The sequence below is a fragment of the Pangasianodon hypophthalmus genome, chromosome 27 (assembly GCF_027358585.1).
Source record: "Pangasianodon hypophthalmus isolate fPanHyp1 chromosome 27, fPanHyp1.pri, whole genome shotgun sequence".
NCBI classification, from domain to species: domain Eukaryota; kingdom Metazoa; phylum Chordata; class Actinopteri; order Siluriformes; family Pangasiidae; genus Pangasianodon; species Pangasianodon hypophthalmus.
In genome coordinates, this window is record NC_069736.1 from 6,121,835 (window position 1) to 6,327,888 (window position 206,054).

The 206,054-nt window shown below is 38.0% G+C and overlaps 9 protein-coding genes and 1 long non-coding RNA gene across 25 annotated transcripts; 1 reads left to right on the top strand and 9 right to left on the bottom strand.

The window, feature by feature from the left end:
* Positions 1-7,360: 7,360 nt before the first annotated feature.
* Positions 7,361-60,474, top strand: LOC113531397 (sodium/potassium/calcium exchanger 3). The gene is made up of 17 exons (XM_026922138.3): positions 7,361-7,816; positions 16,477-16,587; positions 30,322-30,398; positions 32,792-32,866; positions 33,302-33,386; positions 34,003-34,106; positions 36,847-36,921; positions 37,163-37,188; positions 37,502-37,555; positions 39,122-39,264; positions 45,918-46,087; positions 47,243-47,447; positions 47,565-47,731; positions 48,316-48,430; positions 49,159-49,271; positions 56,387-56,452; positions 56,780-60,474. Exons 1-17 carry the CDS (start codon positions 7,708-7,710, stop codon positions 56,888-56,890), a joined length of 1,806 nt encoding a protein of 601 aa, XP_026777939.3. The 5' UTR covers positions 7,361-7,707; the 3' UTR covers positions 56,891-60,474.
* A 1,706-nt stretch (positions 60,475-62,180) lies between these two features.
* Positions 62,181-80,031, bottom strand: LOC113531346 (14-3-3 protein epsilon). Of its 2 annotated transcripts, XM_026922028.3 has the most exons (7): positions 79,814-80,030; positions 71,754-71,953; positions 70,383-70,489; positions 69,382-69,588; positions 66,274-66,410; positions 65,599-65,646; positions 62,181-63,344 (listed from the first exon to the last, which is right to left on the bottom strand). In XM_026922028.3, exons 1-6 carry the CDS (start codon positions 79,872-79,874, stop codon positions 65,639-65,641), a joined length of 720 nt encoding a protein of 239 aa, XP_026777829.1. In that variant the 5' UTR covers positions 79,875-80,030; the 3' UTR covers positions 62,181-63,344; positions 65,599-65,638. The 2 variants fall into 2 exon arrangements, with proteins under 2 accessions (XP_026777829.1, XP_026777828.1); XM_026922027.3 differs by lacking the exon at positions 65,599-65,646 and having other exon boundaries at positions 79,814-80,031.
* A 1,398-nt stretch (positions 80,032-81,429) lies between these two features.
* On the bottom strand, positions 81,430-89,910 carry LOC113531504 (adapter molecule crk). Its single transcript, XM_026922276.3, has 3 exons — positions 89,379-89,910; positions 86,536-87,101; positions 81,430-85,788 (listed from the first exon to the last, which is right to left on the bottom strand). The coding sequence occupies exons 1-3, from the start codon at positions 89,596-89,598 to the stop codon at positions 85,654-85,656; spliced, it is 921 nt and encodes a 306-aa protein (XP_026778077.1). The 5' UTR covers positions 89,599-89,910; the 3' UTR covers positions 81,430-85,653.
* A 3,444-nt stretch (positions 89,911-93,354) lies between these two features.
* LOC113531448 (leucine-rich repeat-containing protein 75A) lies at positions 93,355-118,627 on the bottom strand. Its single transcript, XM_026922209.3, has 4 exons — positions 116,728-118,627; positions 112,754-112,882; positions 108,856-108,968; positions 93,355-98,426 (listed from the first exon to the last, which is right to left on the bottom strand). Exons 1-4 carry the CDS (start codon positions 116,956-116,958, stop codon positions 97,940-97,942), a joined length of 960 nt encoding a protein of 319 aa, XP_026778010.3. The 5' UTR covers positions 116,959-118,627; the 3' UTR covers positions 93,355-97,939.
* Positions 118,628-122,841: 4,214 nt separating this feature from the next.
* Positions 122,842-143,744, bottom strand: poldip2 (polymerase (DNA-directed), delta interacting protein 2). Of its 4 annotated transcripts, none has more exons than XM_026921608.3 (11): positions 143,510-143,739; positions 142,053-142,134; positions 141,105-141,202; positions 139,893-139,992; positions 139,657-139,732; positions 138,780-138,887; positions 138,398-138,534; positions 138,040-138,066; positions 137,797-137,922; positions 136,328-136,407; positions 122,842-125,857 (listed from the first exon to the last, which is right to left on the bottom strand). In XM_026921608.3, exons 1-11 carry the CDS (start codon positions 143,689-143,691, stop codon positions 125,743-125,745), a joined length of 1,131 nt encoding a protein of 376 aa, XP_026777409.1. In that variant the 5' UTR covers positions 143,692-143,739; the 3' UTR covers positions 122,842-125,742. The 4 variants fall into 4 exon arrangements, with proteins under 4 accessions (XP_026777409.1, XP_026777410.1, XP_026777406.1 ...); XM_026921609.3 differs by lacking the exon at positions 122,842-125,857 and adding an exon at positions 126,731-128,901 and having other exon boundaries at positions 143,510-143,744; XM_026921605.3 differs by lacking the exon at positions 122,842-125,857 and adding an exon at positions 129,094-133,337 and having other exon boundaries at positions 143,510-143,744.
* Positions 143,745-147,863: 4,119 nt separating this feature from the next.
* On the bottom strand, positions 147,864-151,912 carry sebox (SEBOX homeobox). Its single transcript, XM_026922210.3, has 3 exons — positions 151,353-151,912; positions 150,586-150,788; positions 147,864-148,884 (listed from the first exon to the last, which is right to left on the bottom strand). Exons 1-3 carry the CDS (start codon positions 151,450-151,452, stop codon positions 148,222-148,224), a joined length of 966 nt encoding a protein of 321 aa, XP_026778011.3. The 5' UTR covers positions 151,453-151,912; the 3' UTR covers positions 147,864-148,221.
* A 3,555-nt stretch (positions 151,913-155,467) lies between these two features.
* Positions 155,468-169,727, bottom strand: LOC113531102 (mucin-4). Its single transcript, XM_026921594.3, has 22 exons — positions 169,112-169,727; positions 165,301-165,391; positions 165,104-165,226; positions 164,840-165,013; positions 164,421-164,654; positions 164,151-164,273; positions 163,796-164,056; positions 163,383-163,703; positions 163,120-163,305; positions 162,274-162,501; positions 161,924-162,154; positions 161,704-161,799; positions 161,327-161,506; positions 160,915-161,025; positions 160,574-160,831; positions 159,826-160,062; positions 159,666-159,728; positions 159,503-159,566; positions 159,299-159,418; positions 158,044-158,164; positions 157,464-157,615; positions 155,468-157,358 (listed from the first exon to the last, which is right to left on the bottom strand). Exons 1-22 carry the CDS (start codon positions 169,631-169,633, stop codon positions 157,232-157,234), a joined length of 4,023 nt encoding a protein of 1,340 aa, XP_026777395.3. The 5' UTR covers positions 169,634-169,727; the 3' UTR covers positions 155,468-157,231.
* Positions 169,728-170,381: 654 nt separating this feature from the next.
* Positions 170,382-183,081, bottom strand: LOC113531562 (uncharacterized). 7 transcript variants are annotated; one of them, XM_026922367.3, is made up of 9 exons: positions 182,960-183,081; positions 182,334-182,702; positions 182,059-182,166; positions 181,429-181,464; positions 181,271-181,309; positions 179,619-179,654; positions 179,461-179,499; positions 178,678-178,767; positions 175,056-178,584 (listed from the first exon to the last, which is right to left on the bottom strand). In XM_026922367.3, exons 1-9 carry the CDS (start codon positions 183,021-183,023, stop codon positions 178,520-178,522), a joined length of 846 nt encoding a protein of 281 aa, XP_026778168.3. In that variant the 5' UTR covers positions 183,024-183,081; the 3' UTR covers positions 175,056-178,519. The 7 variants fall into 7 exon arrangements, with proteins under 7 accessions (XP_026778153.3, XP_034156857.2, XP_034156858.2 ...); XM_053230599.1 differs by having other exon boundaries at positions 181,429-181,460; positions 182,055-182,166; XM_026922352.3 differs by lacking the exons at positions 175,056-178,584; positions 178,678-178,767; positions 179,461-179,499; ... (4 more) ...; positions 182,334-182,702; positions 182,960-183,081 and adding exons at positions 170,382-171,637; positions 171,781-171,904; positions 172,105-172,152; ... (2 more) ...; positions 172,850-173,218; positions 173,626-174,314.
* A 6,140-nt stretch (positions 183,082-189,221) lies between these two features.
* On the bottom strand, positions 189,222-192,693 carry LOC113531450 (uncharacterized). Its single transcript, XR_004577375.2, has 3 exons — positions 192,603-192,693; positions 189,985-190,101; positions 189,222-189,701 (listed from the first exon to the last, which is right to left on the bottom strand). It is a non-coding gene; the product is annotated as an uncharacterized LOC113531450 (long non-coding RNA).
* Positions 192,694-193,713: 1,020 nt separating this feature from the next.
* Positions 193,714-197,943, bottom strand: LOC113531044 (uncharacterized). 6 transcript variants are annotated; one of them, XM_034300447.2, is made up of 7 exons: positions 197,178-197,943; positions 196,569-196,937; positions 196,296-196,400; positions 195,690-195,725; positions 194,813-194,864; positions 194,042-194,074; positions 193,714-193,923 (listed from the first exon to the last, which is right to left on the bottom strand). In XM_034300447.2, coding segments are annotated over exons 1-7 (660 nt in total). In that variant the 5' UTR covers positions 197,242-197,943; the 3' UTR covers positions 193,714-193,922. The 6 variants fall into 6 exon arrangements, with proteins under 6 accessions (XP_034156338.2, XP_034156334.2, XP_034156333.2 ...); XM_034300443.2 differs by having other exon boundaries at positions 194,813-194,873; XM_034300442.2 differs by having other exon boundaries at positions 193,714-193,920; positions 194,012-194,074; positions 194,813-194,873.
* Positions 197,944-206,054: the final 8,111 nt, after the last annotated feature.

Below are 206,054 nucleotides of genomic sequence, written 5' to 3' on the forward strand. Positions count from 1 at the left end.
ATGCATACTGGCCTGTGGTCTGCACAGGGGTTTGTTAACAGGACCAAAGGCAGTGGAATGTACAAAAAACACAAAGTGGAGGTCAGTGGTTCAGCTGTGCAAGCCCTGTGTTTCTTTAACCCTGTTTGTGCGATGGGCTTAATGACTGAGTGTTGTTCATCCATGTGAACCGAAGGGATACTGGCAATAAAAATAAAAAAACTGAACATTTATCTGTATAAAACACAGTCTGGACTCTATTTTTTTCAAGCACACATTTAAATAAACAGTTTGAGTATTAGTTCTGTGAATTTAGAGTATTAGTTTTGGATTTCAGCTTTACATTTCTGTGTAGGATATGACAAAGTGCCACAGATGAGCTATATTTAAAGCAAGGCAGGTTTTAAGGCATATCCATCGCTGATGCAGGTGTAATCTCAGCTGAAATGCACTGGCAGTAGAATGGGATCCTCTGGAGAGCTTAATGAATTGGCACCTCCATAAGATGCCAGAAAGTCAGTCATTAGTGCACTGTTCATTAGCTTTCTGGCAGGAATAGACCGAAATTCTGGAATGTAAGCAGATGTAGTAAAAATTAAGCATAGTACACAGAATTACAAGAGAAACAGGATGTTTGGGCAAATGTCCCTCATCCACTGTGCAAGCAACATGCTTCTGAGGCTGTAGGATGTGAAATCAGTTGAAATCTGTTTAATGCTACAAATATAAAACTGAATGAACTCTTAAAAAATGAATGAACACTACCACTATGCCCGCCAGAAACACTGGGAGAAAACCCAGAGGTAGAAATGGAAGCAGTGTCAGCTTGGTGTGTGAATTCTGGCTTTGACTGTTCTTTGACCTCAGCTACATCATTCCAGTTCATAATTGGTCTCAGTAAGAGATGTGTAGAGGCCTGTTGTATAATCACTCTCGTCCAGTTGTTATTTTTGTTTGTACCTGCCCACAATATTTTCTAACAAAATTAATTGATTCTAATATCTAATTTCTACATCCGTTGCATTCATCTCAATATCTTTCCTAATATTTCTCTTCTACAATGAATGTGCTTTGTAAAAGTTACTGGATGTTTTTTATCAGAGTGTGGTTAATTGGCAGATGTTGGTTGTGTGGAAACTTCCCGTTACCTGACAGCTTAAATGCAAAAAAATTTAAATGTGCAGGTTATAGAGTTAATAAACAGTAATCTCATGGGCCACCATTATTACTGGCATTTCCTGCAGTTTTTTTTTTTAAATCTCTAACTGTAAAAAGGATATGTTGGGTGAAACAGCAATGCTACTTTATGCTACTTAAATGTGTATATGACACAGAAAAAGTTTTGAAATTGCACATAGGGTAAACTGAGCTCTGAGTGTAACACCAGAACGTTTGACAGTGTGCAAGCTCTATTAATTTAAAGCATTAAACCATTGCCAGTTTAGTATGTGTATGTAATAAATTGTCACGTTCAATATTTAGTCACTGTGCAAGCTCCCAGCTTGGGCAGGCATCTGGTAGAAATTTTGCACATCCTTTTTTCTTTTTTTGTGATGGACTCCAATTTAATTTTAACTCACAAATGTGGCCAAAACTACAGTTTTTGATTTAGACAACTTTTTGAAAACAGTGCAGTGGGATTCAGTACAGGTGTTTTGTCCGCCGTATATACTGTACCTGTAACTGTCACTTTACTGGTAAACTGTAAGTGACATTATTGGAAAGTGGAACATTTAGGAGCAATAACAGCTCAATTGTGAGATGGAAACATTCATTCTCTAGAGTGATGATTATTGGATTTTGAAGAATGCCTGGAGAGCACCACCTACCTCACTGTGTGAAGCCAACTGTAAAGTGTAGTAGAGGAGGAATAAAGACTGACCTAGTTACAGCAATATCAAAACTTAATGTACATATACATACTTGTACATATACAGTGATAATCTACACAGTTCATTGGTTAACATTTGGTGACAAACATTTGGGGAAGACCCTTTTCTTATTTTATCAAGATATTACCCCAGTGCACAAAATGAGGTCCTGACAGAAATACCTTATATGACCAAAAGTTTGTGGACACCTGACCATAACACTTGTGTGCTTTTTGAACATCCCATTCCAGATTTAGTCCCCTATTTGCTGTTATAATAACCTCCACTCTTCTGCGAAGGCTTTCCACTAGATTTTGGGGCATGGCTGTGGGGATTTGTGTTCATTCAGCCACAAGAGCTTTAGTGAGGTCAGGAACTGATGTCGTTTCAGCATTCCAGTTCATCCTAAAGGTGTTCAGTGGGGTTGAGGTCAGGGCTCTGTGTGGGCCACTCAATACTTCCACTCCAACCTTGGCAAACCATGTCTTCATGGAGCTCGCTTTGTGCACAGGAGCACTGTCATGCTGGAACAGGCTTAGGCTCCTTAGTTCTAGTGAAGGAAATTGTAATGCTATAGATTACAAAGACATTCAATAAAAATGTGTTCTTCCAGGTTTGTGGCAAAAGTTTTGGGGAAGGCCTACATATAGGTGTGATGGTCAGGTGTCCACAAACTTTTGGGCCTGTAGTGTAGTTTGCTGTGAGCTGAGTGGAAGAGCTTGAAATGTTTGAGGCTGTTACTTCTGGTGTATTTGTGACAGGCAAGGTAAGACAACATTTCCTCTGATTATAGCCTCAATGCACAGAGCTGGTAGGACCCAATTGGCAGATTTTTGGAGCAGTCAGGGATGACACTTAGTGTTGAAAGTGAAGAAGTGTGTGAGGGACACACGCTGCGTCGGAAATCGCGCCCTCGCTCACTCTTTTATTATTCACTATACAGTATTGAACATTCCATATACAGCACTATATAGGGTGGCAGTAATGGAGACATTTGACTGAATTTATACAACATTTACTGACCTGCTGCTACATAAAAAATGGAACCACTAAAATAAAGAAGAATAATAAGAGAGTTTCTTTATTAAATACACATTATACAATGGATAGTTTTGGGTTCTAAATTCTGATTGGCTATAAGCATTGTAAAATCCTAGATATACGAAACCTGTAATGGCATCACAATAATTGAAATCTGTATTCATTTGACAAGTTTTAAACCAATACAAAAGTTACACTCAAGCCATTCTTCTGTCCATAGAATATCTTAATCTTTGCCTGTTATGTTGCTTAGCCACCATAACTCACTGTTAACATACTCAAGAGAGTCCATTTCAGTGATTTTATCAGAGTAAGGGGGTCTAAGAACATTCTTATTTTATGATAAAACCACTGTAATGCACTCTCTTCAGTGGCTTATTGCTTTAATAAACAGCTACCAGATGGTTTTATTTTACTTTTAATTTACCTTTATTTTTTGCATCTCCGGTATTGATCCTGACAAATCCATTTCGAGCTGATTATACTTCCAGTTTGTACACCATATTTATAGTGCATTATGGGCAGTATGTTGCACTAACTCAAAAACATAATTTGTCCACTGGGAATTCAGAGAGCACTACAAAATGGTTGCACCTCAGTCAGTGCACTATATGATGAATAGGTAATGAATCCAGATGTGGCAACAGACACTTTCTTGTGCTTCTGACTAAATTTCAGGCCAATCAGAGCAGGATAAGCACGTTTGATTTTTTTCCCACCCAACTCTGGATGTAGTCAGGTACTGTATGCTGATCAACAGAAACACTTAATACATAAAGATAGATAAGTAAGGAATAAAATGCAATGGAGCATGTTGTCATAGGAAAATAATAACCAATGGGGTGATGTGATGCAGCTCATTTTGAAGCAGACTTAGTGTTACCACACCAAAGTTGATTCTTTTCTGTTAATAGCACATCCTGGCGTGTTTTATCGATCTTATACCACAGCAATTTGCCAACTCTAGTTATTTTGGATTTATTTAAAAATGACATCCTTTTTATCTGTCTAGGCTTACATTTTTTGAAGCATCTGTGAGTTACTTCCTGTTATCATTCAAGTTATAACAAGTGTATGAAGTGAAATCTTTTCTTTTCATAATCTGGTAGGTGTTAATATGAGCTAATAATTTGCATAGTGTATAGTCAAATGAAAACCTTACAAGTGTGACATAAATTAGAATTTAATTCTGGATTCTGAACACTTGTTAAGAGCTGTAACACTTGCATTAAATAAAATGGAAATGGTGCACTTTTGTAACCAGTAAGCAATGCAAAATAACAAAAAAAGGTTTTCATTTGACTCACCCTCATAAATAACTTACTACCCTCTGCTGGAGAAGCCTAGATTTGCATGTCTTCTTCATACTGACAACCTCGAGTTTCCATCACAAGGTTCAAAAATTGGTTGCTTCCCCCTGAGAAGCAATTGAGCTCACAAAGCCGAAATGGTTCCTAGGCTATATCCCCTGGTGGAGATGAGATTGTGTGATGAACCACAGTTCTTTTAGTTTGAGGACAACATACTGTTGCACAGCAACCAGTCTTAAATCGAGTTATTAAATGACCTAGTTGTGCAGCTATGTAAATCCCAACTGTGATCTGACTCGCTAAGCAGCCTGGCTTCCTGTAAATTATGCACAGCGTTATGCTTAAGAATCTCATCAGGCTTATGATGCCTCTTGTGACTTACAATATGCAATTAATTGGATAACTTGGAATTTAAAAAAGTAAGTGAAGCAATGTTTAAGCAAACAAAGTGAGTGAGCTGAATCAAAGGGGATTTCTCCATGACAGGGTTATCAGTGGACAGGAGTCTGTATTTACCACCATTCTACACAAGAAGGCCCGAAGATTATTAAACAGAGCTGACAGATTTACTGCTACGTTTCAGCCACACACATACACCCACACAATCAGGCACTCAAACACACACATACAAGCACACACTCTTTCTATTTCTGAAACTTGAAGATAGAAAACGACAGAAAGACACTTGAATGCAAATTCATGTACATTCCTGTTCACTCCTTGAAACAAAGTCCTAAAAATGCACATTCACACTGATGTGCATGGTGACTGGAATAAGGAACGTACACAGACATAGGAGACCAGAATTCACTCACACTCCAGAAATCTTCCTTTTCATGTTCACGGTTCAGCAGTGGGATGTACATACACACCTAAATGCACACACACTAATGCAGATAAGAAAGGGTTATATGCACTGTACATTTTCTCTAGTCAAAAACTAGGCAGCTGAATGAATAAATTAAAACCCAAGCCTGCAGACTTCTTCCACCACACACACACAACATCAGCACTAGTGCTACACTATTCATTTAGATTGAATAAACCACAAAAGTTCACGAAATTACACTTAAAGGAAAAATTAAGATGCAATGTCAAATTATTTCAGAAACAAAAATATTTTATAGTCAATTTAATTATTTATCCACAATATTGCTTTACTGTTGCTTATATTTAGCTTGATCTACACTAACTGAGTTCTATGTAATCTTTAAAGGTTGAATCTCGGATGACCTCCAAGATCACTATATCGTATATGCTAACTACTCGGGATATTGCATTATAGTGTAGCAGAATCTATACAGTGCGCAGTGAAGTGTATGACCACTTGTGCACAGACACAGTGTGACATTTTAATCTTCATCTATTTGTGATGTACTTTGACAAATTTTGCACCTTGGCTTTGTTTTTGTGAATCAGCATTGTAGGTGGTTACATAACAAATACTCGACTACTCATATCCATCACTAATCTGTGTATTTTCACTGTGTACCTTCCTGAGCCTTGCATCATGTGCAGTTGTTTTACAGGCACCTTGTCCTTCAACAGAGCCATCCATAAACGAGAGGGTCATCAAAACATGCTGGCTGGAGTATTTCAGAGTGAGAGTTTTGCTAAACAGTGTGTGCCCCGAGGAACGCTTTATCGTTCTGGATATGGCACCTATGGACAGCTGATGACAGTAAAACGCTGGCTTATGTCTTTATTTGGCTTGTATCTTCAAGCAAGATGAGAGAAATATGGCTGAAAGGGGCTTGGAGTCAGCTGTGTTCTGTAAACAGAGGAGAGTGAGAGAGAGAGAGAGAGAGAGAGAGAGAGAGAGAGATAAAATGCTTTAGTGATGCTTAGAGACATGAAGCGAGGATTTCTCAGTGATTCAAATGAATCAGGTTCCCTTTCATTTTGCCCCTGGATTCATTCCCCTTGCATTTCAAAGCCTCAATTTTGATGCATAAATTCACAAACACAAGCTGCTGCTTGAAGCAAAAATGATCCAAATACTGGCTGTGACTGTTTTAGAGCGTATCCAGTCTGCATACAAATGTTCAACAAACCCATACAGCGATGAAATAAAGACAACCTGAAATCAAACCTGATCTTCTTCACCTTGTCAATTCATGTTTCTGGTTATATTCTACACAAGTCATCAGTATCAGTCACTTAAAATAGAAAATTTGTTGCTTTTTTTTTTGTAATTTTTCCATCCAAATGCATTGCCATCAACCAGTTATATAATTTTTTTTAACAGTGCAATCCAGCTCTAATGATTAAACCATATTTTATACATTATTTCATGCCTAAATATACAGTTTTCCTTTAAAATGTCACTTTATGTTAAAAAATGCATTATAATTACCATTTCGTGTTGCCTTTTGACACATTAAATTGTTTAATTGCAGGTGATTTTTATTAAACTGCAGTAAATCTTATCAAGAAAATATTTTACCATCTTAATATAAAAAAAAATAAAATAAATAATAATAAAAAAAACCACAACAGGGGTGGCATTGTGGTGCAGCAGGCAGCGTTGTTGCCTCACAGCAACAGATCAGTGGTTCGATCCTAAGCTCGGGTTACTGTCTGTGCAGAGGTTCATGTGGGTTTCCTCTGGGTTCTCAGGTTTCCTTTTACCTCCCAAAAACATGCTGGTAGGTAAACTGACCTCTGTGAGAATGAACGTGTGAAAGTGTGTGTGCATGGTGCCCTGTGATGGATTGGCATCCTATCCAGGATGTATTCCCGCTTTGTGCACAGCGCTCCTGGGAAAGGGTCCGAATCCACAGGAACCGTGACCAGTGGTTACCGAGGATGAATGAAAGAATTAACTGAATAATTTGACTACAGTTTATCTCAGTGTTTGCTTAGGTGGAAGTGATTTGAGGGACATTTTGGTTTAAAACTGCACAGGGTATTGTTTATTCACCTTTAATTCATATACAATTTATCTCTGTCACTCCAGACTGAATACTGAAGCCCCCAGAGTGAATGTTCAACACGGTGGAGGGGAAGAAGGGCTGATCTGAGAACAGCTTTGGCGTAAAACGTGCAGTTTGTCGCCCTCTAGTGGCTCTTCTCATGTGCTGATTGCAACACTAGACCACGACCACTGGCGCGAGCGCTGAGTGGGAGTGGTGTGTGTGTGTGTGTGTGTGTGTGTCTGAGTGAGAGAGAGAGAGAGTGTGTGAGAGAGAGTGCGTGTGTGTGTGTGTGTGTGTGAGTGTGTGAGAGAGAAACAGAGAGGGAGACGTTTCCCAGCCGTGAGGCATGTGAGTAAATCCTGAACTCCCGTACGTCGAGTCGCTCGCGCGCTTCGAAACGGCCGCCGCGGAACCGTTAGCGTTTAGGCGCGCGCTGAAGATGCATCCAAACAACTTCGAATTGAAGGCAAACGGAGCGTAGGAGCGGCGACCTCAAAAGTTTTCCAAGTCAGTCGGAGAGGAAGCGCGGCCACGGGACCTCAGGACGGTGAATAATAATGTTCTGAAGCGGGGGGAAGAGAAAAGGCGATGAAGCCGGTGACGCGGAGCGGGAGGCGGCGGCCCTTCGCGCGCCTCTGCTGCGGCGGTTTCGGGCTGCTCGCGCTCGCGTGCCTCGCGCGCCTCCAACACCTGACAGGTACGCGCGAGCGCTTCAACTCCAGCCGCACGCGCACACCTCACCTTAATGATATATTTTATTTTTTTTTTTTTTTGTGATATAACATGAATTCATTGTTGTTTCGACCACTAAAGGGTTTGTGAAGCTTTTGGTTTTAGCCTACTTTGCTTTCCCAGCCTGTTGGAATTTATTTATTTATTTATTTATTTATTTATTTATTTAGCGCAGCTTGTCTAGTCTATTTAGTGAGAATGAATTAACAACATAATAAGGCTGATTAATAGACTATAATCCTTCAGTGTACCAGAGGTATAAACAATACCTTTAATTTTGATCAGACATTATTTCCATACCTGTACATTATGGGATGTTTTAGCATCTCCATCAGTGTTACACCTCCAGCATCTTGCCCGCCGGCTTTGGCGCCTTTATCCTCGCGTGACCTTCTCATTTTCCCGCCAGACCATGCCTCATTAAACTACACTTGAGGGCAAACAGACTATATCAACGTCACAACCCTGTTCCTTGGCCAGAAATGGTGATTAGTACCAATTAAGTCCAGGTACCACACCCTAACTGGCTTGAATGAAGCTTGACCTGTTTACAGGTCATGGATGATATGCATACAGTGGTCAGACTTTCGTGTAACCGTATATCGAAATATAATTTCATGCTTTCTGATGCTTGTGTAAGATTATATCTAAGAATTAAAAAATCTAAGAATGTAAAATGTACACAAACCATATTTTTTTCCAGCTACAGGGTCTGAAATTTTGGAACTTCCCTTTCTGTTAGAAAAATGCAATGTCAAGCTACTGGTGGAAAAACATTTCATAACAGAAAGCTGTGCTGGTCCTTATCCAACCTGCAGATTAATCTCATGGCTATGTGTGATTTCGAGGCTTGGTCCTAAACCACACAATGCACACTACATACAATAGTATGCCTAAATATAAAGCCTCCGATGGCGTAGTGTTTTAATCTGATAGTGTGCTGTTTCTGATGCGGCTCAAGCATTCGAAACTCGCTATTGCTCAGTGTTACAGAAGTGATATGAAAATAAAATAAGTTTATTGTGCACATCAGTGTGGCTATCAGAGATACCCAGAGTACCAGAATTAAGTGCAAGAGCTTGTGTTTTAGCTACCATCAACTGGTTAGCAATTACTGTGACTGCCTATTCAAGCAGCAGTGCCCATGCATCGCCAAAGCTGTGGTGTAGCTGAACAAACTAATCACCTAGATACAGAATAAGCTGTGGCTGATGGATAAAGAATTGTTCCACTGTAATCTCACAGGATGCTTTGTGCACCAGACCACAGACTGAATGAACGCAGGGGTGTTCCCTGTGGTTCTGTGCATCTCTACGGCTGATGCAGTTGCCTGTTAGCTTGAGCTACCTAGCTAAAATCTACTGTAGAATAGTTATAGTGCATTTTGTTATCTAATCTGTGTATTTTGTTCTTCGGGCTGTCAAAAAAAAGTCTGGTAGGAACCAGTGTTAGCATGCACAGGATAAAAACACAGATTAAGCAGATTGAGCAACTTCTCCACAATGTGGATAAATCTGCTGACTCTCAGCTATCATTCACTGGCTACCCACAAAAAAAGAGAACAAATATGCCTTAGCAGTTCTCCAAAAAATGGTAAAACTCTATCAGTCCTTTTCATCTTACAGATACTTTCACTTTCTCACGCTTGTTTTTGATTTACACTCTGACACTTTCTCTCTTTCCCAATTGGCTTCTGGCTCCTGCCAGTCACCATGTAGTTGGACTTCTTTCTTTCCTAAAGTTGGGCTGTGATGATGTTTGGGTGACTCAATAATAATGTTTTTTTTTTTCATTTAAAAAATAACATCCTTTGCTTGAAATAGAAAAGACTAGATTATGTTTCTCCAGCTGAGTCAAGAAAAAACAATTACAGCTTGTCCCATTTCTTGTTAAAGCTGCCTCAAGCTTGCTTCTTTCATCACATATTCAGTTATTGTGTACAGAAACCCATAAGTATCTAGGCAAAACATTTTTGGTACATTACATTAAGCAGTAAGCAAGAAAATCTCACAGCTGTTACAGCTTAATTCTCTGAAGCACATGGCTGCTTTATCATAACTAAGAAGCCTATAGGCTATAATTACCTGTACAGAAAACTTACTGCAGAATGTCACTGTATAAATCACACTTAGCATATAAAAGTTATCTAAAACAATATTCTCATCTATAACAAGTGCACATTTTTCATAGTTTTTGAAGAAGTCTGAGAAGAAGGTGAATTCTTTACAATGAGTCATTAAATCATTTAATACATACATAACATGGTTTAAGTCATAATTTCTCCATGATTCAAACTGGAGAGATTAAAAACCAACCTGGAGGTATACACAAAAAATAAAAGTACAATGAACTGTATGCTTATTAAAATTAATGGTATTAAATAATGGTAGGAATAAAGCTATGAAAAACGTATTTATATGTATCAGTAATGTCTTTTTACTTAAGGTGAAAGTATTAAAAAGTCTGAAAAAGTGAAAATAGCAACTGAAAGAAGAATCTGTATTTTTGCCTGTGCTTCTTGGCCTTAAACACTGCTGCGAGTGTTTCATGAGTAAAAAGGCAATGAAATACATAAAAATCTAAAATCAGAAAATCGTGTAGAAGGGATTAGGGGTGAGTGTGTTGACTCTGGAGAGCAGATCTGTGTTCTCCTAGCACCTGCATGGAGGCCTGTCCATGATCAGTACTTGTTAATTAGGGAACCTACAAAGCAAGCTCCACAATAAAGCCACAGGTGATCAGCTTATCCTTTTGATTGGAGCTGGGAATAAAAAAAAAAAATCAAAGAAGGGAAGCAGGGCATGCAGGTTATATAAGTGTTATATAATTCAGATGAAAGAGTTGTGGCTGCTCTGCAGCATGCAACATGACCCACTGAAAATCCTATATTTCAGTTTTTACTGAGATTGCATGATTGTCAAGATAAAAAGATTAAGAATATATAGGTCTGGTATAGTAAGTGCTTAATAAATCCAGTTACAGCATCCTTTTTAAGACACTCAATTAGCACTAGTGACATCTAGCACCATTCCTCATTCCTCATTTTCTATAAGGTTAGAATAAAGAAAACATGTTGAAGATGTACATTGCTGCCTTACTGCTTCCTCAAATGAGCGTTTTGGTATAGACAGTAAGTCCACCTTCTAGTAAGTCCACCTGTTTAATCTTGACATGTCTCATGGTGACAGCAATATATTGTGTTATGAGAATTCTTAGGTTTATGGATCTCATGAAATATTGCTGTAGCTTGGACAATCTGCACAAAATGGACAACTGATTGTTATGCATTCATGCCTTATTTGACCTTTTTGGATTTTGACCTGTTCTTCAAACCTGTGTTTGGCCTCTTAATTGAGAACCTCACCAGTACTTGATTTTAAGTGTATCAATTCAGGGTGGACAAATTATAAGTCTATTAACTAGCCCACTTGCCATTGAAAGCTCTAATGTGCTGCCCATGTTTTGGTTGCCTGGAAAATTTCCTAGACTAAAAATGGTAGCTTTTTTTAAACAAAATATTATAGATATTATGCAAGTCTGGCTAGCATCTTTATTTACTCTTTTGATATGTTCAACTGCGAGGCGACTGCGTGTCATGCTAGCAGGAGAATTATAGGACGTCTTTGTGCTGCACTTTATTTTGCTTGGTCTTTTCAGTGTTTTCACTTATTTGCGTGTTCCTGATTGTGAAAAGGTCATCTATCAACCATGCATGCTAATTAATCCGACTAGTAAAAGATGATGTGTGTGGTGCAGCAGGAGGTGAAATTCAAAGCGAATATTTGGTGCTATAAATTCAGCATTGAGATGTGTTTCACTGTGAAGTGTATTTTGTTTAAACATACATACTAGGTATATAACCAGAGACAAATACAGTTTATTATTTGGATACAAATACAGGTACAAATAGGAGGCGTACTATTCATTGTTTACAAAAATGGGAAGTCTTTACTGTCATGTGACCATGCTGTCTGATGCATTTACAGCGATTATTTATGACATGCTGACAGTGCTGGCGTTTCTACCACTGGGTTTTTTTCTCCAGTGTTTTCCAGTCTTTCCAGGGGCTAAGCGGTAGAGTGTGTATTTAATAATGATAATAATAATAATAAGAAGAAGAACAGCGACAACAACAAAACACTTCCGGCTTAGACCACGCCCCCTTTGAGTTTAAATCTGAATACAGACACAGATACAAATATTTGGAGCGCTAAACAGATAGACAGTGACATCGCGTTACACCTCAACACGTACAAAATATAAAACTTTTGTGAAAGTCGATAGTGACAATAGTGAGTAGGGCTTTTTCTTTCTCTTATTGAATAGGAGATGAAACAATTGTGACCACTAGCCTACTTGTCCACCAGACAACTATGAATAAACAAATATATATAGATGTACACTTAACCTTCTTGTCCCAGGTGTCCAGGCAACTGATTTGTTTACTCCTGAGTTTTGGATAGACCTGGCCTTTGATGCTGACCTGAGATCAGCTCTGATTCATCCTCTACCCTGAGAAAAATAGGACAAAACTCTGTCTTGGACAGAATTGGAAAAATCTTCAAATTTTAAAAGTTACACAATTCCAGTGGTACCTATTATCCTCTGATGTACAGGTGTCAAATTTAAGGCCCAGAGACCAGAAATGACCCACTGCCTCATTTCCTTCAGCTCGCATAAACTTTCAAAAATATATATTGAATCTGCGTGGAGTTGAGTGCTATCCAACATTTTCACTCTGCAGCTGTATTGCCTACAGTTCATACCAGATGTGTTGCGTAAACACATCACAAATATATGACCAATCCACACTGCACATGCACGTGTCTCCAATTTGTCTGTCTATGTATATTTTCCTCTTTACTGCTACAGTAAAAAAAAAAAGCTGTGGTAGGAATGAATACATTTTTTGTCATTATGAAACAAAACAAATATGGTAAACCCACTCATGATCATAATCTGATTAGAGAGTAGATGGACATCAGTGACAGGGTGGTGTAACACAGCGAGACACGGAGCAGAGTTACTGTTTCCCCACAAAAGTTGATTATTTTCCAATTATAGCGCATCCTGAAATGTTTTATTCTTTGTATACCACAGCAATTTATGAATAATTACAATTTTTAATGCATTAATGAATGGCATAAAATAATTTTAACCGTTTATAGTTACGTCAGTTAATGGTGTCTCTGGAGAACTAGTGGTTAGGCCACAGTGCTCTCACATCTGCAGCCTGGGTTCGATTCGCGGCCAGGGAACCAGCCCCAGCCACTGGGGTTGCATGCAACAGTGCGCTCTGAGTGCCGGTCCCAAGCCTGGATAAAATTGGGGAGGGTTGTGTCAGGAAGGGCATCTGGGGTAAAACTGTGCCAAATCAAATACGCGGACCAATGATCCGCTGTGGCGACCCCAAACGGGGAGCAGCCAAAAGAGAAACAACATAGTTACATCATTTAATGTTTTAGAATGGCCGAGACAAGTTGGTCACTTACATTTTAACAGCTATAAACAGTCGTTCCCTCATCATCCTTGCTTTTTGTCTCTCTTAAAGTTAATTTTAAAAAAAAAACAATGCTGCTTGTCATGTTACCAAGAAATCCATAAATGTTAAATAAAAGTCTCCATACAGAAAACGTAACAATGATTTTACATTTTTCTTTGTTAATGAAAAATCGTAGTCTTAGTATGGCTCAAGAAGAAATTCAGTTTGACAGCCCTGTTCTGATGAAAGCCTGAAGGAGATATTGTAAGTGTGCACAAAATAACTCCATGAACAAGTACCAAATATGTGTACTAAAGAACCAATGAGGAAACAAATTGGTTCCCAGTGCTTAAATCAAACAGAATAGAACACAGAAAACTGGAACCTTTTCAAGCCACAGTGACATTAATAAGATACAAAGGATCTTTCTTCGAATTTGGAGTTTCACTGTTAACGGTGTCTCATAGAATCATTAATCATCCACAGAACCACCCCCGCCCCTCCTGAAGAACCTTTTAAAAGCGTGTTTATTATGCGTGTGATGTCTGCCGCACGCTGATGTTGATGGGGCTCATTTGACTTGCATATGGATCAGGGCCACGTTCTCTTCATGCCTGCAGCATGAAAGACACGGCAGCGCACCATTCTTGGCCAAGAGTGACCACTACCATGTTCTCCTGAACCATAGATGAATCATGGAACTGTAAAAGGAAACAAAAAAGAACAACCTCTGGCTGCTACCTGATGATCATTAAACAGATCTGGATAAGAGAACAGTCTGTTCCCATCCATGCCTCCTCCCTTTCTCTTTCTCTCGCCGTGTCTCTGTCTGCGACTCCCCTCTTCTGTCTCCGCATGATTATGTGTATCACTTAGCGGGTAAATATACCCACCTTGCCACAAATGTGCTCGTCTCTGTGTGTGGCACTAGAACCATGTTTCATTTTTACTGTCTGTGTGGCGATGTAGGGACGGCACTGTTGATTTTCTCCATATATAGCTTGGCAAAATGGAGGGTCCAGATAAAGCATGTCCTGTAAAGAGAGAAAGATAAGAGATGTTTTTGGCCACTCAGAGATTCATTTGAGCGAAGGCACTGTGTATGAATGTTTGCAGAAGGAACCGAAATGACTTTTGTATATGCAGTTGTGCTGTCTTTATCTCAATCCTGCTATGATGTATTGACCAGGTCAACCTAATTACACAAATAATTTACTTGAAGGACTCACTCAAGCATGGTCTATGATTCGAAGTTGGAGAAATATTAATCTTGGGTTTCATCCAAAAGATTGGCTGCTGATGAGAATAAAAATATGCCGCTCCTAAAATTGGAGGAACAAGGCTTCACTGAAGCCAAAGGCACGTTATTGGAAAGAGACTCATAGCTGCTATCTGAGCTTCAAAGGCTTGAAGGACCAGGAGTTTGTTCACACTACTAAATGTCATTAATGGGGAAAACCACCCTGAACCACTCGCACAACAACATTTGTAATTAGCAGTGATCTTCATTGGCATCTAAGTTTTATGTTGAAATGAAATTCTGAATTGACTTTTTAAGTTTAAACTTCTTTTGTTGACATATTGGTCTTGTTTTATTCATGTTAACGGTTTACCCACAATGCCATTTGTGGATTTAGTGCTACAAGTGTAGAAAAGAGAATATTAGTTGGTGCAGCATCAGCTGATTTTTTTTTTTTTAATTTTCCTGGTAAATGAATATTTGAGCTCAGTTTATAAACACATTTTTGAGAGCTAGGCAAATCCAAATAGCCCAATATATGAAAAATTTGTTTCACCAAGTGTTCTTATTTTCATCTCATTAATTTTATGTGTTAATTTGCATATTGCTGTAAGCTAAAGAAAGCTTTTTCAGAAAGCATAATTTCCCGTTTGTTTTTTTCTTCAGAAATAATGACTCACCACAGAAGTGACCCATCAAATCAACTTGTCATAATGTTTAACAGTCTTTGCATTAGCATGTGATTACTCATGGATTTAACTCCACAGCCAATTGTCGTAATTAATCTCGCAGTGATTCAGAGTGCCAATGTGAATCAGTGAAAAATAAATAGTGACTAGAGTGACTCCCACCCACTGCAAGCCTCCAATATTTGCCTTGTTCATTTTGTTCCTCTTCACCTGATGAGTCAAATCAGTCAGAGGGTCGATGAAAATACTACTTGTAGTCAAAAGCGCTTCCAAGCGAGCCCACTCATGTTTTCACAGAGCAAAAATAAAGCTTGTCTGTGTGTGTGCTGTGTGAAATGTGACTGGGTTTATAGTGCAGTGTGTAAATGTTTTTTTTTGTCTCATATTAGGAATCTCTGTTCATTCTTCTGCTGTCAGGCCTTAAAGACATTTTAATGTTTTTTTTTTTTGCAGTACAAAATAATGAATCATCATTGTGATCAGTGATTGTTTATTTCTTGAATTCTTGTAATAATGTTATATTTTTGGTGGTCTGTGAAAGCCTTTCGGAAATTGCTGTAGCTGGAAATAACATAAATGAGACACACATTCTACCTATTGTTGGGAAACCATGAGTTCGAATCTCAATGATACCACAGTTACCCAGGAGCTAAGGGTACTTATGCTATCTGGGTAGGAAGGATGGCATACTCTCTCTTTTCCCATGTCAAGCAGATTGACACTAGCCAGTCATGGCTTTCTGTGAGCTCAAGTATGCGGAAGAGGGCAGATTGTGCTTTCCTCCAAGTATATAATGCTGCCGTGTGATACAGCATGAACAGAAGTTTGAAAAGATGTGTTTGGTTGGCTTCATGTGTCTCGGAAAACCGCAAGCACATGTTAGGCTTGACTCTCTCTGATTGGTAGCTGTCGTATGATAAGGGAGAGTTGGGTGGTAGGTGGGAATTGGCAGGTGACCAAATTGTGGGAAAAAAAAAAAGCATACACTGTGGTAAATGCTGTTGTCAGACTAAAGAAGTCTAAAACTTTGCTAGCTAAGTGTGATTTACTTACTGTTTGATCACATTTTTGAGTACATTCCATAGAGAAATGGATGTAAGCCTAATCAGTTCAGTTTGTGATCAGATACAAGCTGTCAAAACAATATATATTAGAAAATGTCAAAGTTTGACCATGTAAATAGATCCACTCTCTCCTCTCCTATTGTCTTACAGTGACAGAACCTTCAAGCTCAGACCCGGCTGAAGACGTCGGCCATGACTGGATTGGACGCAAACTGATGCAAGACAGAATCGAGAACCACACTCTAGAACCTCCTCGAGCAGGTAAGATAGTCATCTATGCTATTTATAATTAGACTACGAAGACCAGGTCTGACAGTTGACAGGTAAAGAAATGGTGTTTGGAAAGGTTCTGGTATGAAGATGACCCCAGACAAATAATTTAATACTTGTTTATTTTAAAGTCGCCTCTAAAACTGTAAACTGTAAGCACACACCATGTTCGGTTATACAATTATCATACCGTTCGTGCCGTGTCTGTGTAATACAGTGTGGCTGCAGCTGTGTGTATGCCAGCAAACAGTGGAGGCAAACAGTATTTGCGTGGTTCTCCAAACTTATAACCACCAAAAGGTAAAGTTGGCTTCTCTAAAAGCGAAAATGTTCTGGAGTGGCTGCAAGAGCTTGCCAAAAATGTGCAGTGAACGAGATGAGAGAGTAAACAGAATGATGGATGAGAGTAAACAGAAGAGGTTCACTGTGTAAGAAAAAAAAATTCGAACAAACTGTGAGGCCATGAGATGAACTCATGAAACATACACAAACCACACATATATGTACACATATAGTATATACGGTATATATATTCTTTTAGAAAGATTGGACGTAATAATGGTTCTTCAGAGTCACGAAGGTTTCTTAATGGAGCACATGGCAGCTATAATCCACTTGGTAAGTTCTTTGGAGACACTTTGTAATTGTTAAGTGTTCTTAAAGTGCCCATGAAATCAAAAAAAGGTGTTGTAGAGCTTTTTATACTTGTCTTTTGGGATTGTGGGCACAATGTTTCATAGACATTCTTATTTTAAACAAATCGATGACTCATACTATTCTTGTCCATTTTGCGTCCAATCAAATGCTCAAAGGTGGTTTGTGTAATTGTAGTCATGCAGCTTCTTGAAAATGAATTCCCCTTCCAAAGAAACCCTTGTGTGTTTGAAAAAATGCTTGTACTTATTCTCCCTACAAAACTTTGAGCGCAGCTTGAACATATTTGATCTCGCTCCAAAAACATGACAAGCTGTACTAACTGTAATGGTCTATGTGCTGTGAAGTGCAGTTAATATACAGCTAATATGTTTGTATAGCATGATGAGGAAACAACGTTTGGAGGTTTATTAGTGTGTGTGTGTGTGTGTGTGTTTGTGTCTGTGAGTGTGTGTGTGTGTGAGAGAGAGAGAGAGAGAGAGAAAGTTATCCAGAAAGCTCATTTCTCAATACTTTTATTTCACTGCCTCTTGTTAAACGGCAGACTTTTTTTCTTTCCCCCGTGGGAAGCCCAGTGCCCTCGTTGCCTCATGAGGCTCACGGTGGGAGAGAGAGAGAGGGAGAGGGAAAAATCTGCTGTAACAAACCAGTGACAAATGACCCACAGCTCACTACCAGTCCAACGCACGATGGTTGTAAACCTCTGCGAACATGACAAAATCAAATTGTACTAAATGACAGTGAGAAATCCTGCAAGCTCTTCAATATGTTCCCAGCCTGACTTCCTGTTTAAAAATCAAGATACAGAATCAGATCATGGCTCTCAAGCCATCTCATGGGTACTTTAAGCTTCAGCTGTGGTTCTAATTGGAGCACTCTCTGAAAGAGCAAATTCTCTTGTAGGGTTCAACTTTTAAGGCTTCCACAAGAGTTACACACAAAAGACCAATTTTAAGGTCCTACATTATTAGAATTTTTTTTCCTTTGGATAATTCAACTTATAAAGGTGTTGTCCTTTGGGTTTGGTCTGGGTAGACAGTTCTGAAAAATAGCTTTTAAGGGTTTCCCAGGAGAGATAACCTGAAGAACCCTTGTAGATTTAATCTGTATTTCCAAGAGTGTAGTTTTGAATCATAGACTTTTAGGCTTATGTAATTCTCCATTAGCCTTTGACTAAGTTTCCTTGTAAAATGTTTGTTGCATCAGGTGGAAAATGTTTTAAAGGGCTTCTCCTTGGAATTTTTTTGAAAGCGTTCATCCCAGGCTACAGACTCTGTAATGGTTCCCCTGGGGACAAAATAAAGGACCGTTTGGAGCAGGGGTATTCAAATAAAAATTACATTACATAAAATTCCTTCGTTCATATAAAGGTCTGGATGAACATCTAACATGACTGAATTGCAACAACAATTAACTTAATGATTAATGATTAGTTTATGACTGTTAATGAAATATAATAAGACATAAAATATATCTAACAGCTGTTTTATTTTGAACATACCTTTAAAAACAAATGAGAAATTGTAGGGTTATTCTTCATTAGAAAAATAGCATGGAAAATATTTCTAGAAAAAATGTTTTTAAAAAACGTAATTAAATTATTTAAAATATTGGAAGTTAATATTATTAACATTGGTATCTGACAGTGGGATTTGATTTCCCATCCAGGAACTTCTCCCAGATATTCCTTTTCCATTTCTGCATCATGAAATAGCATGTTATGTTTTGCTAAAACCCAGACTAATCTTAATGAGCATTCATTTGCCTGCTCTTGGGCTGTAAGAGATTGGAGCAGCACTCTGATATACTTTTCCTGTTGAACTTTGAGTTGGTTTATTTTATTTGTCATCAGAACTGAATTTTGTGAGTAGGTTAATTCAAAGTACTTTTATTTTGTTTCATAATAGTGCTTCACATTAGCACTTTTTGAGTAATGCCACAGGGTCTGAAGAGATGAGACACACCAGGGGAAAATAAATACATACTGTCCATTCTTCTTTAAACATTCTGTTTCCATCGATGGCTTTTCTTTTTTTTTATCACTTCACTAATCAGATCAGAAAGGGTACATAAGATAATAATCTAAAAGAAATAAAAAAAAATCATGATAATAATGATAAATGAAATTTAAAAATCTACAAATGTCTGTAAAATTCATCCTTTTGTGACTGAATTTCTCTAAAGCTGTAACATTTCTCTGGTTTGTTCTAAATAATGTACATAAATGCATGCGATTGGATAAAGCCATGACAGAGGATCTGCTACAGAAGCTGCAGTGATTAGCTGGATGGTGGTACACTGTAGATTACATTCACAGCAGAATGTGTTCATGCAAACAGCAACATCTCACTCAGCCTCACTCAAGTCATTAGCCCTGAGATAGCTTTCAGCTCCCAGGAGCGCCGCTTGCTACTACATTAGCTTACCTAAGATTATTGGTTCATGTAAATAACTGCTCATGGTGTTACAATAAGTGCTTATTACAATGTGTGCTCATAAGGGTGTTCACAGATTATATTAGTAAATATAGAAACAGTCCTGGTGTGAGACCTGTAATAATTGTGGGCAAACTTGTATTATTATTATTATTATTATTAATCATGACATTTCCATTTACGCTTCCTTTTATTACACTTCCTCCTTACAATAAAGAGATACAAAGCACCTGCAAGGCGAATCTGCAAGGATTCATAACCTGAAAGAGACAAATGTTAGTTTGTGGTCTGTGTGGTGACAACTTCACACTCATATAGTGCAATAATGCAAATAAATTAAAAACCAAGATGTAATACAAAGGGGAATGAAGGTGCAAATGACTGGTCTTATCCTAGATGCTGTCTGAAGAGTATGTGACACTATCTGTATGTGTATCTGTTTAGTGCTCCAAGTATCTGTATTCAGATTTAAAAGTGGGTGTTACCTAAACGACAAGTTTTTTTTTTTAATAAATATAAACCCTACCACTGGTGGTCCAACAGAAAAGCGTTTGCCTCATTGTTGGGAGATTGTTGCTGGTTCGAATCCTGACAATGGCCAGGAGCAAAACTGGTCATGCTCTATGGGTAGGAAGGTCATACTCTCTCTCCCCTGTCAATCATAGCAACACTAGCCACTTATGGGCATCTGTGAGCTCATATATGCAGAAGAGGGTAGATAGCACTTTCCTCTGAGTGTGTTACGCTGCCTTGTGATGCAGCAGGAGCAGCAGTTTGAAAAGATGGGGTTGGTTGGCTTCACGTGTCTGGGAGGAAGCACATGTTAGTCTTCACTCTCCCCGGTCTTTGATAGGGTAGAGCTGGCTTGAAAATGACTGAATTGGGGAGAAAAAAACCTCCAGCACTGTCAGCGTGCAATAAATAAACACTGTAAATTCATTGTACAGCATGGTTGCGTTCTGTGGGCCCTGTTAACCAATCCGGCAAGCTTTCTAAAAAAAAAAAAAGAAGAGAAAAAAAAAATAAAATAAAAAATAGTGCACCTCCTATTCATGTTTGTATTTCATTTATAACACATTATCTGTTCAGTCTGAATAATGTATTGGTATTCAGTTACATCCCTAGTATATAGCATAGGTTATGTGAGTTGCTTCACTATGGTTTGATTAGCGTTTGGATGTCAGTGATTGATCAGTGGGGGTCTCACTTTGCCCACAGCAGTGCGCAAGAAGCAAGTCCAGATGCAGCCATGAGTGACGGGAACAGAGTGTACTTATAGTGCCTTAGTCACAGATTCCTGATTGCCAGATGAGTCGAGCCGCTCTTCCATGCTGGGTTCAGGTCTGGATCAGCACTGCCTCCATAGAGTCAAGCAGAGCTTTTTATTGAGAGACCAGCTAAACCCCTAGTTTAAAAAAAAAACAGCTCCAATCACACTCTCTTGAGCTCAGTGTAAATGACACTCCAAATGAAGCTCTTCCAGTGTTATTACACGTCCAGAAGGTCAATTACAGCCTGACAAAAAGAGACCACTAAACTCAAATGAGGTTTTTCAGCTGCAGAGCCGTTTTATACATATGAAATGAGACTCTTTCAGTTCCCTAGTGGCCATGAACACTTGTGATGATTATGCAATTAGCCTGTGTTCAAACTAGCTCTTCTGCCACCAAGGAATCCAGCCTGGAAAGACTGCAGGAGGAAGAGGTTGATCCGACTTTACTCCCTTTTTCTGTCTTTTTTTTCCTCCTTATGCTTCCTCCCTCTCACTGGTTTGCTGTGCCTTAAAAAAGAACGAGACGGCGGCCCCCGTGTTCAGGCGAGTAGCCTTTGAGGCCGGCGTTGCCAGGCAACTGAATGCTAAATTTTGGAAGTGTGTGTATGGAGTAGGGGTTGAGATGAGAGAGAGAGAGAGAGAGAGAGACAGAGAGAGAACACACAGGGAAATAAATAAATAACGAGAATAAAAGGGAAGGCGCTATTTTTAGACGTGTCAATAACGATCGCTCAGTGGGGTTTTTATGCATTCCTTTGTTTGCCTTGGCCAGCAGGAAAAGGCATTTTCTTTGGAATCGATAATTTTTTTTCCATTCAGGATATTTTAGTCCACATTTCTGGACACTGGTGAGAATGGAAAGCTGACAAAACGTCTCATAAAAATGTCTTTTCTGGAGGTCATGTTGTAGCCAGGAGGCCAGTTCTTCGCTCTTGTCAGATAAAATGAAATGAATGGAGCAATGACCATAAACAGAGGGGCATCTTTGGGGCTATGAGAATTTGGACCCTTGTGATGCTGTCCAAACTAGGCTTCATGATATATTGAAGTGTAGAAAATATAAAAATGCATGAGGGTGATTGTATAATATGTGTAAACAGTGAAGAGAATTTTATCCCATTATAGCTGCGAATCTGTATTGTCAAAGATATAGATATGTTCTGTGTCATGAGCAGCAGAGGTAAAGGAATTGTGATGGTGTACATGTGAATTCCTAAACTTCACATTCCTCGTTACATGATCGGTCTTTTTGTCTGGCTCTCTGTGGGTGTGCTCACTTCACTGCATGGTGTCATATGACGTCTATAAAAAGAGGAGGAGACGGTGTGATGGAGCGAAAGTATTGATTAAGGTCCCTGCTCTGTCATTCGCTCTTGTTATCTCTCTCATTCTCTCCCTCATTCTCTTTCTTTCTCAATCCATCTAGTTGTTATATCACCACTAAGGATGCATAAATCCCATTTTTTCAGACCAAGTCTGTTTTTGGTACTCACTGATACCGATACTGATACTGAAATGAGTAACGTACTTAGCATTAAACAGTCAGGGTTGTCATGGAACATTTTATTTAGCTCTGTTTGTGTTGGTTTCTGCCAGTTTTATGTTTAAGACTTTATGGCGTTTAGTATCTTTAATAGAGAGTGTAAGGGCGGTCGAACTGAGCGTGCAGAGTAGTATCAGTGAGCATTAAAAACTGACCATGAATAAATCGCATACAAGTGATGTGTAGAGTGTAAGGAAGCACGCATATCTCACGCATATCTCGCAGTGCTCAGTGCTCACAGAAGTGAAGTGCTCTCTCTGTCTCGTGCGACAGTTTCTCTACATGCTCACTTCACTGCTCCATGCTTATTTGCGTACACACAATTCATGGCACCTTGCGCTCATTTTTAATGAACACGCCCACTGATACTGCTCTGTGCACTCAGGCTGGCCACTCTCACACTCTTTTACTGTTTAAATGATTTTTTTTTCAGGTTACTTGTATTATAGGAAAATGCTGTAGTAGCTCTTACAGCACAGTCTGCTTTACTTTGTTCGTTATGTTTGTCATTTCCTGTTATTATTGCGACAATGTACACTAGGCAAAAGCCACATAATGTCACATGGTTGATGATCAGATGTTGGTATCACAGCATTTTTAAGAGTATGCGTAAACAAGCATGGTATAGGACCTATATCTGATACCAAAATCAGTATCGATGCATCCTTAATGACATAATATGATATGAAAGTGATGTGGGCCAGTGTAGAGCTTTCCAGTTAGTAGGTTCTGTTTTGGCTCCTGCTTCCTCCTAGTGCCTAAAACAGTTCTTATTTTTTGAATCACTATGGCAGAAATGGAATAACTACATAAATAGCAACATCAAGCTGATTAACTCCACTCGAAGCAGTTGGTGCCTGTTAGTGAGTGGTCAATAATGTTGTGATGATTGAGATTAAAAGTGGTTGTTCAGCATGCGGTCATTTTAATTTGTCAAACCACAAACATGGAAGCTGGAAGCGAACAGCTGTTATTGATTTTTTTTACTTGCTAGAGTGCTTTTTCGCAGTAGTGTTCTTGATCATTACACATATTTGTTTTTTTGAGTTTGAAGCAGTGGTACTGCTAAAAGCCACTGATGGCTGATATTGGATTGAAGGGCTATAACAATTCTACTACTTATAACTCATCATTACTATTATGAAACCATTATGGCTCAGCCTTGTTACACGGGGGAGGGGGGGGACTCATCAACTATTACACATACACACAGGAGCACATGCACTCTTTGAAGGATAGATTCATCCCAACGTTTGTGTCAAGTGTTTCAAATCTGTAATTATACTATGTCTTTCGCGATTGGTAAATAGAGAAGCTGCGCATTTCGTAGGCCAGCTAATAGGTTCTTTGATTGAACCATTTATACTTAGTCCATTTACTTCTAGTTTCTCCTCTAAAAAAAAACAGAAAAAAAATGAATGGTCGAGAAAGTAATCCACCTCTTTAATGTTTAGTACACTCTATTGTATTTTACATTCACCTTTTCCATAACTTGTGTTGTGTGATGTATTATGAATGCGATAGTGAAGCAGGCTTAAATAAATTAACCGCAGTGGACACCAAATCTACAGGGAGTTTCATTTTGTCTCATCACTTACTGACATGACTGTTAAAGATGAATCTACAGTTTGGGCTAGAAAGAAATCAGCCCCGGACTCTACTTTAGTTCTTGATTCCATGAGAGTAAAAAAAATAATCCACTTCAATTCATGTGCTAACATCAGATAATGTTTCTTTCTTTTATTTTCTTGAAAGAGAGACAGGGCTTAGCCATGCTAGCCCATTATCATCCAATTAATTTTATTTTTCTAATCTGGCTTCACAATCTATCTTTTTCCACATACAATTGTATATCTAAACAAAGCAGCCATTTAAATAGGCCATTGATAAATCCCACACATTCTAAATTGATGTGCTTGTGCACGGCCAAACTCATTTGCATAAAGGAACTCCCTCAAATCACCATATAAGGTAAACAACTTCCCTTTAAAAAGCAAAGTATCCTGCTTGTGGTGCTGCCTGTTTCAGTCGACATGGAATATGCCAAAAGATCTAAGAAGGTGAACTTGACTGACAATGAAGTAAAGGTACTGTTGCACAAAGTAGCGCAAAAGAAAAAGTTTTATTTGGCAATTTTACAAGTAGTTTGTCTAGTAAATAAATTTATTATTTATTTCCGTGTATACTATTTCCCAGACTATATTTAGAAACTCTACGATGGCATGAAAATTCATTATTTTGCTCTCTTTTCCTCTGCTGGTTTTGGAAATGTAACGCAAGATGAATGAAGGTAAGACGTGTCATTATTCAACTAGTAGTTGGTTGGGAAACGCCAATACTCTCTCAGATTTCTCTTTGAAATGTGCCCGTAGCTAAAAGCCCTAGAATAGAGATCGACTAAAACTGCACTGTGCAAACAAAATCGACTGATGATCCACTCCTCACTCTCATCATAGAGGTTCCAGTGGTGCTAAAAACACTTTCCTTCAGCAAAGCCAAATCTTCAAACAAGGCACAATCCCAATCGATCTTTAAATGTTCCTTTTATACGATTTTACTTTACGTTCCGTCTGTGTCATCTGTCTACATCTCGTGAGCACCGAAATCAGTAATTACTTTCTCACAATTATGTGATAGACAGTATGTGATATGGATGCTCCGCAGAGTCAATTTACCTATTCTCACACTTTTCTACCACTACCACTTGCATAAGCATGGTCGAGAGTGTGCGGAAATAGAGTGCACATCCTCACACATAAGCTTTAACTTGATAAATCCCATTCAATGCATAGAAACGTACATACGCACAGTTTACGCACAAAACTATGTGTATGCACGGTTGATAAATCAAGCACCTGGTGTTAAACTTTAAGCTAGTGTAAGTGGGTGTTTTAATACGTTAGTTAGACCACTCTGCTCTGCTACTTAAGTGTGTCAGATGTATAATGTCTGTGACTGGTTATGGATTTGTCATTGTCTGTTCAAAATTTTCAACATGTGTGTGGTATTCAACTATTATGAACTTTTGGGAAGTTTATATTTTGGTGGATGGTTTTTAAACTGCTACTGTTAACTGTTACTTTAAACTGATACGTTAACACTAGCAAGTGACAAAGCGACAGGTGACCATTAATTTTCTATCTATATACTATATATCTATATATGTACATATGCAACACAAAGCTGCGATTTCACTGACAGCGACTAAGCAAAAGCGTGACAAGCGACGTTTAAATTGGTCAGTTTTTTGCAAATTAATTATAATGTCGTAAAGAAAACAAATCCAAACAATTGCCACAAATGATTTTTCGGAATAGTCCTATTGCACGTTTGGTCCAACGTTTCTCATTCTCAACGACCTCTTTTTAAATGTGTATAGAGACATTACAACAAAAAAAAAAGCTAAGAAGGAAGTAGCAGAGATTGATGGTTCATCCGTGAGCAATGTAGCTAGTATGTAACGTAAATCAAACAACCAGTTTTCACACTGATTAATGCATTATTTAACTTGTGTTTATCTAGTTAGCTACTTAAAAAATGCTTGAGAGGACACGCCCACAAGCGACAACAGTAGTGGTTGCTACACACACCACAAAAGAGACAAAATAAGAGTGACACGAGCGACTTGTTGCTTGCTAGTGTGAATGTAGGGTAAGCCTGTCACACTTTTGTTATATTAATGTAGCAGTAGTTTAAGTAAATTTGTTATATTTTTATACCAGAATGTAGCTAAGTGTACATTTTCATTACAGGGCTATATCTTGCACGACGGAAAGCCCTTTTTTTTTTTTTTAAACTTATGTTATGGTTATTACAGACTACTATCAACTTTAAACATATGGGTTTAGGCAGAGCCGGTCTTTAACATTCCTTAAGCAGCAATTTCTTTCTGCAAAGGTCAACTTTTTCCACAATCTGGAGTGTACTAGTGTCCCAAATGTGTGTGCTTAAAGGAAATGTGTCAGAGGGTTGCATGTGACCAGGATTTGTATTTGTGTGTGTGTGTGTGTGTGTGTGTGCTGGGGGACAGCATGGGGTTTCAGTGCATGTAGTGGTGCTGACTCTGCCGGGGTTGGAGTGTTTTTCACTTGATAACTTAGCTGGGTTCCAGGATGTCCTGCAGACTCTGCAGTCAATAACACAACATTCTCTCTCTCTCTCTCTCTCTCTCTCTCACACACACACAAACACTAGTGAAATACAGATATGTACTCATTCTAGTGTTGTTTTTGCTCTGCTCTCTTCCACCCCACCCTTTGATTATATCTTAAATCACATGAAACACACACATTGCTCACACAGATTACGCTATACTACATCACTGCTCTGCTTCTGACCCTCATCCAGAACTCTTGATTGGATCAGTTGTGAAACAAGTGAGAAAAAAAAAACGCAAATGCAAGCCTCAGAACTAATGTAAGCCAAACTACGAGCTGTTGTGGTTGCTGGGGGCTACAGGCACACGCAGCTCCACCGGGACCAGACCAGCATCTGATTGGCTACAGCTTGCTCATTCTTAGTCCTGATTGGATCACAGTGCACAGTGAAAGAATCGGAAGGCCGTGGCCATGGGGTGAAAGGTCACTGTGATGAGTATGTGTTCTGACAGGTTGGGCCTGGGGTGGGCATGAGCCCTGGTTCCTGCCAGATGTTTGAGCTGTTATTTTTTTTCTTTTAAACAAAGCCATGTTTTAACAGCAGGGCTGATCATGTAGGAACATGAGAAAAGTTAATGACCAGTACAAGAGGGAATAAACCACAGACGAATATATTTTATTGTAGGCCTGCACAAGAATGGCTAAAATAGTGATCACAAAATCACAGCTCACAAAATGACAATGGCCAGACTGGTTCGAGCTAACAGGAAGGCTACGTTAACTCATATAACCACTCTTTACATCTGTGGTGAACAAAAAAGTGAAACATACAACATGCCAAACCACAACATGCCAAACCTAGAGGCGGATGGACTACAACAGCTGAAGACCACATCGGGTTCCACTCCTGTCAGCCAAGAACAGGAATCTGAGGCTACAGTGGGAACAGAATCACTGAAATTGGACAGTAGAAAATTTTAAAAAAGACCAGATGATGTTTTCCGATCTTTAACTATCCAGTTTCAATGAATCTGTGCCCACTACCTCAACTAATTAGTTACTGATCAACTAACTCCACTAGTCAACTAGCCGACTAAAGCAATGCTGGATCAGTAGCAAAGCTATTTATTTTAGATGGGTAGGTTAGGTGACGGTGTCACTGCTTTAAAGCAAATAAACAACAGTCCTACACTCACTGGCCACTTTGCAGTCAATTATGTTTTATCAGTTGAGGAAAATGTTTCAAATAGGATTTATTGTGCAGCTCTGTTAAAACAGGAGTTCAGTTAAAGCCATGCAGTTTGTTCTCCTGGTTATGACAGGCATGGCCTTTCTGCTCTCTCGTACTCCATCTCTCAAACTCTCTCCTGAGAGCTGGTGAGGGAAAATAAATATTTTTAGCAAATGCACTTCTCAAGTGCCTGTCATCTCTTTCTCTCTCTCTTTCCCTCTCTGTTCCTTCCTTTTTTTTTCCATGTGTTAACTCGAGTCCATGGGAAAAGTGCGTCTCTCCACCCGGTTTCTCACTCTTCCACTTGACTTCCATAGGCTTGCCACGGCAGCCCATCGACAAACCAACTTCCCCCTGGGAGAGAGTTTCCATGGCAACTGCCTGTTCCGAAGCCATTCGGCGAAAAAAGCCTTTCGTTCGGGCGTCCAGGGTTTCTCGCTGCCATGCCCCTCTTTTGGCAGGAGGAACAAGAGAGCAAGAAGCGTAGGAAAGGGGAAGGGAGAAGGAAAGAAAATGGAGATAGGGTGGGAGAGGGGTGTGATGGAAAATGGAATAAAAAGGATAAAGAAGAAAAGCAGAAGAGAGGGAAAGCAGAAGAGAGGGAAAGTGGAGAGAACAGTGTGCTCGAGTGGAGGGAAGAGGAAGGAGAGATAGTTAGATTATCCCGGGGCCATGTGGCATTCCTGCTGCGTTAATGTGTGTTTAAACAGTCTGAGCTGCAAGAGTCCAGACTAAAGATACAAAAATGATCCTCTGTGAGTGTGTGTGTGTGTGTGTGTGTGTGTGTTTACGCACTCATCTATGCATCTTTAAACTTCAGATTACTTCTAAACCCGTGTTCAGTCTCTGTATTCCTGTACATTTTTTAAGTTTGGAGGATTAGCATTGCGGTTCTTCACTGATGGACAAAACACCATGATCATAACTTTTACATACAAGCGTATGCATGTTTTTTATTTAAAAATGTGTTCAGAAAAAGAATAATTTCTTTAAGCATTGCATTTGAATTGTAATTACTTCAGGGATTTAATGTCCATTGTGCTTTATTTGATTATGAACAGTAGCACTTTTGTGTGTTTATATCATGTAAATCATGAGGAGGATTGAGAGTATTGTACCTTTATCATAAACTTTATCATAACAAATTTAGCTTGATTTTACATATTGATTCTTGACTCTAAGGTATAAAAATCTACCATCTCTCATATTCATGCAGGAAGAATTCACAAATTCCAAATGGCTGGATCTTGTTCTCTGTTATAAAATGAATGATTGAAATACATAAATATGTACAATAAAAAGTTTTTGAACTGTAAAATTTGTTCTGAAAGCCCAAATGGAAATACATAAAACCTAGTTCTTCATGAAAATTATACCACTAAAATGCTAATATTGTATTTTAAAATCTGCAAGTGGGTTGAATTGGAAAAAATCATAATGTAGGTTACAGAAATCAAAAATATAGATGCATTAGAATGCATAAAGAATTGGTTTATAATCGGATCATGACACCATTAATGAAAATCCAATCAAATACTGAGGGCTCTAGAGATTTACCTATTTACAAAATCTGTGCCCGAAGCATGTCATACACCAATTCTGTGCTGCTTCATATCATGCTTGAGAAAGTCACAGAGGATTTTCATCTAGAACTCTGAATGTTTATTGAACACGTACGTGTACGCAGATCACACTGGTGGCACTACTACAGAAAACACCCCATCTGCCCTGTGTATGTCAGAATTCAGGATCGGCGAATAATATCACCTCACACTTGCGGCAGAAGACAGGATTCTTGCGTGTGTTAAGGGAGGCGGCGGTGATGCGGCCATGCAGCCTTGTTACGTATGTGTGTGAGCCTCCGGTGGCGTGGTGATGCTCTGCTGCTAAAAATAGACAGGGCTCTCTTCAGTCGTTAAAGTTCATTTTCTCCTCTGCCTGACTGCTGTTCTAACCTGCACACATGGAGTGCTTAAGGCTCCTGCTGTGCTTACACACAAGAGACAACACACACACATGCACACGCACAGGTATACACATGACTAAGAGCACCTGAGCCAAAGATAATTGAATTTAATTTCTGTTCATGCAGTTTAGTTCAGTGAACTAAAGTCATGGTAAAATTTAATGACAATGGCATCATGATAATATATTTACAACAATTAATTCAGGTTTGCTCTGATATTGTGAGATATTCATAAAACAAATACTGAAAATACTGAGATCATACCTGAAGAGATAAGTCACAAATTTATGCCACACTAGAAAATATGGAGAAAATATGGAAATGTTGTGTTAGACAGAAATTTAGTCATCTGTGTGTCTTGTTTAACAACACGTCATGCTTAGTACATCATCCATTCATTTAAAGTGCTGTTTTGGCTAAGATTAACTGCAAAAATATGTGCAAAGGGTAATTCTTCCTCTCTCTCTATGTCTCTTTCTCTCTCTGTCTGTCTCTCTCTCTCTCTCTCTCTCTCTCTCTCTCTCAGCCATCCATGAGTTCCCTGAAGACATCTTTACTAAGGAACAGAGGAAGAGGGGGGCCGTGCTGCTACATGTGCTATGTGTGAGTTAATCACACAATACACTTCTCTTCAATGCTTGAAAAAAAAAAAAACAGACCCTCTATGATTTTCAATGCATACACTTAGAAAAACAGAAAAAAGCAAACAGCCAGCAGTGAGACTAAAAGCACTTGGGGTTTCCCTGTTGTTATCCTGAAATCACTAGCTCAGAGGTATTCATCTGAAATTTGCAAAGGTTTAGTTCCTTGTTTACAAACGCCTGGATAAGCAACTAACATGGCTGAATGTTGACAGCAGTTATCTTATAATGCTTAACCATTAGTTAAGCATTAATTTACTGCTATAAATACGACAATTTGTTTTGTAGTGTACCACTTTTAACTAGAGTCACAGACTCTGAACTGATGAATTTCACACTGGCAGAATAAATGCACACTACTTTGTACTACTTTAAAAATTCTGTTTTTGTTTTTGACTTTTTCCGCTAATTAGACCAGAAAGGGTATATGATATCTGTCCTTTCTGACATAATGTCTCTAACCCTGTAGCTAGTGTCTGATCTGATGGGCTGCCTTCAGCTAAATCATTTACATAAATGCTTGTAACTGGATAAATAGCAGTGGACGATCTGATACAGAAGCTGAGCTTGTTCATGTGGACAAAATGCATAGAACTATAGGCTTTTTATATATTTATCAGCTTGGCTACATTATTTTTTCAAGTACTCAGTTTGGTGCGCTGAAAACTTTGCTTTGCTCTTATCTGTGACTTGATACCTCTCCTTTAAGAAACTATAAAAATATTTCAGCAAAACAATGAGAAATGATTTTATTTACTTTTACAACTTGCCTAGGCTTTCTTCCTGCTAATCATATTTGGTAAGAAGCCAGTTTAAAGGCTGAAATATACTTGCTTTTAACTACGTGTACACGAATACAAGATGGCTGCCGTGCTTATCCTGTGGTCATCTGGAGCATTGCTTTTGCACATTCCCTGAAATTAACATTACACATCTGCATGGTGCAATACCAAGCTAAATAGTAGGGGCAGTGTAGCACCATGTGGTACTGCGCAACTGACTAAACGAACTAGTGTCTCAAATTGCATACTTATGTACTATTCTAGATGAGATTGAGTACTAACACTTACTGGTTTTCCTGTTACAGTTATTGTTTTAAAAACCTCTCACATAGCCTTCGAAACCTACTGAAGGTCTGTTTTGCATAGCAGTCTTCTGAATTTTCTAGATGAATGTAAGGTCAGAGTTTTTGATTTGATTGGAAGATCATGACAACAATCACAATAAGAGTGGAAGGTTTAAAACAGAATCAGAGCTCGTCAGTGTGTTTTTACAGTTTACAGTAAAACATTTTACACTTCTAATTGTCTAAAACCTTGGTAACTAAGTGTGATTTCCTCACACTGTGAACATTTTGATCAAGTTGTTGGATAGTAATGTGCCGTATGAAATGGACATAACTCTCATCAGTTCAGTTTGTATTCAGCTGTGAGATGTCAGAATGTCCCCAATGCTCCTGCACTGCAATTGGAATGTAATTTTTAAATTTTGACTTAAAATGCTAACTCGTGGTTGAGATGCATGCAAGAGAGGAATATATTTCAGTTCAGGGAAGTGTATATTTTTTAGAACTATACAGTATGTAGTAGAAACTTTCACCATGTGATGTGCTTTCCCAGGCTGCCACACATATTCAGTCATTCATTCTTTTGTTATTTAATATCCAGTACAAACATTTTGTTCCTTACTGTTAATACTGTAAGAGGCAAGTCTGTGGATTTGAAGTGTACTTTGGTAGAAATTTGTATTTTTAAGAAATATAAATAACATTTCCCCCCTCACCTTTGTAGATGAATCTTGACTAATCTACACATAAATTGGACTGTGATTAATGCATGATATATTGGTGATGATATATGGCATGCATTCAGAAATTCCTGCCAACTTGGACCTGACAGTTCTGACTGTAAACTGCTATTACAGATTTTATACCAAGTTTATTTATTTATTTTTTTAACTCCACTGACTCAATATGCTTTTCATTTTTAACTGGTAACTCTTTCGCATTGCAGCTTTAACATAGTTTTTGCAAGGGCCTTATTCTGGCACGTGGCCATTTTAAAGTCTTTTGGTTACCTTAAATCCTTTGTTTTTCTTTCATTTTTATAATCATTGAGTCATTCATTAATTTAATCATTTAGTTATTCACTCATGTCATCCTAGCACTGACTAAAAGTCCTCCATCAGGGAAACATGAGCTGCATGAGCACACTTTTCAGATTGTATACAAATATCAATTTCAGGTTTAAATCCATTTTTTAGTCATTTTGAACATAAGGTCAAGTACCTAGCACAATAAATAGAACAACAGTTTCGATTCTTTCTCTCTCTCTCTCTCTCTCTCTCTCTCTCCAGGCCATTTACATGTTCTACGCTCTCGCTATCGTCTGTGATGACTACTTCGTTCCCTCCCTGGAGAAGATCTCAGAGGTGAGAAGTCACAACGGATGGGCACCATATGAGCGGCCACACAAAGTGATGACAGCTCAATTTGTTCCCTGTCCCTCATTTGGGATGTTAACGCAACGTGTCACCAAATCCAGTTAAAGGTCTTGCTAATGAGGAGCATCTGCAAAGTGCATTTCCCTTCCAATCGGAGTGCTTTTCTCACCAGTGGGGCTTTTTCGACCTCAGATAATGCCGCTTTTGTGGGGAGCGACTGCGTTAAAAGGAGCTTAGGCAAAGAAATGAGATTGAACTGAATCATAATCCCGTGAGATATGTACCTCATTTTGGGGTGTCCAGATGCTTTTCACACTGAGTCTGTTACTTGACCTACATTTTTATCCCTGTGGTGTGTTTAGGATGCATTTTAGGATGTCTAACTGCATAATCACATGTAGTGTTTCTCATCGTCTGCTTCAGAACCTGCACCTCAGTGAGGATGTAGCTGGGGCTACATTCATGGCTGCTGGAAGCTCCGCCCCTGAGCTCTTCACCTCTCTGATTGGTCAGTTCAGAGGTCACGTCTGTGTCATTTCGGTTATGTAGTGTGATTGATCACAGTTCTGTAACACAAAGATTATTAAGTGAGTATTAACCAAAAAAAAAACCTTTAGTTAAAAGGGTCTTAACCGATCTGGGAAGTAGGCCACTTAGAGGAATTAGAACCAGAAAATGTGTATCTGTGTTCAGATTTATTTTATAATTAATGCTTTTTGTTGACAGGCACTTTAAAAACCCCAGGCTTGCACAGTGTTGTTTGTTGGTACCAAAAGACCTGTTTTTAGCCATAGTGTTAAGTTACAACTTGCATCACTAACTAAATATTACTGTTACATGACAAACTATAGTTAGAAATAATTCATAGAAAAATGAACATATATTTTATGAATTTTCATATGAATTTTCATTATATTGTTGAACTTATTGAGAATTAACCTCAGGTTTGTCGACACATTCTGCTTTGATGATTGTGGAATCTCAAATAATTCAGTCATTATTATCATGATGATATAATAATTCTGACAGGTCTGGGTACTGCATGAAATGGTTTCAAATCATCATGTCTGTTTCTGAAAGCAGGAATCCCTTAAAGCTAATCATAGCCTCTGTTTGATTGACAGGTGTATTCATCACTAAGGGGGATGTGGGAGTGGGAACGATTGTCGGGTCAGCTGTCTTCAACATCCTTGTCATCATCGGCGTGTGTGGCATCTTCGCTGGTCAGGTAACTGTCTGTTCCATCTGTTTAATTAACACACACACACACATGGATGTAGGAAACAGGAGAAGTGGGTGGACATGTTCCTAAACTTCTAAATATGTATTTTTTTGTCTCCACATGACAGGGTGTGCTGTTATAGGAAAATAACCAAAAGCAAAGCAGTGTTACTGTTACTACCCTGAAGTTGATTATTTTCCTATAACAGCACGTCTTAAAGATTTACTTCTCTTTTACCCAGCAATTTCCCAGTGCCAGTATTAAAGAGCAACATGTAGTATGTATTATCTTTTTATAGTTACATTGAATGTTGTGGAACATCTGCGAAACAAAACAAGAAAATCCTTTATCCTGAAGACTTTTATGTGTGGGAAAAACTTAAAGTTACAGCTTTACCTCTGAGGGTGACACTGGAGACTGCTTCCTGCTTCCACAAATGCTCACAGAAAACATCACCATAGCAACAATATCACTTTTTAAATCCGTTTGTGTGGAGTGTCCGCCATACAAGACCCTGTCAGAAATTATAATGTATTACAGCATGAATATAAATCTGTGATTTTTCTTGCAGCCAGAACTACTATCAGACCTGCTTATTTTATAGAAAATTAATCAAAACCTTCTGACCAATCAGAATTGAGAATTCAACAGTGCGGTATAGTATAGTGTAGGCCACTGGTTTAGACAAATGAAATTGTATCATGTCAAATTAATAGTCCTTTATAACAGATTTTAAAAATGACCTTTTTTAAAGTAATACAGTCCTTGAAGCAACTGATGACTTTCAGTCTGAAGAACAACAAAAAAAGTTACTATACAAAAAAATTATACTAAAAGTTACTGAACTGTAAAATGAAAAACTAAGCTTTCAGCCAGTGAAAATAGATTCCTTGTTCTTTTGTTCTGAGGTGTTAATGATTCTTACATAAGCCTGCTGCCATTTTTGGAGAAAATCTTGATTGACACTTCAAAAGTTGTACATAATTTAACCCAGTGTTCAGCTTTTCATACATACTGCATACTGCAATCTGTCACACAGAATAAGTTGGATGATTTACACAGAATCACAAACTGTTCCAGCAGTTTATCTCAGAATATAATAAAAAAAGAAGCAGGAGGTATAAAAAAGAGTTTAAAAAAAGAGAAAGTGTGGAAATTTCTAGTCTGGAATAAATACATTTATTTATACATGCATTTTAATGCTGGAGACTGCTTCTGTAGCCTTTACTGTTTTGTAGTCTCTAATTTGAATTTTCCCAGCAGCCACTGAGTTGTGACTGCTCTGTCTACTGATAATGCGACCAGCGCTCTGCATTAGTTGTTAGTCTGTGGGTTCTGACAGCTTTGAGCTTTTTTCAAGCTTAGTGCTCGTTTTCATTTCATAAAGAACGTAAACATGAATAATGAGGCTCCTGGTTTTGCTTTAATGCCTGCTCAATGCTGCGAAGTTTAGTAAAAGTTTTGCGGCTATTGGCAGAGGCGCGGACGTCTGCGGTTTAGCCATAGCATTTATGATTTTTGATCTCTTGCTATGGTGACACAGGAGACATCTAAAACTACTTTTTCAGATAAAACAGAAATCAGACCAAATTATATAGAGAACAGAGGAAGGACATGGAACATAAAAGGTTATCTTTTGTAGATATATTGAGAATTTTGGGCATATAAGTGATGTTTCATCAGTCTGATGCTTGTACTCATATTCACAAAAAAAATGCTCCAATACCACGTGATACTACGTGATGTAAGGCTAGTGTACATTGCCACACTAATCACACTAATAGATGACACTAAACTACTACGCCTGGACGTATTTCACGATTATTGATAGCAATCAAAGCAAAGCAGGCAGCAACCTGTGCTCTGTGAAAATATCAGGATGAGGAACTACAGCATCTTCCGACAAAATATATGTTGTTTAAACAGCATCTTTATTTGAGAGTGTGTGAGTGGCTGAACAACATCAGTGTTTGTGGCCATTAGAACTGAGTGTGAGATGCCATGAATTGTGTGCACTCAAAGGTATTCATGAGCACGGAGCATTGAAGCGTGCAGAGAAATTGTCACATAAGAGAGAGCAGTTCTCTTCTGCGAGCACTGAACACTGAGGCACGGACGCTTCCTTTCCCCTCGCTCGCCAGGGTCAACGATTCACTCATGGCACCTTGTGGTCATTGTTAATGACTGTGCTCGCTGAGTGTGTTTAACATAGTGTGTTTAGATTCTCTATTAAAGTTTTGACAGTTTAAATGGCACAACATAAAACTAAGCATAAGACGTTCATTGCTAGCGACAAACAGGAACAGCCAACATAAACAGAGCTAAACAAAATGTTCCATGATGCACCTGAATGCTTTATACTATGTAAATTATTTCAGTATCAGTACCAACAAAAGTGTACACGGTCTAAAAATGGTTATTGCAGTATTATGTGCAGTATAACACATGGAGCGGACTGCAAATTGCTTAAAATCTGCTTAAAATCAGCTTATAAATCCAAGTTTTTCTGCAGATTGCAGATAAATATCACTGTGTTTTATTATTTATGTTGTTAGCAGGAAGCCAGCGACATGGCGACATGGAAAAAATCAGTTTTTTTCTCTCTTTGTGCTAAGATTTTCTTGTTAGCAGTGTTAGCACGTCTGCATTAGTATGTATCAGCTGTCCTCTGTCTGAAACATGAGTGACTGTGAGTCAGCGTTATTGTGTGTGATCAGTAATGTGGATCTCGGTCTCTCGCTCACAGACGGTGGCTCTTACCTGGTGGTCTCTGTTCCGAGACTCACTCTACTACATCCTCTCAGTTCTGGCTTTGATCTTGGTGAGTTTGTGTGTGTGTATGTGTGTGTGTGTGTGTGTGTGTGTGTGAGTGAGAGAGAGGGAGAGAGATAAATGTCCCTACGTTTAAGCTGAACACAGGTAAAGCCAGTCAAATGTTAGATTATCCCATGAATAAACTACTGAATAAACTGATGAAATTCTGATTTGATATACTGTACAATAACTGATGCTCGCTGTCATTAATTCGCTGCATTTATTCATTTCCTGAACTGCTCCTCTAGGTCATCTATGATGAGAGGGTTGTGTGGTGAGTCTAATTACAGCCCTTCATTACTTTTACATATGAATGAATGCATCAAACAGGCTTATTACCCCTGCGCTTTGCTTACACAGAACAGCCTTCGCAATGAAATCAGTCACAATCTCAAGCTTATTAAAAGGGGAGAACGAACAATCAGCGAACATTATTTCCTCCTTTAAAACAGCAAGTGCAGTCATTGAGCATCACTGTGGATATTTCACACAGCATTTATCACGCTTTGGTCCAAACGAACAAATTCCAAATGGAGCATGTATCTGGCACTGAGCTCTATTTATCTGTCTTGTGTACACTCTTCCAGGTGGGAGTCCATGCTCCTGATCTCCATGTACGGAGTTTACATTCTCATCATGAAGTGAGTGAATGCAGTCATGTGGAGTTGAGTGCAAAAGTTTGCATACCCTTAGGACACAATGAAGAAAACAAATTTATACCAAGACATTTATACCCTGATTTACTAAGTAAGGAATAAAACACGACAGGGCGTAGTGTTACGGTGTGATACGCCTCCTCACAAAAAACTTCACATCATCAACAATTACACACAATTCTTTTAATCTGTTTATGCGCAACATCCACATTACAAATCCTTGTGTAAGGTGTTACTACAGAAACAATAACGCATTCGAGAGAGCACATTGATATAAACTTGTGATTTACCTTGCAGCTGGAGCTACTGAAAATTAATCAACACCTGCTGACCAATCAGATTTGAGAAGTCAGCAGTTGTATAAGACCCCAATGAGCAATGCATAAAAGTTTCACTCAAATAGTGAGTGTGTTGCAGGTAATTTAAAAAAAGTATAATTGGAAGAATTATATCATGTGCAACATCGGGGAAGGAAACAGTGTGTAAATGAGATTTTCGTGTGTGATAAATGTTTCCAGTAGCTCCTGCAAGTTCTTATAACAAAGAAACTCCCAAAAGAATAAAACAAAAACGCAATATAACACCAGACAAAGCAGTGAGACGAGTCCAAAAACTGTTCAAAATATGATATAAGTAAATGAATAAAAGACTGTAGACATTAGTGTGTTATATTCTGATTATTTTTACTAAGGCATAATTTAGATTAACTTCTTACTAATTTAGTATAGTATGTATTTTTGTCTTCAGCCAGTGGAATCAGGTTACTGCAAATTTAATACATGCCCTCTGTATGTCTTAATTTGTGACATAATTGCCATTCTTAAGGTGACTTTAAGGTGGTAAATTATAGGTACAGAATGAATCTATTTGCCCAGATAAGGCCCTGCATTTTGTACTTTTAGGGAGAAACTACCCAAATTACATATTCATTAAGGCAAACGTGCAAAACTGGACAGCACATGCCATGCTGATCATGTGAAAGACACAATCCTATGTAGACCCTGTAAATAAGACTGTAGATTTTTTTAACAAGCAGGCACATGTTTTCACAAGTGAAATCTTTAGTAACTCAAGGTGAATTAAGATAATGAGTTCCCTTATTGTTACTATGATACACAAATAGTGTCTTAAGATATTAAAAAACAAAATATCAGTTTAATGGTTTGTATCTTCGTTTCTAAATGTAAAATAATTACTCTCTAATAACTTCTAAACCCAAGAGGGTCTTTCTGACTCCTTGGTTTTGGTTCTTTTAAAACTTTTTTTTATGTTGAATCTGATGTTGCCTTGTTGGAGGAAACATCCACATTTTAGTTTTAGGTTCCTGGAATTGTATTTTTTGAAGATAATTGAGGTACATTTACATTTTCAACAGCCAGAAACCATGGGATGCAAACTTTTGCACTCATCTGTACTAGAATTTTGTCATTTTTGTATACATTGAATAGTTACAGTATTGAAAGCATGTTGCACTAGTAGATCTTTTAGATCTTTTAGAGAACACAGCTTGTTGTTGCTGTGTGTGTGCTCATGTTGCTTTCCCATGTGCAGGTTTAACAGTCAGATTGCGAGCTTCGTGGAGCACCATTGCGGTGGTCCAGGCCGGTGCTGCCTGCGAGGAGAAGCCCCTCGAATCGACGACACTGTGGAGGATGGAGCCAACTGCAATACCTCCATGGTGCTTCTAAGAAAAGGTCTAATCATTTTTTACACCTCCAATTTTTCTTATTGATGATAAAGAGTTAACTGCAGCCTCCTGCCTTTTTCAGTACTGTTTGGAGACAAGAAAAGGAAAAAGTTTAATTTATGAAATCCATTTGTAGTGGGCTTTAAACCCTTGTGTTACACAGAATAATAAGAAGCAATCAATCTCTGAAATAATAGTTTACAAAATGTGAACTTGTCCAGTAAAATGGTATTCTTGACTATTTAGTTTTTCTGTTCTTTAAAAGAGTTTACAAAAATATTTTGAAATAGTATTTTGATTAGCTCACTTTTTTTTACTGGGGAGCTCGTGCTGTTCTGGACAGGGGCGCCACGCTGCTGCTGCTGCTGCATCTCTTCTTTTCCTAATTTAGTGCGAGTCAGTGTGTGTTTATGCTGTTGCATCAGTCTGTTCATATGTTTTGTGTCTGTGTGTGTGTTTGGTGCTGTCAGCACTTGGTCAGTGTTTTTGGTAACAGTCACATCATTATCTGTGATGATCTCTGTGTGTTTGGGGAGGACAGTGTGGGGAGCCCTGGTAGCCTGACATTTGTCAGTGTATTTTAAAACACAAACTTATACAAACTACAAATTTAAAAGTACGAAAATTTCTTGGCTCCAGGTATAAAGGTCATACATACTCCGGTTTTAGAACAGTACATCTGTGATGGTACTGGACTGTTCTTAGGTCAGTGTAGAGTAATATACTATAGCTAAATACAGTTATACTGTATCTCAATACTGTTCTCATATCAGCGTAGATTAGTATATCTTAGTACTGTTCTCAGTTCAGCGTAGATTAGTATATCTTAGTACTGTTCTCAGATCAGCGTAGATTAGTATATCTTAGTACTGTTCTTAGATCAGTGTAGAATAATATATTTCGGTACTGAACTCAGGTTAGTGTGGATTAATATATCTCAGTAATGTTCTCCAGATCATATTTTAATTTTATTATTAATGTTGTGTTGCATTATTATTGTTTTATTATTATTTTATCCATCTTTTCCATTGTGAACCACTTTGAGCTCCATTTTATGTATAAAAGGTGCTATATAAACAAAGTTGTTGTCATAATTATTATTATTACTATTATTATTATTGGTAGTAGTAGTAGTAGTAGTATTGTTATGTAGAATCTCATTACTGTTCTCAGGCCGGTGTAGAATAATATATCTTGATACTGTTCTCAGGTCAGTGTGGATTAATGTATCTCAGTACTGTTCTCAGGTCAGTGTGGATTAATATATCTCAGTACTGTATTAGGTCAGTGTAGGTTAATATATCTCAGTACTGTATTAGGTCAGTGTAGGTTAATATATCTCAGTACTGTATTAGGTCAGTGTAGGTTAATATGTCTCAGGACCGTTCTCAGGTCACTGTAGCTTTTTATGCTCTGTACTGTTTTTCGGTCAGTGTAGGTTAATACATCAGGATTCTTCTCAGGTCATTGTGGATGAATATATGTTGGTACTGTTCTCAGGTCAGTGTAGAATAATATACGTTGGTACGGGTCTCAGATCAGTGTAGGTTAATATATCTCAGTACTGTCCTCAGGTCAGTGTAGGTTAATATATCTCAGTACTGTTCTCAGGTCAGTGTAGGTTAATATATCTCAGGACTGTTCTCAGGTCAGTGTAGGTTAATATATCTCTGTACTGTCCTCAGGTAAGTGTGGGTTAATATATCTCAGTACTGTTCTCAGGTCAGTGTAGGTTAATATATCTCAGTACTGTTCTCAGGTCAGTGTAGGTTAATATATCTCAGTACTGTTCTCAGGTCAGTGTAGGTTAATATATCTCAGTACTGTTCTCAGGTCAGTGTAGGTTAATATATCTCAGTACTGTTCTCAGGTCAGTGTAGGTTAATATATCTCAGTACTGTTCTCAGGTCAGTGTAGGTTAATATATCTCTGTACTGTCCTCAGGTAAGTGTGGGTTAATATATCTCAGTACTGTTCTCAGGTCAGTGTAGGTTAATATATCTCTGTACTGTCCTCAGGTAAGTGTAGGTTAATATATCTCAGTACTGTTCTCAGGTCAGTGTAGGTTAATATATGTTGGTACAGGTCTCAGGTCAGTGTAGGTTAATATATGTTGGTACGGGTCTCAGATCAGTGTAGGTTAATATATCTCAGTACTGTTCTCAGGTCAGTGTAGGTTAATATATCTCAGTACTGTTCTCAGGTCAGTGTAGGTTAATATATCTCAGTACTGTTCTCAGGTCAGTGTAGGTTAATATATCTCAGTACTGTTCTCAGGTCAGTGTAGGTTAATATATCTCAGTACTGTTCTCAGGTCAGTGTAGGTTAATATATCTCAGTACTGTTCTCAGGTCAGTGTAGGTTAATATATCTCTGTACTGTCCTCAGGTCAGTGTAGGTTAATATATGTTGGTACGGGTCTCAGGTCAGTGTAGGTTAATATATGTTGGTACGGGTCTCAGATCAGTGTAGGTTAATATATCTCAGTACTGTTCTCAGGTCAGTGTAGGTTAATATATCTCAGTACTGTTCTCAGGTCAGTGTAGGTTAATATATGTTGGTACGGGTCTCAGATCAGTGTAGGTTAATATATCTCAGTACTGTTCTCAGATCAGTGTAGGTTAATATATCTCAGTACTGTTCTCAGGTCAGTGTAGGTTAATATATCTCAGTACTGTTCTCAGGTCAGTGTAGGTTAATATATCTCAGTACTGTTCTCAGGTCAGTGTAGGTTAATATATCTCTGTACTGTTCTCAGGTCAGTGTAGGTTAATATATCTCTGTACTGTCCTCAGGTCAGTGTAGGTTAATATATGTTGGTACGGGTCTCAGATCAGTGTAGGTTAATATATCTCAGTACTGTTCTCAGGTCAGTGTAGGTTAATATATCTCAGTACTGTTCTCAGATCAGTGTAGGTTAATATATGTTGGTACGGGTCTCAGGTCAGTGTAGGTTAATATATCTCAGTACTGTTCTCAGGTCAGTGTAGGTTAATATATCTCAGTACTGTTCTCAGGTCAGTGTAGGTTAATATATCTCAGTACTGTTCTCAGGTCAGTGTAGGTTAATATATCTCTGTACTGTTCTCAGGTCAGTGTAGGTTAATATATCTCTGTACTGTTCTCAGGTCAGTGTAGGTAAATATATCTTGGTACGGGTCTCAGGTCAGTGTAGGTTAATATATCTCAGTACTGTATTAGGTCAGTGTAGGTTAATATATCTCAGTACTGTATTAGGTCAGTGTAGGTTAATATGTCTCAGGACCGTTCTCAGGTCACTGTAGCTTTTTATGCTCTGTACTGTTTTTCGGTCAGTGTAGGTTAATACATCAGGATTCTTCTCAGGTCATTGTGGATGAATATATGTTGGTACTGTTCTCAGGTCAGTGTAGAATAATATACGTTGGTACGGGTCTCAGATCAGTGTAGGTTAATATATCTCAGTACTGTCCTCAGGTCAGTGTAGGTTAATATATCTCAGTACTGTTCTCAGGTCAGTGTAGGTTAATATATCTCAGGACTGTTCTCAGGTCAGTGTAGGTTAATATATCTCTGTACTGTCCTCAGGTAAGTGTGGGTTAATATATCTCAGTACTGTTCTCAGGTCAGTGTAGGTTAATATATCTCAGTACTGTTCTCAGGTCAGTGTAGGTTAATATATCTCAGTACTGTTCTCAGGTCAGTGTAGGTTAATATATCTCAGTACTGTTCTCAGGTCAGTGTAGGTTAATATATCTCAGTACTGTTCTCAGGTCAGTGTAGGTTAATATATCTCAGTACTGTTCTCAGGTCAGTGTAGGTTAATATATCTCTGTACTGTCCTCAAGTCAGTGTAGGTTAATATATGTTGGTACGGGTCTCAGATCAGTGTAGGTTAATATATCTCAGTACTGTTCTCAGGTCAGTGTAGGTTAATATATCTCAGTACTGTTCTCAGGTCAGTGTAGGTTAATATATGTTGGTACGGGTCTCAGATCAGTGTAGGTTAATATATCTCAGTACTGTTCTCAGGTCAGTGTAGGTTAATATATCTCAGTACTGTTCTCAGGTCAGTGTAGGTTAATATATCTCAGTACTGTTCTCAGGTCAGTGTAGGTTAATATATCTCAGTACTGTTCTCAGGTCAGTGTAGGTTAATATATCTCAGTACTGTTCTCAGGTCAGTGTAGGTTAATATATCTCTGTACTGTTCTCAGGTCAGTGTAGGTTAATATATCTCTGTACTGTTCTCAGGTCAGTGTAGGTAAATATATCTTGGTACGGGTCTCAGGTCAGTGTAGGTTAATATATCTCAGTACTGTATTAGGTCAGTGTAGGTTAATATGTCTCAGTACTGTATTAGGTCAGTGTAGGTTAATATATCTCAGTACTGTATTAGGTCAGTGTAGGTTAATATATCTCAGTACTGTATTAGGTCAGTGTAGGTTAATATGTCTCAGGACTGTTCTCAGGTCACTGTAGCTTTTTATGCTCTGTACTGTTTTTCGGTCAGTGTAGGTTAATACATCAGGATTCTTCTCAGGTCATTGTGGATGAATATATGTTGGTACTGTTCTCAGGTCAGTGTAGAATAATATACGTTGGTACGGGTCTCAGATCAGTGTAGGTTAATATATCTCAGTACTGTCCTCAGGTCAGTGTAGGTTAATATATCTCAGTACTGTTCTCAGGTCAGTGTAGGTTAATATATCTCAGGACTGTTCTCAGGTCAGTGTAGGTTAATATATCTCTGTACTGTCCTCAGGTAAGTGTGGGTTAATATATCTCAGTACTGTTCTCAGGTCAGTGTAGGTTAATATATCTCAGTACTGTTCTCAGGTCAGTGTAGGTTAATATATCTCAGTACTGTTCTCAGGTCAGTGTAGGTTAATATATCTCAGTACTGTTCTCAGGTCAGTGTAGGTTAATATATCTCAGTACTGTTCTCAGGTCAGTGTAGGTTAATATATCTCAGTACTGTTCTCAGGTCAGTGTAGGTTAATATATCTCTGTACTGTCCTCAAGTCAGTGTAGGTTAATATATGTTGGTACGGGTCTCAGATCAGTGTAGGTTAATATATCTCAGTACTGTTCTCAGGTCAGTGTAGGTTAATATATCTCAGTACTGTTCTCAGGTCAGTGTAGGTTAATATATGTTGGTACGGGTCTCAGATCAGTGTAGGTTAATATATCTCAGTACTGTTCTCAGGTCAGTGTAGGTTAATATATCTCAGTACTGTTCTCAGGTCAGTGTAGGTTAATATATCTCAGTACTGTTCTCAGGTCAGTGTAGGTTAATATATCTCAGTACTGTTCTCAGGTCAGTGTAGGTTAATATATCTCAGTACTGTTCTCAGGTCAGTGTAGGTTAATATATCTCTGTACTGTTCTCAGGTCAGTGTAGGTTAATATATCTCTGTACTGTTCTCAGGTCAGTGTAGGTAAATATATCTTGGTACGGGTCTCAGGTCAGTGTAGGTTAATATATCTCAGTACTGTATTAGGTCAGTGTAGGTTAATATATCTCAGTACTGTATTAGGTCAGTGTAGGTTAATATGTCTCAGTACTGTATTAGGTCAGTGTAGGTTAATATATCTCAGTACTGTATTAGGTCAGTGTAGGTTAATATATCTCAGTACTGTATTAGGTCAGTGTAGGTTAATATGTCTCAGGACTGTTCTCAGGTCACTGTAGCTTTTTATGCTCTGTACTGTTTTTCGGTCAGTGTAGGTTAATACATCAGGATTCTTCTCAGGTCATTGTGGATGAATATATGTTGGTACTGTTCTCAGGTCAGTGTAGAATAATATACGTTGGTACGGGTCTCAGATCAGTGTAGGTTAATATATCTCAGTACTGTCCTCAGGTCAGTGTAGGTTAATTTATCTCAGTACTGTTCTCAGGTCAGTGTAGGTTAATATATCTCAGGACTGTTCTCAGGTCAGTGTAGGTTAATATATCTCTGTACTGTCCTCAGGTAAGTGTGGGTTAATATATCTCAGTACTGTTCTCAGGTCAGTGTAGGTTAATATATCTCAGTACTGTTCTCAGGTCAGTGTAGGTTAATATATCTCAGTACTGTTCTCAGGTCAGTGTAGGTTAATATATCTCAGTACTGTTCTCAGGTCAGTGTAGGTTAATATATCTCAGTACTGTTCTCAGGTCAGTGTAGGTTAATATATCTCAGTACTGTTCTCAGGTCAGTGTAGGTTAATATATCTCAGTACTGTTCTCAGGTCAGTGTAGGTTAATATATCTCAGTACTGTTCTCAGATCAGTGTAGGTTAATATATCTCTGTACTGTCCTCAGGTAAGTGTGGGTTAATATATCTCAGTACTGTTCTCAGGTCAGTGTAGGTTAATATATCTCTGTACTGTCCTCAGGTAAGTGTAGGTTAATATATCTCAGTACTGTTCTCAGGTCAGTGTAGGTTAATATATGTTGGTACAGGTCTCAGGTCAGTGTAGGTTAATATATGTTGGTACGGGTCTCAGATCAGTGTAGGTTAATATATCTCAGTACTGTTCTCAGGTCAGTGTAGGTTAATATATCTCAGTACTGTTCTCAGGTCAGTGTAGGTTAATATATCTCAGTACTGTTCTCAGGTCAGTGTAGGTTAATATATGTTGGTACGGGTCTCAGATCAGTGTAGGTTAATATATCTCAGTACTGTTCTCAGGTCAGCCTGGCGCAGCACAGCAGGAATCTCCAGTAGTGATGGTGGATGAGCTGCTGATCCTCAGGCCTCACCAGCTCTCTTTCCCAGAGGCGGGGCTACGCATCATGATCACGCCCCATTTCTCACCTCGCACTCGTCTCAGCATGGCCGGCCGCGTACTCATCAGCGAAGTGAGATACACTACACACCATCAGTATACACTACACACCATCACACACTCAGCATTCAGATATCACTGATATCTACAGGTCATTTTCTGATTGACGTGTTGTGGTTTACATAGCGTGGCACAGCCAGCAGGAGAACAGTCTGGGATGTTTCTACTAGTTTCCAACTGGAAGAAACAATAAGAAACACTTTTTCACAGCTGTTTAAAATAAATAAAAGTGATACTGGTGGAAAACAGAGAAGTTTTCATAGTTTTAGGTTGCTGTCTGAAATATGTATGTATTGTATATACAGAGACCCCCCTCCTCCCCACCACCCCCAAATCACACCAGATGAAAATCATTAAAAATGGTGTTGCATTGATTGATATGCATTGTTTTTATAAAGTACTGGGGACTCAATAGCAATCCTCTTAATAAATCTGTTTTGAAATATATATCAAATTTATTATCTTCATGTCTCTGCAGTGTTCGTTTCTTTTATTTAATTTATAGTAAAACCTCTGCAAAATATATTTTTAAATGTACAAAGGATCTCATCTTCATGTTTAAGACAGACTTTATTCACTGACTGTTACAAAGCTCTGAAATCGGATACTCCTTCCATAAATGTTAAATAAACATCTCACAGAAATCTTCACCATATCAAAGATTATATGTTTTTCTTCAATTTATTTATTATTAGGCTTAAATTACATGCAACATGTAAGTCCCTGTGAATGGGTTCTTAGTACAGAAACATTAATGAGTGTATTAATATAACCCGTGATTTGAATTACAGCCGACATTACAGTCAGAGCTGCTGTTATAGAAAAATAAACAAAACAAACATCTGACCAATCAGAATTGAGAATTCAATTCTATGGTATAAAGAGCAATACCTTTAATACAATCATTTTATCAAGACTTTTCTACGATCTTTCTGGTTTAAAAAAGGGCTGAAAATTTTTTATAAGGATTTTTAAGAAAATTTCTGTTTACCGGTCCCTAGTCCTTAACGTTAATGTTGGAAAATATTTTAATATAAATATATATGATATACATACATCTGTAGTAACTAGCATGGAAAATAATGAAAATAATACAATATCACTGAGACAACCTATCACCCTATTACTGATGTTAAAAGTTATAGAAACGGTTGACTCTGTTTTTCAGAGACAGAGGCTGATAAGGGAATCAGGGCAGAGGGGAAGCCCAGTGAAGACATTTGGCTCGGGAGGGATTGAGAACGGAGGGAGTGTGGAGAGACCCCTTCAGGATGGAGAGAGGATAGACATAGATGGAGCTGTGAAAGCAGATAACCCTCAGCCTGAGGAAGAGGAGGATGGGGATGAAATCTTCAGACCTCTCCGTCTGCCAGGTTATCCCAAACCTCCTGCTAGTCATTATGGATCTAATAGATAGTCCTAATTTGTATCTTTATATCGGAAGTAGTAAATGAATAATCATTTACATATCATGACTGTGTGTTCGCCAGATGGTTGTGCAGCCCGTGTTAAGTGGGTAGTATCATGGCCACTGGGTGTGCTGCTGTACTACACCGTGCCCAACTGCATTCTGCCCCGCTGGCATCGCTGGTTCATGGTCACCTTCATCACCTCCACGCTCTGGATTGCCATCTTCTCCTACCTGATGGTGTGGATGGTAAGAGAACCCAAATTGCTGTGGTATCATCAAAATATCAAAGGTGCCAATGTTGCAGGCAGGAAGAGAGAAAAACAGAATGTTGGTAGACAAGATGGCTCATTTTGGATATGTGTCAAGCAACAGTAAGAAAACAGTGAGGCAAAAGTCTGGTGTGACTGCTACTTAATAGTAAGCAGCTTCTCCATTTGTTTATTAATTTTTTTACTGACTAAAGAAATCACAGTCCTGCCTTCTTGGTTTCTATTGGCTCTCGAGACAGAGGCTCGTAAATCCACAGGTCCTTTCCCCTTCAGTGAATTCTGCCTGAAATTTATTTACTGCTGGTTTATCCGAAAAAGCAGTAAAGTGTAGTCTTCAAGAGGCTCTGATATCGCCGTAGCAAGGGACCAAAAATCATAAATGCTAAACTCTAGATGTTGCTACCTCTGTCATATCAGTGCGAATATAAAAACAGATGCAAGGCATGCTGACAAGCCATCTTGGATTATAGTTATTGTTTATGATTTATAGCATTTTTCACAGAAAAATTCAGTAAAGCTTAATGATATTAAACACTATTATGTAAATATTTGTCTCTTCAGGTCACCATTATCAGCTACACGCTGGACATCCCGGATTATATCATGGGCATCACGTTCTTGGCAGCGGGCACCAGTGTGCCGGATTGCATGGCTAGCCTGATCGTAGCTCGCCAAGGTACGTGATAACTATGACTCTAATTCTTGTATTCTTCTCGTTCTAGAAGTAGGTGTAGCGTTACAGATACTTATTCCCTTAAACATCTTTAGTTTCATTAGTCATTATTGTTTAGTTACTGGTATAAATTAAATGTCTTTAACCGCACTGATTCACTGACTGATGATTACGCTTACAGAACAGTATATACAACAGTAATTATTTATTGTAGTTACATGTCTTTATATTCACGTGAGATGGAGAGGCAGAACTGCTATTTGTGCTAGTTTATTCTGCACACTGTGGGTCTCCCCACCATGGTGTAATCAGTTACAGCACAGTGATTGTGACTCTAAAATGATAATAGTGTGACCAGTAATAGGCACTCTGCTACACTCCACAATCAGCTCTTTTATTATGCAAAGAAGACAATGAGACTTTAATAGTTCCAGTTTGTTCATATCAGTAAGGTCTGCATATGGATGAACCTTAAGTACAATTTTTGGGCCAAAAAGCCTTTTTTTCTCTCATTTTTTGCTACCTAAACCTACCGTAATAATCTCGTAGCTTGTCTAAACAGATCAAAAAAGTTCAGCTAAGACCAAAAGGAGCAGAATCTGAGTATTATATAATACAGGCTCCTGTGTAAATATAGTATAAAATCAAGGAAGCATGACAGGCTCACAGATGAATAAAAATAGAAAGTAATAGAATATTTCTTCCTTTGTGTGTGTGTGTGTGTGTTTCAGGTATGGGAGACATGGCGGTGTCTAACTCAATAGGCAGTAATATATTTGACATCTTGCTTGGTTTGGGCTTCCCATGGGTGCTCAGAACGCTTGTGGTCGAACATGGATCATCGGTGAGCACTCTTTCACTGTTTAAGAGCTGGGACATACTTGTGAGATGGTTAAACAGCTACAGATCCAATTCTAGGTGGAAGGATATAAAAAATCATGTTACAAGTATATTCTGGACACTGTATATTTAATTTTAAAAAAAGGGCTGTTATTCCTGTGCTGCTCTTGCAGTGTGCATATGCATATCCCCTTAACCCAAAAACACTTACAAATAAGTTTGCACGAAAGTATGCAAAATAAATATACTAGTAAAATCCATTATGTTTTTCTTTCAAATGATCTGGCCCATGGCTGTAAGTCTCTGGGGTTAAATTAAGATTTAGGACATGGTCTAGCTTTCCTTCTTTCATGGCTGGAAACAGCATAGGGAACAAAGCACTGAAAATATGTACAAATGCTAAATAATACGTATGCTAGATAATATAAAATTTAAAAAAAAGTTGAACACAAAATAATTATGGATACTTAAAAAAAATTAGATGCATACTTAAAAAATAAGTATGCATACTAAAAGTTTAAGTATGCATACTAGAAAAATAAGTGCATACTTAGAAATCAAGTATGCATGCTAGAATTTTTTTAATAAATGCACATCTAAACACTGATATGATGGAAATTTGGCTAAAATGATATTTCAGGACACGTGTTTCTGTTCTAAGGCTGTCCTCTACCATTACGTAACCATTATGTGGCATGTTATCAGTGTTATGTATATAGGGTTAAAATGATATGTATAGTATGCTAGATAATATACATATTTATAAAAAGTTGATCACAAAATAATTATGGATACTTAAAAAAATAGATGCATACTTGATTTTTAAGTATGCATACTAAAATTTTAAGTATGCATACTTAAAAATCAAGTATGCATACTAGAAAAATAAGTATGCATACTTAAAAATCAAGTATGCATACTAGAATTTTAAGTATGCATGCAAAAAATTTTAAGTCTGCACACTTTTTTTAAGTTTTCACGAAAATATGCAAATTAAACACACTCGCAGAATCCTTTTTTTATTTTTTTAAAGATCTAACCTATGGCTGTTTATCTCTGGGGTTAAATTAAAATTTACGACATGGTCTAGCTTTCCTTCTTAATGCACATAAATGCACATCTAAACACTGATATCATGGAAATTTATAATAATATTTCAGTACACGTGTTTCTGTTCTAAGGATGTTCTCCAAAAACTAATATTGGGTATTTCATTGTTCAACAACAGCAATAGATTTGTCCTGGTCAGAGTTATGGTAGTCTCACAAGTCAGACCATTACGTAACCATTATGTGGCATGTTATCAAGGGGTGGAAGAAAACTGGGGAACCTCTAGGAAACCCACACAGGCCCAGGAGGAATCTAGAAACTCTAGGAAAGAAAGCAGAGCTGAGGCGTGAACCAGCATCCCTTGGAATATGCAGCAACAACACGACTCACAACGCCAACTTAAAGTCAAAGTCAACTTTATTGTCAATTCTGCTATATGTACAGGACACACAGAGGATTGAAATTTCGTTTCCCTCAGACCCATGGTGTGAGAAACCAACATAACAAGACAAGTAATTAAAAAAGTAAAGTAAAATAAAATAAAATAAAATAAAATACAGTATGTACACTATAGACATTCACGGCACATGTGAGTGTGTAGATATTTACATTTTAGTGCAAAACAAGAGAGAGCAGCATTTGTGGAAGTGGACCTGGTTACATTGTAGTGCAACAGAGAGAGCAGCAGTAGTAAAAGTGGCTTGTGCATTTGTGTGATTTCCACACATTTCCACATTTCCACACATTTCCATACATTTCCATACATTTCCACATTTCCACACATTTCCATTTGCTGACTCAAATTAAAGCTTCCTAACTTATCCAATGGATTAATTAACTAAGCAGGGTTTACCTGATCTACTAACACATAGACGTCTTTAAGCATAGAAATATGAAAGTACAAAGCACTGAAAATATGTACAAATACTAAATAATATGTTAGATAATATACATATTTAAAAAAAGTTGATCACAAAATAATTATGGATACTTAAAAAAAGATGCATACTTAAAAATCAAGTATGCATACTAGAAAAATAAGTATGCATACTTAAAAATCAAGTATGCATACTAGAATTTTAAGTATGCATGCAAAATATTTTAAGTCTGCACACTTAAAAAAAAGTTTGCACAAAAATATGCAAATTAAACATACTCGCAGAATCCATTATGTTTTTTTTTTTTTTTTGTAGATCTGACCTATGTCTGTTTATCTCTGGCGTTAAATTAAGATTTACGATATGGTCTAGCGTTCCTTCTTTCATGGCTGGCAACAACATCGGGGACAGTACTGTTCACTGCATGTTTTAATAAATGCACATCTAAACACTGATATCATGGAAATTTGGTTAAAATGATATTCAGTACACGTGTTTCTGTTCTAAGGATGTTCTCCAAAAACTAGTATTGGGTATTTCATTGGTCAACAACAGCAACAGATTTGTCCTGGTCAGAGTTGTGGTAGTCTCACAAGTCAGACCATTACGTAACCATTATGTGGCATGTTATCAGTGTTATGTATATAGGGTTAAAATGATATGTATAGTATGCTAGATAATATGCATATTTATAAAAAGTTGATCACAAAATAATTATGGATACTTAAAAAAAAATAGATGCATACTTAAAAAATAAGTATGCATACTAAAATTTTAAGTATGCATACTTAAAAATCAAGTATGCATACTAGAAAAATAAGTATGCATACTTAAAAATCAAGTATGCATACTAGAATTTTAAGTATGCATGCAAAAAATTTTAAGTCTGCACATTTAAAAAAAAGTTTTCATGAAAATATGCAAATTAAACACACTCGCAGAATTTTTCTTTTTTTTTTTTTTAAAGATCTAACCTATGGCTGTTTATCTCTGGGGTTAAATTAAAATTTACGACATGGTCTAGCTTTCCTTCTTAATGCACATAAATGCACATCTAAACACTGATATCATGGAAATTTATAATAATATTTCAGTACACGTGTTTCTGTTCTAAGGATGTTCTCCAAAAACTAATATTGGGTATTTCATTGGTCAACAACAGCAATAGATCTGTCCTGGTCAGTGTTATGGTAGTCTCACAAGTCAGACCATTACGTAACCATTATGTGGCATGTTATCAAGGGGTGGAAGAAAACTGGGGAACCTCTAGGAAACCCACACAGGCCCAGGAGGAATCTAGAAACTCTAGGAAAGAAAGCAGAGCTGAGGCGTGAACCAGCATCCCTTGGAATATGCAGCAACAACACGACTCACAACGCCAACTTAAAGTCAAAGTCAACTTTATTGTCAATTCTGCTATATGTACAGGACACACAGAGGATTGAAATTTCGTTTCCCTCAGACCCATGGTGTGAGAAACCAACATAACAAGACAAGTAATTAAAAAAGTAAAGTAAAATAAAATAAAATAAAATAAAATACAGTATGTACACTATAGACATTCACGGCACATGTGAGTGTGTAGATATTTACATTTTAGTGCAAAACAAGAGAGAGCAGCATTTGTGGAAGTGGACCTGGTTACATTGTAGTGCAACAGAGAGAGCAGCAGTAGTAAAAGTGGCTTGTGCATTTGTGTGATTTCCACACATTTCCACATTTCCACACATTTCCATACATTTCCATACATTTCCACATTTCCATACATTTCCATACATTTCCACATTTCCACACATTTCCACACATTTCCACATTTCCACATTTCCACACATTTCCACACATTTCCATACATTTCCACATTTCCACACATTTGCTGACTCAAATTAAAGCTTCCTAACTTATCCAATGGATTAATTAACTAAGCAGGGTTTACCTGATCTACTAACACATAGACGTCTTTAAGCATAGAAATATGAAAGTACAAAGCACTGAAAATATGTACAAATACTAAATAATATGTTAGATAATATACATATTTAAAAAAGTTGATCACAAAATAATTATGGATACTTAAAAAAAATAGATGCATACTTAAAAAATAAGTATGCATACTAAAATTTTAAGTATGCATACTTAAAAATCAAGTATGCATACTTAAAAATCAAGTATGCATACTAGAATTTTAAGTATGCATGCAAAATATTTTAAGTCTGCACACTTAAAAAAAAGTTTGCACAAAAATATGCAAATTAAACATACTCGCAGAATCCATTATGTTTTTTTTTTTTTTTTGTAGATCTGACCTATGTCTGTTTATCTCTGGGGTTAAATTAAGATTTACGATATGGTCTAGCTTTCCTTCTTTCATGGCTGGCAATAACATCGGGGACAGTACTGTTCACTGCATGTTTTAATAAATGCACATCTAAACACTGATATCATGGAAATTTGGTTAAAGTGATATTTCAGGACATGTGTTTCTGTTCTAAGGCTGTCCTCCAAAAACTAGTGTTGGGTATTTATATACATTTATATATATTTTTAACTAGTATTGGGGAACCTCTCGGAAACCCACACAGGCCCAGGAGGGATCTACAATTTTAAGTATGTATTTTTAAGTATATATTTGGCATTATAGGGTTAAAATGATATTCAGTACACGTGTTTCTGTTCTAAGGATGTTCTCCAAAAACTAGTATTGGGTATTTCATTGGTCAACAACAGCAACAGATTTGTCCTGGTCAGAGTTGTGGTAGTCTCACAAGTCAGACCATTACGTAACCATTATGTGGCATGTTATCAAGGGGTGGAAGAAAACTGGGGAACCTCTAGGAAACCCACACAGGCCCAGGAGGAATCTAGAAACTCTAGGAAAGAAAGCAGAGCTGAGGCGTGAACCAGCATCCCTTGGAATATGCAGCAACAACACGACTCACAACGCCAACTTAAAGTCAAAGTCAACTTTATTGTCAATTCTGCTATATGTACAGGACACACAGAGGATTGAAATTTCGTTTCCCTCAGACCCATGGTGTGAGAAACCAACATAACAAGACAAGTAATTAAAAAAGTAAAATAAAATACAATAAAATAAAATAAAATACAGTATGTACACTATAGACATTCACGGCACATGTGAGTGTGTAGATATTTACATTTTAGTGCAAAACAAGAGAGAGCAGCATTTGTGGAAGTGGACCTGGTTACATTGTAGTGCAACAGAGAGAGCAGCAGTAGTAAAAGTGGCTTGTGCATTTGTGTGATTTCCACACATTTCCACATTTCCACACATTTCCACATTTCCACACATTTCCACATTTCCATTTGCTTACTCAAATTAAAGCTTCCTAACTTATCCAATGGATTAATTAACTAAGCAGGGTTTACTTGATCTACTAACACATAGACGTCTTTAAGCATAGAAATATGAAAGTACAAAGCACTGAAAATATGTACAAATACTAAATAATAAGTATGTTAGATAATATGCATATTTAAAAAAAGTTGATCACAAAATAATTATTGATACTTAAAAAAAGATGCATACTTAAAAAATAAGTATGCATACTAAAAAGTTAAGTATGCATACTTAAAAATCAAGTATGCATACTAGAAAATCAAGTATGCATACTAGAATTTTAAGTATGCATGCAAAAATTTTAAGCCTGCACACTTAAAAAAGAAAAAAGTTTGCACAAAAATATGCAAATTAAACACACTCGCAAAATCCTTTTTTTTTTTTTTTTAAAGATCTGACCTATGTCTGTTTATCTCTGGGGTTAAATTAAGATTTAGGACATGGTCTAGCTTTCCTTCTTTCATGGCTGGCAATAACATAAGGGACAGTAAAACCAGCTAAAACCTGTTCGTTGTCTCAGTTTTACTTCTGCTTCATAAATCTTACACACGTGCTGGATAATAGAGTCAAAAAGGTTTGTGTAAATGTTTGCATAAGCCAAACTAAGCCAACTAAAATTTTCTTTAGGATTTCTTTAGGAAATCCTGATTTTCTTCATACTCGCATGCGTGTGTTGATCACCCGTAAAGTGCAAAGCGCGTTCCCGACACAGCTCATTTGCGTTTAGTGACACCCATAAAACTCCATAAAAGGTCAAGCAGCTGGGAGTGTGAAATGAGCATTGAAAGTAAAAAAGTACAAAAGTAAAAAAGGCAGAAGTGGAAGACATTTTGACTCACTTCTAAGCCAATAAAAATATTTTGCAGTGTAACAGCACCAGAAAAAAATACAGAAATGTTGAATTAGGTTTGATTTAAGTGAGGAGACATTTAAACTCTACCCGAGTGATCATGGACACCAAGCACGTCACACAGTCCCGTGTGGGAAGTGCTGCACAGCGTTAAAAGAAGATGTCGTAGCAAACAAAACCAATTTACAACCCAACTTTCACCCTCTGAAAAATTCATACCTGTCTTTAAACATCTTTTACGTCATGAGTGTGACCTTAATCTTCCGTCAGCTGAGGCGTTTGTTTATGGCTTGCAGTTACGCGCAGACAGACGTGGCTCGTCCATGTTTATACGGCGGCTTTTGTCCTGTTATAATTGAATGAATATTTGTCTGATATTTGTCTTAATTTATGGATTTGTGTTGGCTTGATTTCCCTGTCCTAGTGAACTAGCATGATGATGTGTTTTTGATAGAGACACAGAAATCACTTTTAGAAATCACTCAGGGTAAGGGCTAAATGCTGCAAATATAATAAACATAAGCTATTTAAACTTGATAGTATACTCCATATATAATAGTGCAGTAATCCATGTAAATTATATGATTTGAAGTGGAACAAGTTGAAATCTTCTTATGAGTAAATTTACACACACTGAGGAGCATGAGTAGGATATGAATGTTTTTTCCAAAATTTCAGGATTTTCACGAATACCAAATTTCTTGTGTAAATGCTCGTATGAACGATTTATGAATAAATCTGTCGGTATCCAGCTTGATAAGTGAGGTTTAATGGACTGTCTTTAATTAACCAGAGTGTTTGTAATTCATTACTAATGTGTTTTATTTATTATATTTATTTAAAAGCTATTCATAGCATTGACTGTATGCTACTGCTCTTATGAAGGGGAAAAATCCACAGCCAGGAAGTTCTTAAGATGAAGAAACCCATGTAGGCTTTAGATTGATATTTTTCTTACACTGTATTTTTCCATGTATTGCCAGGTGTTCATCAACAATAAAGGTCTGGTGTACTCAGTTATCCTGCTACTAGCATCCGTCTTCCTCACTGTGAGTAACACTTAGTCTTAGGCTGACATACATACACCCTAGTTTTAATGTCTTTTCACTGAGTTCTGTATTGATGAAATTAAATGGTATTGGGGCAAAATAATGCAACACATAACTAACCTTAACTTTACCTGACTAAAAGTACATTTTTTAGGTCTTTCAATTATGTATTTTGTTGTACTTATTGTCTGAGGACTATCCAAATGTCCACAGAACCTCCAAAAAAAAAAAGCACGTACTTCAAATATATTAAAATATCCTTTTTTGGGTCTTTTGAAAATAATTTTTAATCCAAGTGTTTTGTTGTTTGCTTTCTCATGCATCCAGGTGCTGAGTGTTCACCTGAACGGCTGGAAGCTGGACCGGCGTTTGGGTTTGTGCCTCATGCTGCTTTACTCAATCTTCCTCCTCTGCTCCATCCTCTTCGGGCAGCTTTAAAAAAAAAAAATCCTATCCATCCTGACTTACATCCACAAGTCCACCAGTCAAACCAGTTTAGTTCTCGTTTTGAGTTTGATTCATTCACACTGGACATGGTGTTAACCTGAGCTGAATCTCAGGCCAAGCAGAGACAGTGGAGGAAACTAAAGAGGGACAGATGGACTAATAGCTCAGAATGAAAGATTCTGAAGCCGCCTCTGTCCGGACGACTAATGCAGTTACACTGTACATGTACAGCTTTGTTTTTCAGTTCACACACTGAATCATTTCAAAGAGAGTGCCACTTCATCCATAAAAGCACCGCTGCCTACTCCTGAGTAGATAAAACAGCAGTAAAGGTGATCATATATCGTTCTGAGTTCAAAGTTGTAGCATTGCTCCTAAAACGTCCATCTTCTTCATTGTGGCTGCGTGTTTAGGAACATGTCAGTATGAAACAAATCAGCCTGGATGAACAATTGCCTCAGAATCACAACACATTTATATTCACTTTTATTCCTTCGGAAGATGCTTTATCCAAAGTGGCATACAAGTGAGACAAAATCCAAGCACAGACTCCGATCCAAGCACAACTGAACAGTCGAAGGATCTGAGATTTGAACTCACAACATTGTAGGACACAACTTTAACCACAGATATGAAACCAGTAGTATGAGACCTGAAAACATGATGAGGAGCCAGTTGCACCAGCTGAACGCAAGTTCGATCGGAAGTGACGGTGTAAAGAACTAGCACGGTTCAGAATTTTGCAAAACAGAGACTGAGTATATCATACCTCAAAGTGCGTAAAACTATCATAGATGAAATGTTTTGTGATGTATACACCATAACCAGCCAATCAGAAACATGATTTGACGTTAACAGGAAACACTACATCCACAACCCACATGGGTATAGAAACAGGGAAGTGGTTAATATCTGTCTATATCGGTTTGATGCCATGTTCATTTACACGCTCTGATACCAACATCTCGTGCCACGTTGTCCTAGTGCGTGTTCCCTCACTAATAAACAGCGATCTGGACGTTTTTCACAGAGTAATGATGACAATCAAAGCAAACTGCAAACTGTGCTCTGCAAAAATATCAAAAGGAGGACTTACAGGATCTTCCTACAATACAAGTAACCTGATTAATCATCTTCAACATAAAACTCAAGGAGTACGAGGAGATCATTACTAGCAGCGAACACTAGCTAGGAAAGAAAAATGTCTACTGACAATGCTAGGTGAGTGAAAATACCCAGCTCTTACCCAGTATGTTGTTCTTGACAGTCAGCCACTATATGCCACGAAATGGAAGAAAAATGTAGGCAAACGTACCAATGCACTTTTTTCCGAAAAATAGAATAAAGTCCTCTCTTCACTGCAACCCAGCTCAAGCCAAGGTAACTAATGTAGCTAGCTAATTCATCAGCACTTCATTGGAAATCAACTAGCTAATGTTATAAAGAACAAACATAGTAGCCTAAGTGTGTGAACATTGGGGAAACATAAACAAAGCTAAATAAAATGTTCCAATACATGATTAAGTAACTTACTCATTTCGACGATTAAGTAACTTACTCATTTCGTTATCAGTTTTGGTATTGTTTAATATCAAAAAACATATACAAAATCAATGATATAATAAAGTTGTAGTTTTATTTATGGCAAATGTTGCATATACTAGGGGTGGGTGTAGGTTTTAAGTCATAAAGTTCAAGGAACAAAAACTGAAAATGAATGAAATTTTTCACTTAACTGAAAACAACAAATTGCTAAACTAGTCAATAACGTTTTTTTTTTTTTTTTTCCATTGGAGTGTGATTTCAGGAAAGTATAGCCTAACTCTAAATGTTTTCCCAATAGACCAAAATTCTTAAAGTACTTTTCCTTAAGTATTTTTCCTACAATGCTAATAAAAGAATTTAAAAAATGCATTATTCTGTTCTGGTTAAATGCATTATTTGGTTTTATTTATGTTCTAGGCTTCCTATAAACAGAGTAGGTTATCATACATAAATAGTGTTACTTACCATTCTTTTATTTCCTTCTAACTGGTTTCCAACTAATATCATAATATAAAATACTTTTATATTTTATTTTATATCATTTCTGTTCCAAACAAACCAAAACGAGATCCCGGCTTGGTAAAACTGTTCATTTTTTATTTCGTCACTTAGTTAGTAAACTCAAAGATGCTGACATTAACATTCAGACTTGGCTACGATCGCTCTTACTTCAGCTGGTGCAACCGGATGCAGGTGTTTACTGTATAAATGAAGAGAAGTGGTTTCAGGTCTTTTGCAGAAGTTCACCTTTTGTGTGCTGTGATTTTTTTTTTTCTCCCAGTAATAACTCTGCGTGTTGAATCATGCATGCACCTGTCAGGTAGGAACAGCTCGTTCAGCTCCGATTTCTCACCTCTAACGTTACAATTAGTTCGACTTGTGTTTGTATACTGTATGTAATCTTGTGTTCGTAAAGTAACTGTTTTGCACTGACTGTAGCAATACTTCAGAACTGTGGACAAGGACGTCCCTGTGTGTTTCAGATTTTATTAGAGTAACTAGACCTACAGAGATTTACTAGTAGCATTTCCTGCACACAAAGAGGCTCATTGTTTTTTCTTCACAGCTTTGAAACAGATTTTTAGGAAACATGACGTGAACTCTTTGGATTTTTAGCATTTCTAGAATAGCACTGTTACTATTTAAGTTTTTGCAGTGAGCGTCACGATGTTTGATAAAAGTTTGTACGGGTTTTGTTATCCTGGTTGTGTATGTTTAGGTACGATCAATGTTTATATTACTGAGATCTTGAAATATATATAAGTGTGTACAGCATTATTAGCATTAAAAGTATAAAAAGTCTTCTTTATTGTGGCTGAATGTTTACTAAAAAAAATTGACATAGTTTTATAAAGAACAGATGTCAGAACCTAGATTTGTGATGTTTTTAATATTTATAAAGACTGAAGAAAACAGTATAAAGTATATTGATATAGTGTGACTTATGTTTAGGGCATGTTTTTAAACCTGTGTTTGATGGACTGCGTCCTTCCAAATATCTTACAGTAGGATATGAGTTGTCAATTAGTCAGATTATTGATTATCCCCTTATTTGTCAGAATGTTTTCCGTAAGAATTAGATGTCTTAGTTGATGTATATATTTATTTACAAATTATTTGTCTTGTTTCTTGATTATGGATTGTATTTAAAAAAAAAAAAATCCCTAATATATATTACGTCACTCATGTTACTGAACATTTTCCACTGTATTGTCACTTTTACCCTCACATGAGGACTGTACCATTTGGTTTATTTCAAGCACACTAGTATTTAGAAAAGTTACGTTTGTTCACTCCCAACCTTGTGTTCATTTTTTTATTTTTTGTGCTCATCTGTGAGAAGTTCCTCATCGTCACCGGCTTTAATGAAGGCTTCAAAGCTCCTCAAAGGAACGGTTTCATAAATTTCACTCATGAAAATCATGACACCACAAAAGAAAGGGAACTGTATCATGTAGACTCAAATAAAGTAACTATTAGAAACCTTTGTATGTTGTTGAGTGCAATAAACAAACCAATGTGCAATAAGATTAGAAGCGCTTGTATATTTCTCTCCAAGATTAAACACACGAAATTAGCTTTATGGTCTTGAAATACACACCAGAGAACTTCAGCAGTGCTCACTAAGTGCAGCTCACTGGCTCCCTCTGCTGTTCACTCCACCAGCTATGAGGCTGGGCTCACACTTCAGGCAAGATTCCTCAAATCCAGTCATTTTCCTCATGTGAGACACAGATCTGACTTTTTCATGACAATGTGAACAACAATAATCGAGTTTCAATTCTGATTTGTGCTTTTTTCATATGTGGTGCGGAAATCTGCTACAGATCTGACATGTGACAATGAAACCTAACTCAGTACAGGGTGCACTTAAAAATACATTACAAATTTCTGGCCACAGCTGACTAACCATCAGGGATATATGAAGACAACCAACCACTCACTAAAGCTCTACTTTTATTTTGTCCTGACCTGATCAGAGGGGCGGGGCTTCTGTTCAGTAAAAAGGGCAAGTTCACTGATAAAAGACCTTTTACACCCAAAACACAATGCTGTTCATGTGGAACTAAAACTATGTAAAAAGTTGTCATGAATATGGCGTGACCAAAGTGCTAAAAATAAAGTTTTATCTTGAAACAATCAATGAAATATATAATCTTACTCCATCATTATTATTTCAAAATAAAACTATGAATATAATTACTTCTGTATTTATTTATTATTTTCTGAGCATTTTATTCTCTATAAAGAATAAATATTTTCCAATTATTTTAACAGACTTGATACCTGGTAAAGCATCGCTTTTGCCATAGTATCGTACAATATCAAACATCGTGATAAGTGGTATAGGTATCGAAGTCATCATCTGGTATTGTGACAACACCTACCACTAACTAAAATAAAATACATTTTACAACTTTCGTTTCTATGACGTGTTTTATGACAGTCTCATGTTACATGAACATGTTTTATGCAATGGGACAGCATTTGTTTGTGTGCTTATAAAAATATAACATATGCTTTTTAATAATTAGAATAGGTAAAAAAAAATTGTTTATATCCCACAAAAGCCCCACGTGTCAGCCTTTTTACAGGCATCTCTGATGATTACAATTTTGTTAATAAACAGTAATAAACTTGAGTACTTCTCCCACAACTACACCCACTAATTTTAATTTTTATTGTTTAAAATGCTAGAAATGATACAAATAAGATGAAAAGGAGGTGATATTTATATTTGCTGATATTAGCATTTTATGTGGCTTACTTTATTACCTTAAAGTAACTGTTATATTCTTGACAGTTTAATTTAGTACCAAAGTAAGTAAAAATAAATAAATAAAAGATTTAATTTATATAAGAACTAATCATCCCAACTGTACCAAACCAACAGTCCCACATTATAGACATGCCTTTAACTTGAAAGTGAGGAAAAGGCCTGACAATAATATTAAGACTTATTGTAAGGTTGCTGCAGCATCTACGTATAAAGCATCACATCTTACCCGAAATCACACTTTATACAGTTGTTGTTAAGACAGAAACTGCAGCTTTATTCATTTCTGCACTACAAAAGGACGTCCAGTCTCTCGTCTGTCTTTTCAGCAAAATTCACCGATTCAGACATTTTTAATTCCGATTCTAACGTACCGTCTAAACTCTGACTGTTTATCTAAACTGTTTATCCTCCAACATTATATACACAGAACAAACACATAAAAACACATTAGAAATGTTGTTTTTTAACTTAGGTTTGGTTTTATTTGAAGGTTAAAGTTAATCCCATGCTGTGTTTCAGTAAGAATACAGATGGTGCGCGTTGGCTCCGATCAGAATATCCAGTAGTACAAATCAGATTCAAGTTACACATACTGAATGGGTGAGGAGAAAAAGAGAAAGTTCTAGAGAGCAAGAGAGAAAATGGGAGCACGAGAGAGGGGCGAAGCTGAGGCAGAGAAATCTGCATCTGAACCAAGTTGGACAAAAATAATAATAATAAAATAAAAGCTGAGGAGTTGACCTGGGGTCTTTTTTTCCCCCATGAATGGTTAGACAGGAGCGCGTGTTCACATACAGTGCTGGAGCGACGTTCTGCATAGAGGCTGATGTGTGCAAAGCAATAGGAATAGACTGGCAGCAAAACACAATGGCTCTGAGAGCCTGCTTTAAAACGGGCACCTAAAAAATTTAATAGGCATCCCTTTAAAAACCAAGCAGAGGAAAAGGAAAAGGAAAAAAATGCCCTTTGTAGGGTGCTGCATCTCCCAGAACAGACAGCTGAGATTTAGCATCCCAGCTGCCATGACACAGTCAGCAATGTGTGTGATTACAGAAGCAATAACTCTGCCAATCACAGAACAGAGGCAAACGACGCCGTACCGCTACCGCGCGCTGAATTAAAAGCAAAGTGAGACATAAAACAAGCCCATACGCAGACAACACTCTGCAAGTTTAATACAAATAAACCAGCAGGGGAAGTTCTCCACAATGCCTATTCACTCAGGAGGTCAATTCATGTGTGGATCTGATAGTGCCAAGTTCAAGGGCAGGGGGGCGCACATTTAAAAATGCCCAGGGTGTAACCCAAAAGAGCAGAGCGCTAAACCGACATACAGGAGAGAAAGAGTGAGTGCTGGAGGAGACAGGGTGACTTCGGAGCTCTTTCGGTGACACCATGGAGACCTGAGAGGGGCGGGACCAGAGACTTGGGATGCGAGAGAGAGAGAGAGAGAGAGACAGACACAGACAGACAGACAGACAGAGAGAGACAGACAGAGAGAGAGAGACAGAGAGAGAGACAGAGAGAGAGAGAGTGCAGAGGAAAGAGTGTCCCATGTGGTGACGTCTCACTGGTTCTCGTCTTCCACATCCTGCAGTGCTTCTTTATTCAGTTCTTCACCTGAGATAAGAACAGATCAGCTCTCAGAGCAGATTCAACAAAAATCAATTCTGGTATAAACACAAACCTTAAAAATTTAATATAAGCATTACATTCATAAAGTTAATATGTGAAAATATACTCACTGTCCACTTTATTAGGAACACATGTACAGTCATGCAGTTATGTATTCAGCCAATCATGCCAATCATGTCAAGAGTGCCGGATAATTTTCACATCACACAGCAGAATGAAGAAAGTGCAATCTCTGTGACTCTGATCGTAGCATGGATGTTTATCAGATGGGCTGCTTTGAGTACTTCAGAGAACGCTGATCTCCTGGGATTTTCACACACAACAGTCTCTAAAGTTTACACAGAATGTTTGTCCCCCCATTCTAATGTTTGATGTGAACATTAACTGAAGCTCTTGACCCGTATCTGCATGAAACATTAACTGAAGCTCTTGAACCGTACCTGCATGACTTTTTTGTATTGTGCTGCTGCTACATGATTGGCTGATTAGAGAACTGCATGAATGAGCAGGTGTACAGGTGTTCCTAATAAAGTGGATGGTGAGTGTATATGTCTCAGCTTATTATTACAGATTCTTCCATATCTAAAAGCACTTTTCCACTGGACAGTGTAGTACGGCAAGGAATCGTTACTAATCCAAATCCAGAATATTCCCTAACTCTTCAAGTACTTGTGTCCGTTTCCCATCACATAATACTCATAGAAACAGGAGGAGATCTCTGGAGGTTGTGTGGTGACTAGAAAAATAAGGATGACTTGCTGCCTAGAGTTGTATGAGTTATTGAAACTTGCCAGTGCTACAATGTGGTAACCAGCTCTTTTCTATAACACTGAATGCTTTCCATCCTGCATTTAAAGGAGTAAACGATGATTCCCTACAGATGAATTAAACCGTGCATGCTAATGTGATTCGGAAGGGAGAGACATGAACAGTGGCACAGATGACGAAAACAAGTTTCAGAGACCGGCTCAGAGAGTGAAATTTGAGCTTTTTTTTTTTTTTCTTTCCTCGCTGAAGACAAGCAGTGAATAGACATAATACCAGCATGAAAAATGTTTTATAAATTCCTACACTGCAGAAACAACCAAACCTGGCTGACAAGCATCACAAACTTGACTCTGACACTCTGTTTTATTGAGAGTTTAATTGTACAATTAACTGTCTCCGGAGTCCTGCTTGTTCAGCAATATGCATCTCTAATGTGATTTCAGAATATGATATATGAAGAAATTCACTATTTGTTTTATTTAACTTATAAAGAATGTGATATTCATGAGTCTGTGTGCGTACTGTGGACATAAATGGAAGGCTTCTAACCTGAAAATGTGAGGTAAATATTAGCAACAGTAAAACATTACTGCAGGAAAATAAAGTTTCTGATAAAATTGTGATATTTTCTCCTAAAGCTGCTTACTAATGCATTTTTGTTTCCATATTGGCTCTATTTCTAACTCCATCCACATGTCCCTCCCTGGTACTCCTGGTACTCTGCCAAGAGTACTCAGGGTCACTTGTCAATGGTAATAAGAAGAAAATGTGGGATCAATGATTTGCTGCTGTACCACATTGTCCTGTGGAAAAGTGCTATAAAACAGTGATGTACTACCGTACAATTGTCCTATAGCATGCACACACACACGCACGCACGCACACACACACGCACACACGCGCACACACCATATAACATGTTATAAGTGTTCCAAAGCAACAGACTGAGTGTGTTTTTAAAGTGTCTATAAAGCTTACTCAGACACAAGATGCGGTACTGAATGTGTACAAAAAAAATATAAAAATTCATGAACTATGCAAGGCCGTGTCAGCTGAACTGGAACTTCATTTACAGGCGCAGGAACCCCAGTAGGATTTCTCGGCCGCTTGCTGCTCGGCAACGTAACCAAGGCGACTGTGCGGCCAACTGCCTCACTCCGATGTGTGGTGAGGAATTAGCAAGGAGCGACACAAAGGCCCAGAAACAAAAGGGACAGCAATAGCAATCAGTGATGTCATACGGGCTAGGCTAGCTGGAACAAGACTTCACACGAGTGCAAAGGTTTCGACTGTAGACTAATCTAATGTGAACAGGAACACCACACTGCCCTCGTGACAAAGTTCTGAGGACAATAAACAGATCTGCACTTGGACACACACAGCAGGATGCAGTGTAGTTAGTGAGAAGCAGAGGAGCAGCAGGGGTGAGAAAGAAAAGGTGAAGAAAAAGCACAGAAGAGAGATAACTTACAAAGAGGAGCTCTAGTGGGAAATGAGGGGGGTGGAGATCCTTACGAATCTACGCCAGTGACACGGAGGAGAGAGCGAGAGGTTAGAGAACTGAGAAGCATACGTTAGAGAGAGAGAGAGAAAGAGAGAAACATGAATGTAACATACCAAGAAAAATGGAAAGATAGCAGGTAAAAAAAAGAACAGAGGTGGCAAAGAAAAGCAAGAAAAACAGAAAAAACAAGGAAAGAAAGAAACAACCAAGGAAAAAAAAAAAAAAAAACAAAAAGAAAGAAAGAAAGAAAAGGTAAGGAAAAGAAAAAGGAAAGAAAGTTTAAACTGGTTAGAAATCAGACATGGCAGGGAAAAGGAAAGAACAGGGAAAAATCAGTTGTAATAAATCAAAAGGGACATAAGAAAATAAAAAAAAGCAAGAGAAATGAAATGAAAAAAAAAAGGAAAAGAAAATGGAAAAGAAAAGAAAAGAAAAGAAAAGAAAATGGTTAGAAATTAGGGACATGAAAGGGACAAGTAAGGAACAGAAAAAGAATCAGCTGTAATGAATGAGAAATTAGGGACACAACAGGAAGTGTCCACTGAACCACACATCCAATCAGAGCCCAGCGGTCGACTCGTGTAAACAGTTTACGGAGCCTCAGGCTGCTCTCGAGCTCAGTGGTCCTGCTCGCTCTCTTACCGTCTCCCTGCATGTCTGAAGTCCATAGTGTCAGGTTGTCACGTAGCAACTGCATGATAAGTGTCGAGTCCTTATAGCTCTCCTCACTGAGCGTGTCCAGTTCTGCTATCGCATCATCAAACGCCGCCTTCGCCAACCTATTCAAGGAGAAAAGCTGGGTCAAAGGTCAGGCCTGAGGAGACATGCTTGCATTTCAAGCTTCAATAATTATTATTATTTTTTTTTTTAAATGAGTAATATTTTAATAAGGCACTAGTTCCAATAATATTTAAATATTCCAATATTATTATTAATATTCACGTAATATTTAAACAATTATTAAATGTCACATAAAATCTCAAAGTCTAGACTGCTCTAAATCTTATTTATTTATTTACTGATTTATTTACAGAACCGTCACTCGAAAGTGGAGGACTTTCATTTTTACTGAACCAAACCAATACACTGCCCTCTGGTAGACTACAGGATTCTCATAGTGTTCTTTTCATTCTTAAATTGCAAAAACTGCACAACAACTTAGATTATATAAGGTATAACACACAATGATAACAGGAACTAACCTGTTCCACAACACTGAACTATAAATGGATAAAAAACGTTCTTTTAATAATTGCAATCACTGACAGATTGTTGTAGTATAAGAATAAAACACTTGTGCTTTTATAGAAAATAATCAGCAAAGGGCTGGCTCTTCCATGCCACTATACTTTAAAAGAATAGTTTTACCTCTGAATTTTGTGCTGACACGGCATACACCTTCTAAAATACTAAATAAATGTTTCCTAATTATAGTTTTTTTTAATCTATTTATGTGGCGCGTCCACTATACACATCCATGTGAATTTGTTGTTACTATAGAAGTGATAACGTTATTATAACGAGCTGCTGTTACAGAAAATTAATCAACACCTTTGGATCAAACAAATGACCAATTTATCTTACTTTAAACATTCAAACATATTGACTCTGTTGCAAAATACTAACACTGGCTTCAATCTTCAGTAATAGGAATAACATTATTAGAAGGTGAGAAGCTACAAGCGAAAATGGAAGGATACACATGTTAAGATTGAACTTGCACTTATACTAACTCAAAGACGTGATGCCTGGCCGTTAACATAATGCAGAGACATGTTCAGTTAAACAGGGTATTTTTAAAAATATACCATATTGTAAATGATGATAAAAGAACAGTTTTCCAGATACGAATCAGACCTTGCATAACAGAGCTTCAGACACTGATGAATTAGCGAGCCTCTGTAGACCTGTCCTATCAGATGCACAGCTGATGATTCACAAAGACATGAAGGGCTGGTTTGATGTTTTTCACACCTCACACAGTAAACAGCAGCTTTTCTAAAACAGCTTTCTATCACGCTCATCTGGAGGTGGTTGATGAATGAAATGCGGCGTGATCAGAAAGAAGACTTGCAATCACCCGAGCAGCTTTTATGTGCGCTAGTTATTAATATATGCATATGAGAAATATAACAATTAAACACACCACAGAGGATTAATCGAGTTAAACTGGAGTCTAGAAGGTTTGTACTGGAATTGTAAATGGGATTAATTCAGTACAGATGTTCACACCAGCAGTAAAATCTGAGCTAAATTGTTAACTGGGATATATAGAGCATTTTCATGTGCCTTGTGGTGAAAGCGTTCTCTGCCACATTCTTTTTAAAAATTGAGGGAATTCATTGGAAGTTACATCAGTAACAGACAAGTGTTACTGCATCAAAAAATATGTTCCAACATGCAAATGCATATCATGTAACAGCACAGACAGGCAGAAGGCATTTCTAATTTATATACACATAGAATCAGGATTTCTTAATGAAGGTAAAGGTGTGGGCACGTTATCTGCGTTTTCTGTTGTCTAATTACTTTGTTTTTGGGGAACTTTAATATGACCAGCTTATTTTATACACACAGAACAGCAGCTGCTCCTTGTGATTACATTCAACACTCCATTTAAATCATGGTGGCGCTGAATTGAAATGCCTCATGGGTTGACGTGCTTGACTCACCCGAGTCTGACTCATGTGTGTTTGACTTTGAACCATAAATAACCCAGCAGTCCTTCTAACTCTAGCTTTCATTTCAAAGTAACAGAGCTTTAGAGGTACAGGATATATGAAACACTCACTGCTCGTTTATTCAGGTAAAATGACTGTAAAGGTGCGCTTTGTAGGTAAATAAGTACTGATTGAGGACGCGTGTTCAAGCATGCGATATGTAACATGAACGGATCAGATCAGAAATACAACAAATCCGATCTAATCCTACGAAGATGCTTTCACACCTTCGGTTGCGTGTTTGAGAGTGTTTGAAAATGAGTGTGACGAATTGACCCTGAATCAACCTGACTGCAGGAAGTGAACCAAACAAACGCGTGTGTTTTTGGGTTGCAGCATTTTTGTAGGTGCAAGCTGCTAAACTGAGCTGCAAGGTGCAAACTGAGCCAAAGGGCAGAGCTGCAGCACTGCAGAAACACTGTGGGCTCTGAATACTTGGGCAGACAAACAAATTGAGAAAAACATTGGATACAATACACAATTTCTTCCAAAAGCTAGTTGTCTGTATAATTATCTACTCATTTATTTAGCTACAGCTCTGTGTTCTCCGTGTCCGAGTGATTTCTATACACATTTGGTAAAGGTTTGTTTACCTTTTTCCGTCGCTTTATTTCTGACCAATCAATGAATGAGTTTTACAAACAGATTTTCAGCCCTGCATGCCCCTCAGCCAACATTTTCTTTGCTTTTTGGTTCGTTTAATCATGTGCATTGTGAAGATCAAGCTGCAAACGGATAAAAGTATCAATTCCACACTGATATGGCTAATAGACACAAGCATGAAAATGCCCTCGGGCATGATCGTAATTCCCAGTATTGAATCTGTGCATTCCTAATCTGTTACTTGCTTTGCATATTTGTTCTTGTACTGAACCACCTTCTGAATGGAGTGTATGGGAAGTGCATGTATTTTGCCCTCAACTGCAATATCATGCACAGAGACATCATAGAACCCATAAATGGCACAAATCTACTTGTTGATAATAAGTTGATAATTCAGATCAGTTCAGAAGCTATGTCTGGAGCTGACCTGCAGGCGCGGTCTGGAGAATTGAGGATCTCGTAGTAGAAGACGGAGAAGTTGAGTGCCAGCCCCAGACGGATGGGGTGTGTCGGCGGCAGTTCGATCATGGCAATGTCGCTGGCTGCTTTGTACGCTACCAAGCTGTTCTCGGCTGCTTCCTTCCTGTCGTTGCCTGTAGCAAACTCTGCCAAGTACCTGTGGTAGTCGCCCTTCCTGTATATACACACACACACACACACACACACACACACACACACACACACACACACACACACACACACACACACACACACACACACACACCTCGAAGCTTAAATTTTGTTTCAGAGTGTGAGAAATATCAGTGCTTAAAAATAAGGCTGATTATAAAACAATAAATTGTCACTGTCGGAATTATTCTATGGAGCTAATTTTGACTAATTACTTTCTTCAGCAGTCACTGTAAAGAAAGATTAACATTTACAACTTGCAGAACTTTCTGGACCGTGTTCAAAATGACCAAACCAGGACAGTGTTTACATCATGAGCAGAGCACAGGGTCACAGCGTTTAATTTTAATAAGTACATAATGAGCCGTAATCCCTAGGTAATTACTGCATTGGATGTTCAGTATGCTATATTTAAAAACGTTCACCGCTTCTGGCAAGCTGTAACATGCAACAAAATAATCAATAGAAAACAGACTGTGGAAGGCTTAAACAATCAAACTAGCGAAAACTGTGCTAACAGTGTCAAACGTTTATCACTTAATGTGTTCCAAGGAGCAGGTGATATAGATAGATACCGTAGTTATATTTATTACAAGAGAAAATTCAAGTGTTTCCGCCTTACACACGTAGACACCAAAATAAGTGAGTAATAAACACTGTAATATAAAAGGTAAATAAAACAACACACTTTATTGACTAATCACACTATCGAGATTTCTTCATCATACTGCCCAGTCCTGTGTTAATTGACAGTACTGAAATAAAATAAACCGTTTTGTCGTGTGAATGTGAACATACATTTTGTAATAGAAGACCTTTGACTCGCCCGTGTTGGCTGCAGGAATGAGGTGCTTGTCCAGTACATCCAGAATGTCGTTACAGATTGATTTCAGCTCTTTCTCAACCTATAAAGGAAACACAAGTGTTTTGTATCAAGAGGAGATAAGAAGCCAACACTAGGGGTGTACAATAAATCAGTCACAGTATTATTCCACCATTTAAAATACACAGGTGCTTAGAATTACACAAAGGATATACACCAGCCAATACCATTTTCTTACTAACAGATTAGGCTAATGTTATCATCATGGAAAGGTCATGCAGGTTGAAGACAACACAGTGGAATATCTGTCCTGTGCAGGAATTGCATGGAACATCTGGTTTCTATGACCTTAAAAGAAAAGAGCTTCAATAACCTAAGGGTGCTTTCACACTTGTGTTTGTTTCCACACACACACACACACACACACACACACACACACACACACAAAAAAAAAAGCACCAGCTGGAGTTTCTTTGGTGCTAATATGGAGAAAAAAGGTGAAATGGGAACAGGGGGAAGGGGGCAGGGGGGTAAATCAGCTCACACAACATGCAGACTGTAACCATAGCAACATTAACAGTCATACTGATGCTGGCTAACTAACTAGCCTAGCTTGCTATCTACATTAGATTTAGGTTATTTTCAGTTTTATGGCAATGCTGGAATATTGGCAATAAAATACTTTTAGTCAGCATGTCATAAAATTCCTTATATTCACTCAAGAACATGATAAAACTTTCAGCAGCACACATGTTTGTTTTCCCCAACATGCTACCTGATTGGCTGGGACACAAAACACTTGGCCTCACTTTTTTCAACTCTGGAAGCTCCACTGTGACATACATACATACATACATACATACATAAAAATCGTAGCCAGGTCTTTTTAAAAGAAGCAGCATTCTGTCCACCTTGCAGCTGCTTCCCACACAATTGCATGCAAAGCACTGAGGGAAAAAGTACATTTGTGAAAAAACTGGCAAGTGTGAAAGCACCATAACAGTTCATTAAGGGAGAGATGGTGAAAATCATTTCATGCTTGTTCTTTGATATTTGTACGTCACTACAGATGTTTATGAAACCTACAAGAAGTCGGAATTTTGAACAACTCTTAGGTGTGATTACCACCAGACTGTACACTGTGACACTGTAACAGGTCCAACAAAGCAACATAATAAACTCAATAAAGATCGCAAGCTTTGAGATGAAATATCTGGAATAACATAAGGAAGAAACACATACACACACACACACACAAAAAAAGCCTCAGCTTTGAACAGTCAAACACAGCGAGTGAATCTACGATGCTCAGTTTTAAAGCCACTGATCCAATGACGCGCTCTCACCGTTTGCCTGTATTCACGGATCATTTTGAGTTTGTCTTCTCCACCTTTGCTCTCCTCCTTCTGCTCGATGCTGCTGATTATTCTCCATGAAGCTCTCCGTGCACCAATTACGTTCTTATAGGCCACGGACAGCAGGTTCCTTTCCTCCACCGTCAGCTCCACATCCTTCCCTGCAACGCTCTTCATAGACTCCACCATTTCTGCATCACAAACACACACAAGCCACATCAGCTGTGAGTTTACACTGCAAACTTCAATGACAAAAAAAACAGAAGAAGAAGAGCTGAAAGCTGATTAAGAAATGCAGGCTTGGTTGATTAAAGACAGTGACTGATTGTGTTTTTTCTTATAACTATGGACCCGGCTATAGTTTTTACTCCTGAGCATGAAAATGGAATTTTGAAAATTCTCCAAATTTGAGGGCGTTTTCGTAAAGCTTCTTTTTCAGTGACCCAAAACGCTGTTTTCTTTTGGACAAAAGATGAATAAAAGATATCCGTATACATGTGGACAGGGTCTATGAAACACATCAGTCATTATTTCATTATATTACACCTGATAAACACACGTCTTTCGTCAGTGACAAGAGGAAAATTTAATTACAGTGGAAAAATATACTCGACTACACCAGATCAAAGCTAGCCAACACTGGGACAGTTATTTAAAAAAAAAGCCCTGAACCTCTGAGTCAACCACCTTGTATGTATGTGTATGTATGTTATGGAGGCAAACTGTAAAGCATGGATACAATTCCACAAAGCAGGGAAGAAAAGATTTTGAATCACCGACACTGATGCAAATATGCTTGAGTTTTAAAAAAAATCTCACTGTGCACAACAGGATTAATGCTTGCTCCTTGTAATCGCACATGAGCGCCAAAATAAAAATCAGTGTATTAAAATCTGGTTTGTAACAGTAGATGAAACTTTAGCAGTGAAAGTTTAAAAGAAGTCTTTGTTTTTAATAAACATATAAATTTGTTTTTTGCCATAAATCTGAAGCCTAGATCTGGTTACTCCCATATTAGAAGGGTTACAAGCTGTGGCTATTTCTAAACACGGTGACCTTTAACCTTTCCCACTGAGCTTGTTGCTGGGTAACCCTCAAGTTGAGGAGGGGGAGTTCTTGGCCATTAGGCAGGGTTGATCTTCTATTCTGCCTAAGAACAGGGACGACAGGTTAAAGAGCGTTCAAGCCTTCAGGCCATTCAGCAAGTGTCAGCACTATACAACAAAAGCTATTAGTTTAAACACAGTGCTGGCAGACTGAGAAGGGACTGCATGTACTCTGGCCAAAAGCATGACTAAATTCACTATGGTAGTATTTAAGATCAGGTTGCCTTCTGTAAGATGCAATGGTGTTTCTGAAGTCATTGCTATGTGACTCAGCTAGCTGAAAGTGAATGACTAAATTTTGTTCCAAGAAACATGAAATGCGGCCATACTGCCGTGTTATTCTCCATAAAATTCATTAATAAATCAGGGCAGAAAATCAAACCTTTTGTTAATCATTATTGCCATATTGGCCTTTGTGATACTGACATCACCGATTTCAAATCACTCCAACACTGTCACACCGATTTCAAATCACTCCAACACTGTCACAATCAAAGAGAAAGAAATAAAGAAAATTATTAACAATAAACATTACTGCAACACGCGCGCAAACAACACCCTCAATAGCCAGAACAATAGGGGATCATAGAACAATAAGGAGATCATAGATCAGAAGTCTTTAAACTGTGTGGCGCTCCCAAAAAAATTGCAGAGTTGGTGCAGATGAGGAGCTGAGATGGGAAATGCACATATATATATATATATATATATACGAATAAATATAAATGACGTTTTGTGCAGGAGTGCCGTATTTTAACGTGGGAGTAAGCAAGAACAAGTAATTACTCAATAATACCCCATTAAATCAACATCTGAATCTGAAATGATTGACAGCTGCGTAGGTGGTTTAAAATCTCAGATGTTAACTGCCACGCCTGGAAGCCACTTCCGCTCCATCCGTCTCACAACGGTAAGTGGGCCTCATGGGGGTAAAAAGTTTGAATACGTCTACCATAGATATACATACTGCTCAGATTTTGGGATGGTACTGCAACACGAATGCTGCGTTCAACTAATGCTCCTAACTCCAAAAGAAAAACCAAAGAAAACGACCCCTCAATTCAGTGGTCCCCAGACAAATGTAATTAATTCCAGATACTCAAAAATTATTTCATTTAATCATGTATTTTGGCCATGTGGTTACATGTCACTGAAAAAACAGCTTTGGTTGGCAGTTGAACCGATTTAAAACCCAAAAGCAAGAACACCACTGGCCATGCAATTTGAATAAACATCCATTAACACAAGCTATGTGAAGCCAGATTTAAATCCTAGGGGAAAAAATCTTGCCAATCTACTTGTATTATAAATATATCCAGCAAACAAGTAGTGCCTATGATTACAAAACACCTAAAAACATTAACAAAGACCTTGCCCAGGAAATCCTTGTGCATAAAGTACTTTCTTTGGACTGTTTCTTGTCCGCTCTTTAATAAAGTTTTAAGAGATTACGAGAAGACGCCCTTTAATAGTGTCATTTCTCCCTTGCTTCCTCTCTCTAATGGAGAGGCTGGTGGACTGCCAGCATGTTTTGCGCAGAATGCAGAAAAGGTCCCATCATTATTCTACAATGCGCATCTAGGACCTGTTTTTACTGGACTAAATTCGTAGGAATACAAAAGGGCTAAAAAAAAAAGAACAGAAACACCCTCTGCAAATGCTAGGACATGCTGTAGTGCTCTGTACGCACAAGCTCCTGGCCATTTCTAATGCGGTAGGCATGCAAGGTGCGAGCCCAAACACGCAGCGAGGAGCTGATTCATAACTCTGTCCCAGAGGACCCGCCTATGTCAGACAGACAGATGCACTCTGTGAAGATAAGCAGTGAAAGCAGGGGGATGATATCATCGGAATGGGAATGCGGAGTAGCATAACGTAGTACAACTCTGAGCCAAGACTGATGCATTGTTTCATTTTGTGGCCTGAGTACAAAACAGAGTAAATATGCAGAGAAATTTGCAGCCTTTCTTGAAAAACAGCCGTTACCAAATTTAGGACTCTAAGATGGGTGACGAAAAACATCCATTCTGGTGCAGTTTGCAATTTGGCCATCACTTAGCATTTCTGCTGTGCCTGGCAATATTGCAGTGAAGTAACACTGGAGAAGATAGTTGTTAGCTTTGGTGCTTTGGAGAATGGCAGCTACCTTACCAATCACATGCATTTCTTTCTTTTTCAAACTTAGTGCTGCAACACAGGTTAATGCTGCCAAAGCAGCTGTGCTACTGGCTGATGATGCAAATTCCAGTTTGCCAAAGTTGAACTCGACACAAAGTTTCCTGAGCAAATGCCATTCGCATTGATGCAAAACATCTAATCATGGCAAATCTGATTATGATTTCCTTGATAAAAGGTACAGCAGAAATGGTCATATCAATAATGGTGCTCCCAGATGTCTGGCTGAAGCTTCTGGGAGATGGGACACCCGAACATTTGAATTAAAAAAAATGTGGATTTACACATTGCACGATTCAATCAGAATGAGTAAAACTTTGGATTGATATCTTTAATCACACAAAAACGGAACTACAAGAGAACCCATGCCGGCTGCAGGGTGGAAAGCTTTACTGTGTGTATAAGGTAGTCTAACAGGCGAGGCTGATGTAAGACTTGTTCTTGACTATAGATTGCATGGTGTGGAACTTCATAGTAGGAAGGCAGGGGCAGGAAAGGGGGGCATCACCATTACACCACTGCAATGGAATTCTCACAGGTCAGGAGCCTCCGACAGCGTCCAAAGCACCGCCGACACTGCACTTCCTAGTAACGGGAACAAAGAAAAGATGGAAAGACGAGGAGATGTCGAGCGAGAGCCTATTTTAGCGGGATTTCCCCCCGCTTCTGGAGTGACAAGTAGAAGGGAATGGACAGGATGAGCCTGTTCTGTTCTGAGCTTATGTAAGAGAAGAAGAACACCCCCCCCCCCCCCCCACCCCCCAATTCCACCTCCCTCTCTCCTTCCGAACGCTCTCACACACATGGGGCTGCATTCCTCCCCTTGTGAGCTCGGCTGGTTCGACCTCAGCTGTACCCGCTGCCTCCTGGGTTCCTGCCGGCTGGTTGTAAAAGGAAGACATCATGTTCTCCAAGAGCACCGTAATGGAAATATATAGCACAGAGGCTATGTTCCAAGACAATGGCCAATGACAGTGCATTAATTTGTCATTTATTCGTCATTTATTCATCCTGGTCAGGAGCGCAGTGGATCTGCAGCCTCTCCTACAAACACCCTGGATGAGACACCAATCAATCTCAGAGCACCTACGTCTACAGGTTTTGACGTGTCCTGATAAACAACGTTATCTCAAAAACCAAACCAGTTAAAAATAATTAAATAAATAAATAAACATATACATTATACACACGCACATATATACAAACACACGGAGCTTTATTTAATTTCTTCTTACACGGGGACTCCACAGACTTTAAGTACACTGAGACACTTACGGAAATCAAGCATTATTATTAAATATATATAACGTTTAACAAGTTTATAACTCAAGTGAGTAAAAGCTTGTCGGTCAAATGACTCTTAAGTTGAACACAACTGGTCAGGGGAAAACTGACGACGAGGGTAGTTGTGATAAAATGAAACACAGCGTAAGGCACTGAAAAAAATGGAAGTTGCTACAAAACTACATATGACATTCAGACTTTACATTCAAAGACTTGAAAAGAACTCACTTATATAATGATCCTCCTGCAATATCACAATCATGGATATTGAAGACAAAAAAGCGAATGTTAATGTAATGAAACTAATATGTTTTCTGGCTGTTTCTGCTCGTTTTTTGGTACTGGTGTATAGATAACTGCTGAACGGGTCAGACCAGACACTGACCCCTAATAACAGGACTGCACCAAATTTCAAAAAGTACTTCATAGAAAGGCCACTTCTTAATCATTCCTGATCAACATCAAACATTGATCGGTGCTTAGTAATACAAAAAATTTTTTTTAAAACTTTAAAAATACAAACATGTACAAGCATGTAATTCTCATCAGCATTCTGCTCTTAGCATCTCCTCTGTACAACCTCTAATCACACCACTTTCTCTTCAGTGCCCTAGATATCTGAAAGTGACCCAACTCGCACCAACACGTTCAAGCCTGTGCACTGGATCTGCCTTTAATTTAGAGCAGAACGGCCCTCCACGATTACGCATCAGAATCCAGAACCATCTGTACCCTGGAGTACCTAAGAAAGCAGGAGAAGCTGATGACTAGTAACTAGTCAACTAATCCAGCACTTATTATACTAATCAATTAGTTGGTTATATATTAAGTTTACCACTGCAGTAATGGCGCACAAAGCAAAGCCTAGGGTGCCGATATTTTTAAGGCTCGATATGGAGAATATGGCGTGCAAACTAATGCAACATAAATATGAATGAATCAACTTTTCACTGTTTCTGAATCACTACCAAGTCTGTAGTGTACTATAGAGGCTCTACAATGTGGTTACATTAAACACTGATGTAGTGAGCATATATAGTTAACTATACTTTTAGGATTCCAGCTCACTTGAAGATCATGGGTAGAGCAAGAAATGTCAAACTGAGCTAAATATTAGTGATACAAAACCTTTCTGAAAACACTTCTAACATCAGATGAGAAACTGTGAAAGCTAGGAGAAAAAAGGACGCGTAAAAAGAAACAAACTTTGGAGACGTTACACTAAAACACTGAAAATGTCATGCTGTCCAGGAGAAAAGTGAGTCTAGCTAGTGTTTTTGCAAATAGTGGCATCTGACCTGACTCGCGACAGTTCTAACTGATCTGCACTATTTTTAGCTCCATGCATGTGAACATCCCGGTTAGACTCGCATGGTACCTGGATAAGAAAAGGAACAGAATTGAGCCCAGGTGCTTAGTTATGGTACGACTCACTCAAAGGAAATAAAAACAAAATAAAGAATCAGGAATATGTTACGGTATAGTGTTGTACCTGAGCATCTGATGCTAGTAGACTCAGGGTTCAATCTAACTCGCTGCAACCTTCTGTTGCTGAACTTTTCATAAAGGAAGCTAAAGGAAAAATCAACCCTTGCATACTCATCTTAATACTTAACAAGTGATCTTCAATAGCACCCAAGATTTATTGTATGAGTTGAATTTTATTTTAGATTAATGTCTTTCATCGTCATGTCAGTCTATTTTCATTTTAATGGTTTAAACATTACCGTTTGACTACCTGCTCATAGCAGAGCCAGTGGGATTTCACCTTCAGTTCATCTCTACCTGAAGAGAGCACTGCAATGGCGCGTTAGTGTTTCGTCTACTCGGTTCTCTGTGCACTGCTCGTCATCTCGTAGATCACTAACTTGCTGAGTCTATAGTGTTATAGCTGCATTGCATCCTGGAACTCTGAGTCTAACATTTGCGCCAATGCCTCCTCTACTTTGTTGTTGTATTTCTCATTAATATAACTTTAAACAATGTTGTTTAAAAAAATCAGTGAGTCAGAAAAGAAGCTTACTCTTTTGTGTTTAGGAGCTACCAGTGAAACCAGATCGTTATTCCTTGTATTTAAGATTGCTGAACCGTGTTTTCCTATTAAACGCCGATGTTCCTGCACAAACAATAGCAATGTCCTCTTGTGACGTCAGCACGGCCACAACCACTAACTTCTCACAGGAATAACGTTAAAACGGCACCAGCCAACAAATTAGGACCAGAACTACTAAGCACAGCACAATTCTTTCAAAGTAAACACATTTAGTGTGTTTAAGGGTGGACTCTTCCTTTAATTCAGTGTTTTAGGCCAGTATCTACGCTGATGTTGTTCACTCCTAAAGCACAGAGGATGTGTGATTACAAAGCAACCTCCACTGCACTGCTACATATCCTGATTGACATGGAAAACCATTTCTCCGCAGTCTATTAAACATAAATAGCTCTTCAGACAGCAATGGTCTGATTTATTTGGCTAGCTCTTCTACCAAATTCGTACTAAGTCTTAGAAACGACATGTGATGCCACATTAGCTGGTTAATAAAACGCTCAGTTTGGGTATATTGAACGCAGCATGGATGGCTAATAAAATAACGCTAGCTGTTAAAGAGGGTGAATTTTATCTAACTTAACTACTAAAGTTTGACTGAGTCATATGAGTTGGTTTATAACTAGTTAGGGGCACAAGCTATGAAATAAAATTAGCCAGCTGCCTAGGTCTAGCATTACTCGTGTTCACTTTAAAGGCAGAAGCTAACGCTACTGCATATTATTACGCCTTTTATGCTAATTAAGTAAAATATAAAGTTACAGTGCAGTGTGAGTCAACGAATTAGAGTATAACTGTATATCTTACTAAATCCAAAATCACTCTAAAGACAAGTGTGCGCGTTTAAATCAATATTAAGCCTTCTTGTTAATAACGTGACTCGGTGATATAGTGCTAGCTAGCATGCTGTTAGCCTGGAAATGAGCAGTTCATCTAATCTCAGCGGCTCAAAATGACGCGTTCATTAACACTGCTGCTGCTGTTTAAAATGATAATATTCTGAAAGTATACAATGGTGAAATGTGTGTTAATTGCAAAGAATATGACTGAGTTTGGCTGGGTTTCAACACACAGAGAGAGAGAGAGAGAGAGAGAGAGAGAGAGAGAGAGAGAGAGAGAGAGAGAGAATAAGGCCTCGGCTAAGCGGCGCTATCGCTAGCGCTACTCCTCCTCCCATCTCATTAATCATAACCGCTTAATAAAGGAGTCTCTCCTTTTCAATTAGAGACCCAAATTATTATTTTCTCTGCATAAACAATATGAAATAAAGCAGCTTAAACTGTTCACATGACCCTCCCGACTCATACAGACCTTCCAATTATTAAAAAAATGACTTGGAAAGGGCCTGGGAAGAAGCTAACAGGCTAACAGGAGAAAGTGTGGAATAAGCAGCGCGCGCAGTGCAAACCTCGCGCCGCGAACACAGCACTCACACTTACCGTCGTATCTCTCTGCTTGTTCGGCAAGTTTTGCCTGGTATACAAAGTGCTCTCGGTCCATGTTGCTCGGCGTTCGTGACAGAGCGAAGAGGGGGGAAAAGAACGGCTCGAAGGTGGGCGAGTCTGTCTGAGTCAGTCGGTGGTTCCTGGCGGAGCAACACCACAGCAGCCGGGCTTCCCGCTCTACCGGTAGCTAACGCGTCATTTTTCCGCACCCGTATTCCGCAAGGCCACGCCCCCTGCTATACAATTGGCTCTACGAGCTCGTATTCGAAGCGCGTGTTCCAAGAACTAACAACCAATCAAATCATAGCATGCGGGATATATCAAAAGGAGACAATCCGTGAGTAGACAATCCGTGAGTAGGGGCTAAACAGAATACGGATGGGGGGAAAAATATATAAGTAGATAGGATTCCAAAGATGGCGTCGGAACTCCATGCAGGAAGCAGGCGGTGAGCTCAGTGCTTTTCCACACACGCGTTCGTGGCGCAAAACCACAGCTCTGTTCCTACCCTCCAACCTGAAACTGAAAAAATGACAAAAATATATATTAAAGAATACAATTAGTTATCTTTTAAATTGTCCTTACAAAACTTAGGGGTGCTAAAACTTTTTGCAGCCAGCAACACCTCTCAGGCAAATGTGCCATGTTTATTCACTGAAGGCTAGTTACAGTTTTAAAATATAAAGACATTCTGTAAGTTAAACAGCACTTTCCTAGTTCTGTAAAGTGCAGTTTTACTCACATGTACATTATTTATACTTGTTTTTAAGTTATTGAGCTTTCGATTAAACCTGTTAAATCAATTTCAAATGGTTAATCAATTAATAAGTAAGGAATAAAGCATTTGGGGTCGTGCTGCTACAGGAAAATAATCAACGACAAGGATGGCCAGATTCCATTATGCCAAAGTTAATTTTTTTTCCAATAACAGTACATTCCGACATGTTTTATTACTCTTACACCACAATTACAACTTATTAACAAATGACACATTGTGATTTTTATCCGTTTATAGTTACATGTAAGGTGTGGAATGTCCAAAAGAAAATTTAGGCCCTGTTATCAATTGACACTGTAGCAGCCATAAACAGTGGCTCCCTCACTAGCTTCTCTTTTCTCCTTTTTCTTTAAATGAATGAGACAAAAAAAAAATTCAGCTTGCCATATTTCCAGGAAACCAGAAAGCAGTGTCCCATCCTGAAGACTTTCCCATGACAAAGCACTGACACTGGAGACTCCTTCCACCTTTTTTTTTTTTTTAAACAGAAACCTTATCAACGTTTTTGTTTTTCACTGTTAAATAAGAGCATGTTTTTAAATTCTGTTGTTTAGCAGCCTTAGACTACATCCTACAAGTCCCTGTGAATGAGCTGTTACTATAGAAATGATCATATATTAGAAGCAGCACATTAATATAAACCTGTGATTTGAACGACAGCCGGCGCTAATATCAGAGCTGCTGTTGTAGAGAATTAATCGACACTTTCTCACCAATCACAATTCAGCTGTGCTGTGGTACAACTAGATAATAACTATAACTATAATTCTGATCTCTAGCACCTTATACATGTTTTCAAATTTCAAATTCAAAGACAAGACAACGAAACAAATCAGCTTTGGTAATACGTTTTATTTACTAAGTATAGTAACACATTACATGGCCCATAATATGAAAATCTAGACTTCAAATGATAGCTTTAATACAATTGGCACTTTCTTAAGTCAGTATGAACAATTTCCACTCCTCTTCCATGCAAAGAAAATGGAAGCAAAGCATTTCTATGTATAAAATATAAAAATAATAAAAAGATGGGGTTGATTAAGGAGGTAAGGTGCATAATACCACAAGTAAATGTGGTGAACAAATGTTACATAATGAACTTGGCGTGAATAACAGACCTCCTGAATGAAATGCTTTGTGATCACACTGAAGGATCAACCACTTTGGGAAGAAAAAGTATGCATAAGGATGAAATACTGCTTTTTTATTTACTGTAAACATAATTAAAACTGTATATGATGGATCACAGCAGAAGGTGGCATTTCCAAGACACTTTCACCTTCTTTAACCAAATTATTAGTATTTAGTAAAATGTGCAAGATGACACATCAAGCACACTTGTGAGTAGTCCGAGCCTTGCTGGAAGCTGGAGAACCTCTTTCCTACACTATGTAAAAAGAAAAAAATAGGTGTGTGTGTACGTACATATATATATATATATATATATATATATATATATATATATATATATATATATATACACACACACATACACACACACACTGCTGTGTACTTAATTATTTATTATTTAATGCAGTAAAAGCTAGAAAAACTGCACATTTTGGACAAAAGCAAAAACATTGGGTAGAAGCACATTGCAAGAGCAGCTGATGAAGGATTTCTGTCCAAAACATCCTGTTTCTCTAGACACTGTATAACCTTTACTACATACATATGAAAACAACCCTCAGTCCAAAGCATACAAATACACATTTGTGTAGGCGAGCATCTCAGAGTCTTTTTAAACATAAACAGAGTGGTCTAGTCAGTGAAGATGGGTTTGCCAGTCTCTTTTCTCCATTTTACCATTTAAAGCATTCATTTCTCAGTACAGTACCTACCCCTTTCATCAGGACAAGTGAAGCACAAAACGCCCGAGTAAAAGCAAAGAGTAATTTTGACAATGGACATGTAAATAAAATAACGGAAAAGTGGTGTAAAGAGTGAATCACTGATTAACCTCGTGACAATCAGGGGAAAGCATCATTACGCTTCCATTTCAGGAAAAACACTAGAAAATATGGGAAAAAATAATAATAATAATAAAAAAAAAAATAATAATTAAAAAAAAAAAAAACAGACTTGGTCATTGTAATTGCAATAAGTGGTTTAAAAAGCTGATGTGACTCAACAAGCTTTGCGGATCTGTTAGGACTGGGTGAAAATATCAAGTACCATAATACTTTTTCACAATGAATAGTATGCATCACAACCGAATTCTGGTCGTGTAACAAAGCATCAACACGACAATCTGCAAACAAATTCGGAAAAAGCTAAGTTCATAGATTTTTAAATATTTACAAAAACAAAAACATTACAAAATTTACAAAAATGGAAGCATGTCAGACAAGGAAATGAAACAACAAAAATGTCTAATCAGTTACTTGTTACCGCGAGTGACTACAGAGCTACAGGAGCGCTGCCATCTGATGATGCTCGTAACGCCCAGATGAGTATATTATGATGTTAATATATTGCGATATCAGTATCATACTGCCAACTAATCCTATTTTCAGCGCTGTTTTTAACACCCTGTCACCCACTTCCCCTCATGATTTTGCATGAAGTGCACAGCAGCTACATCATGATGTGAAGTGGCCACAACAGGAAGCAATTAGTACAGTCTGTTTACCCAAGTCCATATCTTATTTATTAAAAACAAACTACAATAACTCACAATGCCTTCTGGAACAATCTACAGCCATGCTAATGTAATCTCTCAGGACTGATCCTGGAGCTTCACTCGAGTAAACGTAACAGGACGTATGGAGGGAAAGCCCATGAGTCAGTGTTAAAATCAGCATTGACACATTAGTCACGTGCGTATTTGACAAATGCAACCTTGCAGCTGCAAGGCTGTCATGAGGCGCCGTCTGACATGTGTTAAACCACCGTAGTGTCCTGAATGACAACAGCACACAATAATGTACAGAAATAATACTGCATGCGTGTGAATACTAGAGCACTGGCAAACACTGAAATTCATTTAGGCAAATAATACCCATCAGCTCATAAAAACCAACCGCTTTAAAAACAACATATCTTCTACGAGTAGAGGACACATTATGTGCCAGGAAATGTCAGCTTACCCCAATATAAAATTGCTTTGGATGTTTCAAGACTGTTTCATCATTGATCATTTCCTAATTTAGGGTTGTTACTTTTTCTCAGGGAATGGTTTATTAAGAATGATCAAACTATCTCTTTCTCTAAAAATATACCAACTATGGTGTTAGAATCAGGCCATTAGAAATTTGAATTTAAATACAAAAATTTAAATATGAATGTTACAATTTTGCTGCAGCTTAATGCTACTGTGTGTGTGTTCAACTGCTTTTTCCTGTAATTTACCCGGATTTTATTGTTAAAGCAAATCTAATAGTGTGAATTAACAGAGAGACTATATGCTTTTTAGATTATACACATATTACTTTTTGAATTTCGAACATTGAACCTATACCATTAAGCTTGAAATTCCGTTTCAGATTTTGGCTTGCAAACCACAAAATTCAATTTCAGTACAAAATTCAATTTAGTACGATACAAATTCAAAACAATATTCAAATTCTGATTCTGATATTTAAATTCTTAATGGTATGATTCTAACCCCATAACTGACCTCCAAGAAGACTTTGTATAATAATATTGAAACATCCTAAACTAATGGAAGCCCCGTAATTATAGCTTATAGTTCCAGGTTTTACTCCTGAGCACTTAATGAACCGTTCCTGATAATGTAATCCAAACTTCCTTGTAATCCAGACAAACTCCTAGGTAAAGGACCTGTTCAAATAAACGTTGCTGAAACGAGTGCGTGTTCTAATCTGTTCGTGACTGTGTGCTCGTCTTTTTGTGTTACTTACTCAGCAGAAAGAGCAAGAGCAAGCCAGCAATGACACCCCACATGCTCCACCTGTCTGTGTCTATCTGTACTGCCTTTCTTTAGACTCACAGAGCTGCTGTATCCCACAGAAAGGTCCCTAATGAGGCAGAATAAATGTTCCCGCACACAGTGGTGACTCAAATACCCACTGAAAAAAAGACAATGCTGGCGATGTGTGAAATTGTAAACCTGAAATGTTATATAACGTCCTTGCTCTTAAAGTGTGCTCGAAGTTATAGATTAGTAGAGCTGTGGTGGGCGTGGTCAGTTTTTGTGGAAATGGATGGACACAGTCAGAGTTTCTGTGGGAGCAGGTGGGTGCAGTCAGTTCCCATGAGAGTAAAAAAAGGAAAAAAAGAAAAGAAAGGAAAGATTTTTCCTAAACTCTCAATCAGAATCAGTTCTCCCATTCCTGCAAATGAAACAAAAAAATCTCGGAATGTGAAGTCCCGACTGCTCCTGAGGAATTCCATTTTTTTCCTTTGAAATTGTTCCTATTAGCAAACAAATATTCCTGAAAGAATCCTGTGGAAATGCATCGAGTCAGGAATGATAAAAAGGGTAAAATACTAATGTAACAAAAAGTCTTGAAAAAAAATCAAATATAGGTCATTAAAATAGGAATAAATTTATCATGTAATGGCACATACATTTTTCCTCATCATCAGTTTCCATATCTCAGTACAGAGGGTGACTGATAGTGTTGGTACCACATCAGGACGTTGCTCTAGACGAATGCTGTACAAATCTAGACTTTGTTTTTAATGAGAAAGACTGTTTCTCTCTCTCTCTCTCTCTCTCTCTCGCAGCAGGCTGTGGCAGTTGATCTCTTCATCCAAACGTTCCTACTGCATATGAATTCATTCACCAGTCACTGTTATGACTAATCTGTCCCTACCTGTGAGTTTCATTACATGGTGCTCTGTAGCGCAGATGTGTGTCCACACCCTGCACTATTGTTTAACGATTGTGTGTTAAGTGAAGCTTGATATCGGTGTGTTTGCAGTGCGGGGATCGTCCAGTACTCGTGTGGCCAGGTCTGGTTTTTAGATTTAGCAATTTTGGAGTGGACACCCAAAAAAAAAAAAAAAAAAAAAAAAGGGGGTTGAGTGTGGAGAACTGCAGCAGAGTGTATGTGTGTGTGTGAGTGTGTGTGTCTGTGTGTGTGTCTCAGCTTTCTTCCTCAGGCTGTTGCTGGTCAAGCAGGCGTATGTGTGTGAAGGGAAAGTGGCCTTTCTTGCCCTTGCACTCGCCTTCCCACTGGCCATTCACGTTGATCTTCGTTACAGCCACCAAGTCACCCACCTGCAAACACACACACACACAAAATTCACAGCTGCTTGATGGAGACCACATGCACTAAGCATGCTGAGTACTACAGAGTGAATACTAAACTTATAACCATATACACTAGAGAGTATGTGGCTCATTGTAGGCTGAGACATACCAGATCGGTCACTTATCTCTCTCTGAAACATGTTAGTAACAAGAAATGTAAGCACGGACAAAACCTGGACACGCACACTAATGGCACATACTCGTGTTTTCAGCTCTGCCATTTGTACCACCTTGGCTTACAGCTACCATCTGCACAGACCAGCCCGCCCTCCTTTTACACGCCGGCAAGTATTCTTAATTGAACAAGTCTTATTTGTTTTAAAATTCATTTGGGTGGCTTGCTGTCTTTATTTTCTTTTATTTAATTTTTTTAATGCCATTAATATAATACGAGGGGTTTAAAAAATATCAAGTTTCTGTGTGTGACTGAAATAAATAAGCAATTTAAACTTGAGAGCATAAACCACATATTAAAATTCAGTAACTCCTTTACAAATATTACGATTTGAAGCTAATTATATATATATATTTTATATATATATATATATATATATATATATATATATATATATATATATATAAAATAAATACTGTGATATTTTTAGAGTAGGTTCAAACAGTAAAACGCATCTATGCTGAAACATGGGGAAAATCAGCGTGTACATGTTGTGCTGCTTCAACACACTAAAACAAAGGTGAAGAGCGAGTACATACCTCGAGTGCGAGGGCAGTCTTGTCATATGCATTGGGCACCCTCTTCTGGATGGCCCTGGCGTACACAGGCCCGTTCTGGAGGTTGGGCAGCGGCGTGTTGACCACAGGATGTGCGTAGTCCAGCTTGCCAGGAACTGGAGCGCCATTGTTATCCAGCGCACCTACAGCAGACACCGCCTGCCCAGGACCCCCACCTACAGAGGTTGGTGAGGCAGGTCTGTAATTCTCTACATAGGGCACAGGGATCAAGCCTTTGCGTCCATCGGCATTCTGAGCGCTCCACCATTGCTCCTCAGTCTTCTCGAGCACACGCAGCACTTCACCTTTGCGGAATGGCAGGTCCTCGTCGTCGTTGCCCGGGAAGTCAAAGAGCGCGCGCACATACTCGGCCTCGTCTTGCCTTGCTGGGACACCAGTGGGCACTGGTCCAGTCAGGCTGGTGTGCTTGGAACGTGCTGGGACAGGTTCAATTAGCGTTGTGGTGTCCAGATAGTGGATCTTGTAGAACTCCAGCAGGCCTGGGAGCGTGTCGAATTCCTGGTCTCCGATCCGGAATCGAGATGGACCTGGTTTTTATCATGCAGATAAGGAGGTAGATCATTGGAATGTGAATTATAAACTGGTTCATCATCAAAAAAGGAGGCAGACTTTTTTGTGCTAGGTTTAAATCCAATACTAAGCACAGTTCAAGAAAAGGATTGGAAAAGGTTCAGATTTTACAGTCAAGCACTGTAATGTATCAAGAACAGAACAAAGAATTATGAGACTCGAAGACTCCGTCTCTGTCTAAATGTTTTCAATGTTAAAATTATTTGTGATACTAAATATCTTTCACATAAAGTCCCCATGAAATCAAAATGGGCATTTTAGAGCCATTTTGTACAAGTCTCTCGGTGACTTAGACACAAATAAGTGTCACTGTATATATAAAGAACAATGACAAAAAATGTGTTTTGAAGATATTCTTATTTTAATTTTACAGTTTGTTTCTGTATTCATCCTTTACTTGTCCAATCAAATGCTCTAGAACACACTTGCCCCGCCCCTGTAAAGAAATCAAATGCGTTGATTCATCAGGAAATATAAATGCTTAACTACAAAATAATTACAGCTAAACTACAAAAATCTACAGTTCTGCTTTATCAGATGAAACAGTGAGTGCCAGTGGCGTCCCCCCAGTAAAATAATGACCATATCAGGGTTGACAGGGGAAAAAAACAGTGAAATGACACAAAACATCAAAAAACATATATGAAAAATATTTCTCTGCAAAAGCGCTAATCACAGCACATGCACAAGACACATCTGTGTAACCTGTTTCTCAACAACGGGTCATGCTTGCTGAGCTCACTGATAAGCACAAGATAAAGCGTGTAACAGCTTGTGTATTTTCAAATATCATAAATTGTCCTCTGTTAATATACCCCTGTACGCATATAGCAGAGCAAACAGATCACACACACGTCATATACACTGTGCTTAACAGTCACCCTGGCTCTGTGTCACCCAAAGCATTCATCCCTGGCACGGCGCTCAGCACCTCACACTTCCGCCTGGAAATTCCACTTCTCCGCCCATCCACGAGGAGATCTGCAAGCTCCAACTTAACGCTAGTCCAAGACAACTAAGACTTCCTGCTTTGAGTCTCACATGTATACTGACAGTGAGTCATTATTTAAAAAAAAAAAAAAAAAAGAAACGTGTGAGTCTGAACTAGTTCTAGCTGCTTTAGACGATGCACCACACTCCTTTTCCGTGGTTTGGAAACTTGTTGATGGTACAAGAGTGCGTTTTAATAAAAATGGCTCGTATAAACTAATCCGCCACACCCGTCTGTAGAGCCACGTCGGGTTCAGGGAGCCAAACTTGATGCAGACTTTTACCAAAGACACAAATACATACAGAATTCAGTCCTATGTATAGAAAAATCAAGGCAAACACAAAGACATGTATAGAGACTATGAGCTGACGTTTAAAAGTATGAACAGGTTTGCTGAATAAACTAGCACTAATTTCCTTTACTCAGTGTTTAAGAATTTTAAATGGGGCTTTAAATGTACTTTGACTTTCTGAACGATGCTGGACTAGACTCAACTAGACTAACTAATATACAGTAGCTTTAGATTTTTTTAATTAATGACTAGTGAATAGACCAGCTATTTAAATAAGAAAAATATATCAGATGAAGTCTTTAATAAAAAGACAAACTTTCATGTGCTGTATTTAATTTTAGGTCCAGGACAGTGAAGTTCTGCTAGAAAGAACTGGGAGTCGTTCACAAATTGAGGAGTTGACTCCACATTTGATTCCAGGTGTGGAATGGATGGAGTCGATTCCATGAGTCAACTCAACAGTCAATGGAGTCGATTCCAAAAAACACAAAGAAAGGACAGTATAATGCAAAAAAAATGTAGTATTGTTTAGATATATTTAAAAAATAAATAAATAAAAAACTATGCACATTTTGTCAGTAGTGTAGTTCAGAGAGTTAATCCTAACTAAAATACCCGAGCAAGCAACTGACTCTAAGGCTGTAACTAACTGTCAAGAACGTGCAGGGGAAGCACCGTTATTTTGCATAAACCTTACAACCTAAAATTTGCCTTTACTTTCCTACATTTGTTACTAGTAGTGTGAAGAGAATTTGTTACACAGCGTTTATGCGCCAAGGAGTCGACTCTCGATTCCCAAAGCCTGCCTGGAATCGAATAAGCGAGTTTTTTTTTTTTTTTGGGATTCACTTCCCAGCCCACTTGCTAGCTAGCAACCGTTAGCGACTCATACGCAGAAAAGTTAGCTAGTTCCAACTTTTTGAAAGTAAATACAAGTCGTGTTTGACTCACCTGTTCCAGACTGTCGGTTGTTGCTACAGCTGTTGATGATATAATGCGAGACTTTGGAGTTTTCCGACACGGACAGCACATAGTCCCCTTTGCTGGTAGTCGAGTCTCTGACCAGGAACATTCCGTGCCTCTGGCCCTGCAGCAACGATACCGCGTCTTTACGGTTCATAGGTCCCCAGTACCAGCTATCACGGTCCTCAGCGTCAAAATGACCAGCCATGGCTGATTTCAGTCCTACCCAAGGGTTTGTTCCAGGCCTCGCTTCTCCTCACTGCAGTCCGGAGTCCGGACTCAACTCATACAAAAACTTTGGCTCCCACAGAAAGCTCCTGCTCGGAAAACACTAAACAGCATCGGGCCGCTTCCCTCTGCCACTTCACACCCGCTTTGTGAAAAAAGAAATTCTGCTAAAAGTAGCAACAACTAACTTGCAAACTCGTTCTTCTTCTGTAAACCAACTTCTTTGTACAAATATAACCTGTTCGGTCAACACATCCACTCAAACTGAAATGGCGGACGTTGAGAAAGTGTTTGACCTCACAGGCAGGATGTGACGTAGCGTCGGTATGAACATAAGAACGCGGTCAGACCCACCGGCCATGCACATAAGGTCAAAAGCTTACTATCCACTTTTCAAATTTAATAATCAATGTAATTCTATTGAACTGTGCTTCTCAATGCGGGATCCATGAAGTATAAGCAGGCAGTGTATTATTTTTTTTTTTTTAATGATATTACGATGGTTGAGATTACTGAGATTGTTGAAATTACTATCAACCACTAACCACTAACCACCAGTTGTTATAAGCTAGTTATTATTTAGTTATTATAGTTAGTCCAATTACTTGAATTTGAATTTGATGGGATTAATATCAGTGATACTTGTGTTTTTCTTATAGAAGGTTGTTCAATTCATTATATAAAACTCAAATTTAATTGTTTAAATGGTAATAAAACTAGGAACAGAGCTCACACTTACAAAAAAAAAAAAAACCTACTGCAGGCTGTTTGCTGGTATCGTGCAGGAATGATGAAATCCTGCAGGACACTTTGACAAACTGTGCAGGATATTCCTATAGGTTTTAGACTGGAGCCTTCAGTGCAGTAGAAACATGCAGGAATGTCCAGCACACTCGCTGCACGAGGGCAAACTCCTGCACGACTGCTGCACACCTCCTGCAGGAATAAAATAAAGTTCCCAAGTACTTAATCTATGCTGCAGGACAACTTCTTATTTCCTTTAATTGAAAAATATATATATATTAATAATCTGCAGGTTATGATTCCTACAGGATAGGCTATTTGTTGTTTGGAGAACATAACACTGTGCGATAGTTGCTGTAGTTTTTATTCGTATTCTCTTTATTGGATTTTTAATCACACCAATTTTTTTATTAGATTATCCAGATACAAATTCAAAATAACATAATATTTCAATATAACATGCACCCAAATTGAGTTGCAAAATCCAAGTATATTTCAAATGGAACTATTTTTTATACACTAGCTTTTGGGAGCAATGAAAATAATGGCTCTTTACAAACAAGCAAACAATAAATATATAAATAAGAGAAAAAATAGACACAGACATAGACATAGGCACTCAAGTAAACAAGTGAATTATGCATTATTCATAAAAAAGCATTTTTACTCTACAGTGTAACGTGATTTGGGTTTTGTGCGTGTAAAGTTTAGGATTAAAATCCTGTAATATCTTCACTAAATAATGTGCCTCGTATTTGAATAGTTTTGGTATGATTATGTTTATATAATAAATCTGTCCCGTGATTCATAAGGGAATTATTCAGGAATGGGGATTTGGGGATTTTGTGCTGAGACGCCCTGCTATGCTAGTGTGCAGTTCTAACAGCAGGTCAAAAGATGGCAGTCTTATACAATAAAACTATGACTATAATCTAAAACAACATACTATTGTGTTTATATTATGGTGTACTGTTTACATATATGGTATATATGATATGCACTGTATGGCCAAAAGTTTGTGGACACCTGACCATAACACTTATATGTGCTTTTTGAACATCCCATTCCAGATGTAGTCCCTCCTTTGCTGTTATAATAACCTCCACTCTTCTGGGAAGGCTTTCCACTAGATTTTAGAGTGTGGCTGCTGGGATTTGTGCTCATTCAGCCACAAGAGCATTAGTGAGGTCAGGAACTGATGTTGGGAGAGGAGGCTTGGGGCACATAGTCAGCGATCCAGTTCATCCCAAAGGTGTTCAGTGGGGTTGAGGTCAGGGCTCTGTGCAGGACACTCAAGTTCTTCCGCTCCAAACTTGGCAGACCATGTCTTCATGGACCTTGCTTTGTGTACAGGAACATTGTCACACTGGAACATGTTTGTGGCCCTTCAGTTCCAGTGAAGGAAAATATTAATGCTACATCAAAGACATTCTAGACAGTTGTGTGCATCCAACTTTGTGGCAACAGTTTGGGGAAGAACCACATCTGGGTGTGATGGTCAGGTGTGCACAAACGTTTGGCCCTATAGGTCAAATAGATAGATAGATAGATAGATAGATAGATAGATAGAATCTACCTATCTATCCATCCATCCATCCATCCATGACAACCATGCTGAATATTCTGGATGGTAGTAATAACAGGTCTGGGATCAGTGTGTCAAGGTGTGTGTGTTTTCACATTTATTCATTCATCTTCAGTGGCCGCTTTATCCTGGTCAGGATGGCCAAGGCTGGATCCGGATCCAAGGCCAAGTCCAAGACCCTTGAAAAACCAGGTTTTCAGAAACTCAAACTCATAAAATTCCATTATTTTCTCAGTTTCTCCCACTAGCAGTCATGATTGACATGAGCATGATGTAAAAGTTGCTTTTAAACTGCTTTCATATGGACTCTGGAGGCTTGATTAAGTCGAAGTCAATAATTTCCCCCCTTCCCTCTCACATGGTGGTTCATTAACGAGTCTGTCTGGGGATTGGGAGATTGATGGGGAGAGCCTCAGTGCCTCACACACTCATCACTAAGTATAGATATTCTGCCATTCATGCCAGCAGCTCATTCCCTCCAGGCCTTCTTCACAGTCTGTCACTAAAAGCTCAGCATGGGCATACGAATAAAGAAAACGAGGCCCTAAACACCCAAACACACTAACAAGTGACTGAGTTGACTGGTTTCACCCTGGATTGATTAGTGCTGCATCACTAAGTACTGTATGTGTTAAGCCATTTAAAAAGACCTGCAGTTATAGTCATAGTCATAATGTAAATAATGGGTTTGTGGGTTTACCTCACCATAGTTGTCATTCTCACACTTCACTGGCAGACTTCCTTTGTCATGGTATGTATCTGCTACTTTAAAAGCTATTGAAGCCAGAGCTTAAAATTAACTTGGTGGCTGGTTGTTTTCTAAATTAAATACAAATGTATAAGATTTTTTTTTTCATTATTAATGTATTCTGTGTTAATCACTGCAACAATTTGTGTGTATTCAGTCCTGCTCAACTGAATGCGCTAAAATCATAAAACAGATGACAGTCATACTTATTTAACATTTTTGGAAGGAGTCTCCAGTGTCAGTGCTTTGTAACAGTCAGAGGTAAAGCTGTTCCTTTAAGCTTTCAAGTTTTCAGACATGAGAAAAATCGTCTGTACAGCGGACTTTTGTGGTTTCTTGGGAACATGACAAGCTATGTTTTTTTAATTAACTTCAAGAGGGAAAGAGAGAGAAAAAGACAGGCCAGTGAGAGAGAGATGGCAAGCAGGTAAAAGAGAGAGAGAGAGAGAGAGAGTTAGAGGGGAGGGAGGGATGGAGGAAGTTGAGAGAGCGGGGGAGAGAGAGAGAGAGAAAGGCAAAGATGAGACAGAAATCTCTGACAGAAAGGGAGAAAACAGAAAGAGCAGTAAAGGGGGGAGAGAGAGAGAGAGAGAGAAAGAGAAAAGAGAAAGAAACCAAGAGAAAAATGAGGGGGGGGGGGGGGGAGAAAGGAAGATGAGGGAGAGAGAAGGGGGAAAGAAAGATAGAAAGAGAGAGATGAGGAAGGGAGAGAGAAGAGAGAGATGAAAGAGGGAGCGAAAGGTGGAGAGAGGGAGGAGAGAGAGGGAGAGAGAGAAAAAAGCAATAGAGGGAGGAGAGAGAGAGGGAGATGAGGGAGACAGAGAAAGCGAGAAATGTGGAGAAAGGTAGAGAGAGAGGGAAAAAGAGAAGAGAGGGATTTTTTCTTAATACCAAATAATTTGTTCTCTATCCATGTATATTATAAATAATAGAGTCTTTAATCAAAAACATTACAAACATTCAACAGACTTGTGTTGCAGCTTAAGATCTTCAACAGAAAACTTTAAAGAATACAATTACTTGATCTTTTTTTTTTTTAAATCTCTCTTTTCACTCTGAATCGAACAAATACAAATAACAATTAACAAAGAAGAATCAATCCTGAATACTTGATTAGATGGATGGAACCGAACTCCTCTCCTCCTGTCAACTCTTGGTATTAAGTAAGTGCTGCTGTTCCAGACTAACGTACATCATTCTCATAGATGATATTAAAATCCGTCCGCTTGCATACACAGTGCTATTTCTTTTACGTATCAGAGTCAGAAAACAAGTCTTCGTTCTACGTGCACTCTGCTAGAACTAACAACCCAATCAGCAGCTGCTGCATAAATGAATGAATAATTGATGACATCATTTATGATTGCTTTGTGCCTTATACAATGGTGGTATCTCTCATGAGATTACTTCAGGCCCGCGGTCGAGGTCTTCGGAACAATAATGTAGGAGTAGAAGCCAATGCTCAATAAAGCTGAGTAATGTGTGTGTGTGTGTGTGTGTGTGTGTGTGTGTGTTTCGTTTGAAACGTTGTTTCGTTTCACTATGTACTAACTGGCTGTATATGGTTGAAATGACTATAAACTCCACTTGACTTGACTTGACTTGTGTCTGCTGGTCAGGTCTGAGCTATAGAACCATTAAGCAAGCATGACAGTGTTACAGCCTTTTCTAAATAATGTTTTAAACAGGATTACAAACTGGGAGCCTTCGTGGTAGCTGAAGATTTAAAAGAAATGAAATCAGAAATATTCAGGCTCCTATAATAAGTGCTATCTTAATCCAGGCATACACTGTACAGTATCAGAAATCTTACTCTTTGGTGACTTACAATGCACTAGGGGAGGAATGCAATCCCACTATCACTATCTGTATCGTAAACACTGGAGAACACTGCAAAAAAATCCCAGAGGTAGAAATGTCAGCACTGTCAGCATGGTGTGTAAGTTCTGGCTCTGAAAGTTCCTCAACCTCAGTTACATCACTCCAGTCCATAATTGGTTTAAACTAGAGATGTGCACAAAACTGTTTTGTTGTATTTCTGAAACTATAAACAACCTAGTAGCTGGAATTAAAACAGCAACCCTGAACAGGCAGTTACTAAGGATGCTGAAATGAAAAGTGCAGCACTGCATGTTCATGTTAATAAACATGGGCTTTGTTTGTCCTGCGAGCTTCATATCTGATCGCTTGCTTGTGCCCGTGGGAAAGTTAAAAACCTCCCACTCACATTTTTTGATCCTGGTCTCAACCAGATGCACTGTAAACATTTCTGACAAGGTTTCTTAACAAAAAAAACATATAGTGCACCTCCTATTTTTCTTTCTGTCACATATGGAAAATATTACATAGATTTATCATGCAATTGTGACTTTTTATCTTGCAACTGCAAGTTTATGTCATGCAATTGGGTTTTTTCAATCCTGCAACTGTTAGTTAATATCTCACAGTTGCCAAGTCTTGCAATTAAGAGTTAGTGTGACTTCATGCTTCCGTTTATTAAACTATCTCCTACCCCAAACCAAGCCACACCAACACCGCAGGCATGCTATCCTGTTCAACCTAAAATAGGAGGCCAAGGAGGCCAGCTCTGCTGAAAAGAATACTTGGGGTATGTTATTTTCCTTGTTTACGCACTGCTGCATATGCTAGGTTTTGTTGTGGTTTGATTATTAGAAACGGAAGCACTAAGGTGCCATTGTGTGATATTAACTCACCATTGCGAGATATTCACAGTTGTGTGAAAATAACTTGCAAATAAAGGGTTAAAAAAGTCCCAATCGACTGATATTAATTCACAGTTGTGAGATAAATCTGCACAATTTTTTATCTTCCGTGGCTGAAATGAGTTTCCATAGTATTTGTATTTGTACGGAAATATTATGAGTTGATTTCAAATAATGTATCTCTACATTGCACAATCATGTATAACCAAAGCGTACTGTTTTGAATACTATTAAATACTATTTTCATAATATTTGCATATTAGTAGACAAAACACCCACTTACAAATGTTCCCATTATTTTTTTTTTAGTAAACAGTAGTCTAAACGTGAGTCTATCGAAACATATTTCTTAAACATCTTTAGCACTTCTGTCTCTTTATGTAGGAAAAGGGATCTGAAAAAAATGCATGTCATTCATGGCTTACTTTATTATTACATATTTATCAGGGGACAGAAGCTACTGTATAATATGATGCTCCTGAGCTGCTGTGAGTCACCTTGACAGTCCTGCACTAGTAATTCACAGTCAGTGCTGGGTCAAGAGTGTCGGAGTGGAATTGGTGAAATATTTGTACTCATATGTCATACGCCAGCTCAGATACGATAAACATCATCACACCCCAATATGAGGCGTAATGACGATGAAAGCCGGCTAATCGGGGGAGAGAGAGAGAGAGAGAGAGAGAGAGAGAGTAAGTAAACAAACCAAACAGAAGTCAAAGTGCGTGAATATAATACTATAAGAGGAAAATGGATTCAGGTCTGAACGAGTTTTATCTTTTTTCTTGCTGAACATTTGGTTGCCTAGTGAATGACAGGCAGCAAATTTCTCCTCACTGGGAATTTGTATCATTACCCAGTTGTGAAGTTGTTTAGCTACAGGAGACCACTGACTGCACATTATGCGGTTTGGAATACAGCATTAAATTGTCTGTGATGTGTATTGACTTGGCACTCATTGTCATGAGATTAATCCAGGCAGTGAAGAACACAGCACAACACACAGCACAACCCAGGTTATGAAACCTTCTTCCTCAAGTAGCTTGCAATAGCATTTTACTAACAGAGGGCATGAAATTCCAAAATCGTACGTCTCTTAGCTTTAAATATAAAAGAAATATACAGAGAATAAGGTGTTAACAATTTCCAACTTATTGTTTTTACTTTTTTCCTACAGCTGAATTTCAAATGTTCTATTGGGTATATAGTTCACTATCTAGGTGCTACAAGCCACGAACAGGAATCTGAAGCTACAGGCTCACTGAAACTTCACAAGACAAGGCGACATTTTTCCAATCTTCAACTGTTGAGTTTCGGTGAGCTTGTGCCCACTGTAGCCTCGGATCCCTGTTCCTGTCTGACAGGAGTGGAACCTCATGTGCTCTTTTGCTTTTGTGGCCCATCTGCCCCAAAATTGTGCATTCTGAGATCCTGCTCACCACGGTTGTTAAGATTGGTTATGTAATTTCCCATAGCCTTTTTGTCAGCTTGAACCAGTCTGGCCATTCTCCTCTGTGTGTCAAAATCCCAGGAGATCAGCAGTTTCTGAGAAACTCAAACCAGCTCGTCTGGCAACAATAACCATGCCAAGTCACTGACATCATATTTTTCCCCATCCTGATGTTTAATGTGAACATTAACTGAGGCTCTTGACCTAAATCTGCATGATTTTACGCATTGCGCTGCTGTCACATGATTGTCTGTACAGGTGTACAGGTTTTCCCTTTAAACTGGCTGGTGAGTGTATAAGAAGCCATTTAGGATTTGGTATAACTGTGAATAAATCCTGTGTGAAGATGAATACAAGATGGCAGATTTTTATGCCTAAGAAGTGTAAAATTAAGCTAACCAGGAAAACGTTCAGAAAAAGTCGGAAACTTCAGACTTTATGATGAAAGTATGTGCATTATCGCAGAATCACTCAGAAGAGGATCATGAAGCATCTAAGCAATTATTATTTTTCCCATTCCTAATTTCTACCCCAAGTACACTGCATGTCCAATGCTGCTGAAATCTGGCCCGATTCAGAAGAATGCCAAATCAGATTATGAAAAACAGCCTCGATTTGCACAGTGCATGCCTGGAATTATGGGCGATTCAGGACAGTCTTCAGTCAACAGGCACATCATTTCTCCATCTAGTTCTTACACACATCATACAGGCATATTTGTTTCATCCAAACCTGTTGAGTTCAATACATATCTTACAAAAATCATTTACTCAGTCCCAGACCAGCCCCATGGTCACTGGAGGACAAACAGGAAGGCAGTCTAGAGTGAGCCCAGGGAGTCCAATGACATTGGAAATATTTGATGAAGGCTACAAATAAGGACACAAGTCATGTGTAAATTACATCTGTGCCCAACTGAGAACACATATCCTTCTGACATGAAGTCCATTTATATTATGACTCCGCCCACAAACACATTTGGTGGGATGAAACATTGTAATCCCATCCTCATCCCCATAACTCTGTGATTCATCAGTTCCCACCCACCACTGTCATCCCCTAACCTAGAAATCAGTCTGGATCTTCCCCAACCTCCTCCAATCCTGCAGTTCCACATGCCCCGTCCCCTGCCCCACCCCCCTGTTCTGGCTGCTCCTGTATGGTGGGTAAGTTACCCTGCTTTGGACAGCGCTTGCGCAGGCTGAGTAGAAAGGCCTGAGGCAAAGAGAAGATGTCCACGTTGTTCCCGAGGTCGACCCATGCCAGAGCAGGGAAGCTTCGCGGCTCCTTGAGGGCGTCGGTGAGGTGACGCAGGATGCCTCGGGTCAGCCGGTTGCCGTTGAGCGCCAGGCTCTCGAGAGCAGGCAGAGCAGATAATGTGGGCAGCAGTGTCAGCAGCGTATCGTCTGTGAGCTCAGTGAAACCCAGCTCAACGCTACGAACACGGGCAGAGTTTCGCTGAAGGTGCAGCACCAGGCGTTCTGCGTCACGACGTGAAAGAGGGAGCCCAGATAAATCCACAGTGCCGTCCGGCGACACAGACAGAACTGCCTTCAGACTGAGAGAGAGTATATGTTCCCATTAGAGTGGGACATTATGAAAAATGTACAGTATAATCTGCTTCCATCACATTTTAGTTGCATATTTTTATCAAGTTTTCCACCTAGGCAAAGCAAACAAATATTTTCAGTGACCAAACATCATTTAGTTTTGAGTACCATCTTTTAGGCAGAAATGTCAGTTTCCTACCATCCCCCAAAAACATGTTGGTAGGTATCTGGTACTCTAAATTGGTACTCTGGTACTCTAAATTGGTACTCTGGTACTCTAAATTGCCCCTAGGTGTGAATGAGAGTGTGTGAGATGTCTGGCAATTAAATGGTCTTCCATCCAGGGAGTACTCCTGTCTAATTCCAAGTGTATTTGTAGCTTGTTATTGGTCAAGGGAGGGTTGGAAAATGTTTGAAGGGTTTGGTTTTAAAATAACAATGATTTTTTTTTTTAAAGAACATATCACAGAAACCAATTTTATTGGTTAATTATATGTATTGTAAAAGTAAAATGATGAGTGTTCAACATTGTAATACAAATAAAATGGTTTTTGAAATGGACATATAATCTATTTTTTATTATTATTTTTAAACAGCACACTGTTTAACTTCTAGCTAAATTACTTACACAATAAGAAATTTATTTTGTGCTGTTTTGGAATTTCAATAAAAAAGATTAAATAAAATAGTCAGTGAGAAGGATGTGTAGTAGTGAGAGCATAAATGCGAGAACGTTAGGAGAGAAAAGTATAAAAAGGACAGAAGGAGGAAAGAGGATGTACACTGTGGTCTGGCGTGGAAGACAGACACTTCATTTAAAATGATGTATATATTTAATATACAGGGCATTCAAATGTGTGTGTGTGTGTGTGTGTGTGTGTGTGTGCGCGTGTGTGAGTGTGAGAGAGCAGGAGCTCTCAGAATTTTCAAAATCAAATATTAACTTAACTGACAGCTTCCCACACATAATCATATAACCAGTTAATATAACACACACACACACACACACACACACGCACCCCTTTCTCCTCACTTACTGTACAAGAGTGGGCATGCACACAGAAACACGCACACACTTTTTCTCTCTCTTTCCTACACACCTAAACCTCTGCCCTTATACACATACATGTTGGAACCCATAGAGACTAACACAAGCACAAACTCCTTCCCCCCCAACCACACACACACGCGCACACACACAGACACACAGACACACACACGCAAGTGCAGGCCTCCCTCAAGGGAAACACACACGCCTGCACAAATAGTCTGTTCCTCTGAGTGTAAACAACAAAGAGCGTGCTTCTATCTGATGAGTCATGATCAGGAAGCACTGTTCTGTTTGATTTCTGTCCTCTTCTAAACTGCATGTATTAACAGGACAGATTGGAAGAGTGAGAGAAAGAAAGAGAGAGAGAGAGAGAGAGAGAGAGAGAGAGAGAGTGAGAGATGGTACTGGACAGGGTGGGTTTTGCACTGTTGTGGGTTTGCTTATGCTTTCAGTGCTTTCAGTTTTCTTCTCCATCAGTACCAGAATTATTGGTCCCAAAAATTGTTCACTGCTGTTTAAATTTTCAAACATTTAAATGTTTGAGAATAAACATTTAATAATAATTTTATGATACAAATGCATCACAAATGAAAAAAAATGTGTGGCAGTTATATGTCGCTGTGCCTTTTCTGGCAAACAATCAAGAAAGCTGAATACCCAAAATTGGGGGTGTCTATAACATACTCTATAACATACTTTGACACCTTTACCATCTTTAAGAAGCCAAAACAATGTGGAAATACTGGATTTTTTTTTAATTACACTGAGTTTACATTGTACAGTTTTTGTGCTGTCACAGACACAAATCAAACATTGCAAAAGAATTCTTTGCTGAAGCTTTCAGATCGGCGGTCATAAAACACATAATTTGACGTGCTTGGCAGTGGCCGACTTTATGTCAATGCTATCAAATTCAGTCAACGACAAAATTCTGGCAGTGTCCAAATGTCCAAACTGCTACAAAGTTTGTCTAAAAGCCACCAATAAGAAGACAGCAGCTCACAGATAGCTACAAATATGCTAGTGGCGATGGCGAAATGTAAACAAAACGTGTTAACAGACAGAATAATATCCTTTTTAGCTCTACCTTTGAAGAATGTTTCTATTTACCTAACCCCTTTTTTCCACACATGCCCAGATCAAGCTGATTGATAACGTAAGCAGAACCTAGTCATTTTGAAGAATTTGAAGAATGCCTACCTAACTCTCTACATAACCCCATTTTTTGTGCTGATTGATGACATAAGCAGAATCTAGTAATTTTCTTTAATCGCAGGTCTATCATTAGAGGATCATTATTGTATAATCTGACTTGGAGAACTTTTACAGAATCCCATATGGTGTGATAAGTAATAATCTTAAAAGACGCACAGTCTAAAACAAGTTGTTGTTACTTTGACCATTCTAGTCATCTTTCAACTTTCATCTTTCAACAAGAGTTCTGTTGTGGCCTGTTTGGATCAGCCCTTTGTTATTAAATGCGCAGTTAAAAGACACCATTGGACTCCAGACTCTATTCAACCAAAGGCACAAACAGACAGTGGCGCACACATAGAGGCAAAACACACATCCACAAAAACACCCAAAGACATGCACAGGATCACAACTAAAGCAAGTGAAAAGCCATTGTTGAAAGGGCAAGTTGTCAGCCCGCTAGTCAATACTAACACAATTAGCGAGGCTTTCCCAATAATGGACAGCTTTGAAAGCGTGGCTCAGATCTATAGGCTCTGCCATCTCAGCCATTAGAGACAGAAGTTATCAGTATGCTGTGGGAGAGCCACTAACTCACAGTGACTCACTGAGGGTTGGGGAGAAGGAAGATGGAGATGATATACTGAAAAGTGAATCACACAATAAATAAGAATGTGCCATGTGAACCAGACCGAAGCTCTTCATGATTCATTCACGACAAACGGAAATAAATCATACAACCTGTCATGTCCTACGTCACAGCCCAAACATACTACGCCCTGCCATTTTCTTCTATTAAATGTGTATGTTTCTCACTCACTGATTCTTTCTCTCTGTCTTTCTCTCTCAGTCTTTTACTGTTTTACCAGCTCTCTCTGTCTCTCGTGCTGCCTTTCGCTTTCTCCGATCCCACACCCTCTTTTACACACCCACTTCTCCAGAGGAATTCAGTGGTAATTAACAGGAAAGAGGTTGTAGGAACAATAGGTGTGCAATTCAGTCGACTCTATAACTCATCCAATGAAGTTTAAACGGCAGTTGTTTTGTCTACCGTTGAAAGCGAAAGTAAAACTTACTTATATTACATACATACAATAATATTACCACATTATCTCATTTTTAATGAATTAAAAATTGTAATCATTGGCAAATCACTGTGGTATAAGAGGAATAAAACATTATGGGACATGTTGTTATTGAAAATAATCAACTCCCGGGAGGAAACACCACCCTGCCATTCATTATTTTCCTACAACAGCATGTCCTGAACTGTTTTATTCCTTATTCATCACGTGCTTAAATGTCAATATTATAGTCTATACGTAATTCTAATATAATTTCTCATACTGATTTTGTATTTGTGCTTCTTATTGCCGTTTCCTTTATAGGAATAATGTGAGGTGGCGCATTTAAACAATTGTTTTTCATCACACGCTATAATAAAAAGACTTCCACATAGGAAACACCTTGGTAACAATTCAATTCAATTTTATTTGAAGAGCGCTTTTAACAATGGACATTGTCACAAAGCAGCTTTACAGAAATAAATGGATTCACAAAAATACACTGTAAATATTTGAATTTATCACTGTGAATTTATCCCTAATGAGCAAGCCAGTGGCGACGGTGGCAAGGAAAAACTCCCTGAGATGATATGAGGAAGAAACCTTGAGAGGAACCAGGCTCAAAAGGGAACCTATCCTTATCTGGGTGCAACAGATAGTGCAATTATAAATAAATCCCTTCTATTATTGTGTACTATATGGACAAATAGTGCAATTGTGCAACCAATAAATTCATCACAGTTTTTGCAAGAAGTCCGGCTGGTTAAAATCTATCCACTGTCCACTGATGGAGTCGTGAGTACGAAGCTGCTCGTGGCAACTGCAGCCCCAAAGCCACTACAACACCCAAGCCATTACAGTACAGCTCCCCATATGTGATCCATGCCATCTCCACAGCCCCAAGGTGGCGCCATCCCCAGCAATCCAAACAGTTCTTCAGGCAGTCCATATGGGGCCACCCCCCAGCAGCAGCGAGTGAACTCAGCCAATGAGAACTCCAACCAGAAGTAGGGCATCAGGATGGGTCAGACAGCGAGGAGGAGCAGAAGGGGTCAGGATCACTGGCATCTCTGGCATCTCAGAGATCTGGCATCTCTGGCATCTAACATTGATCTAGAAACCTCCTCGCTCCTTGATTCCTTTGATACATCGTTAAAGATAGTGGGCTTCAATCGATTTCCCAATCACAGACTGATGGACGTGTTAGGCTGGGGTCCATTGTGAAGCGCCCTACTCAGTCTGAAGGGTCCACTCTGCAGGGGTAGAAATTAACGGCCATTTGGAACACACTCAAATGTCATTTTACAAAGCTGCAGCTGGTGGGGTTTTTTTGTCGCACAATCACTGACAAGAACAAGTATTGCAATTTAATAAGGAACAAATGGACGCTTAGAAGCTGCAGGACGATTAGAACTTCACTGCTGTTCACTGATTTTTTATTTTTTAATTTGAAGAGGTAAACATAAAAATGTAAAAGCTATGGGCTTGTGCCTTAGGTAGCGATAAAAACATGAAATCTGCTACGACATGCTATTTTTGGCTATTTTATTTACAATTTAATGTCATCACTAAATATAATGTTTCTCACTTGGACTTGAGTTACAAGTCCACCTGTTGCCATGGCGATTTTTTTTTCATTCAGCAAAAAACAGTGCAAAGAAAAGTGTCCATCGGTTTCTTTAGAAAAATTTGAAGGGCACTTTAAAGTAAAAGCTTTCCATTATTTCAGTTTGGAACAACCCTACAAATGGCTGTTGTGGGCGTGTCCCCCTTCCAAGTGCCCCACCTAGGGTTCTTCATTTCAGATTACTGGATTATTCAAAGTGAACAAATTGAGATAATAAAGTTCATTTTTTCTGTCAATTAGTATGTGTGGTAGCTCAGCAACTCACTGTATGAGGGGGCCAAGCATTTCGAATTTGTATTTCTGTTTCAATTTGTAGCCTCTCGTGAGTTTTGCATCAATCCTATACCGTCCTCCCTTTGGTGGCTTTTAGATGACTACTGTAGCAGCGGTCACACTCTGAGATTTTAATCAAAATTTCCTGACAATGCCAGAACTTTGTCGTCAGCCATCTTTGGTCGCATCAACTGCCAGTGTGCCTTTATTAACTCATGACCAAAAAAAAAATTATTTCATGAATTTGTCTATGACAGTAATATCGAGCCAAAAATTATACAGTATAAAGCAGCAAAGATTCCCATGTGCAACCATTTTTTATTTTTAATTTACAAAATAAACAAATAGAAAGGCACAAGCTATGCAATGGTACCTCAGAGTACCATCAAGCTATCTTGCTGCATTATTACTTTCAGCTGTTTTATTCCTTTCAGTTATAATTTACTCTTACAGAATGTAATATATTGCTTCATACTTGAACTTTAATGTACGTCTAGAAGTAAGCTAGCCGTGGGCATTTTAATAACAGCGCATAGAATCTGGGAAGTGAATTGGCCATCAGTTGGTCTCTTCAGTCATATGTTTTTTATCACTTCAATTCAGAACGACCCTACAAATGGTACCCAAGGGCATTCCTGCTTTCTCATCACCATCTCTCACTGGTTCACTCTATGTCTACTCTGTACGCACAAATCCCAACTGCCTCACCCTCTTGCAATTTCTTTCTCGCCAACTTTCTTGTCTCTGGCTCTCTCATTTTTTATAACTAGCTATCTTACTTTCACTATTTCTTTTTCGTTCTTGTAATCTGTCACCTCTCCAGGTTTCTGTCTGTCTTTCTTTCTTTCTCTGTTTCTCTGCTTCCCCACCCACAGAGCCATCTCTCGCTCTCTCTCTCGGTTCTAACTGCCCTCTAACGAGCAGGGTCATTGTGCTAACGGGGGCTCTCCCTCCGCCAGAAGCATGCTGAGAGATCCGAGGCCACGTGACAGGAAAACTGGCTCACAATGAAATGGACCACTTTCTCACAGGAAATGGGATTATGCTCCTTAATTGTCACTGGTACTCAGCCTAATTGGTTTTTCACTGCTCGGCTCTTGACACCAGTGGTTTCCGAGCGAGGAGTCACTGCACTGTTTTATAAGTGTCTATTTAGGTTAGGGAAGGTTTCACATGGACATTGACACCGGGGTGCTGTTTTTCCATCTCGGCACATCTATATTTAGTTGCAGTGTTTTCCACATTCTTTCTCTAAAAGACAGATTTCTAAATGCGTGCCTACTCAAATTCAAGATTTTGTTCTGCTTTGCTCTTTCATCTATTAGCCATTATGATGAAAATATATATATATGTACACACACACACACACACACACACACACACACACAAGGAGCACTATACTTATACTGGTTAGGGCCTCCCTTTGCTCTCAAAACAGCCTCAATTCCTCATGGCATAGATTCCACAAGATGTTGGAAACATTCCTTTGAGATTTTGAGATTCTGGTCCATGTTGAAATGATTGCATCACACAATTCCTGGAGATTTTTCAGGTGCACTTTCATGCTGTGAATCTCCCCTTCTACTACATTCCAGAGATGTTCTTTTGGATTCAGATCAGATGACTGGGAAGGCCACTGAAGAACACTGAACTCACTGTCATGTTCATGAAACCAGGTTGAGACGACTTTTGCTTTGTTACATTGTGCATTATCATGCTGAAAGTAGCCATTAGTAGATGGGTCATTTGTGGCCATGAAGGGATGCACATGGTTAGCAACAATACTCAAATAGCCTGTGACGATTGATTGGTATTAACTGGCCCAAAGTGTGCCAAGAAAACATTCCCCCATTACACCACCTCCACCAGCCTGGACTGTTGATACAAGGCAGGTTGGGTCCATGCTGTTGGAACCAAATTCTGACCCTACCATCTGTATGCCTCAGCAGAAATCGAGATTCATCAGACCAGCCTACATTTTTCCAGTCTTCATCTGTCCAGTTTTGGTGAGCCTGTGCCCACTGCAGCCTCAGCTTTCTGTTCTTGGCTGACAGAAGAGGAACCCAATGTGGTCTTCTGCTATTGTAGCCCATCCACTTTAAGTCTTGACATGTTGTGCATTTTGAGATGCTTTTCTGCTCACCGCAATTGTACAGAGTGGTTATCTGAGTTACTGTAGCCTTTCTGTCAGCTTGAACCAGTCTGGCCATTCACCGTTGCCCTCCCTCTTCAACAAGGCATTTCTGTCTGCAGAACTGCTGCTCACTGGATGTTTTTTTCTTTATTGCACCATTCTGAGTAAACTCTAGAATCTGTTGCATGAAAATCCCAGGAGCAGAGCAGTTATAGAAATACTCAAACCAGCCCATCTGGCACCAACACTCATGCCACTGTCAAAACCACTGAGATCACATTTTGGCCTGTATCTGCATGATTTTATGCATTGCACTGCTGCCACATGATTGGCTGATTAGATAATTGCAGGAATGAGTGGACTTTACACGGAATGGTGCAAGACACAAAAAACATCCAGTGAGCAGTAGTTCTGCAGGTGAAAACACCTTGTTGATGAGATAGAACAGAGGAGTATGGCCAGACTGGTTTGAGCTGACAGGAAGACTACAGTAACTCAAATAACCACTCTTTACAACCATAGTGAGCAGAAAAGCATCTCAGCACACACGACATATATAACCTTGGCACCAACAACCATGCCATGGTCAAAGACACGGAGGACACATTATCCCCATCCTGATACTTGATGTGAACTCTTGTGTTGCTGCCACATGATTGGCTGCTTTGATAATTGCATGAATGAGCAGGTGTACTAGTAAAGTGAGCGGTGAGTATATCTATACACAAACTTTAGGAAAATAAAGATCATCATAATTATTTTTCTTAAAATTTAAATCATAAGTATTTATGACAATTATTCAGCCAATTCAAGAACAAATATATGATCATTATATGACTACATTCCTTCAAATGAATAAACCTTTGAATCAAAATAAGACACCTTAGTCCCACTAATTGTGTGTTAAAATACCAAAAAAAATTAATCAAATTAGACAGTAAATTAAAATATAATCATAAAATAAATGCACCAGTCAGTAAACACCAATATGTAATATTTGCCAATTAGCTAATATTACCAGATCTTGACAATATCCATTATGTTTAATTAACAGAGGAAGCCACAAATCATGATCTCAATTAAGATATGATTAATTGTGCAGTCATTTTTCATTTGCAGGTATAAAAATGATTAAATCTCCTCCTTCTAATCACAATCATCATTTGAGCAACTTATTCACACACACACACACACACACACACACACACACAGAGTCACATTGACAAAGCTCAGATTATTTAATTCTTTCCTGATAATACCTGGAGATTTATTCTGAATTCAAATTCGGTTATGTGTTCACTGTTTATGAGAAGCTTCGATTGAACAGCTCACTCTTCTAGTACTCACAATATTGAAAGTGAACTTTTGTTGTGTCTCAGTATGGTGGAACTCTTAGATGTTCTGTTTGCTGATAATGTAATTTCAAGTGTAATTTCAGTGCAATTTTATCTTTTCTGAGAGAAATATTGATATTCCTAACAGTTTTGTCTTCCTCTGTTACTGTGCCTTTTCATTACTCATATAAAAGGGTTAATGACTGCACCATTTCAAAATCACTAGCCTCAAATTATTAGCTAGTTTATACTTGGTGGCTATGTTTCCCAGTTGCCTAGCAACTGTAACAATTTAACTACTCAAATCCCCAGCACACTGTATTGTGTGTTTGTCCGACTTCCCATGTTGAATGCACATAGTTCCATTTGAATGAACCATATGACTTGCACTTGGAAAGATTGCTCTCTTTAGAAAAGCAAGCCAAGCTAAACTACTGCCCAAAAAAAAAAAAAAAAAGACACAAGCTGTATGCAAGGTTGCACCAGAGAGACTAAGACTAAATACTGATTTTTATATTTCATTTACATCCGATATTAACCTTCAAATCAAAACATCCAAAAAAAAAAGCACTGATGTTTGACTTCCATTGGAAAACTCAATAAAGCAATTTCAGCAACTGTACATATTTGATTTGACAAAAAAGAAGACAGAGAAAAATGTGGTAATGAAATTAGTTCTGTCTTAATGTGCCGTATTTAATGTAAAAGTGTTGATGTGTGTGTGTGTGTGTGTGTGTGTGTGTGTGTTTGCCCACGTGTTTGAAATCTTTGAGAATGGGAAGAATGTTCCAGAGCTAGAGAGGTCCTAATCCTTTGGGACAAACTAAGCTTAGTGAAAACACACACACACACACACACACACACACACACACACACACACTTTTTTCCTCACGGGGACAAGCCAAATGATCCCACACCCTCAAAACTGTCAGATATTCCTATCCTTGTGGGGACATTTAGTCTCCACTAAGATATCAACACACACACATACATATAGAAAAGATCATAACTTATTTTTTAACAACCAAAAGCTATAAAAACTGGTTCTCTGTCACTATGTGTCTCTCTCAGTGGGACATTTGGTCTCCTCCAAGATATAAACACACAGACACACAGACACACACCAACATTAGTTAAATCAATAAAAGTAATAAGAAATGCTTATTTTGTGGGAACAAGCAGAAAAATGATGGATGAGTAAGTTCATAAATAGGAAGAGAGTTGCAGAAATAGTGCATCCTTTCCTATCTGTCTGTCTGTCTCTCTGTCCGTCTGTCTTCGGTGGAAAAATGACACAATTTGTCGTTCAGCTTGACATGATACTCGCACGACAATATCTAACGTGTGAGCAAGGTGAGGGATGTGGGGAGTAAAATCAGCAGTAACAAACATGTTTGTAGCATATCTTTGTTCATTTCATTTGTTAATTCATTATTAGTAAGCGATTTACCCTGGTCAGAGTGGCGATGGATCTGGAACATATTGCAGGAACACTGGGTGTGAGGCAGGAATACACCCAGTCCATTGCAGGACCCCAACCACACACACACACACACACACACACACACACACACACACTTATACCTAGGGGATCATTAGAGTAGCCTAATTTACCAACATGTTTTTGGAGGTGGGAGGAAACCAGAGAATCCGGAAGAAACCCACATGGACACGGACAGAACTAACCCAAGATCAGGATCGAACTGGTGACCCTGGAGCTGTGAAATACCCACGTCTGAACACCTCAGTGAGGAGCTCACCTGGCCTGGGGTTTTCCCTTCAGAAGGCCCTGCCGCTTCCAACGCGGATGAGGACTCAGGTGGTACGTCAGCTGGCGACACACCTTCTCCATGGCACTCAGAGACTCACCCTCCTGTAAGAGAGAGAGGGAGAGTGAGAGAGAGAGAGAGAGAGAGAGAGAGAGGACAGGTGTGATGAGTTAAAAATAATCAGCTATTTATCCACTTTGTGGTTGGGTACTGATCTGTTCGACCTGAGCCTCCTGAGCCTCTTTCGCAATAAATGCACTTGCTCTCTCATTCTCTCTCTCTCTCGCTCTCTATCTCTACTCACTTTAACTCAGGCTCTTCTACTGTCAGCCCTGCCCCCTTTCCACCCATCCACCCACACACACACACACATGGAGCTGCCCAGCAGGAGCTCTCCGTGGTCCAGGGCGCTGTGGGGCGTCTGTCTGCCCAATCACAGGCTTTATGGATCGCCTCTCGCTATGGGGAGTCACGAATGGAGTAACGTTCCAGAGTGCCAGATATGCATTTGTGACCTTGGAACACTTTCCTGCTGTCTGTAAAACTGTTCAATACTTCAAGGATGGCACAGACTGATCATAGACGCCTACCAATCTGGAAGGCAGATCCCTAGGTAGGCAGCGTTTGCGTCCTCCCAAGATCAAGGATGTCCTATTCGAAAAAGAGGAGCATCACACATGTCGTTCTCTGTGTCGGCAATAAATCTGTTCACCAGAGACCATGGAAGTTTAGACGAATATGTCAGACCAGCTAACAGTCATATCTGTGTTTGTTGTTGCGTTCATAGACTTCCAGAACTGAGTATGTGGTTTAAAAAAACTAGCTTCAGTTAATGTTCACATCAAACACAATGTGAGCTGAGTGACATCACCTGGTCTTTCTCTAACCTGTCCTGTTTCAGTAACCCTGTGCCCACTGTAGCCTCAGCTTCCTGTTCTTTGCTGACAGGAGTGTAACCCGATCTGGTTTTCTGCTGTTGTAGTCCATCCACCTCAAGGTTTGATGTGTTGTGTGTTCTGAGATGCTTTTTTGCTCACCACGGCTGTAAAGAGTGCTTATTTAAGTTCTCATAGCCTTTTTTGTCAGCTCAAACCAGTTTCATCATTCTCCTTGACCTCTCTCATCAACAAGGTTTTTCCGCACTGCTGCTCACTGGATGTTTTTTTGTTTTTCACGCCATTCTGTATAAACACTAGAGACTACTGAGCATGAAAATCTCAGGAGTTTCTGAAATATTTGAACCAGCCTATCAACAACCATGCCACAATCACACTTGTTCCCCATTCTGATGTTTGCTGTGAATATTAACTGAAGCTCTTGACCTCTCTCTGCATGATCTGCATTGTCTGTGCTGACTCTATAATGGCACCTGTGAATATCAAACAGAATTCAACAGGAATATGAAACCTTAGTATTGCAGATTTGAGTTAGTTAGCCTACATTACACACTGCATACGAAGTATACCATTGATGAACTAATTCAAAATTCTATTTAGACTAGTAGTACTGTATTTGGTATGAGACACAGCCCTGATTTTCTTTCAGATTATGGCTTGAGTCAGTGAAGGATGGCTTTTTTTGATTAATCAGTGGTCTCCTCCTATATGTCTGTGTTCGGTCCAAGTCTCCTGAAAATGGAGAAAACAACAAAATGTGGGATCACTAATTTTATACTGAACAGTCTAGTGGAAAAGTGCTTCCCAGGAAATACAGCTACAGACTGTGTGTGTGTGTGTGTGTGTGTGTGTGTGTGTGTGTGTTTACAGCTTTACAGTGCTGTGGTTTCATCTAGATCGTGTTTCACATTTCTCTCTCCATTCTATTTCACCCTTTATTTCTTTGTTCATTTTGCCTATTCTTCTAATCTCTTTTTCTTTTCTGAGAATGCACACACACTTGCACTTACAGTGTGCATACACAAACACGCACATGCACTTACGGAGTGCATACACACACAGACACACAAACACACCCACACGCTGTGACAAATTATCAGACTCAAATTACCTCCTCATCTCCATTACTCTGTCTCTGCATCCGACATCTTTCCGTCCTTCTGTAAATGTGTGTGTGTGTGTGTGTGTGTGTGTATGTGTATGTGTGTGTCTGGTTCATTAACTCTAACAAAAACAGTAGAAGTCTAGCCATGCAGAACTATGATGAGTGACTCATTTTGCAGAAATGGGGGTCTTGCTGATGGTGTGTGTGTGTGTGTGTGTGTGTGTGCGTGTGTGTATTTAAGCTCAACAGGCTCTATGCTAATGCCTCAGTAGAGAATTTTTCTTTCATCCTCTCTTCCCTTCCTGCGTCCCCATTCAAGAGGAGCTCGGCCAAACGCCACAAACACACTGACGGGACACAAAAGAGCTCAGGCACTGGGCAACATCAAAAACGCTGATTAAGAATGCACACACACAAACACACACACACACACACACAAATAATGAATAATGCTCATAAAACGAACATAAATATGGAAAGACCTGCAGCTTGCCTATTAACTTCACAACCTATGCAGAAGGAAAGACAGTGTGTGTGTGTGTGTGTGTGTGTGTGTGTGTGTGTGTGTGTGTGTGTGTGTGTGTGGTTATACCAAGGGGGAGGCACACATTAATAAGAATAACCAACCAAAGCAAATGACTAAAGTAAACCTCTCAAACAACCCTGTGTTTTTAAACTTGTATGTGTGTGTGAGTGTGAGTGTGAGTGTGTGCATGTGTGTGTGTGTGTGCGTGTGTGTGGTCCTCACACTGATGCTGAAGATGCTATATATAGGTGAGTGAGAGAGCCAGTGTTTGTCTATAAGGCTGGAGTGATGGTGCCTTATATCACTGCAGCTCCATGCGCACCATCACTGTGTTTCCTCTCTATAATAACCTGAGACTAGAGCAGTAATGAGGAAACTCTTCTCTGCAGTAACACTGAGTCTCTCTCTCTCTCTCTCTCTCTCTCACACACACATCATTTCCATCCTAAAATCAGCCATTCTTTCTCTAAAGTAATCTAAAAATAGAATGAGTTGCTGTAAGGTTTCTCTGCATGTATGATTGTTTCAGAAATTCTTTTATTCATGAACAAAGGAGAGGGAAAGACGTAAAGAGGGAAGGTGAGAAAGAAAGAAAGACTAATCTAATTGATGCCACCTTGAGTTCTTGATCCTACATCCTCCAGCCTGTGATCCACCATTTCTAAAGGTTTAACTCCTTCCTTCCTATCATCCTTTCTATATTTAATGTCCTTACTTCCAACCTTTTTGTCCTTGTTCCTTCCTTCCTTTCATTCCTTCCTGCTTTCCTTTCATTTGTTCCTTCCTTCCATTCATTTATTAATTCATTCCTTTCTTAATTCTATCCTTTCCATCCTTCCTTCCTTCTTGTTGTTCATTCTTTCATTAACTTTTTTTATTTCATTCCTTCCTTCCATTCTTTCATTCACTCATTACTCATTTATTCATTCCTTTCATTCCTTCCTTTCTTCCTTTCACTCTTTTACTCTATATCTAATTTGTTCATTTAATTCCTTCCTTCTTTCCTTCATTCCTTCCTTTCTTCCTTCATTTTTCCATAAAGGAGGAATAAAAGAAGAAAGGAATAACAAAAGGAAGGAAGGAAAGGAAGAATAAAAGGTATGAAGGAATCAAGAAGAAAAGTAGGAAGAACAGAAGGAAGGAAAGACAGGATTAAATAAAGAAGGAAGGACAAAAGGAAGGAAACAACAAAGGAAAGACAAAAGGAAGGAAGGAAGGAAGGAAGGAAACACAAAAGGAAGGAAAGATGGATATAAGGATGAAAAACAGAGAGAGAGAGAGAGAGAGAGAGAGAGAGAGAGAGAGAGAGTGAGTGTGTGTGTGTGTGTGTGTGTGTGTGTGTGTGTGTGTGTGAGATCCCACCGTTTTTGGACAGTGCACATAGCGAGCGAGGCTGATGATAAGGTCATGGGTGATGGGGTCCACCATATTGCGGAAGCTCGCATACCGGTACAACACATCATCCAGAGACGTCGACTCCATACCTAAATCCTACACATACACACACACACACACACACAGCATCATTTACATGCCCATATGTAAAAGTATATACAGTGAAACACGTAGTAAGTTTCATAAAAAACATTTTCATGTGCAACACATGCAGGAGCGGTTCCGGAGGTGACCCCCGACATCCAGGTATTGCTTTCCACAAAAACTCGTTTCATATGTTCACTTTAACGGCAATTAAAATAGGAATAGAAACCCCCTTACCCAACCCCAAGCTTTGCAGTATATCTTACAACTGAAATGATTCTGTTCTTCTTAAACACACTTTCTGCACTTACACTTTGTTTGCAGAAATATATTAGATTTCATTCCAATTATTTGCTATAAAGCAATATCCTGGCATTCATTAAGTACTTTTAAAATTGTTATAAAAACCACAACACTGGCAATCCTGCCATTAACTGTCACGTCTGCTGCTCCTCCTCTCCTGAGAATGTTCATAGAGTGAGCATGGGGCAGCGTGATTCCTGTCCCAACGGGCCTCTAGTAGCATTTGTTTCAGGCTCCATTTTTGACCGATAGGTGCATTAATAACTCTATGGAGCTAAATGGGGCAGTGAGCGCGCTTCCCCACGGTTGCACAACATCTATAAAGGTGAGGAAATCAAAGGAACATCAACTTATATCTGTTAAAAAGCAACATTTTTAATTTTTCTAAGGGTCATTAGTATTTTAAAGGAATTTAAAATACCCCTATGGATAAGCTACCACTGTTGGCTACTCTAAAATAAAATTCTGTGTGAATATTTATGTTCATAATACCCTGCAATAAACTGGCGTCCCAACCAAGGTTTATTCCCGCCTCTCTCCTGGTGTTCCCAGGATAGGCTCCGGATCCACCACAACCCTGACCAGGATGAAGTGGTTACTGAAGACGAATTAATTAACTCATTTTCACCTACATGACGCAAGACACCCAAAGGTTTCGGTTGAGTCATAACTTCGTAAGGGTTTGACCAACACCTTATTTTTTTTTTATTTTGCTGTTTTAAGGTCATTTACATTATTGATGCTGCACCTTCATTCCTCAACTCCTCTGTTTGCCGATGGGGAAAATGGACTTTTGTTCTGGCAACTGTATGAGATGTTCAGAAAGACAAAGTTGTATGTGGATTCTATACTGATTTGCATTGCAGAAATGAAAGGTATAGAGACAAATGTGTGGGTGTGTGCATTTGATAGAGAGAGAGAGATTTAGACCACAGGTGCTTTAAGTGTAATGAATCCAGAGTTTAATGGCCATAGAGAGACAGTGTAAGAGATAATAAGATAGATGAGGTCTTCCTGGAGCTTGTTATTAGCATTAAAATGGCTAAATGACAGAAAACAAGATTTCTAGCCATAAGCACCAAAGCCCAGGAGCTGCTCTTTAAAGTTCTAGCCAGGAAAATAGAGATGTGTTTCTGCATGTTTTGCTTTAATGAGTATTCCACGAATACGGTGAGGGTCTGGGAGGGACTAATGCATTTGATTGAAAGCCTAGCGTGCACTCATAAGATGGAAATACATTAGAATAGATCTGCTGACTGCTTGTGACATGATGAAATGCCCATCGGTTATAAATCAGCCTTTACTTTTCAGAGCGAGTGGCACCACTGGATATTCGAGGAGTAGCTTCACTTTTGAAAAGTGAGACGCAGAATATCGTGAGAGAGTGAGAGGACGTGTAGAGGCAGGTGGTCTTCCACATTACCCGTGCACACTAATGAATGTATGGACATATGAAATATTCATGGACTGATAAGTAATCTCTCTTTTCTCTGCAGTATACTGTTTCTGAAAGAGACAGAGAGAGAGAGGTCAGATGAAGAGGCATAATCCTTACTTTACAAGATCCTCGGTGTGTGTGTGTGTGTGTGTGTGTGTGAGTGGTTGAAAAGGAAAAGGAGCCAGAGACTGTGTTTTTTTTTTCAGTTTAGGTCTCTAACTGTAAGAGACTGGGAGAGAATCCAAAATTTAATTGCATTTCAAACATCTTAAGGGAATATGCCAGTGTTTTTCAACCTAATCTCTATACACAACATCCACTGTGCATGTGTGATCAGGGCTGTAATCAGGATCAAAATTTTAGTAAAGTCCCACAGTGCTGGGAGCCAAGGCAACAAAAGTGGCTGTGTTTTCTGGGTAGGAGGGATGGCATACTCTCTCTTCTCTATCAATCACAACAACACTAGCCGATCACGCTCATCTGTGAGCTTATGTATGTGGAAGAGGGCAGACAGCGCTTTCCTCTGAGTGTGTTACGCTGCCCTGTGATGCAGCATGAGCGGGAGTTCGAAAAGCTGCGGTTGGGGCTTCACATGCCATGTACTGCATTTAACGCAGGGTACATCGGCTAACATTACTGTAAGTCACTAGCAAGCTGATTTGGCTAGCAACATTATGAGTAGTTTGGATTTTATAAAATTTGGGAAGTGTAGCATCTAGCTAAGGGATTTAAGATTTGTCCAGTCCTCATATGATACATAGAGATTAGGCTGAAAAATTAAATGAGTGTCAGTGTTTTAAAGGATTTATCACAATATGACGTATAAATGATTCTTTGTCTGTACATTTCATTTCGGACACTGTTTTTTTCCTGTATAACCTTGTTGCTGTGTACTCAAGAGAGAAAGCCTGGATATTAAACTCTTAGTATATACTGTATATACCACATATACTGTATATATCATATCTGGGGTGGATGCTCAAGTCTCTTAACCCCTTAAGTCTCTTATTCAGGAAGGCATCTTCTGTCAGCGCGCATAATCAAATGCACTTTTTTGGCCAAATCCCACCGACAAGCTAGTTTTTCCCTCTTGTATGATAGCTGTCAATTTGGGAGTGTGAGTACTAACACGTGCTTCCTCCTAGACAAGAAAACAAACAAATCTTTTTAAACTGATGCTCATGCAACATAAGGCAGATGAACACGCTTGGAGGAGAGCACTAACCATATTCTGTACATATAAGCTACAGACGCCTGGCTATTTTCACTATTCAGAAGGTGACTGAGGAATGAAGGCCATTCTTTCTTGACGTATAGGGCAAAATTCAATTAAATTTTTATTTTTATTTTAACTGGATTGCACTTATAACAATAGACATTGCCACAAAGCAGCTTTACAGAAATCCGGATGGTGATTTAGATCCCTCATGAACAAGCCAGAGGAAATGGTGGCAAGGAAAATCTCCCTGAAATGACATGAGGAATAATCTGTGAGAGGACCCAGACTCAAAAGGGAGCCCATCTTCTTCTAGTGGGATTATAAATGATTACTCTTCTACAACTGTATACTATAAAGTCAAACAGTACAGTGTGTTGAAATGAAGTTCAGTATGAGCATAATATAAATGGGATGAGCACAGGACAGTGTTTATGATTAGGTACAAATCTACAGTATCCATGTGAGATAATCCAATGAAGCAAGGGTGTGACTTGGGCATGACACTGCAACACATTACATCTTAGTAAGTGAAAATATTTGAAATACAGTCAAATTTATCTAATATTTCCTATTACAGGACTAGAATAAACCAAATATAAGATTATTAATCTTATTTCTAGACTTTTTTAAAATGAATTTTAAGCTTTAAATGTGCTTATTCTATAGGCAGATAATTTTGCTTCTTTCTAGAAACTTGCAGGACACTTGCTAAAACATAATTTTTTTCACAGTGCAAATGTGTAGGGTGTCCATGCGGGGCCATCCACAACAGCAGAAAGTGGCACACAAATGCAGTAGCTCCACATATCAGGATGAGTGAAAAGAAAAAAAAAATTGGCCCCTTTGCATCGCCAAAGGTTCTTACAAAATCAAAAAAAAAATCTCTGATTATTTTACCTGTCTCAGACTTTTCAGCAGCTCGCTGGCCTCCTCCTGTCTCCCCTCCTTCGCCTTCAGCAGCACGTCCTGAATCATGCCAACACGACGGCGGTATGGTGCAGGTACCCCTGGATTCTCTGGCCGCTCGCTGGAGGATGAGCGGAGCAGGACAGAGCCCTGAGCTCGTCTCCAAACCCCCTGCAGCGGTCCGGAGCCAGCCTCGGGGCCTTTGGACTGCCTAGCCCCCATCCTGCAGTGCTGGATTCTCAGGTGTAGCTATACGCATCACGACTCCTTTTGCTGATTTGGTTCTTTCTCACCATTAATGTAAACTGTTGTTAATACGAATTAGTTCTGACTGATTTGTGCTGAATGAATTGCTTTGAGGGGCCATCTAGAAATAGGCCTATTCATATCTGAGAGTATCTTGTTAAGCCAAAAATTACTTCCATTTAAGTGATAAAAGTAAACTAGCTGAAAACGCATTTACAATTCAACATGAAGTAAATAATATACATTAAAATATGCTAACAGTGTAAACAACACAATGTTTTGACTAGTTCTTGCAAATCGATTAGCTCTACTCGCTTAAGAGTCGTATAAAAAGAATCGATTCACTCAACTAACTTAAAAGAGTCACTTCAAAAGAGTCGAATAGCTTTACTCACTTAAAAAGAGTAGTTTAAAAACAATCAATTCACTCGACTAACTTAAAGGAGTCGTTTAAAAAAAGAACCGATTCGCTTTATTGACTTTAAAAGAGTCCTTTCAAAAGAATCGATTCGCTCTGCTCACTTAAAAGAGTAGTTAAAAAAACGATTCGCTCTACTCTATTAAAATGGGTAGGTTTAAAAAGAATCGATTCGCTGTTCTCACTTAAAAAAGTCGTTTCAAAAGAGCCGAATCGCTGTACTCACTTGAAAAGAGTAGTTTAAAAAGAATCGATTCACTCTGCTTAAATAAAATGGGTAGTTTCAAAAGAGTCCAGTCGGTGTACTCACTTAAAAAGAGTCGTTTAAAAAGAATCGATTTGCTCTACTCACTTAAAAGAGCAGTTAAAAAAAAAGAATCGATTCGCTCTACTCGCTTTAATAATGAACCGATTCTCTTCTGATTTGTTGAAGGGTGGTGGTTCATTGAGCACAGGATGTACAGGTGTATTAGAGGAGTATTGCTTTACTTTCTAACGTAAAAAAAAAAAAAAAGACTCCAGAAAATGACAATTCCAGGATGAACGTGTCCATGTTGGAAGGTTTCACAGTGATGAGTGTTGTTTAAGAGCCAAACCCTTCACAGGAAAGAATACAGCAGCACAAACCTGATGGACGTGGACATGAACGATGAGTCCAAACGTTATTCAGTTCAGCTTATCAGTTAAGTCCATGAAACAAGTCATTTCCTGACAAGAAAGGTGTGTTGAGTCAGACTTGAAGCTGAGGCAGAGGCAGCTGAGAGAAATCCTGACATGAAACCTGAGAGAACACCTGATGTTCACGCGACACCTGATGTTCACGCGACACCGGCAGAGCTCGCGGTAAACACACCGTCCGCCTTCGCAACTTTTACTTCCACACAACAAAACAAAATTCATTTACGACCAAAAAAACACGCCTTTCCCTCCTGCAGCTCCCGTTCCCCCGTTCAAAAAATGCCCTGAACTAAAACCGAGTAGTTGCTCCAGCCTTTCTGTGCTGTTTACATCTGCTACACGGTTAACAGCGAGAGCGCGCGCAGCTGGTGTTCTGTGTCTCGCGCTTTCTCGGTAACTCTCTCCCTGTCAGCGTGAGCCATCATCTCATTTAACCCCTCACACCGAGCTGCACGATTCAGAGCTGCAAACTGAGCGAGTGTGTGCATGCATCATAATCTGCAGTGTTTACACAGTATTTCCTCTTACACACCAACTTCACGCGCTCATTTTACACGCGTTTTTGCCCAAGTCACATGTTTCCCATGTGGACTTTTCACTTGTAGTGCATGTGGTTTGATTTTGGCATCATTCATTCATTTTCACATGTGATTTCTACTTAATACAGTTTTCACATTTGATTTGTACATCTGATCGTTAATTTTCGGATGTAATTTTTTTTACACCTGTAAAAAGTGATTTTTACACCTCATTCTTTCTCACACATGATTTTTTTTTTACGTGATTCGTTTTTTTCATATGTGATTCTTACACCTGATTCATTCATTTTCACATGTGATTATTACACCTGGTTAGTTTTTCCACATGTGATTCTTACACCTGATTCGTTCTTCACATGATTTTTTTAGTTGTGGTTCATTTATTTTCACATGTGATTATTCCACCTGATTCATATTTTACATGTGATATTACACCTGATTCATTTTTTACACGTGATATTACACCTGATTCATTTTTACATGTGATTATTCCACTTGCTTCATTTTTCACATGATTTTTTTAGTTGTGATTCATTTATTTTCACATGTGATTATTACACCTGGCTCGTTTTTTACATGATTTTTTTTTACACCTGATTCATTTATTTTCACATGTGATTATTACACCTGGTTAGTTTTTCCACATGTGATTCTTACACCTGATTCGTTCTTCACATGATTTTTTTTAGTTGTGATTCGTTTATTTTCACATGTGATTATTACACCTGGTTCATTTTTTACATGATTTTTTTTACACCTGATTAATTCATTTTCACATGTGATTCTTACAAATGGTTTATTTTCACATGTGATTATTCCACTTGCTTCATTTTTCACATGATTTTTTTAGTTGTGATTCATTTATTTTCACATGTGATTATTACACCTGGCTCGTTTTTTACATGATTTTTTTTTACACCTGATTCATTTATTTTCACATGTGATTATTACACCTGGTTAGTTTTTCCACATGTGATTCTTACACCTGATTCGTTCTTCACATGATTTTTTTTAGTTGTGATTCGTTTATTTTCACATGTGATTATTACACCTGGTTCATTTTTTACATGATTTTTTTTACACCTGATTAATTCATTTTCACATGTGATTCTTACAAATGGTTTATTTTCACATGTGATTATTCCACTTGCTTCATTTTGCACATGATTTTTTTTAGTTGTGGTTCATTTATTTTCACATGTGATTCTTACACCTGGTTCATTTTTCATGTGATATTACACCTGATTCGTTTTCACATGTGATTATTCCACTTGCTTCATTTTTCACATGATTTAGTTTTATTTCTTTTATTTTCACGTGATTATTACACCTGGTTCGTTTTTCACATGTGATTATTACACCTGATTTGTTCTTCATGATTTTTTTTTACACCTGATTAATTCATTTTCACATGTGATTATTACACCTGATTAATTCATTTTCACATGTGATTATTACACCTGATTAATTCATTTTCACATGTGATTATTACACCTGGTTTATTTTCACAAGTGATTATTCCACTTGCTTGATTTTTCACGATTTTTTTTTAGTTGTGGTTCATTGATTTTCACGTGATTCTTACACCTGGTTCGTTTTTCACGTGATTATTACACCTGATTTTTTTTTTTCATGTGATTCATTTTATACATGTGATATTACACCTGATTCGTTTAATTAATTTTCACATGTGATTATTGCACGTGGTTCATTTTCACACGTGATTATTACACCTGGTTTATTTTCGCAAATGATTATTCCACTTGCTTCATTTTTCACATGATTTTTTTTAGTTGTGGTTCATTTATTTTCACATGTGATTCTAACACCTGATTCATTTTTTATGTGTAATATTACACTAGATTCATTTTCACATGAGATTCTAACACCTGATTCATTTTTTACGTATAATATTACACTAGATTCATTTTCACATGTGACTATCACACCTGATTCGTTTTTCCACATGTGATTATTATACCTGATTCGTTTTTCCACATTTGATTATTATACCTGGTTCATGTTTTTTTGCTTGTGATTCTTACTCCTGATTCACACATTATTTTTTTTGAGAGATGTGATTTTTTTTATACACAATTCATTTATTTATTTTCAAATGTGATTCATTTAATTTTACATGATTATTTTTTAAACACGTGATTATTTTATATTCACATGTAATTTTTCATATAGAACCTGTGGTTTTATTCATCACGTTTACTTGAGTTCACATATGCAGTTTAATGGTATGCACGCATTACCCACATAGTTGCATGTGAAAATCATACAGTCATCTGAAACGTGTGTGATTTGTCTACAAGGTTGACATTTATACACTCAGTTGATGTTTATTGGGTACAAAATTAGTCTACTGGCTGTAACACTGTTTTTGTGCACAGTATGTCAGCTTCTTACTCCATCAGCGGAGAGGGACCACCATATGACCACCAATCAGTAGACACTGTATACACATATATATATATATATATATATATATATATATATATATACATATACACACACACACACACCACAGTATATCATACTAAAGGAGCAATGAAGTGAGAAAGCCTAAGGAAAAGGAGCTCATCACTCCTTTTGAAACCCATGTCATATTTTGACTATTTTTGTCATCCACCATTTCAAATTTCACCTGGTTTCACCTTTTACAGCCCAGCTGACGAAGGACTTTTCTCCAAAACAGCCTGCTTCTCTGGAAACTTTTCGTACTCTACTTCATTTTTACAGCATCCACTATATTCTAACCCTAAATTCTTGCTGTCAGTCCTGGGCAGCATTACAGTTACCCACTACAGTTCCAAGCTGCCATGAAAAGAACCGAATTGAATTAAGTGTGGGAGAAGGATGTTTGCTCTAAACTGTGTGTATTCATTTCCTGGTATAAACCTTGTGAACTTTGCACCTCTTCCTTAAAGCTGGACTTTTGTTCTCCTATTTATCACAATCATACAGCATTTTTATTCAAGTCAAAACAGCTCAGAAAATAATACATGTAAATATAGACCTACTAATCTGTAAGAAAATCCACAGGATTGGCAATATATCTTTCTGGGTCAAATATATTTTTTTCTTCCTCTCATCATAGTCCTAATCCTGATGTTGGTGTAAATGGTTTTAAAGTCAATCTGAGGCTGTAATCTTAATGTTTAACACTTTTACAATTTTGCCGAAGGCATAAAGAGGGTTTTTTATGGCAATTACCAGGATGTGAAGATTTTTTGTTGTTTGTCTCCACCTGTTGACCAACCATGAATTCATTTAATCCAGTTTAATGTGCAGGTTCTTCACGTGTCTGTGTACTTTTGGTTTGTTTGTCTGTCAGGCCATAAATGAGAAACCTGAGAAAACAGTGGGGAAAACAGTAAGGATCTTGTTTCTACCACACTAGTGGAACAACTGAGGAACCGAGGAATTTGTCTTATTTGTCATTCTCATTCAATTTTTGCGTAGCCAGTTTTATGCACTATTATGGTTTTGAGAGGTGGGAGGAAGCTGGAGAACCCGGAGAACCTGGAGAACACTAATCTGAGCTCAGGAATGAACCAGAGACACTGAGACAGCAAAGTTACCTGTATTACAAACTTTCAAAAAGAATTTGGAGTATATGTAAGGGTATGGTCAGAATGGATTTAGTTAATTTGTCTGCTTTCCCTGCTTGTTGTTGAAGTGTGTCAAAATGTCTTCCACTTCTGCCTTTTCTTTCAATGTTCATTTCATGTTTCTGGCCCTCTGTGCACTTGACCTTTTATGGAGTTTTGTGGGCGTCATTAAATGCAAATGAGCAGTGTCAGGAAAGCGCTTTGCACTTTATGGGTGATCAACATACGCACAAGTACGAAGAAAATCAGCATTTCTCAAACTTTTGTAAATCCGGTGGAAAATTTTAGTTTGCTTTGGTTTTGCAATCATTTATACACAACTTTACTAAAAGATTGACAAATCAGGCCCGGTATATCCAAACTTAATATCCTATGATTGTTTAACTGGTAGAGTAACATTTACACAACATTTCTTACTATTAATATTTTAAATTATAATATTCTCATTTTCATGAAGCCAATAATCCTAAGGCAATAAAGTTGACTGCAATGCCCTCAAATGCAAGGTGACATTTCTGAACTCATGGTCCCCGTTTTGTTTGGTATCTAATCTCATGGAATACTGACAAAAAAACCCAGTAACCCACAAGTAAACGAGGGAAGCTTTTTCACCGTTATTAACCTGATCTTTATTATCTTAAACAAAAATTTTTAATTCCATCCTTCATAAAAGAAAAAACTAAACAGGAAGTCAAATTTGAGCTCAAATTTCGTTTCCATCATTGTGATTAATTACTCAGAAAAATGCATAGGTCAGAGTTTTCCCTTGTACACACAAACAATTGCGCTGTTACTGTAACTTCTCATTATGTACAGACACATTCGTAAGATATCATAGCATAACATCTTACACACACACACACACACACACACACACACACACACAAAACAAATTGTAAATACACACGCGCAGCTGAGACTCTGAACAAACGTCCGCTCACATTCCCGGGGAAGACAGAAATCAGACATTCAGAAAAGAATCACAAACACGCAACATGTTAAATTCACTAATATCCCAGTGATGGAACAGTGATAATATCATGAAGTGTGCTCAGAATTTACCCGAATGACAATCGTTGACACTGGACAGGAGATAGATTGTAAACAATTTAGTCACATTTATCTCACCTTTTATTCATTCTCACTTTATTCACGACAGGCTTCAAACACTTTAAAGGAAAACACCTTCCTGAAACAAATTAAACATTTATATGAAAATATTTTCGCTGTGCTTAATGATTCTGGTGCTAATTAGTTGGCTGGGGTGGTAGTTTTGTTATTTCTGTGAAAATCCCAGTTGTGTGACGCAATGACATCATTGTTTTTGTTAGCACAGTTACAACAGCGTTTTCATAGGAGGAAGAAAATCAGCAAACATAAGAGATAACCGGGTTTTGCTGCTGCCTCCTAATATGCAAATGGATCAGGGTGGATTTTTCCTTTAAAAGGCCTTCAACTCACACACACAACACACAACATACATACACCTTGTTTGGCTTATCAGCTTATTACTATTACTCAATCGTGCAGAAACATATCGATCTGAGCAGAGAAAACTGATCATCAAGTATCCTAAATATCTAACAAGTTTAAATCCAAAACTAACCCTACCTAAACTAATCCTGCTAAGCAATAACTTCTGTTGGTCTAGGTTTTATTGAAAACACGTTAGCTCATGGCAGCAGACTTTTCTCAAGAGTACTGGTTTTATACAGAAGCTTAAAAAAAAAAAAAAAGAAAAAGAAAAAAGAAAAGAAGTGATAATCATACAGCCATGCTAGCTCACACCAATGGATGTCAAATCACTCAAACAACCAGTCCAAGAGCACACTATGTCCTGTACATTTCAGTGTTTTCCCTGCTCTAACATGCCCACTCCAACTATTAACCGTAGTTAAACAGGCTTGGATATTCATCTGGTCTTTACTTGGACCTTCCACCATCATGTCACTGTTCTCCACCTTCAGGTTGAACTGGAAGAGGAAGTTCTGGACTGAGCTGGAGTTTGGGGAAATAGCACACTGGACTCTGGACTCCTGGTGTCACTGGAGATGCTTTTCAGAGTGCTTGTGTCTTGGCGGAGTCTTGTACTGGTGTCTGGACCATGATGCTGCAGGTGCCAGTGCCAGTGTCAGTGTCAGGCTCTGGGACTCTGCGCAGCTCACGCAGCAGTCAGCTCTGCTCTCGCCATTTCTGCCAAGCGTGAACCAATAACATCAGGAAGAGGCTGAGTTCAGAGTCGCTGTGAATTAGCTGATTAGTTGAATCAAGTGAGTTAGAGTGGGGAAAATACCAAAATGTACAGAACAGGGGGTTCTCCAGAGTACCAACACTTTTGATAAGCATAAGCTTACCATATAGGATTTCATTCATTGTATGTATTATGGTAATACAGAGTGTCCCAAAAGTCTCCATACAAAACATCCTCTATCCATTTCCTTGTAAAGACACACGGAGTCGTAACAACAGAGCCGTGTATGAAGTGTGTATGAAGTGTGTATGATGTTTCCTGTTAAAGTCCATCGCGACCTTGTGACAGATTCCTGATCCAGCCATGAGAATGATTTTAATCCATTCTTCTTTTGTCAATTTTGTTCTTTCTTCAAATTTCAAATTCTTAAAGGCTATCTGAATTTATTTTTAAATATATATAAACTAGGTATGAAAAATTTTGGGAGACATTTTGCTAAAGTGTTGGTTTCCCCTATGTATTGGAGACTTTGGGACACTGTGTATTTCGACACAATCATACTATATGATGGCACAAATTATGAGTGATTTCCCAACGAATGCCAGCAACAAACAGCAAGCCTTTCATCCCATACCCAATTCACAACTGATCTTTCATCCTAACGATAGATTGGAGACAGACTCGTGTCCCATATATACACAATCTGCATGTGCTCTCCAAGCGTGCAAGCCTCCATGACTGAAAAAGCTCCTGTGTTGGACATGAAGCCTACAGGAAGACGGATGTGAAGGAGGAGGATGAGAAATGCTATGATAAACTACAATGAAGCGCTGGGAAATAAGAAAACTGCTCTAGTTCCATCAGTTCAGTAAACTGGATAAGGAGAATGTTCAGTAAAATAAAGGATGCAGTATTACAAGGAAGTGAGCTGGAAAAAAGAAGGTGGACAAAGTAAAACCCATGTTTGTTTGAATGTGAAATGCAAATGATGCATCTTTAATTTAACGTCCATCAAAAACCTGGGACCGAAGATATTATATTAGTGCACACGTTGTATTTTTTTATCCCAAAAGAATTGTGCGTAATGTATACTTCTCACAATGATGTGATTCGTTATATAATAACATCTATAGCGTAAAGTGATGGATACAGTATTGAACGGGTGACAGTGTGACCCAATCAGTCTCAAGAGAAGTCCAAGTTTACTTGAAGGATTCGGATGACTAGATGAGCCTTCGTTCATGATCCGAGATCAGGTTTTATCCTCCGAGTTGGGATTTAAATGCTGGATGGACAGCAGTTAGTTTAGCCCCTCTACCAGTTGTATCCAGCGGGAGGAGACTTGTCATCTTTGTTGCTCTCCAGGGAGAACGGAGGGATGCGTACGTCAAAGTGTGAGCCGTCCGTCCGCTCGATCCGGAACGTCCCCCTGTGTGAAAAAATGAAATTTTTAAACCAAAGTGCTTTATACACACACACACCAATAAAAGTCACTTGTTTATTTGTACTAAATGAATCTGTGGCCTCAGTGATATGAGGTATAAAAATACAGGAAGCAAGTCAAATCAAAACGAAAATGAAGAAAAATAAATAACAGCGGTATTTTTTAAGTGACATTTGTTCGATTATTTTTACCTGGAAAAAAGGATGCAAGACGACATGGAGCTAAATAACGCAATCTGATTTTTTGTATATATATATATAGTTGTGTAAACTAATCTCATGTGCTGGACTTCTAGCTTTCAGCATCTGAGGCTAAAACTGAAAACCTGAAGGTAATAAATATCTCTTAGCAAAGTCATCTTACAAAAACAAAAATAATTCTCTAAGATCTAATACAATATCACCATCAAATAAAATAGTCAAATAAAAATATTCTTTCCAAAAGTGTAATTCACATTTACACCATGATTCACACTATAAAAACACCAGAAATGAGAAAGAACAAATTGAAAACTCACACTTTATTAGTTTCTAAATAAAAAAACATCTTCAGCATGAACAATATGATTTTATTTCAAAATGACGGCATCAAAATTAATTAAATTGATACTAGACAAATAATGACGTACTAGAACGAGTGTGTTAAAAACCTGTGATTTGCGACCAGTATTACTGCCAGAGCTGCTGTTACATAAAATTAATCAACAATCTGACCAATCAGAATCGAGAATTCACCAGTGCCATGGTATAAATGTATTACACAATATTAATTCCACTCCAGTAATTTGACTGGACGAGCAGCGTTCCAAGAGTGCTTATATTTAGTGTAACCGCACTGGGACATTTCACTGTGTGTATCGCTCCGCTTGTCTGTGTTCACTACATAAAATTCCAGTTCTAGCAACAGTTCGAAATGGTTACTACAGTAAAGTTAGCAACATCATCAGCGGCCATGGCAAATGATACATTTTTCATGAATCTAACTTTTGATTTAGAATATGAAAGCTAAAGTGAGTGTAGCTTCTTCAGGATCTATTTCCGCTAGCAGAGCAAAAATAAACAAAACATTTGGCCATGTTGTCCGAAATGTCACTTACTTAATTATTGCTATTTTTTTATTCTTGTTTATAGACCTATCTTGTAAAGGCAATATCGCACTCACAACTTGCTCTCTCATCTTTTCCTATGTTTTATGACGATATTAATGTATCTCTTAAAACCAAGTAACAGTCATGTGTATGCATTTTGGCTACAACTCCTATTTTTGCTTTTAAAAAAAGCCAGATAGCTAAGATCTAGAACCAACAGCAGCAATGGTATGTACACGCCCACAAGAGACAAACCTGAAGTGACCAAAAAGTCACTACAATATACTGAATTCGTTAGCTGTAAAACAGCAAGAACTCATCTTAGATCAGCACATCCTGTTTATATTATTCCATAATCCAGTCACATTCAATAACCACACAAAACTATAAGGTAAGAAGCATGTGTGTCTTAACTCAAATGTCTTAACACATTCACAGTTTTCACCAAGACTGTATGATTCTGTACATTTCTGTATATTTCAGATCATCAATCCTCCAGAACAAGTTTACACCAGGAAATACTGACGTTCCCCCAAAATGGATCTCACTGGACAAACCACAAGATCCAAGTAGCTTATACTGCATTAAGAGGTCAGATGTTGGTCAATACAAACTACATTGGGTGGGCTACACCCCAAGGGTGGAGAAATCATAAATTCCTCAGCTAGCCCACTGGGCAACCCAAAGCACACGTGCTGCCTAGTCCCTGGAAACGTATATGACTTGGTTAGAAGTGGTAGCTAACATAATACAACAGCATATGGTGAGCTAGTTTGCTAATTAAGAGCATTAATACAGACTAAGTGAAACGAATGAGTTTAAGATTATTATCCAAAGTTCCTTGACAAAACATCAGCAAGTCTTTGGAGAACATTTCGGCTATGTGGTGATGTAGTGTTTTTCCTTCACATCGCACGTAAAACATATTTGAATCAGGCTTTATTTTCTCATGATGTGCAACGTGACTGCATGTTGTGGCAGCAGGAGAGTTATATGACGCTTTGTTCAGCGCTTTATTTGGCTCAGGTTCTGCAGTGTTTCCACATACGTACATGTTCCTCATTCTGTCATTCTTGTACGCTACTTAAACAGACTTATAAACACGGTTCTGCTATCAATCTCGGCCGATGTGTGTGGTGCAGCAGGAGGTGGGATTCAGAATTAATAGCTCTTGTTATAGTTATAGGTACAACATTGAATTTACTCTAAACATAGCTACATACCAAATGAAAGCTTTTGTTTTTGCCAAAGTCAGTTGTTGAATCTACTTCTGCCAGGCAAAAAATTAAAAACTAATAGCACGGACACAAAATCTGCTTGTTCCAGGCACCTAGGCTACTGATTTGTCCACCGCTATGCTAGGTAAATTAGACTGATGAGAACTATTAAAAATGAAAAATATACTCTAACAGATGATCAGATGTGCTACCTGTAACAGTACATGAGGGTAAAATTGTAGATGTGAAAACATTATGACCCAATTCCTTAAACCTTGAAAATCATTAAAAGTACCAGTCTATTCACAGTAATATTCACATTCTTTGTCTTTTGTTTTTTTAAATAAAATATTCAGAGACTGCCTGTGTATTTTCCACGGAGCAAGACTACATGTCTGACGAGGGTCTTAGAGGTCGATTCTGAGAATAAATTTAAAAAAAAAAAAAAAAAAAGACATGCAGTATTTAAAGCAAAAAAAAGAGGGCATAGGCAGTAAGGCCTGTAGTGAAGTCTAAGCACAGCATATATAAAATGGTGCACACTCAGGCAGGATTAAAGGAACCACAGCGGGACAGAGAATGTGGTGTTGTGTGTATCGCAGATTAGTCTGCGTCAGAAGAGGAAGGAGTAAGGGCTGTCCCTGTGCCCGTGGCTGTCCAGAGAGAAGGAAGGGATAGCCACGTCGAACATGCTGCCATTGGCCCTCTGGAAGGTGAACATCCCCCTACGGAAGGTGGAAACAACCAATCAGCAGCTGCCAGGCAAGCGGGAACAAACGGGACAAAGCCGGATCATCATCTGACCGGCGCAATCTTTTTACTCATCCTCCACATGTGGAGTGTTTACACGTTGTAACAGATGTATGTATGAATCGCTTGGGAATACATTAGAGTACGTAACTTCAGAGTAGTCAAAATTTTCAAAACAATTTCCCCTTTTTATTATTTTCAAAACAACGAAGTTACATTCAGCAGTCTTCAAACAGCATTTCGAGTTCAAAGCTGGTGACTCCACCTTCCACAGTCCACTTTAGTAGTGAAACTAAACCAACTTTCCTTTCAAAAGTAATTGTACATCAATTCAAAGCTAAAATTTGACCAAGCACCAATCTACAGTTGATTTCATAAACTGTAAACATTTGCAAGTCATCATTTGCACATTTAGACTGAAATTACATCTCATTTCATTTGCAGCTTTCCACTTTACTTGCTGAGTTTCGACAGTCTGTAGTAACATTTTGTTTTAGCCCCACCCCCTAAGCTCTGTCAACATCCACTGGCCACGCCCCTGAGCTCTGTGGATACATTTGCTTGGATTACACTCCTCAAAACATAACAATGAGTTGTTTAAAAATGCACAACAACTGTGACTCGTAATCACCCGAACCACTGCATATCTGTAATTATGCCACGTAGAAACGTAGGTTACAATGGCAAGGCCAGGTTTACAAATATAAATATAGATTCACAATTTCTACAGTTAAAATGTCATCGTTGCATTTACGTGTAATTACTTTTGACATTAACATATTTCCATAAAGCTTAGCCAAACGTTAACGCAAAATCAAACAACACATAACAAGCTTCACAAAAGGAACCACAAAGAAGGATCCGTGTAGTAAATTGTACCCATTCTCATTTGTATACAAAAGCAATGTGATGATTCAGTTCCTCAAAAAGACGGAATTATCAGCCATATAACCGGTGTGTAGGCCTCACAGTCGTTTCACAGCATATATGTAGCTGTAGTAGTAGAGAAGCAGCATATACTAACTGAAGTTAACTTCATAAAGATAAAACAGCAACTGTTCACAAGAAGAAAAATGTTCATCATTGTGCTTCCTATTGCTTGTGTGAGACGATTTGGTTACATGTCAACTGACATACTCATGTACTGTTTAAAAAAAAAAAAATTGTGTTTACATTAATACAATTATTTACAGTGGTATTTACATTCTCAATGTTTAAAAAAAATGGGGGTGAATAAATAACACAGTGCTAATTTGATAAACGTGTGGCAGCCTGAGAGAACAAGTGAGAAAATCGCAGTAGCTGATTATAAAATCATTTGATTGTATGATCATTTTTTCACATTATTCTTTGAAGTTTTGGCTTTCCATCCACACAAACATGACATTTTGGGTCGCTGGGGAAAAAAAAAAAAAAGTTTTTTGAAAAAACGGCCTCCAAAATGGAGAAATTTTCAAGCTGTTTTCACAGTTTTCGTGTAGACGGAAATGTTTCTGTAAATGCTGATATCACAGTGTCAATCTGGGCATGCCCAGTGACATGGACCTGCTAGGACTCTTGATCTGTTCTGTTATTTCTTATTTGATAAGAAATAGCAATTTAATTTTCATTTCGTTTTACTGTTACACTTTTTCATTTTAGAACTGCATTTTGCCTCTTAACCTCTCAATACACATGCTCTTAACATGACAAGTTTATGACATACATGGGCTGGCATGCTCATGTGAATGAAGTTATTTTTGAAAACTCTTCATGTGGACGGAATTTTTTTTATTTATTTATTTTTTTTAAACAATAGGGTAAAAACTACGGGCCTCATTTATCAAGCTGGATATGAACGGACTTACGTATAAATCATTCGTACAAGCGTTTACACGCTTCCGAAATTTGGTAGTAACAAAACTCCTGTAAATTCGGAAAAGCGTTTGTATTTCACTCCTGCTCCTAAGTGTGTATAAATTTATCAATTTTCCATCAACAACACGTCCTCACACTAGTTCACTAGGTCTGGGACTAAGAGTACCATTGTGAATGTTTTGTGAAAACCAGTCATTTTATATTACTGGCACTAACTAAAGAAAAAGAAATAAACCAAGACAAATAAAACTAATCATTCAATTATGATTGAAGAAGTATAACTGAAGACACTGTATAAATGGAGGACGGGCCGGTCTGTATGCGCATAGCCATAAGCCGTAAACTAATGCCTCGGCTAGCGGAAAATTTAGCGTTGGCTTTCTATTATTCATATTATATATTATTAAATATTTTTATTGGCATAGTAGTGAGTCAAAATTATTTCCACTTCTGTTTTTCAGGCTTTACCTTGATCAGTCGTTTTGTGCTGCCAGCTGTCTGTGCACTTGAACCTTTTTTATGATAGTGATGTTATGTCGACGTCACTACATGCCAATGAGCTGTGCCATTCACGTTTGGTCATTTATAGATGATTCGGATTCATCAACATCACAAACATTACACGCAAGAAAGAGGAAAATCAGCATTTACGAAAATTAGGTACTTAAAAAATTAAGCGAAATTTTTTTGTTTGGTTTTATGCAAACATTTACGCGCAACACGCAAACTAAAAGATTGATAAATGAAGCCCTGTGTTTTCAAAAATATCCATATACATGTAAATTTGATCTGTGTTGATGAATATTATGTTCATTTCACTATAAAATGCAGCTATACAACAACTTGATCAAAGCACGAAATATATTTCTGGTTTCTTGAAGTAGTGATGTTCAAGCGTGTTATAGGCAGAAAAACACAATTTCAGCTAAAACCTGATTGTTTTTTCTCTCTTTTTTGTTGGCTAGAATTCAGTCACACTGATATCCGATGTGCCACACAACTAATTCTATTATCTAGCATATACCTGGAAAATGTAGTTTTTTTGTCATTTATACATTATAAAATAACATTTCCCCAAACCTGAGTGTATTAAGTGACTCTTAGTTAATGGGTTGTTAATGGGTGAATGAAACGCATGGTTACTGATTAAACTGTTTTTCTCATAATAGTGTATATACCACAAATATAACTCCAAATTAGTTTCACAGCATGACGTTAAATACAGCTAAAGATAAATGAACAGAGAGAGTGAGGGTTGAGGACGAGACAGTAAAACTGTATTAAGATAAATTAAAAGGAGGTTCGTTTGTTTGCTGAGAGGTTTGTTAAGTCAAGTACGGGGGGGAGCAAGCGAGCGAGCGAGCGAGAGACAGAGAGAGAGACAGACAGACAGACTGTGCTAGAGATTAAAAGCAGACCCTCTGATGGATTGTACAGAAAAGCTTTAACGAAAATAGTGACACGAGACATAATGGGGCCCAATTAGTGTAAACTTTTTTAGTTGTTTTAGGTGACGTTCAAATCTAGTCAAGCCTAGAACATGAGATCAGATCTAGATTCAGCTCTCTTAAAGCAAAAAAAAATACATCAAGTATGTTGAAAGCTGATCATTGATATAACTTATATAACTTAGGGATGCAAGTAAATTTGAAAAGGTAGATTTCCAATTCTGGATATAACAATGCATGCTTTATTTGGTGACTTGCAAGCGAGGAAATCCACGTTAGCTGCTGAACATCATGGGAGGAAGCTGAAAAAGAAGTCTGATAAGCATCACTTAATTACAGGGAAAATATGCTAATGGTATGAATGGTGTTTAGTGTTATTTTAGAAACTTTATCCGTCCCATTTTGCTTCTTGCACATACACGTACGAAAGCTACAGCGAGGTGGGAAGTGCGAGGGCTGAGAGCGCTGTAGCACCCTAATCTTCAGCACTGCTCAAATTCAACTGCTAAAAAGACTGATATAAATAACCAATAAAATAAGAGCTTGTATGTATTTTGAGTGTTTTTTTAAAAGCAGTGTTCTCTCATATTTGTAAAGGCTTTTTAAGATTTGCAGATTTGTTTCTAGCTCATTCTCACATCATGGGCGCGATGTGCAAATCTTTAGAAGTTAAACTGAAGTTTAGTAACGTCGCTACACTTTTTTCTTAAGTTAAAACATGTTATTCAAACTAGAAAGATTAAGGAAAAACAAAAAGCAGAGCATTTAATATAGTATCACTGTTATTATTATTATTATTATTGTTATTATTATTAATGCATGGATTAGTGCGCATGGGGCAAAATAGAGCTGAAGTTACTGCACAGTTAAACAGTGGGACAGGGACATGTTGTTGAAGATGCAGGACAGGAGGACAGGCCGAGCTTGGCAGGGGTTGGGACGAGCACACCAGGGCAATGCTCTGGTCTCTGTGCTCTTAAGCCAGTGAGGAGAATGGGCCAGGCAGGAAGCCGTTGGGCATATCGTCCTTCTTGCTTTCGAGAGAGAAGGGAGGGATGCGCACATCGAAGAATGTGCCGTTGGGCCTCTCGAACCGGTAGGAGCCCCTAGAGGGGGCAGAGACACAAGAGGACGCACCGTCAGAGACCCAGCGCCTCGGCCCCCAACGGCTCGGCTCAGTAATAAACATGATCAGCAGATACACATTCGCTAGCAAACTATGACCTGACAAAGATACACAGTAGTCAGAAATATACTAACCTCCAACTACAACTGTTGTATAAATTTTAAATATGTAGAGCAAACACCCATTTAAAAGAGAGCTACACACCCAATACATGCCCAAACCCATCCATTCACTGAATACCTGCCCTAGATACACAGACCGTAAAAGCATAAAAGGTTCTGTAAAGGCAGCATTCTGCAGTTTGCTTAATCCACACACTTTCATGTTGCTAAAAATCTGATGTGTGTGAAAATGACTTGCTGAAAGAACTCCCACGGTTTTCTCATTCCTCCTCTGCAGATCAACCTACAGTAAAACTAACCGCCCAAATACTAGTTTCTAAATTAATTAACTTACTTCTGCAGAACTTTAAGCATAGACTGATTTATGGGAATCTGCATTAACGCTGTATTTCATCACTAAGCCACAACTCTAGTATGATGGAGTTTTTCAATTTGAGCTAACTACAAAAAAGCAAAAGAAAAATCACTTTTGTAACACAACATTAGGAGCAAATTAGTTTTAGAAGGATGGCAAGATCAAGTAAATTATTCAGCATATTTAAAAGATCCATTGACGTATAAAGTTATGATCTTTAATGATTAAGAGGCTACGGCAGCAACTCAAATTCATGCAGGGCCGGCCCTTCGGTCCCTTCAGCCCACCTTATTCTAGCTGCAGCATCTATGTTCTGTGCCACAAAACCACTGTCCCGATGCAAAAACACTCATTTACACACACATACAACAAACAAACAAATGCATACGGGGGGGAAAAAAAGTACTTGGACCTTAGTCTAGAGCTGTCAGACCATGTTTAAGCACAGTCCAAGAGAAAGTGTGAGGCAATCTGGGAAAACCCATCATAAATACATACACAAACACACAAACAAACAAACAAGAAATCAGATGTGTTCACAAGTGATAGAACTTTACTTGGGATTGAGATACAAAAGAAAAACACTTAAGGAAAGTCTGAAATGATGTGAAAAAAAGGGTTTTCCCCACACTGCCACTAAGTCACTTAGTCACTAAGCCAGATAAACTCAAGACTGTATTTCTTCTAACGTAGTATAATAAAGTTAGCTTGTGATCTAGCTGGAATATATTAGTAATTTTAGCTTATATTCTAAATGTTTCAGCTGAATATTTACCCCATGATTTTCCAACTGCTCTGATAATCAGCACCTAACATCAGTCATTATACAAGTCCCACTGCATTTTCATAAACAGTGATTGTGATACAAATAGTGTGCTTAATAACACCCAGTACACACAGTACAATTAAAAGCAGTGATACAACATTACAGCACTTCCGTTTCAGCACTCCATTAGAGCAGCACAAAGACACTACAGAGGCTTTACAGAATGGAGTGGATGTGATGTTTATGGAGTGGAATAGGCGGGAACTGTCGTCTGATTGGATATAGTTAGAGACAGGAGCACTGTCATAAAGAAACCCTGAAAATTGTGCAAAAGGACAGAGCAGCACAAAGCAGTCACAAAACTCTACTGATAAGGCTGTAACGTAATAACAGTATCCACTCTCTGCATATGTTTAGTGCCCCAAATATCCATGTAAGTATTCAAATTTAAACGCAAAGTGGGTGTGACCCAAGCCTGAATTTTTTTTTTTTTTTTTACATTATTAAATACGAAAACACTGAAAAACCCCCAGAGGTAGAAAGGCCAGCAGTGTCAGCACTGCATGTGAATTCTGGCTCCGACAGTTCCTCAACCTCAGCTACATCACTCCAGTTCATAATTAGTCTCGACTAGAGATGTGCGCAAGACAGTTTTTTTTTTTAATGTCTTTTTATTTTTATTTATTTATTTATTTATTTATTTTTTATAAATCCTGCTCTCAGTTATTTTTGTTTGTACCTGCCTGTGATATTTTCTAACAAATCTAGTTGGTTATATTTTCCAAAACAAACAAAACAGTAGCCTTAATCAAACCACCGCAACTCTGACCAGGCAGCTACTAAGGATGCTCTAAATGTATGTTAATAAGCAGGGTTTTTGCCTCTTTTTTTTTTGTTGATGCTCTGTGAACCTTAAAAAAAAGAACAAATAGTGCACCTTCTGTTCATATATATATTTTTTAATCCCTTCATATACTTTTTATGTATATTCAATTCAATTCAATTCATTTTTATTTGTATAGCGCTTTTTTACAAAGGTCATTGTCTCAAAGCAGCTTTACACAAACAAAAATATATTTTTCTTTATATATAATATTTTTCTTTATATTAAATATTTTTCTATATTTTCTTATTTTATGTCGGAACAGTTGTATAAAGCATTTCACTGCAAGTCGTACTGTATATGGTTATGCATGTGACAAATAAAATTTTAATCTTAATTTGAATATATGTATCAGTTTATCTGTTCATTCCATGTAATATATTCACAGTACAACATTTAAACACATGTTGAGTGAAAACAAAGATACTAACCGAACTCGAAAATCTGCTGTAAAGTTTTGTTGAGAGTGCAAACATACTCAAATGCATACACATCTCTAATCTGTACCCATGTGGATATCACACAAGTAGTTATTGATATATTCTTGACAGATTTCATACCATAAACAATGGCCAACCTATGAGCCATTTGCTGAACATAAACAATGTAGAGAGAATAAGGAAATACTATAAAGTTACTTGGTACATCATAATCGTAATCCTCCAATTAATATTACAATTACTGGTCAAGAAGACGCATATAATGGCAGATAAACCCTAGAGGTTATTTATATAGCAAGTAATAATTATCATTACTATTTTATACTATATTATTATAATAATCATCCTGCATTCTAAAATACATGTGAATGACTTAATGTTTTGTATGTGAATGTAACACTCACCACATGTGTCCACTGGGGGCCTGTAGTGAGACGTGACTGCTGTACTGGAACGCTGGCTGCTCTTTAGACAATACAGGCTCCTATCTCACACACACAGACAAACACACACACACAGATTACCTTATGACCTTGATTTATGTATTCTTTGCAGCAGAACAAAACATGCATATCAGTTTCTAACAATGTACTGTTTAATCAAGAAAGAAAGTAATACAAACATAATACCAACAGGTCATTTTTGTTTTTGAATAATAAAACACACCTGTAATGGCAGGTCTGTATGTTATCAACAAAAAGGACGTTAAAGCAGCGTACACTGAGTGTACAGTTCTCTGAGTGCATGTTATTTAATAGCGTGGCAGCTCGCTGAGGCAGCTCACAGAGTGTAGCTGTGTTTTTCCCGAGTGATCCAGCTAGGGAAAAAGTTACTGGGTAAAAGGTGAAGAAACAATATGATCTGCCAGGACTTCTGCAAGAGCAAAATCACTGCAAAGAATTTTTTCTTTTTTTAATTATTAAACTCTGAGCTTTGCTTAGCGACAGGCCTTACACCTCACAGGTTATTATTAATCCCAAATAATACAATTACTAATTTTCTGATTAGCCAATATTTGTAATGCAACATTAAGACATTTTATGTCAATTAGAGATAGTTGGTGGTTTCCATACAAACATGTGACTCAATGAACTTTCTGAAGCATTTTTGTACATGGCAGATGACATCAGTGTGATGGACTGGTGTTACCATGAAGTTACACTCTCTCTTCTCACCTCTCTTTGTTAAATTGGTTGAACCAGTCATCTCTTCCTGTGCCACATAATATGTCAATTTCAAATCCTCAAGCAACAGATCAGCACAAGATGCCACCGTTTTAAAATAACCTGCAACTTTGACCCTGCAGAGTGTTGTGATGATAAAATGATTTTTTTTATTGCAGAGATTGCACATACCTTTCTACATCATTTGTCTGCCACATGATACCTGAAGCAACATATTACTACTTCTTCGGACTTTGCTTCTTCTCTATCAAATAGTGCTACATTGTCCCCTGTATGTAGTTATACATTTCAGTAGTTCTTTTTTTTTTTTAAACTCCTTTTCCTCCCTAATTTGGCCTTAGCCAATTCCCACCCATCATTCATCTCAGATCATACGACAGCTACCAACTGAAGAAAGTGAAGGCTAATGTGTTTCCTTCCAGACATCTTTTTTCTGCCCTCTTCTGTATACAAAGCTCACAGATGCCGATGATTGGCTAGTGTCGCTGTGATTGACAGCGGAGAGAAAGTATGTGCTCTCTGGGTGAGAGGGATGTCAACCAATTTTGCTCCTTTGGCTTCCAGACACAGATGGCTGTGACATCCTCGGGATTCGAACTCGTGAACTTCCGTTAATGTTTTCTTAAATTGGTAAAAAAAAAAAAAAAAAAAAAAAAAAAGTTCTTCTGTCTTTTATCTCGGATACTCACCCGGCCCACCACTCCCCGGCCTCTGACCGTCTCCAGTGTTCCTGACAGGCTGAAGATCCTCCAGTGTCGTTCTCTCAGCTGCACCACCTCGTTGCCCATGTTCTCCAGACGGATGCAGTAGCGCCACTGGTTCGCAGAACACACATATGCATTAAAAAAAGCCAAACACATAAGGACTGAGTTCTTAATAGGTTGGTGAATTTGGTGTTGAATTGCTTTAGATAATATCAGCTTTTGACTTACCCAGTAAACATGTGAACTCTGTGCTTCCTGTCAGATTCCAAAAAAAGAGAATCAGCAATAGCAAGAAATAAGAAACATTAATTTTTACTCATAAGCATCACCTAATCTCGCTAAAGAGATACAGTAAAACAAAGCATTTAGAAAAAGCACAAAGCATTTAGCACCACATAGTGCTGATGAAATTGCTGTGGCCAATTGTCTTACAATTCACAGCATCACGTCAGTCCTTGCCTTCTACACAGTCTAGTGTTCTCACTGCTTTAACACTTTAACCAACGAGCCAAATCATTTATGACAGCTGAACTGTACACTTTTCATATACATTTATAAAATATATTTGAAGTGTACATAGTCTTACCCTCATGCCCATGTAGAAAGGGATGACGGTCACTCGGATATTCTCTGTAGTCTCTCTGTGGACATCGGACAACTCCAGCCATGGATGGTTCTTCTCCTGCCACGCACGCAGTGTGTCTCTCGCTACAAATGGAGGCACTGACAGAACAAACACAAAAACACAGAGGGTGTTTGGTTGATTATGACACATTTAGACAAACACTAGTGATGATATATCAACAATATAATAGATTATAATAGAATATATTAGAACAGATCTGGGTGTAGTCATAGCAGTAGTCCTCACTAGACATTACAATGACTTACTGTAAGGATATGGCAAATTTAGCAAACATTTAAAATGACTTGTAAACTGACTCTTAAGAAATCCCTTGCTTAAATACCTTTAGATGGGTTGAACATGAGGAACCTCTCAAACAGCTCGTGTTGAATGGGCACCTGATCTGTAGAATTATATGGCAGAATATCCTCATGGCTCACATAGTCTAGACCTAAAAACATAGAATACAACACAACAGCTTGAGATTAGACAAAGGGATACATCACAGGTTAATCACAAAGACATGGAGCTCACAGAAACAGGTTTACACAACACTGTATGCCCTACACACTGTTTACTGTTGACTGTCCACTGTTGATCAGAAGGTGTTGAATCATTTTTTTTAATAACAGCAGCTCTGACAATAGTGCCGGCTGTAATTCAAATGTTAGTGCGCTCATTCTAATATATTAATGTTTCTGTAGTAACAAGTCATTCACAGGGTCTGGTATGGCGGACGCTCCACAAGATCTAAGCCTAATAATAAATAGATTAGAAGAGAAACGTGTAATCATTGATATGGTGAATCGTTCTGTAAGGAGACATTTATTTAACATTTATGGAAGGAGTCTCCAGTGTCGGTGCTTTGTAGCAGTTTTCTGACATAGGAAAGTTTTAAGGACATAAGAATTTGAGCTTTCTGATTTCTTGGTAACATGACAAGCTGTCTTACTGAGGGAACGACTGTTTATAGCTGCTGTGACTTAAGTGATAAGAGCAACTGTTGCTGCGGATGTTGCACAACGTTAAATATAACTATAACGCTGTATAATGCTGGAATGCTGTTATTGGAAAACAAATGGAAAATAAACTTTAGGGTGGTAACCGTAACTTCGCTTCTGTTTTATTCCTTATATAATACACATTTTAACCAAGGGCCAGTTGTTAACAAGAACAACCACTGCTTTATTAGGCTGCACAAGGAATGCTGACATGCTCACCTGGAATAGCATACAGAGCCCTGCTGTCGTCATGATTGGCTAGAAATGTGACGGCTTCTGTCTGTGATCTCTGTGACTGTCAACAGAAATGCATTTAATTAAAAATCACCACTGGCATAACTGACCTACAGAGTATTCATGTAGAAGTCCTCAGAACATGGCTGAAAGTGTATGCCTGAAACCCTACATGCTCGATTGCAATATAATGGCCTAGTGTATATGATGCGTGTACTTACTATGTGTGGACAGTCTCTGGTGTCAATGAGGACTTGATAGTATGTGTGTGTTTTTCCCTTCACCTCCTTTGACCCATGTGCTCCTGGAGTCTCTGGCTTACTGTAGTAAAACAACACAATCTCTTAGTGGTAATATTGGGTACACACAGTACAACAGTGAAAATGACCATTTATTCTCAAACCACAGCTGATTCGGTTTACAATTTGAGCAAATGTACATGTCAGATTAGACATTCATATTTGTAGGGAACGTACACGATGTTCCTTTTGCCATGCTGCTGGTTTTAGACCTCGACAGAGACAAAAATAGAAACAAACACGACAAGCTACTAATTCATTTGTCACTTCATTTTAGCTTTAGTGATGGTTCCGAAGCACTTTGCTATGTGAGATTAAAGGATGATTTATACTTGCTGTTCACTATCTATACGTGTAAACAAGATGGCTGCTGCTCGTATCCTGTGGTCATCTGGCACGTCACTTGTCCTCAGAAATTAGAATAGTGGAGGCACTATAGCACCAAAGCATTAACATTAACAGTTTCCCTATTACAGTTAGTGTTTGAACTTTAAAAACCTCTTAAACCTACTGAAAGATCTGTTTTGAGTAACAGTGTTCCGGACTTTCTAGATTAGTAAATATTTTTGAATATACGATGAGGGGTTTTGATTTGAAACACAGATCATAATCACACTGACAGCAGGAAGTTTTAAAGAGAAACAGAGCTCGTCAGTCTGTTTAACGTTACTATGCATGAAATCGCTAAACGGTACAGTTCGACTTGGATAGCAGACGGACAGAGATGTGTTGGCTCAGATGTGCCATCGAGTGGACGCTGCTTTTAATCCTCCAGATTCACATAAAGTATGCAAGCATGCATATGAACAATGCTGCTCTTGTAGAAGCTGTGTGCACACATGAATGCAGGGTATAGTGAAGTGAAGTACATCTGCACCCTTACATATTTTCCTGCATTATTAAATGTCACAAAAACAGTCAAAAAGTCTATGTTAAGAAAGTAAAAGTGGGAAAAAAAAACCAATTAATCAGCTTTAAAGTTTGCATTTGACCTGCTAATTGTAATATAAACCTATGAATTTGAATGTGACGTTTAAGCCATACTCAGGAAACATTTTCCACAAAGAACAAATACAACAAATACAGGAAGTATGTGGGATATTTTGCTCAAACCCGATTAGGAATGGTGTTCACCTGTCAGATGCTGGAGGGGTGACGTCACGGTCGTAAAGTCGAGCATGCCAGGGGAACAAGACAATGCCTCTGTAGCCAAACACGCTGTGCAGGAACAACTGGAACAAACACACACAACCTTTATTAAAACAAAGGCTGCAACTAACTAATTATTTTGAAAAACAATTAATCTATCAGTTATATTTTTTTAGCAATGAATTCCTTGAATTATTTTAAAAAATATACTAAATATCTATTGCTACTAGAGAACTCTTGACTAGGCTTAATTAAATAAGTTATTAAATACGATACAGTATTACTGACATTATCAGACAATGAAAATATTATCAAATACTTAAGTCAACCACTTTTCTCAAAATAGACACACAAGCCAATGTAAGATTACGGTATCCTGTACAGTTCTTACTGCTTCCGCATACTTTTTTGCAACTATATTTCCAATGACCAATGGTCCATTAGGCGAGGGTCTTACCTGCATTTCAAAGCCCTGATTCTGTTCAATTGTGAGTCGAATTCAAATTAAAGGCCATTATCCACTGGCTGTCTCACTAACTGAAACACTCGGACGATAAATTTATTTTGTTTGCTGTGTTTGCGTGAAGTGAATCATTTCCCGTGTGTGGAATCGACTCCCAGGCTTTGAGGTTGACTCTTAGTTTTCAGTACCTGGAATCAGGGAATCGACTCCCAAAGCCTTTGATGTGAACTGAAAGCAGGATAGCGACTTGACAACTTGGCACACACTATATATTAAAAAAAATATACTGTGTACATTAAGAAAATGAAACTGTAGCATTTATTAAATAGTTTACCTGCCTTCAAGTTAATTGATTCAAATATATTCGCTACTTGTGTGTTTCTAATGATGCTACGTGACCCAAAGGACGTGACGATATCTTACAGAGAACGGACGTGTGTGTGTGTGTGTGTGTGTGTGTAAACCCTTACCTGCCCTGTTTCATATTTGCCATGCTGCTTTGGTGCTTCAAACACTCCCACTGTCTCTAGCACCTTCCCTTCTGCCCTGTTACTGACCAAAATGTACAAGATACACACAAAGTTAGCAAATGTGAGTGATACACATAGAGTTAATAAATTATACGTACAAGTATTATCGACAGAATATGTCTCACACGCGAAAAAAACAAACAAACAAAAAAAAACATAATATGGGACATAATAACAAACACACAAGCTCACAATATGACCTCGGGATCATGAGGTAACACACTTCTGTACTAATATAAGGATTAAGGATATCTTTAATCTGTGGATACACACTCCAACACTGTATTATTACAAGTCCTACTGCAGACCTTTGTTTTTGCCTTCTAAGAACTGATACAAATCAAATCTCAAGGTCCTAATCCAAATGATTCCTAGTCAACAGACCACTGAATTTGTTTATGTATATGAACATGTGTATGAATGTGTGATTTTTCTCTGTGTACTATAATTACCAAAAAAAAAAAAAAAAGAGGATGGGTTTTCCCTAACTGGACAGTTTTTCCTTGCCATTGTCAACCTCACACTTCTTCTTTAGGGATCTATTTGTTGATGTGTGTTTCACTTTGTGAGTGTGACCATGTTTTTTGCTAAAGCTCCATACAAATACATCTGAACTGAAATGAACTGGGTTTGAGAAATGAAAATATTGCTAAATAGGTAACTGGATAAATCACTGTAACTTGAATGGGATCCTTAGTGAACCACCATAATAATCTAATAATCTCCCCTGGGGTAATAAAAGAGGATTACTTTGCAGTGTGCAGCCCAGGATGAGTTTCTACGTGAAGGTATGATAGATAATGTGATCAGGCATAGCTGTGGGCCCAGCCACACACACACACACACTCACTCCTGGATACCCAGCTATCCACAGCTAGTTACAGTATTTTTACTTTGCCATACTCTAACTGCACTGGATCATGCACATGAGCTTAGCATGATGCGTCCCCTAGCAAAGCTGCAGAGCGAAACGCATTAGATTGCATGTGTAACATAACAGCTAGCTGACCTTAGCTGGCGCATTTAGCTACACGATTACACAACCATGCACTCCTGGCTTAGCATGTCAGCAGCGTTAGCTTAGCATAACCACATGTCAAATAATAACGTGCTCCATATTTCATCAACTAGCTACAGTTACAAAGCAAGCTGAAAGTATTATTAACAATTAGCAGCCCAGTGAAAAGTGTTTAGCAGGCTAGGTATCTTACTAGATAGCTATCTAGCTGTATAACACGGCTATGTGCAATATCGCGTACTACCGTACTAAATAGTACGTCACAGTAGTATGCTTAAAGCTGCACTGTTCAGCATACTACATACTCTTCAGTAGGGTAGGTGGTTGGCTTGGATAACGCTGACTAGCATGCTAAGCTAAAGACGGAGCAACTTCTTACCGGGACGACATGAACCGTTTTTGTTGTACATTCAGGATACCACATGTTGAACACTGCAAGCGGCGTCTGTTCACTTCGTGTCTGCTGTTGAGTTCCACACCGAGTACCCGCAGTGTGTGCTTTTTACTAAACTTATTAACAGTAGACAGTATCCCCCAGCTCCGTAACACACACGCCGCCATCTTTGTTTAGCGCAGCCAGTCCTGAACGCAGGCCGCTTACAAAAGGACACAACTGAAGTAGAAGTCTGATCTGAGATCAGCGCCAGACAGGGCTCAGAGAAAGCGATAAACTGATCTCAGGTCAGCCTAAAGCGACATCTATCTAACGCCACTATTTAAACGGGTTAATGTATGTGTAGAGGAGTCTGCTTCAGGCTGATCTGAGATCAGTGACAGACAGGTGAATTGAAAGACACTGATAAACTGATCTCAGGTCAGTCTAAAGCGGCGTGCATATAGTGTCGCTAATTAAATCGGTTAATGTATATTTATCTGATTCAGCTTTAGGCTGATCTGAGATCGGTGACAGACAGGTGAATTGGAGGCAATATCATTGTAAGAGACACCAATAAACTGATCTCAGGTCAGTCTAAAGCAGCGTTTATATAGTGCTGCTACTTAATTGGCATCGAATACATTATATACATGTACTTTAAAAGTTGTATTAGACCCAGTTGTTTTAAGCAACATGTATTATATTATATTATACTACATTATATTATATTATATAAAAATAATTTCACCAACTATAACTTATAACAGGAACTAACTTGTCTTGAGTACATTGCACAATATTAAATGTAACTATAAATGGTAAAAAAAAAAATATATGATGTTCATTAATAAATGGAAAATTGCAATCTGTGTTATAAGAGGAATAAAACACACTGCGGCATACTTTTATAGCAAAATAGTTCATTTCAGGGAGGTAACAGTAATTCTGCTTCGAGTCGGGCTGCATCACACCACCCCATCGTTGATTGTTTTCCTATAACAGCATACACTCATCTTTTATTCCTTGTATATTAGATCATTTTAAAAAAAATTATATGTACCCAAATTTTAGCTATAGCTATATTATGACTTGGTTTACTTATGTCCTTTTTTTTTTTTTTTTTTTTTATCATGCTTGACGTTAATGTTGCTAGCAAATTGTTAACATGAAATCCGATATTGGAGGGATGTGTGCTCATTTTGTTTAAAGGTGGAAAGATAAATAATACTCATGGTCAGTCTATAGGCCTCTGTCATGGATCCCACTTTGGGAACCTGTGCTGGTCAACCTGGCTAGAAGTATTATTTTCCTGTCCAGCTTGTAGCACATATCTCTCAGATATACCCAAGATTAGAGGATGTAGTCACTGCATCTGGAACACACACAGTCAAACACACACAAAGGTATGTCATAGTAAGACTGTAGATTTGACACCCGGATTAGGGGATTTTATTTTATTTTATTTGAAGATTATTTGACTGTAGAGATTATTATGATACACAGTGATCAGTGTCCAGTAGATCGGGCAACCTGTGAGGTCTGTAGTCATATCCCCTCTGTAATAACCACAACTTTAATAAACCATCCAGATCCGTAAATCCACATGTAGCCTAAGCTCCTGATAAGCTGATAGGACATAGAAATTGTTTTTTAACATATATTTTTTATTTTTGATATTGTTTGTTTGGAACATTCATTTATTGTATTTCCAAGAAGGAAAATAATTTATTAGGCAAAAAAACACCACTTATGGCTTATCAAGGATTAAAAAAAAAAAAAACAGTAATAGCTTTGACAAGAGAGCACCTGTGCAAAAATAAAAATGTCCTAAGTCAAGAACAGAATAACAGCATTTATACAAAACATATGATAGAGATTAAGACAAACACACTGACTTTGCCTGTTTATTTTTTTTAATAAATTTATTTGAATTTGAAGAGAGAAAGGTCTCATTTATACTATATAGAAAAGTTGGATGGTGTGAAACATTTATGGTGTACAATAACCATATAACCCAATCAAGTTTTTTTTTTTGTTTGTTTTTTTTTTTGTTTGTTTTTTTTTTATTAGTAGCATCATACTGATACATTAAATTCGTAAAAAATTTGAAATATATATATATCTATATCTATATCTATATATATATATATATATATATATATATATATATATATATATATATATATATATATATATATATATAAAACACTACTGGAATGCAGGCATGAGTTATCTGTATAGGAAATGCTTATAATATATATTTTTAATTGTTTATTTCTTAGGAGTTATAAATATTTGAAGGTCATTCTTGACGTTTGGTATTTTATCTAAACAATGTAGAAAATCTCCTTTTCCTGAATTTTTATTATCCTTTTTTAAATTAAGTATAAAAACATTTATATCAAGGGGTGAACTACATCTAAAGGAAACATCATTATCTTCAGTGATGTAACATACTATTAACGATATACAGGGGGCTGGAAAAGTCAGGAACCAATGACAGTAAAACGACATATACTTAAATTTGTATTTATTTATTTATTATTTATAACATATGTGCTACATGTTCATCCTTACCACTGCATCACGTTTTTGCCAATTTTGATGAATATATTTGGATCGACACATCTGCATAACATATTCCCATTGGTTCCTGGCTTTTCAGACACCCTATAGATAACCTGTTTTAGGTTATATGTGTCCATACCATCATACTGTACATCAATTCAATTCAATTCAATTTTATTTGTGTAGTGCTTTTAACAATGGACATTCTCACAAAGCAGCTTTACGGAAATATGTAAATCCATGATATAAATTTTAAATGTGTAAATTTATCCCTAATCAGCAAGGTGGCAAGGAAAAACTCCTTGAGGAAGAAATCTTGAGAGGAACCAGACTCAAAAGGGAACCCATCCGTATCTGGGTGACAACGAATAGTACAATTATAAATAATTCCCTTCTGTAACTGTGCACTACATGACTACACGTCAAAAAGTGCAATTCTGTAACCAGGAAATTCATTATAGTTTTCACATGAAGTCTATTTTGTTGAAGTTATCAGCTGATAACTGATGGAGACGTCAGTGAAAAACTGTTCGTGGCAACTGCAGTCCTAAATGTATCATAGCAATTGTAGTCCTAAGCCATCGTAGCAAAACTGTTCGTATGAATTGCAGTCCAAAGCCATCTTCATGGTTTTCAAGTGGTACCATCCACAGTAATCTCATGTATCTTTAGGCTGTCCGTGTGGAGCCATTCTCAGCGTCACCACACCACTGTTTCCTTTCTCTATGCCATTTAAGCTGCATGGTTGTGTGGAATTTTAAACTTAATTATTATGGGATCTTTTGGTTTTAGAAAAAATACTGTTATTAGTGCTTTATGTTTTTTTTTTTTTTTTTATAGCACAGTGCTGTTGAATGCTCGATTTTGACTGATGAGAAAATGTTCATTAATTTTCCACAACAGCAGCTCTGACAGTAGTTTTGTTTTCTATACAGTAATTGTATGGTGCATCCTTCATATAAACAGATTTAGAAAAAAATGTGTATTTGTTGATATGATGAAGATTTCTCTGAGGAGATGTTTATTTAGCATTTAGGAAGGAGTCTCCAGTATCAGTGCTTTGAACCGAGGTAAGTTTTTCAACACTTTTTATGGGAAAGTCTTCAGGACAGAGGAAGCTTATTGCTGTTATAACACAAGTGATAACAGGACATAACTTTTTTGTGGACATTCCAAAACATTAAATGTGACTATAAATGGATCAATTTATGATTATAATTAATCATTAATAATTAAAACCATAAGCATGGGCAAATATCTGTTGTATAATAGGAATAAAACATGTGATGTTGGAAAAGAATAAATGTAGGGGTTTTAACACTAACTTCCTCACACCACATGGGCCTAGTGATTATTGTTCATTGATTATTTTCACATGGTCATTGATTATTTTCCAATAACAGCACACACTATTATTTTTTATTCCTTGCATAGCGGTGTTTTGCGTTTTGAAAACTATCCTTATAACATTTATTTAAATACAACATTTTTACATGTAGCATGGCTCGACTTGCCATACTATCCTCGCTGATGTAAAGTCACTGGCTGCCTTCAGACAAACAATTTGCTAAACTCATTCACTGAATACAGAAAAAACATTGACATGCACTCTGTTTTTGTTGATACTCACCTCTATTTAATAATGTAAATGTTTAAAACTAAGACAGTGTTGTCTTGCTGTAAAATGCAAAAGCAGGAATAACAGAAGACAGATTACAAATAGATATATTGTATAAGAGTTTATTCTGTTATTTTTATAGCTCAAAAACAGATAGAAATACACACCACATTTGACCATAAATATTAAATCACAAATATTTAATAAAAACATAAAAAGATTAGATAATACTGGAACATATTCGATCTAGGATGAGTCTGTGTGAATGTTGTCACAGAAGCAGACACTTACATCCCTGGCTATTTTCAGTATTAGTGAATAATAAATACTGTTTCCAAATACTGTATATTCAACTCAAGTATAAAGATTGAATAATGTTGGTATTGATATTATAAAAGCTAAACACAGAGCTTAAACAGGGCATGGTCCATGTTGCATATCATAATAAAAACTATGTAAACTCTGGAGGGTTGAGTTGAAAGGGTTAAATGAATTGTTTTCAGTTCATAAAAAAATCCGGCAGTTGTAGTCAGAAGTCGGCCAGGTTGGTGACTACAGCAGCACTGTAGATCAGGTCAGAGATGTCTCCTAGGGAAGTCTGAGGGTAGTGCATAAGAGTCTGTCCCTGTCTGTGCATGCTTCCCTGCCAGCAGCTTTGTGCAGCGTGTGAAGGAACGACCTGGTCCATGGGAACAGACGGATACCCGATCTGATTAATGCTACACTGAGGTTTTGCTGAGAAGCCTCCAGACAAGGCTGTATGCGTGCCAATCTCCGCACACTCACTCCACTGGTGCTGGGGTAAGGAATGGATTGGCCTGGCTATCTGATCTGTTGAGACAGAGTGACTTCCAGGTGGTTTTGAGGGCCGGCTTGCCCAGGGGAGAGCTCCAGGGAGGTCAGGAGATATGGACGGGACCGGAGGTGTAGGCTGGGGCAGATTCTGAGACCAGGGGCACAATGCTTGCCTCACCCAGTCCAGGTCAGACATCTGCTGCTGGTCGTTTGTGTTCGACGGTTGGTAAACGTCAGGTCTGTTCCTCTGGCCTGCAGCAGGAGAAACTGTGAGAGTGGGATCAGGATGAGGGAAAACAATTTCTGAGTTATAACTAGACGTGACTGGATTTTTCTTCATGGGTCTGGTCAGTCTGCCGCTCTTGATGCTCCGAGCACGTCTGTTCTGAAACCACACCTAGGAAAGGAAAAGGTAATTAAACGTTAATTCAATAAACCTTCAAACTAAACATTACAGTACAAGGAATTATAACGGAAAGTAACATGGCTGCTTTACTTGGAAATATAAATAGTAAGCAATCTGAACATCAGATGATCATGCTGACTAAAGGAAATGGTCTGAGTATTTCACGTGACATCTTAAAGATTTATAAATTACATAATGTAAATTATCTATATATGTGAAAACCAATCATAAGACTGGAATCATTGATAAATAATATAAATTATATAAATTATTTACCAATATATATGAATAATACTAATCAGGAGATGTTTTATATATTCATAATAGCTTATTAATGTTTAGTAAAAAAAATATATATATATATTTCAAAGCAAAATATGTATATACAGTATAAAGCATATAAGAAATAAAAATAAACAGAATTTATAAACAATTTAAATATAAAGTTATAGCCTATATGTTTCTTAAATAAACAGGTCAACTTTTACAGAAAAATCACACACATTTCATGTGTTTATGTGAGAAATATGTATATCACCAATATGGGGAAAAAATGGAGAAAGAAAAGACATTTCAAACTGTTAAGTAGCATATGTGATGTCATAATATACTGTATGTTAAATAAAAGCAAATGAACATAAGAAAATTATTGAATTATTTGTATAGAAAATTGAATTATTTGTATAAAAAATAACATGTGAAATGAAAATGCATGCAATACAGGTGAAAAATAAGGTTTAAAATGGTTTAAAGGTTTCCTTTTCTTTTCTGTAAAGAACAAAAATAATAAAAAAAAAACTGTTTCTTTTCTGTAAAGATGCAGAAAAATATAATTTAAAAAACTGTTTCTTTTCTGTACAGATACAGAACAAAAATAATTGAAAAGTTTTTCTGTAAAGATACAGAACAAAAATAATTTTAAAAAACTGTTTCTTTTCTGTACAAATGCAAAACAAAAATAATTGAAAAAAAAAGTTTTTCTGTAAAGATACAGAACAAAAATAATTGAAAAGTTTTTCTGTAAAGATACAGAACAAAAATAATTTTAAAAAACTGTTTCTTTTCTGTACAGATGCAAAACAAAAATAATTGATTTTTTTTGTAAAGATACAGAACAAAAATATTTAAAAAAAAAACCTGTTTCTTTTCTGTAAAGATGCAGAACGAAAAATAAAAAAAAAAGTTTTTCTGTAAAGATACAGAACAAAAATAATTTAAAAAAAACTGTTTCTTTTCTGTAAAGAAGCAGAACACATTATTTAAAAAACTGTTTCTTTCAGTAAAGACACAGAATAAAAATTTACAAAAAAAACTGTTTCTTTTCTGTGCAGATGCAGAACAAAAATTATTGAAAAAAAAAAGGTTTTCTGTAAAGATACAGAACAAAAATAATTAAAAAAAACTTTCTTTTCTGTAAAGATACAGAACAAAAATCATTTTAAAAAAACTGTTTCTTTTCTGTAAAGATACAGAAAAAAATAAAAGAATTAAATGTTTATTTTCTGTAAAGATGCAGAACAAAAATATATTTTTAAAAAAACCTAATAATGATTTCTTATTTCTTATTTCTTCTTATTGCAGGTGACATTAAAATGACCAATCATAGCCACATGGCCAGTGCAGGAAGAGTGAAGTGACTCGGTAGCTGAGCAGTGGAGCAGCAGTGTGCACGCTGCTCTCAGCACTCTGTACCTGGATTTTGCTCTCGGGCAGCAGGGTGACAGCAGCGAGTCTCTCCCGCAGTGTGATGTCGGGATAAGGAGTGATCACAAACGCGCGCTCCAGCTCCGACAGCTGCGCGCGGCTGAAAATCGTCCTCTTCCGTTTCCTCTGGGCTTCCGGTTGCGCGGTCCGGTCTGCCTCCGGAGAAGACAGCGCGTGATCGTTTCCAACATCTGAAAACAGCGAATTAAAGCATGAGCAACTGCTTCATCAACCGGAAATCAGCCAGCAAACGAATTCTACACTGCAGAGGCGCTGCACTGGCATTTTACACACAAATCACACAGGGACTGAATGCTTTCCTGTTCAGAAATGCTTTAATTATTATTATTATTATTATTATTATTTGGTTAAAGAAAGGCAATACATTTTATTTATAAATATGCTCACATCTCTTTATTTATGTTTTACAGCTAATATATCAGTTTGTATTTTATTTCTCTCTGACCTCTATTTTTATTTTCATTTTAATTCAATTCAATTATAGAATTATTTTTTTTAAAGTCTTATTTAAATTGCTGTTTTCTTGTTGGAACAAAACCGAAAATAATAATAATAATAATAATAATAATAATAATAAATTAAAAATTAAATTATTATTATTATTATTGTTGTTGTTGTTGTTTATTTTTTATCTCTGTTTAAACTGTAATGTGAATAAATCGGGGCCTAAATCTAAATGTAAATCCTGTGATGCCAGACTGAAGTCTTGACCATGCTGCTCTCTCGGCGCTCACCTGCAAAGCGGGCTTCGCATTTGTTAAAGATAAAGTCCATTTCTCCGTCTTCGTTCATTTTCTGAACATAATCACAAGTCTGATCCAAAAACACAGCCATAGCTCTGGTCAGTTTCCGCGCAGCGCGCTGAGATCTCTCCAAACCCGCAACCGCCCACGTCCTGCCTCGGAGTGTGTGTGAACCTCACCCCATCCACCTTTATACCTTTACCTTTCACACCTCTATCACCCCTCCCCCGCCCCATCCCGTGAAGTGTTGCTGTGAGTGTGTGTGTGTGTGTGTGTCCAGTGGTGTGTGTGTGTCTGACCTAACAGACAACGAGCTAGTGTCTTTGATCTCCCAACTTAATCCAGACAAAATGGCTTTGGGTGCAATGTCTAGACCGAACAGGGCAATTACAATTCTGATTACTTTTATCTGATTTCATCCTTTTGAGATAGATAGAGAAGGAGAGAGAGGGAGAGAGGGAGAGAAAGATAGACAGATAGAGACAGACAGACAGATAGATAGATAGATAGATAGATAGATAGATAGAGATAGATAGACAGATAGAAACAGATAGATAGATAGATAGATAGATAGATAGATAGATAGATAGATAGATAGATAGAGAGGGAGAGAGGGAGAGAGGGAGAGATAGACAGACAGACAGACAGATAGAAACAGATAGATAGATAGATAGATAGATAGAGAGGGAGAGAGGGAGAGATAGACAGACAGACAGATAGATAGATAGATAGATAGATAGATACAGAAAGACAGATAGAGAGAGAGATAGATAGATAGATAGAGGGGGAAAGGGAGGGAGAAAGAGAGAGAGAGAGAGACTTGCAACACTACTTTTTTGTTCTTTATTAATATATTTAATCTGGTTAATTCATTGTTTTACTGGAATTATTTGACTAGAATTTAACTGGAAAACTCTCAAAGCATCAAAACACAATTCTGTAACCTTAATAGAGCTATTCTGAAGCTCTTAACCCACAGACAATCTTCTAATACTAAAACGTTGCTTCAGTGCTGTCGAAATAACGTTAATAACCATAAATAAATCATAAAATAATGAGAACTAACTCCAGTGAAGTTGACTGCATGGTTCCATCCCACAGTAAATATTATTGTGGGGAATTATTTTGGAGTCCTCTTTGTAGGGTGTATGTGATTTGGAAGGTCTCCATTGATGTCTGATGGCTGTCCTGCCTGCAGAAGTTATGTCATCATTGGCCTTTTCTCATGCAGATCACCACACATTGTCACCTGGACGCATTTCTTCCTAATATCAAAGGCTTACAGGTCTAGAGGCTTCTGAATGAAGCATGGGCTATCTGATCCAGTCTACACAAATCCCTCGTGCTGGATAAACACCTGGCTTTAATTCACTCTAATGGTGTTCATTTGTGTCCAGGGCTGGAATCAACACTGACAGAATATTAGGGTGTGTGTATTTCCTGACATCTCACCCAGACCCTACTACTGCATCTACAATCTGTCTCTATAATATATTAGAAACATGATTTCACACTCTATTATGGCACATGCACTCATACACCTTTAAGCAATTTTATAAAACTGTAAATATGGAAATCAACCCATATTTGTGTGCGACATCCTGTCTAAATCTGATCCTGTCTGTTATTCTAATATTAAAGGTCTGAATTATTATCTAAGCTATGAGCATGATGATAGATGATAGATGATGATATGACTTGGGAGGATTAAGACCTGCAGACAATAGTGTGCTGGAATAAACAGTAATCTGAGCCAAAGATTACTTCACTAATCTGTGTTCCTGAACTTCACCGCCATGATCTCAGCCTTCTTCCAGCTACTCTATAATATTGGATTTTTTTTTTTTTTTGCACATTCCCAGTGCATGAAAGAAATGTATTGCCTCGTGATATAAGGGTGTACAAATCTTGTTTTTAATGAACTATAGTTAAAAATTTAAGCTCATGAAGAAAATTCTTGTGTGCATATTTCCACCTCCACTTTTCAGTAAGTCTAGTTTTCACTATTTTTTTGGTGAAGCCAGAGAAATATGCAATGCTACAGCTTACACTCTCCTTTCCAATGCTCCTCGTGCCCTCATTAACATAATTAAAGCTGGGTGAGGGCTTGCGCACCTCCAATACACACAACACCCACATGGAGGATTCCTGAGGCTCGCGCACGAACAAGCCATTAACGGCGTCATTACTGACCATCACACGAGGAGACAAAAAACAGATACAGCATCTGGGACTTAAGACTTGAGAAGCAAGCTAGACATTAAAATTCAACTGATCAAAACACGCAGCTCATCTAGAGGCACATGTAGGATTTATGGATTTATTTGTTAGGGAGTGTGACGCAGTAATCGTATCTATATCTGTATTCGGATTTATGCTTGACTTTCCATCATCATCATCATCATCATCATCTGACTCAAATAAAACTCGGAATTCCTACTCGAAAACTCAGTAAGGTCTCCTCAACCCCGAGTTCAGCAAGTGACGTCAAAACATAGCTGCTCACAGCACCAACAGTAAACAATGTACCAAGTCAAGTCAAGTCATGTGGCTTTATAGTCATTTCATCCATATACAGCTAGTTAGTACACAGTGAAACGAAATAACGTTCCTCCAGGATCATGGTGCTACATAAAACAACACAGAACTACAGGAGACTACACATTTTTTACATAAAGCGCACGTGCAAACGTGTAAACAGCACAAGACAGTACAATGACTACCAAAACAGGACAACAGGCACAGTAAGATACAGTGCAGCGCCGACTAGTCCACAGCTCTAGTAGCACTTCTTTACATGTAAGTGAGTTATACTGTATATACAAGCATGAGCTTTAGATCAGTATCAGATCTATAACTGCTTGTGTTATAGTCCGCTTGTGCAGGCTGCAACAAAGAAAGGAGGACCACACGGCAGTTCAAAACTAAGCTGCTATTTTATTCACAAACAAGACACCAAGATCTGATTGGATAATCAGTGGTCAGTGTGATGCAAATGGTTGCTGGAGGGAACTTCTGAAAAACAAACGACCAAACACACAGACAGACAATCTATAAATGAATTATCTATAAATGATCAATCGACTGTATAGCAGTGTTTATACAGTGCGCTGTTTACATCACTCATCACAGTTAGCTGGCTAGTTTTTTGCTAACAAAATGGAGGTGGCCATGTTTTTCCAGAGTGGTAATGCTTTCAAAAGCAGCAATAAAAGCGAAGTTGGCATAGCCTTAACTGGAAATGTTTTTTAATTAAATACAAACCTTACCACTATGTCCTAGGCGAGAGGTATAGAAATGCCAGTACTGTCAGCATGTTATAAATAAATACTGTAAACGCATCACACAACGTGGTCATTCTTTGTCCCGTGAGCTTCATATCTGAATTATTGTGCCTGCATAAACACAAAAACCTCCTGTTTGTGTGATTTTATTTGTTGCATTCCACAGGATGCCAGCGATACACACATCTGGCAAGCTTTCCAAAGTTTTTTGTTTTGTTTACACTCAGGAACTAAAGAAATCCTACTTTTACAAGAGTGACGTCTAAAAGACCTCAAATAATTAATCAATGAGGTTTTAATTCAAATTTTCCTATAGGCCTATTTATTGAACAATGTTTGTATTAGACAACTGACCTCGGTACAATTTTAATACACTCATAAATAAAGTTACCAAACTTGTACCTTTCCTTATTGCTGCATTGGTTCCATAAAAAGTACATTATTTTTACATTTAGTCTGTCTATATATCTTACACCTGGAAACGTGAATATAGTATACCTTTAAAAAATTAGTTTAAAGGTACTTCATTAGAGCTTAAGAACTACTCATTTACCTTTTTAATGCTTTGCTCTACACCACACACACCTTCCCATGTCCCAGGTACCACTCAAGCAACAAGAAAAGGTACAGTCTGGTACCTGCATAAAGATTGTATAAGTGTATAAAGATTCTGGGTCAGCAGACCGTGTTGTGTTGTGACTCAAAAAAAAAGTTAGTCATGTAGTCATTAGTTATATAACTGGAAGTGATAATTTTACCGCTGCTAAAAATATTTTTAACCATTATGCATTCTTACACGTAATCATTCACAAAACATTTAACTTGTGCACAAGAAGTTTATTTTTAACATACATGATACCATGTACATTGTAGGTTCATTCAGGTAGTCACTGTAATTTCATTCAGGCAGTTAAAGTTCCAACTGTTGTGAGACAATACACAAGCTTGTGTTGTTCTAAAATGGATTACGGTGGCATTTCCAGGATTTACCCAGAACGCTGCTTATTACAACCTACAACACCTACCGCTTTTTAAAATGTGTTTTATTTCCACCATATCCCATATGGTTAGAGTTAAGACATCTAGTCTAACCCCTCTGTCTCATCTATACTACCAAACCTATTATTCACAGCAGTCCTCTAAGGGATCTGCCTCAGTCTTTTCCTCAGAACAAAGACAAAAGGAAATCGCCACAACGTCCTCAGGTGCAACACTTAACACACGTCCTTCCACACAGAACGGCTTTCTTTAAAAACCCCTGTAGCCACTGATAATTTCCCTCTTCCCCACACCGTGATGAACCTCTCCCTCGAATACACACACACTTCCTTTTTTCATGTCAGGGGCTCCCTCTTTATCACATTCTCACAATTCTGTCCAGTGAAAACCTTAGTGTAAAAGAGTGTTAACACAAAACAGCATAGGTGGCATGAAGATGTTTCAAAGCTCAGCACTATCAGTGCTATTGTAATCAAATGACGACACACGAGTTGTGTCCATTGTGTTTATATCATTTATAAGGCTGCTTTGTCCAAATATACACAAGACAGCGCACATAATGTGAAAAAAAGTATGTTATAAAGCAGACAAACCTTTCTTGATTAATTATACTTATTTGATACACAGTATTTCATCAGTCCAGCTGTATAATATCATCTATGCCACACTATGCTGTCCCATGCTGGCTGATACAAGAGGACATATCATTCAAGACATCATCCTGAGATATACAATAATATCATCTCTAACAATGTACCATTTCCTTGCTATTACACAGACAAGTATACATAGAGCACATGACTATTTACTTTTATACCACGACGTTGCTGAATTCTTGAATAAGGTCAAAAGATGTTGATCAGTTTTCTATAACAGAAGTTCTGACTGTAATTCCAAACACAGGTTTATATTAATGCTCTTGTTCTAATATGTTATTGTTTCTATAGTAACAACTTACATAGCAACTTGTATGATGGACAATCTACATAATTGAATGCTAATAATAAGCAATTTTTTTTAATTGTTATTTATTTTTTCATGTTAACAAAAATGTATAACTGTTGATATGGTGAAGCTTTCCATAAAGAGACAATTATTTAATGTTAATGGAAGGAGTCTCCAATGTTAGTAAGTTTTGCAGACAGAGGACTTTGTGTGTTTTATGCTTCACGTGTTTTTTTGTTTGTTTTGTTTTTTTGAGAAAAAAGCGAGGCTGGTGAGGAAATAAGTGTTTATAACTGCTAAAACATAAGTGATAACAGGAACTTGTTTTGTGGACTTTCTACAACATTAAATGTAACTATAAACAGTTAAAAACTGATTTGTAGTTCTTTAATGAATTAAACATTGTAATTGTTTTATCAGAGGAATAAAGCACTTTGTGATGTTCTGCTATACATATGTTATATGTTCTGCCCTGAGGTTTTTTTCTTATTCCTTACCAAACCTGCTTGTACCTAACTGAGCAGAAATATTTCCAAAATGGCAAAATTAACAAATAAGAATAAGAAATACCAACAGATTGTCAGTGTAAAGCCTGTAACCGTAACGAGAATGGATAGTAATCATTTCTCATGTAGCAAGTGATCACTCAAATCTCTTGAGGTGGTTGTAAAGGGACTGCACATACGTAAACACACACATGGGGTCAGGGTTGGGCCCCATCGCCATCATGTCGTCTACCTCGATCAGCCGAATGCAGTCTGCTTTCTCCCTGAGAGACAAGAAAGTACTCAGAATATCACTGTTTAGTGCAGATACTGTCACATACACACACACACACACACACACACACTCAGTCAAACAAACACACACTTACTCAGCAGTGGTGAAAGCTAAATCGAGGTTGTGTTTATGGTGCGCAGGATTCAGCTCATTGTAGTCAAACTCATTTGGGAAGAAGGCGTGCACCAAAGCGCAGAAGGCCATTCCATCAGACCAGCTGGAGGAAAAATTATGGATATCTATGTGCTGAAAGACAGAGAGAAAGAGAGAGAGAGACAGAGAGAGAGAGACAGAGAGAGAGCGAGAGAGAGAGAGAGAGAGAGAAGATAGGCTCTGGATCCACTGCGACTCTGACCAGGATAAAGCACTTACTGAAGACGAATGAATAAATGAATGTCAAAGGGGATGCAAACTTTTGAGCAGGTAACAGACTACTGACAGACTGCCCCACTGTAATGGCTTATGCAATAGGAGAATAGGAAAAACACCATCAAATGATCATGGAATTCTGTTTTGTAGCTTGACTGTAAAACAGAAATGAATTATTTTACTAAGAAACCAGAGGGGATGTAAACTTTTGTACTCAGCTCCACATCTGCACGTGCGTACACATACAACACTGAAAGTGTTTATCTTCACACACAGAATATAAGTGACAGCTTTGCAGTGCAGACCTGGTAGCCGATGGTCTTGGAGCGGCACCACTCCAGCAGGAGCTGCTTAATGCCACTGGCGCTGGACGTACCGAGGCTCTGAGATCGTCTCAGTTTAGGTCTCGACTCCACGCTCTTATCTCTGAGGAGACATGAGTACATGAGGACAGAGTTCTTCATTTTTATGCATATGTGTGTGTGTGTGTGTGTGTGTGTGTGTGTGGCTGCATTACAGTACTGAAAACAATATTGTCAGAATATTGCTTGTTCTGGAAGCCCATCCCTTACAGAAATGAATAATTGCTTTACATGTTATGTTTTACATATTTTTATTGTAGTGGACTTTTCCCATGTAGTGTGTGGGATTTTTTTTTTTTCCAAATGATTCATTTATTTTCACATGTGATTTTTTTTACATGATTCGTTTATCTCCACATGTGCTTTTTGCACTTGGGATTTTTACATATTAATTATTTCGTTTCACATGTGACTTTTTTACAAGATTCATTTAGCCACGTTATTTTTTTCAGAAGGATTCCTTTACATGATTTCTACCTATGATTCATAATTTATTACATCTGATTTTTTTTTACACGATTCATTAACATGATTTTTTAAGTGATTCTTTTATTTCACATGTGAATTTTTTTCATTATTCATTTCTTATCATTTGTGATTTTTGTACGCCATTCATTTACTTTTAAATCTGATTTTACATATGATTAATTATTTTCACATGTAATTTTTATACATGATTCATTCATTTTTTTGTGATTTTTCATGTGATTTTTACACAACATGTAGTTTTTACATTTTTCTTTCTGTTCTTTTTTTTTTTTTTTTTTACATATGATTTGTTTATTTTCACATAGGAATTTAACACGATTTGTTCATTTTCATGTGATTTTTACATGTGATTCATTCATTTTCTCATGATAGTTATGCATTTTTTTTTTTTTACATTTTTGCATGTACATTTTTTTACATGTAGAACATGGGGTTCCATTTTACTGGTGTGATTTTTCTCCCATGAATAATTCTAATAATAATGAATTAATGAATAATCTAAATCTAATATATTGTTCACATGATGTCAGATTTCACGTATGCAATTTCAGGACATAATGTTTTAAATTCCACCTTCATATATATATGAATATATTATGATCACACATGAAATATATGTGGATTTTCCGTAAGGGATGTTCTCAGCTAGTTTCCTATGCAGTGTGTGTGGGTTAAAGATCAAAACATCAATGTTGGCATATTTAGAAACCTGCTAGGTTCAGAATTCATTCTCTGAAACAAGGCCTGCTTGCTCTGGAGGTTTCTCGGCAGTGTCTGTGATCCTGCTAAACTCTCTTTACCATTCACACTATCAGACTTCTTGATGAAGCTGCAGGCAAAATAAAAACAGGTAATGAGTGATAGTTGCTTCACATTAAATCTATGTCTCAGAGGTTAACAAATACATCCTTACTTGTCATTGTCTGGTTTGGAATCAGAGAAATGAGCTGGTTTCGAAAAAGTGCTTGATGTCTTGTCTGGGGAAAAAAAAGAGCAAGTCTGCATATAAAATTCACACTAAGATGAAAAGCATTGAGACAATTCAGGTGCATCAATAAACAGGATAATATTTTAACCTGGATAACCAGATGAACTTGTATTTATCTTCTGGCTAGAGGTCCATGGCTTGACTGCTGACACTAGAATTAAACAATAATATCAGACAAAGACAACAGAAGGTTGGATTGGGGATATAAACCATTTGAATCATTAAGTACCGCGGTACACATAACTCACCAGGTCTGCTGGGAGAGTCCATGATGGCTGATGGTTTAGAAACTGCTGATTCAGATGCTGATTGGCTGAAAAGCAATGGGTTAAAATGTGGTGTAGTGTTAGGCTGTGAGATGTTGCTAGACCTGCTGATGGACTTGGGGCTTCGTGGGATTTGGTTTTTGCGTGCACCAGACAGCTGTGGTGATGAGATGGCTGGATATTGACTGCTGAGAGATGACTTCACATCCTGGGACATCCCTAATTAGATAAAATAATATATAAAAATGGAGCTCTTATGTATATACTAGAAAAAGAGGCTGTTAAGTGACTATTGTATGTGCTACATCACCGTATCTCTTTTTTAAATGTGTGTAATCATACGTGTAAATCAACTAATCAGAATGGAGTCTCTGCAAAGTATTTGGTTGGTTCAACATTGCTTTGTAGGTAGAAGAATAAGAGATCAAGTTAGAGATAGTTAGAGATAGAGATCACATCTCCAAATCATTCATAATTTTCCTATCAAAGCCTGTCATCCCTTCATGTTTCATTCTGTATTTAAATTAAAGAAGTTTGTGGTTTTCTGAGCCTTCTACTGCCCTGCAAGTAAAATTGCAATTGCAACAAAAAACACTGACGACCCCCCAACTGACCCCGTCTCCTTTGTTGAAACTTCACTTTCCTTCATGAGGTGAAGAAGAAGAAGGAGCAGACATAAACAATACTGATATAAGTAGATACAGAAACAGTGCACATGTGTCTTACTCACCAGACTTAGTGGAGGGTTCAGTCATTGGTGGATATGATTTAGTACTCAGCGTTGGTTGACCAAACACCTTTGACTTTAGTGGAGGGGAGGGGTTAGAGAGAGAAGAGCTGGGATTGGCTGATCTCCTAACAGGCTTAGGGCTCATACGAATCATAGAAGTGACAGGTGCTTGGGGTGTTGCAATAGTTGCGGATGCATCTACAACTGATCGCACTTCTTGTGACACCGAGGAATAAACTGAGGAGTATCCAGAGTATTCTACCAGAAAAGGCGAGAAATGAAGAAAATGAGGATGGATTTGAGAACTTCTTTATGTACAAAGAGAAAAATACAGAACTCACCACTATCAGGAGGTGATTCTGCTCTTCTAGCTAGAGAACCTATGGAGAGCTGAGGCTGTGAGAAGACACGAGACATACGTGACCTCTCTTCTCGTGATTCTGTAGAGGTCTCTGATTGGATAAAAAGGAAAAATATAAGGCTTTAAATAGACATTCAATCCTATATCATTTAAAGTATATGGAATATCCAAAGTATTGTGGGTTGATGAGGAGAAGATGCTTTTTTCCAAAGAAATGTCATTTGGATGTGGTGCATGTGTTTCTTGGCGTATTTGACTGACATCTTTTTGTGTTTCTTCAGAATATCTACTTTTACAAATTTGGAGAACGTATGCTAAAAGTTTACATAAAATATTGATTCTAATCTAGACTATGCAGATGAGATGGAGCTGATGATGTAGTGAATCAGTACCTATCTGTGATGATGTAAACAACTTTTCTGTGTTGTGATTGGCTGGTCTTCTTTGACGTCTGGGACTCATGCAAGTTACAGAGGTTGCAATAGGTTGGGCAGAAGTCACATGCTGACCATTTACTGATGACCTCACTTCCTGAGACACAGTTGAATACACTGAAGAGTAGCCAGAGTACTCTAAATGAAGAACAAAAAAAAAAAGATTTCCAATGAAGTCAAGTTGAAAACAGTGTTTAGACTAGTGAGTTGTATTGGTATTGAGAGGAAACAGTATTAAAGAAAAGGAATGAAAGTAGAAAGTAATCTAAGCAATCTAGGAACCTGCTTATTTTAAATACTGGTAATTTCAAGTAAAAGACATCGATCTAATTTACCACTTCCAGATGGCGAATCTGCACGTCTGCTTAGATAACCAACGGACAGCTGAGAATGGGAGAAACTGTCCCCTGTTGACCTCATTTCCTGTTGCACTGAAAGAGCATCTTATTGGACAAAAGGATCTAAAACTATTTTGGCACATTTTTTCTAAATGGATAAATGAAAGCAGAAAGGATAGGGAAAATGAAGGAAAGAAAAAATTAGACTTATACTCACACTCAACTGGATATCGGGTTTGGTTGAGCTCTGAGGTTACACCAGAAGTCTCAGCAGAGTCAACAGACTGAGAACTGATAAGATTGGTATACTGATTTTGTGCAAGGTCGTGGTTTGTCAGTCTTTTGCAAGGCCGTGGGCTTATTTGAGTGTACGAGGGGACAGGAGAGTGAGGAGTCACTTTGCTGGAAGACTCTTGATCTCCATTATTGTCAGGTGAATTGATTTTGTCTGGGCAAGAGAAGTAATCTGTCAGACAATATGCAGTATATAATCCTTATGGTTTTAACTGTATTATCATCAGTGTAATAATTTTACAATTTCATGTTTACATTATTATAACAACTCACCAGACACTGGTGAAGGTACAGCTAAGAGTGGTTTCTTCATTGTAGTAGGAGATGGTGTGGGGTTCCATTTTGGCTCATCTAGGTTAAACCTGGTTGGCTTAGTCTTAGAGTTTGGGCTCATGTGAACATTTAAATTTGATGTTGCAGATTGGACAGGAACTTGAGATTCCATCACAGCTGCTTGTTTCTCATAAAGGCTGCTGGTAGATTGCATTTTTTCTGTCTGGACTATGGAAAAAACACAACTCTGACATTAAGCAAAGAACAAAACACAGTAGGCATGCTATTATCAGAAAAATAATCAAAGACAGGGTGGTGTGATGCGGCCTGATGCGAAGTTGCGTATTTTTAAACAACAGCATGTCATGAAGTGTTTTCTTCCTCTTATGCCACCACAATTTGCCAACAATTACAATTTTTTATTTATTACTGAGCAAGACATTTTACTTTTTATCTGTTTATGGTTGCATTTTATGCTGTGGAAGACTGTAAAACAAGTTAGTTCTCTTATCAGTTATGTTATAACAACTTTTATTATTGTTGCATCTTTTTCATCTCTTGAAGTTAATAAGACAAAAAATGCAGCTTCTTCATGTTGCCGAGAAACTGGAAAGCTTTTCTATAGCAGAAAACATACACTGACTCCTTCCATAAATGTTAAATAAACATCTCCTTACAGAAAGTGTCAGCATATCAGTGAGTATACAATAACAACAAGTTTTCCTTATCTGTTATTGAAAATGAATCAATACCTTCTGACCAATAACTTTTCATAACATTGTATAACTTGAAATGTGTTTCAGAGTGACTAATATCCTGATAAAAACTATGATAGACCATTCTTACCAATTCTGTGGTGTGATCTGATTGTGGCACTTGGTATAGATGGAGATTTGAATGGTGTAGGGCTTTGGTTGGTTGACTTCAGAGGTTTGGGGCTCACTGGAACAGTTGCACTACTCGTAGGTTCGTGTGCTGTTGGTGTAGTAAGTGGCTCTGCATGTTGAATTGAACTGGTTGCTTGAGAATGATCTAGTTGAAGAAGCAGAAACCAAATATTGAGAGCTAATGAGAGCTAAGAAAGAAAGAAAGAAAAGTATCTTATTCACCATCTCTGAGGGAGGGCTCTAAATGTCCTGTAGGACAAGCAGATATCGGAGAGGTCACAGAGAATGGGGCCACACGGTGGTTGTATACAGATGCACTGGATTCTGAAGCTTTGCCAACAGTTGAAGCTTTAAATGGTGATTCAGTTGCCTCGGGTGTACATGCTGGTTTAAATGGAGTAGGACTTTGGTTGGTTGATCTGAGAGATTTAGGGCTTAGAGGTATGTTCATAATGCTGACTGGTTGCTGGGGTTCTGTCATGGATCCCAAACTTGTTTGAACATTGACCGTTGACCGGAGCACTTGTGATGAAAGTAAGCGCTCTGACAATGAGAGAAGAAATATAAAGTAATTGTGCTTTCAGAATCTTGGAAACATTGGTAGATATCAGTATATACCACAAACAAAAACTTACCAGTTCTAAAAGTAGATTCTGAGGATTTTGTTGTGGCAATGACATTATTTGGTATAGCAAAAGGAGCCACATGAAGGTTTTTTGCACACGTTGTTGTATCTGAAGCTGATTTGCTGAAAGGCAGATCAGCATTTTGATTGGTTAATTGCATGGTTTTGGGAGTAGTTAGGTTGGTGTCTGTATTGGCCATTAGATTTGGTTTTCCTGTGGCTTCCAGATTGCTGACCATTGACGTCGCTTCCTGTGTCTCCAAAGTAATTTCTGATTCAGTGGAAGGTTAACAGGGTGAGATGTTGGTTATTGTTGGGAAAGCAAAGGAGATAAAGAGAAAGTTGAACATAGATATTGCACTCACCATTCTGAAAGGAAGACCTTTCTGCAACTGTCTTTGATGAGACTTTTTCAGGGGGCAACTGATGAAACTTTGGGTGAGTTGTAGAGTTATGGTTGTCTGGTGTCTTTACTTCCTGACCTTCCTCTGTTGGTTGAAAAGAAGCAAGAAAACAATATATAAAAATATCAATCACCAAAATGATTATCAGAAGAATGGTCAGTATGCCTTTAGGGAAAAATAGACAGTGTCAAGAACTATGACTGGTGTGGTATGCAAATTTCTTTTACCTACCAGATTCATGGTGGGATTCTATGTTTTGCTCTGGTGTGGAGATTTCAATAGATGAATGGCTAAATTGTGCCGGTGGTGGTATGAGTTTGGTAAGAATGGAGGGTGGGTTAGATTGTATCCTCCAAGGCCTTGGAGACATAGGACTTAATGGACAACCTTCAGCACCTCCAGATTTCTGGGGTGCTACCGTGGACGTGGTTCGGCTATTGTTTGATGACTTCATTTCCTGGGTCTCTGTCAGTGAAAACACATTTATAGTTTTAGGCAGCTTGTCAGTTTTCAGGACATAAATGCGTCTTGGTATATCAATTTCCATTTGGTTAAATGGTGATGTCTGTATTGTCGGGAAACCTGCGATTGAGTTTGAATAATTTGAAGCTGTGCATGGCTGAGGTCAGGAGTCTGGGTGTGGGTGTCACCTGTATTCAGCTGTGATTTGGACTTCTGAACTGCCAGATCTCTTGCTCTGCTCGTAGCTGTCAGTGGACGCTGTCTTGTAGTCATGGCCACAGATGTCACATGCTGTCTGGATAATGATGACATCACATCCTGTGACACTGAGTATCCAGAATATGCAGAGAATCCAGAGTATTCTTCAATGACACAGAAGAGATATAAATAGAAATCATGAAAAATATGTTTTAAAAAAGCATTTGAATGACTGAGTTTAATGTTTCACTCACCACTTCCTAAAGGAGATTCAGGTCTAGGGTCTGTGTTAGGATCTATCTGAGAAGATGTGATGGTCAGAGAGTCAGAGAGTGCATGTTGTTTACTGACCAGAGATGCCACTTCTTCTAATTCTTCTAAAGGGAATTTATGATTAGTTAATGATTTTTAGACCATTGTATGTCATGAATTCAATCGACCTGTCTGTTACCTTGTGCTTTTTCAGGTTTATTCTCCAGTCCAGCTGAAGTTAAGGTGTCTTCTTCCTCCTCTTCTACCTCCTTCTCCTCTCTGCTTATCTCCTGTCAATCAACAAGATTATATGCATGTATAATACCCTTTTGTGTGGGACAAAAGTCTGAGTTTTCAGAAGCAGAGAATTTATCTACTACTGTCTTGTAAAATATTCCTAGTGGAGAGGGACAGAATTACAGCTTAACTGGAACACAACTCTGGCTTTGAGCTGCTATTCTAATTACAGGGCTTTTCACATAACACAAACCATGCTGAGAGTTGTTAAATTAATACCCCCACTAAATCATAATACAGTAAATTATCTAATCATTGTTTATTGTTTTTGTGCAATCAAAGATAGTGTTTGAGACCACTTGCTAAAAAACCCATTAAACATGAAAGTACAGTGTTCTTACCTTTTTTCAGATTATGTATGTACGCTGCTTTAACGAGAATATCAGTTAGCTCCAAACAGTTATATACTGTATATCATTTTGCCTTGAGTAGATGTATGTCTGTCTATTTACATTGTTTCCACAATTTTCTCCCCAATTTGGTCACCTGCCAACTCCCACCCACCAGCCAGCTCTCCCCTATTACAAAACAGCTACCAGCCAGGGAGGGTGAAGGCTAAACCGTGCTCCTTCTGAGAGCCAGGCAACTGCATCTTTTCGAACTGCTGCATCACAAGGCAGTGTAACACACTTGGATGAAAGTGCTATCTACCCTCTTCTGCATACACGATCTCACAGATACCCACAATTGGCTGGTTTCTCTATGATTGACAGGGGAGAGAGAGTGTATGCCCCTTCCACCCAGAGAGAATGGCCAGTTTGGCCCATTTAGCTTCTGGTCACAGATGGCTGTGACATAGTCGGGATTCAAACTCGCAATCTCCCGACAATAAGGCAAATGCTTTTCTGTTTCACCTTTGTTCAAGGATGTCATTTATTCATTCATTCATCTTCAGTAACTGTTTTGTAGTGGTGGATCTAGAGTATATCCAGGGAACTCTGACCATGAAGCAGGAATACATCCTGGATGGGACACCAGTCCATTACAGGGCAAAATGCACACACACACATTCACACACTTATTCAAACATGTAATTTAGAGTAGCTATGGGGAGAACATGTGAAAGTCTGCACAGAGAGTAAGGCTAAGATAATGCCCTTGATGAGGAAATAGTGCAAGATACAGCAATCTAGATGGGAACATCAGAATTTCCATCAGAAGGAGACAGAACACTAAACCTAGTCTATATCTTGTTAAGTATCAGATTCGGGTGACACATTGTGTGTGTGTGTGTGTGTGTGTGTGTGTTTGTTTTGAGTGCTAAATCCTCAGGCCTGTAAGTTATACACTGTGTACATTCCACATACATTTGTGGGTGTGTGAACATGCATTCTGCACGTGTGAGTATATGCACATCTTGTTAGAGGAGAGATTTTCTATAAAGGCTAAAATCGAATAGCCTCATGACCTTGGGTTTTAAGGTTCTATTTAGAGGTGGTAAGTCTCTATGACACACTTCCTCTATTTGGGCACAGTCAGAAGCTATAATAACTACTGGCTTCCTCCTATGTATAATATTTGCATCTGAATTTATAAGACAGAACTCTGGTCAATGTTAACATCAATATCAAGTGTAAGGATATTACAGGAAAGGCTTGATCAACTCAGACCTGAGCCAGGTGGTTTATATGCCAAATATCATCAGCTTGGACACTCATAGACCCAAAAATCAGGATGGAAAATCTGCATTAGAATGTTATGTGATTGTGCACATGACCAGTAACATTCATTATTAAAATAAAGAACATTTTATGATCTATCCTGTTATTTATAAGATGATTTCTAAGGACACTGTAACTTATCAGAGTGTGCTAAGGAGTGTGCTGATTCTTAGTGGAACAAGACATCAATCAGCCTCGCTAAAAATACACAAGGCTTTTTAGGGCCACCTAAAGAAAGAAAGAGGGAGAGGGAGATTTGTGACCTGAGTGATAAGCACATGGTACCTTAACCACATGCTGTAACTGGCACCCAATCTACATGCTCAATCTGCATGTGCAGAAATTAGAAATGGTGTGAGTGTTAAACAAAATGGTCGCCAAAACTATCTTTGATCAAAGGATTGGTTGGAACAGCTAAGGAACTTTGGGAATGAGTTTGGTAATCTGTCATTGTGCTGTTAGTCCAGATTGAAAGCTCCCAAAGACAACTATGGTGGTCTGCACATTTTCAAATCATAACCCAAACAAGATAGACAGTGGCATGACATTAAAGTGATATTAATTCAAGATATGTAACTGTAACTGTAATGCAAGATATGTAAGGTTGGAAAACGTAAACCTATTTATATAGCTACATCTACTATATCTGTCTCATGTTAAATATTAGTGTCATAAACATGCATTTAAATATTACAGTAAGCTTAGGACACAAACATAAATGTACAACAGTGTACAACAGATTAAATCCTTATGTAAATCAGTTTTATAAGAAGAATGTGAAATTAAGGTATGAGGCAACAGTATTTTATGATCTGAATGATAACTATTAGAATTCAGATATTTTTCCCTAAGTTTAGTTTTGCAAAGAGACCAAAGGGGTATACACACACGCGCGCACACACACGTGCACACACACACACACACACACACACACACACACACACACACACACACCACTTCCAGTGCCAAAAGAAATTTCATGGAATCCCTTATGATCATAACACATATTTAACTTATAAGATATAACATATATAATATAACATAACATAATATAACTACTCAAATATTAAGCATATTGGGCTTTGAAAAAATTTGTATCATATCAAAAATCATTTTATTAAAATTTCAGTGACATTATTTGTACTTGATTTTAAGTTATTGAGCTTCAGATTACACCTGATTAATTCAACTGGCCAATCAATCAGGCTTATGAACTAGTATAGTAATATCCACTAAAAATCCATTCCACTAAAAATATTTTATACCACAGAGTTTTTGAATTCTCAAATCTGATCAGTCAGAAGGTGTTGATTCACTTCCTATAACAGCAGCTCTGACAGTAGTGCAGCTGTAATTCAAATCACAGGTTTATATTATTGCGCTGATTCTAATACGTTATTGTTTCTATAGTAACAGCTCATTCACAGGGACTTGTGTGGTGGATCCTCCACATAATCTAAGGCTAATAATAAACCGATTAAAATGTTGTTGTTATTTAACAAGGAAAAATATATAATCATTATATGCTGAAGCTTCTTGTAAGGAGACGCTTAACATTTATGGAAGGAGTCTCCAGTGCCAGGGCTTTGTAACAGTCCCATCACGGGACAGTCTTTAGGACAGAGGACTTTATGATTTGTGGTTCCTCAGTAATGTCACAAACTGCATCATATTAATTTCAAGAGAGACAATAAAGAGAGGCTGTTGAGGGAATGAGTGTTTATAGCTGCTATAACTTAAGTGATAACAGGAACTTGTGATAACTAACTTGTTCAACAACATAAAAAATTAACTTTATATTGATTAACAAGTATGATTTGATGTTCTCTAGTTAATAAAAAAAATTGTGATGTAAGAGGAATAAAACACTTCAGGATGTGCTGTTATAGGAAGAACTTCAGGACGGTAACAGTAACTCTGTTTTGTGTCCCCATCATGTTTTATCCCTTAAGGAATAAAGGCTTTAATCATTACAATCACGGACTGCAGACCTCACCTTGAAAAATGTGGATTTGAACAAGGAAAGCAAGCAGTGCATGAATAATAGCTTACATTAGGCTCACAACTTGTATCCATGTTAATGATGCTGGCTAGAGATGCAGTAGGGGAGCTCCTGGAGGAAGTAGATTCTGAATCCACACACACAGATCCACCTAGTAAGTATGCTCCAGTTGGATCACACGTTTCTTCTTCCTCCATGGAAGATGCAGTTCCAGGGCTACTTCTCTCAGCTTGAACCTGGATCTGGGCTTGAACTTGGAGATCTTGGAGATCATGGAGATCACGCTTTCTCTGGGAACTTGACTGGCTCGCTATCAAAGGTAGTGTGTCTACCAGTTGGGAAAGAGCCTCCAACTTCTCCTTCAGCTGCTGGTTTTCCTTCTGGAGCCTTGAAACCATGTTCTCTAGAGGTTTGGCGCCTTTACAGGCCTCCTCCAGGCGCTGCTCCACATTTCGCTTGAAAGTAGCGACATCGACGTGAATCTCACGCACAACAAGGCGCAGAGCTCGTTCAAACTGTGCCAGCACAGCAGTGCCATTCTCACCTGAACCACTTGCTGTACTCGATTCCATCACAGCGCAAGCCCAAGGAACTGTGTGTGTGTGTGTGTGTGTAGATGATGTTTGTGTCTTTCCCTGACCCGCCAGCGGGTATGTGAGCAGAGAGTGCTAAGATCAGGCTCTTTCTTTGCCTTCTTGGCCCCCAGGTCATTTGACAGTGGAAGGAGGGGGTGGGAATGGAGAGTAATAGAGATGGAGAGCTTGGTTCCCCATGTAAAGGGTCTAATTTTAGAGTGTATTTGCTGTCTGGCATCCTGTCACTAGCCTTAATGTTTCATCAGGGTGGGGAAAGACAGGGCAAGCAGGGTGCAAAGAGACACAAATTAAAATCTAACATGGTATCTCAGTGTAACCTAATGATATAACGATAGACCAAACTGAATGGAGCCTATCACAACTAAATCAGTAAACAATATTCAGTATTCGCATTTCTTTAATATCAACTTGCCTTCAATTTGGTACTTCTTGAATGAAGTGTAGCAAAAATCAAATAAAATCCAACACAGTAAAATCACATAAAAATGATTTTCTAGTACAGCATCCACTCCTATCATGTTTTACTTCATCAGCTGATCTCAGGCAAGTGAGTTTACCACATGGGGACAGGGCCGTAATTCTTGGGTCAGAGGCCAAAGGGTATTGAGTCTGTAGCAGGTGCTTGGTTACAGTATGATGTCGTAATGTGTGCTGAAATCTTATTTACCTGATAGATAAACAGATTGAAAATAAATATAGCACTAAAGAAATTATATCAGAGATTTCACTTTATTGAACATGTGATTGTAGACACTGGTATGAGAATATTAAGCATGTAAAAGCTTCATATTATTAAAAACTGCATATTATATCAACTGGTTTATGTGATAAACTGATTTAAATGTTTTATTAGAATTAAAATTTCAATTCTGACCCCATACTACTGAAAATATGTTCAGATAAAAGCAATGGGAATGGAATTGTTGGGACTAGGAGAGATGGAAAGGTAGTAGGGCTGTAAACCTCAGGCTTCCACACAATGTGATAGCATTTCTTTTCATAAGGCAATGATTTGATATTTGACAATATCACTCACTCTGCTATGATCAATATGTGACCTACTTTGTTCAGAATCTGAGGAGGCCTACTATTAATTTGCAAGTGATGATGTAGAGAAGGACAATTTAAAAAGTATCAGAGTCACAGGCAAATCATCTCACTAACCTATTAAATTACTCACACATCCATTTAAAAATATGAATTATTTTTGCACACCAGTTGTTTCATGAAGCCTGAATTTAATATGAGATTCAACAGAATATGTTAGTTATCACTATAATGTATACATAAGCACTATGACAACGTATATGCAACTATTAAATTAGAATTGACCATATTAGAACATTTACTCATTGGTTTACATAAGTATTACTGATGAAGTAGAAAAGGGATCTCATCTACAAATGTTACAGGCACTATATTAGATCAGATTCAATTTGATTGTCATTGTGCAGAGCACAAGTACAGAGACAATGAAACACAGTTTTCACATATCCCAGTGATATGGCACCCCAGGTGCAGATGTGGTTAAGTGCCTTGACAGCGCTGAGGCTTGAACCCCCAACCTTCTGATCAGCAACCCAGAGCCTTAATCATTCAGCCACCACTACTTGTTGAATGTACCATTCAAGATTTCGTCCCTCTTTATTCCACTCTAACCACTAGGAAGTCATTCCACTAGATTTGGGAACATAACTGTGGGAATTTGTGCTCATTCAGAAACAAGAGCATTGGTGAGGTCAGGCAGTGATGTTGGGTGAGGAGGTCTGAGGTGCAGTCAGCGTTCCAGTTCATCCCAAAGGTGTTCAGTGGGGTTGAGGTCAGGGCTCTGTGTGAGGTCTTCCACTCCAACCTTGACAAACCATGTCTTCATGGAGCTCGCTTTGTGTACAGGGGCATTGTCATGCTGGAACACGTTCGGTCTTCTTAGTTCCAGTGAAGGGAAATTGTAACGCTACAATGACATCCTATACCTGTATTCTATAGACATATACAGTATAGTGTATCATTATGAAGTTCCGTAAAATAATACAAGAGTCTCTGCATAAAAAGTGGGAGAGTGCAACCATATTCACAGTACAGTATTAACTGAATATCATATTAATTACACTTTCATTTACAACCTCATAGTTAGTTTTCAGTGTAGCTGATTGGTGTAAATCTCTCCAGCTTGCACGCAGATGTTGCCGTAGATGTTACTGTGGTTTTGAGGCTTATTATCGTAAACCTTATTTTTAGCCGTAGCTGCTATAATAAAAAGAAAAAACCAAGTAAAAAGGTTGGGAGTGCCATGTTCAGAGCACACAGTACAAATCTATAATCTGAGCAATGAAACACCACGATGTTCTGTATGTGACTGAGGCTGAGTAGAATCAGAGATGAAAGCAACTTGTGCAAGAGAGATTTCGATGTTTGCTTTATTGTTATCTTTCCGTAATGATACTCACCATGCTGATTACTGCTGTGTTTCTCTTCACTGCACTCTTTGTTATTTCCTGCAAGGGAAACAGAGCAACTTTCTCATTTTAAAATATCAAACATACGGCACATCATGTAGTGAGACTGTTGCATTTTATGTCAGCATATGATTTTTTCACTCAAGTCCTATCAATCCAGCATTATATTATTCAATCAAAAACCAAACTTCAGAGTCCATGGTTCTCAAAGTCAGGTTCCTGAAATATAGCCATATATATATATTTATATATAGTTTTCCCCAAAAAAATGAACTTACAGTGGTCATGATCAATGGTCATGATTAGAGTTAGAATAGACAAACAGTTGAATCTTAAAAGAAAAAAAAAGAAAAAAGAGAAAAATTCTTACTTTTTTCAAATCTTGTGTTTGCATAGATGCGATTATTTGATGCATCTGGAATAAACAAAAATGAAACAAAAAAAAAGTGTTAAAATAAACTCTCGTTCTAAAATCTATTATATTGTGCAGTTGAAGCATCACTCACTGGAATGAGCACATTTTATAAAACATATTAAAACCACAAGAAGAGTGAGAAAAGCAGCTCCTCCTCCTGCTATGAACAGCCATTTCGCTACCAAAATATTCTCATCAGTCCATCCTACCAAAAAAAATAAATACAAATAGAAATGTGAACAGAAATTTGTTTGTTGTATCCAGAACATCATGAATCAGTAGCATACAACGTGTGTGTGTGTATCCTAGTACGAAACTTACTTAGCTGTAGCTGTAGCTCCTGATAAGCAATCCTGCAGTTGGTCCCATTAAACAGCTCACAGTGGTAGAGACTCAGATCATACGGCTGCACTTTCTGAAGGAGAATGGAGAAGTTTCCTGATTCAGAGAGCTTAGGAAACGTCTTGATACGTCCACCTTTATAGTTCCAGAACTTCGCTACTCCCTGTAGAGTGATCTCCACTAGATTGTGTATTGTTGTGTTCCTCTGACTCCACACTACTGCTATATCTGCAGTCTTATCTGATCCGAGGAGAGCAGGATTAAAGTTACACGGCAGCAGGACGTCAGACTGGAGCTCAGCAGAAATGTTACTGCTTATTAAAAGTTCACTTTTGCACAGATTTTCTGCTGTAATTAAAGAGAAAAGTGTTATGATTTAAAAACTGTACTTAAGTAATACAATACAATTAATTCACCTGTTGGGAATTAGTGAAGAACACAAGCGATGAGAAATCAGGTACTTAAATAAGAGGTAATCTTAGAATAATCAACCTTGCATTTGCACCTCAGCACATGTGCCCTGGTTTCAGTTTTGCACAAGCAATGTCTTTGGTGTTTAAACATTTATCAACTCTACATTAAATGTTCACTTTTCATTTTTTTGGATTACTCATACAGGCTTAAGATGAAAACAAAATAAATGAATGAACGAATAATGTAAAAGTGGCGCTCCTGTCTTTAGAATGGAAAAATGATCCAATGATATAATAAGCATATGAAAAACAAACCAGGTCAAATTTTAAAAAGTAACTTACCACTCATGTATGAAATGTGGCATATAGACAGCCACAATATCCAATTCTTCATCCCATAAAACATTTCTGTTGTGTTTCAGTTGTGGTGTTAGACAGTTTTTAAAGCATTTCTCAGTGTTCAGATGGACTATAGGGGGTGTTTTCAACACAACCACTTCCTGAAAAACCTACGTGTGATTTTAAGGTTAGGTGCAAGCAACCTTTTTTCATTTTGCACAAATAGTTTATCTTTTTTATTTTTGTTTAATTTTGTTGTTGTTTCATACTCAATACCTCTAAGAAATCCATTCACCACAACATGATTTGGGCTTCAACCTCTGAATATAAACATCATTATTAAAACATTAAGCATCTGTCCTACCTGATAACTGGAAAGATGACGTAGATAGATGTAGATATGAAGTCATGCTTTCAGTCTTTTTTGATGAAGGAATATATGACTAAAGCCAAGAAGAAAGATTACACACTTGTAAGTACTTACAAGTGATTCTTACAAGTACTCTCCTCAGTGACAATAAAGTTGAATCTAATCTAATCTAATCTAATCTATAGCTTCCAATTAAGTGTCAGTTGGCTAATTATAAAATGACGGCGAATATCATAATTTACTTATATTTATTTTTCCTGACAACTTTTAATTTGCCTAAATATCCACATAATGATCAGCTGAGACAGGACATAACTGTACAGGAGAAGTAAAAAAGAAAACAGCAAAGACGTGCATTTTCACACAACCACAATGGTAAACGCGTCTAAGAGGTCAGTTACTATTTACAGTTTCTGCTTACTGTGTTGAGAAGAATCTTAAACAGGATGTCTCTAAAGAGCTTCCTCTTCAGACAATATCTACGATAACACTTTGCACTTACTTACACTGATTACCATTCATATTGTTTTTTAGTTTTCGGATCTGATCACCGTTATTACTGTTTGCGAACTCAGGATGAAATTGCCATTCTTATTTTATTTTATTTTATTTTATTTTAGTTTAGTTTAGTTTAGTTTATTTTGCCCCATTTTCTCCCCAATTTGGTCATGTGCCAATTCCAAACCACCAGTCAGCTCTCCCCAATTATATGATAGTTACTAACTGGGGAGGGGTGCAATCCACCCTCTTCCGCATACAGAGGCTCACAGGTGCTCATGATTGGATAGTGTCACTATGAATGACAGGGGAGAGAGATTATGCCCTCCGTCCCACACAAAGAGCAGGCCCAATTTTGCTCCCTTGGCTCCCAGCCCCTAAATGAATTTATAATCTGTGGTCTACATTAAAATTATCTTGTGAATGATAACTGAACAGAAAGATTAGAAAAAAGAGGAAGTCTCAGTTGTTACTTCAGAGAGCAAAATAGAGCAATAAACTCAGAGCCATAAACTCAGCTACCGACAAAGTGATGTTTAATTCTTTATTAGCAAGCTATTAGTTCCAAAAGAACTAATTTAGGGTTTCATTGTAAGGGGCGTGAATAATTATGCAATCACAATGTTTTATGTTTTTATTTGTAAATACTTTGGCAAACTATTTGGACTTTTTCCACCAATTTTAATATTGTGGGCTATTTTGTATAGATTCACAACATATATCCGTTTATCCATATCCATATCCATATCCATTCACAACATATATCCATATCCATATATACATACATATAATATATACTGTATATAATTTAGAAACATACATTTGGCACTTTTTTGGTAATCTGTATTGTAGGTAATGTTGTCTGGTTTTCCAATATTCAACTGCCCAGTTTCAGTAATCCTGTGTCCACTGTATCCTCAGATTCCTCTTCTTGGCTTACAGGAGTGGAAACCGGATGTGGCTTTCTGAAAAACTCAAACCAGCCCATCTGGTACCACAACCATGCCACAGAATCAGAAGGTGTACGGGTATGTGGGCGGTAAATGTATGCTCACTCCTTTTGTGCATTCAGAATGTAACTTTTATTTAAAAGCATATGAACAGACTTAAGATGAGTTACTGATGTGTTATTGATCTACTAAACTGATTCTACAAAGATACTGCTCCACAAAAAGAAAGAAAAAGACAGCTTATTGTTTAAGAAATAATGTGATTGAAAAGCAGAAAACCACCACCTTGGGTGCAGAATTAAAAGGGACACAATCACATCAACAGATAAGTAAATTAATATAGTCTGAATTGTAGAGTATCACCAGGTTCATGTTTAAGGTATAAATCAGAGTCTCCAACCATAGGAAGAGAGAGAGAGAGAAAGAGAACTTAAAAGAACTTTCCAACAAACAGGAAAAAAAAAAAAAAACAGGAACTGCTTTCAAGCCAAGTGGGTGACCTGTTTTTCACATTTATCATTTCACACTATCCTTTCCCTGTTTCATTTTCAGCTTTTGAAGCATATAAAACTGTTTTTGGAGGTGTTCTCTGAAGATCCAGTCACGCTACAATGATCTTCCTTCATGTCATATGGGTGAATGTGTCTGCTCTGTCAGTTCCCAAAAAAAAGAAAACCTATAAATTGTTCAAATCAGTTCTCAGGTTTGTGTTGAGGCATGACACTAGCGTTGAGGCACAGGAAGTTACTGCCACGTGGGTAGGTGTGCGATTGTCACTACACAATCATAAACCCATATAGTTTCAGATATCACTGAATTACTGCAAAATCACTTTCACTATGTTTGATGTTATAGGACTTGAGTGTTACATCTTATGCCTGTTAGTGTGAATTTAAACTCTACAGAAAAATGAAAATACATAGATAAGCAATTAGATAAATTAATTAAATGTGTATGTGGGTGCGCGAGTGTACTTGTGTGTGTGTGCACATGTGTGTGGGCGGGAAGGTTAATTATAGAATTTGCTTTCCTCTGTAAAGTTTCTTACACCTCTTCTAACACACTAGCATGTGCAAAAAAAAGAAGAAGAAAAAAAGAAGGAAGGAACTGTGGCATAGCAGCTTGTGGTAGGACAATGCCTTACATACTAATAAGACAACTAAGAGGGCCAGGCTGTAAAATAAAAAATAAGCAACAGCACCACTTTATTTGACACTTTTTTTAGGTAGGAGAAAGACAGTTTCATGTGTGTAAGCCCAAAACAATAAAATCCAAATGAATAGGAAAACTAAACTATTATTTGTATATGAGGTTCTTAGAAATTATTAAAAGCATCTAGCTAGGCAACGTGAGATATTACACAAGTGCGTAGTTGTACAGTCTAATGTCAGTACCATGTTTCACACCAAAACAACAAAATGAGTGAGAACCAGTGACCCCTGTCGAAGGGTCAAAAGCGCAAATATGCATCACCCAATAACGGCTTGTCATGGTATTAGATGAAGGGCTAAAATCTAATATCGATCAATAATTCGACAGTGAAACTATTAAGATTAAGCTGTGCATTATATCACAATGTCTCATCGATAGCATAATAAGAATGACATGGGGCATACTAACAAACTATATTTTCAGTTTCAGTACATACACCAATCAGCCATAACATTAAATCCACCTGCCTAATATTGAGTAGGGTCTCCTTGTGCCAACAAAACAGCTCTGACCTGTCGAGGCATGAACTCCGCAAGACCTCTGAAGGTGTGCTGTGGTATCTAGCAACAAGACATTAGCAGCAGACCCTTTAAGTCCTGTGAGTTGTGAGGTGGGGCCTCCATGGATTTGTGTTTGGTGTTGGTTTGCATCTCCACAGATGCTTGATTTGTTTGAGATCTGGGGAATTTGGAGGCCAGGTCAACACCTTGTCATGTTTCTCAAACCATTCCTGAACAATTATTGCAGTGTGGCAGGGTGCATTATCCTGCTGACAGAGGCCACTGCTGCTAGGGAATACCATTTCCATGAAGGAGTGTACTTGGTCTGCAACAATGTTTAGGTAGGTGGTACGTGTCAAAGTAATATCCACATGAATGCCAGGACCCAAGGTTTCCCAGCAGAACATTGGCCAGGGCATCACACTGCCTCTGCCAGCTTGCCTTCTTCCCACAGTGCATCCTGGTGCTATCTCTTCCTCAGGTAAACTAGGCACACGTACCTGGCTGTCAATATGATGTAAAAGAAACATGATTCATCAGACCAGGCCACCTTCTTTAATTGCTCCATGGTCCATTTCTGATGCTCACATGTCCATTGTAGGTACTTTCGGTGGTGGACAGGGGTCAGAATGGGCACTCTGACCGGTCTGTGGCTATGCAACCCCATATGCAGCAAGATGCAATGCATTGTGTGTTCTGACACCTTTCTATCATAGCCAGCATTAACTTTTTCAGCATATTGTGCTATGGCAGCTCATCTGTGGGATCGGACCAGAAGGGGTAGCTTTCACTCCCCACGTGTATCAGTGAGCCTTGGGCAGCCATAACCATGTCACCAGTTCACCAGTTGTCCATCCTTAGACCAGTTCACCAGTTGTCCATCCTTGGACCAGTTCACCAGTTGTCCTTCCTTGGACCAGTTCACCAGTTGTCCATCCTTAGACCAGTTCACCAGTTGTCCTTCCTTGGACCAGTTCACCAGTTGTCCATCCTTAGACCAGTTCACCAGTTGTCCTTCCTTGGACCAGTTCACCAGTTGTCCTTCCTTGGACCACCCCAGAAGACCTGCCTTTTTGGAGATGCTCTGACCCAGTCATCTAGCCATCACAATTTGGCCCTTGTCAAAATTTTTCCTGCTTCCAACACATCAACTCGAGAACTGACTGTTCACTTGCTGCCTAATATATACCACCCCTTGACACGTGCCACTGTAACAAGATAATAAATTTTATTCACTTCACTTCTCAGCGGTTTTAATGTTATAGCTGATCAGTGTATGTTATCAAAACTTTTTTGATTCAACAAAAGGTGAATTAAAAAAAAAAAAAGTTATCCTATAAAACGTCACACTATGTGTATGGATTCATTTATGTGCTATTAACTATTTTTCCTTTCTTGACAGTGGCATACACTGGAGTACCAGATGAAAGCCCTTAAAAAGAAAAATTGGAGAAAATTATTAAATCAGTGCCTTAATAGTATAGCATGCTTAAATTCACTGTTACTTTATTTTAAACACTCTTACCTTCCTCTTCTCTTGCACAGTTTGATTCTGGCTGACAGGAAGTTTGATTCTGGCTGACAGTTTCATATATTGGATTCTCAATTGATTTACCTATTGAGAGAAAAATACGTCAAGAGAAGTTAGATTTTTTTAAAAGTATACTCCTTGCATCCCACTACTGTTTTTAGCATGCCCTTGTGGACTTCACCTGAGTGGCAACTTGTGACTAAGTGTATAGCAGGAGTGGAAATTCTGCACCTGATGACTATAGTTACACTGACATGTTGACAATCGGACCTTCAAGAGTTCATCTAATGAACTTTTCCCAGCAGCGACACTTGACCATAGATTTTGGTGAGGTAGGCCGACATTAATAATGACACACCTTCCACCCCTAAGGTTGAGCCACTACTGACTTTACCTGAGCTTATAAAGTAACAGTCCTAACATGGTAATGAATTTCTCCAAAAGAAAATAGCAAGGGCAAGTGAACAAGGGCAAAAACAGTACTGGAATGCAGGTACAGACTTATAAGAATTGTGTACAGTAAAAGTCTAAATGGTTTCACATATACAAAGTAGAAATGACTTAAAATAGATGAACCAATTCTATTAAACGTTAACAATGCATTTAGAAAAGTCTCATAGCATTTTAACTTGATAAGCTCTGGATATACAGAGCATTTATTATTATTATGGTTTATTAGTCAGTGATTATCAAAGGTTTAAATCTGATTCAGTGTTAGAAGCTTTAGTATTTTACAACAGATCAATGTTTGGTTATCAAATACCACAGGCTGCTTACTTCCTTTGTCTGAGTGTTCTTTTGCGCCCACAACATTTTCTGCAGAGACACAGAACAACATTACTGTGTGTGCTAAATAGAACTACTGCAGATACAGTATATACTATATATAAATATACAGTGTTTATATATAATGTTTCAAACACACATTAACTTACCATAGTCAGTCTCGATAACAATGATATTTTGTCTGCCTGCAATGTAATATCAAAGAACATGCAAAAAAGATAAAAACCAATGTCCAAGTTTCAGTTCAGAACCTGGACTAATCTGAGACACATGCAGTACACTGGAGTCCATTTCCTACATTGTACACTCAAGTCTATTAAATGAGTGTATGTAAATTTTACAGAAAGTAAATTCTGCACATATGAACAAGCTCACAAACAAGCTGATCTGTATAACCAATAATGCCAGTAATAACATTTATACACATCATTCACCTTCAGTAAAACAGAGACACCTGGTGGACATTGTAGTATTTTATAGTATAGAGGCACCCCACATTTTCTCACATGTAGGAGCACCTACAAAGTGGAAATGCCTTAAAATAGACTATAGAATGACTTTAGGATGCATGACTTGCTTTTGCTTTTACAGTGAACTATAGTTCAGCAATTCTGCACCTGATGACTATAGTTACACTGCCATGTTGTCTATCGGACCTTCAAGAGTTCATCTTATGAACTTTACCCAGCAGTGACACATGACCATGATTTTCTTGAGGTAGGCAGATATTAATAGCGACATATCTTCAAACAAAAATTAACTCAAGAGGCCATCGCACTTGACTTACGCTGCAAGTTACATTTTCTCACATTTTCTCACATGTGATTTCTCACATGTGAACAGGTAGCTGAGAGTCAACAACATAACCACAGCTACAACATAACCACAGCTACAACATAACCACAGCTATGTTGTTAGCTTGAGAAAAAAAGCTAAAATTTCCAGCGCAACTACATCTTAAAAACCACACAAAAGACCTGAAACTAGCCAAAAAATATGAGCATTGAAAAGGGAGATGCATTTTGCTTCTTTTTCTCCCCATTTGTGTGGGGAACAAGGTCACTGTGGTGCACACGCATTTCTGATGTACAGACATTATCCATTTCATAATCCCCCTTTCCCTCTCCCAATCTTTGCAATATATCTTACAGCAAAAATGGTTCTGTATATCACAGACACAGTGTATAACTGTATGCATTTACACTCTGACTTTGTGAAAATTTATTCAATTTAATTCAGACCTTGGTGGCCACTGAGTATTTCTAAACTTGCCGATTTGGCGTTAAAACCATGACCCTGTCATTAGCTGTTCTGTCCACTGCTCCTCCTCCACTGAGCATGGAGCAGCATGATTCCTGGCCCAGCGGACCTCTATTAGTGCTTGTTGCAGGTCTCATTTTTGACCACTAGGTACAATAATAACCCAGTGGAGCTTAAATGAGGCAGTGACCATGCTGCCCCATGATTGCACAACATGTAGAAAGATGAGCAAATCAATGAAACATTGGCTTACATCTGTCAAGTAACAAAACAAAAAAATTGTTGATCACTTAAAAGAGGTATTTCGGAATTAACAAATTTAGTATTTTACCAGAATTTATGAAGAACTTTATGAAGATCAACAATTACTGAATGGCTGACATCATCCACCCCTAAGGTTGAGCCACCACAGAGAATTTATTATTATTATTATGGTTTATTAGTCAGTGATTATCAATTGCTTAAATCTGACTCACTGCTAGAGGCTTTAGTATTTCACAACAGATCAATGTTTGGTTATCAAATACCACAGGCTGCTTACTTCCTTTGTCTGAGTCTGCTGTTGCGCCCACAACATTTTCTGCAGAGACACAGAACAACATTACTGTGTGTGCTAAATAGAACTACTGCAGATACAGTATATACTATATATAAATATACAGTGTTTATATATAATGTTTCAAACACACATTAACTTACCATAGTCAGTCTCGATAACAATGATATTTTGTCTGCCTGCAATGTAATATCAAAGAACATGCAAAAAAGATAAAAACCAATGTCCAAGTTTCAGGTCAGAACCTGGACTAATCTGAGACACATGCAGTACACTGGAGTCCATTTCCTACATTGTACACTCAAGTCTATTAAATGACTATATGAGAATTTCACAGAAAGTAACAAATTCTACACATGTGAACAAGCTCACAAACAAGCTGATCTGAACCAATAATGTCAGTAATAACATTTATACACATCATTCACCTTCAGTAAAACAGGGACACCTGGAGGGCATTAACTCATGTTTTTTATGCTATAAAGGCAACCCACATCTTCTCACATGTAGGGGCACCTACGAAGTGGAAATGCCTTAAAATAGACTACAGAATGACTTTAGGACGCATGACTTGCTTTTGCTTTTACAGTGAAAACCACAAGCTATTTCTTTTTTTAACAAAGCGCTTAAGTTTGTCTAACTCAAATACTCAGTCCGAAAGCTTGTGCTTCTGTTTTACAGCGAAAACCACAATTCCTGTATATGCAACAAAAAAAAGACCCAGATGATTAAGAGAACATGAAGATGTGCTTGTAGAAATAAGCCAGACTTACGTTTTGCATGTAACAAATAGGTTGTGAATACAGCAAGCAGCACAATTCCTCCTGCTAATGCTCCTGTTATGCTCCACAATAGGAGTGAGGACTGATAGTTTTCATGGCCTAGAATACAGATTATAATATATAGAATATTTAACCTAGGCTTTGTAAATATAAATATAAATATAAATATAAATATCTATGTCCATTCCATAAAGATATGTAGTTGCATGTATGATGTGCTTATACTTTACTCTGTTGGTTGTTACCACTGTAACTCACAAACTTACTTAGCTGTAGCTGTAGCTCCTGATAAGCAATCCTGCAGTTGCTCCCATTAAACAGCTCACAGTGGTAGAGACTCAGATCATACGGCTGCACTTTCTGAAGGAGAATGGAGAAGTTTCCTGATTCAGAGAGCTTAGGAAATGTCTTGATACGTCCACCTTTATAGTTCCAGAACTTCGCTACTCCCTGTAGAGTGATCTCCACTAGATTGTGTATTGTTGTGTTCCTCTGACTCCACACTACTGCTATATCTGCAGTCTTATTTGATCCGAGGAGATTTGGATTAAAGTTACACGGCAGCAGGACGTCAGACTGGAGCTCAGCAGAAATGTTAATGCTTATTAAAAGTTCACTTTTGCACAGATTTTCTGCTGTAATTAAAGAGAAAAGTGTTATGATTTAAAAACTGTACTTAAATAATACAATACAATTAGCTATTTCAGTAATATAACAGTACTATACTCAGTATATACTGAGTATATATTTCAGTATATAACAGTACTATACTCCAAAACCCAATTTAATATTTAAATATTTATATTACATGAAGTGCCAAAAATACACTTAACCCAACATATCACATAATCTAATATAATGTTCATTAAAACAGATCATGTCATATACTTACCACTGAAAGATGGTAAAATAAGGAGAATCCACACAGCTTGGAACACAAAGCTCTTCAAATTCATTTTGCATCTGTTACTTCCACACTAAGACAAATGCTGTGATGCGCTTCTTTGGCTCTCACTTCCTGAAATTACTTTAAGCGGATATGACAACTATTTTTGATGCATTACCCACAGTTCTACACTATAGATTTTAATAATTCAAACTCTATAATTCTGATATAACTGATCATAGAATTCAATTTTACTATCAGTAAAATCTCTTTTATAAAGATGATAAAATGTATGAGAAAGATGAACTGTTTTGGCTTTCATGTTTCATTATTTATTCATTATTTATTATTTTGTTTTGCTTTTTTCTGTTTTTTATATACTGGAACAAAATGTGTAATGTAAAACTATTTATTATATTTTACACATTTTAGAGAGACAGGTGAATTGAAGAAATGCACACAAAAGGTCAAAGAAAACTGCATGAACACTCACACTTACAACTTGATCACACCTTCTGCATCAACTGGTACACCACAAGTGCACTGACTGTCAGCCTCTCTACGGAAACACTTGCATTACAGTTGATGCATTGTGTGTGTTTCTTAAGTATGCATTATTATCTTGCATTGTTATCTACGTTTAGAAAAGTTGTGTTGAAATAAACAATTATTTTTCAATTGTAGTCTTGTGATTATGAGAGTGAGTCAAAGGAAAACCTTGAGTGCGACAAAAATTAGCATTGAATCCAAGTTTTTTTTCTAGAGAAATTCAGACACTTGTTAAGCGCTAGAATGCTTGCATTGAATGAAATTGAGATGCACTTTATGCAAAATGCAAACTAAATGCAATGCAAAATAAAAAGAATTAATATTGTTTATTTTATTATAGGCACTTTATAATATGAGGGATAAATAACTGGTGTAGGTGAGGTAATTTTTGCCTATGAAGTAAGATAAAAAAAAATAGCCACTAGTACACTATTTGGCCAAAAGTTTGTGGACACTTGACCATCACAGCCATGTGGGTCTTCTCCAAACTGTTGCCACAAAGTTGAAAGCACACAATTGTCTAGAAAGCTGTGGTATGCTGTAGCATTAAGATTTTCCTTCACTGGAACTAAACGCCACTGTACACAAATCAAGCTCCATAAACACGCTGTGTGCCAAGGCTGATGTGGAAGACTTCGAGTGGCTCGAGCCCTCACCTCAACCCCACTGAACACCTTTTATGATAAAAATTGGAATGCCAGCTGAGCACCAGGCCTCCTCCCTTAACATCAGTGCCTGACCTCACTAATGCTCTTGTGAGAGAATGAGCACAATTTCCCAGAGCCACGCTTCACAATCTAGTGGAAAGCCTTCCCAGAAGAGTGGAGGTGAAAGACCAATGGCCCTTGATGGCCCTTGATGGAATGGGCACATATAAGTGTGATGATCAGATGTCCACACACTTTTGGCCTTATAGTGTATCTGGACTAATTTGATATCTGGTGCAGAGCAGACTCTTCTTTCTGCAGACATCTTTCAGACGATGTCCAGCCCACTGGTAAGAATATTTTATTGCTCCACAGAGTTGAGTTTTATATCTACAGTGGTTTAAGCTGCTGAAGGTGATTTTTTTTAAAAGAACGGATTGGCTTAATTGCTTTTACATCCTGATAGCTATTACTATAAATGAACTTACGTTTTTGCCAATGTTTTTTCCTTGTTTTGAACTTGCTATGGGTAACATTTGCCTTTAAAAACATGTAATTCAAAATTACAGTTTAGATTTTATAAATTCAGAACCTTAAATACAAACAAAGAAATTCAAATCTCAATAACAGATTTTATGTCAATTAGGCCGAAGGTGAACCATCGGGGAATCCAAGGGAAAAGTACAAGCTTTCAGAGTGCTCATGCAAATTAAAAACTCTACTTAAATAGCTAGTTTTCTACTATGATGCTAAACACTCAATGTTCTGGCTAGTTAGGCTACACTAATGTTAGCTTGCTGGTAAATGTTTGCTATTTAACAGACAAAGTTAGCTGTTTAACAGGTATTTAGCTATTTCAGTAGAACTTTAGATGCACTTACCTCATTACAGTTCATATCTGCTGTTTTGACTCAGCTTAATTTATTCCTTCATTTCACAGTCATGGATGTGAGTGTGGCAGACGAATGATCGACTAAATGTCGAGTTTGAACACTCTGAAATTGTCTGCTTTTCCATGTGAATTTTGAATGCTTCACCCTTGGCCTAATTTACATAAATTCTTACATAAATCTCAAAATTTTTGAGATTGGAATTTGAAGAAGAAGAAGAATTTGAATTTACAGTTGTGATTTTTTCAACCCATAACTGTAATTTCAAATTATATGTTCTAAATGCATTTATTTATTTAATACTTAATACACTTATTACAAACACCACAGAATTACTTTTGCCAGCTTCCAAACTCCATATTGGCTGAAAAAGGTCATGCTTGTGGCCCTGAAATGCTCCTCTCACTTTACTCATCTACTGAATCTGAACCTGGTCTGTTACTCAATTTAAACATTGTAGTCAAATACAAATGAATGACTATTATATATTACAGCATGGTGTTTACAGCTTTCCACTGGCAGTTAGTTATTATTGTCGATGTCCCACTCTGCCATTATTCCTTCCGAGTGTGGCAGTGTGTTAAAAATGATGTGAGAACTCCTTTTTCACCAAGGGAGAAACAAACACGAAGTTGCAGTGTTCACTGAATTCAATACCAGTCAGTATTTTTCTACCAACCATGCTAACTATGCTAGCATGCAAGTGAGCTCAACACCCTGCAATAAGAGAAGAAATAAATATTTCATTTTTCTTTGCTTACTCTCATTTATCTGGGTTTATCTGTATAATCTAGAATCACTTCCAATTTCTCTGAGTGTAAACAAGAAAGGGCTGAAGGAAGATATTCATTGTATATATTTATATATGAGCTATGTTTATATTTATGAGCAACTAATTACCAAAAAAATACCATGCTAAGCTAATACACAGCACTGAATGTTTGGTTTTACCCTAAGGCTAACACGTCTCAAATGATTTCATGGTCAATGCACCATTTGTATCCCACTGATATTACATTTACAAATATGTATGTAAAGTTAAGGCACTTTTTAAAGGTTCAATATTTGATTTTTTCCTAACTAATAATATGAATAAGCTGAAAAATATGTAGAAATTGAAAAAGAGGAAGAGAAAACGGATGGTTTAAGCCGTGACCTCAGGAGAAAAATATTACATGGCTGAGAAAACCCCTTTGGAAAACTGCTTTACGCTCTGAAATGGATGTTTGTATTTACATGCCAATCATGTCAGTCATTTTATAGACACTCCCTCATTCCGCATCCTGCGAACATGCTAATACTGCAGCTTAGCACTCATAAGAGCTTGTGAACGTTCTCATAAATCATTATGAGACAGATTTTGTGTGTTTATAGTGTTATATAGTGCACTTGAAAGTGATGTCATGAAAATCCTTGCTAATGCTAACTCTAGTTGAACCATGGGTGAGGAAGGAGAAGAAGGCTCAAAGAGTTAAAAAAAAAAAAATTCAAATCTTATTCAGCTCCACCTCTGTAACCGATAGAGACTAAATCTTAACAAATTATGAGAAATCGTACCTAATGCACCTTTAAATACAGGTAAAGTGTCCAAAAACCATTATTTTTGCCTGTCCCAGACCAATATAACTACACTTTACTTTGAAATATAATTGTTAAAATCTTCAAAGATCTTATTATTTCTGCATTTATGTGTGAATCCATTCTTACTTGAAACATCATTTGCTATGAGTCATCCATTATAGGTTATGAAAAATTAATATTTTAGATCCCACAACATTCACTCAAACCTGTTACCTGAACACATCTACCGCTATAAAATATTTGGAATATTCCACAAGTCACATATTCAACAGGAGACTGTCATCCAACTTTCCTGAAGATCATGGGAAGAAGAAAAGTACATTTTCGTATTCTTTTGTTTGGATTTTAAATGATTATATATTCAAAATTTATATTATAGATAGTCGAATTATAGTATGAAAGTCAACTGACATTTATTTAAGAAAATATTTTAAGTAAATCATTAGAATGTCCTTAATGTCCTCATGCCATAAGCATGGATGCTAGTTAACCATGTTTTAGTTAGTTAACATTTGCTAATTCTATGCTAATTAACATTTGCAAATTCTATGTTTAAAAAATTACAGCTGCAAACAGCATTTTTGGGGGCCAAGCACCCAGACTCAGTGAGCCGCACATTCATGGACACGCAATAATTGTTGCCTAAACAATCACAGGAAAGCAGAGCCATAACTTTCGGGAAAAAAGGATTCAGGAATGATTTGTAGTTTCACTCATGAAGTGTATGGTTTGACACAGCTACTCCTGTGACCTGCGGCATTGTCTGTTGCTACTTTGACCTTTGGTCATGATTGCTACTGCTTTGACCTAAAAATCTTTTTCTTCTGGCAATTTAAAACATCGGAGGTATTTATATTTTTTCTCATCAGGGCATGGTCCTGAAGGTGCTTATCAAGTTTCGTGATGAGACGTAGATGCATTGCTGAGATACACCCTCACATCTTGTTTTGTGCATTTGCCAGCGCGTTACAGGAGAAAGGTGTGAATATCAATATTCGTTGATAACTTTTGTTCAGACAGGTCTCAAGATGATATGAGCCAAATTTGCTGAAGATTGGATAAAATTTGGAGGAGAAGTAGCAAAAATGGCTGTTAGATGTAAGCATTTTTTAGCATGTTATTGTTACTTTTGACCACTAGGTGAAGCTGGCACGAAATTTGTTGCAGAGCCTCAGGTCATGTTCCTGAAGATGCCTACCAAGTTTTGTGTCATTGTGCAAAGTCATTGCTGAGATGCAGCCTCACATCCTGTTTGGCAGCTTTACTGTCAGGTTCGTTGGCCCGTTACTGGCAAAGAGTTTGTAGTAATCAAAATTCTTTTGATAACTTTTGTGAGACTTATTCTGAAGATGCTGTTTGGTAGAGTTGGTAATAATTGGACAAACTTTGTAGGAGGATTAGTGAAAAAACAATTTTTAACAAAATCCAAAATGATCAACAGGAAGTACACTTGAATTTCACATGTTGGTGTGCGTTCACTTCAGCATACTCCAGGGAATTATAGGAAAAATGTATTATGTATTTAGCCCAAATTCTTCAAATGATATAAGGAAAAAAATGAAAGTTGTTACAGTTCTTTACCACAAGGGGGTGCAATCACTAAACTTCTTGGGTACATTCAGGGCATGGTCCTTAAGATACTGAGAAAGTTTCCTGATGATATGTAGATGCATTGCTGAAATACACTCTTACATCCTATTTTTTGTATTTGTATTTTTTGTATTTTTGTACTTGATCACCAGTTTTCTCGATATGTTTGTGTACGATTGAGTAATAGTAATAAGCTGATAAGCCAAACAAGGTGTGTGTATGTGAGGTGAAGGCCTTTTAAAGGAAAAATCCACCCTGAACAATTTGCATATTAGGAGGCAACAACAAAACCCGGTTACCTCTTATGTTTGTTGAATTTTTTCTCCGCCTTACTCTGAAGATGATGTTTGCCAAACTTTGTGATGATTGGACAAGATTTGTAGGAGGAGTAGCGAAAAAACATTTTTCGACAAAATCCAAGATGGTGGAAAATCTATTTAGGCAGAAATTGACATCATAAGGTGCGTTGAACTTGTCTCGACCCAGGGAATCCAGGCATGCCTGGCTTTTAAATGGACGCACAGTTCAAAAGTTATGACCATAAACGTACTACCAAATTAGGCCAAAATTTGACCCGATGGTGGCGCTAGAGCGTCGGCAGCACTTGGCCCAAATTTGGTCAGAATATTCCTTAGACCTTTCTCAATCAGTGTGCCAAACTTTACCAGATGGTTCTGTGAGCTGCCATAGACAACCTAGCCAGAAGAAGAAGAAGAAAAAGAAAAAAAAAGGTTGAATAACAATAGGGTGCCTACGCACCTTCGGTGCTTGGCCTCCTAATAATAAGAAAAGGTAGAATAACAGTAGGGTGCCTGTGCACCTACCAGAGCAAATGAATTGTAATGAGTTGGTTTATAGCAGGGGTGTCCCAACTATATATGCTATATACATACAGTGTGTATGTGTGTGTGTGTGTGTGTCTAATGCAGTATAATGGAGTTTAAATTAAATAATGAATATGAGCACACTTGCAGACTTTCAGCTTTAATTCAAGGGTGTTTACATCCAAACTGGGTGAATGGTGTAGGAATTACAGCACATTTTACATGTCATCCCCCTACTAACATAATCGTAAACTAACATAATCATAAATTAAATTGTCATTTTTTATACTCGGTTGCAGATCCACTTTAGTTAAGGATTCGGGCATGGGAAGTCAGGCGTGTGTGTTTACCTGCTCGAACTTGTGATTGAGTTTGGTCTGTCTCTCTACTTTAGTCTGTGCTCAGCCCACGTACAACTGCTTGCCATTCAACTCCTTCCCACGCACTCACACACCATTTAAAGCCTCAGCTTAAACTCTAGAATACTTTCTAATGAGACTTGCTCCTAGTGTTTATTTCATGTTCAAGTCATTATATTCATGTGAAGGTTTAGATCTCATAACACTATCTATTAGGGATCATCACTGGAATGCTGAAGCTGTCTTTCAGAAAGCGGGGGTCCACCTCAGCCTCACACTCCTCACAGAATGTAAAGTGTTCAATAAACCTGAAACACAACAGAAACATTGCTCTTAGAGTCTTCATCTAAACACTGCTGTTAGTCTTTAAGCCTACGACAGCAAAGTTACAACTTGATGTTGACTAAAATACCCTCTGGGTAACCATATGGCCAAACAGAACTTTTGTATCAACAATATAAGGATTTCAATAAACACATGGAATTCGTTAAGCACAAAAGAGCCCTGACATTTGAACCCAGGCTGGTAAAACGTCATTATATTTATGTAGTATACATATTTATGTAATACAGTAATTTACACCTGGCTTACACTTTGCGGTTTTTAAGGAGGTTTGCTATTGATCCTCTTCATCGCCCTATCCGCTGCCTCGGCAGACTCAAAGTCGACATAGCCATAGCCTTTTGATCCTTTCTCATAACCTACAACCTTCAGGAGAGATACGTCATGTCAACACACAGAATTTATGTCAGGACTTAAGTGAAAAAAAAAAAAACAAAAACAAGCTAATCATACTACACAGATGCTACACAGATCCAAGCAGTTCAAAGCTCGAACCTTGCATGACAGGACCTTCCCAAACATGGAGATAGAGGGCCAGTGTCATAGAGGGCCATGCTGTCAATCAGCTTGTCCAGGTTCTAGATAAACATTTTTCCAAAGCCAGTGTTCCTCAGAGACGAATCCTTCTGAGACCACATGATGCGTATGTGCTGCCGCATAAGGAGCTCAAAACTGAGCATTTCCAACACTTGCTCAGTTTTTTTAAATTTTTTTTTTTAATTTACTAATTTACTAATCAAACCAGTAAAAATGGTGCTGTTGAACTTGACCAGCTGGGCGCATTGAGTCCCAAGCAACATAGTAAAATGGAGCACAAACTCACACTCCAAAAATGAAATTAATTCAAAATTCAAAACTTAATTCAGCTTAAAATATCAACATAGAAATACTGTGTTTATTCATATCTGTACACAAAACAGGCCAAGTTGCAATTAATCTTGATCGTGTTCCTTGACGTGTTCCTGACCCTGCATGTTAATTGGCTGCATAGCACATCCATCCATTCTCTGTACAACTTATCCTACACGGGGTTGTGGGGAGCCTGGAGCCGCACAAGGCGGGGGACACCCTGGAAGGGGTGCCAGCCCATCACAGGGCACAGGTCTACACACCTCTGTAAAAGTGGCAGGATTCTGTGAAGTAAAAGAATGAAACTAAGATAAATCATGTCAGATTGCAAAGTTACAAATAAAGTGAAAAACAATCAAAAACTTTTGTAGGGAAAAAAGGAAAAATAAAAAAGAACTTACAATGACCTAGTTGCATAAGTGTACATACCCCTAAACTAATACTTTGTTGAAGTGCCTTTTGATTTTATTACACCTCTCAGTCTTGCTGGGTAAGAGTCTATCAGCATGGCACATCTTGACTTGACATTGTGTGAGAGCGTCTCCTGTGCACAGTCCGCTTCAGGTCACCCCACAGTTTTTTAGTTGGATTCAGGTCTGGGCTCTGGCTAGGCCATTCAAAAACATTGATCTCCTTTTGGTTAAGCCATTCCTTTGTTGATTTGGATGTATGCTTTGGGTCACTGTCATGCTGAAAGGGGAAATTCCTTTTCATCTTCAGCTTACTAACAGACACCTGAATGTTTTGCACTAAAATCAGCTGGTATTTGGAGCTATTCATGATACCCTCCAGTTCTGGATGAAGAAAAGCATGATGCTGCCACCACCCGGCTTCACTGTGAGTATGGTGTTCTTTTGGTGATGTCCTTTTTTTTGCACCCAACATACCTTTTGGAATTGGTCTCATCAGACCATAACACATTTTGCCACATGGTTTGGGGTGATTTAGTGGGGCTTGGATGTTTTTTGTGAGTTTTTTGTGGCTTCCGTCTAGCCACCCTACCCCATAGCCCAGACATGTGAAGAATACGAGAGATTGTTGTCATATGCAGAGAGTTATCAGTATTTCTCAGATATTCCTGCAGCTCCTTTAATGTTGCTGTAGGTCTCTTGGCAGCCTCCCTGGTACGTTTTTGTCTTGTCCTTTTATAAATTTTGGAGGGACATCCTGTTTTTGCTAATGTCACTGTGGTGCCTCATTTTCTCCACTTGTTGATGATGGCCTTCACAGTGTTCCATGGTACATCTAATGTTTTAGAAATTCTTTTATACCCCTCTCCTGATCAATACTTTTCGATAAATGAAATACCATGCATGCCTTGTAAGCTCTTTGTGGACCATGGCTTCAGAAGTCAGATGAAAGATGTGAAGAAAATCCTACAGAAACAGCTGGTCTTTGGGGTTAATCAGAATAATTTCAATGATGACAGGTGTATTATAATTACTTGAAAAACATGAGATTGAATGTGATTGGTTCATTCTGACCATAGCCACATCCCCAAATATAAAAGTGTGTGCACACTTATGCAACCAAGTTTTTTTTTTATTTCTCCTATTTTTACCTAAAATGTTTCTTATTGTTTTTCACTTAATTTTCTATGTTGTAATGTCACATTGAGGGTGGAAAAACTTCTAACATGATTTATCTTGTTTTCATTTTTTTACATCACAAAAACCTGCCATTTTAACAGCGGTGTGTGGACTTTTTATATCCACTGTATATCTGCAGGCTTATCTAATCCGAAAAGAGTTGGATTAAAGTTATACAGTAGCAAGACATCAGACAAGAGCTCAGTAGAAACACTTATGTGTTTTACAAGTTCACTTTTGCACAGGCGTTCTCCTGTAATTAAAGAGTAAAGCATTAAAGTTTAAAGTTGTACATTGAGCAAAAGTTACCTCAGATATAGCTACCTCATTTCTGAACTTATTTATACTGGTTTAGCATTGACTTTAGAAAACATACTTAACCTCAGTGACAGCAATCTATGCACCATGCAGATTTATATTTTAACTTACCGTTTCTAAACACCAAACATCACCAATAAAACATCCACAACCTGAAACATCTCATCTTAAAATGTGACATTGTAAGATCACAAAGCTGCGGCTCATCGAAACAGAGCACAACACTTCCTCAGTAAGCTTAAAATTACAAACCACAGACACCAAGTTCCTGTTACAAAAAACTTCACACCCATGATGATTATCACATATTACTACTAGTACTACCACAATTTTATTTTGATTTAATGTGAACACCTTACTCTGTTTCTTTTTTTTGCTCACCACTATTGTCTTATGTGTCTTATTATATATCTACATCTATAGTGAAATATGTTGCACCAAGAGTTTCACTATAAAGAACTGTGCTCTGTGTAACTCTTTGTAGATGATAAATAAAACGTGGACTAAATGACTGTGTGCTATTTATCAGTCAAATGATCAAACTTTAGTATCCAATCATTTCAGCTTCAATCAAGTAGAAAGTAGAAAAAAGGGGACGGATAGCTCTTTCCTCCAAGTATGTTACGCCGCCCCATGACGCAGCATGTGCAGCAGTTCGAAAAGATGCAGTCGGCTGGCTTCATGTGCCTCGGAGGAACCAAGTGTTAGCCTGCATCCTGCCTGGTTGGTAGCTGTTGTGTGATATGGAGGACTGACTAATGGGTGGGAATTGGCCATGAGAAAATTAGGAAAAACAAAGGATTGTGCCAATTCATCAACATGCTTCACAATGTAGTTATGGTTAAGTGATGGATAAGTGGATGCACTGTGGAACTTGAGGATGAGCGTCCCTGACTCTACCTCAGTAAAATATTTCAATATGCTGGTCTAAGGATAACCGTATAAAGGTAAATTTCACTAATTTGCTAACATTAATTGGCTATATTTAACTAAGTTAGCTGTTTTCTTTGCTAATGGCAAATTAGACTATCAGACTATAGACTATATTCTGGGAACAGGCTCCGGATCCACCGTGACCCTGATCAGGATAATGCTCCTATTGACGATGAATGAATAAAAAATTATTTTCACTTAAAATCTGTCTAATGGATTTTCTACGGGTTTGACGTCAGTTGTGTTTCTCCAGACTCTCTACACACACGTCAGATATAAATCAGCACAATTTATTTTTTGATGCTGTTTATTACATATATTTAAAAACCACACATCAGAAATACACAGTTAAGACAAATCATTATCCTAAAGATCAAACACATGATTTATAATTCAAGCTCCAACATCTGTGATCCTACAAGCATATGCCACGTGTTCTCTCTTCAGTTCTGCTTTTGCTCTTCCAAGATCCCAGTACCAGCGTTTAATGCGTGATCTTCTGAAGGAAAAAGGTTTATTAGGGATGATGGAAATACCATAAAGTGAACTCAAAAGAAATAAAGAAACAGCATTTGTACATTAATTACCTGCAGAAAATTTAATTCTTAAGTATTTACCATGGCTGTTTTGTACTGTGGAGAGTGTACATCCTGGAGGAACAGACAATATATACAATATTTTATTTATTACTATTAATCTAGGATGCCTCCAAAGGATTGGCTTTACCAAGCAATTTGATTAACACTGCATTCACACTAGTGAGTGACAAGTCCATTGTGTTGCTTTAGTTTGTCTTTTCTGTTGTCGCTTGTGGGTGTCTACCCTCCGTACAATGTTTTTACGCTGTGTTCAGTTCATGGTCACAAATTGTATTTGCAAACCTCCAACCAGAAGAAGCCAAAGAAAACACCCCCTTGACTTGAAATTTCTATTTTCTACATTGTATGTTGAAATTCGCCGAGGTTCGAAAATGACATTATTGCAACCTGCGAATTCCCACTTGCAAGGCAAGTTAAATGCAGCATAAAGTTGAGAGAGGGCGAAAAAAAACGTTTTACCATACATGCAATATGGTTGGTCAGAGGAATCATTCAAGCAAATCGTTGTTGCTTGCAGCTAAATTTGTGGCTCTATTTTGTGCACGTACATAGAAAATGGATGGTCGTCTGTGGCTTTTTGCTCGCTAGTGTGAATACACCTCTATGCTACAGCAAAACTGACTGCAGAAAGGAAACATCCATCCTAAACCATGGTAAATATGTTTATACTGAAATATTTGATGTGTTTAGTGATTCTTGGGCTTATATGTTGGATGATGCTATAAATTTTGTTATTCCCATGACAAGTTAAGATGTGTGTGAAAGCAATGCAACACAATGTACACTCACACTTCTGTATAACAGTTTTCTTGACTGCTCTCTGGCTGCAGCTGATGCTTTCCTGCAACACCTAAAACACTCATAAGTTCAGTGACCATGCTGCCCCGTGAATGCACAACATGTAGAAAGTTGAGCGAATCAGTGAAACATTGGCTTATAGCTTTCGAGTAACAAAACTTTTGGTCACTTAAAAATTGTTGGTCACGTAAAAGAGGTATTTCAACAGAATTAACAAAATTAGTATTTCACTAGAATTTATGAAGATTAACAATTATTGAATGGCTGATATCCACTCCTAAGGTTGAGTCACTACTGACTTTACCTGAGCTTATAAAGTAACAGTCCTAACATGGTAATGAATTTCTCCAAAAGAAAATAGCAAGGGCGAGTGGACAAGGGCAAAAACAGTACTGGAATGCAGGTACAGACTTATAAGAATTGTGTACAGTAAAAGTCTAAATGGTTTCACATGTACAAAGTAGAAATGACTTAAAATAGATGAACCAATTCTATTAAACGTTAACAATGCATTTAGAAAAGTCTCATAGCATTTTAACTTGATAAGCTCTGGATATACAGAGCATTTATTATTATTATGGTTTATTAGTCAGTGATTATCAAAGGTTTAAATCTGAATCACTGTTAGAAGCTTTAGTATTTTACAACAAATCAGTGTTTGGTTATCAAATACCACAGGCTGCTTACTTCCTTTGTCTGAGTGTGCTTTTGCAAATGTTGTGCTATTACAACATTTTCTTCAGAGACACAGAACAACATTACTGTGTGTGCTAAAGTCTCGCCTGTATACAACTATTGCAGATACAGTATATATTATATATAAATATACAGTGTTTATATATAATGTTTCAAACACGCATCAACTTACCATAGTCAGTCTCGATAACAATGATATTTTGTCTGCCTGCAATGTAATATCAAAGAACATGCAAAAAAGATAAAAACCAATGTCCAAGTTTCAGTTCAGAACCTGGACTAATCTGAGACACACACACTATTAAAGTCTATTAAATGAGTGTATGAAAATTTTACAGAAAGTAAATTCTACACATCTGAACAAGCTCACAAACAAGCTGATCCGTATAACCGATAATGTCAGTAATAACATTTATACACATCATTCACCTTCAGTAAAACAGGGACGCCTGGGACACCAGGGAAACTCATGTTTTTTATGCTATAAAGGCAACCCACATCTTCTCACATGTAGGGGCACCTACAAAGTGGAAATGCCTTAAAATAGACTACAGAATGACTTTAGGACGCATGACTTGCTTTTGCTTTTACAGTGAAAACCACAAGCTATTTCTTTTTTTAACAAAGCGCTTAAGTTTGTGTAACTCAAATACTCAGTCTGAAAGCTTGTGCTTCTGTTTTACAGCGAAAACCACAATTCCTGTATATGCAACAAAAAAAAAGACCCAGATGATTAAGAGAACATGAAGATGTGCTTGTAGAAATAAGCCAGACTTACGTTTTGCATGTAACAAACAGGTTGTGAATACAGCAAGCACAATTCCTCCTGCTAATGCTCCTGTTATGCTCCACAATAGGAGTGAGGACTGATAGTTTTCATGGCCTAGAATACAGATTATAATATATAGAATATTTAACCTAGGCTTTGTAAATATAAAGATAAATATTAAATATAAATATCTATGTCCATTCCATAAAGATATGTAGTTGCATGTATGTTATGCTTATACTTTACTCTGTTGGTTGTTACCACTGTAACTCACAAACTTACTTAGCTGTAGCTGTAGCTCCTGATAAGCAATCCTGCAGTTGCTCCCATTAAACAGCTCACAGCGGTAGAGACTCAGATCATACGGCTGCACTTTCTGAAGGAGAATGGAGAAGTTTCCTGATTCAGAGAGCTTAGGAAATGTCTTGATACGTCCACCTTTATAGTTCCAGAACTTCGCTACTCCCTGTAGAGTGATCTCCACTAGATTGTGTATTGTTGTGTTCCTCTGACTCCACACTACTGCTATATCTGCAGTCTTATCTGATCCGAGGAGAGCAGGATTAAAGTTACATGGCAGCAGGACGTCAGACTGGAGCTCAGCAGAAATGTTACTGCTTATTAAAAGTTCACGTTTGCACAGATTTTCTGCTGTAATTAAAGAGAAAAGTGATATGATTTAAAAACTGTACTTAAGTAATACAATACAATTAGCTATTTCTCAAACAGTACTGTACTCCAAAACCCTATTTAATATTTAAATATTTATATTACATGAAGTGCCAAAAATACACTTAAGCCAACATATCACATAATCTAATATAATGTTCAATTAAATTTTTTTTTTTAAATCCAGCCTATTCATTAAAACAGATCATGTCATATACTTACCACTGAAAGATGGTAAAATAAGGAGAATCCACACAGCTTGGAACACAAAGCTCTTCAAATTCATTTTGCATCTGTTACTTCCACACTAAGACAAATGCTGTGATGCGCTTCTTTGGCTCTCACTTCCTGAAATTACTTTAAGCGGATATGACAACTATTTTTGATGCATTACCCACAGTTCTACACTATAGAGTTTAATAATTCAAGCTCTATAATTCTGATATAACTGATCGTAGAATTCAGTTTTACTATCAGTAAAATCTCTTTTATAAAGAAGACAAAAGATATAATATGAGAAAGATGAACTGTTTTGGCTTTCATGTTTCATTATTTATTCACAGCAACACAACCCATTTTTGTTTTGTTTTGCTGTTTTTTTATATACTGGAACAAAATGTGTAATGTAAAACTATTTATTATAATTTTCACCTTTTGGGGAGGCAGTTGAAATGAAGAAAAGCACACACGAGGTCAAAGAAAACTGCATAAACCGTCACACATACAACTTGATCACACCTTCTGCATCAACTGGTACACCACAAGTGCACTGACTTTTTTTAGCCTCTCTACAGAAACACTTGCATTACAGTTGATGCAATGTGTGTATTTTTTAAGTATGCATTTTTTTCTTGCATTATTATCTACATTTAGAAAAGTTGTGTTGAAATAAAAAAATTTTAGCTTTGCGACTATGAGGGTGAGGCAAAGGAAAACCTTAAGAGTGTGACATAAATGAGAATTGAATTGAAGTTTTTTCTAGAGAAATCCAGACACATGTTAAGCGCTAGAACTCATCCATTGAATAAAGTTGCGATGCACCTTCGTGACACCTATTTGCAATAAACAGTAAAAAGTAAAAAAGAATTAATGGTTCTGTTTCATTCCTCCTGACCGCCAGAGAGGGTGTTATAGCAGTGGATTATCGCAGCGCCAGCCTGATAGGTCGAAAAATAACCAACGAAGTCACATAGTGACATGAGCTGATCTGAGGGCATATAAGCCACTGCAGCTCAACACCCCGCCTCTTTAGCTTTCTCGCCTTTGGATTAGGTCGTAATGTTTTCAAATTCATCATATAGTCAAGTGCAGCTTTCTTGGAGCATCGAAATTCGTCCTCCCAAGCTGTGATGATATGTTTTTTGCATTGGATTGGATTATGTTTCCTTCATTACAACTTGTTGGTGAGTTCTCACATGGTGCCACTTGCCTCACGGTTCTATCTGGGGGTTGTCTCCCATGCTATTGAGTTGGCTATTGTGGTAGCCATTTTGATTGTTTATTTTGGATTTTTGCTCGTTTTTGCACATTGTGGCTACGCACTGTCGAGTCACGAGCCGTTTGTTGATTGTGCATGTTTGTTCCCCCTGTGACGACACAATCGCTTGAATTGGACCTGTCTTCTACAGGCTTATATTTTCTGAACGGTGTGTCTGTGCACTCTCTTCTCTCTGTTCCTCGCGGTTTATCCAGAGGTAGGAGTATTTATTGGAATTCTTTGCTATCACTCCTCATGGTTGTATCCAGAGGTTTTCTACTTTTTTCAGTTCAGATGGCTTTCAGCTCCATTTCTTCTGCCTATCCTCTAAATTGCAAGCTCTGTCCTAATGAGCTCCTTCCGGATGATGGGCATGATCTCTGCCCATCATGTCTGGGTGTTCAGCATCTGAAGGAAGCCCTTACAGACCCACATTTTAGCTTACTGCCGATGTCAGAGAGACAGCTGTGTCTGGCTGGACTGGACCACAACTGGGACACTAAGCTTTTGCAAGCAGATTTGGGTTCACAGTAGAGAGCTCAGAAGCACCGTGCCTTAGCAGCTGCTGGTGCTCCTCCAGCTAATAAAAAATCTAGTTCTAGAGGAAATCATTCGGCAGGGCACCTGTTGTCAAAGAAGGTTGCTTGCCTTTCTTCAGACATGGCAGAGATGAAATGTATCTTGCAGGCCCAACAGCCAGCAGACTTAGTCCCTGCTGCTGCTATGGCTCCCACTGAGGACACTCACTCACATTAATTTTGTGAGGAAGCTACTGTTTCACCTTACACTCTTCATAGCCCACACACTGATGCCATGTCTACTGATGCTATGTCTATGACACAAATTTTCAAGACCATCTTCTCATTGATGTTGTTGAGATTAAGGACAAGCCAGCGGGGTCCATGTTAGCTGGTGGCTCTGGTGAGGGCTCACTTCACTCTTCAGGGACTGCTCCACCTCTGGTGGATGACACATTGGAGGTGCTTCAGATGGCAGTGGCCCATCTTGGCCTTGATGAATGCTTTGCACACCCTGTTCAATCCAGTGTGTTTTTTCATAGACATTCACCTAAGGATTCATTTGTATTGCCTGCGTGTAAGGACCTTGTAGCAGAATTTTTGAGTGCCCTCAAAGGACCAGGGATGGCCAAGAGGCGTTCCAAGTCTGCTGACCTGAGACGCTTGGGCTGTTGGTCGGACATTTTACAGCACATCATCTGAGTTATTGGGAAGGCACAGTGTTGGATCCTTGGGTCTTGGTGACATTGTGCAACGGATATACCCTGCAGTTCCAAAGCCGGCCCCCAACGTTTTTGGGATGCATCCTGGCTGTTGTGGTGGACCAGATCCATTCAGCAGTTCTCTCTCTCTCAAGAAATTTGTTCTTTGTTAGAGAAGAGGGCAACAGAGGAGGTTCTCCCCTAGTTCAGAGGGACGGGTTTTTAGATTTTAGATTTGAGGAAATTCAACAGGCTCTTGAAGAAGCTCCGCTCTCGCATGTTGCTTTCGCATATTTTCATGTTCCAATTGCCATGCAAAACAGGAAGTTTCGATGCTTCAGTTTCAGGAACCAGACTTATCAGTTCAGGGTTCTACCTTTTGGTCTTTCCCTAGCCCCTTGAATGTTTACAAGGTGTATGAAGGCCGCCTTTTCAACCCTGTGGTCCCAGGGGTTGCAGATTCTACCGTGTCTAGACGATTGGTTGCTTTGTGCTCAGACGAGGAACCAGGCTGTGCGTGATACCCAGCTGCTACTGGACCACGTCGCCAAGTTGGGACTCTTAGTGAACAGGGCAAAGAGTTCTCTGTCTCCTGCGCAGTCCATCACGTTCATCGGGACGACAATCAATTCGATCACAATACGTGCCTCTCTGTCTTCATCTCAGACGACGGATATCCTAAATCTTCTTGCTCAGTTTCATCTGATGGCATCTCTCCAGTATGGGGTATTACTGAGGCTGATTGGGATGCTGACGGCAGCCACTTCTGTAATTAAAAGAGTTAATTTTTCTCTATGAAGTAAGATAAAGAATGAAAGCGTAGCCAAAGTACACCGTATGCCCAAAAGTTTGTGGACACCTGATCATCACAGCCATATGTGGGTCTGTTGCCACAAAGTTTAAAGCTCACAATTGTCTAGATTGTTGTGGTATGTTATGCTGTAGCGCTAAGATTTTCCTTCACTGGAACTAAAGGGCCCCAAACCTGTTTCATCATGACCACGCCCCTGTATACAAATCAAGCTCCATAAAGAGATTGTGTGCCAAGGCTGATGTGGAAGAACTTGAGTGGCTCGAGCACTGACCTCAACCCCACTGAACACCTTTAGGATAAAAATTGCCAATTGAGCACCAGGCCTCCTCCCTTAACATCAGTCCCTGACCTCACTAATGCTCTTGTTGGTGAATGAGCACAATTTCCTACAGCCAAGCTCCAAAATCTAGTGGAAAGCCTTCCCAGAAGAGTGAAAGTGAAAGACCAATGGCCCATGATGATGGAATGGGCACATATAAGTGTCATGATCAGATGTCCACACACTTTTGGCCTTATAATGTATTTGGACTAATTTGATGTCTGGTGCAGAGCAGACTCTTCTTTCTGCAGACGTCTTTCAGATTTTTTTGACATGTCCAGCACACTGGTGAGAATATTTTATTGTTCCACAGTGGTCAGTGTTTTGTTCTATGCTTTAAGCTGCTGAAGGTGATTTTTTTAAAAAAAAGAACAGCTTGGCATAATTGCTTTTACATCCTTATAGCTATTACTAAAGCAGATGCATGGACCAAAAAAAAAAAAAAAAACCAAAAACATCCAGGCTATAAATGAACTTACATTTTTTACAGGTTTTATGTCATTTAGGCTGAAGGTGTACCATCGGGGAATCCAAGGGAAAAGTAGAAGCTTTCAGAGTGCTCGAGCAAATAAAAAACTCTACTTAAATAGCTAGTTTTCTACTATGATGCTAAACACTCAATGTTCTAGCTAGTTAGGCTACACTAATGTTAGCTTGCTGGTAAATGTTCGCTAGTTAACAGACAAAGTTAGCTGTTTAACAGGAATTTAGCTATTTCAGTAGAACTTTAGATGCACTTACCTCATTACGGTTCATATCTGCTGTTTTGACTCAAATGATCTCTTCATGTGTCATCATCTCTTCATGGATGTGAGTGTGGCAGGTGACTGACTAGTTAAATGTCGAGTTTGAACACTCTGAAATCATCTGCTTTTCCCTGGGAATCTTGAATGCTTCACCCTTGGCCTAATTTACATAAAATCTGGATTTTTGAGATTGGAATTTGAAGAAGAGAATTTGTATTTAGGGTTCTAATTTTTTTCAAACTGTAACCTGTAATATCAAATTATATGTTTTAAATACATTTATTTATTTAATACTTAATACACTTAATACATTTATTACAAACACCACAGAATTACTTTTGTCAGCTTCCAAGCTCCATATTGGCTCACAAAGGCCCTGCTCGTGGCCCTGAATGCTCCTCTCACTTTGCTCATCTGGCATTTGAATCTGGCAAAATCCAAGATGGTGGAAAATCAAATTAGGCGGAAATTGACATCATATGGTGCGTCTCAATCCAGTGAATCTAGGGATGCCTGGATTTTTTTTGGACACACGGTTCAAAAGTTATGACCATAAACGTACTTCCAAATTAGGACAAAATTTGATCCTATGGTGGCGCTATAGCATTGGCAGCACTTGGCCCAAATTTGGTCAGAATGTTCCTTAGACCCTCTCCAATCAGTGTGGCAAACCTTTTACCAGACGGTTCTATGGGCTGCCATAGACAGCCTAGCCAGAAGAAAAAGAAGAAGAATAAGACAAAAAAGTAGAATAACAATAGGGTGCCTACGCACCTTTGGTGCTTGGCCCCTTAAAAAAAAATTTTTTAGAAAAAATCTTCAACCCTGTTCAATCCTACGTTCAACTGTGTTGCTCTCTAAAGAGCAAAAAGCGGCCTTTCAGCAAAGAAATTGAGATTGTTACCTGAGATCTGTTTACACATTTTTTTTAATGTTTAAATGCATGTTTTCCTAGAAATTATAAAATCTAAAAATATATAAATATAAGAAGATGTTGTTGAGATTTTCACTCTTATACAGCTATATGCAAAGGAAATGTATGTAGCTGCACATTGGAGAGATAAGATCTGTTACAGAAATGAAAATAGATTCAGACATGCAAGCTTGCTACCACAGCAGATGAACTAATGGGTCGGTTTAGAGCAGGGGCGTCCCAACTATATATATACAGACACACACACACACACACACACACACACATATATACACACACACACACACACACACATATATATATATATATCAGGGACTAAAAGTAAAGGCCAAACTAACATAATCATAAATTAAATTGCCATTTTTAATACTTGGGTGCAGATCCACTTTAGTTAAGGCCTCTTTTAAGAATTCACAATAGATTTTCTATGCTTGGAATTTTCCAGCTCTTTTGAAATTGCCCCTTCTCACTGTTAACGTTGAACATTTTGTCTGGAGCCATGACTAAGTATCTTTCTGTAAATTAATTTGCAGGTGTAGTCAGAGAAAAAAGGCTCTTGAATTTTAGATAACTGTGTTAACATTCTGCTGCCACTGTCAGGTGAAAGGAAAAATTGCAATGTGTTGGCCAGTCATACAGTACATTCTAACAGAGAAGCCACGGGCCACGTTTGGCCCCTGGGGCCGGACTTTGGACACCACTCGCTTAGGAAGATTTGTTATTTAAAAAAATACTACACCAGCTAAACATGGGCTAATGGGCTATTTCATTTAAAATTGTTCATTTAAGTTATCCAACAAACTAGGTCATGCTAAGATTTAAGGTTAATGAGGATTATTTCAGATTTCTGAGATAACTATTGTGCTCATGGTCTATTCGAGAAGTTATTCTCAGATTTGTCAAGACACTATTTGAAGAATATTCCCCTTTTTCTGAAGAAGCCTCAGCAATCATGGACAGCAAATGAGCCAAACAATGCCAATGAGACTGTGCCTGGCTGGAATAGAGCAGTTAATGTTGAAAACCCTGCAACAGCTAGAACTTCATTGTTTATCCAACTCAGCCATTTATAACTTAATCTCCTTAACAGAATGAAGTTTTGATTCTGTGACATTAATTTGTTGTTGGTGTTCAGGAAAATATTCTTCACGAACATTTCAATTTCCCTCTGTCATGCATATAAACTGCAATCATTTATTAATATTCTTCTCAGTTAATACTTAAGATTTTAATCATCTTGAGTTAATAAATTTACAGTTTACAAGTTTAGCCTTCAATTCTAATTAAAATTACAATAATCAAGACCCAAACCACTTTATAATATTTGCATTGTTGGCTGCGATGTTTATTTCATCTTGTAGTCATTGCTGTGGTTGTAGAACATCTTCACCGTTTCCTGAAAGAGAAGTACAGAGTGGTTTTAGTCTACACAGCAGGTGTGTCTTTCACAGCTACACAGTGTGTGTGTGTGTGTGTGTGTGTGTATACGCTCACCCTGGCACGCAGGAGCTCAGGATCTCTGATAATGCTCATAATCTCATAGTTGTTCTCGCCCTCTAAATGATCTTATTGGCTCTTTACACCCTCTTTAATACAGTAACATGCAGTTTGTAACACAGCCAGCCACAGGAAACAGTCAGATAAACACCTATCTAAGTTGCGAGCTAACACTGATTGTTAAAGGGTATTTACCCAGATGTTTTGACACACTTTAGGAAAACGACTCAGGTTGGGTTGTAGCCACACAGAATGCCCTGGCTGCTAAACCCTGATCTAGCAAGCTAACACACTATTAAGTATGTGGCTAACACATTACTAGTATGTGGTTTGTGATGCAGCCATGGAGAGATTAGAACAGCTGCGTGACTCATGTTGCAGCTGGACTCTATTAACTGCAATATTTAACTGCAATATTGAATCATTTTAACGTGTACATCAGGAATAGTTTTCACGATGGAGAAGGTAGGCTGTGCAGGTTGGTTAACATGCATGCTCACCATCCTCTGCATGTTCTGACGGGCATGGTAAGCCTGGTGTTCCTCTTTGCGCTGAACCACACCCACGTACACCGGCTTCCAGCCCAACATCCTGCCGTTCATCTCCCTCCTGGCCTTTGTGGCTTCCTCATATGACAAGAAATGCACAAAGCCAAGTCTTCTGGAACGGCCATTCTCCATCATCACCTGTATGAGAGAGAGAGAAGAGATATTAGGACAAATCAAACATGCCAACCATCAGGAAAAATCAGCACTGAGGGAACTTTTCATACTAGATACACACTCCAGAGTCAATAAGGGGAAGTGGACACAGGTTATTAGGAAAGGAATAAAATGTAGGGATTATTAGTTGTAAGTGACCTTTGTGCTGGTGATGGTTCCAAATTTCGAGAACTTCATGCGCAGATACTCTTCATCAACTCTGTCATCAGGGTTCTTCATGTAGAGGTTCAGCCTCTACAGCAGAGAAGGCATAGTCAGCATCCTTTGTGTGTGTGTGTGTGTGTGTGTGTTTACCTGCTTGAACTTGTGATTGAGTTTGGTCTGTCTCGCTCCTTTAGTCTGTGTTCGGCCCACGTACAACTGCTTGCCATTCAGCTCCTTCCCAATCATCTCAGCCACAGCCCGATGGTGAAGACTTCTCCAAAGATGGAGAAGGTGTCATAAAGGGCCATGCTGCCAATCAACTTGTCCAGGTTCTTGATGAACAGGTTTCTGACACCGGTGTTCCTCAGAGACGAATCCCTCTGAGACCACATGATGTGCATGTGCTGCTCCATAAGGAGCTCAAAATTGAGCATTTCCAACACTCACTCAGCTGAGGGAACAAAATTCATTACAGCTCATTAATTTCAATAAAAAAGGTCTAGGTGTTCATTACACCATGTATATACATACAGTCAGATTCAGAATGATAAGAAAGGTTGTGAAAAAAATGTCATAGTGGTTAGTTACTTTAATCTCACATGGAAAAACAAACACTTAGTTGAAGTCCTTATTCTAAGAAAATAAATAACTAATGAATTTTTTATTTATTGCATGTCATATAAGGCACAAAACTTGATCTTATCCATGTACTGAAGCAGTAAAATGTAGCATGTAGCTGTAAGTAGGCTATAAACTAGTATTAAAATGCAGAAGTAGTGTAAGGAACACTGTTCTCCTGTCTTCGGTATGGTTTGTATTACCGTCGGCTCGATGCTGGAAGTTGATGTAAGCATAGCCGAGTGAGGAGCTGGTCTTTCTGTCCCTACACAGCCAGATGGAGTGAATGTGTCCTGCGGGGCTGAACTTCTCCACAAGCATCACCTCCGTCACATCAGGGTGCAGATCACCCACATACAGTGCGAGCATCATGGAATTTGGGTCCATTTTGCTAAAGAAAAAAGAAGTAAATCAAACACTCAGTGGTGGAGAAAAGCAATAACACCAACTGAACATTTAGTACGCTACCAACACTCTAACCTACTGAGTTAAACAAACAAACCTTAATATACTGTAATTACACTAAAAATACTTTCTGCATGGGAATTGGAGAAGAATTTATCAGTACGATAACAAAATTAAAGAAAAAGACATTATGATAAATAGTCA

Coding starts and splice junctions, on each gene's coding strand:
- LOC113531044 (XM_034300442.2), bottom strand. CDS start 197,241: ATGAATTTGAAGAGCTTTGTGTTCCAAGCTGTGTGGATTCTCCTTATT. Junction 196,938..197,177: donor TATTTTACCATCTTTCAGTG/GTAAGTATATGA, acceptor CTTTAATTACAG/CAGAAAATCTGTGCAAACGT. Junction 194,874..195,689: donor TGTTATCGAGACTGACTATG/GTAAGTTGATGC, acceptor TGAGTGTTTTAG/GTGTTGCAGGAAAGCATCAG.
- LOC113531562 (XM_026922367.3), bottom strand. CDS start 183,023: ATGAATTTGAAGAGCTTTGTGTTCCAAGCTGTGTGGATTCTCCTTATT. Junction 182,703..182,959: donor TATTTTACCATCTTTCAGTG/GTAAGTATATGA, acceptor CTTTAATTACAG/CAGAAAATCTGTGCAAAAGT. Junction 179,655..181,270: donor AGCAGACTCAGACAAAGGAA/GTAAGCAGCCTG, acceptor ATTACATTGCAG/GCAGACAAAATATCATTGTT.
- sebox (XM_026922210.3), bottom strand. CDS start 151,452: ATGGCTGTGTTTTTGGATCAGACTTGTGATTATGTTCAGAAAATGAAC. Junction 150,789..151,352: donor ATGCGAAGCCCGCTTTGCAG/GTGAGCGCCGAG, acceptor CGCTGTTTTCAG/ATGTTGGAAACGATCACGCG. Junction 148,885..150,585: donor TGCCCGAGAGCAAAATCCAG/GTACAGAGTGCT, acceptor TTCCTTTCCTAG/GTGTGGTTTCAGAACAGACG.
- LOC113531448 (XM_026922209.3), bottom strand. CDS start 116,958: ATGGGGGCTAGGCAGTCCAAAGGCCCCGAGGCTGGCTCCGGACCGCTG. Junction 112,883..116,727: donor TGCTGAAAAGTCTGAGACAG/GTAAAATAATCA, acceptor GTGTATGTGTAG/GATTTAGGTATGGAGTCGAC. Junction 108,969..112,753: donor ATGTGCACTGTCCAAAAACG/GTGGGATCTCAC, acceptor TCTCTCTTACAG/GAGGGTGAGTCTCTGAGTGC.
- LOC113531102 (XM_026921594.3), bottom strand. CDS start 169,633: ATGGAATCGAGTACAGCAAGTGGTTCAGGTGAGAATGGCACTGCTGTG. Junction 161,507..161,703: donor AGATTCGCCATCTGGAAGTG/GTAAATTAGATC, acceptor TTCTTCATTTAG/AGTACTCTGGCTACTCTTCA. Junction 157,616..158,043: donor CCAAGACCATCGGCTACCAG/GTCTGCACTGCA, acceptor TCTGTCTTTCAG/CACATAGATATCCATAATTT.
- LOC113531346 (XM_026922027.3), bottom strand. CDS start 79,874: ATGGACCGAGAGCACTTTGTATACCAGGCAAAACTTGCCGAACAAGCA. Junction 70,490..71,753: donor TCCGTGAATACAGGCAAACG/GTGAGAGCGCGT, acceptor TTTCCTTTATAG/GTTGAGAAAGAGCTGAAATC. Junction 63,345..66,273: donor TTCAGACATGCAGGGAGACG/GTAAGAGAGCGA, acceptor TTCTTATCTCAG/GTGAAGAACTGAATAAAGAA.
- LOC113531504 (XM_026922276.3), bottom strand. CDS start 89,598: ATGGCTGGTCATTTTGACGCTGAGGACCGTGATAGCTGGTACTGGGGA. Junction 87,102..89,378: donor CAACCGACAGTCTGGAACAG/GTGAGTCAAACA, acceptor GATAAAAACCAG/GTCCATCTCGATTCCGGATC. Junction 85,789..86,535: donor AGACTGCCCTCGCACTCGAG/GTATGTACTCGC, acceptor GTGTGTTTGCAG/GTGGGTGACTTGGTGGCTGT.
- poldip2 (XM_026921605.3), bottom strand. CDS start 143,691: ATGGCGGCGTGTGTGTTACGGAGCTGGGGGATACTGTCTACTGTTAAT. Junction 138,067..138,397: donor CTTTCTACATGGGCATGAGG/GTAAGACTATGT, acceptor GGAATCTGACAG/GAAGCACAGAGTTCACATGT. Junction 133,338..136,327: donor GCCCCCAGTGGACACATGTG/GTGAGTGTTACA, acceptor TGCCCCCTCTAG/GGGCTCCTACCGGTTCGAGA.
- LOC113531397 (XM_026922138.3), top strand. CDS start 7,708: ATGAAGCCGGTGACGCGGAGCGGGAGGCGGCGGCCCTTCGCGCGCCTC. Junction 32,867..33,301: donor CCCTGGAGAAGATCTCAGAG/GTGAGAAGTCAC, acceptor CGTCTGCTTCAG/AACCTGCACCTCAGTGAGGA. Junction 39,265..45,917: donor CATGGTGCTTCTAAGAAAAG/GTCTAATCATTT, acceptor TACTGTTCTCAG/GTCAGCCTGGCGCAGCACAG.